The sequence below is a fragment of the Sylvia atricapilla genome, chromosome 1 (genome assembly GCF_009819655.1).
Source record: "Sylvia atricapilla isolate bSylAtr1 chromosome 1, bSylAtr1.pri, whole genome shotgun sequence".
Lineage (NCBI taxonomy): Eukaryota > Metazoa > Chordata > Aves > Passeriformes > Sylviidae > Sylvia > Sylvia atricapilla.
This window is the reverse complement of record NC_089140.1, coordinates 17,993,279-18,206,448: the sequence shown is the minus strand read 5'-3', so window position 1 is coordinate 18,206,448 and position 213,170 is coordinate 17,993,279. Positions and strand designations below refer to the sequence as shown.

The window sequence follows — 213,170 nt, the reverse complement described above, 5'->3', positions numbered from 1 at the left end:
CAAAAATCCACAAAACTAAAAGGTAATTCATGAAAATCTACAAGTAAATTAATAAAACTTCAGCTGAATGTTCATTCCAATCCGTAGCAGATGAATGAAATGTGGTGCTAGTGGTGTTGGAATCCTGTGGTGATAGACACATGAAGAATAGATAAAAGATGGTTGTTAGTTAGCTAATGGTGCAGACAGGCCATCCTACTTGTCTGGGGAGCTGGTCCTGAAAACCCTCAGCCGGGCAAAAGCTTTTGTTGATCTGAGGGTGACTGAGCTGAGGGAACATTCCGGGCTGGGGCATATGGCAGTCAGATGACAATGGTGCAGCTCCCATGATGTGCTCTGGACTGGTGGGATGCACCACCAGTCTGCAAAACTCTGCAACTTCACACGAGTAGGGTGTAATTTGAAGCTGTTCTGCAGGGAAACCGTAGGCAGCAAGGATAATTTCTAAGCCTGATATAAATTCCATCCTGTTTAACGGCCACCAGTTCTACTGCTGCAGATGAGCAAACCAAGTGCAAGAACAAAGCAATGGAGGGAATTGGTCTGGCTACATACTGCAATTGAAAAACTCCATTAGAAGAGCATTTGCCATAGCCCCAAAAGCACAGAACTCAGGTCTGTGCTGTCTGTTGCTGTGCCCTAAGTGGGCAGCTGGTCCATTTGTATCCTTCCCTTACTTCTCCTGAGCAAAATAGTGGTTCAGTCACTGTCTTCTGGATTTCCTTCTCCTCTTCTCTGTCTCTGTTTTTTTTCCCCTTTCATTTCTTTAACTGAAATTCACTGATGCACACATCTCCTACTTGATTTTTTTTTTCTGTGGGAGAGATGCAGGAATCTCAGCTTTAGCTCCCGCCAATGTTTTCCCAGTCCTCACGTACTCCTTCTGTTCCTTGATTCCAAGTCATGATGCACTTAAATAATTTGTCCCCTGTTTATGTTTATTTGGCTAATTACTCTTCACATCTCCTTCAGCCCTTCTGAATTACCACTCCACACATTGCTTGTCATAGTTCACACTCCTTTTGTTTGAATTTGCTTTATCCAAAGCGAGTTACTGAGTGTTGGCAGAATTGTTACAGCATCTCACAAACAGCTGTTTTTTGCTGTGACAATAGGCTGATGTATGCTCCAGAGCGAACACACAGACTGCATATTAAGTACATGCAGTGTCCTGGCAAGCACAACCAAGTTTTTAAATACTTAAAAACACATTAAGGTGGAGCTTCAAAATAGGAAATAATTGAAAAGAAACAATCCCAAATGGAGGAGCAAGCATGCTTGAGATGAGACACACAGTACCAGCTGCCAGGTAAACCTCAATAAGATCTGTTGCAGTAAAAGACTTCCAGAGAAAACCACTGTGGGCCCCATGATGTTCTGTGCATAGGCAATGCAGCGTGTGGATGCCTGCTCAGTTTCTGCTGGATTGTACCTGAGTAAACAGATCACAGAGCAAATGCAGCTCTACTTACTCAGGATGCTCCTATTTTACAGAATTGATTTATTTCTTCAAATAAACTTTTATCAGACAACTATGTCACGGTCACACTGAGAGGATATTTTAATGACTGCTTTGGTTTAAAGCTGTGGGGAGTACACTGCTGCTTTCATCCTTCTCTCTCCTCTCTGTATCTTTCCTCCACCTTCCCATTACTTTTCCCCATTAATGTTCAGCGCACGCTCTAAGGTATGTCTGTCGGTGGGTATTACTTTCACCAGCCTTTCCTTGCAGTAGTATGTCTATAAATGGCAGACAGCATCATTCCTAATTACATGTTGCCCCCAGATGCTCCAAGGGTGATGCTGATGGATTGCTGTGTGGGTGGTGTTGATGGGGCTGGGGGAGGGGAGCCGGGATGCAGCTCCTCTAAGTGGTAGCAGAGGTCTCTCTTCGGGCTGGGCTCATCAGCCCTCCCTCGGTAAAGTGAGCTCAAGAATCTCCGAGATCATGGAACTAGGCACTGGAAAAGGGGACGCAATGCAGGGAAGGCTTCAGAGTACAGCCCAAACAACCTGGGGAGCAGGAGGAAGCGGGAGAGACGGAGAATTCCCCCTTTACCGATCCGTGCAGGAGGCACACAGCGCGGAGGGCTGGCAGAGCACACAAGCTGCTATCTCCTGCTTCCCTGATGTCGCTGACCCAGCCCCGGGACGGCGCGGAGCTCAGCGCAGCCGGAGCGCGGCTCGGCTCCCTCCTTGTTTCGGTGTTCCGGACAGGCACCTGCTGCCTGGGGTCAGAGATCAGCGGCGTGGGAGAAGGCACACTGGGCTTTGGAATTGCCCCAGGCCGGGTTTGGCTGCCAAAAGCGTGGCTATGGAGCTGGTTGAGCCGCTGGCTCCGAGCAGCTCGGCGGCCGGGCCGGGGAGGCGCAGGCAGAGCTCTGCCCACGGGCGGCACCGCCCTTCCCGGCCCAGGACGGGCATTCCTGCCCCGGCAGGCTGAGCCGGGAAAACGGGGTGGTGAGTGACCCCGGACCTTAAAACTCACCAAACCCCGCGTAAATCCAGAGAACTGTGAGGAGGTGAAGCTGGGATCTCCAGTCAAGTGTTTGTCGGTTTTGAACAGACCTTTCCTCTGCAAGGTTTGATAATGGGGAAGGAGGAAGTGAGAGAATGCACGTGTGCGAAAGCACATCTGCGAGATCTGTTTCCTTCTCTCTTTAACTGTTCTGTGGTCCTTGAAGGGGTTTATATTTAGTGTGCCCGGCAGGTCAGCCTGCCAGCTGGGCAGCTACTAGGAAGACACGGACGGGACAGGCAGTACTGGCTTCGGGGAGTGCAGCAATTGGACTGCATGGGTTTTTACACCTCAGCCTTAGTGCCAGGCTGGGAATTCGCTCCATCACAATGTGCACTGTAACCGCCAAGTGTCTAGGAATGGTGTGCAGAAGCACATTTAAGAATGTAAGACATCAACGATTGCATCAGGTCCGTAATCCGTCCAGCCCTGAGTCTGACAGTGCTGCCTACAGAGAGCAGGAGAGCCTGTCCCCTGTGCACCCTCCAGCACCCCCCCAGTGCCTGGGTTTGGGTGTTAGACGCTCATCTCTGCCTAAGCCTTCTAGTGACTGCTCAGAGGGCCATTGCCATCTCACTCACTTTTATGAAGTTCTTCTAGAGTTACTTGCCTGAAAGAACTTTGTGACATATAAATTTAAGGACTTCACTGTACACTCCCTGTTCAGGCACTCACTGAAAATGTCGAGTAAAGCCACTCCCACCATCAATCCCACAGTGTGGAGATCTTGTTGATGCCTGTTTTTCACCCTGAAAAGTGGCTTTTAAGCCTCATCTTTTGCTTCATGTGCTGCCTCCAATTTTCTATCTGTAAAGAGTCTTCTCATCACGTAGTGAGTTAGTTTATCTGATAAGCTTTGGTATAGAACCTAATCACAAGTTTTTTCGGAATTGGTCAGTTCTGCATCTGCTGCACCCACTCTCTGTCTTTTCTGGTGCACTCAGAGGGCTGCGGTGGGTTGGTGAGTCAGGGTGGCTCCTACTGCCTTGTTCCCAAGAGACCATATTTATCCTTGTCTACAGTGACTTGATTTTTTCAGACTCTACTGCCATTAGTAAGGATGGATGGCAAACTTCCTGGTCTGCAGTTCCCAGGGCCCTTTCTGGCGTCCTTTTATTGGCTGTGAGTTGCAGTGGCAGGTTGCCAGCCCACTGACAGCCTGGGCTACCCTCCCCATCCTGGGCAGCCTGAGACTGAGGGGTGTGGATGAATGGCACAAAGGGACAAAGTGGGGCTCTGCTCAGGAGTGGAAACTACCATCCAGGGAAGTGTCGGTAACTAATTTTTTTTAACTTCAGAACACATTTGCTGAACTTCTGAAGGGAGTACTTAGGTGCCAGTTATTTCTCCCCCTCTTCCCTCTGGAGGGACAGGGCATTTTACATGGCTCCTCATACAATGGTCAGCGAAATACAGAGATGTGTAGAGATTAGGTGGAATACAACTTCTGTCGTGGGTCTCCTGCCTGCTGTTGGTATATAATTGGTACTTGGTGGGATATTCCCTACAGTGTGATGGAAATATCTCTATTGGCAGTGTATTGGAGTGAAGGGGGAAGGGAGAGACTATACTTTCAAATCATCTAGATCAGGATTTAATAGAAGGCATGAGCACAAAACTGAATAACATAGATAGATACAAACCTTTTGGGCTACAGAAACACCACAATGAAAATTTTTTGGCTCAAGTATTAAAGCAGGTGTCTTATATGACACCTAATGAGGGACAAATGCTGCTATGGAGCCTCTGAGAGGATTCAGCTTTGAAAGAGACTGTAAGGCAGCAATGCAGTTTTGCAGGTAATGCTCTTTACTGATCATCACCAAAACAGAAAGAAACGAAAATACAAAAGCAAAAAAGAAATAGCAAACAGTAAATAAAAACACAGGAGGCAGAAGTAGAATGTCAGGTTTTTTGTTGTCCTCGATGTGACTGCCAAGCAGCTTTGTTCTGGAAAGAGAAAGTGCCACAGCAGGATGGGAATGCTTGCATTGGATGGGTTGTCATATCTGTCATCATTATAAATATGGACAGATGATGATGATCTCTCCATTCTGTTTCTAGTTTTTCTTAGTCTCCAGAGATGCTCATCCAGCTGTTTTCACCAGAAAATTTATTCAGCTAATTTGTCCACTTTCCTTTCTTGTTTTTTTTTACAGTGCTTCTTTCCTCCATCAAGCAGCTAACATCTTTGTGCTCACTGCTGCTTTAAGCCATTCTTGTTCCTGGAGATGCTGACTACTTTCAGTGCCTGGACGTGTGTTAGTCTCCCTCTTTCACTGATTTTTCTGCACAATGTGGCATCCCATGCTGCTTGAGGAGGGGGCAAGGTGGGAGAAGAGAAACGGGCAGTGACTGGGGCTCTTTAAGCGGGTCACTTCTCATAGATACAGGTTCCTTCCTCTCCTCTTACACACTCATCCCTCGGGTTCTGACCCCACGTTTATTTTCTAGCCTGCAGCAGCAGTGCATCTAAACCCGGGCAGCTGACAGCACAGCTTGAGAGTTCAACTACTGCTGTTAGATTTTTGAAGACAAGCAGGTTTCACAAAGGTTGCACCTTAAGGGAAAGTGTTTCTAGGAGCCAGTTCCTCTCCAGAGTTTTCAGAGAAGATGAAAAGTATCCATCACTGATACTTTCCAGCCTTGGTTTTTGGTAAATGAGTTGAAAAAAGGTGCTCTAGGTATGTTTCTTCTTTTTATTCCCCCAAATGATAACTAGGATATAACAGTTCTTCCTAGTTTTGTAGCTCTCCTCGCTCTGAGCTTGTGACAGCCTGTGTCTGAGGAGGACCACATTGAATGAGATTTATGTGCATTTGGTATAATTTGAAACAGACTGAAACTTAATGTCAGCGGATTTCATGACATGCAGAGCCTTAAAATTATGATGGAAGTCATCTGAGGACCTGCATTGGCAGTGTACAACACTTCTCACTGGAGTTGTTCCTACCTGCTTACCACAGCCTGCAGAACAAACAGCCACCCATGCAATCTCAGTGCAGGGAAAATGCTGCAGTGATGGATGATGTCCAGGTGTGACCTTTCACCTGCTACAGTAGTCAAAAATCTTTGTGGGAAGAGTGCATGATGGAAAATTGTGGGATAATAAAATAAAAAAGAAAGATCAGTCAGGTGTAGAATTCTGTTGTTAAAAAAAAGTATGAACTATTTTTGAAATACCCAACCACCTGACAGGCCAGGCCATACCTGGTGAAGCCCCGGCTGGCTGAAGTGGTTCAGTGCAAAGGGCAACTACTACTGGCAGGGGCAGAGCATATCTTCACTGAGCTGCTACAATGGATGCAAGAAACTGAGCACAGAGTCTATTATCAAATGCATGGTGGAAACTTGACATTTCAGCAATGTAATGTGCTTGTTTTTCCAGTAGAATGAGACTAATATCCTCCTTTTCTGTGCTTGATGCAGCGTCATTCACATCTGAGCTAAATAAATGGGGAAGAAGACAATTTTGGTATCTATTCTATAGGCATTGCTAATTTTAGTGTCACTAAGGATTGGGATTTTTTTTCCCCTTCTTTTTCCTTTTTTTAAAAAAGGAAATATAGCAAAGCACGCAAATCATAGAATAAAAATAATTTTGAAGGGCAGCATTGCTGGTTCTTTGATACTGGCACCTTGGTAGCTGCATTACATCCCTTATGTTGTCTGGAATGAAAACCCACCATCAAACTCTGACAGTGGAGTTATGAAATCTTTCCAGCTTCTCTGAACCCCCAAAGCAAAGCAGTGTTAGCTGAAATAAATAGAGAATCACCATGAATGAAACCTTCTGAATTCAGTGCCATCAATACAAAAGATTGCATCTCTGCTCTGTGTGCAAGAGGTTTTACATCCAAATTTTTGCATCAGTCGCCTGTCTCTCTTTTACAGCTCCTCCTTCTGCCACTGTGGTAGTTCACAGAAAACCAGATCTGTGTATCGAAGGAAAATGGTGGAGAAAGGCTTGTGCTTGGCCTAGCTTCTTCAAAATGCATCCAGACATATTTATTTCCCCTATGATATAGCTCCTATTATGTGCTTTGCATCTTTAAATGTGTGAAGCATCATGCCTGCCTGGCAGGACCCTGAGATTCAAGACGGAGAGAGACAGGCTTTGTTTTCTCTCTCATGGAGATTTTGCTTTTGGTCTTTCTTTACCAATATGTTGGCTTGTTGAAAGAGTTAGTAAAAAAACCCTCTCATGTTTTCCCAGTTTCTTTACACTTTCTGTGCACAAAGAGCAAAATGCACGTTTTCCCCCTGCACGGGGAAATGGTAGGAAAAGAAAATGTACAAAACCTCAGTGCAAGAAGCAGCGTTTCCTCTGCTGCAGAGCCTTCTCACGGCCGACAGCCAGGCTGCACACTCACATTGGAGACTGCAAAACAAAGAAGAGAAACTCACAGGCACACATTTTGGTGTGCCTAAGGACTATTTCTGTTCCTGCCAACCTGCTCCCAGCTGGGACAATAACGAAGGCGTGCTGCTGCAGGAGGCCCCATACGTGCCACAACATTTTGCAGATGGGGTATTTGCCATCGTTTTTCTGCCTGGTTCATCCATATTCTAGTGTACAAGAAAGTAAGAATACCGTGGAAGTAAACCTTCACCTGTGGTAGATTACTAGTTAAACTGGTTAAGCAGTGGTCTGATTTTGAAAGTTGTTCCACACGAACAAGCAGAGGGGCTGCAGCCAGCAGGGAGCGAGGCTTGGCTGCATGCTTTCCTGCAGGGTAACAAGTTTGAGCCCTGAGTCTTTCAAGAATAAGTTTCCTTCTCCCCACTCCTATACAGGCCTCAGAGGCTGCATGAGGGCTCTTTTCTGAGAGGAGGTGAGTCTAAAGCAAGCCAAAGTGAGTGAAGCCACATTAGGATTAGGGTTTGTTTGTATGGTCAGAGGCTTAACCATGCTGTTAGTCCGGATGAGTTCATGAAGAAGTTGTGGCAATTTGTGGGTAGTCCTCCAGGCTTTTGCCTGAGGTGTGGACTGACTGTGGTTGGAGCTGCATTCTTTCTTCCCCCTGTGTAAGTGACCTCCTTGGAAAATAAACCCCAGGACTTATGTCAGAGGAGTGTTCCACATGCATAGAATAGTGACCCCACTGTGGTGTGTGGAGCTGTGTGTGTACAGGGAATAGCAGTGCTCATACCAACATCCTCCCTCAAGAATCCTGTTGCGGGAGGACAATTATAAATAACTCTTTGGTCACTATAATTGTTCTGCCCGTACAGGCTGCCAGAGAAATACATTGACTCAGCACATGCCTGAACAAGGTCCTCTCCCAGGCAGCACCTCCCACCCTACAAACATCCCTGCAAAGTCCTGTAGGTGCCTGGTGGGCAGCCAGCCCCATCTGCCTGCCGCTGCAAGCTGCCATGAGCCAGTGCTGAATCAAATTAATGTCTGTAAAATGTACTGAGGACAAAAAAAAACCCCAAACAAACCACTGCTCAGGCCCTAGTTAATGTTATTTTAGTGCCCTCAGTTCCAACGCTGTTGTTGTAAGAACTGCAGGTGCCTTTGCCTGCAGTGGTAACTCTGGGTGTTCCCAGTGGAGAAATGGACGTTCTTCTGTCACTCTCACAGAGCTGCAGTGGTCTTTACTGAGCCAAGTAAGGTGGCCTGGCGTGTGTTCACTGACAAGAGGAACAAAAGTGTTCCTCGTGCTGGTGTTCTTAACACCTACTGCTGTGATGGCTTTTATGCCTCTTCTGGCTGCCACAGTCTTACCAAAGAAAGCTCCCTGGCCCTCTACCAGGTAGGAGGCTACAGTCAAATTTTTTTTGCTGTTGTTCCTGAAACAATATGAATTCTTTTTAATAATTACATGGGAGACACTTTTTCTTATTTAAAAAATTGCTTTCAAAATAGTAATTAGGAAGCTGTTATTGTTCATTTTTTCAAAGCATGTTCTACACAGCGTAAAGAAACTAGAGATGTGACTTACTTTTTATCACTTGGAGTACCAAAATGGCTGTAAATGTAATTTTCCTGGGAAAATAATTCCTCTGTTATAGGGGCCCTTTTTGCTATACATTTCAGGACCTGTTTTACTGGTCTAATTTGAAATTATTCAGAAGAAATTCCTGTCTTTTTTGTTTATGCAGGTATAGAGTCTGCATTTTTTATTCTCCTAATCCTGTCTCTGAGACTGCTTTTTCATTAATTTGCAAGTAATTGCAAACTCTGTCTTTCCAAGAACCTATCTGAAAGTATGCAGCGTGTTCCCTTGACTGCACGTCTCCATTTAAACCAGTACAATTACTTGGAGGTACACACTAGTATATACTAGAGGTCTACTGGTGTGTTATTCTTACATTGCTGGATCTCTTTCCTGAAATGGTGGTGCATCATACCTTTATGTGAGTAAAACTGCATGTGCAGTAAATGTTTTACCAATATAACTACTTTGATAAAATAAAATGATGCCCAGTCTAGTTATAATATACCTGACTTACCTGTTAATTCTTTATTACAGTACGTTTCCAGCTGCAACAGAACTTAAATACCATGTTCTCTCTTGTGGGTTATTTTAATTTTTTTCCATAATGTCACGGATTTATTATTTCTGAATGCAATTACAACATCAGTTACAATGGGAACATTTTAATCTTTGCCCTGTGTCCCGTAGAGACAAACCTTGAGAAGTCAAACAGTACACTTTCAAAAATGAGCTTATCTGTGAGGTTAAACAAGGTGTGGCAACCCTGACATGGGGCTCCTGCATCAAGAAAATGTTATTTTTCTAGCCCCTTGTAGCGGTCCTCATTCTGTAACGTGAAAATAGTTTTATAGATGTGTATTTATGTATTTTTAGCACTGTCATATACTGTGTTTTCAATGGAGATGTTATATTTAGAAGTTACTCAAAATGTGGAGCATGTGTTAAGTTTTTTCTGCGTAATCCATCAAGACTAATTTGATTTGAGACCGGTGCCTTTTTTTCCCCCATCTGTTTGGAAAAGTGCAGTTGTAGAGACATCAGTCATATAACACTTTCTGTAAAACAGCTTTACTGACAGTTGGGAGTTGTCAGTAACCATGTGGATTTCAAGCTCTCAGTCTGGCTACAATGAGAAAAACCCTCTGACACATAATTTCCACAGAGCCACAGAATCTGAGGCTGGAAAGACCCAGAGTGCTCATCCAGCTGACCTCCTATCTAGCCAACCCAGAGATAAGTCAAGTTTCAAGCCTAATAGCTGCAGAAAACACCAGCTTTTGGGACAAACATACACTAAATTGAATAGCATTTGCTCACCAATCACCACTGATTCAATAGTTAACTACTGTTATTTATTTTGTATAAATCTTGTGTACATGGCTTGTTTCCTGTTTCAGGTGATCTAGTTTCAACTTCCAGCCTTTAGGAAAGCTTTAAGAGATGCTGAGTCTCTGTTCCTTTTCTAAATGTGTGGAGACCAAACTCTGTGTGGGGTGAGGGTAGAATAGGGAGATGCCTCAGGAAAGCAAATTCCTGGAAGCAGGGGAAGAGTTCTGCAGAGGTAAAACCCTGTCCCTGCTGCCTGTGCCCACAGACCACTGAGTTTGCTACCCAGTGTTGGGGCAGAGGCAGGAGCAGGGGCTTGCAGGGCTTGGCACAGCCTTTGTGGGTTTGACATGGGCTTGCAGGGCTCTGCATTTGGGTAGGAGATGGAGGAAAACACATCAAAGTGCCCATAAAAGCTCTTTTTCTTTTCAACTAAGAAGCAGCAAAACTCAGTTTCCCCCTTGTGTCACTGAGAAATGTGGGATTGTCTCTTCAGACCAGTGCAGCAATCTCCACTGTGTTCACCTTTGGGAAGAGACCATACTGAAATGTTTCCATCTCTCACTGTAAGATGTTTTGTAGCCTCTAGGACTCTCTCCTGTTCATTTGTGTCTCGCTCAGGAGGTGGCCTGAACAGAGCAGCCCATGAAGGCCGATGTCAGAGGGGACATAACTTCCTGCATCATACTTGGCCTATATCCATGTCTTTTCACTAACCTCTGCTCATCAGCATGGGCTCTCTTCTGCTGTGACTTTCATCCTTCTATGTGTCTGAGCTTGCTTTTGGCTACAGTGGAAAGCTTATGGTTTCAGTGTGCTCATGCAAATGATCAACTTGACTCTTTACAATCTTTCCTCCTTGTTGCATACTGGTTTTTGCACTGATTTTGAAGTTTTAAAAATTATTACACAGGAATCACTGTATCACATATTTTGTGCAGTGCAAAAATATGAGATCGTGTATATTCAGCTACCTTCTTGCAAATTGGAAACGAGTTCACTTAATCTTATTTCTAATTATTTTTTTCTATCATTTCATACCATTATAATTATATTTAGTTACTCCTAGAATCAAGGAGTTCATCTAGGTCAACATCTCACTTGCAATGGGGCTGTGACCAATAGTGGATGAAGTCAGCCATACTACAGCTATATCTTGGAACACCTTCAGGAGCACAAGTTCCACAGGCTCCCTGGGCAACCTGTTTCAGGGTTACCCTGCCCTCCCAGTGAACATGTCCTGTCCAGACCTCAGCACGTGTCCACTCCTTCACCCTTTAGTACTCAGAAGACAAGTCTGGCTCTCTTCTGTATAGCCACCCTGTTCCAGCAGCCCTCAGCCTTCTCTTGATCAGACTAAAAAGGCTCAGCTCCCTCAGCCCCTCTCATGTTGCTCCAGGCCTCTGATGATCTCAGCAGAGCTTTACTGGACCCTTTCCAAACTGACACATTTGGCCTTGTGCCTTCTGTAATCCCCAACTCCTTTTAACCAGGATGGCTCCTCAGCGAGGTGCTTCCCAGCCTGGAACAGATCATGTTCCTTGTTGAACACCGTGAGGTGTCTGCTGGCCTGGATCTCAAGTATATAAAGGAGCCTCTGCATGGCAGCTTTGCTGTTTGTCAGTGCAGACAGCTTTGTCATCAGCAAATCTGACCGTGTCCCCATCAAGGTATCTGATGAAGATACTGAACAGTGTGGATTTTGGTACTGACCCCTTGGGTGCACCGCTGGTTGCTGGTGACTTGCCAGACATGACAGACCGTTTTCAGTCCTTCTTTCCACCTGTTGTTTTAGCTCACACCCTCTAAGCTTCCAAATGACATTAAGTGGAATGGTGTCAAAACCTTACAGGGCACATTACAGCCAGCACTTTCATCTTCACACATTCAGTAATTTCATCTTAGAAAGCAGGCTGGTCAGTGCAATTTGGTTTGGCATCAGCAAGCCCATACTACTTGTTCCCAAGTTTTTGTCCTTTGTGGCCTTAGAAGTGGACCCCAAGAGGGACACACTGATCTTCTAGTGACTGAGATGACAGTGATCAGCAGAGAGTTTCCAAGTCTCCTTTCTTACCTTCTAAAGACAGATCAGGTGTTAGACTTTTTCCAGACATTGGGGACTTCCCCAGTCTAGACACCTGTCACAGACAGCAGTGTTAGAGTCCCACCCCAACCAGTTCTTTCAGGAAATGGGTACTGAGCCTCGTGTCCATCTCTTGTATGTTCCTTTTTTGCATCTCTCATCAAGAAGATGCTTCTGTAGCCAATTAAATATTCTGCTGAAATTTCTTCTTCATGCACAACAGGATAATTTTTTGCTGAGTTACTCAGTAAGTTGTCTTTAAAAATAATTCAGAACTTCTGGGCACATTTCCACTCCATGGTTACATCTCAAGAGATTTTATTTAGCAGCTCTGTGAGCAAACTGAAGTTTCTTCTTCTGAAATCCAGAGTAATTATTCTGTAGCTTACCTTCCCAGCCTTGTTCTGGATCCTGATTTTAATAATTGTGACGGAAGATAAAGCCAGGCTGATACTGTGACCATGTTCACCACTGGAAGTCGAGTGTAATCCCTAGCTGTCCCCTCCAGCATTCACATGATGGAATTATCACTTGTGCTGTATAAGGGGCTCCTGGACTGCCTGGTCATTGATGTGTTATTCTTCCAGCAGATGCCTGTTTTGAAATGCTCTGTAAGGATCAGAGACTAGAAGGACACTTCTACCAGTTTTCTGTTGGCAGCCCTGTTCACAGGCTGATTGAGAGTGAGATGCTGTGAGATGATGTGAGAGGCTGCCCTGATTCCAGCAGGTCTGTCCCCTCTGCTCCTTACTCAGAGGTTCCTTCCAGTCTCAGCTTTCCTACTGGAGAAAGCATTGTACCACTGCTTGGTACAGTGAGGGAACTCCTTAACACAAAGCACAGCTCATATTGTTCATGTTTGATTCAATGTGATTCACATCTTCTTGATTAATTTTGAATCTCTTGATTCATATCATTCTTGGTTCTTAATCAAGATGTCACTGATCTCTAACCTTACAGTCAAATGCAGTCAAAGATAAGAAAACTAATTCCTTTTCTTATTATCTGGGCTTAGTATAGAACTGTAATAATCATCATAATAATAATTACATATATTTCTTCATCCTCAAGCTCTTTGAACCTGACCTTCATAGAATTTAGTGTTCTCCAAGTCAAGCCATCTGCACGATGACATCAGAAGATGAGGTTCTGTTTGCCACAGAGAACTGCATTTGCACCCTAGAATGCTACAGCTGTGAAGGTGGAAGGTGTTAGAGGGGCATGTGAGCAAATCTTTGTGCTAATGAAAGCGCTGCACCAACATTAACATCAGGCTGAACAAGCAGAATCTTTTTCTTTATTGGCTAATACCCCAAAGCCCCAAACAATCACAGAAAGAATAGACTCTTTTGAATGAAAGTCACACATTAACTTTATGTTCTATATTTTCTCCCACACCAGTTTTTGTGGTTTTTTTTTCTGTTGTTTTTATTTTTTTTTCTCTTCCCATTCATTAATTTGACCAGGTTTTTGTGTAAAGGAACTGAAGTTGGTGGGGGGATTGTTTGTTTGTTTGTTTTTTCATGAGATTTTTGTTGGTGTGGTTTTGGTTTTTTGGGGTGTGTGTTTTTTTTTTCTTTTTTTTTTTGTAAGCAGAAAGCTTGATGTAGATCTTGGGCTGTTCCTGCAGCCAGAAGGTGCAGCAGCCTGGCTGCACGGTGACTCATGGCCCTGTGCCACATCGCAAATAATGCTCTTATTAATCTCTCCAGGCTTTGTTCTGGCCCCCCTCCTAGCGGTGTCTGATTTCATGGTGTGGCGTAGCCAAAGGTCAGATAAACTACATGATGGCCAGAGTTGCTACTGCAGAAGGAAATCGGAAATGCCTCTCCCAGCAGTTTCAGCAATGAGAATGGAGAGAAAAATCATTTCTTTTAGTACTAACCTGCCTGATGCGTCATCTTGTGTTGCTGTTTCAGTGGAGGAAAGCTGTGGTATAGCAGCAACCCAGGGAAGCAGCCAAACCCAGCTGTGTTGCAAATGCTTCTGGATCTGCCTGGCTCAGTACATTTTTCAGCAAATATGTTCTTTCTTGAGGTGTTTGATCATTTGCAACAAATGACAGGCCCAAGCTAGAAGAGATACTGAGCTTTGTCCCTAACTGAGCTGGTGTCATTGACTGATTCATTAATTACCCACTTTTCCCCAGATTAGATTCAACATACTGTTCACAAAGAGATAACCAGTCACAAATTAGTCAAGCTGAAGTTTGATGTGCTTGGCTACAGGGCCATTTTTTGTTACCAGTTTCAGATGAGTGATTACTCTTGTGAAACTAGCAAGTGCTTCTTGCAAGTTGTTTCTTTTCCTCCATGGCTACCCGAAGTGTTTTTATTCGAATGAAATGGAGCCCATACGCACTGGGCTGGGCGCTTTGTGAGCAGCTAGCACAGCCGGATCAAACATGTACGCTTGCTGTAAACTGGTGCGTGGTTTTCCTTGCTCTCCTTTGAACCAGGCTGTCTGTGGTTTCTGGTGACTGCTGTCTCTGTGCTATAGGCTCTGGCTAATGCTGACACATAGAGGACTTATCTGGAAAAAGAGGGGGAAGAACAAGACAGCATCACTTCCTGCACACACAGGCCTAGCCATTTCTATCAAAGGTTGAGACCTCACCGAAGCTCTTTCCAACAGAAGCTTCCTGGGTCACATTTAAATGATTTTGGAGGCAACAGAACCTGCTGTTGGCTAGACAGATGCAAGAGAGCAATGAGATTGTTCTTCTAAAGTCCCATAATTTCATGGACAGACACTGCAATACTTCCCTCATATTATGGCCTTCAAAATCACATTAGTGCATGTCTGCAGTGTGTGGGGCTGTGATTTTCTGTCACATAGAGACACGCCGGCCCTGCTCTCCATTGCTGTGCTTGGCCTTTCTCTGCAGCAGGGCCCCCACTGCCCGTGTAGGGGCCAGCAGTCCCATGTTCCCATCTGCAGCAAACGCCAGCCATTGCATAAAGCACGGAAAAGGGGAGAGAATGATCCAAGAGGTCTGTGTTAGACCTGGCCTCCAAGACCATCAGGGCCAGGTGGGGCTTTGCACTGAGCAGATTTGGGGCTCATCAGTCTGTCGGCTGCTTCCAAGGGAGCAGCCCCCAGCTCATCACCCTGTTTGCAGCTGCCAGCAGCCGCCCTGTGGGCCCCGATCCCCGGAGCTCACCCCGTTTCTGCACCTCAGCTCACCTGCTGTACGCGGACCACAGCAGGGACTGAGCAGGTGACAGCCAGGGCCAGCCCTCCTGCCTCAGCCTCCAGTGTCCCCTTTGTCACTGGCAGCCCCTGCCTGGTCTCAGATTAACCTGATGGCTGGCTGGTGGCAAATTGCGCGGGAGCCCTGCCCTCTTTGGCTTGCTTAGCCAGGGGGGTTTGTTTTGCGGAGCGTGGTTATTACTGCTCTGCTTTTGTTCTTTGTCATCAGTCCTGCCTTATTTTTACGTGCATTAACTGTTAATAATAATGTGAAGCCTCAAGCTTTGGCAACCAGCTGAGCTCCGCACAAATCCGAGGGCAGCACGGCCGCTGGCCCAGGGCTGCTCGGCCGGACCCACGGGGCGCTCGGTTCGGCCACCGACGGCACCGGGCGCTTCCCGCCGTCCCGACCGGGCAGCCAGCGCATGGCGGCACAGGGCTCAGCGCCGGCCTGGCTCCTCTTCAGCCCGGGCTTCTCCCAGCACTGCCCCTTGTGCTCCTTCCCACTCTCCCGGGCTCCTCGTCATCCCTCAGGAAGGCGGCGAGAGGAGGGAGGAGCAGAGGGATGGATGAGCGCTGGCTTTACTCACAGATGCTGCTGCAGAGGGAGGCACCAGCACGGGAATGTAGACGGACAGGCAGAGGTGATTAATAGTGATACATATTATTTTAATTGAGTCATGTTTGGCCTCTTGCTTTGCCAGTACTCAATTTTTTTGCTATTGTTGTGGTGTGAATTTGGAATTCATTTAAAGTATAATAGGAATCCCTCAGCTGGCAAATTCAGGCAAGACTGAAAATTAAAATGCTATGTAAATCTCACAAGATTAGGGCATAAACTGCAGCAGGCAGTGGAATGGCTGAAGCTTCAAGAAGCTGGAAAAACCTCTCTCCACATTATTCCTGATAATACAAAACCAATTTACATTGAATGCATTTTTTCCAAAAACCATCCACCACATTCTAGTTGATATTACTAATGAATGCAGAAACTGGATCCTAATGCATTCCATGGAAATATTCTGCAGAGGTTTAATTAGTTCTAAAAATACTTGGTGGCATCGCTGTACTTCGTCATTAAAATTGCCAGGTTTTGTGATACAGATATTGTGGAATGGTAATGAGAACGCTGCGGCGCGGGCAGTGACAGCATTTTGTTTTGAAATCGCAGGTCCTTTCCGAGGGTTTTTGGGGCGCCGTGTGTGAGCCGCTGCCAGCCCCTCTCTCGGCTGTGCCACGGCGGCAGTGGGGCAGCGTGGGGACGGCGCGGGGGACAGGGAAGGCGTCAGCCGGACCCACGGACAGCACTGAGCTCATACGCGACCCTGCCTCGGAGCTGCCTTGTCTTCCGCTGAAGGAAAGGCAAGAACCAGCACGAGTTTCTCCCAGCTGGGGTGCGGCGGAGGCTCAGGGCTGCGAGGTCCCCCCGCGGCAGAAGCCGCTCACCTCGTGCTTTGGGGGGCTGCGGGGGCTCGTTGGGGTTGCTTCTCCCAGGAATCCCAGCAAACCCATCCAAAGGGCGGGAAATCCCCAAGAGCCTGACAAGGAGGTGAGACCTCCGGCCCTGAGCACGGCCTGGGCTCTGCGCTCCTGTCCCCACCTGGACGGGCACTGCCGGGAGCTGGCGGCGCGGCCGGCTGGCGCAGAGGCCGGGAAATCGCTGCCGAGCCCTCTTGCGTGAAGGGGCACCCGCTTCGATCTGCCTCCGGTGAGGAGGAGGTGGAAGTCCCCTGCCTTGGCTGTTGCTTGGAGCTCCATCTGCAGCACTGATGAGGAAAGTATCATTCCTCCTGCGCGGAAGCCATTAATTCCCAGCTGCGGGAGAGTGATCCGGCATGGGGCAGAGACCAACGCTTTGCCTGGCGAAAAGGTGCTGCGGAGAGCGGGCCTGGGGCTCCCGGCAGGTCTGTGTCACCACACGCTATTTCTGACCTCCCCAAAGGCGCTGCTTATCTCTGCAGATTAAGGGCAGCCCGGGCGCGGGGCTCCCCTGCAGCCTCTCCCCTCCCCGGGCTCAGCTTCCTCACCTCGGGAATCTGGATAATAATATCTGCCCCTGGGAGCTTCATCACTTACAGCCAGTGGCTAAAATTGTCAAACCAAGTGAGAGAAAAGGGCCGTGCCTTGTTAGGTTTCCCACCGAGATTCACCACCCTCCCTTCCCCTCCGCTTTTATTGGTAAAAAAGCTGTGCGAATTGAAAATGAGACACCTGGAAAAGAAAAAGAACCCCATGGAATCTAAATAAGACTCTTTTTGTGTGAGCCTTCCTACTATCTTTAACTATTCTCTTGTGCATACTGACGACAACAGAGCTCTGGCACAGAGGAAGGTGAAGATCCCCAAAATGAGCACCACTGGAGGCAAAGTGCAGAGATGAGCTACAACAGCAGCATTAATACTTTTTTTGACATCCTTTTCAGATATGGTTGCAGCTCCCATTTATTCTGCTACTGATTAATTTGATCAAACATTGTGAACAAATAATTTGTATTAAAAATCGTGCGAGTTCCACCCTTCCTGTAGTTGGCTTCAGGCAGGTATTTATTGGATAACATAGTCTCAGACTAGTGAATGTTGACATTTAATTAATATGGAAGCTTAGCATTGTGAATATGAAGAACAGAAAAAAGGCCCAAGAAAATCCTGTGATAATGAAAGGAGATGACAACCAGGTCCTGGTAGTCAGACATTTCTGTTGACATTGAAGGGTCAAATGTAGTTATCTGGTGGAGGGCTGCAAATAACACTGTGGGTCAGGGTTTGCATGTACAAATAGTTCCACACAACGCCTGACTTATACTCAAGCTGCTAGGGTGGATATTTTTGTCATGACTATACTAGGAAGATGCTACCAAAATAGGAAGAGTGGTGTGACGTGCCACTACAGTCCTACAGCTGTGAATGCCCACCATACAACCACAGGATTACTTTCCACAGAATTTACAGGTTTAAAACCCCCAAATTAGGCTAGTAAAATTGAATCTATGTTAGGGGATTAGGTACTGTGACCAAAAAAAAAAAGCAAAATTAGGCTAGTAAAACTGCATTTATGTTAGGGGATTAGCCACCATGACCTACATGCCAATGCCAGCAGAACACAGAACTCTGGAGTATCTCAAAAGTACTTGTGTCCTGTCTAACTTGTGACGGGTAACATCCGTGCCCACGAAAAGCAAACAGACTGCAGAGAACTTGATTGTAATAAAAAGAGAGTGTTTTATCATAGAAATGTATGGGAAGTGTTTCTCTTGTCATGCATAAATCAGGAGCGTGAGGTTGCCTGAATTTTCCATTCCATTAACTCCGCACTTCTTGAGTTGAGATGAAAACAGCTGGAGAAAGGAAATATTCTTGCTGTACATTGAGGATATCACAAGGCATGTTAAATTGCCCTGTTACTTTGTTGGGCATTAGCCTGCTACTAACTTCTGTTTATTATGTGGTTTACCTCACAAAATAATTGTGTTCAGAATCCCATTTATTACATGTGCAGGAAGGGCATTATTTTTTCCTTACATTATTGGGATTTATTCCCTATACTTTGATCTACTTCATGCTGAAATTTGACGCCCCCCCAAAAAAAAAAAAAAAATTAAAAAGAGGTGAGAGTGAGTCTTTTTCTCCGATTCATATTTAGATTCAACAGAAAGGTTTCTACTTAGTGGAAACAGATATTCCATTAAAAGTCCACTGCTGCTGTATAATTTAAATGCTTTTTCAACACCACAAACTACCTCAAGCCAAACAGCTGGTGTTGACTAAGAACGGTATTTCAGCCTGTTACATGCTGTGATTATTACTTCCCAAACAAGAGTTTATACTTAATTTTCAGTGAAGATTAAATTCATTAGGATGGCAATGTGATATGGGAATAAGGAGGTGAGTGAAATTAACAGTTTTCACCTACTCTGAGATTTATTTAATTAACTATTTTCATTTGGAAGTGGTGGTCTGGGACTATATTTTGGCAGTAATACTTCTTTTTGGGCAAATAGTACACTTCACAGGTCATGCAGGAAAACACGAGCTCATCAGAAAGTTGATCAATACTTCCATTTTGACTATGCAAAACATACTAAAAGAAAAAAACCCTATTGAACAGATTCAAAAATCTACCTTTTCATGTATTGAAAATGAGTAGTATCCTCCCAGTAAATAGGAGGAATTGTAATGCATGAAGAAATATAACTCTGCTCTTTTATTATATTTGAAGAAATTCCTTTCTCACGTTGCTGGAAAATTGTCACACTAGAGAAAGCTACTAATTGCTCTTCTCTCCATTAAAATGTAGTGAGCATTCTCCTAAACCATCAATATTATTGCAAGGCTTCTCTCTCCACAGATCAGGGACTATTTCTCTCTCATCAATAATAAAGTTTAGTGTTTAAAATCTTACTTCTGCATTTATAATGAATCGTTGATAGAAAAAAGAATCTTCACTACGCTTACGGTTGTTTTAAGATTGCATAAGTCATTTTAAAAAGAAATAAAAATTAAAAACATCTGCTTTAGAGACCAACCCCTAAGAATGTGATTGTACAGCAACAGTGGTTGCCCTCACATGCCCTTAATGACCACTTATTGGCAGTAACATAACTTAAGGTTTTAATTGATGTTTTAGCCAGGCTTTTGACTTCAGAGTAGTATTTGTAAAGATTCTAATTATCATGATATAGTAGAAATTAGAAGGCAATTTGTAAATGTTTAGATCAACGTGATTAATACAGTAAAATTAGAGAAGCCTGAACATGTATATAGCTTTGTTTAGGGGAGCAGTCTGTGCTTAAAAAAATACTGACAAATAACTGCAGATTCAGGTCTTAAGAGATAAAACACCATCAGTCTGACCAGATTTTCATTTCCACAGAAATCTGTTGTGTAGTGCAACCTGTATTCCACCAATCCCACAAATACGATTTGTATTCCATCAATTATATGTACAAAATTTATCTCTTCTCCTGTTTGAATTTCATGCACAAATGCATATGGAGATATCTGAACATATTTGTTGTTTTAAAACATATAAGCAAGTAAATCTTAGTGTAAATATTCATGAGTTTTTGAGAAGCATGTAGATATCTGAGGTATTTTAACTGAACCTTGAGAAATGTTTCTTGCCATGAAACACAACCCTGGAAACTTGTATTTCCACTATGTGACGTATTAAATTCCAGATTCCCTTTCTGTGAAGATTTTCTCACTTTTGGTTAAAAATTACTGTATCTGCATCAGTCTCACCAAAACTGGACAGTATTTTGTCCGTCTGAAGCACATCTGAAAACACTGGATACAAAAGGAATGTAAACAAACTGAAAACAAATTAATTAAACAGCAGAACTGTTTTGTAGTAACATTCTAAGGCATTCTCAGCCTTCTGCCTCAACACTCACATTTTAAGAAAAGACCAATTTAGAGGTTGCATTTGCTGTTCCAAACAAGTGAGAAAAGCTTTAACTGTGCCTTATTTACAGTTGTACAATTCCTTTAAAAAGATAGTAATTTAACATTTCCTGATCACAGCATTTTTACTGATCTCTTAAACTGTGCCCTTTCATGCCAAAGCCAGCCATCAGTTTAACCAGACTTCCCCCTACAATTCTTCTAAAAATTACTTTCCTTTCATAATTTTGGTACAACCCGAGGCACCTTTATTTCATAGAGGCAGAGAGGACAGAAGCAGTTTGTTTCTGGGCAGCACGGAGTACCTGTTTTGAGTTAGCTCTTGCTTGTCTGACTCCCCTGAATGATTCTATTGATTTCAAGGGGTCCACTTGCATGAGAAAAGTGAGCAGCAGAGACTGGATGCTCCTTTTATTGTTTCATCCAACACAGATCCATTTTATAGGATCAGTTATTCTGTGTGATGAATGGGAAGTGCAACTAAAAAATTGAGCCTAGAAATCTAATGTTAGCAGTGAGCATATGAAAGTCTGATTGTGAAATATGATCCAGAACACATTTACTAACAGACAAAACTCAAGACTCATTTCTCACACAGGCAGGACTGTTAAAGTCAGTAATACTTTGCTTTTCCATTACAGCCAACAGGATTTCTGCTGCACAAAGGCTAAGCAAAGCAAAGATAGAAAGATCTGGTGCTTGGAGCAGTAATGCTTTCATTTAGTAAAACCTCGTGTGTGCAGAAGGTAGAATTAATTTAATTGCAAATAAATGTCAAGAAATAAATTAATGAAATAATACTAGATTTTGCTAAGAGAATATGTTATGGGTAAGCTATTCTTTTGTGTCAGTCTTCCTAAAGAGAGGGAAACAAAGGAAAATGGGTAGGGGAAAAAAAAGGCTGTACTGAAAGCACATACAGAAATCAAACACAGGAAAACTGTTGGGGACTTAATAGTGCTAGAGGTAAATTGGCCACTATTCTTTCTATCAGAAAGAGACCAGAGTATTTGATTAAGTTAAACAGGAGCCATTTCTTTGTTCCTGAGAACAGAGAAAGCGGCATTTCAACCAGACAACTGAGACAGAGAACACAGGAAAAAAAAATCTATTAAAGAGATAACAAAGGAGAAAAGCACTTACACTAATTCTGTCAAAACTCATGAAGCATCCTGAGAGGCTGATAAAGGTGATATTCTTCTAAGGCACGTAGAGACAGCTATAGTAGAATATTTATGGTAGGTCCAAAGGATTGGTGATTTCTTTACAAGTTAAAGGCCCAGTAATGGCTATGAAATAAGCTAAAAATGATACATTTGTGAGGGTCAACAAACAGCATAGCTGTGTGGCTTAGAAATTAAATGTCATAAAGACAAAAACACTCAACTTCTGTAATGCTGAAGTTATTCCAAGAGGCTCTGTAGAAAGGCAGGCCAGCAGATTTGACAAATATTTTAGTTGTTTTACCTCTCACACCCTAAATAAGGGGCTGACACTAGTATTGGTATAAATGAGAAGATAAAAAAGCTGTGATTTTTTGAAGCTGGTCATGGCAAATCAGTGTCCTTTTATCTCCACGATAATTTATTTTATTTTCCAGACTGTAAAATAAAACAAAACCCTTGCCTGATCCTATATTACCTTAAAGGAATGTTCACCCTCAAACAAAAAATAATTCTAGCTGTCTACTGTTACGTATTTGTCAGATTTTCAGATGTGAAGAAATAGTCAGTTATCCTGTAAAAAAAAGTCTAATTTTCCTATTTCTGATAAATTCACACTGAATGTATTTTACAACAGCTCGTAACCTAAACACATTTTGTGCAAATACAAAGGTATCTTAGTAGGGCTAATTTAGGGTAGATACTGATTTGAGAGCAAAATATGGCCCATCAGCTTCCATATTTAAGTTAATGTGAAGATTTATTAGTCCTCTAGGTAAACATTGACCTTGGCTTCACCTTGGTCAATATTTACTTCTCAAGTTAATAAATCTTTATATTAACTGCAATTGAAGTCACTCTGCTTAAAAGATAAAGACCAAACAGGTCCTCATACGAAGATAGCATTCATCAGATAAACGCCACAGCTTTGATTTATCTTTTTGCCCACTTGTCTTAAAAAATTGGTAATCCATAGATGGGGAAAGGGGTTCCTCTCTGGAGTGAAAGAGGTTTGGCTTTTTTGGTTTTTTAATCTGTAGATTTGTGCATTTTAATTACATTTTAAGGTAATGGCACCAGCTTTTTGTGTCTTGCATTTGGAATCTTCAGACTTTCCAGAATGTTATTCCAAAGGATGTTACATCCCTACACAATCTATTTTCCTACAGGCGAGCCTGGAGACTATTTTACTTAGTGGACAGCTCTCTTGCTCACTGACTTGGTTGCTATTTGGTTTCAACAAGGTGACAGGTTTAACTTTTTGAAATTCATAGCTATTTTGGGAAAAGGTGCTGACTGGGGGTGATGAGAATGACACTGCAGTGAAACAGCAATAATAAACAAATAAACTAACATGTGAGGACCTTGGAAAAACAGGAAACTTTGAACTTATCAGAAGAGAAAAGACATGAAAGACTTGACTTAATTCAGCTACCAGGAGTGGAAATCTGAATTACTGTAAAAGAAATTGTCTCAAGAAGCATTTGGAGAAGTTGAAGATGAAGTTACAGTTAGAGATTTCCCTGAAATTTTAAGCAAAAAGGAAAACCAGACAAGAACAGATTTACACATCTTCTCTTTCCATTATTTCAAACAGCATTGCACTGATTAAAACCTCATCATGCTGTTTTCTCCACATTTAACTTGTATTTTTAAATGCCAAAACAAACAACATATGTTTTGTCCATGGGTCTCTCTGATTGAGTCCGGGTTGGATTAGATTATACCATATATCACTTTTTACTGGGTTCTGAACAGTGTCAAGCCTTTCTGCTTGCACAAAAAATTGAGGGCTTGCTGAGAAATACTCAATTACAGAGAAATTAAAACCTGAACTTTCCGAGACAGAGAATCAAAGCAGCAGTAACTTCACAAACTAAAAGGCAAAGCTGTTTCATTTATAAAAACATATTTAAGATGTCTCTTACATAAACATCAACCCCTTCACTTATGCAGGCATTCCCTTTGAAGTCAATGGGATTAGCCATGGATAAAATTCATCCTAAATTCTGTGTAGAAGGACAGGTACAAAGTCACTGAATCACTTAAATCCCACAGAGTCTCAGGCTTAAAAGCTGCAAAGGTTTCTTGTTAGTCCTTTGGACCAGAGTGCTTAAAAATGTGGAAATCGGGGGGGGCAGGACTTGTCCTCACTGGAAGATGCTTTAAGTAAGTCTCTCCAGTTACATTCCTCTCTTCCATCGGGTTGCAGTTTCAGCATCCTTTTGTTTACTCCATGCAACGCTGATGAGTTTACAATGATGCTGTGGTGCCTTTCTGCAGGCAGTGCAGAGAAATGTCATGCAAACTCCATTAATAAATCATCCTATTGGCATAAACTGAATGGCACAGCCAGCTCTACTAGCAAGACAATCTATTTGCATGGTTGTGTGTGTGTACGAAAGTATATATACTCATCTTTCAACCCCCAAAAAATCAGATCCAGGTTTTTATTTCTTTTTTTTTTTTCCCTCCTCGTTGAAAACAGCAGCTTAGCCAGTAAATGACGAGGCATACAAAGGGATACAAGCTGTATAAAGTCAATGGTGACTGGTATAACACACCTCTGACTTTCATTGCAAATGGTGTAACTATTCAGAGCTGTACTTCTCTCTGTGCTTTCTAGTTCATAAAAATAAAACACAGAAAGAATTTCAACACAGTTATAAAATCTGCGAGGGTTTGAAAAGACTTTTTAAAAGAATAAACATGAACAAAGATGGTTTAATTTACTGGCATGAGAACTGAGGGCTGGGAATGTAGCTGTTTGAAGGCTGTACTGCGAGCAAGTGGCAGTCCTCAGAGACGGAAAACCAAACAAATTATGGCTGCTGACTCCCAATATTCCACTTTAATTGGTGGGGGTTGTCCTGGAGAAAGATACATGAGCCTTTCCCGGCGGCAACAGGAATCTGACATACATAAATACAGGGGCCAATTTGCGTCCGAGCCTTTCACGCACCCGCACGGGGCGTTCTCGCAGGGAGGCGGCCCGTGTGCCCGCGGTGCCGCTGCCGGGCTCCGAGCCCGTGTGCCCCCGGCGCCCTTCACTCCGCGGTGCCCGCGGCGGCGGGGCCGGGCCCGGGAGCACCCCGCGCCAGCAGCGCTCCTCCGCGGCTCCCCCGGGCCCGGGCCGCCCCGCCGGGGCCGTTCCGTCGGCGGGCAGCGGCGCGGGGCCGCGCGGAGCCTCCCGCCCGCCGCGGGCTCGGCCGCCCGGTTGCCATGGGACCGCCGCCGGCCGCCCCGGGGCCGCCGCTCCGCGCCCGGCACCCGCCGCCCTCCCGGGGCCGCCGGCTGGCGGGAAGGGGGAGGGGGCTCCAGGGCGCTCCCGCTAATTTTAACAGCCTCCTCCTTTTTCTCTGCCCGAAATCAGGCGGCCGAAATTGCCGGAGAGGCGCCCCCGCCCCCGCGCCAGGGCTCCCGCCTTTGTTGTGCTGAGCCCGGCACCGGCGAGGGCGCCGCTAAATGAATGGCGAACCGGCTTTAAAAGGCGCTGGCGGGCGATGCCCGGTCCCTGGGAGCCGGCGGCGGAGCCGGGGGCGGCCGGTGCCTGGCGCTGGGACACAAGAGGAGCGCCGGGGAGCTTTCAGACACCTTTCTACCCCCGTTTAATCCCCTCTCGCCCCGGCGTGACCGGCTCCCCGACACACTGACTGCCGAGTGAGCCGGACACACGGGGTAGGCAAGGGCGCATGTGTGTAATTAATAAAGTAAATTAAAGGGTTTTAAAAATTAATTCTACTCATTTAGTCACCAATCTGTTAATGAGGCATGGAAAGCCCCCGGGATCGATAGTCGGGAGTAAAACCGAAGTAGGTGAAGGAGGTGCCTGCTGAAAGATAAAAGCTTTATAGAGGAAGTATCCGTATCTCAGGCGATATAAATACATATAAAAGGATGTGTATAAATCTTTTCCTGCTCCGGCGGGGTCTGGATTCCATCGGCGCGGTGGAGGCAGCCGCCCTCTCCCTAGTTTATGGGGCTCCGAACTTTCCTTTCGCCGGTACCGCGGGGCTTCAACCTTTGCTCCGTCGCATCCTCTCAGCCGCAGGAGCCTCTGGCTCCTACCATAAATATTAATACTCTGCGCTAGTGCGAGGCATAATTATCTCCCCTTAATTGCAAATTCAACCAAAAATTGAGCCTGCTGTCATTCAGGCACCTCTAAATTATTGTAATTAGGGCTTTTTTTATGCCAAGTGAATCCTTGGGCTGAATGTTAGTCCTTGTATGCAGTAGTGCAACATGTAAACCGTATGCTGTGCCGCTGCTCGGGAAGCCCCACGGCCGGGAGAAGCTTTCCCCGTCGCCGCTGGCGGGAGCGGCTCGGCGGCAGGCAGGGCTCCGGGCGGAGCGGAGCAGCCCTCGGGGAGCCCCGCGGGGTCTGCCGGCCTCGGCAGCGCCGTCAGCCCCGGGGGAGACGGGGGGCGATGCTCCGCACAGGTACCCGCGGCTGCCTCCCCATTTCGGCGCCGCGAAATCCCCCTTCGGAGAACAGACCCGCTCCCCCTGCTAGCCCCGGCCCTTTGTTCGGGGGCCGAAGGGGCTGGGCTGCGGTCTCAGAGCCGGGCAGGACGGGCTGGGGGAGCGCCAGTTCCTCAGCTGGGTGTTGAACCCGTTCCAGTGCCGGTGTGGGGCCTGCCGTGTGCAGGTGCTGCCCTGGCTCCTGTCTGTTCCCTTCGTCTTTTGGGAGTGAGAGAACGAGTCAGTCTCCAACACAGATCCCTTGGGTGGCCTGGCACCGTGGGGCTGAGCCAGAGGTGAGGCTAGCAGAGGGCACAGGGCAGAGCCAGGGCCTGAGGATACGGTGTTCCAGCCGTGCCTCTCACTCTCCCAGCCCTCTGAGCAGTGGGCAGAGTGCTACCCCTGAAGCCTGCAGCCCTTCCCAGGGCACCCGGGGTCTGGGGCCTTCTTCAGCCTCATGAGATAAGCTTTGTCCTTCTCCCGAGTGCGGTGGTAGCTGAAGACACTATTTCTGACATGCAGCATTCTGTGTGAAGCTGGGGTGCTGTGCTGAAAGGAATACCAGGTTTGTTGGGCCAGCCAGACAACAAGAAAGGAACCCAAAGTCAACACTGAGAACCTTCTGCTAGCGTGAAGGGAGCCTGGGTCTCTGTCCCCTGTGGGATTTATGCACTTCATGCAGTAATTCTCATACAAAGTATGTAAGCAGCCTTTATGTCAGATGCTGGAGTTTTCCATTTGCACATGGTCTGCTAGTGCTACGGTTTGTGAGTCTTAAATTCTGCCTTAAAAGCTGAAAAGGTGAGAACTAATAATTTGTATGGAAACATGGCATCAAGCTTTCAGAAAAGTGCTTAAAACCAGAAGTTTTTAAATTGGTGCTCAGGAAATGATGTAGCACACCACTAGGTACAAGAGCCGTGGGAGCACAGTGTGTTGTTACCCAGAGAGGAGATGCTGCTGGCTCTGGTTGTGATCTCATGTTTGGTGGCAAGGCTGTGTAAGGAGCTCTTCCTCTCTTATCTCCCGTTTATTCGTTCCTGTCCTTGTGCTGCCTGCAGTGCTGGGCTTGCAGAGCTGTTTTTGTGGCCGTGAGTGATGAAGACTGAAGAATTGTTATGGCTATTTTTTATCCTCCCCCCTAGTTCTAATAACTCGGTATTCTACTGGGAGATTGTGCACCTCCCTTTCCTAGGAATATCCCTACATGAGCCTTCATTAGCACAGGTCACACAGCACTCACCTGCAGCTTCTGATTTCCCAAGCCATGTGATGGAGTGCAGGATAGATGGAATTACATTCAGTGAAAAGTTTACTTTTTGTAATGCGTAGTGTTCTTAGTGGAAGGGGGTTTTTTTCTGAGTTAAGAAATTCACAGAATAGAATACCATCGAAAGAAAAAGTGCATGGAATGGAGCACTCAAAAGTAGGAAATGAGAAGATGAAGCTTTTCCCTACAAGTTAATGTGGCCTTACTATAAAGGGCATTTGGTCCATTTATATTTGAGTCTTTGCTGCAAGACTCTCATTTAAAGCAGAAGATGCCTCCTGCCCTGCAAGTGAGTCCAGATTGTGTTTTTGGACTTCCCTGGCATGAGCTGCAGTGTTGGGCAGGCAGCAGGAGCAGGCAACACTCTTCCTGAGGGGAAACCCCACAGGCAGCAGCTTTGCCTCAGATGTGACAGCTCATCTGTCACCTGGGCTGGCCCCTGTCACAAAGTTTTCTGACGTGGCTTCTCTGTGCTGTGCTTAGTTCTGGTCCTCAGAGAGCAGTTGAGACCTGAGCTGAAGGGGACCTGGTTTGGGAAAAGCTTCTGTTTAAGTTGTTGAGAGCTATGTTGTGAATCCATGAAGTACTGCAAAACATGAAGATATCACAAGACTCGTCTCTGAGGGTTTCCAGTTTGGAGATCCAAAACTCAAGGCAGTGACACGTCTCACTGTGCCTGCCCAGCCTCACCTGGGGCCTCCCTGACCCTGCCCATGCCCAGGCTGTGCCAGTCCAGACTGTGGCAGCCAGTCCCTGCCCCTGCCCTGCTGGCCCCAAGGGAGCAGCCAGCCCTTATTGCTCTCAAAAAAAAAGTTCAAGAGATCTGACGTTTCAGCTTTAAATTTTTTTCTTTCATTTTATGTCTTGCATATACAACTAAGAGAATAATGCCACCTTGCCTCACAGTGATGTAGTGCAAATACATTAGTATTTCTAACAGAATGAGCTGGCAAGGTGGGAAGGCCAGAGAAAGCCCCACAGAGAAGCTGGTGGCAAAGTGAGAGGCTGGAGAGTCCCCACTGGAACAAGCTACAGCAGCTCCCATCTTAAGGCAATCACATGGAAGTGAAGAACTGGGTGCTTCTCATTTTGCTCTTTGCTGATGTCTTGAGCAGCTAAAATGCTGAAAAACTAAAAGGTCCTTTGAAAGTAACCAGATATGTTAGCTGCTCTGTAAATAATGTTACACTGTGATATTTTTCAGTCTGTAGCCTGTTACTTACCTCCTCCCAAAATTTTACTTGCTGAAGAGGTTTACAGTGGCAGAGGTGACCCTCTTCTGGCCCTGTGGAAGTCAATGGTAATTTCCCCGTGACTCATGAGTGTTTCCCATGGGGCAAAAAAATTTGCATTCCTTTGCCTCCTTAAACTCAGCCCAGGTCAGTGCAGATCTGGTGAGTCCTGAATGTTACAGAAAGGTGTTTTTTTTTTTTTTTTTTTTTTTTTTTTTGGTTTCGTTTTTTTTTTTTGAGCCTGCAGATACTGCCCCTGTTTGAGGTAAACTGAGTTGTGTTTTAAGTTCCAATTTTAGAAACAAGCACAGATGTGATAATTACCACCTATGAGCAGGAAACCAAGATGGTGTAAATGGGTCAACCTGCTGCCTGGGCTTGAGCCAGAGAAGTGTTTTATTTATGTAACAGAAACCATGGTTTGTTTAGAAGAGAAGTTTTAGATTAATTCATAGGCCTTTAGAAACAGGGATAATCAGCAAAGCTTGTGTTATTTTTAGTTCTCAGTAATTCTGTAGCGTTAACATCTATTGTATATTTTATTTGTTTTGTATATTATTTGCAACAGTGTCAATAACACTGCTTGCAATATTAATAATACAGGATTTCTGAGAACTTGTGCTGAACTGTGTGAGGGAAAATGATTTGGGATGGTGCTCGTGGGGCCAGTAACACATCACCTGTGAATTTGCAGTTATTAATTAGCAGCTTTGGTTGGAAAGGCCACCAGGCAGGAATTACTGCCCTCGCCCTCAGTCTGAGCTTTAGCCGGGGGCAGCATCCCAAGCCGAGGGGCACGGAGCAGAGCAGGAGGGATCCTGGAGGATTGGTGCTGGCTCTGCGGTGCCCGAAGTCGCTCTGACGGCGTGGAAACGGCACTCAGATGTCTCTGGCCTGCTTGGTAATGGAGGGGGATGTGAGGGTGAGCTTCCAGAGGAAAGAGGACGCTGAAAGAGGACGCTTTTCCGGAAAATATATTTTTGTGCTGATGAAGAATTTCCGCGGAGTACCTTCGCAGCGAAGAAAAGCGGTTAATGAGATGCAGAGTTCCTCTTTGCCCAAGCTCTCACAGTGCTCTCCTTGCCAGCATCCAGCCCATGCTAGCTGTGCTAACATAGCCTCAACCCAGATTTTCTTTGTGCCGAAAAAAAAAAAAGCGATTTTGGGAAGCAAGCCTTGCTCAGGAGAGGAAGGCAGGAGAGGGACCGTATCCCATGGAAACTGCAGGGGGCACAGTGTCATTACTAGAGGCCCGGGATAATTAGATGCTGTAAACTCGCCTTCCCTAACGACGAGTCGCGCTGGGCTGTGATGGCAGGAAATCGAGCCCCGGCTCTGATCAGCCCTGTGCAGGGGCCGGGGTGCGATGCCGAGCCAGCCCCGGGCCGAACGCGGGCAGCTCCTTGGCACAGCTGCCCAGGGCCAGCCCGGCCTGGCGAGGAGCCCATGTGACACTGGGGACACTGGGGACACGGCCCGTGTCATCCTCACTCCTGTAACACTCCCTGTAACACGGCGCTCACTCCTGCCCGCAGCAAAAGGGAGCCGGCTCAGGAGGACGCGCTGAACACCCAGCACCGAAAATGTAAGGGAATAGGTTTGCCTCACCTTTTCAAAAATGTTAAAAAGCACTGAATATAAAAGAATTCTTGTTGACAGCATGCTTTCGGCTAACACATAAATTGTTTTATCTTTGAAATACATGAGTTTGGAAGCTGAATACATTCACTGTTACTTTTGGTGTGGTTTTTTTACATGCAGCCATGAGGCGCAGATCCTCTCACCTGTTCTGGGTCAGCAGGATGAGGCATTTGCTTTCAGTGTGGAGACACAGATAGGGCCTTTCAAATGGTATCTTGTGGCTTTTTTTTTCCCCTGCAGAAATGCTTTGTATAGCTGACATCACCAGTTCAGCAATCTACAGTGCTGAATAATCATAAACATGTTTGTCCTAGTTATTCCCCTGGAGGATTTTTCCACCTCAGATATTTAAAGGAATATATTCTCACTGTGACATAGGTCTATTTTAGAAATACTGTCAGATTATAGTACCGATAAAGTTCATAAGTTTAGTAATAGTTTTCCCACAATTAAAACCCAAAAGGTTTTGCCTGTAGATACAGAGCTCTTTACCAGCTGAAAATGTCATAGCTGTCTAAGCAAAAAAACATTTATTTTATTTATATAAAAACATTCTCTCATATTAAATATGAATATGTGAAATGACTGTTTTTGTGCTCTTAGAACTGATAAAAAGCTCTGGAAACATTTTTTTCTCTATATGTCATCCCTATGAAGTATAGTTGGGTACATAAGAAGTTTGATATTGCTTGAGCACTTGCTCTTTCTATGCACTTTGGATAGTGTTAGATTTTGTAAATGTTCCCACTCTAATATTCGTCTCAAAGGATCAGAACAAAAAATACAGCCTTTTTTTTTTTTTTTTTTTTTTTTTCCCCCAGTTATTTCCAGGAAAATGACAGTTAAACAAAAGAAAACTACTAACAAATTTAAAAAACAATCTAAGGATTGCTTACACTTATGTAAACTTAATCTTTGTGAAAACAGGAAAAAAGAAAAAATTCTTGGGGAAATGGTGTTTCCTGAGCTTCCAGGAAGCACTGTTAACAGTTTATTAGAATTTGTTGTAGTAATTAATAGAATTTCAATGAAACTCTTAATATTATTTAATACTAATTATAGACTAATTAGTAAATATTGATTTTAGTTGTTTCCTTGTTTTGTTTTTATCTGATGCCAGTGTTACTTGCAGATTACCAGTCAAATGCAACATTAGGATTTATGCAGATACTTTACTACAGTTAAGCTAGTTAATTAAGCAAGTTTATTAAACTTTATCCAAAATACACTGTTCATAACAGTACAGTGAGTTGGACCTGGTAAAAATGGAAATTTATCTAGTACTTCTGCATATATTTAACCAGGAGAAGGATTCATTTAAGTTGGTAGAAGTTTCAGCTATATTTGGGTGACTGCATTTTTAGCAAGTAAAGGAATCAAGCAGAGAAGAACCTGCCAACTACTTTCACAGATGGAATTAGAAATGGAGTCCAGTGGAGAAGAATCTGCTGAGTACTTTTCATACATGGAGTTGCTTATAATCCATTTTTCAGCTCAGCAGGTTCCTGTGGTAAAAGGGAACTGATCAGAGAAGATACGGGCGAGGGATTCCTGCAGGTGAAGCATGGCTCAGGTGCAGGGAAGATGAACCTTCCCCACGGGTTCTCCCCTCTCATGTGGCAGCACCACCTTGCCCTAACCTGGCCTGCTCTGCCCTGGTTGTCCTGGAGCAGTTGTGCCAGGCACATCTCTGAGGGGCAGCTTTCTTCCCCTCCTTTGACTTCAGGTCTGTCAGCATCTGGGGCTAAGCTCAGCTATTTCTGAGGAGAACAGAACAAATAATTCTGCCCATCTGCCTTCACCCCTTCCAGTACTTCCTACGGATCTGTGTTTTGTGATTGATCCTGAGTTTCTAATGGAACTTCGCTGTGAGTAAATATTCATACGGTGTCTCAGTTAGTGGCTGTTACTTTGGGGGACTGTTCTTCCCCTTTTCCTTGTGCAGGGTGCTTTGTCCCCCTTTTCTACTTGAACTTCTGTTCCTCTGAAGATGTATAGAACTTGGTAGCTCAAAGCAATCTGTACCTCCCTGTTAAATATGGTTGAATCTGGCCAGAGAATCTGGACAAGAACTGGATCAGACACATACAGAGGCGCGTGGTGTCTTTGCGTCTCGGTTTCCTTAGGAAATGAAGTTAAAAAAGACATCCGTGGTTTTCCTAAGATCAGAAGCCAAATTAATACATCTGTGTCTATGGGGAAATCCTTCCTTTGGGAGTCCTGTACTTCACAGCAGAAAGCTTGAATGTGATACTTGAACCAAATAATAGCTGGCTTCATGAGAGGCTACAAATCTTACATGTCTGGCCAGTGTCCATAAAAGAATTGAGTGGAAAACTAGTTCCAGGGTCAGGAAGGACAACAGCTATCCAGCCCAACTTAGGTATGCAGTTGTTCCTTGGCTCACACCTTTATGACTTGTTTTCCAAATTTTTATCACTTTTGTACAGCTGTCTACAAGGAAGCTGGGAGATTCAGAGAAGTGGGCATCAGGATTGCACATAGTAGTGGTCTTGGGAGTGAATTGTACTGGAGCAAAATCAATTCCTTTCACTCAATATTTCCATTTGCACCTTATGCCACAGGCTTGTGTTCTGAATGGCCTTTTCAGCTTCCCTCTGAGAAACTGATTTTCAAAGTAGTCTTCTGTCCTTCCAGCATCCCTTGCATTTCAGATTTCCATTAGACTTTCCTGAAATGTCCTGTGGAGCTGTATCCATTTATCAGAGCACATAAGAATAATGTGTTCACTTCTTACTGCAGAGCTTGGTTTTAGTGTCATGCACAAACTCTACTGACCAAGCTCTTATTGAGATTGAGTAGACCATTGATGAATAGATAAAAAGACTGAGAACCACGCTCAGGATGTTCTCCCAGGAGAGGCCCTTTCAGATATTTTCTCATTAAATGACATATTTTGATATTCTTCATTAAGATAGTTTTTAATCTATATGTGCCATATTATCTTCATATAAAGTATCACTTGCTGTGTGGTTCCAACTCAGACACCTGGAAGAAATCCAGCTGTACTGGCACAGGCTCCTTCTGCTTTCTACTCAGCTGTCCACTGATATCAGGCAAAAAAGTCCATAACTTCTGAGACATTTTTCCATATTTTAAAATAAAGAGGCACAATTTGTCACTTTCTGTACTTTTAAGGGGAGCAGAGCTGTCCAGGCAGAGTTTGAGCTGAGAAGCTTGGTGTAGGTACAAAGGCTATGGGTGGGCCTGAAATGCAGAGTGAAGGATGGGGCAGAAATGCGTCAGTCCCAAGGAGAAAGACCAGAAGTCTGTGTTGATTATTAAGGTAGGGATGGGAATTATGGTTTCTAGATCATAAAATAGCTATCTCAAAATAGCTGAGAAGTTTTTGGTGAGTTGTGCCTTGTGCTCCCTTCCAGTGCTGGTCCATGCAGATGTAACAATCTGCTCCTGCTGCCAGTTGCTTTCTTACCCCAAGTGGCAGAGGTGTTTGTGGTGAACCCAACAGTGTCAGCCCAAGTGCTGAGCTGTGTTCATCATTCATCCATCAGATGGAATTGCTGCTTCCTGGGGGGGTTTGCCTTCAGTAAAATTTCTTCATTTGTCATAGAGGTGGTGTAACCATTGCTTAATGATTAAGGCAGGCAAATGATGGTCAGAGAACTGTGGCCTATCCTTGTTGCTGCTGCAGGGCTCTACATTTCCCTGGTCAGATTATTATTTAAGCCAAATCTTTTCCAGGTAATCACTGTTTTCATGTTTGTGAAATAAGACCTGTTGGAATGCAAGACACTCAGAGGTGGAGTTGGCATGATGAGAGCTGTGCTTTGAATCTGTGAAGTCCTATATAACATCCAATGCTTCGAAAATAGGCTACAGGTATCACAAAATTAATTTTTTCTCCCTCTAATCTGTCTCCAGTTGCTGGTCTGTAAAATGGGAGTAATAATGGTGTCTCACATCTAATGTAGGATAAAAATAATACAAAATTAGAGAAATAATATATTTGATGCAGTGATTGATGTCCATAACAAAATGAGTAATTCCTTTAGGATAGTAGATTTCAACAGCATATACAAATAAAGTCCTGGATTATATCTTGAATAGCAGGAAGAAAACAGAATGCTGGGCTTCGTTTGTTAAATTAACATTGTCTTCTCTGTATGGAATAACATAAAGACCTTGTCCTTAACAGTATGCAATCATGTAATCAAAGATCATATATTAAAATCTGATAAACAGATAAGCATCTGGAGGCAAATCAAAGTTACACAGACTTTAAGTTCTATTATTTTTCCAAATCCAGTTTCAGAAATCCACTAAGATGTTAAATACTTTCTTTCAATGGACTGCTTGAAAGATTATTTATCAGAAAAACAATATAAAGGACATCACGAGTGTTTTTGTGTGTCCGTCTCCCCGCACTCCCTCCCAGCCTGTTGCCTTGTACATGTCGTAAATCCTCTACATTGTTGCTCTCTAAGGAACTGTGCAACTGGCTCATTGTTCGTTTGTCAGTTTGCATATGCAAATGGCACAGCGCCATACATTTCAGCAGCAGAAAAAGCTGTTTCTATAATCAGGAAAACTAGCAATTAATGAGGTGGGAGTAGGAGCAGATATTGCTATAGGCAGGAACAGCAGGCTTTTGTGCCGTTCCCCCATGACTTTCCGTGTCTCCGCCTGGGTTTTAACACGGTTACGAGGTCGAGACAGCCCCTGGTCGTTGTCTTTCTAGTCAGTTCTGCCTTCCAAGGGCTCAGCACTATGTAAACATGCAATTGAAAACTCATTTGCTCTGAGAACGAATTTGAAGGTGAGGAGACTTGATTTGAAGAAAACGGCCTTACTGAATGGCTTTTAGAAATGTCGTTTCCTCAGCACGTGTGTTGCTCTCTGGGCTGCCTTGCCTCTGAAGGTGGGAAAATAAGAAACTGCCGCAATGGAGTCAGACAGTGGCTAGAGATGTGTACGTGTATGAGAGCTGGGAGACCCTGCCTGGAGGGACCATGGACAGGAGATGCTTCATTCTGGACATTTACTCTGCCATATTTTCTGTGTATACTTCCACATGGCCCCTGTATTTATCTAGTAGCACTCTACTCTGGTATAAACTGACATATTTTACAAATGGTTTGGATTGTAGCATGGTATTTAAAAGGAAACACAGATGTTACAGAGCAATTCAGAGAGGAAATGAAAAGAGGAAGAGCATCTGGAGACGTGAGTCTGGACTGGAGCTCTGGTTGTTGGTTGATTTAGTACTCTGGGGTCTTTGCAATCAGATCTGGCCTTTCTGCTTTTAAGTAGGTGCTCCAAAGTATTCCCCAGCATACCTGACTTTGTTCTGGGTATGGGACTGTGCACCATGAGAGTTTGAGGCTGTGGAGAAAGGACAGACAGAGGAATTACTTTGATGCCAACTCCAGTTGCAATATTCACAGCCACAAGTTTTAGATCCCTTTCAGATCTTATCAACCTTCTGGTAACACTGGCATCCACAAACAGTTTCTGTTTGACAAAAACGTTGGCAAAGGACAATCGCCCAAAGGGAAGAGATTCTGAGGACTCTACCTAAGGGTTTTGTGTTTCAGTCACTGCTCTGAGTCCAGGTAAAGCTGGCAAACCTGCTCCTTTCATAGGTGTAATAGACAGGCTTGTAAGCATCTGCACCACAAACTGTTACACCACCTGTGGCAATGATAAATATTTTATACTGTGTAGAATTTGTGTCTTGGTTACAATTACTTACATGTTTCTGTTGTGCTTGAATCTGTTTGCTGAGTTTGTGCAGATGGTATCTGTGCATCTGAACAGGCTTGACAGAAAATTCTTGTTTTATTCCTCTTCTCTCAGGCTGAGGAATAGAGAGCTCAGGAGCAGTTTTTGTTGGAAATGTAGCGGTGCAATGTTATTTTAATTCCCTGGTATTTGCTGGGAGAGGTGTTTCTTTAACATCCCCACAGCCCAGCACTTGCTGTCTCTCAACCTCTCTTTGCCCCCAGTGAAATGTGAGATTTAATGAGTTCTAAGGCTTACACACAGACAGTCTCTTTTCTCAGCTAATTTTACTATTTAACTAAACATTTACATATTTTGTACCCTTCCACTGACTTTGCTAATGCGTAGCCCTGGAAATACTGAGCAATTTATCTTTTACTATCAGTGATATAGTTTATGTCTCCTAATAACTAATATAGCCATTATCTGTATTTAATGTAGAAATTTCTTTCTTTCCTTGAGCTTTGGTGCTGCATATTATATGCTATCTAAGTCTAGTCAAACTTAAAAGCATCATAGAAGATATTTGATGGAAACCAACCTTAGGGTCAGTTCTTTGTTGTCTTTGGAGTTTTTTGGGAACAGTGTGAAGGAAAAATCTTTAGATCTTTTTTACAATTTATATTTAAACTTATCAAAAAGTAAATTCTAAAGAATTCTAAAGACAGCAATCTCCACCCCCCCCCTTTTTTTTTTTTTTTTTTTTTTTTTTTTTTTTTTTTTTTTTTTTTGTAGTTCCTCCTTTCTTCCTTCCATTTTATTTCTTTGTTGGAGAAATATTTTACTCTGCTCTGGGGTATTGACCACTTTAATCCTCAGAACAGAATATTCAAGCCTCCTGGATGTTTCTGCCGGTGCAGCTAATTCAGGCTCCTAGGGCTGCAGTGAGAGAAAATTCTGAGAATACTTTGGCAACACTTGTGGAGGCCAAAGGCATTAAAAGGAGGGGTGGGTCCACTGAGGGCTATTAAACATAATGGCCCAGATGCAACTGTGGTGTTAGTGGAGATGTAGACTCTAAATGCAAACTCTTTGGTTAGATCAGAAGATTTTGTAGTACGGTATAGGTGGGTTTGGAGATATTTTTATTTAGTGCATGTCTGTTTTCTAGATAACTAAACCATGCATCAGCGTTGCAAGTATATCAGGGTTTTTATTTCTCAAAGATAGAAAAGAAAATGTACCCTTTATGTAGCTTCCTTTCAATAATATAACATGTAAGAGAGAATCATAGATTCAGCTCTAGGCAGGCTACACAATACTTGTTTTTGAGGGACTTGTTCTGTTCTTTTTGGAAATCCAGTAGAATATTATTAACATGAGTAGGATTGAATGGTAAATGCTTAAAATTATCAAAGCTAAATACAAGCAATTTAGCTAGCCACAAATTACATACAGTAACGAAAATATCACTAGCAGAACTTTGTTAAAGGAGTGTACATATGGATTATAGTGAGTTTCAGCAATAACAGGAAAAATGATGAAAAGAAAGAAGAAAAGCTATCTGCTTATGGAAATAATTTTCTGGCTATCCTGAGTCATAAATAATCTGTGCCAAAATGCACAAAAAGTACTAAAAATGTTTCTTCAATGCAAGTTTGACTTTTCTAGTATTGGACAAAGCAGCTAAGTTTGCACAACTGCTGTGTGCATAGGCTGCCTAATTTTTTAAAAATTGCTGTTAAGCCCTCTGCTATAATGAAGTCTCTATAGCTAGGACACAGAAAAGTTTGCAGCCTTTAACATTTTACAGAGTTAAAAATATTAAAATATTAAAAATTTCTTCATAACGCCAAATGACACCATTGTTGACTCTATGTGAACAGGAACATTTAGGTTGTTTTTACCCACAGTCATTGTCTTCTAAAGAAAATGCAAGTTTTGATGGTGCCTTTGTGTGCCATGATTCTCTTCATATTGTGAAAAATGCTTTCATGTTTCTGATAGGGAAATGATAATTTGCGATCTTGAAGAGATTGTCACATAAAGGAGACTGCATGTACTGAGCTGCATATGCTGCACAGATGAGGTAATGTCTGTGGTGCACACTTGAGATTAACCTGTTTGAAGCACAGAATACCATTTTAATGATGAATTAAAAAGCAAAGGGGTGTGTATGTGTGAACATATTACTTTGGGAAAAAAAAGGTGAAATCCCTCTCTAAAAAGGTTAAACGTGAAAGAAAAACACTGTACTGCAGGAATGAGCTGGAGAATTAATGCATTGTCAGAGGGAGTTTGGAGGAAAAAAGAGTATCTTCCCAAGATGACATATGACTTAATGAGGGCCTGAAGAAAGGTAGTGGAGGTGTAGAGGGGAAATAGATAAAAATAATTCCTGTTTCCTCTTACCATCAGACTTCCAGGTGTTACAAGTTCTCTTTGCCTCTTGAGTCTAATAAAGTCTAACATTGTGGAAGTCAATGAAAACATTTTTGCCTCTGTATTCTATTTTTCCCCAATAATAGAAATTATTACAAAAAAAGAAACATCATCATAGTCTGAAAGGCATTTCTTTAGATGATGTAGATTGCAAATTATTTTCTTACAGGACAAGCAGTGTAATCTTGGGTCATAGTTCAGGTTTTACACCAGTTTTGATCAATTTTCACAAAACCAAGGCTTTAAGAAAAGTAATTGCCAGACAGCTTCAAAATCTACTTAGTATTGCAAGTGATATATTGAAACACACCTTTTTGAAAATAATTGAGATATCATCAGTCCGTATACTGCTTGAAATAAACTGTTTTATATACAAAGAGGGGAAAGAGCATGTTTCATAAACTACTACACTGAAGCTTTAGAAATGCAGCACAGTATTGAATATCTACACAGACTTAGTAATTGCTGAGACTTTGCAGCCTAATGATCGAGTCTTTTCATTTTCCAGATGTTAGGAATTTCAGCCTCTGTTGTGCAAAGAAGCTTCTTGCTTTATTTGTATTTCTTTTAAACTGAAATTGTAAGCTGCTTCACTGACATGCTCCGTTTACCACGACACTCATAAGAGTACACCTGGATTTTGTGTAACTGCAGAAGTGGGAAGCTGAGAGATCGTTTTAGTAATTGAAGAAGGTTAATCTTGTATGCCGAACTTCTGCATGGATAATACAAAATGTCAGCAAAACTTCAATTGTTTGTTGATGTCCCATTGCCATTAGTTACAATAATATATGTTATATTAACAGGACAACTATATTAATATAGAAAGCCTTAGATAACTTTTTTTATAATGGTAGTATCGAATTCTTGATAAACAAGTGGAAGAAATAAGTATAATTAACCATCTATACATAACGTTGACGGCTTTATGCCAGCCAGCAAGAATCTTTCTCCTGGAAAGGCAGCCAGAATACCAACAGAAGCAGGTCAGTGGATTAACTCATGCATTAATGACATGAAGGTGTGTCAGGGGAGGTTTAGGCTGGATATTAGGAAAAGGTTCTTCCACTGGAGGGTGGTTGGCACTAGAACAGGGTTCCCAGGAAGTGTTCACAACACCAAACCTGACAGAGTTCAAGAAGGAGTTGGACAATGCTCTCAGTCACAGGGTGTGACTTTTGGGATGGTTCTTTGTTGGACTCAATGATCCTGATGGGTTCCTTTCAACTCAGCAGATTCTATGATTCTTCGCTGCTTGGAGTCAAACTGCAGCTGCAAGTGGTAGTGATTTCAGTCCATGCACCTTGCTGTACAGCATCTAGAGGAGGGGAGGAAGTTCTTCCCGGATTTGCTTCATGTTACGCTGTGGAACGGGGAGGTGTGTGTCTCATCAGTGTCCTTGTGTCTGTCGGGCCCAGCACACAGCGACACGGCGCCGTGTCCATCCAAACCGCGGGGCGAAGGCTGCCGTGTGCTGGGGTGCTCCAGACAGAAACTGCTACACTTCTGTTCTGCTCAGCCTGTGCAGTGAGCCTGAGCCTTCTGGGAAGTGTTGAATTCACCGTAAAGGTGCAATAAATTTAGCACTCAGAAAGTATTTCGGGCTGCCTGTAAATGTGTGAATCAGTTGTGCAGGCTGCTAATGGTGGGTCTGAAACTTCCAGGCAGGGTCAGACCTGTGGTGTGTGAATGTGCAGTCAGAATCACAGGGGTTGGCTTGGGAGGGGCTTGTGAAGACCAGCCAGTCCAACCCTGCTGTCATGGGAGATGTCACCTTCACTAGACCAGAGTGCCCTCTGGCCTGGCTGTGAACATTTCCAGGGATGGGGCACCCTCAGTTTCTCTAGATGGCATGGTCACCTCCCTCATTGTAAAAAAATTATGTTTTTGTTCCTAATCTAAACGTCCCCTCTTTAGATTAAAGCCATAACCACCGGCCCAGTTGATCTGGACAAATCCTCAGGAAATGCATTTCATTTCCAAATGACAAGTAGCTGGAAAAGGGGCCTTGTTTGGGAAAAGCTGGGCTGAGGCAGTCCAGCCCAGGTTGCTGCAGAGCTGGTCAGTGCCTTCTGACAATCAGGGACACATCAGCCTTGTCTTAGGTTTGTTGTCCCTTTAAGAGGGCAGTGAAAAGCCAGAAAAAAAATTAAAGTGGGCTTTCTTTCATTATGGCTTTGCACTGTCTTCATATAAGCTGCATGTGAGGCAGTGATGGAGTGGAGAATGTGGAGCTCCTGGAGACGAGGCATTTCAGTGAAACAAGTACAGGTATACGTCCAAGAAAGCAAAGTGTGCTTTGCCTTTTTCAATGAATCAGCTGAAGAATGGAATTTTTTTATTTATTTATTTTTTAATCCCATTGGGAACAATTTTTCTGCCTTGTCTTAAACCTGAAGGCTATTTTTAATTTTAAGAGGAATTTCTCTCTTGATGAGGTGATAACCTAAAATGGCACAGGAGGATCTAATGCAGCATGCTTTCATTCAAGGACTCTGTTTTCCAGTCAAGCCTAGCATTACAAGAAGGAAGCTTGAAAAGAAATCGTTAACTTTATAGATCCAAAATTGTTCACTTTTCTGCACATGTCTATTCATGGTTTTGAACATTACACTACAACTTACACGCCAAAGAAATAGCTGGATCCCATGCAGTCCTCCAGCTTATGTACATGCAGAATATTGCTGAATATGTAGAAATACACATAATTGCACGAAAAGCATCTTGGAGAATAAGCTAGGGAAAGCTGCCCCGCACAGGACAGGAGATTTGAGGATGGACTCCTAACAAAAAAATGAAGAAAATCATCGAATCATGGAATTGTTTAGGTTGGAAAAGAACTTTTAGATCATTGACTCAAACCATTAACACAGCACTGCTAAGTCCACCACAGAACCATGTCTCTTTAAGTGCCACATGTACATGTCACTTAAATACCTCCAGGGATGGGGAACTGTGAAAGACTGAACTGTTAAGAGACAATGTCTCAAAACCTTCCCCCATTTATGGAGTGTGTAAGGGCGCTTTGCTCAGATAGAGGTGAGCTTTTGGCTGTGTAATGGCTAAGTGAGATTTTCTCTGATAAGACAGAGTGAAAGCATGAGGGGCCATGAGTGAGATAGGAAACAGATCAGTGGAGACGGCTTGTGCCTCTCTCTCATCATGCTAAATTGTCCTTCCTTCACAAACTGCTGGGTTGTGGGGCTGCTCCTTCCTCCCTCCGGGAAGTAGGACACTGGCTGTGGCCTGAGGGTCTTCTCTCTGCCAATGGGCCATAATCGACTCAACTGCGCTGATGTGATGGGCAGCCGCGCTGTCTCAGAAGGCATCAAGAGCTCCCAAGTGTCCCATGATCAACACTATTGCATCAATCTCCCCACCTCAGGGGAGGTACCTGGACATTCCCACCTGAACCTGAGTGGATATAAATCCAAGAGATGGTGTGTTCCAGAGATTTTCCCCCACCATTTCTTTGGGACTTCCTCTCCCACCTGATGGATCTAGTCTGTGACCAAGACTACAAGCAGCTGAAACTTGTTGCAGGGCCTGTGGATGGCGAGATCTTCACTCTGGTCCTTTCTCTTTTATTTTGTGCTTCATGCTCTTGTCCTTTTTCTCTTTCTTTTCCCTTGGATGATGTTGCTCTATTACTGCAGATAATAAAACCAAAATGGCTATACACCTGCTTTCCTTTGCAACCAAAAAAATTTGTATTTTTCTACAATAAGCCCTACATATGGGTGTTCACCAACACCAAGCCTTCCATGTTGTTTCACTCTAACCTGCCCCGAGGGATCTATTAACAAGAACCTGGGAAACCTCACCTTCTGCAGTGGGCTGCAACAGGACTGCCCTGGGCAGCCCATTCCAGTGCTTGATAACCCTCTTGGTGAAAGTTTTCTTCCTATCAGCCAACACTTAAATCTCCCCTGCAGCAACTTCAGGACATTTCCTCTTGTACTATCACTTTTTACTTGGGAATAGAGACCAACTCCCACATTTTAAGTAGAAGTACCACAGGAGAACCATGACTAGGAATTGCAGGACTTGTCCCCGTTACTTATGGGATTTTTCATCTGCCTCTTCATCCTGGCTGGGAAGTCTGTAAACAGACTCCCATCTTGGTATCTGCCAGGTTCTTTACCATAAAGACTCAATCCTACTGGTACCATCATTAAGCCCCACACAATCAAAAGTACCCCAAATATACAGGGCTTGCCCGCCTTCTCTCCTTCCTCACACATCCATTCTGAAGAGTTTATAGCCATCCATTGCAGCTTTTCACCTGTGTGAGCCATCCCACCACACTTCTGTCATCCAAATATGTCACAGTTTTCCTGCTGCACAACAGCTTCCAGCTGCTCCTGTGTGTTGCATTGGTGCAGAGAGATTTGCACTGGTCACGAGGTTAAAACCCAAACAAAAGCCAGAGGGCAGAAGGAATGTCACCACGTTGGGAAATATGCCCTCACAGCTAATGCCGTTGCTGCAGATGGATTTTTCAGGCACAATAGCTGGTGGCTGTCCCAGAACCAGCACAATTGGTGCTTCTGCCCTACAAACATTCGATTGTGGGTGGCAAAACTGCTGCCTTAAAATCAAGTCAGGCCATGAACATCCTTTTTCTTTGCCCTTATTGTTTCTCTCTAGAGCGACTTCCAGGGCATTTTTAATAACGTTTCCTTGGGATATACACCAATGGTATCTATTTTTTTCATCTTTTTTTACCAGAACAGCATACTTCTTCATGTTTGCAGCCCCTACCCTTGCCCTGAGGACATGACAGTAGGCTATGAACTTCTGGAATCTAGGAACAGTCCCTTAACCACCATAAAAAGTTTAAAAAAAAAAGTCTCAATGAACCTTGGCATATTTTTCTAATTGATGTGAATGAGATGAAAGCGATAGCTGACTTCTGTGACCTCTGCAGGATAATTGTGTATGATGTGTTGCAAGAATAAAGGGGGTGTGCCATAGCTGCAAAAATGGGAATTGACACCATTCTGCTCTTTAACAACATTCATTGGTGTGTGACATCCAAGCACATTAACAGCTGTCACCCTTCATTTCTCCTCTGCTCACCTCCCACCTTCTTTGTTCATTTGCATGATGAAACTTGGTGTGTGAAACAGTTTGATGCTTACAATTGTTGAGACTCTTGTTCTAACTTATTTTCATAAATGTAACTGTAATTATTAGCCTGCTGGTACTCTTTCCATCTTTACCAGAGCAAGACAGCAGGAAAGTCAGCAGAACATCTGGGCAGGTTCTTCCATCTCTTGCAGTATTGGAACTTGGAGGAGGAGTGCTTTGACAAAGATCTACATTAGAGATAATATATTTATCAAAGGAATAGATTCTTCAGTGGTGCAAACTGACGTGTATTGTTAGTACTTAAATTGCTCTCCAAAGTTTTTTTCCAATAAAATTATTTTGAGTTGATTTTGTAGTATTTCTTCCTCAATCAAGAATGAGTAGTACTGAAAAAGTTTTGAGAAAAAACTGGCTTTCATATTATATTTGTGAAAGAAATATTGCTTCCATGTTTTTATTTCATGAAAGCTTTTGTGTCTGACTGTAAACTAAGCTTCTGTTGTGTCTTACACCTCATGGAAGGTTTTGTAGCAACTAAAGCTGAAAAGCATCATCTTACTACACCATTTCAGTCAACTTAGAAATGGTCACGCTTGTGTTTTAAATTATGTATTTAAGTATCTTTTGGAATTGAGAAGGTCTAACACAGACAGTGCAGGCTTGCTTTCCCTTCCCTTGGTTAGGGCAGAGAGTTCTCCTGTTGCATGGAGGAGCTGCATGGTACTAATTACACTGTAGGAAAACTAGCACACACTCTGTGTGCGTGCTGGAGCTGGATTTGTTCTGCTCTCATCTGGTCTGTGGGAATTTATTTGACAGTTGAAAGGATGCTTGAGCTGGCTGTTAAGTACTACAGGAGCATTAGGCAAACAGGACTGAGGATTCTGTTCAGGGGAAGGTCTGCTCAAACATCTGTCTTGCTAACTCATTATACTTAATATAGTCATATGCAGTAAACCTTTTGGTGAGAAGTTTGACTCTCCTTTTAAAGCTGCAGTTTTACAGCAAAGCTTTTAGTACAAGGAATAGTCAAATGTCTTATGCTGGTACAAAGCAGAATAACTTCAAGCATCACAAGGAAATACTGGGATATGGGCTAACAACATAAATACTTTTGCCAAGATGTATCTAGATCCATAGTAAGAAAGACTGGAAATACGAGTTTATGCTGGCACTGTTAAAATAGCAACACCTTTTAGTTTCACAGGGACTAATTTGTGTGAGTCATGGCTGATGAAAAGGTTATGCTTGAAGAACCCGGTTCAATAACTATTGAATTTAGATGGAGACTTTCCTGGGCTTTGGATCAAGTTATAATTTCCACCTCAAGTTATTTGTAAGCTAGAAAATATTCCAAATGCCTCTGGATTTCTTTTGATGTGTTGAATGCGTTCCAAAGCGAATAATGGTTTGAAGGAATAACATGTGCTTGACAGAGTGAACCTCAGAAATAGTACAACTTGCTTTTTACCACAGTAAATCTTTGCTATAGGAAACTCATAGCTAAAGTCAGACCTGATTGTGACTGCACAGGGGGCAGTGCAAAGGAAGTTGATGAGACCATTTTCTATTACTCTGATTAAAAACCAGAGCAGTGTACTCCAGGCTGTGAATTAATCTGCAAGGTAACATTTTGATTTGTGGAATAAACCAGAAGGGGCTAAAGCAGTTTTTGTGAGCAGCTTGCTTAAAAACCACACTAAGCTACATAGGAGGTCTGTTTAAAATTACTTTGTTTAGCAAAAAGCAACAATTAAGAGTTAGAAACAGTTTGGCTGTTGACATCTAAAATTTCCTAGCTGAGACTTCATGGCAATATCTATATTACATGATAGACCTAAAACCAAACATTGGTCAAACAATTCTGAAAAGTTCTGGGAATATGTTCGTATGGGATCCTTGCCTGGTTTCTTTGAACTATCTGAACTTTCCCACCTTTTATCTTCAGGAGATATGTGAAATTTAGCCCTCTGGTTATGCTTGGCTGTGAAATCATGTTTCTTGGAAATCATGTTTCAAGCCCTGTAACTCCCTGATGCAAACTCTCTTCTTTAGTTGCTCTGTGTAATGACAGAATGTATGCTTGGAAACATCACAAGCTGGAGTACATGGCCTTTCCTTCCAATCACTCCCAGACACAGCCTCTGTATTTATATGGGCTGTGGCTGCCTTGCAAAAGCTATGCCTGCCCTGGTGCCCACGAGGCCCAGCAAGCACAATTCTGTCTGAGCAGGGTCGCAGCAGGGTTTCTGTTCTACTCGCAGCTTGTGCAACTCATTTACTCCCTGACTTCAGTTACTCTGATCCTATTATGTCCCAGCTGCATTTTTCACACTGTCTGCCTATAAAGCATGGATTAATTTAAGCTGATAATTTTGATCTATAAAGCATTTAACAGCATAAAGCTTGGCTGTTTGAAGATCATCTTCAGCCTTCACCTTCTGGGTATCTGTGGTCGGCCACAGTTCACTGTGTAACGTTTCCCACCCTCTTGCTCTAAATTAGGGATGTATACTTGTCCTTACCAGGGTGCAACCTGCTTTGTTTCTCACCTGTTTGAAAAAGTTCATTTTTTAGTTTTAGTATGTAATGGAATTTGACTGGTAACCACAGCTCTGTAAATTCTTTCTCTTCTGTGAAGCCATATTTGTCAAGAACCCAACAAATGCTGTTTCAGTAATAATCTTGGTTCTTAATGTACAGTTGCTCAGTGGTCACATCGTGCCTTTGGAGAGGCTCTGGATAATGAGCCCTGTTCACCAGCACAAGGAAATATATGACAGCGGCTCTTCTCTGGATGTTTTTAAGCACTGAATCCCATTTTGGGAAAGCATTTTTTATGCTTCCTAGGATATTAGCTGTGATCTGCTCTTCCACTGCAGCATCATCCAATGAATTGATGAGACATGATACACCTTTCCCAAGAAGGCAAGTTAGAGCCCTGTTTGATAATTTAAAGGCTGAACTGAGGGTTCAAAGCTAACTCCCAACACTGCAGAAGAAGGGCTGCTTCACAGGGGACCTTGAGAGAATGACAGTCTTTTCACACCCATCTTCTCGTCTGAAGATACTGTTCCTTGCCCAAATGTGCCCATGAAGATAACTGTGTTACACCAGACAACTTGACACTCTGAACAAAGCCACAAGGTGTTTGTGGGGACTGTCTGATGAAGAGGCTGAGCTAAAACAGTGGGAGACACAGGCTACAGAGCACAAGGAAATGTTTCTGTCCAAAGAAAGTGTTTCCACAGACCGGTTTGGATCACAGAAACAGCTTGTTTCGATGATGGAAACGTTCTATGTAGCCATCTTCCTGCTCAGTCTTTTCTGTATCAGCATGCTATCACAGGATCCAAGTCCAGCAGTTTGTGTTTTATGAGGGTATCTTCTTGAACCTTTTACTGCATTGCTTTTAAATAGGCTGTGGGTTTAGGGTTTTTTTTAGAGTTGCTATCATCTGCTCTCTAGGCTGATCAGTTCTCTCTGATTCACTCTACTGCTCTACTTCCAATCTGACACCATAGCACTATTCCCATATTTCGGGTGAGAAGGTAATTACTGTAAAATTCTTTTATGGTGTCATCAATTTAGTAATTTATGTCTTTCGTTTTGCATCATAATTTTATGGTTGAGATTTTTCTCTGCTCTCATGTCCTCTGTGACCCCAGAGGAGATGCAGATAATGCCTAACCCAGGGAGTATGTTCTGTGTTCTTTGTATTTTGTTTCTTATTCTCAGCTTTCTTTACTGGCCTCAGTACTATCTCTTCCTTGCCACTTCAGAAAAGGTTTGTGCTCTCCTCTTACCCTAAACCCTTGTTACTGCAATCCACGGAACCCCACTAGTGACAGGTCACCAGTCTGAGGTCACCCCAGTCACTATAACTGTGCCCGACCCATGAGCCAGTTGCTCGCCCATCACGATGTGTTTATCCAGCTGTGAGCTGGACATCTTGTGCAGAAGGACAGCGCTGGAACTGACATCCAAAAAATCTCATTTTATCAACTGGCTCCCCTTGATCAACCAGCTGAGTTACCTCGTCACAAAAGATATTCACGTTTGGCAAGTAGGACTTTCCTCTCATGAAGCTGTGCTGGCTGTGCCCAGTCGCTGCGTTGTACAGAAATCACATTTTTCTCCCTCCAGACCAGGACCTCTAAAAGCACCATTGTGCTGCTGGGTCCAGTTTCAAGGCCACAAATGCACTCAGCTTTCTCTCTTTGAACTGAGTCATGCTGTCCCAATCTCCTGCACCCTGGAGTGAAAGAGCAGTCCAGCACAGAGTTGCTGCAGCTCGTGGCATGTGAAACACAACTTGCAAACTTCTGCTCCAGAGCCCAGGGTAATCAGATTGAACACTGTAATTCTTTCCACACAGGTCTTTGCTGACTGAAGCAGCAAAGCAGTATTGAGCAGGTGAGCATGCACATCACTGCTTAACTAAAAGCAGATGCTTTCCATTCTACCCTATGAAGAGATGATCATCATTGCACAGTACAATTTGATATTTTAATGCCTTAAGCACAAAGTTCTTGGTGCAGTTGATGTACAAATAGATTTCTATCTAAGGTTTACTTCTGAACTAAGAGAAATGAGTACAGACTTTAAAGGCAGAAAATGCTTTGTTTTGTTATGCAGTTCCACAGTGTGAAAGAAGATAGGGCCCTGACTCAGAGCATGAAGTTCAATTTAGCATTATGTGCCTGGTTAAAGTAGGCACTAATTAATCAGCTCTATCTGGCAGAAAGGACTCTTATGCATCACTTGAATCCAAGGTGCTGGGATAAACAGGCACACCTCAGGAACACAGGAGTTCCTCTTAACCAGAACCAAACACGACCCTGCTATCCTCAGGTGGTGGAAGACAAACTGGAATTGCTGTCAGCCCAGCCACTGGAGCCCAGCCTCCTCTCTGCCTTGGTACAACTCATGCGCTCTAGACATTAGAGTGACTGAGATATTTTTGTAACAAAATAGCTTTATACAGCCACTTAAAAATACATAAATTGGAAAAGAAACTAGAGTGCTTTGGCCTTGGGCAAGGTGAAATACCAGAGATGCAATGAGTTAAATTACCTTCCAGGCTTGTGTGGAAGTGCTAAACCTCTTCAAAACACATGATTCTTACACAAACACCATTTATTCCAACAGAACACACATTGCTAAATAAAATGAGTCACTATGAATGAATCAGATTGAGTTGGAACAAAGTAGAAGCTTTTTATAAGCTCAAAGCATATTGGGCAAAAACTAAAATGCCTACAAATATTCAGAGTACTGGGTAAGAATGAATTTATGCCACCTTGCAAGAACTATTTTTTCATCTTAATACTTATAGCCAAATCATTATTTGATTATCACTAAAGGGGATGAGACAGGAAGCTGTGAAAAGGGAATATGAGAAAGGCTAAGATCATGATATTGTTTACTTTGGGAAAAGAGAAAAACAGTATTTTATTGCAGTTACAGCAACAACTACAGCCGAGGATTAGCTGTGCTCATTTTGAAAGTGCACTTTGTGCTAACAGCAATTATGACAATTTTTTTAGTAGATGGTAAATGAATGGCTAGAAAATTCTCAAAACAGAAATTCAAGAAGCACCATTTAAACTTTTTTTAAAATTAGACATTACAGAAAATTGAATAGGCCATTCTGCCTTGCTCAAACTATTCTGATAATTTTGTTAAATAAGAGAGGGAATATTCAATTCAATTTAATAGTGCAAAAGCTAATATTTGCATTGTTCAGTACATAGAGGAAGGATCACATTAAGAGAAACTGGAAGAGGAAGAGAATAAACTGTTCTTAGGGTCCACTGCAGATAGAACAAATATTAATGAGGCTTAAAGTGAAGTAATGTAGTCAGGTAAGATTTTAGAAAAAAATCTTTGCAATGATAGAGCTAGTGAGGCATGGGAAGGGATAGCACAGGGAAGTCCTAGGATCACCCTCGCTGGAAAAGACTAACCCAATTTTCACCAATGTTTATTTACAGCTGAACTGCTCTGCGACAGACTATAACTACCTCTTCAAGTCGTCTCCAGACCTGTTTTTTAGCAGTTTTAATAAAGCAATTGTTAATTATTTCATCTCATTCAAAAGGCCTTTGTCACTTGGCATTGTAAGGGATATGCTGATTGCAGAAACAATTTCTGCCATAGAGAAATCAGGACAGACAGAGAGAAAACAGATTTCTCCTTGAAGTTAAGTGCTCTCTATTTTTGTATTTTTTTCCCCATTACATATATGAGTTTGAGAGAAACCAAATGGACAGCACATATAGAGAGCAGACACTGGATAAAGGCAGGCCTTGAGATCATCAGAATGTAATGGCCCCACTTGATGCAGAGACTTGCTAAGCAGGATTACTTTGGAAAAGAAGTATGCACAAGAGACAGAGCTGGAAATTCAGATTATACATTTAGGTTATATAGTTGACATAGGAAATTTACTGTTTCAAAATTTTTAAATTTAATTATTTCTTTTCTTTCAGCCCTTGCATTAATAAGCCAACCGGATCTCCTATGTGGAATATCATCACTGCATTCAGGAAAGATAACCTTTTCTTACACATTGCCATATACTCACTTCTGCTGAAGACAGGGTCCTGCAGCTGCTTGCTGCCACCGTGGCTAATGGCCCACGTAACTTGAGCAGCATTCCTTGAGCACCATGCTCACACTGAACTCCCAGCAGCTGAAGCAGCTATGTGAATTACATTATATTACTAGAGACATTATTAAGTGAGTAATTAAGAAGCTGAATCTCTCCACTCCTTATCATTTCACCTACTTTTAACAGAATAGCTCCCCAGCCACCTTGGGGTATATATCTACTTTATCACTAATTCAGTCATTCACAGGTAATACTGCTGAAAATACTGCTTTCCTACATCTGTGCAATTAAACTGGAAAAAAAAAAAAACCCTGAAAATGACAAATGTACTAAAAGAATTAAAAGTTACGTCAGAATAAGGACAAAAAGACACTTTTCTGCCATTTGCCCACAATATGCAGCACAGGCCGTATCACGCACTGAAAGCCCCAACAAAGTCTTGAAATTCTAGAACATAAATCCCTCCCTCTACCCATCAAAGTTTTGTACTTATTCCCAAATACTTCTTTTAAAATAATTGGTTTAGCATAAGATCACAGCTAGCAAAGTTCTATCAATTAACAATTGTGGATGATCTTCCTGTTTTGTTATTAATACTAGGATTTAGTGCACAGACTGGCCAATTACAAACCTCGGTATTCACTCTCAGATCCAGTCTCAGCCCAAAACCCCAGAGACTAAATGTTTCAAACCCCTTAAAGTAAGCATGGAAGAAGCATGTTAAAACCTAGTGGAAAAACTTCAAGTTTAAATTTTGTCTTATTTTTTTCCTTTGTGATACAGGCATTTAACATCCAAAACTCATCTGTAAGCAATCAAAGCCACAGGTGAAACACAAAAACAAAGGATTTACCTAGTGAGTTGTCAAAGTGCTTTATTTTATAAAGCCTTGCTCATGTTTGGAGTGTAATCTAAGAACTAACACACACAATAATGAGTCTTCCTTGCCCTGTCCAAATAAACAGTTTATCAACAAGAGTGAGTGACAAAAATGCTACACAGACAAAAAGAATGCTTTGCTGTAAATGTCTAAAATGGTCTAAAAATGTACACTCATTGGCTGCAATTAAATATGTACTCCAAGTACCTTATTTTTACTCCAGGATCTTCCTGTGGCCTCATACCTTCAGAAGCTTCAGAAAACGAAACTTGGGTGAGAACATAGACAACCAGGGTGTTCAGGGAGAGGACAAAATAAAAATCAAGCCACAGTACCAACTTATTTAAATACATACAATACAAAAGTATACACATACATTACAGTGCTGCAGATATTACTAAGTCAAATGTAACAAAAAACCCTGTGGGAAAGGTTGGGGGAAGGAAGAAAAATTAGTACACAGCAACAGGGATAGTATTGCCTTTGGCCACTGAAGAGACTGTAATTAAGGGGTTGCTGTTGTAGGGGCTCCTCTGAAGTGAACCACAACATAGGTTATACACAGTTGCAGGCTGAGCAGCACTGACATTAGTTATCCAGAAGGCATGCTGGCACTCCTGATCCCAGTTAGAAAGGATGAGAGGGAGGTTTGACTTCTCCTACATTGCCTACAAAATCTAACAATTTCAATAAAGAAATTTTAAAGGCACAGCTTTAGCACAGTGTATAAGTAGATAAACTTTTAAGCATATGTAAATTTGTCTCTTTCAAGCATGGAGTCTTTCAGGGAAAAATACAAGAGGAGAAGGAATACAATGTTGTTTAAAAATCTTAAACAAGTTAAACATGATCAGCACAGTTTCAGGCAATGTATTATACAATCAAAATTGAGCAAATGGTAGGACAGGTCATTTTGATGCTGAAAGACAACCTTGGGAAAAATCCCTCCAAAATATCCTTTCGCATTTTATTGTAAAAGAGTCTATCATGGACGTGAGCGAGACATTCATTTTAGTACACTACTGCACGTTACCTCTTGGAAGATGACAAACATTACTTCATTTGTACTGCAAAATAACTTTACATGTAAACTCAAAAGTCTTATATTGTACACGGCTCTGAAATTCAGAAATATCCCTGCTTTCCTAATAATGTAAACAGTAAAATTCAGGGTTCATTTTTCAAGGGATAATCTATAACAAAATACCGCTATTTCAACAGTACAACATAAGCATTTAAACTTCAATTTCCCAGTAAATTACAAGGGAATGGAATTTCTATCAATGTGCACATCTTTCAGGATGGGTAAAAGGTGGAGCTACTATTGCCCAAAACTATGCACTTCTTCACATAAGCTTTTTTTACATTTGTAACATTATTAGTTCTTATACTGCAAGAATGTAAAACAAATGAAAACTTCAGGTAACAAAGAGAAGTAAGCAAAGTTTTCCCTTAATGTAAGTTTACTATAGCAAAAATGTACACATAGCATGAATGATGTTAGCTCTTTGTAAGGTAAGAGATGCCAGCCCTCAGATGTCTGACAGGCTGACCTTCCTGATGCAATGTGCTGAAAAAGAAAACAAAACATGGGAGAGGGAGGAAAGGAAAAATCCCAACTGCTAGGAACCAAATGGGAAAAGCCTCCGGCACCAAGGGTTGTTGCAGCTGCATTTTTAAGGAGTGCCAGTGAGCAGGGTGTAAGTGTAACATTCGCAGTAAGGTCTTCCTTATTATCGCCATCATCATCAGGAGGAATACTGTTGCGTATCTTTTTTCAAAAAATAAACTGATCCACAGTTTACAATCTGATATCAATATTGTAGATTTAACATGCATTTACTCTTCCCCACCCCCACCCCACACCTCTTTGCTCATTTATTCCATTTCAGCTGGTAGCATCAGAGTATTACTGTCACAGTGCACTCTGAGTAAGCTGTTCTATTTATTTAAATTATTTAAATTTTTTTTTTTTTGCACACACAAAAGAGTCAGAAATAGCTAGAACTATGCTGGGAATATCAGGCAGCTGTTAAAGCGAGTACTCCACCCCACTTCAATCATCTTTGCCAGCAGATGTAAACAAAGGGGTTGCTTTCTGTAAGATGAGTGCTTCTCTGAGTTCCTTTTTTTCCCTACACTTGTAGCCACTGCTGCTGTCCCCAGGTCTTGTGTCTGTCCTATGTAACATGATAGGTTACGTCAAGATGTTGGCAATAAAGTCCAAGAAGCGCTTAGAATACTGTTCTGGATTAACGGTTGAAATTTCTGCACCAGCCTATACAGAGAATTGGGAGGAGAGAAGAAAGAAAGAAAGAAAGAATCAGTGTTTTATTTGATGCTTTTTGTCATTGGAGATGTTAATAAATTTCACGTGCAGTTTCAGAACCACAGATTAGAAACACAAATTGTAATGGCCCTCAAGTAGAATCTTACTGGCGCCTTTTTAGGCTTCACAGGAGGACACTGATAGTCAGTACTCACCCCTGTAACAGCTATCTTCCATTTCTGAAAAATGTTCTTTTTACTTTTCATGCCTCTCTTCACTTTAATTGTACTTCAGTCTTCTATATGAATTTTTACAGCACATTAGCCATGCTACCCCCACTGATTCACCAGCAGATTCTGGTCTCTTGAGCAGCAGTGCCTTCATACAAAGCAGACTGAATTGCCATACTTAGATCTGCCATGTCAACAGTTGTGTGCCATGTATTGTTACCTGAATGCTACACAGCCTGGTTTGAAGTACATGGTAAGAGTATCACACTTACAACATTTATGCATTTAAATCTGGACTCACTGAATTAGCCATACAATTGTTATTTCAATGAAGTCATGATTTCATTCATATTTTACTTAAGTTTTTCAGAGGTTTAGCCACATTTTTATTTATATTTTTCCTGCTTTACAAAAGAGGAAAGTTGCATGCATGCAATTACTGAATGAACCTCAATGTCACGTGGCTCAGGATGGAGCCAGAGAAATAAACAAAACGTTTATGATGTATGAATGTAATGTATGGATGTATGAAAGTAATACTCTGTAATAAGTTCTAATCGCAATCAGCTTCAATAATCATAGCTGTTACTCACAACAGATTTCTGTTATTTAAGCCAGAAGTGTGAGTTTTTAAAGTCTGCTACTTTCAAAGTTTAGTAATAATTGCTAGATAATGGCTGCATTTGGTCTGCATCAACTTTCAGCTGCCCAGAAATCAGAGAGTAATGACAGCATTGCTTTAAAGAGACAAAAAAATACTTCCTACAGGCCTTTGCAGGTTACATCATCCTCTATTGTAACTAAAAGGCCCAGAGCCCTTTGCTTATAATTTTCCACAATGCCCTGACCCTTTAGATACTTAAACACAGGAGAATTTTAGCCTCAAGAATGAAAATGCTCTTTTTAAGAAGTTTATGAAATTTGAATGTTACATCACCACAGGAGTGATGATAGATATAAATCATGGATAGATAGACATCATAAATCTGGAAGACTGGGCTGTTTCACCACGGTTCTTTGGTGTGTCCTGCTAAGCAGGAATTCCAGTCAAAATTAAATAATGGCAGTCAAACAGAAGTCTTCACTGAATAGTCTCTAATTATTTAATATGCAAATTATATTTTTATGCCTGATTTTGTAAATTTTACTTTTTTTCTGAAGAAGTCTTTTAGAGTGAGCCACATTATGTGCTGAAGAACTAACTTTCAGCAGGCTGTACCAAATAATGAAACCATCATTAGGGCCCTGCATCTGAAATTAGATTCATGACAGCTTTCATAAAGTGGTGAACAGCTCTGTATGCAAGAATAAGGTGCATCTCACAAATTTAAGCCAAAGTCTTAAAAAGCACCTCACTAGAGCTCTTTGTGGGTGAGAAAACTCTGCACACAGCTGAAAAAGGAGTTCCACTCTCAGTATGTAACGTGTAGCAGTTACTCTGTACATTTTAATTGCACATTAAACTTGAATAAAATTGAAAAAATTTCTGAAAAAAATTGAAAAATATTGTATTTCCATAGATTTACCGAACTGTCTCATATCAGGGCACTAAACAAAAATGCACAAATATAAACAGAGTAAGAGGAAGAAACCAACCCAGATACTTACCCCATGCTTTACCGTTTTTGCAGCATGGGCAGCTTTCTTTTTTGCATCATAATGAGTAAGAATGTCAATAATGGCCATGAAGTACACTTCCTTCCTGGGTGCATCTGCCAACAGCAAACACAGGGCAGTGAGAAGGACTTCTGAAACATCTGAATGAGTCCTCCTTCTAACAAAGGAGACTTGGTAAGACTCAATCAGCAGCTGAGACAGGTCAGTGTCAGTCGTAAGATGTGTAAAAACCACAAGCTCAAGCTGTCCTTAATTTAGAGTTTAACTGCACTCACATATAATGCAAAACTGCCTAAATGAGTGTAAAATAAAAAACTAGCATACACAAATAGGAATGATTGCTCAGTTGAAGTCATGTGGATTTCATCTTTGTGGAAAAACTATGAAGTTTTATATGAAAGGTAATGGTTCTGTGTAAACAAACAGAATCCCAGAATGAACTAGGTTGGAAAAGACCTTTGAGATCATCAAGTCCAACCTATGACCTTACACCTCCTCATCAACTAAAACACGGCCCTGAGTGCCATATCCAGTCTTTTTTTAAACACATCCTGGGATGGTGACTCCACCATGTCCCTGGGCAGACGATTACAGTGCCCAGTCACTCTTTTCCTGGTATCTAACCCAAATTTCCCCTGGTGCAGCTTAAGATCGTATTGTCTTTATGAATAAAACCATGTATTTATCCACGTCAATCTATAAACAAAAAGAAAAGGTAACTTTCCTGTCTTGAAGAGCCACAACTAACTAGTTATACTTAATTTTACACACTAACATTAAACTCAGTTTCAGGCTTCTTACACACTCCTTATGATAATTTTCTTAGCTGCAACACAGAAATTAGGTATGAGTGCACAAATTTTCAAAAACCAATCAAAAAATGAAATATAACTTGGAATGCTTCTTTTCTCCTTCTTTTTAGACTGTGTTTAACAGTGTTATCTGCCAGGAAAGACCAATTATAGATATTAGACTTCCTGAAAGGGATGAAAACCCCATGAATTAACTGCTGAAGAACTGGTGAACCAGAACAGCTAAGTGTTGTAGAAATCTTCTCATTTCTGCTGCAGCAAAGAGCAAATTTCCTTTTCCACAGAGTGAACTTCTGTTTGTCAGTTTACATTTGCCTTTACATGGCTGTGAGGACTTTAGGATTTTGATGCAAGCCACCTTAACACAAAAATATTTCTTACTGCTTACTTTCATGGGATTTTATTCCATAAACATCAATAGCTGGATCAAACTCCCCTGGAGCCAAAGGCAGTGAGCTGTTCAGTGTATTTCCTGGACTGTCTGGAGGGGTTCCAATGGGGTGGGTCCCATCACTTTCACCTTCCTCTTCTCCATCATTCTCTTCACACTCTATTTCTTCCTGTTCAGCTCTTTCAACATCATGAATTCCAACCAGCAAGCTGTAGTCCATGAGTTTTAACTGAGCAAGGAACTAGAAAGTGATAATAAGCATCTATCAATACTGCTGGAAAACATAAGCTCCACTTACAAACAGAACTTACACAAAGGTGTCACCAGTTGAGAAAAACTTCTAAGGCAGTTCTGAGAGAAAGCAAAAGGGAAGATTAAGTGATAAAGCTGGCAAAGAGATACTTGATTTTATTAAAATGTATTAGCAACACACAAATTGCTTGAAACTTATCCTGTAGCTCTCTTCCAAAAGCCTCAGGGAAAAAACATCTGTGAGCAGTAAAGACCAGTGTGCTTGCAAGATGACAACTGTTACTCCTGTCTCATGTTTTAGTTAAATTTCATAGAATTTATTCAGTTTCATAGAATGTCCTGGGTTGGAAGTAACCCCTAAGGATCAAGTCCAACCCTTGGCCCTGCTGTACAGAAACATCCCCGAGAGTCACACTATGTGCCTGAGAATATTGTCCAAATGCTTCTTGAACTCTGGCAGGCTTGGTGTTGTGGCACCATCCTCTCTGCCCTCCTCTGAACAGCTTTATATCTTCCTTACATGGTGCCCAGGACCACACACAGCACCTGGGGTGGGGACTGCTCTGTCACTGCTCAGTGTGCAGAGCAGCCTCTGTGCCTTCAGGTGTAGAGCACACTACGATCTCGTGCTGAACCCACCCTCTCAACCCCTTTTAACTCTTATTAAAGAATCATGAAAAAGTGTTCAAATATTCTTGCAGTGGAAAGCTGTTAAGTTTTACACCTCAAAGACATGAAAATGATACTGTATACTCTTCACAGTGACAGGATCATGATTCACATCATGAAAGCAAAACGTGTACGTGAATGAAAGGGTGGTTTTGAATAAAGAATAAGGACAGGAGATTTTAGGAAATTGAGAGGTGAATACACCATGTACAAACAAAGTGTTATTTTAGTTGAGAACAGGATAAGGAAGAAATAGAAGGATGCAAATAAGGAAGGTATAAAAGCAGGAAAATGGGATAAACAGCTCAAGGAGGTGAGTGATAGACAGGACAGAGCTGTGCTGCAGCTCAAAAGCAGTACTGTGATTTCAAACTCGTGAAGTCCATGCTTGTGGTATGCAGAGAAAGTGGCTGAAAATAAAAATCGCTTCAGTTTTTGTAAACTCTAAATGGTTGTAAAAAGGAAGTCAGAACAGACCAGGGAAGAAGGCATTTGAGCTAGACTTGGCACAGAGATAGCAATGGTGATAAAAAAGATATCTAGGTAATGAGAAACTCCAGTTTCTCAAAATCTGATTCTGAGAAAAGAGACAAGCTGGAGGCAACTGTAAATTTAAGTGCTAGAAGCAATATTGTGAGATTGAGAGGATACAGAAGAAGAAACTGTTTTTTAATTATTTCAGTATAATTTATTTCAATATATTTAATTTCAATAAAACAAGAGGGTCTTCACAAGACTGTAATGGATCTAAGTTTGAAGAGATGATGCACAACAATATACAAGACAAACAGACGAGACTAGCCAACAGCAATGGGGTGGAACAACTCCAGGCATATTATTCCCTACTTGGCAAATACAAGGAAAAAAAATCTACCAATAATAATACAGGACAGCATGAAAGGGAAGAGACTCAAGGGAAAAAACAGTGAGCTACAAACTAGAAGAGAATGGCTCTTGGAAAAAAGTGTACTGCTGCTAACAACAAGAAGACTTAGGGAGATCAACATAAGGAAAAAATCTAATTTTAAATGGAAAAAGATGTAGTTTTTCTCAGGACACCTGCAATGGAATACAGAGATGGGAAAATAGATAAGGGGACATCAAAACAGCAGCAATAATTTGTGTTTGAACAGAGGAAGGGGACATATGACATGATTAGGAGAGAAATAGAGATACAAAGCTTAATAAAAAAACAAGAACTTTGTATATAAAGCTATATAGCTCAGAATAGTACTCCATGATGTGTTTAACTCTACATACTACCTGATAAGATAATCATGTACTAAGTGTTGTGTGTTTCTTTTAATTGTAGTGAAATGTGAGCTCTTACACACTGGTTACGAAGCGTGTCTATCAGTTATCTAATAAGGGCAAAAGAACCAACAAAAGAAAAACACGGCTAAAGAATAGTTTGCCATTGTCAAAATGAGGAGCCAGATCACTTCACACTAGTGGATTACATGGATATTAAACAATTCTCTGTATAAACTTCAAACCCATAAAAACAACCTCTCAAGTCATAATCTGGAATCTACCATTACATTCCCAGTCTGGTACATGATATAGATCATACACAACCTACTTTTTGGGGTAAGAAAGTAGCTTCCACATTACTTTCACACACTTAAGATATTATCTGCAACCTACTTTCTGTAAAAGCAGTAGTCAGCAACAGCCGTACATGTTAAAAGACCACAAAATTTTAACCCAAATAAACTTATCTCTAGAGCAGTGACATCAGTAAAGCACAATATTTTAAATATAAAATAAACACACACTGATATTTCACAAAGTATTTATGTTTTCATCATCGTCACCACCATAAATTTCCCACTGTTACTATGATGGGAAATTAGATTTCCTCAGAAGCAAATTATCTGGTAAATTCTAAAGTAATAGTATTTTGTTTTATACAACTAATGAGATACAGATCTGAAGAATTCAGAAAGTCAATTCACAGAGCTCTTTTGATATAAATAGCTGAAAGACTTATTAAGTCTCAGACACATTTTGCTACCAAGTCTCTTCCAAATCTTCCTTTTCACTTGAAAACAGATTTTAGTCTTTGAAGCTGCAAAAATACCATGTTTAGGAAAAATATTTTAAATTATGCAAACTAAAGGCAAGTTGTATGAACAAGTTAGTCTGATACTTATTTTATTAGCTGAATAAAATCAGTAATAATATTTCATTAAATCGTACATTAACAATTTTCTATCAAGTATTTACTATATTCAGCCAAATAAATTACAAATTTATATGAAAGACTACATTAAGATAATGAGAATCCAATTGCTGTATTTAGATTACTGAAGCATTCTACTGTTGTGATACAAAGAATGATTTAAAACTGGATTACTAACATGAAACAAAAAGGGCATGTACAGCTGTGAGCAGGGGAGATGCCCCTCTTCTGTTATGGACTACAGTCTGTACTTGGCCTTAGCTCTGGTGCACCTCCACCTGTAAAATACAACTAACAATACTCACCTCTCTCTCGGGGGCATTTGGAAGTACTAGGCTTGTAAAGCATTTAAGTACTAAGCAGTACCATCATTTTAACATCACATCATCAAGGCAGGAACAATGTATGGCAACCAGCTATGGCAGCAAGCCATTTACCACATCAGCAAAGCAGTGATCAACTCCTGAAAGTTTAAATTGTGTTTCATTTAAAACAGTCAGTGTTTAGAGTTTTATAAACAAGAATTTTTATTAATGAATTACAAACATGATTTCCTGTGATATCCACAATTTGCCACACATTTTAATCACATGTAACTGAACAGGCATGTTCTTACCTCAACATCCTTTTTGAGTTTCTCAAGGAACATCTTTTTGTTATTCTCATCAATATGAATCTTTTGGCCATCATTAATAAAATCATTGTCTTTGAACGTCGGCAGCTCTTTGGCCTAAAACAAACCAAAATTCCTGTAAGAGCAGGATTGTAAAGAGGAGTGTGGTGAAAGCTGCTGGCCTGTTGCAGCCCCTGTGCCTGAGAAGGCAGCCCTGAGCTGCCTCTCCTCCATGGCACACAGCTCTCCATAACTGCACCCATGGAGCTCTTTCCTTAGCTCATCCCTCCTGGAAACTGCCTAGAAGGTATGTGTTAAGTGGGCAGCAAATGTAGCAGGACAAAATCTTCACTCAATACCAGATTTGCATTGAACACTGATTTGCATCGAGCTTCTTCCAAGGTGTCATTTGTCAAAGTGACTGGCAATAAGTGAAGTCCAAACACAATCTATACCTCACAACAAAGGGCCTGCATCAGGCCTTACAGAGGAAGTCAGACATTTTACATTGTGCATTTTGCACAACTACTGTGAATGTTTATAAATGCCTAATACCAAATAATTATTGGAAAGCATCACATGAATATCAATTATGAAATTCTGCTTAAAAGTTGCAAATGCCAGAGAAGACCATTACCGCTTCAATATGTAATTAAATATTCTTGATGTTGGAGTAACTTGATTACCTTCATCTTTAACTCCCCCATGAAGTGATTTGCAACACCTAAGATGGGCTCTGTTTTTAATGGGCAGTGACTGGAAGTTTACTCAAAAAACCTCAGTAAACCAACAAACAAAAGAGCAGTTCCCTCAGGACATTTGGTCAAGCAAGCTAGAAGTAATAGTATTTCCTGCAATCAGAGCTTTTTAAAAATTTGCCCAGTAAAAGCAATGAACAGCCTTTATTCCTGGTCCAGTTTTAATCAATAGTATGGAAGAACAGGTTTCCTTTACAAAGAAAATGTTACAGAACAACCAGTGCTGCAATTCCTATGAACTGTCAATAGCCAAGAACTAGTGAGTATCCTGTATAAAATAATTTCCCCTTAATCTGAAGGTCCTTCTGCTAGGAATAAAAGGCAGCTAACACCAGCCTACAGGAACATCCTCCATTAGTTTAACTAGTCAGACATTGCTTATAACCTTATTGGAGATGGTATTTTTCATAAAGTTTATTTTCTTCCTATGACACAGCAAGGAAAAGAATCTGAGAGCTTCTTTCCTCCGCTCCAATATGCCTATCTTGGAAAGCCAAGCACTAAAATGTGAGCACCGCAGCAGACTCCAAAAGGCCCTTATAGATCTCCACAATGGCCAAAAGTTCTTTTTGCTATTGGGCTGTGTGCACTGAGGTGGCCAAAATACTCAGTTCCCCAACTGTCTGAATTTATTTTTTGGGCCTGGAATTTGTGAATCGCTTGAGATTCCACATGGCGGCTTCTGTTTAAAAAAGCAATCCTTTTCTTCCAATAGCTACTCAAACCCAAAAAATTAGTAACATTGTAATAGTTACAAATCCATTATTAAATCCATGGCATCCTGATACCTATGAAGTTTGAAAAAAAAAAATAAAGTCCTAGTCTGCCTGCTCTGAATTATTACTGTCTTGCATCTAGAATATTCTGATACATTTAAATACCCTCTAATAGCGATCCTCTATTTATATTTTAAAAAATGGAAAACAAACACCCAAGCAGCTGAGATGGAGCTATAACCATCCATCTGTCCCAGACTCCACTTCCAAGGAGGAGTTGGTCAGCAGCGCTCTCCTGCTTTACTCAAAAACAATGCTGGGCATGTTTTGAAGCTCTCAATGAATTTGTTTACCACAACATGACTGCACAGTATGCATTGATTTTCTTTCTGGCCTACTCAGTAAGAGTTTTAGGACACAAACGAGCAGGGGTAACATCAGATAAGCATTCCAGGCTAACAGCTGTAGAGATTACCATACTCAATTGAGCACAGAGTCCCATGGACAGGGCTAATTCTGCAGAGGCGGGACTGTGGATCCAGGGATGTTGCCAACACTGGAGGATGGAATCCAGTGCGTGGGATGCTTAAGAATGGAGAGGAGATTTGGATGAAATAATTTAAGATGAAGCAATAATGAAAAGAATGCAGGAAACCAAGCTTCCTTTTTAGCCCAATATTACTAAAAAAAAAAAAAAATCCCCAGATTATTTTTCCACCTAGTATATCCAAATTATTGATTAAATGAGGCAGAGGTTAAAGCGAAACAAACCCATTAACAGAGAAACTCCCCCCTACTAGTGCTGTTTAAAGCTGGGGGTGAGCAGAGAGGGAGGATATGTTTGTGGTTAAGATGCTGAGATGCTTGTTTGCCTCCAGGCTCTGCCGCAGGCTTCCCGCAGAGCACAGCCCCAGTCACACTGGCGGGGGTGTGAGGGGAAGCTGCCTCGCCACTGAGGACAGTCCTACCGTAGTAAAAATAAACTTAGATTACAAGAACTGTCTTTTTTGGGAGATGCTAGGGCTGGTAAGCCAGTTGTGCAGGTGCCATGCTTCACTTTAACCTTGTCTCTGATCTATTTTTAATAAAAGTGAGCTAGCAAAACTGACAGTGCTGCAGTTCTTGCCTGTCATCACAAGACTCAAGGGGTACTCCCAAGGACATTCTGGGCAGTGAGTCAGCACTCCCAAAAAGCCAGAGTCTTCACTGCCTTGTATGCAGGTTCCCCCAGTCCACAATCTGAGTATTTATCTGAGATAATTTTTATTCACCCAAATACCCACAGTTGTAAAGACTTGGCAAGTGTAGAACCATGTAAGTTAAAAGCCAGTTCTGAAGCAAGTGAAGAAAAAGGATGAAGTAAAAGCAGTGGATCCCATCTAAGCAACTGAAGCTAAAAACCTCTGTGCCAGTGGTTGCCCTCACTACATTATTTACATGATGCCTCCCAGCCTATTCTTTTCCCTCTTTCTAGATGTTACTATACAAAGCTTTTCCTTTTTGGTGTACTAGGCAATATTATTCTCTCAATTTATTTAAAGCTGAGCAGTCCTGGGGTACTGTTGTAGTCCCACATATTACCAATGATAGCTGCTGGCAGAAGTGATTCCAATAGTAGTACTTTAACTGAAATTTGTCTTAAAATTAATCTGTGAATTTAAGAATCAAAATCTGTGAAATATTCAACAGGAGGGGCTCTTGTAGTTATGCTAAATTAATAACACATTCATTCATGCTGAAAAATCCCACTATGTTAATTTCTTACATGCTGAAATAAACACAAATAGAATCACATTGTGGCAGTTTAGAACATTGTCTGAATGAAAAAAAATTGAGACTTTGCTTCAATGAAATAATTGATATAGTTAATTTTTTATGATGTCTCAAATATTTCCAACAAAGCAAAATCCTTGCTGGAAAATGATTATCCTAGAATGTAATTCATTATAATGAACATATTACTGTCATTAAAGAACTAAATATTTTAAGAGCTGCACAGGAGATGAGCATCTAACTACTTCCACTAAATTAATAATAGATTTTCTTTCTGAACCACCTCCACTGTTTTTAATCTCTGCAAGAAAGGCTCAACAGACTTTACAAACATGAAATTATTTATTAAAAAAACATGTTATCTGTGCAGTTCAGGTTTGCATTCCAAAGTTTGCCACGGTCACAGAGAATTTTAATGGCAGGAAGATTTCACTGCCTTTGAAAGGCTGAAAATCAGTAAAGATTTCTTAGCAACTAAGATGACAGAATGTGTAAAGCCTCATTCAAAATAAAAGTATAGTGTAACAGCTGATACTGTTTTGAGTCAAAAAAAAATCTTGGATTGTAAGAACGAACCATGTGAAGTTTTATTTCTAGACAAACAAGGACATAGTTTTTGTATATTTCTTAGGACATCTCAATTCAACATCCTATCCTAAGGAGTTGGAATGAATATTAGCAGTTTTGTTTCCCCCAAAGGGATTTTGTGTGCATCATGACATCAAAAATAATGGTCACAGCTAACATTAATGCTGGCATTTTGGAAGCAGCTTGCTAAAATAGCTGTAGGTCAGGTAAGTATCCAAATAGGTGACTGAAAAACGAAACCCACTAATTGTCCTCACGACCTGGCAGCAATTTCTCATTTAACAAAGACAAGGTTTAGGTTTTAACAGAAATGTTGCATAGCAGCCATGTTTTTTCTCTGGAACTAGCCACAGGTCACATTATTCACACAGCTAATCACGGAAAAATTTGGCCTAAAAATTTGTAACTTCCGAAAATTATGTAAAACATCTGCCAAGAGTGCAGGCCCACACCCTTGACTTCTTGAACAGCAAATGGCCCACATACACCTTAATTTTTTAAAGTACTGGGCTCATCAGCATATACAGAAGGCAGTGTTTGGGAAAAAAAAAAAAAAAGGCTATATGGTAAATATAGTTTGTGATAATTTGGAGCAGGTGATTTTGAATCAAAACTCTGGAGTCACTAGATCTACAAGACAGAAGAATAACTTCCTTTGGAATTATGCAGCTTCTTGCCTCCAATAGTTTTGTGAGCTGGGTGCAAACTTCTGTTGTACAAATTGCCTTGCCCTAGACAGGGGTTTCTACACAAAGGGCCTGCAGCTCCACTTGACACCACAGGTCTGTAAAAGGCAATGGAAATAGAGCTGTAACCCCAAAATTACACTGGAATGACTTCTGCCAGTAAAACAATAATTTTTGTAGGAAAGTAAGAAAAAAAAAGGTGTGCAGAATGCTGTATAGAAGGGTTAAATACTGAATCATGTACCAAAATAGAAACTGTTTTTTCAATGCTCAAGGAAATGCATCCAGAGTTATCCCTAGCATTAATATCTTCCTGCTGCAAAATGAACATGCAACATATAAAATGCAACACAGAATTCCTGTTATTTTTAAAATTCTTTTAGCATATGGAAAGCAGACTTTTAAAGAAAAACAAAACACCCCTCAAAACCAAACAAGGGCAAACTAGTAATTTGGTTTGAAAAACTGTAATGGGGTTGGGTGTTGTGAGAAAGCTGAATGCTGAAAGTAAAACCCTGAATACCTCTCCCTATCTTTGGAGTATGATGTTTTGGAAGTTATAATCTCTGTACATTGCCACGTTTAGATTTATTTCAAAGATAAATCTAAGACACATCACAAGCCTCTTGTGCGAGATCAGCACATTAAGTGGACTGAAATCACTAATAAGAGGTAAGTACAAAAAATGTTCTGAAATTAGCAATTCTAATTGGCAGGAAAAAAGAGCTCAGATTTTGGAATGATCTACCTTCAATAAAGTTTTACATAGTGACACCAAAAATAAAAAAAACCCCTGAGTCAAGACTTAGTGATCTTGTGGCAATGCTCCTCTATTAAAGCCCTTCTTCCTTAGGTTTTACTTTCCTCTTGGAAATCAGTTAATTACTATATGTTGTAATATACGAAGTAAAACACAAAGTTAACATCTAGTGACAACTTCCAATCTAATTATCACAGCTATGTATTTTGCATACTATTTAATTAAGATATAACATAGCTGTCAACTATGGCAATATTTTCCCCAAAAGAAACTTGAATAGAAAATCCTTTATTCAATTGTATTCGTTATAATTTTCCTGCATTTATGAATGGTGATTTATGAAACAATACATACTACAGAGGTGGCAATGCAGCCACTTTTAGACTGATTTAAAAACATGTAATTAATAATCTCTGAAACTGCTAGAGAAAGATGAAATGTGGCAGGCATCAGCTCAGTTAGGATTTATTTCTCTTCGAATTTCTTTCTGAACTGCTCACTCACAAGCAACAGCTTAGATTCTTTTATCAGTACAAGTAGCCTCAGCTGTGACTGCTAATTTGATGTTGTACTGCAAGTATGGCATAATTGTGAGCAGCTAGACCACCAGGGGAGTTCTGCATTATCCTCATTTCACTTAAGAGGGCAAAATTGTCCAAAGACTAAATAGAAAATGCCCACTATTAAAATAATAAAAATTCTCAAGTGCAGTAAAGACAAAAAAAGGAGCAGCTGTCAGAATTTGACAACTGTTGAAACATACTGTTCTTTCAAAATCCAAGGCATCTGTAAGTGTATGTTACGATACATGTTGCCAAGAAAGTGCTGCCTTTATTATTAGAAGTATCATTTGTAACACAAATGAAAGGCATTGTGTGATAAGGTGAAATTTAAGAGAATGGTGCTTATTTCTACATTGATTATCACAAAATATTGAAATGACAGTTTGGGAGCTCCTCATCCATATGCTAGGATATTAAACAGCTGAAGACAGTCAAACAGGAGGTAAACTGAAAAGAGGATGGAAAAGTATAATTTTCAGACAACTTTCCATCCTAAAAAAAAGTTTGAATACTAATACCTATTTTATACTACCAAACTAAAGTAGAATTATACTATTGTCTCCATTTTCTTATCCATTAAATCTCTTAGCATATTTGTCTCTTCTTTATTAACTGAGTAAACAATTTTAGTTTGATAGGAAGAAGATTCAAGAGCATAAACTTCACCAAATTTGCCTCTACAAAGTAATGAATCTAAAATTTACAGACTGCATTAAAATGTGACTGAAAGACTTGCTCTTATATTTTCTGACTTCTGCAGCTTTAAGAGAAGTAAACATTCCTGATACTCTGAAAACCATGATTACTTGAATGTTGTAATTTGAAACTCAGTATGAATTACTTAAAAGCCCATTTAAAAACTAGACACTGCCAGACAATTTAGCTATGCATTTTAGTACCAAAAGCGTCCTCTATTACCCTCACACGTGAATAGCCATACAGCTATAATAAGTAATTATACTGCCATTATTGAAATTAATATAATTTCAAATAATATTAATAAATTGATGATTTAGCTTGCATCTGGCTAAAAATCAGCTAATAATTTAGTACACCACCTCAGGTTTCCAGATTGTCTGGTCTTGTTTAATCCCTCAGGGCAATTTCTTCTATGATAGGAGACATCAAAATCTTTTCAGAGAATTTGCTAAAATGCCTTTTCCCCCCCTCCTCCATTTCAAGTCAAATTTTTCCAGTTGTTTTCAAATCTTAAAAATTGATTTGAGATTCTCACAGATGACAACAAAATGTATGAAACACTGACATCTACTTAAAAGAAAATAAAAGTAAAAAAAATGTCACAGGGCTCCACATGCCACTCAGGACCATCTACATATTCAGGTCAACAGAGTCCTCAGGTCCTGAAATCAGTGGCATATGTGCACAGGTACCTCTCATGACAGCAGCTCTTTGGCACTGCTCAGAGTTTCAGAACCAAACTTTCCTTGTCTATTCATATAAATGTACAGCACACTTTTTATTAATCCTAAAAGCTGTGTAGTAGCTCCAGTAGCTTATGTGAGTAAATCTGTTGTGATGCCTACTGCAGGAGATTCAGATCATAGTGATGACAAATCTTCTGAACATCTGCAATCCACAGGCAAAAGGTATTCTGGCCCTTTGAAATCAAACAGCAGACTCCAAAACTTAAACAAAACCCATGTGATAAGCAAAATATTAATTTTCCCTTACTTGAATCTCTAAGAGTCTCAAAGTGTAAAAAATGCTGTTCCCTCCATGAATGTAGAAGCCTACCCAATAATAACTTTCTTGGAGATCTTTTTTTTTTTCTGAATGCAAGCCTGTCACTTCCCTGCTCATTGCACTGGGGTTTGAGGGGTATGATGAGTGACAGAAAGCTCTTCCAAAAGCCTCAGACTGCCTGCTTACAACACCAATAAGCTTTGAGCAATTCCATTCCCAAGAAATCAAACTATTAAAATAGCAGAATAAGAATCAAGGGGATGAGGCTTGTACACTTTTTTTTCAGAGAAGTACTCAAAATCAAAGGGAAGGTTCTAGATGTGAAGTTGATAAGAATTTTTGTTATCTGCTTCATGGGAGTTATGATGTCACAAAAAATTTACAGAATGATTATTGAATGCAGTTATATAAAACAAATGTGTTTCAATTTATCTGTAAGTAAGTTTAACAGTAATTCTGCCATGAACTTACACAGGAGCAAAATTAGGGCCCTGTTTCTTTGGGGTTCTCACTCAATGTATTAACTACAATATACATGTACTATTATTAATCTATTTATTATTATGAGGCATATTCTTAAAATTGCTCAAAACTATTATGCTAAACAACTACGTATTATCAGCTCCTGTATAGCTGACTATACATATTTTTAGATTCTATGTCACTAGTCCAAGCATTAATGTTGCAACCTGAAGCAGTCACATCCAAATAATTTGTCTTCATCCTTTCTATCAGATTATTTTAATAGTACAGTAGAGGTTTTCAATGACATTAGGTATGGTTTGTAAGACACTGAAGGGTTACTCCCTGCACTTCAAAAACTACAACTGCCCGTAAACAAGAACAAAAACATGACAAAGGAAAGAGTGGAGACCATTCAAGACATGAATTTGAGGGCCTGGTACAGCAAAAGAGAGCTGATGCTGGCAATCCTAACTGCAGCTCCCATGTGAGGCTGTGGTATTGTCTAATGTTGTAAGAAGAATGTTAAGTGTTCCACCATGCCTTAGGAAAGGTGGAAAAACCTGGCACAGAGTTTTTCATGCAGCGAGAACTGACTGCTACTGCATGTCCCTTACTCCTTTAGGGCAGTTGTGTGATCTGCAGGAGACTCAGAGAGGCAGGTGTGGCACAACTAGTGCTTAGGAGAAAAACAAATGATCTGAATGGAATTTGGGGACAACATAAAATGATGTCTCTTAAGTGAACTGTTGAATGATCTCATGCTAATTCAGGAGGAATGTGCTTGGACAAATTAAGAAAACAAGGGCCATGGGCTGTTAGACCGTACCCAAATCTGAGATCTAAGAAGTCTTAGATGATGGAGACTATGTTCCACTTCCAATTATCTTCAGAATCCCCAGAGAAACCTCTCCTAAAATGCCATCTGACTATTTCGCTAAAACCACAAAGAAAAACTGAGACCATAAATTTTCCAAAAGAACTGAAGTTGTTGGTGAAGAAAACCCAAGTAATCTATTTCCATTTAGAGCAAAGTTTCAGCCCAGAATTTGAGGGAGACTGTCTCTCACTATAGCTACATGCACATCTGTCAGTCATTTGCATGAGCTTTATGTACCCAAGGGTTCTCATAATTCAAGGTTTGGCTCATTCTTGCACTCAGCTTAGAAGTTGTGTCCCACCACGTAATTCCACTAACTGACATGGAGTATTTGTAAATACCAATATTTAAAGAGGAAGAGAAAGAAGATGAAGCAGGAGAGAAGGGAACAAAGTTCTGATGTTTTCCTAGCACAGGGCAGGCCCTGAAGAAACTAAGAGAAGAGAAAAGAAAAAGGAGGAGGTAGAGGACTGGCTCACTTACCTCTGAAATTTCAACACCTTTGCAAACCAGTATTCAAAGGTCTGCAGGAAATAGAGGGCAGATAAAGGAGGGATAAGGCAGAACTCAAGAGGGAAGCATATGGCAGAAAAAAAAAGGAAAGGGTCAGAACATCACTAGTTATGTTTGTTCTGGGTCTAGCTAGAAGGTTAATTAACTGAAAAAGAAACAGAAATGCACCATACCTTTTCTTTGTCACTGGCTTCTCGAGCCACAGTAGAGCCCTGAAACAGAAAAAACGAATCTAAAAATGTGCATATGTCAGAAACTAATTTGAAAATGTTATGATAACAGGTCAAAAAGTGGATGAACTCTATCCTTTTGAACTTGAGGAATGTTTTAAAGAAAGGTTATAGAGTAGGTAGATTGTCCAGGACTGCTGAACTGCTTGCAATCATGTGAAGAAGATGCATCATGAGAGAAGAAAGATGGATTAAATCCTCAAATGCTCTACTCCTATTGTCCTCCTAATTCCTGGAGCTTTTCCTCAACTCTCATCCTTATTTTGAGTGTTTCATGCTGGGAAGTTCAGTTTGCTTGGCAAACTTCTCAACTTTTTGTGCCAACTTAGCTGTATGGATATGGAATAGCCTATTCTGTATAACTGTTTGGACATTTCCAATACACTTTTGAAAAGGATGTCACATAATATGAACATAAAAAGTACTTAAAAGATCATAAAGTGCAAACAAGAACAATGCATCTCACAGCAACAGAGTAAAAAGAAGAGACCAACTGTGGATTCACAAGACTTACAGTGCTTGCCAAAGACATTTTGGATTTTCTTTTTGTACTTATTTTTTAGATTAAAACTAGTGGGCAATATGGTGCTTTCTGAATAACCTAAGAGCTGACAAAAAAAAAAGACTGTATAAATTTCCTTAAATTTTTCTTGGAGTAGGACCACACCTTCAAATACCCAGCATTTATTTATCACATAACATCACTGCAAGAAATAGTAACCACAAATATGGTAACCAGACATTGAAAGATGGGTAAATTAGCTCTGCTGTTTGTTAAAGGGTTTGCACTGTGTAAAGAAGAGCTGGAGTGGAGTCCTACCAGTTTAAAGAATGTGAGGATCCCCAACCACATCCATTTATAGCATGGTTTATTCTGTTTGCAGAAAGAAACTTAGAAAACTCAGAAGTGATGGAGAGAAAAGATACATGGGACAGTATCTCTTAGTTATTATGTATGGCCCAGCAAGCGGAATTTCTTTGAATTATTCTTAACTGATAATAAGGCCTGGTAAAATCCTAACATTTTAGTTTACTCAGAAGACACCTTTTATACTGTATTCTGTGCTCCAACAGACTATAAGGCCAGAAAAAAGATCAACTGAAAACCAAACTGAAGGGAAAGAAAAAAAGATTCACAATAGTAAAAATTAGAGAGGGTGTCAGATTTGACATTTGGTAAAAAAATGACACTGAAATAATTTCAACAAAATGTTTCAATGGACAAAAAAATACCGTTGAAATCCTATGCTGATCTGTGGTCTTTTTTTCTTGTATCTACAGAGGTAGAGACTTGTGCTACAAAGTGAGTTCTAAGTTGGTGTCAAAATATTCATGTACAAGAAAGGACTCTGAATTTATGACTGCAGATGCCATAGCAAAGAATATCAAGAAAAAGTAATTTATAATATATGCAGTGTCAATATAAATCTGTTCCGTGAAGACGTTTGTTTTGAGGAATATGATATCAATGTTAAATTTGAATTGCATGAGAAGTTAAAGCAATGCTGTCCAGCTGGACAAACTGAATAGACTGGACAAGCTGAATAGACTATAGAAGCATTCAAAGAGGTAAATAACCTCTCTGAGCTGCTGACACCAATGTTAAGAACATACTGTACATAATTACTGTTTCTTTCTGTTGTACTTTCCTGCCCTTTTTAATGCATCTGGACATTACTATACTATAAATCACAGTTCTCTCAAATTAAAAAATCCCCTTTCTCTGGTAACAACTGCTGCCAATAATACTGAATATCAGAAAGTAAATTGTTGACATTCTGGAAATCAGTTCTTATAAATCAAGTTCGGTCAACTATCTAAGCAATTGTAATTTAATTGACAGTAGGAAAGGATGGTGCCCTACACAGCATTACAAATCTCTTAAAACAGAATGGTAAATGAACATCTTAAAACAAGCTTGCAGATGCACTTAACGGTTCAGCACATAGAAATTAAATGTATTAGAAAGAAGTAGGTTTCTAGGGGGATACTTTAGAGAGGAAATTAAAATTTCATCCCTTGGGTAGAAGGGCTATGACCATGTTTTGCATTATTTGTTGTAAGCACTGTATATTAACTACTGTCAAAATTAAAATTAGCAGATAAAGCTTCTGAAACAAGACTATAACAGATCTTATGATAAAAGTAGATGTTTTGGTTTTTTAAAGATTCTTCCTTTCACTTGAACTATTTTTAAAATATCAGATAAATTATTAAGCTTTTGCAATAGTGATGTACCTCTGTTAGCAGCATTTATTGGTTTAAATGATGTTATTTAGCTGTTTTATAAAAGCCTTGCAGAATCAACTGTGGCTTTCCATAATGTTCAAAAAAACCTATAAGAAGCAGAATTATTATTGCACTAGTGTGAAAGGTTTTACCTTTAACCACTAGCAACATTTAGCAAACATACCTGGATTAATTGCTGCACTTAAAATGCACAAAACAGATACATTTGTATAACGTCTACAAAACTATCCTTAAACCTAGGTGCACAATTTAATCAATTATGCTGTCTCTTACATAACACAATTTTAAATTAAACTTCTGAGCAATGTTCAAGCATCAGCAAAACCTAACATTTATAGTAAAGATTTTCAGCTACTTTGTCAGTTAATCAGCAGTTATTTCTCACCTTTAAATCATATTTTCTATAAACAGATAAACGATGGCTGAACACATTTCTTGTAACGACCATATATACTTCAACTCCATCAACAGTAAGCCGGTACATGCCCAAAAACTGAGGGAGAAGTGTATTCCCATGACACTCCACAATAAACTGCAGAATAAAAAGAAAAAACAGAAAAGAGGGTTGACATATAATATATAAATACGTACTTAGATTTTAGATATAAAATACCAAGGAACAACACATTTATTTGCTGAATATTTGTGTGGCGACAAACCTTCAAAAAATTATGCAAAACCAGACCCCCTCATCAGGAAGTTATTCTACTTTTAGGCCAGTGTTTAAAAATTAAAATCTTGAGCTGCTTAACTTATAACTCGTCTTCAACAGACAATCTCATTGAAAAAGGAGACTCCATTTGCCAGACCTTTTATGTTAATACAAAAAACAAACTTTAGCAGATAGCATATATTCGGTAGTTATGTCAAAACCCAAGTATTTTTTTTGAACATCACACTGCTGTAATCTGAACAGTGGTGTCCCAGACCATATTTAAATTTTATGCTTCTCCATTCTCAGTATTTTTTTATTATGATGAACATTTATGGTGCTGCCAGGGGTATTATTTATTGTGACCAACTTTCTGCTAGTTTCTATGTGGTGGTTGCACTTCAGGGTCAATAGAGATGAGCAATGAAGTGCAAATTCCCTGTATTTTTTTATTTATGAATCCTTATACTTCCTTAAGGTCACTATATTCCATAAAAATGGGCTATTAACCTTGAAAAAATTTGCCACCTGTAACCTTGACTTTTTTTCCTAATCACTTGCCTTATGAGTAATTGTTCTATTAGAAAGACCACTGGGGGAAGCAGAAAAAGCAGACACACATTGATGATGAGAACTGTCGAAGGATGAATTTCCATTCCCAGAATAAAAAACACCCATACTGTACTAATCCTACTCAAAAACATTCACTTATATATTTTGTGGAACCAAGGAAAAGTTGAGCCACAATGATGCAAACCAGAAAGGACTCACCAGCTTTCCTCCTTCTGTTAGTACCAAGTCTCAAACACAGGAACTTGGAGAAAATGTAAAAACTCAAGGCCCAAATAGGAAACACAAAATGTAACCTCCAGTCAGTTTTTAAATATTAATTGCCTACTGAAACTGCTGTTCCTTTGTGCCAAAGTGACCCAGTTATTAGAAACACAGATTTTAGAAGAATTTAGAACAAGTTAACTGAATAAGCCATTTCAATTGTTTAACAAAGGCAGGTAGTATTTTGGTAGCAAATACTACAAAACAAAGCTCTTGAAACCCTGGAGATTTTGCAGTTTTGGGCTCCTCTGCTAATTTTAAGGAATTCTTCTCACTAACTTTATACTGGAATCTGCACATATCACATACAGACCTTTTAATTGGCAAAATAAAAATAGAGTTAAGGCTCCTGGAAACAATCCTGTCCACCAAGAAACAAAGGTAACGAAAACAAATACAGAAACTGTTGACTGTAAATTGAACCCAATTTTGGCTGACAAATGAGCCCTGCTAAATCTTGCTGGCACACTTTGGGCTGTAACTCTGCTCTCTACCTGCCCTGGAGCTGTACTGGAGGTTCAACCCCAGAAGCACAGAACAAAGTCACAATGGAGTTGTGCCACTTCACAGCAAAGCACTTTTGAGCACAATTTGCCTATGAATAGGCAAAATATTTTAAGGTGCTGCAGAGACTCAGTGAATACAAATCAGAATCTTAGGAAAGGTGTATGATTGTACGTCCCAAAACGCAAACAGAAGTTTAGCAGTAAAAGGCCACAAAAGCAAGGTCAGTCATGAGCAGTGCACAAAGATCAATCCCTTTGCACCTGAGAGGATTTCTATACTTAAAAGATGCAGAAGCTTTAAGTTGAAATTCTCAGTTTGGAGGATTTTCAGCCATAGGGCTGTGAACAACACCACAGAGTAGTTATAACACATTACAGGATATCCCTATTGGACCATCTTGACCATCAATATTTGACCTATTTTGACCATCATTTCTCTTAAAGATCCAATCATAAAAGTACTAATCCACACTAGCAAAAAACCACTGATTTTTTAAAAATAAACATCAAGTATCCTACAGGTAAACACTTTTTAAAGCTTTACAAAAAGTAAGGAGATTTGTTCCTATAAAAACATTTACTAAGCGAATTCTACTTTAAGATGATTATGTTCTACAAGATGAAAATAAATCTAGCTTCCAACAGGAGTTCAGTGTCACAGAATTTCTCGCTACTCAACTCCTTAATGTACTCAGACATTCCTAATCTTACAGTTTTTAACTGTAGATTTTGAATTAAAATACATACTATTGTTCCAGCTTTTCATATGGGCATCTCAGATGCAGAACCTTTATCTGAAATCACACAGAGTTTGTGCCATGTGAAGGAATGCCAGCTAGGCAACTTGAGTACCAGACTAGCAACCCCCTGCCCCTCCTCTCAGCTGTGACAGCCACAGTACTGACATTTAGACTACCTCTTCAACCCTAGCTACTGCTAGCACTCAGATTCTAACCTCTCTGGTCCTGAGTGTATCCATCTGTAAAATGGCAATGCCATTACCAGAGCATGAGCACCGTACCCACTGCAATATTATAAAATGAATTATTTGGTTAGCAGTATACAACCCCCTCCCAAACTGTCCTGTACTATGTAATGAGGACAAAAAGGCCACTAGTGAGAGTTGCTTCAGTCCTGTTTGCAAGTTAGGGTTTGCCATTTGCTAGCACTGTTGCTCCATTACCTTAATGTGCAAACAAAGACTTCTGAAAGGGCAGTGTAACCAGCATGCAACACAAGACATGAGAAGCTTTGCTAGTATTGCTCCTCTTGATAAAAAGGGACATGCAGACTTCTAAGAGACGCTCTCAAAGCAGACCAGGTACTGCACTGTTGTTTCCTACTGCTGCTGACTGTGGACACTCATGGCATTGCAATTGAAAGAAAAAACCTTTAAAATTATTTAAATGTTTCCTATGACAGTATTTCTTATCCTCATGGGGAGACAAAGGAAAGGGGGAGGAATGCCACTTGCTTTCAGCATCTACAAGGTTGGTCTAGAACTTCCTACCTTTGAAACTATCAATCCCCCATATCTGCATCACAGAGGAGGCAAAACGTGTCATCTGTTTGGGTGGGAGTCCAGCAGGACTTGCACTGGTGACTGTGGTTGGCAGATTTTCAATTTGTCCATCTTGATATAAAGGAAGTAGCAATTTAGTCACCTCAAGGTGCTTTTTAGGAATGATTTCCTGAAGTTTCCCACTCACAGCTGGAAAAAAAGTGAGCCTAGAAAATAAGCCAGTACATGCTTAACAGGACTGCTAAATTTCAGTGAAAGAAAAAGACCTTCACTCCTTTAATTTTTTCTAAAAAGAACATTAAAACAATTCTACTAAGCAGACTTGCTAAATAAAACTGTAATACTCAGCTAATACATTTACAAGTCTTTATATGCAGTAACAAAATCCATAATTTTTAAAAATGAGTGTTGTAATAAACACCCCATCTTTTTTTTTTTTTGTAAATTCAGACAATTTTCATGTTTGTGCACAGCACAAGGACAATATTATTATTAACACAGTAAAAGTAACATCAGCATATTGACATGTTTTATCAGCTGTGCAGCACATTTCAAATAAGGAAATTCCTGAGCTCTCTTGAACCCCATGCTTCAAGTTGAAAATTAGTAAAAAATTCTTATGATCCTATTTTCTCATTAATTTTTGAATGAATACAGCTTCAAGATTCCTTAGTAAGAATAAAACTTTACCTATCTAATTAGCTTTCCTGATTCCCTATGGCAATGCTAGTAAGGTATCAGGAGATAACATTATGCATACCATTTATTGGCAAAGAAGTTATACTACTTTTGGATCTTTTTGGAAAAACACAGAGTAAAATTTCTGTCTCTACCATTTCTCCTTCTCCTCTCGGAGATCATCTGTCGAATGATTTGACATTGGTGCGATTAAATCCTGAATGATATCTATCTTCACTGAGTGTGAAAATTCAGTACTCCTATCTGTCACAGCCCAATTTTGGAAACATTAATTCAGAAATACACAACATGCTCACTCTCTGTTACCCCTTTATATGGTATTTTCACAGATTTTGGTATCATGATTAAGACATGCCTTTGATAATTTAAGCACAATTACGTGACAAGTCTATATATCCACCAAGATACTTCCATTAAAGAAATTGAATAGCAAGTTACATGATTTTTTAAAACCATTCTGGACATTGTGCAGGACTACACATTGATAGTAATTTTTGTGCTAAACTTTTTCTTCTATATCCTCTTGTCTGCAATCAGAACTATCCTTCGCCAATGTATTTGGTGCACAAGCATTGACATGTGGAATCGCTCCACCCAAAAAAGATTGAGAACTTGTTCAGAGTTATAAATATTCCACTTATTGCCATTTTCCTGCACACAGAATATTATGCATTAGGAACTTATGTGATACACTGCAAGAATTAATTAGCCAAACTACAGCACAAAGTTACATACCAGAAAGTTACAGATTTTCAAGGCATATAAAGCTGTTTTCTTCGAATAAGCCATGTAAGAAAGAAATTTCATTTAAAGAAGTGATCACTAAATATACAGGTTTTTATATACAAGCCTTGTGATTCACAGCCTTACGCTTCACATTGTTTCAGACATGGCCAGTTATTTTTACTTCTAAGCGCAGTGCAATCTCAATGTTACCACCACACATGATTATCTAGGCTGCAGCTCTGTTACCAGGAACATTACACTTCATATTGCTACAACTGACTCACTGTGTGGATTGATCCCTTCAGAAAAGAGCTGTGCACAACACCAATACCTTATATATATAAAACCCAATGAATATATAGAAAACACCTGCTGGTGAAACCCAGGCCCCAAAAGAGCCAGTGTAGCCAAGACCATTCTGCCATTTTGAGGTTAGGTTATTTCATAGGTTATTTACCTATGAAATGTTGCATCTTTCATGGAAGACTTTCAATGTGGGTTTTTTTGGTTACAGCTCCAGTCTGTGTGGTCCCTTTGCATATCAGCCCTCTGAAATTCCATCTGACAACCACACTAGTGAGATTCCCATTTTTAGGGTCACCTCTTCTACAGGAAGGATAGGCCTGTTGGATGCAGGTGAAACACAGACTGGATGAGAATACGTACATTCTCATGTCTCCTTTTTCTGCTTCTCCTGTTTTTACAGATCAAAGCTGCTTTACAAGTTGGTTATCTTAGCACAGGGCAGAAGCTGTATTCTGTGCTGCCTCTTGATTCCCACACAGAACTGCTGAAATGCTTTTTTCAACTGCATTTCTTTGCAAACCTCCCAGGAATCTTCATCTCTTACTATTTCAAGACATACAGAGCCGGGGTCACTATTACACCCTTCTTTATTCACGTTTGTGTTTAAATAACATTACATTATACTGCCTTGCTTTGCCTTTTTCCTTTTTTTGTGATACAGAGGAACGCAACTCATGTGGCAAAAAGCAGAGACAGAGGTTGGGAGGCAGTCACTGATAACCTGTGCAAGGACTGACCTGGAGGGAGGATGATACAAACTTTGATGTAGCTCTGCATCAGCAACCTACTGCCTTGACAAGCCCATCCATGCCAGTGCAAACTCCTATGCACTAAGGCCCTGCTTTCTTTTCTGGGGTATTCTCCAGCCTATACTGTCAATTCTTTGAGAAAATTGTTTTTAGCCTACTATGTTTCTCTATTACAATAGTTATCTATTTATGATTTTTTTCTCCTACCTTCCAGATAACAATCTGCAGCTGTTCCTTGATTCCTGTGCAGCCCTAAATTCTGTAATTGGTGCAATCTCTCCCATTTTCACCTCATTGCCTACATTTTCCCCCTTTTAATTTGCTTTCCTGTTTCTTTCATATTTTTTTCCCTCCAGCAGCTAAGGTCATATTTTTCTGCTTCTGTTTTGTCCTCTATTTCTGTCTATTTATGTCTGTAATCTCCCCTTTTTTGCTCATTCTATTTTTTCCTTTCTTCCCATTCACTTCCCCATCACTCCACTGTTTGCTGCCTCTGGTAAACGGGCAGTCCCTCTCCTTTACCACTATTCACTATTTCTGCTGGTTGCCAGGGAGACAAACAGGCAGTGCAATAGGTGTCAGTTCTGCATACAATTACCTGCCTAGGGAAGGGAACTGTGCCATGAACAGGGACAGCTGCCTACAGAAAACTGAAACTGCACTCATGAGCAGCTTTATCCTAGGTTTGTATGCTAACAATTCTCTCCTCTTCACCTACTTTGAGATGGCTTCTCTTTTCTTTACTAGTTACTTGGGTGTCAGCAATGAGGAGTAAGTCCTCTCTTTTGAAGTCATTTTAATGAAAAACAGAGTGTATAAAAGCTGTTGGTTTATCCGAGATACTAAAACTACTTTAATTTATTTTTAAAAATGTCTATCCTGCCCATCATTTGTTCTCAAAGAGCAAAGGACTCCTCTTTTACAGCAATTTAAGATTTAAAGGAAGTTAATGTCACTAGAAAGGGCAGGATGTCTTGATTCTGACATTTCAGATACTATAAAATCTGCCTTCAGAATTTTACTCAACTGTTACTGATTTCTGTCCTTGCAAATAACATTTGTACTTGAGAAAATATCTACAAATACAGTAATATCTACAATACATATTTTTTATAAAAAAATAACCTTTTTGGCCCAGGACAATATATCAAAAAAGAAATATATAAGCATAACTTGAATATATGATAAAATAGAAAGTTTTTCTTTAGAAGGAAACAGGGTATTACCCATTCCTTAAACACAGGGTGAAATTCTGACAACACACTTATCACAGATGACTATGCTGAACTCTCCCTTAACAATGCCAAAGGAAGCAGTAAGTTTCAACTCCATTTTTCTGGTCCATGTTCTAGGGATAAGGAGCCTAGGTTTAAAACAAGATTGCACTAGATCTGGAGACATTTCCAATGAATATTTGATTTTTGCTCTCAAACGCTATTAATATAAACATGCTTGATTAACTTGCACAAATTTAAATGGTCCAGCTACATCTGTAAGCCCATACAGCAGTAATTTTCCTAATACTTGTAAGTCTGATCCATTTGAGCATATTAATGGTTCTACTGCATTTGATAAGTAAATGACATTTAGCTGAGTAGCACTGGAGAGTGGTGAGTTCTACTCATAACTAACAATATGCCAATAATATAAGCAGTCCAAACTGATTGCAAATTAACAAGAAACATGACTAAAAGCAGCATTTCAAGCCATGTACCAAAAACTATTTCTGTAGTTAGAAACTGGCTAGAATGGAGTCACAGCATAAGAACCTAGCATGTCATATATATATGTATTTGTATTTACCATAACACTTCAAAACCTACCTCTAGGCCATTCTGTCTTTCAAATGTAGATAAAAGGCTGATCCATGCATGATGGTCTTTAACAGTCTAGTCATAAAACACAAGATGTTTTGCTGCTTTAAACACAGAGAAAGGTGCTATTCCTCCTGTTTGCTTAATGACTTGTTTTGCTCGGTGTTTTGTGGGTTTTTTTCCTTTTAACTTTGGAAAAGAAAATAATTATCTCTAGTGTTTCTACTCAATACTAAAAGTGTCAGACTCATCTGATGAGTTGACAGAAAGTGTCAGTGTTTAGACTGAAGTGTTCACCATCTGTCTGAGGTTGTGGGCCTGACTGCCACGAAAAAAAAGGCATCACAGATAGGGTAAATGATTTGGGAAACTCATGATTTTTGCAAACACATTATTTTGGATAGCAAGTATAATTTACAATTGTCAAGACTACTATTTACAATTCAACAATTTTAAGTTGGAATCACTATATATACACATATATGCTGTTTCTATAACTTCTCCTGACACTCCTTCAAGCCCAGTTCACTTTCAGTTATTTATACATTTCTAGCATGTAGCCCTGGGCTTGGAATTTTTCTTCAATCAGATCATCCTTTTATGATTTAAAACCACCAATCTAGACTTGGGATTTTTAAAACTAGAAATGTCTACAGGCTATGAAGTATTCCTGCTCCCTTTGTAAACTCCTACATATACAGACTGTGTAATTACAACCTCAGTTCTCCGAGCGCCAAAGAGCAGACAGGTTATTACACCTTCAGATAGAGAGAGAGAGGAAGGACTAACAGAACTGCATGGGCTTGTGAACAACACATTTCTACTTGCCAATGGCAGTGTACATGTCTCTATCTAACCCTCTGGTGACTTCCCAAAAAAATAACTAATACTTGGAATTAATTTTGGAGGTTCATGGGAAAAGCTGCTGTGCTGCATTTCTCTGCCAACCACATAAACTCCCAGATGCCTCATCGGTAGCTCTGTAGTTCAAAAAGGTGCAAGGAAAACAACAGCTTTTTTGCAAATGCCAGGAAGAAAACTGTTTTGGTGAATGAAAGACACACGGAGTCTCACACTTCTGCCTTGTGATGGCTCTCTCTCCAGCATTCTTTGTTTCAAGATAGATGTCTCCTCTGGTATTTATTGTTAAGCAGCTCAAGCAGTCTCAAGCAGGAAAATATTTGATAAGGCTTGTTTGGTCCCTAAGCAAGGACAGAGGTGCTTTCAAGGTCTAGGATGATTCTATCAGCCTTGTGCCTTAATAAGGAAACAGGTGAGTAAATATAATGGTTTAAATGAAACTCATTCAAAGTCTCAAACTGGGAAGGAACCTGGAATGAATTTGCAGAGCGGAAAAAAACAAAACCTGAAAGAGATCGTCTGTCACAAATGGCATGAATTTCACTCATATTTATGTCAGAAATAACAGAAGATAATTACTGCCTTCTTGGGCACTTGAAAGAGGATGCAAGATAATGGTTTATGAGACCGTTTTTAATGCACAGATGATCTAACTTCAGCTCTTTTAGGGGAACAAGGGAGAAAAAGCTTAAAATTCACATGAATCACCTCCCTAGACTCCATGCACCTGAAAAAGGCTGTCCTTTCCAGGATGATCCCTGCACTGCCTTACGGGGTCTGCACACTCCCTTTCTCAGAAGGCTGAACCTTTCAAATGTGCCAGAGGAGACTGGCACAGGGTATGCTGCAGGGGCGTGCCACCAGAAGTTCCAAACCATTCTCAATCATAGTCGGGCTGTGAAACACAGCTCAGCCAGGAATTTTCATGTATGTGGTGTGTGCTGCTGACAATCAGTGAACTGAAACTGGAGAATAGCTAAGAAGCAGACTTCTCCCTAAAAATCCCGTATTTGGCACTCCAGCGTAAAATTATTATCAAGAAAGATACTGGACAGTAAGGTAGGAAAATCAATAGAGAAAACTTGACAACTCCTCTATTGGCAGAAGAGAGTACATCAAAATAAAACTGAACTCATGAGAACTTGTTTTATTGACAAAGATTTCTATCAGGAGTACCAGGGCACCATCTGAGAAGTCTGGTACTACTGCAACTGTGCCATCCTACAGAACCATAAAGTGACACTCCCACCAGTGAAATACCCAGGTCTTGGACTGTCCTCAGGCATCAGTTCCAGCTGGAATGGAATAACTCACATCTAAGTTATTAAGCTCTCCTCTCAAAAAAAAAGATGCTTATATTCAAACTCCTAAGCAGGAATATTAACTCATCTTAATTAACGCCTTTATTCTTGCCCAGATTTATTTGGGAGACAGTAAACTGGCCCAAATCAAAACCACAGTAGGGACCATTAATGAGCTCCAGTGCCAGTGGATGGTATCTGGCATTGCACTGTTTGCTAGCAGAAGGCCAATCTGTGTGGGACAGTTTGGTCCAGGGAATTATTAATATCTTTTCCATGAGGACAACGGGTTTGCTAGATTTTGAAAAGCAAGTGAAGATAAGCTTTGCATGCCTGAAAAACAACTAGAGAAATGGGAGGACAAGCTGCTGTAACTAGTGATCCCAAGCATTCAATTTCCAGCAGCAGCACAGAGGGCATTGTGTCAGCTGTCATTAGAGCTACTGGATTTAATTTAGATCGTGTTCAGTACATTGCTGAAGATACTGAAATGATTTCATTTAAATAAAAAAGTCTAATTATTAAAATGCCTCTGTACTTGAGAGCTCCTGTATTTAGAGTTTTGTACAGTGCTTTTGAGTTCTGAGACAAAAAGAAATACAAGTTGTATCTTTATGAATCTCTTGGAGGCACCAGTGAGAGCTATTTTATATGAAAGATTTTCTAGTATAGAGTGAAATTAGGTGCCTGGTAGAGATAAATTTCAGATCATTATTCCTTGTAACTTAGCCTAACATGAACCCTGATGTTGGAATGTATTAATGAAAAAGATTCCAAATTATTAAATTCATTCATGTTAGCACTGATTTTATTGATACTCTTGAAAGATTATTGTTTTGAAAAGCAAAATGGCTTTTCAGCTGGATAAAGTCTCAAAATCTGCATCATTAATAGAAGCTTCTGATGCCAAATACAACACAGACTAAAACTTTAATTCTGCTGTATAGCTTCAAAGATCAAACCCTTCCAGATCAAAACTAAAATTGTAAGTTTGAAAACTCACATAAAAATAAACTCCAAAATACAATTAGATTTAAATCACGTTTAAAATTTTCTTTGGTAGAAGTGTCATTAGGAGATATCTTAAGAATATTTCTGGTAGTAATATTTATTCACATCAAAACAAACACACGATGGCCCTATGTGTTGTTTAAACAAAGGAACATCACAGGAAGAGAGAAAAGAGCTCACATTTAACATCCTGAAGTTTTCCCAAGTTACTCTGGGATTTGGAAGGCCTTCAGAGATCTCCCTTTGAGATTTACAAAGATACCTGTCAATACCTTCAGTTCCAAGTATCCTGAAAGAATGCTTCGGCCTCCCACCTCCGAAGTTAAAACTGCTTTTACAAAAGTAATGTATCAAAAAAACCCCAAACTACTACAAACAAGAATACTGCACAACAAAAACCCCACCACCTAAACACCACCAACAAAAAAGCCCAACCCCAAATGTCCTTAAGTATTTACCCGGAATTCCAATTCACAGAAAGAAGAAGGAAGATGGAAAGAAAGACAAAAAAACCCTTTCCTACTGTACAGCATATTTTGGGTGATTTTTAGAGGCTTTTCTGACTTCTGCAGCTTTAGAACTTATTCAAACAGATGTAGGACTAAGAAAACTAACACTGATTTTATTAACGCTTTTTGTAATTCCCAGGTTCTGCTCCCCTCTGTGCCAGCCACACAAACTATGCACCAGCACTGCAGGGCAACGTTCAAGGCTGATTTGAGTGCTCTCCAGTGTTCACTTTTAACTTTACTGTTGCATATTAAAATTCACATTACCACCTCCAATTTTTTTAATAGTAGGATTTTTACATTAATCATATCCAACTTTTAATTTCTTATTTAATACAACTTTGAATCTTTCAAATCTGTTGTGAAACACAGAACACACCAGATCAGAAAGAGAAGGTCACCTGAAGCATTCATACACATGTACACAGACATCTCCAAGCAAGCCCAGAATAAAATACCTTCAAGTCTGGGAGTCCCCTTGCCAAAACAAAGATCACTGTTTTAGTAAGGCAAAGGACCTTATAACCTCCAAATTACCTCTATCATGTAGACATATCTCTCTGTGAAACGCTAGTGCAGATATTTAGAAAACTCCATTCTTGTGAATTACAGACATACAATAAATTGCTGACGCAAACGGGAAAAAGTCTGAAGTGACTGTTTCCGTATTTATTAATTTAAAACTTCTAAGACTCAAAAAAAGATTGGCATTATAATATTAAAAAAGATATCCCACACCTTGGCAGAGTTCATTTATTACCTGATGGTACTTCTTCAGTATGTTGTGCATTTCTGCTACATCTTCACTTGTTATAGTTTTGATGATATATCTTTTGTCGTAAGACGTATGAAAGCGGGCACCACTGCGTGCTTGGGAATCATTGGCAAGGGGTGCACTTCTTGTCAATGAATTCTGTCAATTGATTTAAAACAAACAAAAAAAAAGCATCAAGTCAGACAAAAGTATGCAACTTTTATTTAGAGCAAATATAAACAATTTACATTTATTTAAAAATATTTTTCAGTACATCTGCACCAAGCTGAATTCTGCAAAGCACATATTCATAGTCTACATTATCTTGGGAAAACACTTTAAAAATATTCTGAGAAGGAAAGCATGTTTGAGGAGAAAGGTATTGCTCATCAGTGGTTCAAAACTCATCTTCAACATTCAGTGAGAATTTATTGGACATTGATACATATATATTATCAGCCTTTGGGAAGAAAACATACAGTAATTAAAAATCCAGAAGGAATACTCCATTACACCACAATAATTATAAACAGAGGATTAATCTATAGTTACAGTTTCATTTTAACACTAGCAGGATTTGCTCTTGAGCCAGTGTGATCTGGTAAATAACCAAGACCACAGTTACATTTCTGAGTTCTAGTACCAGAGTTTTCCAACGATTTCATCTCTAGAGTTAGGCAAATAATATTGTACAGTATCTCCTTTCGTAAAATAAGCCTACCTCCATAATGTCTCAAGAGGGGAGAATTAGTTAATGACTGCATAGCATTTAGAAGAGAGATTAAGGACTATTTTTAGAGTGAAGTTTAAAATTACTGGTGCTTCAACAGAAGCAAGTGAAGCCTTCTGCTTTTTTTCAGAGAATAAGGAGTATTTAGGTTAGATTTCTTTGTATTTATCAAAACAAAACAAAAAAAAATTAGACTAAGTATAACAACTTTTTTTTTTCCTTGCCTGGAAACATCTTTCTTTACCAATAAGAACTTACGCCAATTGTTGTATACTTGAATTGCACTAAAAAAAAACCAAGTAGCAACAGCAGCAACACAGCCATGAGAAAACAATGATGTTTTGGACCCCTTGTGTATTTCCATAAATATGGACATACTCTGAAAAGGTTAAACAAGTTAATTATAGACTACTGGAACACTTCTATGTTTATGAAACAAACTTGCAGTAACCATCTGGTATATTCCTACTCCTAGCAGAAAACCCCAGCTCCTGCTATCCTTCCTCATTTCACCATACTGCACAAACAGCTCTTGTTAAACTGCAATATACCTCCTCTTTCCCCATTCACACAGCATAATGTTCTTTCTGCTAGCTGAAAAGCCATTTTACTTTCAAGGATAGCTTAAATAAAATTCCATATATAAATGCAAATGTTGCAGATTCCTAAATAGTGAAAGTTCAGCTCCAACAGTTACAGAATGAATGTTTGTGTGGTGTGGTAAGGCACCATGAACTAAATCACAAAACAGATCAGCACTAGAAGAACGATGATACTTTGAGAGAGTAATTACCAATACACTTCATCTACCATATTCATGTACCAAACCCACATGAATATATTTTTGTAGGACCTAAAAATGTTTTGTTTGGAGGTTTTAACCATTGTTAAATCTGTTCACACACTTCATGGACTTCAGTAGGAGCAGGACATGCAGATTCAACCCCAGAAGGTCAGTAATTACTATAAAGTAATAACCTCAACCAAGAAATTAGGGTAACTAGAGCCCCCAATTTAAGAAGACACTTGAATACATACAATTATGTTTCTGTAGTTTGGAGATCCATTGATTTCAATAGGCCTTCAGGCCTTGTTTAATTTATCCCAACTGTGGGGCGCTTTCTGAAATCAATTTAACATGAAATAAAACCGTTTTCCCACAAGGTTGCTCAGTTCAGAAATACTCAGGAGTAGCAGGAATAACAGTAAATCATCTAAAAGCACACAGCTCTACAAGGGCTTATTAGAATGAAAACCTTAATTATAATATGTAGGAGAAATAAATCTTTTGCACTTCATTCTGTGTATTTCTAGGCTTGTACGATGAACCAGAATAATTACTGATATCTACGATAGAGTGACATCTTTCTCTATGATCCTCTCTACTCAATAATGAAAGAAAGGATGTGGATGCTTCTCTATGGCTTATAAATCAACTTTTTTTCTAGACTAATCAGAAGAGAGCTTTAATGACACCACTGCAGACATTGCAGTTCCTTCTCTACACTGGCTTTTGAACAGTCAATTTTAACAAAAACAAATCCTGATACACCATTGCCTCACATGGTATTGAAGACAGTAGAGACTTCAAATATTACAGCAGTCTTCTTTGCCTGTTTTCAGTTCTTTTCTGTTGAACTTAATTTCCCACCACTCCAACACTGGAAAGTTTTTATGTACTGAAGTCTATTCAAGGAAACAAGTATTATCAACTGAGTAAATTTTCTTAATGCTATACTTGATACCAATAATTTTCAAATTAAATTGTGGAGGTAGTGGTAGAAACCCTTTGTGCTCTACAATCAGAACTTCGTTTTGTTTCCAGGCCCATATGTAATAGTTCAAGATGAAGAATTGATAATAGAAGTTAAAATCAAAAAATTAAGTACAAATACAGTTGCCTTCATCACAGATTGAAAATATGATGTAATGCAATAATTATTTTTAATTTTAAAAAAAAAGTGAACGCATGGGTAACCATTAGTGTATATAGTGAATAAAACTACTGCTAAGTTATTAGGCTATAATTCAGTTAGTAATAATAAAGGCTACTGAGTAATTACTTGTTATTGTTCCCAGCAGAAAAGGGTACATTATTCTGAGGTTAACTATTGCAATAAAGCAGTAACCACAGTATTTTGAATGTATTTTTCCCACAGAACTCTAGTCTTCAGACTGTAATCCATATAATATAAACCTTGAAAGCAATTAACCTGGCAGGAGACTTAAGTTGTTTAGCTATAAAATGCTGCAAGAGAGGATATTGGCCAGTCAGCCACTGAACATCTGAAGGAGGAGAAGGAAAATGTGAAGGACATGACTCAAAGTTTTAAATACTCTAAAGGTGTATTTTAATATTCTTAATGAAAAGATTTTCATATTTGAGTGAAATACAGGCCAGGGCTGCGCTGGGTACAAGAGAGATGCTTGTTGACTGGATGGTAGAAAATGCGATGCCCATCTACAAGAAAATCCAGAAGGAAGATGCAGGGAACTACAGGTCTGTCAGTCTGACCTTGGCGCCAGGGAAGGCCATGGAGCAGATCTCTTGAGTGCCATCACACGGCATGTGCAGGACAACCAGGGGATCAGCCCCAGCCAGCACAGGTTTGTGAAAGGCAGCTCCTGCTTCACTGACCTGATCTCCTTTTCTGTGGTGAGATGACCCACTCAGCAGAGGACTGAAAGGCTCTGGATGTGCCTCCCTGGACATCAGGAGAGTCTTTGACACCATTTCCCACAGCAACTCCTGCAGAAACTGGCTGCTCATGGCCTGGCTGGGTGCTGCTGGATGGGCAGAAAACCCTTGGGATGGCCGGGCCCAGAGGGTGCTGGGGAATGGAATTACATCCAGTGGTGTTCCCCAGGGCTCAGTGCTGGCACCAGTTGTGTTTGATACCTTTATCCATGATCCTCATGAGGGGATCCAGGGCCCCCTCAGTCAGTCTGCAGACACACACTGAGGTGGCTGGGAGTGCTGATGTGCTGGAGGGCAGGAAGGCTCTGCAGGGGCATCTGGACAGGCTGCATTGATGGGGAGAGGCCAGAGCTCTGAGGTTCACCAAGGCCAAGTGCCTGTGCCTGCTCCTGCCCTTGGGTCACAACAACCCCTGCAGTGCTACAGCCTGGGGCAGAGTGGCTGGAAAGATGCAAGTTGGAAAAGGTCCTGGGAGTGCTGGACAACAGCAGCTGAACGTGAGCCAGGGTGTGCCCAGGTGGCCAAGAGGCCGATGGCATCCTGGCCTGGATCAGCAACAGAGTGGCCAGCAGGAGCAGGGCAGTGACCATCCCCTGCACTGGGCACTGCTGAGGCCACACCTCAAATCCTGAGTTCAGTTCTGGGCCCCTCGGTTCAGGGAGGACATTGTGGTGCTGGAGAGAGTCCAGAGAAGGGCAATGGAGCTGGGGAAGGGTCTGGAGCACAAGTCTATTGAGGAGCAGCTGAGGGTGTTTAGCCTGGAGAAAAGGAGGCTCAGGGGTGACTTTATCACTCTCTACAATTGCCTGAAAGAAGGTTGTAGGCAGGTGGGAGTCAGTCTCTTCTCCCAGGTAACAAACAAAAGGACAAGAGGAACTGGGCTTAAGTTGCCTTCATCTAAACAGATCCCTGTTTTTCCCTAATGAAAATTTATTCTGCCTGATTGCTAACTATAATGAAAATCAATTTGCAAATATAACTATCATACCAAAAATGTTGCTAGCAAGAGAATATTATATACCTCTGGATAATTATTTAGCTGCACTTGACTTTTTCTTAATGTTTTAATGGGTTTAAAATAGTATGCATTTATTTTTTAGTAGATGGCTATTTTATTTGTAGTTATCTATATCAAGATTAATTAAGAATGTACACAGCTATCATTTTACCACATGCATATTAATTTGTCAGAATAAACCAACCAACTTTATGCAAAGCAGCATCTTTCCATACATGCACAGATAACCCAAGTGCCCTCTCTACAATACTTTGACTCTAGTAATAAATTAAGATGAGATGTTTAAACATTGAACATGCTTAAATAAAATACAATCTTTAATTAAACAACTTCTTTGACACTTTATTTTTACTACCTCTCCACTCTTGTGATAGCTCTCTCAATACAATGCACTTTTCAGATACAGAATGTAGTTACTTTGAACTTTAAAAGCACTTGGAATGTGGAAGACATTTAATTATTACTATTTTTTGTGTTTTCTTTTGATGCTTGCCCAAGTTTGTGAAATAAGTGTGGTTTAAAAAGCAGAAACTCAAATTTTGTCATCTTGTGTGGATTACTGGTAATTGCTTCTTTCTTGCGTTGATAAATACACAGTTGAGTTTTGTATGTAGATAATTTTATTTGTAATGGTTAATTCTCACTTCTGTGACAAGAAAAAAGTTCAAATTCCTTCTAAAGTAAAGCTTCCAGGTACCTTGCAAAATACCCTGTCTCTCAACTATGCTAGTTATACTTGTTTATAGATAAAAATCAGTCTCAATTAAAATACATCTACTGTTAGCTGGTGATGACAACAATGAATCTCTATTTGACAACAAGTAGAGAGATGACAAGAATTGGCTTGCACTGGCAAATCATCATTAACAAGTATGATCAAGAAATAGCTTCACTGAAAGAACCAAACTAGGAGATTTTAGGGGCTTCAAAGAGGAAATGATACAGCTTTTTAAATCCACTGTGATTCTTCCCTTTGATGTAGGTGAAGCTAACTTACCTGTTAGACTCAGAGTCTTCAGCCATCTCATGGAGCCAAATACTAACAAGTTAATAGTATATGTTTTGGAATTGAAAAGATTCTTCCTTAGAAAATGTTTATTTTTTTAAGTTGAGACACAAAATGGCCAAGAAGGTCCTGCACTTAAGCAATTTTGAAGCACAGACATTAGAAAACCTATAACTAAAAAGAAATATCAGAAAAACCACACGTGGTATCAAATTTCACTTTTAAGTTAGACTTTAGATATATCCAGATAAGTTAACAAGTTTAACTTACTCTGAGGTTATCTTGTGCAAGTTTAGGTCAATGAACTTCCTTATTATTGTCTGCCTAAAGATAAAGTTATGCAGTCGTGCTCATTAGACAGACTAAAAATACTCATTTATTTGAATTGTCCTGCCCTGTTGTTGAGGCAACTATTAGTGACATTGTACAGATTTTTCTCTGACTGTTGAATGCACTTTTGAGATATAAACGGTAGCTTCTGGGATCCACACAGCTTTTGGCAGAACACACAGATAAATTTCAGTGATGATTTGTACGAAAAGTAAGAAAGATAAGTTGCATTGTAGACATCTGTGCACAAATTCCTTGGAAGCAAAGCTGATTGAACCTGTTTAAAGAGAGAAATGTAGGACTTTCCCTCTGCTTGGATCCAGCAGTAAGCTCAGTTAAGAGAGACCCACTGGGGTCCCTGGCAGCAGTATCTCCTTAAGTGAGGCTTCTCTAGTGGACTAGGGAGGAAATAAATAATGAAACTTAAGCATCTCCCTTTTCCAAAAGGAAAACATAAACGGAGTTGAAGGAGGGGGAAAGGAGATGCAGAGAGAGAGAGAGATCATGGCAAATACCAGATTGAATTCCCTCTGGCTCTGCTTCTTAATTAGGGGAATACTAAGTGGAATATGAACAGATGGGAAATGAGCCACTCCTCACTTAGCACAGACAGATCTATGAGCCACAAAGCCAGAACAGGGAGGATATCCTTCAGATGGAGACAAAAAATGCCCACCTCTTACCCTCTGAGAGACACAGGTTTGATGCTCTAACAACCCTGGCACCATCACTTACTGCTACAACCCAGCTCTTCCCTACCGTGCCAGGAGCCAGCAGAGCACGTCTCGAGCTGTACAACGTTGGAGGCATTAGCCCCATTAAGTTAATAAAAATCAGCTGCTTATACAATGGCATTAGCAAGCTCAAAATTCAAAGAAGTAAGGGTCAGACTGCCCTGTCCTCTTCAGATTTTCCCAGCCTTCTCCAACTTTTCCACAGTGTGCCTTGGATCTCTGGCACAATTAAAACATCTGTCAGCCACGCATACCCTGTTCCACTTAACAGCTTCACTTAGCAACTCACTGCAAGTCTCCTGCTCTGGGTGTGCGTGTTCTGCCAATTCCCCATTCACTTCTCATTTGTGAAGTTTTAATCTTGTGCCTGCTGGTTTTTTGGTCTCAGGAGAAAGAAAAGGTTTTGTACTTTAAAGTGTGAATACTTTCATGAGGTCGCTTAAAGACTACACTAAATTACTTGTGTAATTACTTATACAACTGAAGACACATTTAACATGCCAAGCTCAGAGATACCTCTACTAGATGAATTTCTCCATACATTCCCTTCTTTCCCAAATAGATTCCCTTTGACGAGTTATTGGCTGGAAGCTTAAGTGCCCTTGCATAAATAAATATTAAAAAAACCCCACCCATCCTGCAGTGACTAGCAGGCAACTAGAAATATTCATTTGATCTTCAGTGCTGAGAAGTAACAAATCACAGAGAATTCCTTTCATATACAGAATTAATTTCTGAACAAATAGGCAAAAAAAACTCGTAAAGTTTTAAATACAAATTACTAAAAGCTACACTATTTACTAGTACTTAACTTCCCAGAGAGTTCTTGAGAAAAAAAGATTATTCAGCACACCTAAATTACATGTCATCATTTCACCCAAGAACAGCATATTCTTTAGCAAACTACCTGCAAGGTTGTTTAATTTCACTAGAGATCCACTCTCTCTCCTCTTTCCCAAACTCTGAACAATCTGTCCAGAGTTTTATTTCCTACAATAAATACAAATCAAGTAAGGAAAAAGGGTTTTTTCCACAGGTGCTTTTAGAACCTGATCTGCAATTCTTTGACATTCACAGGAGCTTCTGGAGATGTTAACAAAATTTCATAAACTGGAATCCAACAGAACTGCTTCCATTAGAAGCTATTTCATTTCACCCAGCATTTCACCTTCCTAAACTGAACTCCGATCTCTACTTTTGGATTAGGTAAGCTCCAGGAAGGCAGTCCTGATTTTTTCTGTCTTCAAAAGACCAAGATTCACCACTGCAGTTTTTCTAGTATTTAGCCATTTGTGTTGCTCGAAAGGTGAGTCTAATTTTGAATTTTAATTATTTCCTTTTCTGGTCATTCATATTTATTTTATTCCTGAAGTACCTAGTATTCTTTTTCTGCAAAGGTATTCACATACTACTTACTTCTTAACTCTAATTTTTCCAAGTGCAGCAGGTCAGACTGTCACTCCCAACTCAATGGCATTCTCTATGTCCTTAAATTTCTTTGACACTTTTCCAGTATTTTTTCTACATCCAAATTTCAACTTCCTTTTTTAAAGACTACTATCATCAAAACTATATATAAAAATGATATATGAAAACGATATATAGTTCTAGCTTCAGGTATAAAATAAGCAGATGTCAAAAAGAAGTATGAACTCTTTCTGATCTTATTTTTATGCCTTCTAATTTATCCACTCTAGGGTGTAGTTACTCCTTCTAGTCTGAAGGTTGCCCTCTAAATTCTTGTCCTCTTTGACCTCTTGTTCCTTCTCAGAACTACCACCTCGCTGAACACAGCCCTCATCTCTGTAGTTCTGTATTCCTTTTTTAATCATATAAGTATTCATCTCACTATATTAAAAGGATATCATTTGGACAGGCTCAGAATGCCAGGTGATCATAGTGGGTTCTGCACAAAATCTTTGACTTTATTCTGCTTCAACATTTCAATGGATTTTGCATCCTCTGCAAGATTTCACTACATGAAATGTCAATTGCTCGTTGATAATTAAATTTTGACTGTTGTAATCTAATTATCCATTAGTTATATAATTTTGGGTTTTTTTTATTATAAAACTCTGCAATAATTAGCATTTAAAAATGCAAGACACAAAATATCAAGGCAAATACTTTGTAAGAAGCATCCTCAAGAGTTCTTAGAAGCCAGCTAAAACACTACCTAAGGCTTTATCCTTTGTAAATTTATTTTTACCTTGCACAGTGGTCAATAAAAACAGCAACCTATTGTAATTAAATAATAATAATGATTTGACTCATAATGTTAGTTATATGAATAGCAGATATCAAAAAAACATGCTAATTTCCAGAGAGGCTTTGATAATTTCTAAGACTAACAAGTTAAGCTTGTTTGGAGCTATTTTATTTAATTGAAACTATTTTTGTGAAGAAAACACATGGAGCAAAGCCACTGAAGTACAGGAAGAACTTGTCCCCCATCTCACGCCATAACTGTAAGCTATATTTATAACTGGCGAAGTATTTCCCCCCTCTTCAAAGACAAACTGCTGGTGAGGCTCTTCTTCCCCTGCCCACTTTGCTTAAAATGTTCACAGCATGAATTTTTATCTCCACAGTGGGAGGCCAAGGATTAGCCCCAGTCTCCAAGAGGGTGGAGAGATTTAAAGGTCAATTTAATTAGCTCATTCTAATCTCTCGCACGCCTAATGTAAATGTCATTGTTTTCTAACTGCTATTTTAGCAGACAAGATTGTATTTTAGAAACTTTGAACACATGAACTATGTGTTGGATGTAATACAAATACTCTGTGTAGCTGATTTAAAAAGGGATCCTAATAAAAATTGCCATTGAGTCTGAGCTTTTCCTAAGAAAGAGAAAAAGGGCAATAGGAAAATTCTGGTGGTAAAGCATAGAGAGCTTTAGAAGAACAGTAATCTTTCAAACTGACTGGCTTAACAGCTTCTCATTGATTTAAATCTTCCCCATTTCATGATGTCTGGACAAAGGCAAACAATGGTTTCTGCTGCTGTGATCTCATCCAAAAGCTGTGGAAAACTAAAATGGGCTTCACAAGCTCAACGTACCCTAAAGACAAATCAGATCACATCCCAGACTATTTAAGAGTGCCTCTGGGCAAGCTTTGCATGAACAAACAGGCAAAAACAAGTGCACAGATGATGCTCTGTGATGACTGAATCATAGGTCAGTGGGAAAGCCTGGCAGTGGCTCATGGCTGTTGCAGGATGATGTACACACGGTCTGGCTGTTCTTCTGCAGGAGAAGTCACAGCGCGGCTCTCTGGCCCAGGCACAGCTTCCCAACAAGACAAACCTGGAGCTTCCCCCAACCTTTTTTTCCTTTTTTACAAGACCTCAGGAATCATGGACTTGGAAATTAGACCAGGATTACTGATTAAGAAGGACATGAGAGAGACAGTGTCATACAACTCATAGATGACATAGATGCTCCAAGGTCATTTGCTGTAATTTGAAACAAGTAGCCCACTTCTGAGACATTTTTCAGGACAGTGTTTTGTCAGTGACTTGTAGAGTGAAGAAAGGCAAAGCACTGGTGTTTTTTTAACAACAGAAGCACCAAACCCAGAGATATCGAGGTTGTTGTACAGGGAGAGGTAGGGATAGCTTTTGAGTCTATTTTGTGTGGTGACACTGCATTCTTGCCATTAAGCAGATGCTAATCTGCAGAAGCATGGCCAGGCAGCACTGATCTCTGACAGTGGAAGGAGTCTGTCACGGAGAAAAGCATACCTGACATACCAGTAACATGCTATGAGCACATTCAGGGGTGCAACCTCCCCTGCCTTTGCCAGAAATATGAACAAGTGTGAAGGATGATTTCGTGTCAGCTCATAAGCATGACTCGCACGAGGCCTATGGCAAATGTCATGGGACCTCCAAAAGATGAAAACAGGACAGCACTGGTCCTGTGCTGCACCCATCAGAAATATGGAGCTCCTTCTACAGTCTTGGCAAGATGTGGATGTACACCCTCCAAACTCCTACGAACATTTATTAAAAAAAAATTTTATTCAGGCAGTGATTACAATGGTGAAAGATGTGAAAAACTTTGACAGAAAAAGGAGAAACACAAACTTTTCCTTTTTTGCATTGAGCTATCCTTCCAGGAGAAAGGTTATAGGTTCTTCGACTTTGTTGAATAAGAGTTAATGAATAAAACATGAGGGTCTTTCCTAAATCAAGTTATCCTATTGAGACCATAGATCTGGGTTTGGAGCTGTCAGCTTAAGGCATGCACTTGCTTTGGAAAGAGTTAGGGCTCTTTTTCTGGGAGCCTTTTCCCTTCAGCCCTGCAAAGCTTGGCTTGATGCCTTCCTTTCAATAGTTGTGTCTGTAAGAACTTGGGGAGTACCTATCAGTTTGTTCTTTTGATGTTGCCAGCACATGCTAAATTACTATTTTCCAGCTTGAATGCCTGATTGTGAATGATACTCAGTGTAGGCAAGGAACAGCCAAAAGCAAGGCAAATGAAATGTTTTCTAGGGAAAACTAAGAGAAACCACAAGTTAGAATTTCTGTTGCCATATGTACTAAGGATAAGTCTCACTAACGCTAAATTATTATTTGGGCTGACACTGAAGGCACTAAATCTTAGTACATTAGATTTAGATTCCAAACTTCATTTTTACATTCTGGAAAGACTACAAACAGCACAGTTTTTGTTACTACAGCTGGTTTAATGCTTTACTACCACTACTGCCTATACTCACATCAAACAAAGTGTCAGCAGTTCTGAACTTGGTATGTGTCTAGGTCTCAGTATCCATTTGGGATCCACAAATATTGTTACAATTCAGGATGGCTCAGGTGATGACACATAGAACTCTGTCTTCTTCAGAGGGCATTATAGCAAAGTTTATTGAAAGACAGATTCTTCTTATACTGTGTTTCGGTACAATGAATAGGATTGATCGTTTAGGGCACCACCTTTTTGTAAACATCTCTGCCAGTAAATAAGTTGGAAAAACATCAGGTGTCAGGAGGACAGTATCTACAAGATTGTTTTGGGTTCCTCCTTATGATTTCCCAGGCCAGACTGAGAGTTCCGTCCTTGGCTTTCCCACAGGCTTCAAGGCACTGCCTGGAGCCTAAGAACCCATGCTCTGACCACTGTCAGCTCCCACGCACAAAGCGTATATTCTGCTACATCTCATCTGATAGATGAGCCCAGGAACTTTTTATGCACTGTCAGACTTAAAATGCTAAAATAAAATTACCAGCACCAGTATTTTCTTTACAAGACTGTTCTTGCTTTGACGATTTTTAATGCACTTTATGGAATTAGTTGAAGAAACTGTCTTAGGAATAAGCTCCAACTCCTAACACAGTTGTTGCTGACCTTGCTGTGTGTAGTTTGATGCCAAAGGTGGCTTGTTCTTTCCCAAAACAAGAGCCAAGAAATAAAAGCATAAATTTTAGTGCAGTTGCACCAGCTGAGATCTGATCAGTATTTGTTTGTCTGAAGAAACATATCACCCTGGATTGCAAAGTACTTTTTAAGTTCTTAAGATGATGTCTTAGGACTGGATAAGTTATGTAAAATGAACAAAAAATTTCAGAGATTGATAAGGATTCTGATGATCTGAAGTTTAGATACCTCAAAAGAAAATTATATTGAAGGCTGACATCTAAAAAACAAGCCTAGAATTTGCATTGTTTTCCTGATGCCTTGTTATGAGTCTGGACGACAAATCCTTCTGCACAGAAAGCTCTGGGAGATATTGAAAAGTCTCTTTACAGTCTTATCAGAAGGATTTAAAGATACTGAGGTTCATATGGTTTGTTATTATGGAAACTGCTTAAAAGCAGGAATTCTCATTAATTATTTTAGATTTCAATCTCTTATATGGAAAAATGCTTAGAGAAATAACAAGCATAGGTAAATTAAAAAGAACTTACAGACCCATCTGCTGAAAGTTCTTTATGAATTCTTTGTCTTATACAGAGAATCTCTACAAACTGCTTCTACAGACAGGAAAAGTCAGATCTGAGCCTGTCTCCTATTACACCAAGTACTAAAACTTCAAGGGAAATCAGTTGTGCTCTCCTTCATCCCCAGTATAAGGCTCATTAGTACACTGGGACATTGGTGCCCTCTGGTATGAGCAATTGTACTTTATTGGGCAAGAACCCAGTCTTCCTCTTTTGCCTAGCAGAATCCAGATGTAGGATTCAGCAATAACTTTAAGCAAGAACAGATGTGTTGGAGCATAATAAAAAGTTTCTCTTCCCAGAGCAACAGTAGTAGATCCTATTTTTCTACAGACTGTTGGGGGATGTTAGGTGAGCTGCCTGCCTGTTAATCTCTCATAATTTTGCAGTTTATAGAAGCTAACCTTATAATTCTTCTAATACTCTACTCTTGGATTTTCTAAGATAACAAAGTATGTCAACTGACTTGAGAAGAAACCCTAAAGAAATACAGCCATCCCATTAATTGGGCAGGGGGGAGTGGGGTGTGGGGAGAGGGGGTAGAAATCTTTCTGCAGAATAACTTTTACAGTGTCTAAAGCTGAGGGGGAATGCAGAAATTAAAATTAATTCAGTGCTTAGTGAGGGATGTTACAATATTTGTTTTCTAATAAAGTTTTTCTTTTCTACTACAAACAGTTAATTCATTCAAATATTCTCCGGTGAATATCAGAAGGGTTCTTTTTCAATTAAACAAGAAAGCGCTAACAAAAATAAGTAATTTACCCTATCAAGGCAAAATCTGTCATTACTGCTCTGGCAGTAATTTTGGAATTATTTTGACACTTTAAAAAAATCTTCAATCAGAGATCCATATGTACTTTCTTGTAACATTCAACAGTACAAAGCAAAACAATAGCCCCTTTCCCTTTGGTAATTTATAGTCTTTGTAAGTGGTTAAAATGGTTTTAAAGTTTTTCCATCATTCAAATGTAACTTTGATTCATACTGACTGCTCATCACTTGTGTTCCCTCTTCTAAGAAAAAGCAGCCAGACCAGTTTTCAATTTAATGCAGTTACTGGTTTAGATTTTTGTAATGTAAAAACCAAGTTTCTTAACCTAGATTCAAGACTTCACTTATGATAACAAGTTTGTATTGGCAATCTCTGAATGAAACTCAAGGCTTCACTAACTTCATACTGTATTTTCCACGCTGCTGTTCATTATAAAGCACGAATCACAAAATAATCCACACTCAGTATTAGCAACTGCAGATGTATTTCCACCAAACTTCAATCCCAGGTTCAGTACTAAACGTCTCTTGGAGATGCCCAACTGACTATGAAATATACAGATGCAGGAGAGATTACCAAAAACATCTCAAAAAGGGGAGTTGGCTTGTGTCATGTGAAGGGAGTTCATTCCAGGAACTGTAATTGCCATTACTAGAAATGGCTTCCTGTAAGGCATGAACCATATACAATTTTAGGACTTCCTCTGACTGCAAAGTCAAGACTACTTGTAGGAAAACCCCATGTACTCTGTGAGACTTAAATCTCTCTTCAGAGACAAAAGGAGATCTCTGTAAGACAAGTTCCATACATTAACTACTTCACATGTGAACTAGGTCTATGTATTAAGCAGTCCACAAAATTACTACAAAATGAGAAACTCAACACAAAGAATAAAATTAGTACAGCCCACTACTTAGAGCATACACTACTAGCTTTTTTTCATGAGGTAGGTGGTTTTGTTTTTTTAGTGCTTACTCATAATGAAAGACTATTTGCCCTCTGGAAGAACTCGTCAAGGATATCAGCAAAACGTTCTGAAGAAAACAAAGGCATTTAAAATGAATGTTCTCTGAGACTGTGACTGATGTGTCTGACTAATGAACAAGGTAATTGGGTTTATTTATCTAAACCAATCCTTTCTGGCTCAATAATGGGAATGACACTGTTCACAGTTGACTAGGACTCCCTTCCTGAAAAACATTATATAAGAAAAACTATCAGAGAAAGTAACTTGATATTTCTTCCATAAGCTTTCCCTTCTACACTGTAAATAATTTTTCAATTTCAGGTTTGATTCTGAGTATAAGACAATTTCAATCAATAATAATTGGAATAATTTCCTTGAAGATAATGGTTATCTGAAAAAGTATATATAGTGAAACTCCCTTTGTTGAATTAAATTCCATTTTTAAATCACACACACTATAACATTAAAATGAAAGCAACTTCTACATTTAATAGGGATCATCCCTATCTTACAGGTGGGGAGACAATTTCTCTTTATGTTAATTCTGTAAAAATAATCTAATTTTGAAAGTGAGTTCAAAACACATTAATACTTTGAGCATTTAATTTCTTTTCTTTTTAATCAGATTAGTCCAGTAGAAAAAGAATTCAGAGTGATAAATTGCTTGGGCTGAGGAAAAAAGCAATAGTGAAGGCAGACATTGTCTTCCCTTAGGTTAAAATTAATATTAACTATCTTCTGTTTTTTACCAAATCTGTTTTAAATATTAAAAAGCATGCGACTGTTTTTCTAATACATAATTTTGTTGTATCAAAAACCAGGATGTAGTTACATGTTCTTATTTTGGACGGTTGATTGGTTACATCACCAAAACACAGAGCTACGAAGAAGCATTTTTGGTTTTAATCTGAAAATACGGACAGTTTATCCACTGACAGTTCCTTAACGCTGTTTTATCATTGTTATCATTAATAAATCCAAACAACAGTGGAACATAGTTACAACAAGAATTTCTGTTGCAGAACAGCAGTGCAGATGGAAACATTTCACAGTGCTGCGGAATGCAGCAGTTTTGATTAAGCCAAGTTTGCCAGTTTTAACTCACTACAGTATCTTAAGTCTTCAACATTTATTGAACTCTACCTTCCATTCTCTAGTAATGTCAAAAGCCCATGTTCTAAAGATAGCAAGAATGAGTTGACATCACAATTTTAAGAGCAATCACACATCTTCCTTCTTTGACACTCATCCTTCTCCTTTGTCAAAAAAATTTGAAATCTTCATATAAATAGATTAGGTAACTTCTCAAGCAGTAGGATCCTCCTTTGTCCATTAGCAGAACTGAACCAGAAATGCAATTTGATATATCTGTTAAAACTGCTGGCCTCAGTCTCGGCGCATTTCCTTTTGAACAGTTCTTCACAAACAGGATAATGAAAAATCATGGAACATGATCATGACAGCTCTGCCAAAATAAACCAACAATCCTCTTCTCCACTAAATGGCAAAGTGTCTTAGCAAGGTTACAGTGGCTGTAACTGAGATTCATAACCTAATCCCTCTCTACACCTCTGCAACGTTTTAACCCACCTATGCATTTCTAACACATTGTTTGATCCTGAAAAGGGGCAAATTGGTAAAAAGGATTGTTGAAGGACTCAGATATAGATTTTGGCTGCAACATTCAGTTTGCTCCATTTGCAAGAACAGGAGTGCTATTGTACAAATGCATTTTGCACCATTTATTTAGCTACTTAAAACCATTTCTTAAAAAATCACTTAATATATCTTTATGACATTATAAATATAACTGCAGCTCACATCAAAATAGTTTAAAAAAAGCAAGAGAGTATGAGAGGAAGCAGTACTGGGTTGCACAGCAAGTGTTCTTTAGGACGGGACATCTTGCAGTGTGACTGCAAAAGGAATTATCCCTGTGACTGAAATGCTGTGCATTAGGAACTGTTAATGGAAAAGGGAACTGTCAGTGAGAACTGGCAAATCAGGCTGAAACAGAGTTCAAGGACTTTCTTTTGCAAAGGCAGAACGAAACTCTGACTGCATGGAACAACCCTGCCAAATCTAGAGCAATTTCTTAGTTTGCTCTATCTGCTTTACACAAGCAATTTGTTTCCAGATCCTCTTAACTAGGGGAAAATGAGACACGAGGAAGCAGGAATAAGCTGGCAGGCCACAGGTCATTCTCTTCTAACTGAAAAGAGCATGAAGGGAAAAATAAAAAAGGCTGCGGTCATTTCAGAAACCACATCTAATCCAGACAGAACACCAAAGCAACTCTTACCTAAATGACTCAACAGAATATAGAATCTCTTGCCAGAAGTGTCCAGACATTATTTTTCCCCCTTATTGCAAAAGAATCCTTCCTGCAGTTCCAATAAACGTGACTTATATGGAGTCACTAGAATGGGAAGCACAGAGGACTAAAGACGGCAGAAAGGCAGGAAACAGAAGACAGTTGGGGTAGGCCAAAAGGTAAAATAGAAATGTGCATTTTACCAGTCTCAGCTTTTTCAAAGTGAACTTACCTGAAAGTCTTGATCATCAATTCCAAATCTCTCTCTTAGATTACGGAAAACCATTGGACAATATTCTTTAAATTTGAAATGACTTGGCATGTTTTCTCTGAAAGACAATAAAACCAATTCAACTTCGTTACTGTGCATATATAATAAGCAATTCTAGAGAATTTTCTCTCAAAACTGTTCACAGAAAGCTGAGGGTAACAGCCCTCTTACAGTTTCTCTTCTAATGCTTTCTTTTTTCAGAGATTGAGATTGGGTTGTTTTTCTTCACAATGCTTAACAAATGTTTATTTGCCTGCTAAATATCTATGTCATAGCTAAGGAACCACAACAATGATGAAATGAACACAAACTGGATTTTGACAATTCTGAAACACAGACTAAAGAGAAAAGAATGCTTTCCCGCTGTCCTAAACTTCAAAGGTAAAATCTTAGATTGGCTTATACAATTATTATATCATTATTATATCATCTGTGACATCAAAAAGTACTAATAGTGCCAAAACTTCAAGAAAATTTGACTCATTCAATACAGAACTAATTTTAATATGCTAGTGTTCATTTTAGATCTATACAAGAGAAAAGTTATTTTGACCTCTGTCACAGAGCAAAAGTCCCAAAGTAGCAAATTTTTTCTTTTCTACATATGTTCTTGAATAAAATTCAGGTTATACATATGCCAGTATTAATAGTTTTGTATGTCTGTACATATTGCTCATGGGGCATTTTATTTTTAAGAGAGAATAGATATTACATGAAATTACCACAATACTTTTGATACTTCTATATGATGGGTATGATTTTGTATTATGGAAAATAAAAAGCTAAACATTATTCACATTTAATAAAGGCTTTAGATTCTCATTCTCATTCAAATACAACACTTAACATGCAGTTATGTTTTTAGAAATACACAAATAAATGCTTATATCAGCCATAAATAATCACACTAAGAAAGGATCACCTTCATATCTAAGATACTCATAAGGCAATAATAAACCATATGGAGGAAAAATTCTACCCAGCAGCCTTTGCTGTTGCTTTTTAGAACAGCACAGATGGTTATGTCTATCTCAGGATTAACTTAATCATCAAAACTTCAGTCCCATGCACTGAAAAATAACAGAGTTCATAGTACTACATAAAAATACCATTGCCACTGTCCACTTCTACACAAAATTGTTACTTGCACTTACTTGTTGAAAAGGTGATTGTCCACCTTTATCTTTGAGTACGCTTTGAAATCATCTGGCATCAACATAACAGGGATTTGAACATGGCTCAGTTCATTGATCTAGAGAAAACAGAATATATTTAGTTGCTACTGTCTTTGCAAAGATGCTACAAATATCTTTTAATTATGAAAGGCTACTGTTTCCTGTGTATATATCCCAGGAGTAAAAGCAGGTAAGGGAAGAATGTAAAAGCAGTGTTATTTTTTCCAGATCAATCTCAAGAGTGACACTTTGGAAGAGAAGAAACAGCATTCCATATTTAGACTTGTTTCAGAAATATAAAAAGCGCTTTAAAGCACACCTGGAGTGTACTTTTTATGGAAGGTCAATGACAATGCCAGTAAAATGGTCTCCTACACCAACACATTGCTCTTATTTTGTTAGTCAAGCTATGCTTTCCAAAGATAATTCAACTTCTTTATTTCCAATGACTATTTATCCCTGCAGCTTATGAAGTAACCTTACATGCCTGTGTCTTGAACTGTTTATAAAAAACAAGTGAAATTTTGCATCCGTGTGAATGTACATCCTTTCAGCTCAACAAGCAGAAGTCTGTTCCTTACACTAGTGCAGAACTCAGATGAGTTTTTGTAAGTCACAGTATTCAGGCATTTCTTTGATTGTTCACGTTGGACAAACCATTTAAATAGATAAATTTTTTGCTTAGAAGTAGAGATGCACGTAACTCCTAAGGTTTTCCTTGTTTTCTTACATTTATGTGGACCACCTACACTTTCTAGCTTTGAAATTAACACTGACAGTATTCTCAAGATTAGGATTTTTCCACTTATATTTGCAATTTACTTCTGACCATATCACTATTTTATAAAATGTAGACAACTTAATCACAACCTAGTTTGTAGGCATGTCTTAAAATACATACTGCATGTATTAACCTACCCTTACTTTACTTAACTAAAACATGATAAATACAAGACAGAATTGTTAAGCTTGCAATGGTCCTTCCAAACCAGGAATGAGATACCCATTACAACAACAGTTACCAAATACCCATGACACACGTTTTAGCCATGGTTTTACAGCACTCTACACCCTGGTCATGCATCTCAATTTACCAGTCAAATCTCTTCTCTCATACAGAGCACATTTTTTCTCAGCAGCTTTCTACAGGGTTTAGAGGGAAGCCCCACTCTGTAAGAGTGGAAATGCACACTGGGGCTGGAATTACCAACACAGGTGTGCTCCTCTGCTCCCTAACACTGCCTATCCACCAGTGTTTTCCAGCTAGGAAAATGTTAATTGTCTGTAAACGCTGCCCCGCTTAAGAGAGGCTTTTGGAGAAACCTTCACTGAAGCAGCTGCAAGTTAAAAATACTGGAGAAAAAAAATGCGCCCCCTGGAAATATGACCTTTAGAAGAACAGAAATTAAACAAAGTAAGAAAAGAGTGAAGAGTCTTCTAGCTCTTAAACAGAAGAAAGAAACCAACATGGGCAGGCAGGTCGCGTGGTCTCCTTACCTTCCAATACTTTAAAGCCCCAGTAATGTTCCCTGCTATGTCTCATTTTTATCATTCAGATCCTTGCAGCCCACATGAAAACTGCTAAGATCTGTTGCATTTTACAGAATGCTTCTTTGGAAAGACCAAAAAGTTCTAGATAGAAGCATGGCAGCTACAAGCAGAGCAGAGAAAGGAAAGAGAAAGGTCTGGGATAAGCTCAAAGTGCTTCACTCCTTGGAGTTGGAGGGAGAACGTTCTTTCCCCACTCCAAAGGAAGAGAAAGAAGAAACTCCAATAAATTTTTGAAAACACAGCTGTACAAGCCTAATAAATCATGATGACACCTCATTAAATACAACATAAAATAACAAAACATTGAAAAATCACTACATCCAGCATACATGCTCTTACTGAAGCTGATACTGCCATACATCAATCTCACCCTGAAGCCACAAGGCAGTTCACAAATCTGCAGAATCAGTCTAGCTGCTGTACAAATAAAACCAGGGACATGTAGCTACATTACACAGAGATACAAAATTCTGAATGTTTGACAGAATTACCATCTCTTTCAGATTGCCAGATCACACAAATTTCCCACTTGAACGAAGAGTAACAGAAACATACATACATGTATGTTCCAGACAAAAATGATCCTTCAAAAATGAACACCTTCTGCTGAATGCTGTCAAAAATGCTGAACTGAAACATCTTCAACTACCTAGAACAACAAAGTCTGTTTGCAAATTTGCATTTTAGATTATCAAAACTGCGTTAATCAAATTTTTGTGTGTACTTGCTTTCTCCATTTGCTGATACAAAGTTTCTCTGCCTACATTGATAGATTAGCTTTCATGCTGTGGATATTTAAACTTGTGCTATGTAATGATACAGTTTTACTTGTGTCTGCAGGCCTTACAAGCATCACCTACACAGTGCAATGAAAAAGCCTTTGTAGATGCATACTTTGGGGATTCTTTGATGTTAAGAAAAGAAATCCAAAATACTTCTAAGACATTCCCTACAAGATGTGAATGCACACTCCCCATTTCCCAGTCAAGCAGAAAAATGCCCACTAACACAAGTTTTGATGGTTTTGTTCTGTTTTTTTCAGGAGGGTTACATTTTTCAGGGTGTTTTTTTTTTTTGTTGGTGTTTTTGGTTGGTTGCTTTAGTTTTTTTGGTTGTTTTGGGGTGGTTTGTTTTTTAAGATTCATCCAAATCTGAGGTACGTAGGAGTAATTTCTCTAAATATTTTTGGAAACTCCTCTCTAGCAGAATAGGAAAAGAAAAAAGCAGGTGATGAACACAGAGTAGAAGTGACCTTTGGTATAGCACACCAGCTGAGTAATGGCATATCCCAGCAGCAAAGACCACTAATTAATTTAAACCTTTCAAGTACAATGTCTAGTTCTTTGTGCAATACTACATTTTTCAATAGATTTGATGAAGCCATACTGGAAAATGCACACAAGAGAGAATGGAATACCCATGTCATTAGATCTTGGTGGAAACTGGAACCACATTGTGGAGGGGAGGGAGAGGAAACAATATCCAAAACACCCCCTCCCCCCCCCAAACAGCTCTTGAAAAGCTAAAAGAAAAGGGAAAGGTCAGAGGGATCAATTCTCTACTTGGCCATCACTGTGTGAACAGTCACATCTGAAAAACACTAAATATGAAACACAAAACATTTTGAGTCTTCCAACTTAGCTCAAATGAGTATTTTGCCTCTTCCTGTGTTTGAAAGCTAAGCACAACAGAAAATGTGTTAAGATGCATGTGATACCTTTGACAAGTATTATGACCGTCTCTTCATGTTACCCATTAAATACAGTTAGCTCCCTGAGCAATAGCAAATGAGATGTGTGTGTGTGAGGATGGAAGTTCACTACTCCAAATTACAACAGGAACTGTGTTAAAATAGCTGTAATAATTACATAAGAAATACCCATTTTCCTCTAAGGAGTACTTCTGAATGTAATAAAATCATAAGCAAGAAACAATTTCCCACAAGAGATAATTGCAAAGCATACATGAAGCAAAAAGAGCTCACTGGACAGAGCACTGAGGGCTCAGGATCAAACATTCATTTAACTGCAATCACCTCTGAGAATCCACATGTACAGAATCTCTGTAATAAATTCATTTGCATCATACTGAAAAGAAAAATTCTTTTCGTCTTGCAACCTACATCCTTTAATTGCCTTGAATTACTGTTGCCAAAGCAAAATTTTGCTGCAGATTGTCTTTTTTTTTTGATTACAGACAATGCTGGCTTTGAGGAATTCAAATCCCATAAAATTGTCTTACAGAATGCATTGTTTTAAATATGAATGACTAAAATTTTAGTTGCACAGTAACCATGCATATTATGTATAAATATCTCATGTGTATTAATAACATTTATAAACTCTCTCACACATAATATTAACAAGTGACCCAGAAGCCTCTCTTTAAGTAATTAATTCAGTATCTTCTGTGATATTAATATAAACACAGGTGGTTATGCAACTTGGAAACATCTCCCTATAACTTATAAGCTTTAAGACAGAAGAATGTTAAAAGCCTTAGACTGGCATTGCCCCTTTAAACACACACAAAAAATTGTGGCTCAGAGTGGTGGCTTGGCCATGGGAGGTGGGAGAGAGCCAAAGCAAAAAGAAGCTTTCAGGCAAAAAACGACTGATTGCAACTCATTTTGCTCCTGCAGGTTTAGGATTGAATTCACACTGTCAGGAAAACAGAGGTTGTAATTAAACTGCAAATAAGGGAATAATAAAAGCCTACTGGACATTGAATAAATAGTAAGACTCAGCTGGTAATGATTTTGAAATTAGCACACAGAGAGGTGTTCCCACAAAGCCATCTTATATTGGTGACATTTCAAATAAGCGTCTCTAATTTATATGATTTGAAATCAAGCAATGAATATATCATAAATTGTTAGGCATTATTAATGGCCCTTATTTAATTCAGATACATTCACCCTAAACACCACATTACTAGGGCAATGCATAATTAAGCATTAGTTTTCATTCTGTCAGAACATAAGCAGCAATAAATTGCTTGTATGCAAAGCAGACAATGAGATATTTAAACAGCATATAATAAAGGCAATTTACAGCACATATTGCATGTTTAGCTCGAAGAGTCAGAACAATAACCCTGTTCTCCAACTGATACAAGGTGATGCCTATTGCTACGATGCTACAGCAAGAAACCTGCATAACGCATTACAGCTGGTATTACTCATTTTAAAACCCAAATCAAGCAAGTGACCGATCAACCAAAAAAATCCCCATAAAGAGCCCAAAGAAGCCATGCACAGCATCCAAAATGCAATCCTGAACAGATCAGAACTCTCACTCAGACTACTTAGCAATGCCTAGTTTCTTTTGAAACTTTTCCTGTTTAAAGCCTCCATGTTCTATGGGGTTTTCTGCATTTATTGTTGCAGCTTTAGTAAACAGCATAGATAGTTTCCTTTTAATTTAAGTATCAGCCTACCAGACTCGCCGAAACTATGGAGGGATGCACTGTTTTCACACAGAACAGCCTGATAAAACATCTCAGTCGCAGTTACAGCTCTTGGCAGTTTCACACACAGGAAAATCCCTGCTGCTCCTGATGTTGGATGTGGCAGAAGTTGTGGAAGTGCTACCTTCTTTTCAGCTGTTTATCTCCCAGCTTTCTTTGTGTACTGAAAGCTAATTCACAGCAGTCGGATCTGCTGAGACAAACAAGCTACAACTGGTTTGTTACTGTAAGAGAAAGACAAGTGCATTTTTCACAAATCTGTGTATTTTTAAAACACTGTTTTTGGAAGAAGTGGGAGTGGTAGAGACATCGGAAGAAAGAAATTATTGGGGTCTAAAAATAGAACTGAACTTTTAACACCACCAGCAGTTCTGAGATTTTTATGTTTGTGGTTTTACTTTCTGCATCACAGCTTCTCCTTTGCCAAGGAAACTTGAACAGAAGTCTGAAAAGAAAAAACTAGCAAACCATATTTTTGGTTTAGACACAAAGTCACCATTTTGAACAGGCCACAGATCTCCTCAATGGCACAATTAATTCATTTACTGGTAGGTTAATGCTAACGGAAGAAGCCTATGAGCTTCTAATGGATTGGTCTCACAAAACAAGGCTGCAGAACAAGAACACAACAAAACTCTTTGGGGTATAAAATTTCACATTTAGGAGACTATTATTTCTCATTCTTCCAGCACTTTCTTGATACTGAACACCCTGCAGGTCTTACCAAACAGAGCATTTTCCTGATCACTAGAGCACAATCACCTATTAGATAAAGTTTCTTAATCTTATTAATTCTATTGTCCTGTAAAAAGCCATTTCCAAAGCTGCTCCTGTTTTGTGGAGTGGAGGTTTAGGTTAAAGCAGGCCGAGTGGTGACAGGCAGAGCTATAGGCAGCCATTTACATCCTCTCCTTCCCAGATGTGGAACACACCGTGCTATTGCTACCAGGACAGTAAACGCCTTGTGCTGAAGTATAAACTGAAAGTGAAGTGATTATTTTACAACTCTTTGAAATCTACCTTGAAGGGTCTGAAAAGGGTGGATGAGGTCAGCAGCTAATCAATTTTGTGGAAGACATTTGCCTGTTACAGGGCAAAACCATCATTTGATAAATGTCATTTGACAGTTTAAATTACACTCAAACCCATTCTTGCAAGAGAAATAAAAGGTTAAGCTAAGTTCTGCTGTAGAGAAATAAATCAGTTCAGCAAAATACTCCTTAATTTGTTTTAAATGAGGTTTTCATCATTTCAATCACTCAAAAATTCATCTCTTTCCCCTACCTTCCACTCCTTCCCCCTCCCACAAGGTAAAAACTATCCAGGCATTTTTAAAATTTTGCAATGTGTTAGACTTGAGAAGGCATAGAAGACTTCTATATAATGAATTTCCAGTTACCTATTCAGAACCAAGTCCTGAAATTAATGCAATTACATGACTAAGAAAGAGGGTTAAGCATTTAACTTTCTCTGTGTGTTTAGAATAATTGGAATTTAAAGTATATGAAGAGAAAAAAAAATCAAGTTAAATCACCTTGATGTCAGGTAAAAGGCACCTACGTAAAGGAATCTAAGTTCTACATGTCTCAAAACATCTACCAGTAATTACCACAGCAGCTTTTGTGTTTTTACAGTTCAGGCAATGCCTGTCATTAGATTTCTGTCTTTCAGTAAAATTCAATAATTTAATACTAGAAAAGTAGGCCCAACTGAACCAAAAGTATTCCAAACTGCTTTAACGTAAAGTTTTCCTAAAGTACTAAGCACAGAATATCTGAAATACTCCACAAAAGTATTAAATACATATTGTATGTAGCAATACTGAGAAATTAACACTTCAATTACAGCTCATACATTTTATCAAAAAGAGGAGCTAGATCTTCCGAAGTCTTATGGTCTGCCTTGAACTAAAAAAACCCAAACAAACAGAAACAAAACTAAAAATCACAGCAGACCCCAAATATTTTTGTGAGACTTCTTAGCTGCTGTTTTCCACAGCAAAAGGATCTGTTTGGGGAGGGAAGTACATGCATCCATGTGGAAAACAGGATATTGTGACATACTCAAGAAAGCTCTGGGCAGGATATTGAGACATACCAAACACAGTCCTAAAACAGAGCAAAGAAAGGGTTTTCAAAGAGCAATCATGTCAATTTTCAGATCTCGAGTATCAGGGTCCAAAAATCCAGACAAAGGGTTTTATAGCTTGGTTATCATTCCTGTTCAGATAGTTTGGAGTGACAGGGTTTAAGGAAACTATAACCAAAGCACTTAAATTGCATTTCCTTCCCAACTATTTTGATGCAAACTTTTAAGCCTTTCAAGTCTCTTGGACATTTGCACAGTCTAGAATATCCAGATCAGCTGCTGTATACTATCAGACAAACGTTAAGTCACATTTCTACAGGTTTGGTTAAAGTTCCCATGAATCTCCTTACACATTTCAATGAGTGCAAAAAATTAACACTTCACAATGTGCCAAATAATCAAAGGCCAAAAATAAATTAAGCAGCTCAGATATAATGTCTGCCATGACAATCCCTCATTCTCCTAAAAGCTAGGTCAAATGACATAATATGTACAAAGACATTAATGAAATGGGAAATAGAATAATAGAAATAGGACTTACTTGTAGTGGAGATTTTTGACAAGCTAGACACTTCCAGTAGCAAATGGCACACAAATTAAAGTCCTATCTCAGTCCAAAAGAAAACTGTAAACGACTGTAAGCTCTTTGTATTTGGATGAGTTGTGGGGCACACTTTACACATGAGCTCATCCTTGTTTGCAAATGCAATTGTTAAGAAGACAACAAGACAAGGGACACAGCTCAAGACAACAATTTGCAAGCTATTAGCTTGCCACAAATCTGATAAAAAAAACCATTTTACTTTTTGAGCAAAAATATCATCCTCTTGAAACTTAAATTTGTGCTGCCAGGTTGATGCACTTTGACAATCTTACATATCAATGGGCATCCTCAATTATTGTTTGGAATACCGATTTAAAATAAAAATACTTGTCACAAGGTCTGATAGCCATCTGGCCTGTATTTTTCTAATTAAAAACCAAAATGCTTATCTGGCAACAGATAAACTTTTAGCTCACTTGGCTCTGTCCTGAAAGCTTCACAAAAGAATGACTACAAAGAGGAAGATGGTAGGAGGCACCTTTTATTATGACACAGGGAAAGGTTTAAAGAAGTTCAGTTCTATATGCAGAGTAAAATACACAACTCACAGACACATGTTCTACTACGTTTCTAAATTATCTATTTATTGTGGATTCTAGAAAAAGAATTCAACAAGGAAGAACAAAACTAAATAAAATTACAGTTATATTCCATGGATTTTGTTACTCAGATTTGAAGAAAAACCAAACTTGCCAACCAACCAGAAAACAAACTTAAAGGAGTCTGATGAATAAATAATGCTAATCTCATAACAGCTTTTAGGATTCTATTTTTCAAGTACAATATTTCTAAATAGGAAAAATAAGTTCACGAAATTAGACATAAAATTCCAGTAAGCAGTTGAGCAAGCAAGCAGAAACTGTAGCATCATGTGAATGCTGTAACTGAAAAATGAAAATCAATAGAAAAAACGTCTTCAACAGGAAGGCAAATTATAATGGGAAAAGAGACCAATAGAACCATTTTGCCTGTAACAATCAGCTGCTTAATGAAAAGAAAGGTTTTAAGAGCATCCTGCCTAAGAAAAACCACCTGGGAAGTATGCAGAACAAATGCCATAAAGCAACAATTTAAGGCATCAGATTGGCCTCATTGTTTTTCCCACGTTACAACAAATGTAGAAAAGCCAACTTTTTGCCTATTTTTACAATAGTTATAGTGAAGATAATGCATTCCAAATTATTATTATTAGTAGTAGCAGCAACAGTGTTAAAAAAAGACCCGTTGTGAAGGGGGTTTAATGTGCTGTCATATATTCCAACCTCACAAATATGTTATTATTTAGAAAACTGTTGGCTTGTGAAAAGATGACATTAAAGCATGATTCCTTCAGGCCATTTCTGACTATGCATTAGGTGAAGGCTGGAACTGTGAGGCAAATTTTCTGCAAACAGCAGCAATACTATTTGCATTATATAAATCTAATTTAAAAAGTTAATTAACTGACCAAGAGTGCCACTGGAAGTACGCAAAGGTCACACGACCCATATTTCTGTGCTCTGTAAAGAGGTGCAGCAGTTGCTCTCGGTAACATGGACCAACAGAGTAATTGGAGAGCACTAGGGACAGAACTTGCTCTGCCAGCACATCTCTGCCTGCAGCTAAATGCACCTTTTTTAGCTTCAACCTAAATCGCCTATCCTTCAGGAGAAGTGATAATTTTACAAGTAAGCACCATGCAAACTATTGTCCTAGAGGTCCAAATGACTAAGAGTTGCATTTCCTTGGTTTAGAGAAATCCCTCCATTCACCTCTGATGCATCTTGGTTGTTGCACTGTATTCCTCTTGTATTTACCATATAATCTTTTACTTCAAAGTAGTGTAATACCCGAGGTTGGGCTAACAGGTGTGTAGTCACCTGTGAGGGTTATCAGCTTCCCAGGTTTTATCAGGATCTGTGGTGGTGCGTTCCCCTCCATCCCTTTCCAGGCTGCACTGTGATCTGAGAAATGCTCATCAGGCCCCAGCCTTGAAAACAGCACCTGGGCTCAGCTCCTCTTGAGCTTATCAGAAACACACTCTGCTCCCAGGAATGGCTAATGAGCTCCCGTTTTCCTCATGAACAGCCTTGGAAAATTCTTCTTGCCCCAATGGCATAATGCTCCTGTTCTTGCACTTTCAAAGAAAGTGCTGACCCAAAGTGTGGCCAGGCTGGAGCGCTGTTCTGACTAAAGCCCACTCTCTTACAACCCTATAAACAGCTGTCCAAAATGAGTCCGTGGAGCTCTCCAGGGGTGCAGTGGGCTGTGATCAGTGACCTGGGGCTCTCAGAGCCAGAGAGCCCTCATGTTTGCCAAACAAGTCCTGGACTTACACCTCCACTCCTTGAGGCTCAACCCTTCACCCAGGATGAAGCAGGGCATTCTAAACGAGAGGAACTTTTCAGAGGTGCCTTGCCTGCATAGACTCTGTACGTCTGTGTGCATATGCTATAGCAAATCTGAGAGGAATGCTGCTTCCTTAGATGCTTAAATACCTTGGATATTGAAGCAAGATAGGCTGTAAGTAAGCTTGTGACATACAACTTAAATACTTACTTAAATAATGCTAAATGCTGTTCTTTTGCTGAGTTGTTGTTATAACTTCAAAGTTTTCAGTTAGGTTAAATGCTATTAAGCGTTATTCCTCTGTTAAATTGTCATGGTTAAGTCATAAATAAGTGTACGGTGTAAATTAAGTCAGGTATAAATTGTCATTCCTTTGTTAAATTATTTGGTTTAAGGTAAAAGGTGTAAGTACTGTTAAATGCTGTTGTAGACCGTGTTCCTTTTCATCCTCACCCTCACTGCCCTTTTATCACATGCACCTAGACACACATCCCTAGATAGTTCTCAGTTCACTTCTGTTTTGAATGCCTGAATTCTGTTTGATTTTGTGTTGCTCATTTTTCCTTGCTGTGCCTTAACTGTCCCGTAAGTAGTAGAGTGAATCTTGACAATGAACTTTGTCATGCTGTTGCTTAATATTGAATCTAGTTTTGCTGATGATTTTTAAGTGATCTCAAACACTCCTTCATAACAGAATGCTAAGCAGACATTTTGCTGCACGAAGCCACTGTATGGGCTTTATTTATGAAAATGCTCTCAGAGCAAAAGCAGAAGCTCTTGCTAGTCAAGACACCATGGCAGCTGGAAGGAGACATGAAAGGCCTTAAGTCCCAAGGAAACCAAAGAGAATCCAAGCTGAGAAGCAAGCTCAGAAGCAACATCTGGGGTTGTTTAAAGGTTGTTTTAGCACTTTCCTGTCCACCTCGTGGTCACTGACTTTTTCTATGTACAGTTTCTAAATATGCATTAACCTCTCCTTCTCACAGATATCAAAATACATATTTGTTTGGAGATATACTCTGCAGCTTCTGGACATTGAAGTTGACATGCCACTCTCTCAGTGTTTGGGAAAGACCAGCATCCAGGTATGGTTATAATGAGCTGGGGTTTGCTACTGCTCTGGGTATCTTTTTTTCTCAATGACTCTCAATTTATTTTGGCAGTAACACTACATACAGAATTTCATTAATTTGTTATCATTACTTATGAGATATTAACTGCCCAGATATAACAACTGCAATGTTCATTTTGCTGAAGGCCAAGTATTTAAATTACTGCACAATATTTCAAAATCTCAGAAAGCCTTCCCAGCCCTGCAGAAGAAAAGGAGAGTAAAGGGAGGGTATAGCAGATCCACCAGGGGCTCACTGTCTCTCAAGTCCTGTCACCCCCTTAGTCCAACTAAATTGGGAGCTCAAGGTAAACATCTCAGGGTAAACATCTTCTTTATTCCTTGATATGAAATAAAATGTAATTTGTTAAAAGCAACATAATGTAATGGCACAACCTTTTTCCTCTGTTTGCAGGTCAGAATTTTGCTATCAGAGGATTTCATAAGCTTAGGGGGACAATAGGGCACGTTCAACAGGCAAGAGGACAAATCCGCTTTCTATTTATACTTTTTATATCCCATAAATAAAAAGCAACCCCAGTGGTCTTAGTGCTGTTAATCTGAACACGCACCAGTGCCACAGTGCCTCCGAAAGGAGATCAAACAGAAACTGCCAAACTTTGTCATTTAGTAAGCAGAGCAACAACAAAACATCACTTCAACTGTAAAGACAAAACCAAACCGTAATGACTCAAAGTTTTCTGCAGCAGTTTCTATTATGCTAGCCATGGTAACACTGCTCCAAATCCAGTCAAAAAGCAATTCCCATGACGAGATGGTTGGTGACAGTATTTGATCAGCTGCCACTCATTTCCTCTCCTGAACTCAGGAATCACATTTCCACAACTCAGAGAGCAGAACCACCCCACAGAAATTCTCTCTCATCACTGACATTTGACTCAGGTTATGTATTGCTAATGAACAGTATGAGAAAGAAAACCCAGCTTTTTGATTATTTCCATATGTGAAAATCCAAATTAAAAATACTTAATGATTTAATTTATCCCTTGAGCAAGAATTTCATGTACATACGTACATATTTTACATATACACATAAATAATGTAATAAAAAAAGCCTTGAGCTACCAATACTCATTTTCAACCATTAATGCTAATCTGAACACAGCAAATTCTCTAATTTAAATTAAAAAAAAAAACACCACAAAATTAAGAGTTCTGAATAATGCACGCACAGTGAGCACAGCACTGGATTTCTGAAGAGCTGAAGCCACATGGTATCAAACCAAGCAATATTTTTGGGACCAGAGGCAGGAGCAGGCTGCCTGCACAGCACAAGGGCCTGCTTAACTGGACTCACAGCTGCTTTGCATCACCACACCAGCACAGGCAATCTGGAATGTGCACCCTCATGCCCTCCACGTTCCTCTGTGCACACATACTCTTTTTCCCATTTTCAGTCTAAGAAATAGTTTCTGAAAAATGGTGTTAAAAAGGAAATACTGCCCTTAGTTTTCATTTAAATGTAAAGATCTGAAAAATATATTTTAATTTTTTTGAAAGAGGAATTCACAGTAAAAGCCACTGCCATTTTTCTCAAGAAGTCTGAGACCACAAGCTGTCATACTTTGTAAAATATACCATAAAATGAGAAGTAATAGCAACCGGCACTAATGATAACACAGCCTGATTTCTACTATTAATTTCTACAGCAGCAGAAAAGTGAAAGGGCTGCAGGGTCAGGTGTGATGTGTTGGCCCCCCCCAAGCCAGGAGGAGTCAGAGGGAAGTTCACATGCAGCAAGTTAAGGATCCTGCTTATTGCTTTTAATCCATCAGTTAATATACAAAACCCAGAATAGATTAAAAGTATCTACTTCAAGCTTGTAAGATCAGGCTTTTATTTCTGGTATTTGATGCCCTGCCATTATTTACAAAAGCATTTATGATTTTGTATAAATTTGACTGCAACTGCGCAGTTAATACTGGGGCACTTCACAGGAAATCTAGAAGCAGCTCCTCTGTCTAGTTACAAGAAAGCATCTGAAAACAGGCTCAGTGAGCCACAAGTGCTCTCAGAAAAACATACAAAGGCCTATGCCTCAACCAAGTCAGTGTTGCCACCATCACCACAAAAGTAACACTTCAGATATGCCCCATTTTCTTCTGCTTTTGCACCAAGTTTTTTCCCCTTCTGACATACCTAGGTGTGTGGTCAACTGTGTGACAAACCAGAGCTAGAACCCAAACTAAATCTGCCAAAAAAGGATTCTTGTTCATTTGGATGACTTGCCAAACCTGCTCACTGTGAGGTTGCAGGGAAGTGGAGGCAGCAGAGAAATGTTTGCTTCTGCAATTCCCTAGCTTGAAGTATTTGGACCATGAGCTAAAGCCCCTCAAGTTGGGAGTGCTCCTTGCAGTCTGAGATGTGATTATTACAAAGTGAAAAAAAATTAATTCAAAAATGTACTTTAAAATCTAAATTAAATTTAAACTTCAATACCTTGTAAAGCATCTGACAAAATGAAAAATAACAGTAACCAGAAATAATAACTAAGCCTCTTGCACATAAAACTATTTTGACATTTGATTTTGCTGCCAACATTTAAGTATTTAAAAAACCTCAAGTTTGCTGAACTGCAAAACTAGCTTTAGGTAACTAACTTGTTTTTCAGGTGCAGACAGAATATTTTCTTCATTGCTGCTAACAAAGTTGAACAGATAGGTCATTCAGAGTTGAGAAACTAATTGGAACTCAAGACAAGGAAAAAAAAAAAAAAAGACAGACTTGTTTTCCTTTTCTGGTCCCCTGATTAAAAAATGCTATGGAAGATGAGACTAGTTTTGAAATCTTAAAGCATGTTGGTGAGTTTAACTGATTACAGTATTCAGGTATTTCCTTTGTTTAAAAAAATACTATGATGTCAAGTATAAAACTCAGTTTGATTAACTTATTTTCCAGTTTTTGTACCCTGGATAGTTAAGGCTGCTTTATTTAACTTAGGAAAAAGAATGCTGGTTTGGTGCATTGCTTCGCAATTTATCAGATGCAGCTTGACAAAGGGGATTTAAAAAAGGATCTCTCTTAAAAAACAAACTCTTGCCTGCCAGCCCACTGTCAAGGATCTTCAGAGGAGACTGGCATGCAGTGGACCTTCCAACTTAGATAGTACTGACTTCATTAAATACAAAACAGAATTAAAATCAGTTACATATCAATACCAATCAATTGCTTATCAATCCAAGCTTCATTTAAACTTCTGCTTTAGAATTCACTAGTCTGCTGCCTCAGAGTCACTTAAGCAGAGCCTTGTCTGACATGTTTTTTGTCTCACGCTACCTTTTGGAACCTGAACGGATGAGATTTCTCTAATGCACAAGTAAACAATTTCATCTACTCACAGCAAGAAAATGTACGATTGCTAAGCAGTCATCAAGCCAATATTCCTCAATTCTTGGCTACGAACCGCCCCGCCTAAGCATCAACGAGACTGAAAAAGCATACAACATTTAAAAGAAAGACATCAGGTTTCTTTTTGCCTTAAAATGTTGTCTTTCTTTAATTCAAGTGCGTATGACAAGTTTTCAATATTTACACATCTTTCCCAGGTAAATTTACTGCCTCAATATAAAAGAAGACTTGTAAAAAACTTTGCGTATTTGTCAAATGCAAGACAAATATATCCTTTTATGGACAGCCAGATATTAGAAAAGAAAATTCCATTTGCTCCAGTGATTCTGAAGTTCTACAAACCTAGTGTTACTCTTTTTTTTTTTTTTTTTTAAAGTTTGAAGCAATAAATAGTGACACACACTATTCCTGCGTAGGCTTACAGAAGCAGTCATGTCAATAAACTCTTTGTGAGCCAACAAACTTTATATCTAAAACTTGAATTCAAACAGCAGTGAAACCAAAAGCTCTGCTGAACTTTTGGCTAAGAAGATTATCTTTCCAATTCTCATCTCTGTTTCCCTTAAACTGAAGACATCCTTGCAGGCTTCAAACACAGGAAGGCTGCCAGCGCTGGAAGGACACGTTCCCATCTTCAGGCTCCCTGTATTGTCTCCCTCCCACCTCTACTGTCTAGTAGTAGATAAGCCCAGAAGGCAAGACAGATCAAGCAAATTTTCAGAGCTGCACTTGGCACAACATGAGGAATATGTTGTTTTCACAGGGTCATAATCCGGAGGGGGGGTGGGGTTGGGGACCAGAAAAAAGAAATTTAAAAAAGAGAAGAGGTAAAAAAAAGGTTTTGGACCACAATGTGTAAATTCAATGGGATAAAAATGACTCATACAGCCCTGGCTGGTTCAAGTGACCTCAAACACTAACACAGATACCATTAAAGAAAACGCTAAATAAATACACATTCTAAAATAACATACCATCTATCTGCCAGTGCTAAGAATAGCCTTGTACTAATCTCTTAAAATACTGAATGATGGATAAACAGATGCTGTTGTACTGTGATCTCTCTAACCACAGCAGTGGTTGTGCTTACCAGACCCAGGACTGAAAGAGCTAAAAGCAAGCACAAGTATTTTGTGCATGTCTGCCCACTGCCTAAGGTCCTCCATTTCCTCCAACAAAGGCTCCTGGAGCATCACCTGCAGTGCAAATGGGCTCTAGAGAAACCAGTGTATAGGGATCCACAAAAAAGGTAATTTATCTCCCTCTAACGAAGCAGAGGTTTTGTTTCTCAATGTCTTCTTAATGAAATAAAACATGCCGAAGAGCATACAACCAGCTCAGATGAATCCCACAAGGAAAGTGGCCCAATTTCCTCAACATTAAGATGGAATTAAGGACTAGTACCAATCAGGAAGGTATTTGAGTTACCTCTTTTGAAGGGTTAGCACACATGAAACATATATACAGAATACTGTATTCTCATATTTCATTTTGGTTTACCATCTGGAAATTAGTTTTATTCAGGTTGTAATGCAGTTACAGCTAGCTCTGCTCTTGACAGTGTCACTAAAAAACCACAAAATAGGCCTAATTTATGCCAGCAAAAAAACCTCTTCCAGCATAACTTGCTTCATCTCATGTGAGCTGGAGACATCAGTACAAGCTTTTTTCACGAGGAGTGCAGCTTCACATACAAACTGAAAACACAAAACAGCTCTTGCCTATTAACTATGCTTGACATAAACCAATTCCCTTAGAAAAGATGGCTGATGCACCTGGGTCTTTTGCACCCAGCCTTACACAGATATTTTGGTGCCAACTTTAGAATACTTTTTACCTGGTTTTCAGGAGAGTGCAACAAAAACAGCTTCCACTGACTCATATTCAATTTTGGAAAGTCTGTGCTTCCAAGAACTACCTAGACAATGTTTCTAATTGAGGTTTGAACATGAAAAATGAATCCCTGCAGATAAGGATTAAGTCAGAGCTTTCAAACTGAGATAGCATTAATTGTTGTTGAGATGTCTTTAAATTACAGTCAAAATAAAAATCCTCTATAGACATAACTTAGTATTAAATGATGAGTTTACTCTTGGCTATGGGTACTGTACAAGCCATGTCTTTTTCTGTAAAATATACAGCTCTTTCAGGCCAAAAAGAATAAAAGGTCAGTGACATAAGAAAGGAGCAACTTTAACTTTAAAGAGTATGAATTTTGCTATTTAAAGAACCTCCAGATAGAGTAAATGCTGGAGGGAATGTGATATGAAAACAACTATTGTTCAATTTTCCTTTCAGAAGTGTTAACTCACAAACTGTCACCAGCTATAAGTTTTCTTTGTTTTTGAAAAAACAGGAACAATTTTTAAAACCAGTATCACTGCAATAACCTCTCTTTCAGCTCCTGACACCATCTCACACAGCAGACATTTCAGCTCTATTTTAACGAGTGCTCTGGGGGAAGGAAAACATCCAGAGGACTTAAGGCTCCACTCAGAGATAAGAAATGCATTTGCAGTAGAATTATTGAAATGCTTTTGTGGCTCTTTAATAGCATCTATCCCATCTTTATTACAATTAGTCATTTTAATATTTTTTTTTATAGTAGATTGAGAAGAGGGTGCTTAAAGGAAAGACGTTCCTGAGGTCACAAATTACTGCTAATTTGTTGTTTTATAGAACCTAGGGGGAAATACAAGTATAATTTATCCTTAAAGCATCCACTTCATTGTTAACACTTTAAAAGTATATAGAAAGCATTTGGTGCAATAAGGAAAATAATATTCAAAACATTAAGTAAATTGTTTTAACAAAGAAATTTATGCAAGTTGCTTTTTACCTTAATAAGAGTTACAGATTGCCTTCTTTCCTTGTGCTATTAATGTATTTGAATAACAGGCTGAATTTGGCCACAAAGTGCTTTTTAACAGTATGCTTAAGTGCTCTGCTTACATTAATGCCTTTGGGCAAGCAGTAAAGCCAAAAGCAAATCTGGCCTTCACTGGCTGAGGTGTAGGCACCTCCAAAGCAGTTTAGATGTGTGCTTTTACTAAAAAACCCCCAAAACAACCCCCGAGACACTTCACTAGCATCTACTTACCTGTCAGATTGGTTGCTGTTCCAGTTGCTGTGACACACTTCCAACTCACGAGTGTAAATCAAATCCCAGATCCAGCCTGCCAGAGCCTGTTGCCAGCTCACAGCTATACGGTGACCAAGAGCACCTCAAGCGTTCATACCAAGTTGTTAACAGCCTCTTAACCTCCTGTCTTCTTCATCCCACCCAACCAAAATAATCCTTTAACAACTCCTGATGTACAGGAAATACAGCAAACACCTACATGATTTCTCACTTGCTTCACTTTCCTTCCTATATCCTCCTTCAACAAACTTTGGTCTTCCCCAGATAGAAGCTACATTGATTAAAGGATTTAATGGATTTAAAGGGTTTAACTGTAGGCTGCTTTAAGATTCAATGCACTCATTTAAGTTATAAGTAGTTAATTCTGCAACTATTAATTAAGCAGAATTCAACTGACAGTGGAAACAACAAGAGATGAAGCACAAAGCCAGCTGCACTTACCAACTAGTCGACAATAAACTGGATCCAGAATGATCTTGCCATGGTCAAGTGTTTCAAAGAGGCCATAAGACAGAATGACCTTAGTGCAGAGAAAGAGGGTCTTTAATTCCCAGTGGAGCCAAGGGTGACTGGTTTGGCTCTAGACATCTGCTACTGTAGAGGCATGGAGGATTGATTTCATTTATCATTCCTTTGCTGCTCTGCTATTCAAATATTTGCAAAGCACCTACTTACTGGGAACTATTATGCAGTATGAACAACTTTTGGAGACCAAGGATAAAGACTGTTGACTCTCGTGCAAAATACATTTTACCTCGCAGAGAATGTAAATACACACAAGCAAACAGCCAAGGGGACATGCAAAGGTGCTAGGAGAAAAAACCCAAACCAGACACACAACAAGCAGAAGGCCTGTGAGCAGCTGCTCTTTTTGCAAGAACCAGACCTCTGCAAGTGCTCTGAACTAACCGTAATGCTCACCGCAGGCTGAGGAGGGAGAAGAGAAGGAAGAAAGAAAAAAAAAAAATTACAAAGCCTTAGTTTTGGTTTCTTGAACTTAACTTGATGAGACTTTTATAAATAAGCATGTGTCTTGTCAACACATTTCAACATGAAATATGCAGTGTTATTGACAGAAAATATTTTCCTGGCTCCATGTCTGAATTACAAGTCATTTACACTGTAACTAGTTTGAGATCTGTTCTCTTTTTAAATAAGTATATTATGTTTCCTGAATATTTTTCTGATGTTTTTGAGTTTTATCTTGCAACCACAGATTATTAACTAGTTTTTAATAAAAGTACAGGTCTACGGAAATGGAAAAAAAAGAAGCTATTAGCTAAAATAATACTAGACTAGAAAGAACAACTAGCAAACACATTTATATTACCAAAAATTATTTACTCTTTTCTGAATTCTTAACCATGCCAGACTTTCCACCTCATGTGGAGTGAGTCTAATTTTTTGATTAGTTTATAACCATTAGCGTGTGTAATTTCCATGTAGAATCTATTTAATGAACTAATTTGCCCATAGAAACTGTAGAAAGACTCCTAAACACTTTAAATATAAAATCCTGGGTGTGTTTTTAAACCTATAATCACATCAACTTTGAATTTGTGATATTTCTAGTTAGGAAATCTAAGTTACTAAAAAGCAAGAGTTACTAAAAAGCAAGAGTGCTGCAATTCAAGGACAAACTACGCTCTTTTTATCACTCATTGCCCAAATTAAAATATTTAGCTATAGCCAATGCACTGAGAAATGGTTAATAAACTGGAGGTGCTTAACTTTACTTTAGGAAAGAGCTGACAGGCCTTGGATCAACTCTTACAAAAAGCAACACACCTTTATCCCAAGTGCAGAGGGGCAAAATCCTGCTGCCACATTGGTGAAGAGCCACTCAGCAATGTGGTGACGTACAGCACCCTGGAAAGCAGGCTTGTGCTAAAAATATCCACTTTTTCTTTTTCTGGAAAAATCAAAACACGCTCAACCTCCAGAAGCAGTAATTTGCCTTACCAGAAAAGGAAGATTGAAACAACAATAAAAGTAATAAATACAGTTTCTACATGTAATGCAAATAATTACCTGATTACAAGACAGATTTGCTTTTTGAGAGGACCAGAACAATCCCAGGAGGATGCTCTGTTCACAGTAGTCATTCATCTCCCAGTGTTACAGCTCCAGTGAAGATCTCTGCCTTTGAGTAAAGCAGCATTTAAACCCAAGTATCTTCTTTTCCTTCTCCCCCTCCCTCAAACCATGCTCTACAAGAAGTCTTAGACTAGGTGTGAAAAATCTATAGCTGCAGTCATAATCAAGTCGAGTGAGCAGTTATTATGAAAAGTGTGTAAAAGTTTGCAGTCATAAGAAAGATTCCTTGCAAACACTTTGAGCAGTCAGGAACAGGGAGTCATCTCAATGGTGTCTCTTATAAATGCATGTCAGGGTCTCTTCCAAAATAATCTCTTAGTTTTCTGCTGAATCATCAGTAATTAAAAAAAAACCCGTAACAGATTAAACTAGTTTCACAGCAGGTTTTTTGTGGGTAGCTTTTCTCTCTCTCTGAAATGCCACACCAAGACATTGAATTCATGATAAAACAAGCCAGAGCCTTTAAAACAGAAAGAACAAAACAATTCTTTCATCTAGAAGAGGAAAAAGCTACCATTGTTTGCACAACAGAATGAATGCTGATGGCAATATTCGGTTTCAAGACAAACTAATACTGTATGGAACCTCCAAGGTAGGACAGATACCTTAAAGACAAGACATTTGTAGCGCCTTTGACTGGAGTCTTAAGTGTTCAGACAGATAAGCAGTGCTGAAGAGACCTTCAGTGTTTCTGACTTTGACATAACCACAGCCATGTCTCAGCCAATACATAGCAGACTGGTGTCTCCTGACACCAAACATTCTGCACAGACATCATGTTATAAGCTGCTGCTTGACTTTCTATCCCAAAGGCCATGGATCAAAAATATCTACGATGATGTCTGTGGAGCTGCCTCATAAAACCATGGAAATAAAAAGGTGAATCCCACACTCAGTGTTTGTCTTCCCAATATCCAAGAGAATGAGGGCTAGGCTGCAGAATTGGAACCACAGGAACTTAATGGAAATACCCACTGATACTGACAGGTTAAGAGGAAGAAAAGCCAAGAGCTGTGTAGAAAGAAACAAATTGAAGGAGAGAGAAACTCAGTGGTAGGAAGGAAGAAACAAACAAACAAACAAAAAAAAAGAACCCAGGCAACTCCCAAGGTATCAGCATGATGCTCAACCTAAACCAGCTATTTTTGGAATTACAAGTTGTTCTGGGCACATCACCTGCCCAGCTATCTTTGTAGTTGAGCATGTTTCTAAATTAAACAAATCAACAGAAGGTTACCTGGCCTTTCATACACAGTGATTTGGAAGGGAAACAAAAGACTGAACTATAATACGGGTAAAATGTAAGTAAAGCTTTACTGTAAGTAAAGCACTGCAAGTTTATCAGTGTTATTCTTGTTCCAGTCTTTTCTGACCCAGATCTTGTTATTGAAAGGAAGAGCCAGGTCAGCTGCTTTCTGAATTAAATTTAACTGCTTTTCTGTATGCTGAACAACAAAAGTTGTAAAGCCTCAGTAAGAAGAAATGGCAAAAAGCCCTCAAATTAGTATTTCCATTTTTCTTAAAAACCTAATAGCAAAGCAGTTTCTGGTGGGGACCTACAAAGAGCCAGACAATCAAGTGCATCCCATTCTTGTGCCTCTCCCCTTGCTGAGCCACAGGAACAGCTACTGTGATTCCTCCTCCTCCCTTCAGTGGTTGACTGGCTGAGATGGCTCATCACTGCACCACATCAGTGCCACAATGCAAGAGAGCAAGATGGGGTGACACAAGGCACAGTGGCAAGCATTGAATTAAGCAAAATATTATACTGTTGTACACTATTTCATCCTGAGCAGTGCACAGCATGACCTCATGACAGTCCCTCTGCCCATATCAAGGCTTTCCATTCATTTGTGTAGAGTTATCAACTGGACCTAAGCAACTGGAGGTGTCTTGCCTCAGACTGAAGGGGACTTTGCCAGGAGATCAATGGGACATGACTGTGACAGTCTAAATTATTGGACCAGATACAAATAAGCAAAAGACACAGCATATATCCTGAGGCTCCAGAAATCTACTAAGCTTTCCAAGGTTTCCAAGCCTGAATTAATAGTCTCATATTATCCTGCGTTGCTAAGCTAGCTCTAGATTCTATAGCATCTGATTATTCCAAGGTATCTTCAGTTAACTGAGAAATGCAGAGATGCTTTTCCTCGATGTTAAAAAAATTCCCCACAAAAACCCATTCAAGCCCCCAATAAAAACCAGTGTTTTAAGTAAATCCACTCTACAGCCTGCTTAAACAAGGGTACTTAGTGCAGTTTATCTGATTTTTACTTTACCTCTTTAGATAACTTCTGCTTACTTGAACAACAAAAATCCTTATGCATCACCACATTTATTGGCTGATATTAACTCATGTGGTAATTCCCATTAGTATTAGGAAAACCACATTTTGTTAAATAGTTAGGTCTCACTGCCTGTTTGGAGACAGCTTTAACACCAAACAGTGCTTACTACTGCACACCCCAGTAGTAAGCTACCACTATTTCCCTGAAAAGTACAACGAAATCAGGGATTCTCAGGAGAAATTATGTATTTGATTACAGCACTCATCTTCCTAGAAGTTTAAAAACTAGTTTAAAAATACCATGCCCCAACTTGGAAACATAAAATGCATTGAAAGTCCCACAGGTGGGTCAGTTCCAACAGATCAATCCAAAGCACTTCTTCAAGATTTGGAAACACAAGGCAAGTTTTTCAAGTTTCCTCCAGCAGCACTTAAGGAAGCAGGCAGCAAAGGTGAGAATATACATGCAAGTAATTTCAGCCTTATCAGACCTGAAAATTTACCTAGGTCTACACAGAGGCAACAGGAACTCACACAGGTATATATTTAAATAGGCCTCACCTGCACAACAGTGAAGCCCTGACCACTTAGAGCCTCATCCAGGCCACAAAACCCAACCCAGAAGCTATAAAGCTTGCACTTCTGGGAAGCACAGAATTCTGTGTTGCTCCTGCAGTAGCAACAGATTAGTCCAAGTAACACCACTGTGAGCATCTGTAACAGCATTAGGAATCCCTAACCAAGAAAGGAGAGGTCTTGGAGTTGGATGCTATTTACACTGATGGTTAAACCTCAAAGCAAAAAGAACTAGGACAGAATTAGAAGGGTTAGAGTCTGCCTTCAGCTGAAATTGTTATTTCATTATTTTAGCACATTAAAAAACCAGTAACACTCCCTCCAAGTCAACAACTTGAAACTACAGAACAATTTTGTTCTCATGATAAATATTTGTCACTACAGACAGATGTTAGAATAGTCCACTCTAAGGTTCTTACAAGTCCTTCTAGTCTTACTTCATTCAGTCTTGTTTTAACTTTTCAATAGGAGTTTCTCACGTATACAAATCACATGTCCTGAAGATCAGTGAAAAGGTAGCATGAATTCAAGACCAGCATTTTTTCCCCAGAATTACTAGAGAAGATAACAAGCTCACTTGTGCAAGACCACTGGAGCAAACTGGCACACACACTGCCAATTCCTGACTTTTATGCATCGCTACTGTGCTTTTTGAGAACTACAGGATGCTGCAGCAAAGCATGTACTCTGACTGAAATAAAGGTTTAAGGACTTTTCCTTAAAAAAAATAACAAATGCCAAGCATAGATAATCATCCCAAACATTTCAAAGTAACAAAGACACACCTAAAATAGGAATAGTAAAGCCACACCACAAAATACTCTTCCTCTGTCCTCGCAGAAGTCAGGATTAGAAAAGTAGTAGTGCAGGACTGTAGTCTGGTTATATTTTACTCAGTGCATACTTTCAAGTGCCTGATAATCAGGAAACCAAAGATCTAGAAAACATGTATCTTATAGATTTTAATACATTCATTTTGAAGTGCGGTTTATGAAAATTTGAGCAGGCAATCGTCTGTCCTACCAAATAACTGTTAAACATAACAAGAGAGCGTCTAAAAGTCCCTCACACACTTTCTGTTTGGTAAGGAAACTAGACACACCAAATGTAAGAAGCTGACTGTTCATTGCATGAATCATTTCTTCCACAAGGGAGGAAATTCCTTTATTCCTTCCTGAAGCCCCATCACCACTGTGCTTTGGTATCACAGGCAGTGCAGAGCTCCCCCAGTCCCAACCTCCTCGGCTGAGTTTCCAGCGAGCACAACACCTCAGGGCAGCAGTCGCCATTCCAGTTATGGGCTATTGGTCTGCCCAATCTGTTTTGATTTTAGAGGATAAAGCACCGTTTTCCAAACTGCTGAGCAGACTACAGACAAGATTCCCCTTCCTCCTACAGTAGCGAGGACAAGGAAAATGCAGTGGCTTGTGCAGGCTGTGGATGAGAGCAGTTTGGGGAGATTAACTCCCACACGACAGAGCACTGCAAGCTGCTGGAATTGTTTTAGAATAGTCAGGACCACTGCCACCTGCCTTGCCACTCTCTTACAGCTTGTCTCGGTATAACAAGAAAGTGAATCATGACAAGGACAGTGAAAATATCCAGAAATTACCTTAGAGAGATACAGTGACTTTTTTTTAAAGCATCAGAGATGAGCGTGGGCTAACAGAAGCAGACTATGCCACTCTGATCAGCTACTGTACAATGCCAGAATGAAAAGGAGCCTTTTTCCTCCCTTCTGCACAATCCTGAGCTGTAGAGATCACACAATACCACAAGAATCTCTGTTCTGTTTCAAGCCAACTATCATCAGCTGACAGCACGGTAGAAATCAAAGGATCCATTTAATTGCTAACCATTTGTTGTCAGATCAGCTGTAGATGCTTCTCTGACAAGGGTGCATATAATTTAAAAGAGACGATACCACAACAGGAATGACTTGATATTTCCTAGGAATATGATGGTGCTTGCGTACAATTTTTTCATTGATACCACTGAATTTGTTATTTTTGGTACATCCTTCAGCCCATAAAACCAGAGGTCTATTTTGTCTGCCCTGGTGCTTGATTAAACCATCACACATTCCAAACACTTCCATGGAAAAATGTAGAATGTTACAGGAGCCTTGCCTATTTTTCTTTGAAAGTTTATAGCTCAGGAGCAGCTTACACACGCTCCAGTATTCCACCTTTTGCCTTTAGAATCTCCACTTACGTTCTGCAACCAGGTATCATGTAAAGAAACCAACTTTTACAGACTGTGATCCAAGTGTATGGAAGAATAGCAATAGCAACAAGAAACCAAGAGGCCTGAAACTCCTGAGGTCTAGCTGCATTGAATTATAAACACCATGTTACTTCAGCCTATCTTAAAATGTGGGGAAGGTGTAAGTAATCAACTCTTAAGCAATGAACACCTCCTGCTGAAACACAGACTACCACTACTGAGTGAGGTTCCTCTCCAGAAAGCAAACTTGTTCCTAAAACATCTACTGCTGGTAATGGGAACAATATCCCTTGTCATTTACACCCTCTTTTTAAACATGCATTATTTTCTGGCAACAAAACTTCAGAAAAACAGATTAATGTACTGGGTTTTTTTCCCGACTTCACATAAGAAGAAAAACTATTAAACACTTCACTGAAAAAACTTCGTAAGTAAGGAGAAAGCAGCACAAATAACATCATTACTGACACATTAATGTTTTTAAACCCTAAGAAAACAGTGAAAGTGGAATTTGAGTGATGTTTCTAGCACCAAGAGAGCTAGGCAGCAAGGTTTTCTTAGGTGCTCTCTAACCAAACTCTATCTCCAAGACACTTAAAACACAGCTAAAAACATCTTATCATTTGTCTAATTCAGAAGTAGCCACAACCAGGTATCAGAACAATTAACATTTCTTTTATACCTTTTTTAAGTTATAACAGATATTCAGGATAGAGATAGCAAACTGACCTGCTCACTAGGGTACATCATAGGAGAAAAGACTATTTGATTAAGGAAAGTTCAGGCAGCAAGTTTCCTGGCTGGTAACAGCTCATTCTTTTCTTTCTGGAGGTGTCTGAAGGTGTAAGGAGGGAGTGAGATGCCCTGTAACACAAATCTGGAATCTTCCACTGAAATCAAAATGTTCCACAAAAATGTTGTCACAGCTGCATCAACTCCTGCTGCAGGAGCCCCTGCAATTTGCTATCTATAACATATTATCCTGAATACAGTACCCAATTCTCTGAGCAAGCAGTAACTGATAGTCCATTTCATTTCCATTAGACTTCAAGTCTCTACAAGCTATTTAACTCCAAATTTCGTATTTTCTATGTTTTTAAATTTCCACAGAAACTTGTGAACAAAGCCCTTTATTCTAAAAACCAAATAATTTATTGAGTAAAGGTTATGCTACAGCTGGCTCACTATTGTTTCCTCTGGGGCCTCAATATTTAGGGTTCAAAGCGAGATTTCAATGGAAATCATTGTCAGTTTGATTTCTTTCATGAAATCATCAATTGCCTCCTTATACTCAAGGATGTTTTTTCATTGTAAGAGGATCTGTACTAGCCATTCCCATCTCGAGAGGAACATGGTGTCATTAACTGTCACACAGTGCTCTGAGGCTGCACAAACACCGCCAGGCTCGGACAGTTTCTGCTCTTTTCTCAGTCAATACAGAGGCAGAGAATGCAAAATGTAAAACCTAGAGTAACTGATGTGTAAAAATATTTAAGTGCTGGTCTGTAAGCTGTATTTCTTCTAATTTTCCTGCCACAAAAGGATGTTCTTTGAAACATTCATCATTTGCAAAAAGCATTTAAAAAGAGAGGCACAATAAAGTTGTTACAGCTGCTATTTACGATGCATTTAAAAGTCCAGCAATAGTATTTTAATTGAAATAGTAAAACAATGTGAAGATCAAATTCTCTTTAATAGCTCAAAGGCACGCATTATGAACAGTCAGTAACAAAATCAGATTGAAATGTTTTAAGGGCAGGTATACAGAACTGTAATCCTCTGGTCCAAAATGGCAAACTTCAGTGTGATAAAGTGATAATAATCCTAAGTAGAACCATGGTACAGTCTGATTTTTCCTACTGACAGAGAACACGCCCACCCCAACAATCCAGTCTTGTCAGTTTGGAGTCAGATGCCATCGTAAGAACTACCCTGCATGGACAAGAATTTTGCAGTAAAACTTAGTTAAGAAAGTAACAAAGACTATGCTGCTGGTGTAAAGATGTAATATTTCTATTCAGAAACACCTTTTCAGGTTCTAATGCATTAAGATGTACAGCTGATGGCAAGAGAAGATACCAGACCCACCTCAGACTAAGCAGTTTGTACCAGATCCTTCCCCCAGATTAAGTGTCTCAACTCAGGCTTGAGCAGCAGCATGAGCACCTGGGCTGCAGTGGTCCTGCGGCACAAGGACAAACACCTGTAACTGAGAAACCATCCCAAGAGAGGGAATGCTCCCTCAGCTGAGGGAGCAGTTTGACCTTGATGCAGGTTGATAAACCAACCCTCTGTTTTTTCAGACTTTTAAATAAAAATAACTAAAACCCTCATTGACATGAGAAAACAAAAACTAAAACTTCCACTGTGTTGTAGAGAACAATGGCAGACAGTCTTGTTAGAGAATTCTGGATTACTTTATTCTTCTCATTGCTCAATCATGGTGGTGAAGAATTATCAATGCTCATCAACCATGGATAAATAGCTACATTCATAAACCATCTTTACACACTTATATAGTAATACAAATATCTTTGGTTCCACAGAAGTGTTAAATACTATAAAGTCTTTGCTTTCAGGAAAAAAAAAAAAAAGGTTATTTCCTAGAATGAGGTGCAGCTTTCCTTTCTCCCTGTCCTTACATTTGGCCATAGGGTGTCTTGCAAATGCAGACCCACAGGCAGTGTTTGCTCACTTGTCTATCAAGAACCACCTCTTCTCTCCCACAAGTCAGAGAGTAATTTTTCTTTGGAGTTGGACGTTTTGCAAGTTTCTGTATCCACTTTAATTAGTTCACAGTTTAATGTGGTAGCTTCACGTGCCAGTACATCTGGCATATCTCTATTATGCCCCTTGGCATTCCTCACTGCTTCCAGCAGCCTCATGTAATGCAGTAACTATGAGGGCAGAAGGACACCACTTCAAGAACTCACAGAGCCGTCCAATGTTTTACTGCAAATTGTTCTCCAGAAATCTTTTAGAACTAACAACTCAGGCAACAACTTAGCTGCTCCTAGTCTTATCCTCAGTTTTTTGCCAGTAGTGCTGTCAGAAAAAACACTGCAGATTCGCCAGGAGCACTAGGACAGTCCATTCCTAGATAAGGATGGCAGAGAAGGTGCTAATTCCCACTATGGTAAGTACTATCAGCAGACAAGGAACCCCAAATATAAGAATTTCCTCTTTTTTTGTAGCATAAAGACTACAGAGTTCTTAGCTATCCTCCTGTATATCTACCTACCTCCCTGCCTGCAGAAAGCTGGATTGTAAGTAAAGACACCTGATAATGTATTGCTTTTCCAAGTCCAGGGATTTTTGAACCCATTTAAAAGTTCCCTAATAACTTTAGCAGTCAAAAACAGTAAAGGAAAATAGCAGCAAGTTAAATATTTATGTTCTAGAAAGCTATTGTAGAATTCACACCATGCACCCCTGTACAGGACTACAGGAAGGATAAAATAAAATTAAATTAAAAAAAAGCAACTTGATTTTACACCTTCACACTTTCAGATTTCACTCGCTCTCACTCCTACATAATCCAAAGTACCAAGATGTTGTTTCCACACAAGTTTTGACAGACAGAAAACAACTAGTCTTGCCCTCCTGAAAATTTTGGGGTCCCCAACTGGTGATAAAAAAATGAATTTTAGGCCTTTTTTTCTTGTATTCTCTAGGAGTCACTGATTAATACTGGGTGGTCCTTAGTGATTTTGAGACAATCTTCAGTCTCAGTGAGCATTAGGACAGGTTGTCTGTCCATTATCAGGTTTTCTCCCCCACTTAAAGAGGAATGGGAAGCACATGGGGCATGCTGCTCCTTCATGACTGTTCTCCTGGTGCTAGAATGCAGCATCCTCAGGGATTCTTTTTAGCATTTTAGTCTTGACATAAACAGAACATTCCTCACATTTTACAGCTAAGAACAGTGACCTTGGTTATCAACACAGCCCACATTTTTAACCCTTTTTTCTGCAGTTTTCTAAGACCCGTACTACGCACACTTCTGTTCATACTGCATTTGGATTAATCTTAATGTTTGTTTCACAAAACTTCAATGCCACAATTTTTTCAAATGACCACAGAGTTCATGCCTACATATGCTTAAAGGATTAATTCTCTAAGATATCTTCAGGCTTTCCTGTGGTCTAGTTTTGCTACAGAAAAGACAGAAAAAACACAACGAATCTTGTTCTTTTCTCCTTTTGACTCTGCACTTAAAAGCCCAATAGTGTACTAGCACTATTTCCAGCTGAAAAACATATTTGGGATGTCACAACTAACCATTTGTAGCCTTGAAGCTTGTTGTTCAGTAATAAAACAGTAAGAGGTCAAAGGAAGAGCTTGTTTCAGAACAGAAGCCTACTGTTACATAAAATAGAATGGGTATAACATGAAGGGATGCATCATTCACATCAAAAACCTCCTGATTTATATAATACATATTGAGCTTAATACTTGAGCTTTAACTATTATTTTAATTTACCAGTGACTACATATACTTTCCACTGTATTAATTGTATTTTTTATGTTTTGCTGAGGAGTAAGGTATGTGCAAGCACACATGTAAACTTGTAGAACACAGAGAAACATGAGACTTCCTTGGCTTTTCAGAATATTAGAAAATACCAGTTGACAATTGTTTATCACAAAGTAGCTTTTAAATTCAGAATTTGTATAGCTTACTGAAAAATATCTTTAAAATGGTAACCAGCTAATGATAACTGCCTAAACTGTCTTCACTAATGCTTTATCAAAATTGCTTTTTTCAAGTTATCTGTGCTTTTCTACCCAACCTGGTTACTTTTAGTCACTTCCTTTCAAGACTTAGGAGGTAGCATATTTCACTTCCTCATACCTCAGTTTTATTCATATGTGGAGCAAGAATGGAAAGCTCTTCAAATTTTCAATTAGCAAGCTAAATAAATTTAAATAAAAAACCCTCTTAACACCTACAAATAGACCTCTGCCAGACAGAGCTAATTTTAAGCAGTCTGAAGTCTGAATCAAGGTACTTGCTGTAAATGAGCTTTTATTCCACTTTAGCATTCTGATCTTCAAAAATCTGGGGGGGGGGAAAAAAAAAACCAACAACATACAATACTTAAAATTTTCAACTACTGTAGCACTACCACTTTCAGCTTTGGAAGAAGACTGACACTGTTGCCTACTGAACCAATTAAACCCAAAAAACCACCTATTTAAAATGAACTTTTAACCATATTGTGTAAGAGATGACTGCTTGCCTGAGTAACTTATTGGCACAAAGGCTTTAGATGATGATGCCTTTATTAGCACCTCCTTGTAAAGTTGTTTTTAAAACCCTAGACAAAACCTCTTTTTAAAATTACTTTTGTTCTTCAACCATGGCTTTCACTTCCTGGAGTACTAGGACAAATTGGTGTGCTAGGATGGCAGATGTGGTGAGCACTTGTCCTGAGGAGGGGAGCCCACCTTTCCAAGGCAGATGGGAGCCATAGGGGATGTACAGCAGGGAGGCACCTTCACATCTCTGCTTTAATTAAAGCCAACACACATCCAAACCACATTCTGCTTTTCTGTCCAAACTCTGGGTCCAGACAAAGCTGCTGATAGTCCATTTGGCAGCAGAATCAGATCTGGGATGAGAAGGGAGGCCAGAAATAACTTTTACATTGAGTTGGGAGGAAAATCAAGCCCCTTGTGTCGCCAAAGCCATCAGCAAACCGATAGAGTAAAAACCAGAACTCCACTAGGATCAGTTAGTCTTACTGATTTACCTGGAAACTAGATAAAGCCTTAGATAACTGATTTTATAACAATGCCTTTATACTGTGCTTCAGTCAAACCATGGCTTGTTCCACTGGGAAGCCATGGTACACCTTCTCATAGGAATCATTATTTTTGTCATTTCAGCTCTCACTGCATTTATCTCCAGTAATGATCAATGCATGTCAAATGAGACTATAAATCCATTAGAGAAAATCAGCCATATTTATGCTCTTACCACACTCTTCATTCTCCTACTCAAAAATGAATTTTTGAGATTATTTACATGTTCAAGAACACTTCTTTAATATTAAAAGCTCAGACTCTACCGTTACACTTTAAAGCTGATGACAACCATTGCAAGGAAGACCCAGGAGAGCTGGCAATCAAGTGAATATACACCTTCTGCCAAAACACCCATGGTGAATCCTGGACAAACCAAAAACCACTGCTTGCTACAGTTTATTCCACTGTTGTTTAACCATGAGCACTTACCCCTACCATCTGTTTTGTGAACTCATGTGTTGATAGTTATCTAAAATGGTGTAGTTGCAAGAGGTTAAAAGGGTTACTGTCTTCAAAAAGTAAGATAAGTCTCTTTTTTCCCCCCAAGAAAAAAAAAAAATGCATCTACTGTTCCAAAGATCTGAAGAAAAAAACTACAATAGCTTCATATATTATAAATAAAATCCTTACTTGTTCGAGTTACATACAAAATTCCATTACTATTGAATGTTACAGTGCAAGAGCATTGGTTTGAAGCTATTAACTCCTGCTAATTTATAAAACATTATTATCAGAAAGTTCTAGTTTTAAGGATCATTGCTGGCTGTTTCTATATAAAAGATAAGTTAAAATGTCTAGTCCACATGTTTGCAGAAAGGAGGCCAACAGAAGTTGTTGTATATAACCAACAGAAGTCTGAAGCTAAAAACTATTGCTGAATAAGTTTTAATTTTTTCCCCAGGTCTTATTTTCACATATCTGGAAACTGTCAGTGATTGCTCTATAAGTATTTAGTCTTTCACATTTTTCAGACAGAACTAACCAGTTGATACTGCTTTATAGGTAGTGGGGATATGAACTGAATTTACACCCTGGGACAATTTCCTTCCAGGAAATTCAAAAAATTTAAAAACCAGTCTGTTAATTTTCAAACAGCCTCCTTTATCTTTTACAACTCAGTCACTCCACCAGGAAAAAGCCTGAGCTCCTGCTCATCTTTGCCTGGTGCATTCAATAATCAGTTGGATATAGCAGGATTAATCCTGACTGACCCTCAAAACAACACTATCATGTTGTAGTTCTAGAGGAAAAGATGTCAGGAAGGAAAAAAAAGAGTCATATCTCATCCCCTCTCCAGCTGCATCTGGTATCAGTCAGATTTCTCCACCCTTTAGAAATACGGTATTTGGGGCAGTTGGGTTGTTGTGGGGTTTTTTTGTTTGTTTGTTTTTTTAAGGGCGAGGAGGAAATGAAAGGCAGGAGAAAGGCAGCAGTGGGTGGTTTGCTGATTCAGACCTTTTAATGTATTTTGTCATTACATATGTTTAAAATCCCTGCAAAAACCTAGATGTTTATAAATACATCTAATGCACTCTCTAAAAACTGAGAGAAACCATCTGAGTGCTTCATCCATCTGGAAAATGGTATGGGCACTCTGTTGACAGGTCTGTGGCAGGGAGGGCAGAGCCCACTCGTGGAGAGAACAGGTTCTCCTTTACATCAGCACCTCAGCTCACCTGGTTCTGACTCTGCACTTTAAGAAAGTTTCAAGACATTACAAAGCCCTTAAAGTTCCTGTTATTTTTTTCGGTTTCTCTTGTTTGCCTTTCCCTTCTAGACAAGGCAGAGTCATTTTTCATTCTGGGGGCACTGACAGCTGTTACCGCTGAATTCAGGCTGCAAAACATTACAGGAAACTTTAATTCGACAAAATCTTGAGTGAAAGTATTTGCAGACATAACATCAGGCTTAAACGTTGTAATTGCACGTGTCTTTGTACATGTGTAGGGACACAAAAGACAGGAACACTGTAGGAGAAAGGAATACAGGTGACCTCACCCTGATAAGCAACAGCAGTGTTAATTACCCAATGCAGCCTCACCCCTGATGAGTCACAGCTACATCCAGTGAAGGTAAGTGTGAGAAAAGGGGTGGGTTAGCTGGTGAGGGAGGAGCAGGGATGAGGATGATGTTGAGGTAGCTCTGGAGAAGGCAGCACCTGGGGAGAGAGAATCACTGCAGTGAAGTCAGTCTGGGTGTGCAGTCAGAGCCTGGTGCTGGCACCTGCAGTCAGTCTAGCTGGGTAAAAGCCTGCAGTCAGAGTGTGCAAACTGATACCTGCAGACAGAGTTCAGCAGGAAATAACCAGCAGTCAGAGCCTGCAGGGGAAACCTACAGCAGAAGCTTGCTGCAGCCAGAGTCAGTGAATGCTTGGAGTCAGGATGGCTGAGCTGTAAAGCAGAATAAACCAGGACCATTTTCATGCTGTGATAAACAAGAAATATGTGTCTTGAGTGCTGCAACAGAACCTGCTTTTGTATTAGGAAATTAGTTTTGAAGTTTTTTCTAAAAATTTCTTGGTATGATTAAATTTAGGACTAATTTGACCTCTCTCATTCACTGCAACAGATGTTTTCAACACCCAACAGTTTGAAACAAATGTATTTCTCCATACCCCTTCTGGCCCCTGCAGTTATCAGTAGCTAATAGCTGAAGACATATACAGAATCCTGAAGAATGCAAGAACAGCTTTCTTTTTCCTTAAACTAAAACACATTTACACTTTTAGCTCAACATTTTTCCTTAGTACAAAAATACTTGCTCCTTATTGAGGTCAGTTCTGCTGGGGAATCAGTCTTGCAATATCTTCTCCCAGTGCTTTAGCCACCACCCAGTGAGTGTATTCTACTCAATCCTGCACCATTAAATAGCATTAAGCTTGTGTTCCTTCTTCCTTCTAGAGAAGTCATCAGACGAGACCACACACACAAACTACTCCCCTCTTCCTTTTCATGATAAATCAACTTGCACTAGAATGTTCTTCCTTCAAAGCAGCAGACTTAAGTCAAACACAGGAGTTCAATATGCTTTTCAGGGATGACAGTTAATGACTGGACCAACTTTGCCAAGATAGGATTCCCTAACCAGAAAAACAGAGCTGGCATTACTTCTACTGCATATTGTTAACCTTATGGATTTTTAAGAGTTTAGCAATTTCTAAAGGTATTGCTTAGAATTCAAGACCACATGTCTATTTTTAGAGACTACTCTACTTTTTTGTTCTTTCTTTCTGCATAGAGGTAAACAAAATAATATTATCTTGTATATGTGGAAATTATTATAAAGACTTAATGTTGCTGGACCTAACAAGATGCATCAGCATATGAGTAAACTACAGGAGTTAGACCTGTAGCCCAAGTTCTTTTATATACTTTGAAGCCTTACAGCAATTTACATCAAAGAGCAGAAACATTATCAGCTAACTAACAGCATAACACATCAGACCTGTGTGAGGCAAAGGTGTTGCAGAATCAGTATGCCTCAGAGTATGCATTAAGGGGCAAGAGAAAGGGACAAGACCCTCACAACCATAAAACACAGTCTAAATATCCTTAAATGACTCTAAAACCCTAAGTAACTTTTAAATCAAACCACAGATTACAAGTCTAGCAATGCAGACAGTATTTTTCCAGGACAACTAAATGGAACAGTTTTGCACATATCAATAACACATTGTGATGCTGCTTCATCGAGGAACAGAACCAATGTTGTCCACATCCACGAAGCCTGATGCTGAGGAGCTTGCAGATTCAGCTGTTTAATTTCCAAATAAAATAATAAAGTGACAAACTCAGGAAAAAATGGAGAAATCATCACATAGAGGAAAAACTTACGTGCATTTTTATCCTCTCTCAGGCACAGCAATTAGACTGACAGGCTACTGGAACACATGGAAGCTTATTTCTAACTGAGACTGCATACAGTCATATCAATGAGATTTAAGAGGTTTTACGTCAAATTATGTCTAACTTTCAGCTATATTAATTACTAGTTTTTCAAGTCATCTTTTTCTGTAAGCTCGGTCTAAGCAATTTATATTATATTCTTACAGAGCACATGAGATCTGCCTTCTAAGTGGGCAAGTGAATCTGATCACAAACTATCCAGAAACTACAAGTCCACCAGAACATAATGAATGCAAGGCATTTAACTTTCATATTGTCACACAAAAGCCTTTTTTATTAAAATATTCATCTGAATAATAAAAAAAACCCTTTGACATTAATGGGAGGACACTGAACAGAAAGCCTTTAACTACACATCACGTAGAGAAGTAGGTAAGTAGTCATTAATTGATTTCCTTTAATGCTTTGATGTTTTGTCATAAAGTCATGTTAGTAACTGCTCAGATCCTGTTAAAGCCAAAGTAAAAGCATGAAAGCAATTTTACTGTTTTTGTAAGACACTGTAAAGAGATTGCAAAGATTTCACCTCTGACCTCTAATTGTAGTTCTTTTATTTCACTTCATCATTACATTTTTTCATTAAGACTCAAACAGAACAAGCGGCAACCTCAGACTTTTATCAAAGGTCACTTCTCATAATTTTATACTTTATTAATCTCCTAAAAGTTGCATGAAAAATTAAAATTACAGCTCATGCTTATATCTCAACACAAAGTAAATGACGATATCACTCCATGCAAGACCAGATTTTAGTTATGTTTTCAGAAAATGGTACAACGTAAAACTAACAGCAGAAACACATATATGCCAAAGGAAGCCACTGGTCAGGGAAGCAGGCACTACCACTCCTGGATGATGCAGCAGTGAGATGAAGTTTTGAAACTCATTAACTGTAAAAATCCTGTGTTTAAAAAGCTAATTAACCAAGCTGCCAGCTACATGATTTAAATAAAGAAAGCAATCTTTAATTTTAGCTGACATGGTGTGTTGAGGACAAGAGCAAGATTTACTTCTCACAATAAACTCTTCAGCAGAGCTTTCCCTCCATCTGCCCCTTTAGAAGGGTCATCTCTTCAATTATTCAGATGTGCAATGGAAAGCACCAAGATGAGACAGTGAGGCGGAGACTAAACACGGATCTTGGTTATCTGCTACCTTCCTCACAGTGATGAGCTTTTTGTACAGTGTCTAACAAAACTCATTGAACTCTCACAGCCTTAACTGAGGAAGAGAACATTAAGTTTGATCAGAGAAGCATTCCCATGTAAACTCACACAAGCAACTACAAATCACAACACTTCTCAAACACTAGTATTTTTCTTTGGATTTTAACAACAGCTATGAAACATATAACCACACTTCAACTAATTAGCCAGGAAAGGCTTTACAGTAAGTAAAAGAAACATTAAAAACAAAGGCAACATTATTTTGGATTGGTTTCAAGTTCACAACAGTAAAAACATTAGAATTCAGTTTCTACTGTGCCATAGTATGTTTAAGAATGAACATAGGAAATATATATTGTTTTTGAACCGGAGCAGCAGCAATAGCTTGTCATTGACAAAGTAGATGTCTATGACCTTAATAGTTTAAAATTTAGTCCTTCTCTTCTAATATAGACAGCAAGTCTATAGTACATCACAACAATTTGTGCGCCAAGATTAAGTAAAGATTGTTAGTTCTTATCTTCTAAAGTCTCAAATTTGCTGGAGGAGGAACCACTTGGTGGTTTTGAACCCAACCTGTACATCTTTCATGGAAAAAGGCAGAAAACACTTCCTGCCCAGTCCCCACTTTAACTTTTTGACTTTTGAGACTTCACATCTCCTTCAATCATCTCTTTTCCATCCTGACAACTTCTGATGCTTAGTCAAACATCTACACCAAAGCAATTCCATATTTTTCATCATCCTTCATGCCTTCTGCTGAGCTTTAAGCTCTACCATAGCTTTTAGCAGGAGACAATGATACAAAGTACTCAAAATGCTGATACAAACTGGATTTACACAGTAACAGCAACCTTTTCTAGTTTACTCTGTATTCCTCTTCTGGTAACTGGCAATTGTTTGACACCTACTAAATAATAACAGTGCTAAGACCTTGCTCCTGCATGGTTATGGCCTGTTTAGCATCCATCACTATATGTAAAGCTGAGGTTGTTCTCCTCAATGCAGCTACAAGCTCTGAACAAATGACAGCACTAGAAATTCAGTCATGTGCCTTTTTCTGTGGTTCTTTTCACCCTTACTATCCCAATTAATTTGATGTCAGCAGCAAGCTTTCTTCCCCACTGGTCATCAGGTAGTGTAGCAAAGTCTTAGATTCCTACAGCAATTTGTCCTGCCTAGAAGTGACTTTCTTTACTGATACAGCCAAGCATTTATTTCCACCTTATTTTCTTTACAAATTAAGGAATTATTTATCAACATAAGGCCATCCCTTCTTATTCTATGGCTTATTAACTCCCTTTAAAGCTTTAAATTTTGAGGGACCCTCTCAAAATTCACTTTGAAACTAGAGACTCCTAAATCATTTTTATCCACATGGTTATTGACCCTCCATCAGCCTCCATTAAGTTACAAGACAGGTTTCCACACAAGAGGCACATGGACTGGAAGAGAGAAGGCCAAGACTACAAGGACAGAAGCAGGGGATAGCTGCATAAATAACATCACTAACTGGACTGTCAGACATTTGCACCAGAGCCTTCCAAGTGCTAGTCTCCCTTACCTAAATTTTGGCACCCACCTGCTATTCTCTATAGCAGTGGCAACATAGTAGATTTACACATCATCAGCATTCTGCTATTTTATTTTCAAGTATCTAGAACCAGAGTGATTACCAACCACCCTGTCCTTGTACTTCACTGCCAATAATGTAATCAGCCACATCCACAAACTCTTCTCCAGCCTCTACCATGTTAGACTCACCAGCTGAGAAATCCCTCACAAAGAAAAGCTCAGAAACTGAAACCTTCCTCTCTGCTGAACAACACAAGTAATTTAATTTCCCTGGAAAAGCTGTATCAACCGTAGAAGCTTCATTTACATCCGCAATTCCTACATGTAGTGGAACCCTTCTGATCTGCTCAGGAAGAAAGCATCATTATCAGTTTTGATTTTTTTTGTTAATCACAAACTTCTCAGTGTGTTTCTACATTTAGATAACTAGACTCATGATTTTAACACATTTGAACATTCCTTCTGCTCATTTGTTTGTTTTGAAGGCAGCTGTCTCCATGCTACCCAAGTTTCTTCTGCTGTCTTGTCATTCTGGTAGATGGCACACACTCGTTCTGTTTCACAATCGATCTTCAGGTTGTACCTCCACCTGCTTCACTGTGCTCTAGGTCACCTTGAGAGATCGAGATTTGAAGAGCTGTCTAGTTACTTCCTTTTAAAGATGGCTTTTTCCCTCTTTTTTATACCATCTCTTTGAATGAGATGGACTTTGACACAGGTATTTGATGATGTACAAAAGACAAGAATCACTTAAATCTTCCTTTAAAAATTCAAATTAGTCTGTGCTCACCTACCATTTCTTTGAGCCATGCTGTGTGGTGATAAGTGTGTAATAAGCACAGCTGGGCCACATCACATGTGGTGTGTATGTTACACAAACAGACACTTCCATTGACTCAAGTTAGGCTCCAATACCCTTAAAAAACAAAAAAAATCAAACTGGTGTAGGAAGGACAATGCAGGAAAAAAAAACACCCCTTAAGACAGAGGCAAGGATTTGATAAAGTTAGATTTATGGCTCTCTAAAATCTCTGCCAGACTCTTCTTTTGTTTTGTTTAAAACAGAATGGTAGCTGAACTTAATTTGTTCACCAACTTACGCTCTTATTGCAAGATATTAGCACTGGAATAAATCCAGTTTCCACATAAGTAATTCATACACACCTGTAACATTATATTCAAATTATGCAACAAAACTTGTGATGAACAACAACAGTTAAAAGTCTGTAATATCTAAAAAGACTGAACAGTATCATTCAGACTTAATTTTGTTCATTTTCCCACCCACAAACTGCAGACTGTGTATCACTTCTTATGCAAAGGAGATATTAATAGCTATAATTTACACCATAACATTAAATTTGCATTAGCTATAGAATCAGTTCTCATCAGTTTCCAGAATAATGGTGTTTAGATGAGGTTAATGCATTTCAAAACAGTTTACCTTACAGCTCAAGATTGCAAAGCCAGGACCTTGATCTACCCGCAAGACAAGAAATATTATTTCTTCTATCTATCTCCAAAACCTCAGTGCTTAAAACAACATTTTAGTACTCAGCATATTTAACATCCGACTGACAGTCACATTTCGCTTCCCAACATTCAATATTCCTTCAAAGCAGAACACTTGCCTTAAAACACACTGAAATGTGTATCTAATGCTCACCACATCATAGCAACTAACAGTCACTTAGCCACATTTTTTCAGTGAGGGACAGAACACAGCTCCCTAGTTTCACCTCCCTTAGATTTAGCCTTAGTCTCAAAATAAATTAATTTTTTCAAGCTCCTCTACACAACAAACACTCCCATTTTTCTAAGAATCAAGGTACTACCCTGCACATAATAGCCTCTCCTCATTAGGGAGTCTTGGTCCATCTCTTCAGCATGAAAAAAACACAGTGAGGACAAAGGAGTCTTGCTTAAAGATGTAACACAGTGAAGTATTGCTGGAGTCTCATCAAACTCTGGGAAGTTTAGCAGGAGCTTTGAAGCCTTGCTACACAGACTCATATCTGTCCACTTCCAACAATTTTCAAGCTAACCAGCATAAGTAACAAAAGTAAGACTAGAGAAAAAATGCAACAATAAATTAGATTTTTTTTCATAACAATAAAGTAAGGATTAAAAATTCATAGACCTCTATATCATATGTAATGGCATCCTAAAACATTGCAAATATTACAGAATTTAACTAAACTGAAGGTATGAAAAGGCGTTTCAAAGATACTAAGACCTGTATGTCATGTATAGGACATCACTGCAGTTACACCACAGGAGTGTGGTATATTCATAACTGGGAAGAAAAATCACCTAATCAAGAACCTAAAAAGTTTCTCAAGTAATTCAGATGAGTGACTTCTCTTACAGATACAATTTTATTTGAAGGTCTCTCATCAACAATTCCTTTTAGAGAATTTTATTGAGGCACAGCCATTCATTGTTGTAGACTCTTCTGCAGTTATGTTCTTGCATTAATAGTTTAAGATATTTTCCATGAAAAGTATTACCTCACCTTTTACTGCCAACTTCAATTAGATTGACTCCTTGACCTGAAAAATTCATAAGGTAAAAAAATTAAAAATTCTAACATACTTCTATGTAGAGAGCTGAACTAATCCAATATATAGTGACCTATTCTGTAGGATCATACCAGCACTCACACAAATGCTACAGTAATCTACTTTCCCCTTGTCTCAAACTATTTGTGGTATCGATGTAAAAAGCATTTGTAGCCTTTTAACAGGAGTGCTCTGGCAGAACTGAACTCGCCTTTGGCATGGGCCTAGCAATTCTCATGAATTTATTCTTTGGGGTCTGAAGTTTAAGAAACCTCCCATTTCTTCCAAATTAAAAGAATAACCTCATCCTAAAGCCATCTTACTTTAATATATTCCTCCTTCCACTAACATCTCTGGAAGTATAAGGGATTGCCCTATGAGTCCATGTCTATGCAACATTTTCAGCTACAGCAAAATGGAAAAGCAGTCAATCCAGCAGGCTCATGTCCAAACTACCACCCTGAAGTCTTGTCAAAGGCCCCATTGACCATGCCACAATTCTACTATATTAGATTTTATTTTTTGTAATCAGTTAATTATGTCAACTATAGAACAGACTTCACATAACTAATGCAGCAGCGTTTCTTGGGAAGCTGCAAGGCTGCCAGCACAAATATTTCAAGGCTTTTACAACAGCTAGTTTTTATGGTAGAGCCTATCTCATGCTGCTGGTGTTTCAATCTTTATTGTGCTTAACATAAAGGAGAAATGTCTGTCATAAGGATATTGTAAAGCTGCTTTTGAGTATTAAAACAGATTTTAAAATTAAATATTAATTGTTAGAAAAGCATACATTAACACATACAGAGACAAGCAGACCAAGACTCAGTGGCCACAGTAAATTTAATCAGAACCCACACTCCATTAACAGCTGGAAGAGCTCCAGAAGCCGTCTGTGCCCTTGGCCATCTGCCAAGACCACTGATTGTGTTTTAAGTCCCCTGAAATTACAAGGATTTACTCAAATATGCCATTCTCCACTCTCAGTGCAGTATTTACAATTTTCTTTTGTGGCACATATAAAAAGTAGCTGTCTACCTCGCCACCAGCACACTTGCATGCTACAGATGTACACAGTCAGACATACTTAATGCCACCTAAATTGCAACTTTGTTTGGTACGTTTTGCAAATGAACTCTAGAAAAAGCACTAGTGACACCTAACATCAAACTATAAGTAGTATCTCAGATTTTAATTCAAGTATGAAATTTAATCTATTGAGACAAAAATAAAAGCTTTTGAGCATTCACCAGAGCTACCTACAAGTATGTTAGAGACAAGCATCAAAATTAGTGTCCCAAAAGCTTCATTCAAGCCTACTGCTCATTAGTCATGGCATGCACTAATACATAGCTCTTACAATAGTGTTGTGCAGGGAATTCTGAAAGGAGGAGGAAGTGTTAAAACTCATCACAATACCTGAAAGTCTTTCATATCAAAATGACAAGTCAGTCTGGCCACATACCAAGAAATTTGGTGAGCATAATATCTTCCAAGAGTATATGCCATGCAGTCACAATCCCCTTTGGAGACGTTCATGTAACGCAGTATTTTACTTAGGCAAGATATCAGAACATCCTAGTTATGAAAAGAAATAAAAATCAAGGCAGATAGCGATGACTAAAAACTCTTGTAGAAACAGTGGTAGAAAGGGAAGTAGAAAACAACCTACAAAGCACAGTACTTGTTCAATTGCAGGTCCAGAATACTCTGGAAGTATTTGATGCACATGTCATATGTGGAGTCAACTCAACTCTGAATTCCTCAAGCCTACACCAAGATCTGCCATCATGAAAGGAAGAGCTAGAATAGTTGCACAAATTATGCGCATTACAACTCACACAGACTAGAAGCTACTCTTGAAAGCACATCAGTGCAAGTATCTAAGTACTGCCATGCATATGTTTGATGTATGGAAGCCTAACAGCATAAGAAAGGGAAAATACTAATTGTCAGAATAACTCTTTCCAACTCAGAAGACTACTGTACAATACAATGCAGCACTACAGTGCTAACTTTGCTCATCCCCTTCTCCAAAGTAGCTCCACGGCAGAGTAACCCAGCTTGTCAGCCAGATCCAGCCTCCCACCCCCTGGCATTCAATATGTCTTTTGTTGAGCTCAGCTGGTGACCTACCCTGACAGTAGCCAGCAGCAAGACCAGCTCAGGCTGTGGTTTTCCCAGCCTTTTGCTTCCCAGCTAAGCTGAATTAAATGATTTGCCACTTGGCAAGTGGGAACAGTCCTGCCTCTTTCTCCGATTTCTACCAACAACCCCTTCAATCAGAAAGCAAGTTGACTCAGCTTATGAACGCAGCAAAAAATAAGAACAATATAAAAGCCCAAAACACAGACTTTTTGCCAGAATAGTCTCTGGTCTTTTAGCAAGCTGAATTGATTTACTGGATCATCAGACAAATACTAGAGCCAGCACAAACTAAGCAGTAGGAACTCTGCATCCTTTTATTGAAGCCACAGACACAGCTGAGAAGGGCTTGATCAGAGTTATTTATCCCTGTACCTTAAGCCACAGGTAGTACCACTGCTCTGCTGCAATTCATACTGCTGAGACACAGCCTGATAGGAAGACTGCATGAGAAAATACAAGTAGGTCACTCAGGAGAGAAACCACTTGAATCTGAAGCATGTCTCATTGAAGCAGCAGAGAGAGGAGATGTCAGTCTCTGAACAAAGGCAAATTAAAATGGTATGTTGGACCAACAGTATATGCTGAAGGTCTGTTTTAGTAAGCCAGTTAAGCATTAGATGTATCATGTAAAACACATGGCAGTGCACAGTGGCTGCACAAACATATGTAATTTCAATTAGAGTTCCCGTACTTTTTCACCCATGTCGAGTTTATACCTGCTTGCCCAAGGCACTTACATACTCTGTAAGCGCACAGCTGTGAGAATCTACAAGTGCCCCCAGTATGAGTGAAGTTAAGACTGGGATGCAAGACACGAAAGCCAATAGTCTGCTCCTATCACAATAGGACAGACTCATTTGTCCTGCATCCCACCAGGCAGCTCTGCCTATCCCTTTTGCACTGACTGCAGTACTTGTCAGATCCCACCAGAAACTAAGTATACAATTTCCTAAAAATATTTTCTCCTCTCTAGAAAACAGTTTGGTCAAAGGTATAATACTGAGAACAGTGGAAAAAAAAAATAGGACCAAACTAACAACTGTTGCTAAAATGAGGTGAAGCAATACCTGAAAATGAACTACAAATTATTCCTTCCAAGACTTCTACTAGGAGCATATAATCAGAGATATAAAAGAAGACACATAGATGCAAGCAAGCTAATACAGCACCACCCATCTGGCAAACTGTTATTCAGAGTAAGCACAACTTGTCCCTCAGGAGAAAGACCTACTAGAGACACAACCCTAAACTGGAAGGAGACACAGCAATGGAGGTGTAAGTGATGTACATTCAAAAACAGAAGAGAAGAAACTCTAGGCATAGTAATAAAATATCATTTCTGTGAAGATTACTTTCAATAGTCTCATATAATGCCAGGAAGGAGTCTCATCAGAGGACTAACTGAAAGAAGTAAAGTAACTTTCCCGTTTCTTGACAAAGGCAGAGGAACAGTTTGTTCAGGTTTCCTTATCACTTACTGCAAAACTCACAACACTGAAGACAATACTATGATGGACTAAGTCCAACACATTTATTTTTAGGTTAAACTACAGACTAAAACTGGTGCCAGTGTCTCCCACCGGGACAAGCAGAAGCACTTCCAAGATACCAAAAGCTACCATAGATATGGACTATCCGTATTCCAAAGGCATTTTTAGAAAATCCCATACCAGAGACTATACTTTCATTTCCTTTACATTTTAGTTGCCTAGCATTTCCTGCATATATATCTAAAAACATCTCCCCTAAAAGACTGGCATATTTAAACTGGCAATATGAGAGTTGTCAGACTTTACTGCTTCTTTTCTTGACATAGAAAGCACAAAATTGATTAAGAGTCTTGCTATCTGTTGTTAGAGGACAACAAGCTCAAGAATAAAGAAGCTTATTAGCGTAAGGCTGTTGGTAAAACCTATAGAAGCAGAAACTTCAAGCAGTATCTGACAGATTTGACTTTTTCATCTATCGCTCCTCCTCCTAAGGATCACCATTACAACCTTCCAAGTTTCAAAATCACTGCCCTCTATGCAGGGAAAGAAACCAACAGAGTCCCAAAAAGGATCTGGTTCACAGCTGGCACAGACCAAGGCTTAGCCTTACCTCGGCAGCAAGGCATCACACAGCTCAACTCCCAGTGTGCTCTCCTGCCCACTGTTCCCAGCAGTGCTTCCATCCCACTCCTATTCTTTCTGCTCCCCTCTGCCTGCCTTGACACAGTGTTAGTTTTCAGCAGGCAAGCAGCTGACCTGGCTGAGCACACACACATATTGCTAGCAGCTGAGCTCACCTGTGGAAAGGACATGTTTTAGGGAGGCACACACTCGTGATGAAGCCACACTTTTATAAAACAACTTGGCCAGAAATCAGAGAAAGACAACTGAAAGCCATAGAAACTCCCAAACAAAATTCCCCACTAGTCTGCAAAACACCCTTCCTCTTCCATATGTGGAGAGTGAAGGCATAATGCCAGCTTTAGATTTTTGGAAATCTTAAGGAGTGAAGGTATTACACTGCAGTATTACTGGTATCAGGTTATTTCATACTTCCTGACCTTAAATACACCTTGGAAGGGAGTGGGGGGGAAGCCACTAAATAATTTAAATAGTTCATTAGTAAATCACCATGGAAAATTAACAAGATTAAATTCTTTGGTTTCATAGTGCTGGAGCTAAGTGACAAAGGAAGTGTCACTTAGGTAAAAGATGTTTATAACAACACAGGATAGATTTTATATTTACAATAGGCATGCAACAATTTTGCAGTCATGGCCTGGATAATTGAAGATGACTAACAATGTTCTAGAGTTTTCACTGGTGGTTAGCTTAATTTGGCTTTGACGTAATCTTGCACAATTTGATATTTCATTCTAATTTTTGGTGACAATTACCATTCCAAAACTTTAGACATCCACAGCATGGGCACCTCTCTGATCAGTCACCCTGGATACTTTAGGAGCAGATTTCAGCATCCACAATCTGTGCCGGCTTGACTGGCCCAAAAGCAAAGCTGCAGGCTGGATTTGTTTGACTGCACTTCTATCACTGTTCCATTTACCATGCCCCTCCAAGGTGGCTGCAAAGCTGTCTGCTCGCTGGGGGAGCTGTGAAGTAGGTACCTTGTGCAAAAGTGAGTGCTGCCAACTCCACCAGAAGCCCCAGTCAGATTCTCCTGAGCACTTTCCTTTGTGCATTACTTATGCAAATACATGTAAATACACAGGATCTCAAGGCTTTAGGAAACACTTCAGAAAGCAGTAAGTTAATTAGGCAGGAAATCAGCTTATCTGTCCTGGAAGACACAGCAAAATTCAGCAACACTGATCCCTTGGACAATCCATTAAAAAAAAAACCTAAAAACTTGCAAGGTCCCGTCAGTTACGTAGCGGCAGTGCTGTGACTCACTGCACACTGTTATTTTTATCTTTATGTGTGTCCAAAAGCTGAGCATTTTCACTCCTGGTTTGTCCGGCCCATTTTGTCCCCCCTACCTCAAACTCTGTGACATTAGATGTATCTGAAAACTTAAAGTTGCATGTTTTTCAAAGAGTTTTTAAGAAGTCTAGCACAAATTGCAGAGACTAAGTTATGGCACAACCACACCAACAACTACACTGTAACGAAGTTTAGCATTCCTGGACTAAACAAACTTCAACAACTGAGAGATCATTTCCATAAACTAGATACCCTACATGGTTACAACCCACAGAATTATATTTCAAGTATTTGAAACATCAAGCACTCGAGGACAGAGAAAAACACTACTACCTAGACAACTATTATTAGTCCATATTGCATAGTATAGAAAAGCAGGATGCATCAAAAGTGTGGAGCAAGGCTCCAGACACACTCTATAGTACCCAGAAAGATGAGTCTTTGCATCCCTCAGCAGAGGTGTCTAGAATGGGAGGTTACTCAGCAACTTCTGTGAAAAACTTATATTCAAGTAAAGGGGAAAATATAGCAAGCATGAATCTGATAAAGCAATTTGGAGCTCAGAGCTGCCAGCTAGTGAAGCAAAGGTAAGTGGTAGAGAAAACGTAGGTCAAGGATCATGCTTTACTATCTTGGTTCTCAGTTGCTTCTTCCACCTACTTGAAGGCACAGTATTAAATTTCACCATCTAAATGATCCATGCCAGCTTGCACCACTATTTGAGTCTGTTTGCAACAGCAGGTAAAGAAAATGAGGGAAACCTTTGCAGTAAAACTACTTGCCTTTACAAGCAGCTATACAACTTCCTCCTGAGAACTCCATACAGCCAAGTCTACGTTCTTTAATGAAGGGACTAGGTTTTTTATTATTTCAATACAGTGCTTCCCATGCCAGAAATTAGTGTCCTAAATTATCTTTTTTCAAAACCTTTGACCAGCAAGTCAAATGTTCATAGAACATTTCAAATTCTCCAATTTTTTTTTGAGGAACAGGTTATATATCTATTTCAAGACTATCAGCAAGACACAGATGATCAGGGTTCCTTTCAGTTTCACTTATCAAAAGGCCACTATTAGTCAGAATACAAATCTGACTGAAAAACAAGCAATCCTGAAATCTCAGTTATGTGCTGATATGTGACACAGATCTCCTGGATGATTTCTTCAATTCAATGGGGGTCCCACGGCAACACAAAAGCAAGCAGGTTACTTCAGGTGTTACTTTCTACCACCCGAGTACAAGGATGTCTATGCCCTTGTGTCCAGGTTCCAGCTCACATCTTAGCCAACTCAACTACATAAAGTAACACACATTAAAATATGATAGCTTAAATCAATCTCACCCTGTAAATAAAAAAAAATTAAAAAAACCCACAGGATCTCTTAAGCAGTGAATGCAGTTTTAAAGTGAATTTTAGTGTTGCTATTGAGATAATCATATGCACACAGCAACTCCAGTGACTGAATTACTGTCTGCCAGCTAGACATATTTCTGGATCCCTCATCTGTTTTTCATTTCTGAACTTTTCAGCATTGTGCTGCCACAAGAACAGTATCTTGTGACAAAAATCAAAGAAGAATGTTTTCATGATCCTAGTGAGTCTTAAGGCACATAGATAAAACAAGAATTTTTACAAGTCAAACACTATAAGGATGCTTAGCAATTTCAGCAATACAGACATCCCCCAAACGACCGATCATTACACACATTCTCCTGTAAAACAGTTAGAAACATGGCTTTTCAGGAAAGAGTCTACATTTTGAAGGGCATTTATGGCAGAGTAAAGACGACCTCAAGCACATTGTTCCAGAGTAGCTAGCAAGAAGCAGCCCATCACAAAAGAATCATCACCCATCAGAACCCAATAAATCTTCACCTTTCAGGTGACCAGCACATCATGCAGGAGAACCACTACTTTCAGGCTCTTCCAGTAACTTCTTAGTTAAAATTAAATTTCTAATGTGAAGCAAGTCACATTCAGCCAGCAACCTCAGCAAGTCGTTCCCAGGAAAATGAAAAACTTGACTTAAATGTGAAAGTCTGGGAGACTTCCTCAACAAGACAGGAATATTAAAAATATCCTACAGAATGACATTTTTCAAAGAGAAACTTGCAATATACTTCTCTGCAAGATTCATCAAGTACAAAAATAATGTCTGAGTAATTTCACCTGTGAAGTGAACTAAAATGCCAATACCAGGTAATTGCTGTAACATGGGGAAAAAGCCTTAACAGGTGAGAAAGATTGTGGAGAAGGAAGAGAAATCCATTGCACTTACACCAAGAAAAAGGCATAGTGCACTAGCAATGGTCAAGATACTCAGTATTTCAATACTGTTTTGCTTTGATGTACTGCAACAGAACAAGCAGATGAGCAACAAGGGGTGCAAGATTATGTGAGCTCACAGACATCTGAACCCTATTAACATCCCTGAGCCAACACAGCCTGAAGGACATTGCTCACTCAAATGAAATAACCAACCACAACCGCCTGCAGCTGTAGGTAGAAAGAAAAAGCAGCATTGTTGAATCAGCTGAAGCCCAAAATAACAGCTGGAAAAGCTGCTATATCAGGAACAGAATGGGCAAGAGGTTCCAAAATCAGTGGTTGCAGCGCTTTTTGTGTGCAAGCAGGTACACGGGTTTGTTAACAAGCACAAAGGTTTTGTTTCTGTAAATGACTTTTACCACTTGTCCTCTGTAAGCCTGAGGAATATCCAGAAAGCTTTTCTTGTTTGGTCCTGTCCACTGTGTCATCACAGGAGAAGGCTGGTTAACATACCACACACTGCAAAGTGAATCACGAGCCAGATTGAAAGCATATTCATGTGACAATTCTGCTTAAGACCTAAAAGAATTATTGAACGAGAAAATTTCTTTTCAATTCTCCTCTGCTGCTGAGGGCAGGGGGAACACACATTGAGAGCAGCAGGGACACCTTAATTTGCATCAACCCCAAGGCACTGCACAGGAAGCTGGTGTCAAGCATCTGACACTGCATTTCAGTTTGAGTGAGTCATTTCTGAGCCCTCTACCTGCAAGTTTGCAGTGACTGAGAATGTTTGGAATGGGCTTTCCAGTAAAGTCAGCTTGTCTAAGACTGCTGTCATTCCCAGAGAGAAAACCAGCTCTTTTGAATAGCCAGCTGAGATAGCATGTGTTGATAAGTCCTTCCTCTTCCAGAAGTAAAAATAGATATCCCATTCCTCAACTCAACTGCTTTCTCAATTTTTGGTATTTTGCAACTTGGTCGCCTAAAACTAGCTGTATATTCAGCTCAAAATACAAAAAGTCAGAAAGACCGAAGCAGGAAGCTCGGAGATTAGCAACCTTGCTTTTGTTATGTCAATCTTGCAACTCTTGCTCAGCTCCAGGAAACCATAATACTTGAGATTTGCACATTGTAAAGGGCCCAAACAACCACAAACGTTAACAACTGTTTCTCTTACCTCCTCTAGAAAGTTTTGTTATAATCACCCAGAATCCAACCCACGAGGGTCACACCACACCATAACACCAATAAACACTAACTACAGAAAACTTACATTTCTGTGTGAGAGAGAAAAGCACACTGAACAAATAAAAAGCACAGCCAGCAACAGTGACATCATAACCTGCTGTACCAAAAATGCTTTTGGTACCGGCATGATCTAGCAAAGGTCTACAAAACAGTGGGCAACATGATTATTGAGGCTTGGCACCACAAGCTAATCAGATATTTCTCAATTTCAGTTCAGTATGGTAAAACTAATAATAAGCTACTTTCTTTTAACTGGTCTTAGGGTAACCAAGCTGGGTGTTTTCCTCTCTCCCCAACCCTTCAAAAAAGTGACTGCTACAGCTACTTCATAGGCTGCAGGAGACTATTTAAAGGTAGGATTCTCAAGAACTGTTATTGTTTAAAAGTTCTTCCAGGTGTTGGCAGTTACCTCTAAAAGCAACCTCAAAAACTCCAGCACCCAAGAAACCATTACAACTTTTCCGAAGACATTTAGTCTCTGGATATGCAAGTTATGAAATTAGAGGGTTTATCATGTTCTAAAAACCAAGACTGTAAAGAAACCACTGGGTGCCATATAGACAGTTCTGTGTTTTTTCAAAATACACTACTATTTCAAGAGACTAAAATAGCTGAGAAAGGTCTCCTCATTCAAAGTGCAGAATCCAGTGAGAGTTCCCTACTCAAGTGGGTTTTTTTATTGTGGACAACAGTTTAACTTGAGGTTACTACACATGAAACTGAGCTATAGATAGGAGATCAGTGGTCAGTCACAGAGCCCACTCTAGAGCAACGCAAGTCCTTCCAACTGTCCCAAAGCTACTATTAAAACTCACTCTGAGTACACACACATCCTCTTCCCTTTATGCTCCTTGCAGTGGTCGCAATTCCTCTTTTAGCTGGGACTGCCACAAATATGGCCTTTTGTGGTATAAAACACCTACCCCATTCACTTCCCTGCATTTACTTTTCTGTTAGCTTATCTCCCCAAATAAACTTGCCATAGGATCAGACCAGTACCAGAGAGAATGGAAACCAGTCCAGCAGCCCCAGCTTTAGTAGGCTTCAGTATTATGGAAGCTGTAGTTTGTCAAACCTTACGCTGGCTTAAACTGGCACTTCCTTACAAGGAAGTTATTTTCCTCCATCTCTTCTGTTTTTGCATCAACTCCATGTTCTCTGTGCTGGCCCAGCTGTTTGCATAGCTGGACCATGAACTCCAATGAATTATGGTCCATCTAAAAAACTCCTCAAAATGTATTATTTTTGCTGGATTACTACTTTGGAGCTGAGTAATAACTAGTAAGGTAAACAGATACAGCTGAATTTGTTAACCAGGAAGACTGCAATGGCAGAGATTGATAAAATGCAAACACAGGTATAGCCAAGCTGTGAGACAGCATATGACTAAGATACCAGGAGGGAGATGAGGAAAAGTAAAAGACTAAACCAGTTCGCTCAAGCAGTTGAAAGGTGGTTCTGTAAATCTTAATCTCACCAAGGAGCTCCACAGGCTTTCTAATAGTGGCACATAAGGAAATTAATTTTTTTCAGCTTTGTCTTATGATCTAAAAAGATCATGCATATGATCACAGCTCTGTAAAGAATATTAGGATTGCCTTGGGAGCTTCTAATGCACACAAAAGAGCTGGATTAGACTAGCTACCTTGCTACACAAGGTAGCTGTTTCACCAAGCCTGATGAAAATCAAGTACTCTAAAACATGTATGGCCATTAAGTACTTCTACTACGAACTATTCAACTCCATCCTTTGAAGATAAAGCTAACGTTTTCTTTTTAGTTTGACATCCATCACTACAGCATTCAGCTACTTCAAACAATTTTCACAACACCCTTATTAAACAATCTCTTAACATAAAACTAATTAACTTATTATATAACAGCCCAGGCTCAACAGGAAGATTGTAAGACAGATGATCATGTAGCAAACCACAAGCAAGAAGTCACCATCTCAACAATGCAAAGCTAACCCAGTTCACTATTTACCAGCATACAGACTATGAAAACCAACAAGGTTTGTCACCACCATCCATACCAAGGCAGCAATTTCTTAGACTACTTTAACTATTTTGCTAAGTGCAAACACACGGGTTACCAACAGCAAAAATGAGGGAGAGAAATCGGAACTTATGTTAGATATTGTATAGTAAGTACCAAGTAAAAGAAACGGAAATACACGGAAATATGCCTTGGAAGTAAACATAAAATAATTCATGCTGGAGTACAGAGATGAATATGTACTACTTTCAAACCTTTAAAACCTCATAGTTAACAACCACGATGACTAACCTCTCAACAAGTCAAGAGACCCATAAGCCAAAATGACTACAACTCCCAAGTGCTTAGTTTTGGCAAGATCACACTGAAGAGCTGTAAATAATGGGTAGTTTCACCTTACTGTAAAGTTGTCATGAGGTTGCACAATGTAAGGATCCCTAAGGCACAAGACGTTTTCAAGGAAGAACAGAAAACAGGACTGTAGAGCAGGAACTGAATAATGGAGTGAGTCAGTTACTGTAAATAAAGTTTGCCACCCTGAAACTACAGGAGGAAAATAAACAGCTACCAGGCCTGGGCAATGGGTGTAATGTAAGTGTCTGCTTTAATGAGCAAGGAATACAAAAATAATACCCTAGAGACTCTTAAGGCATCTGGTGCAGGATATTCAAATAAGACAACTAAGCTGAGCCAACAAAACAAATTCATGCTGCCTATTTGCTTCATGGAACATTGTCCAGCCCCCTCTGCTAGGGTTAATGAAATTCAGTTTCAAAAACCCACAGGAAAAAAAAAAATAACCCTAGCCTTTGCAGCACCTGATCCTGTAGATTGAGAAGAAACTACAGAAAGTAGTTTTGAAACTGCTGCTAGAGCTCCTTCACAGCTCTTCCGCTCTCATCCCTAACAGAAGCTACTGTATATGCCCCCTTCAAGAGTTTACAGAAGGACATGAAATATCACTCCCATTTGAATTTCATGGAGGCATGTTTACTACCCTTAACCTAATGATAATATTTACCATTTATTTTTACTAGTCTATCCACTCAGTTGCAAAAGCAGTATCAAATTAATTTCTACAGTACACAGAGCCTGACACCCAAAAAAGAACTAAGTCTTCAATAAATAGCTCTTCCTGTTCTGCTTCCCTCTATATGCAAACATCTGGGCTGACTGCCCAACTGACTATTATAAATAGTTTTAATTGCTTTATTATCTGCTCTGATGTAATCAATGCTTTTTAATACATTGTTTCTTCCAGCATCTTAGAAAGAGTCTTCTCCCATAGTCTAACACCACCTCCATTAAGCAATTCAAAAGATGGGCTTTTTCCAAAGCTCACTGCTGAAATTCTTGATTAATACCTTTAGTTTTACTTTGCCTTAGTTTTGAAAAGCCACTTACAACACAGCCACAGCAGTAATATTCTGCATTAAATACAAATAGTAAGAACACACCGGACAGGTGATGAGTAGCCCTCCCCACTTCAAGATCATTTCCAACCAACCTGTTGTGCTGACAGCCAGTGCCATGAGACAACATTATGGTTCTACATCCTCAGGGTGCCACTAGTCACATTATCATTTAAGACTATATTAAAAATATGGACACAAGTTATCAACTCCTGTAACTTTCGAAGGCATACCACTAGCACTAAGTACTGTGGGCTTGGTTTTGTCACTGATCTCACCCTTTAATGAAAACTAATCAAACATGGAATTTGTATTACAGAAGGCAACACCTAGTTTTCAATTACTTAGGTTTCATCTTCCTACAGAACAACTGAATGACACTTTTTCAGTGTCATTTTCCTACCTGTACAATGTGTCAGGACAGAAAGTTCTTAGGACAAATGCTAGGTAAGTCAGGACTAAGAAAAGTGATCTATGCCACAATCAAGAGGTTCCACTTTACCTAACAAGTTCTCCAGTGGCAGGTCAAAACATAACGATAGGTATTAATAGGTGCACTACTCGTGTATTTGTCTGGATAAAAGTTTGTAACAGGAAAGATCATTATACTAACTAAGAAAACTCCAAAACTGAAAACTGACTAGAATAGACATTTTATAGCTTTCTGCAGATACAGAAGCATTCTTAATGTGATCAAATACATCTTACTGCATGAGAGGAGGAGAAAGATGCATCTACTTGTCATGCTTCCCCCTCGCCCCACCTCCTCTAGAGTTAGAGTTTCTAACTCTCAGGTGAAGGAATCCAATACACTGATAAATAGGAGACCCATCACTCTGTCTTCATTTTTCTGTCCTGGCGTTGTTCCACTTCCCTTAAAAATATCAAGCAAGAATACAAGGAAGAGTGCAACAGTAGCATCAAGCTCACAGTGCCTCATGTGATAAGTTGAAGAAGGTCATGGAGTTTATCTTGTGTTAAATTCTCGAGCCACACAAAGTACACTCCTTATGTACTCCACAAATTGCTGGGGGGAAGTAATTTTATCCATGTATTCTTGTTTCTCCACTTGCTTATTAGGCAGCAAGTGCCATTGAGAAGTCAGGCACTGTTAAATTTTTGGATCAGCTTGTAATCATCCAAGAAACAGATGGCGATTACAGATTCCAGGGGCTGGAGGGGGGGCTGTTTGTTTTTGGTTGGGTTGGGTTTTTTTTAAACTTGTACAGTATGCTCAATAACTTCATTAGGCATTCACGCTCTTCTCCTAAACACATTTAATTTAATGGTTGACACAGTGGGCAAGCTCTCCAGCCGTCTGTTCTTTACATCAAAATTAGTTACAAAAACCCCACCGTATTAGTTTTCTGCTATCTTTCAGGGTGATATTTTGAAGGACCTAAGACTACAAATTCCCAGCTTTCCCAACAAGCTCATAACAGAAGCAGGCAACCAATTCTAGTGACAGTACACTCACCATCATTGTGCCTGGGATGATTATCATAGGATGCAGAAAACACAGAATCTGCGGCTTTCCTTTTTAGGCATAGAAAGCAAGTTATATGCCGCCTTCCTTCCAACAATCATTGGAAATCCAGCAGCAGTGATAATATAGAGGTAAGAATGTTATTTATCACACAGTTGTAAATTAAATACACTTATGGTGCTAGTTAAAAATATAGCTTTAAGTCATACTAACCACTGAGTTTAAATATTTACTTCAGCAGCACAGCCAGATTATCTTTGACACAGGGTAAAAGACTGAGATAAAAATCAACTGCTAATGATGCAGATGCCTGCAAGATCCAAGCACTGACAATTAGTCTTTGCTGCTACAAGTCATCAGTATTATAATCAGATCTACAAAATGGGACACAGTTGCTTTCCCTTTCACTTACCAGCAAGCTTCATTCCACAGCATATGTCAGAACACTGAGAAATGAATTTACAGCTCTGAATGTGAACACATTTTTTTTCTTGCTTCTTAAGACATTTGGGCAATGTTCGCATGTTTTCCTCTCACGTGCCCTTTGAAGTTATTACAGAATTTGACTGTACTACCAAGCAAGGTTCTGCATTAGTTATCTCTCTACTTCTACCTAAACAGCATCAGAGAGCTGCTTACCGTTTCCTGAATGGGCGGGTAATTGATAAGAACCTTGGGTGGTAACAGTCATGCCTCTGCAAATTTCCCGCCCCCCCTTAAGAATTCACACCTCTGCTGTCAGCCCTCAGCTTTGTGGCAGCAATGTTGAGGTTTTCCCTTTAGAGTCAAGTTTCCTCCTCGGACAGGAGAGTTAGACAACAGTTTGCTGGTTTTGGTGGGGGTTTTTTTCTGTAACTTCTTCACATTCAATTTCAAACTCTGAAAACCCTCCAAAACACAACCACCAAGTATAGTACTAAGACTAAAAAGTTAGTGAACTGCAGAAAAATCACCTTTTTCCTTTTTTGTCTTCACCAAGTCCTTCCTTCCAAAACATGCAGCAACGTCAGAAATGAAGGAACTGCATCTCAGCTTCACTGCTTCAATACTTATTGCCCAAGACAGTAAGACTCAAAGACTTCTATTGTCTCATTAATTGACAGGCACTACAGGCAGTCTTAAATATAATTTTTCAGATGATTACTATGTTCTAAGTATCACGAACTATGATCTATGCTCAGTTCCTAGCCTAGCCTTTGCTTATGGATTTCTGTTCATTCTGCTAAGAAACCCAGCGATTCTTAATTACTGCTCTTAATTAACCCACACACATTGTTTGTGTTTCTCCCATGAGAAACTCTTACTTGTGATAACAGAGTTAAACCACACTGCACACTTATTTTCATTTGCTGGACAGTGCCACATGAAGCATTACAAAATGACAGGAAAAGCATCTAACAGAGGAGCCTGCAACACTTCAATGCTGCATTCTTGGCCAAGAAGAGATGTTTAATTTGGACGCATCAAATTAACTTTTTTTTCCATGCTCTCTCATTCAGCGGGATTTCACTTCCACAGGGCCTCCAAGCATTACTCATGACAACATTTTGCAGTGGGGTAAGGAAATGGAATGCCATCTGCAGAACATAACAGATATTCACACCTACAACCATCACCTTCCTGTGAACGTGAAGCCTCTTTTCTCTGAGCCGGCTGTGTTGCTGGTGTTGCTTCTTGAGCCTCTCGAATGAAAGGATTTCAGCTCACAATTTTGAATCTTCTGTGCATGAACCAACACACTTTATTACATTTTCTACTGGGAACAGCTCAGCACACTACAGCACACGACTGCAGGATGGTGAGGATAACGTATGATGTTGCATTTGTCACTATTTACTTGGGTATTACTTGCAGTGAAGAGATCTTTCCTCTTAAAGTAGCGATATTTCCAGTGTGAACTCACATAGCAATGAGCTGTTGCAACAGGAAGAGCTCTGCTTTCATCTGTGATCTTCTCCCTCTCTCCTCAGGGAGACAGTGAACAGCTAGCACACTGCCATTCAGTACAAATCTCTCACCCTGCAATTACCAGGTTGTTTTCTTTCATTAAAGAGGCCTGTTTGGGAATTTTCTGTAACACTAGCCACTAAAAGAGGAGCAAAAGAAATGTGTGCATTTAAGCCAAATTCAGGCTAACAGAATATCACGCAGTTCCACAATTAAAGGTATTTCTGCTCTGTAGATAAATAACTACAGTCTTATCAGTTCATGATAACGGACGTCACTGCTCACAACTGAGCTACAGAAAACTTGAAATCTTTTGTCACCATTTCCTACCGACTCACAGTGCTACCTTAAGCAGAGTATTCAACTTCACTGAAGCTTCTTCTCTGTCTGGTACATACAGCCAAAGCATTTCCCCATGATCCTCACTTCAGACACTGTGCTGTTTAACACAGCTCTAACAGGGCTCAATCTTGATGCACAGACTCCAGGCTTTGGGCAAAAACTACTGAAACATCCACACAGGAGAAAGACTCACGGGATATAGATGTGTAGGAAACAAAAGGAATAGCGAGTAAGTACTACAGGCTGCTCTGCCGGTTTCATGTGGCTGTTTCAAAATTTGTAGTCTAATCTCAAATTGCACACTGACATTCTTACAGGCTCGTTACTCAGCAGCAGATGTAACCCATGCAAACCCGACACGGGCGTACAGGCTTCGCTCCGCCAGCAGAAGGGAATACGCTTTTTGCTCAACTGCCCTGATACCCGATTTTTGGCGATCTTTGGGCTCTACACTTTTAACCTGCCACGGTGGCTATTTAAAGATGCAAAGCTGCGACCTGAGCCTCGTAATGCCCAAACCATGTGACACCTTTACCAGGCTCCTAATTTTAACGCAGAGCAGCGCCCGGCCGGGGGTTCTCCCGGAGCCCGGGCCGCCCGTCCCCGCAGGGTGATGGAGCACTTCGGAAATGGTGCAGTTCTGCCGCCTTACCACACCAAGCCCTTCCTCTTCCCCTCCCCCGCGCACACCGGCAGCGGACACTTGCAGAAGCGAACTGCACGGACACGGGACGAACTTGGCCAGTTCCCATTGATAACCGGGATTTTTCCCAACTGCAGCACATCCACGCGACGCCCGCGCGCGGCCGGCGGCAGGAGCGGAGCCGCTCGGGTTCCGCTCGCGGCACGGTCCCCTCCCGGACACCTCCCGCCCGCCGCCGCCGAGCGGAACCGCGGGGCGAAAGGGCGGGCACGGGCTACCGCGGGCACCGTGCACGGCCCCCGCGCATCTTCCGCGCCCGGGCAGGGCGCCGCAGCCGCTCCGCGCCGCGCTCGGTACCGCGCTCCCGACCCCGCCGGGCGAGGGGCGGCAGGCGGCGGGGGCTCCCGGAGGGACGCGCCTGCCCCGGTTCCGCCCGTGCCCGCAGCCCCCGGGCGCGATGCCCCAGCGAGGCGGGCGGGCTTGCGTGGGTCGAACGGCGGCGCTTACCGAGTGGTTGACCCCCCACATGAGGACGCTGAGTAGCGGGTCGCTAGCCCGGAACAACTTCACTTTTTGCGCCACGAAGTGCTTTTTCTTGGTCTTGGTTTTACTCGCCATGACGGGCACGATGCTGCCGGGGGCCGCCATGGCGCTGCCGGCGGCAGAGGTGGAAGCGGCTGGCGCGGGGTAGAGCGGCGGGCGGGCAGGAGCGAAGGGCAGGGGCGGTCAGCGCCGCGGACGAGCGGGCGGCGGGCGGGCAGCCGCGGGACGCCGGGCGCATCCCGGCCTGGCGGCTGAAATGGCCCCGCTCGGCGCGGCGCCCCGCCCCCGCCCCCCCCCGCGGGGAGCGGCCGCCGCCCGCCCGCCACGCACCGCGCGCCCGCCCCGCCCCCGCGGGAACCGCGGAGCGCCGGCTCGGCCGCCCCACTGCGCATGCTCCCAGCGCGCGGCGCCTGCGCGGCCTCGGGCGGCGGGGGCGCGCCAGCGCCTCCCTCCCTCAGGGAGCGGGGCCTGCGGGGCCGGGGCTGCCTCCGCGACCCCGGGGGAGAGCGGCGTGACCGTCCGCCGCCCTCCGGCCCTCTCACGGTCCTCTCTGGGAGACCAAACCTGGCGTCGCCCTACTCTTCAGCTAGCTAGTTGCTCACACCGTAACTTTGTACACTTTGTGTGACAGTCGCTCCGGTTCCAGTTCCCTCTCTGTAAAGGCATCTGTAGGAATGAGAGGTATCTCTGCGGCAGGGCTTTGGCAGCTGCTCCCGCCCTAGCTCAGCTCCCTGAGCAGAGTGGTTCCTTACAGTCGGCGTGCAGCAATACAGAACGCTCGGTCCCGTGCAAGAGTATTGCACCCCTATGGCATCACTGTGCTGTTACACCTCCAGCACAATGTTTCTGAATTGCCTCCATGGCCACAGAGGATGTGGTGACAGGTGACATCCTGCAAAAGCACATCTGCCCAGCTCAGAAATATCGAACACCACATACGCTTTGCTCCGCTGTATGATGAGGAACTGAATGACGCCTCCCATCACTGTTCGGGGTCAGTACCCACGGGTAACAGAGCATGCATCTCCTGTGCCTTTACCATCCGTCATACGTCAGCTTCTGAATGATACAAACTGAGCTGCCTGCTGTAGATACTGGTTTGTTCATCAGCTGATGCCTCAGCAAGGTGACCAGATGCTTAGGGAGAAGCAAGAGCAGGGCAGCTCTATGAGTGGACAAACCACAAGTGATGGTCATCCCACCACAACCAGTGCTCTCAGTGACAAGGCACGTGCCCACAGGGCTCACACTCAGAGCAGGGTGCCGGCAAGAGCACACATCACATCAGCAGTCCCAGAGAAGCTGAGGTGATGAACCAGGTCGATCCAAGAAGATGCAGTGCTGGCACAGGGTCTATCCAGGGCCAGAAACAGGTGCAGGCAAGCTACCTACAATAAAGGCCCAAGGTACAGCCAGAAGACAGAGCTGGAAACAGGTATACCTACAATGTAGCTCAGGCAAACACCAAAACTGTGCCCTACCTGAGCTTAAGTGGAGGTCCTGGGCAGATTGTGTTCCCAGGTTTGGCTGTTCAGGGCAACTAAGGTCAATACATGAGTCTGGGACCCCAACAGAGGCTTTAATAAATTTAAAAATGTGTTGCACGTCTCCATTTCTCTTTTGCCATAGTGATCTCAATGTTATCTATCATGCTGGAATCCAAATCAGTGATGTTTAATCTCCCTCCTGCATGGGAACAGTTACTGGGTTTTATTATATGGTCCCTTTCCTTCATCTTATGGAGAGTAGAACAAAACACAGATGTATTTAATTTTCTGTCCTTTTAAATTTTTTTTCAGCAGAATTACTTAGAAGTTACAGGGATACTAAACTGTAATTTTTGTTCTTGAAAATAAATTCAACAACAAAAAAATCCCTAATATTCTGCTGCAGTCAATGGAAGCAGCTGAGTAGTCAGCACCTTTGAATAAAAGCAGGTCACTTAGATGCCTAAATATAGATTTGAAGTCAGACTTTCGGAAGAGTTCAGTACCCATTTTATCCCTTACATTACACTTAGAACATGACATCTGAGCATTGTGCAATGCTGCACACATCAACATGACTAACATCTGCCACATACGTGTCTTTCATCGTCTTGCCAGAATAAATCCATATAGTGAAGCATTCTGATTTATAAATAATAAATAATAAATAGCAAACATTTTAGTAGTTTTTTATAGGGAAGACTGAAGAAAGAAGTTGCTCTTTTTTCCAGAAGACTTTCTTGTCATCTTGGCACAGATTCTGAAGAGCTCTTCCCTGCAAATATGAGTTCTCACTAAAGAAGGTTGTTTTATCAGAAGAATAAAAGATGTTGACCATAACAATTTCAGCAGAATTAAAAAAAATTCAAAGGCCTGAGCTATCTACATGACAAAGTCTGAGGCAAAGATTTGTCCTCTTCAATTTTAAGTACCACAAACAAAGATGGTTGCCTGTACTTGCCTTTCCTGTAGGAACATATGTGGGCACAAGTTTTCCACTGAATCCATGATATAGATGCAGCTGGACTCAAGGATCACTTAAAAAGACAAAACTTGATTACACTTGCAGCCTACACTCCTCTTGGGATGTCTCTTTCCCTCAATTGTAATCCAATCCCTTAAAACAGAACAGAGGCTGAGACCCTCCAGCCAGTGTCCACAGTAAAAATTTTCTAGGTCTACTTCTTGCAGCCTAGACTGCCCTTTCAAACTTCATTTAACTACCTTCAGCTGGAGCTCCAGGGCTCTCTCTCCCCCAGTTCTAGCACTAACCCTGAGGGCAAATGTTTTATGCTGAGTCACAATGCAGGGTCCCCAGCCATTGCTCACACCAAAACACTGCCACAGCCATGTTCTTCTCACAGTCTACCCTTTCCTTTGATGTTTTCTTTTAAGCTCCCTCCACCTGCAGCTCTAGGCTCTCCCTGTCCAAATGCCCACCTTAACATTAACACAGATCTTTAGACCAGGACCCCGAGTCAGTGCCCTCAATAAAATATTCTCCTCTACCCTACACCTTTTTTTTTTTTTTTTTTTTTTTTTTTTTTTTTTTTTTTTTACGACATCCTTTTGAGCTCCATTCCAGCTGCAGCTCCAGGTCCTCTGTGTCTCTCAGCTCTAACCTTAAGCCTCAAACAAAACCATATGCTTGGCTTTGGATGTGGTGCCAGTGCCCACAGCAGGAAGTTCTTGCTGCCAAGTTCTTCTGGCAGCCTACACTTCCCAGTGACAGTCACTTTCTAGCCCTGAGCCAGCTGCAGCTGTTGTCTCTTTCCTTCTGTCAAACATAACCTCAAACCCCACCCTACATCTAGAAGTTATGTTGAGCCTTGGACCAGGCCCCTCAGCCACTGCTTCCACCACAAGTTTTTGCAGGCAAACTATATCTCTGTGGCCCAACCTTTTCACTATCAGCTGCTCTCAAGCTTCCCTTCACCTGGAGCTCTAGGCTCTCTGGCTGTCTTTGGCTCCCAGCACCAGCCCTAACCTTCACACAAGCTGTATGGTGGGCTTCAGAACAGGACTGCAGAGCACCAGTCACAACAAACAGTTCTCGCAACAAAGTTCTTCATGCACCCCAGGTGTGCTAGGCCTGTTCTAACTGCAGCACTGCACTCTCTTGTGTTGTCAAAAACAACCTCAACTGTAACTCCAGCCATAAGAGTAGGCTGAGCCTCAGACCACGCAGCCCTGCCAAGTTCCTTGAACTTAGATTTCTCCATAAAAGCCCCTCTCTAACTCTCCTCCTGCTGGAATTCTAAGCTTGCTCTTTCTCCCAGCCTTAACTCTAATCCTGATGTAAACACAATCAAATGCCGTCACCTCTCTTTAATTCCAAATCCAAAACAGTCTTCCAGCCAAGCTCTCTTTGCAGCCCACATCCTTTCTAACTCAACTCTCAGTGCAGCTCTGGGCTTCCTTTCTTTTAACCATAATTGTAACCCTAGCCTCTATTGGATTTACATGGCAAGGTTTTGGTAGTGCAGGGTGCTAACTCATGCTGGAGCACACATACAGAAATGGGAGATGAAAGACCTTCTGGGACAGTATTTAAACACTTAAGAGCTATGACTAAACCTGGTACCTTGTTGCCTGTAGTGCCTACAGAGAGGCATCTCCATTAGGAACCTGGTTTAGTGATGGATTTGGGAGTGCTAGGTTAATAGCTGGACTAGTGTGGAGTCCCTTGTGCCCTTAAAGGAATGTCCAACTGCCTTTCCCTGGAAAAGTGAAGATTAAAGATATCACAGATGTAACAAAGGCTTTTCCCCATGGTTCCTTGCAAACATTGTGCAATCTTTCCTCTGGGTTTCTCAAGTCCATCACTTCCCCATGGTATCTCCTTTCCCTGTTTCCCTATTGGCTATGGGGCTTGGTGTCCAATTTCTGTCTTCCCTATAGTCACTTGTCTCCTGCCCTGCCCCCTGTACTACCTATGAACCTGAGACACTATATAACTGAGAACATCCATATGAGCCCCTTCTTTTGGCCTCTGGAATCCACCTTCAGCACATGGAGTAAACACCTGCTGGAATTGATCTGGGGCTGGGAGCCTTCTGCCTCTCTTGCTGAGCTAGCCTGGTAACGTGCGTGGATGTGTGAGCTTGAATGCTTGCCTGAATTCTTCTCAAGCAGTTTCTCCACTGGAGAGGCTGACTGGGATCTAGTTGGGCTGTAGCTGTACTCCGAAAAAGACACACTGTTACAGACTAGTTCTTAGAGGTATTTTTCAACCTAAATGACTGTAATTCTATCTCTTGGATCAAACATCTCCACAACTGCATTCATGCTGCATTGCAGGCAACACTGCTTGTTTCACTGCACAGATAACTGGTGAACAAACTAACTTAAATGTTCATGGTCCAGACACTAACAAACTAACTTAAATGATGGTCCAGACACTAACAAAAAAACCGAAGGGCCAAGATGTGACAGTAAAACCTCTTTTGAAGTTTCAGTGAGTCCTTACCTGCATCTTAGAAATCTAGTCAGGATCTGGTTCCCATGTAAAGCACTTAGGAAAATAGAGAGGAGATGAATTCTCTGGATTACTGTGCATTTCAAATCCTGACTGGCACTCCTACTCAGCTCAATCCACCCCTCAATATATACAAGCGTTTGAGACTTGGAATGCCCATTTTTTTGATAACTGAATATAAAGCTTTTGCACCCTACAAGGACTGAATCAGAGAACACTACCAAGGCAAACTCACATCACTTGGAAACCTTATTAAAGAGGTGTGATGCCACCAGTGGATTAAACTGATCTTTTTGAAAGCACAGAATGTACTCTGCCTCTCATGAAGTAGTTTACTATCTTTAACAAAGCAGAGTATTTGTAGAAACATCAATGGAGACCAAAAGAAGAGCCTACAGGCTTGTAAAATGTAACCAAGTAGGCTTGGGATTAACTATTTATTTTGCATTGTCCAGTCTGCTCCATTTTTTTCTGCCATGAGTTCTAAAATTTCTGGTTTTTCCCATTTTTTGGTGCAAGATATTCCCAACTGGAAGCTGATGGACAAGGGAGAGAGAAGAATTGTAAACAATCTAGCAAGACTGTGCTAATGAATGGCTGCCCTTGACTGACTTCATCAATGGTTAGAATAAATTAAAAGGAGTGTGAGCTCTCACGTTCAATTTTAAGAAAGGCTTAGGATTAATCATGATTTAGCAAGCTTGCTTCTAAAACCTGTGTGCTCTTTTTGGTACTTACCACAGAGTTTTGTTTAGCATTATTGTTTAAACATAAAAGACATTCGTTACTTTATTTCAGTATGAAAAAGTATTTGAATCACTCGCTTTTTTTTCTTACTGGTCACCCAGAGCATTTCTGCAGGTGAGTTAGGGTCTCCAGTTTGAAGGGCAGGGTTATCACATAGTTTGTGAGGCTTTGCCTCGCTACTGGAAGGTAATATTTCTCTTTACAATTATTTTCTGCAGCTGCAAAGAACAGAAGGCTCACAGAGTTTCCCTGGGCCAACTGCCATAGAAACTAATTTCAGCTAAGGCAGACTCATAAATTGTTCCATTACTCCATAAATTGGTCTGGGCACATGTCACTTCAAGCCAAGCTGGGTTACTTTAAATCTACCTTGTAGTTCTAAAATGCTGCCACTTTTTAAAAAGAAAATGTCTTAAAGACATGATGAAAATAAATAATGTCTGAAGTCAGTTAATATTCTACAAGAGCACAAAACCTACAAGGATGTCAAAATATTAACCATTACAATTTTTTTGGAAATACAAAAAGACCAGACCAAATTTTTTTAAGACAAATACTTTCTTTCACCTGTAAAACAGAAAGGGAAAAATAGAACACTAGTATCTACCAACTATTTAAAATGCAGACTCCTTAATTGCTCCATATTCAGAAGAACAAGTCAATCTGCCAGTGCTTACTGGATACATGTGTTTACAGGCAGAAAGCATTGCCTGCACTTTTCAGATGTGCCTTTAAGAGCTACAGGACTCACAAAATTTCACATTATTACAGAAGATTCCAAGTGGTCTCTAGAACAAAATTTAAAATACAAATACAAAACTGTTAAAATTAATTCGCAAAGACAAATGTAATAATTTCTTAAGCCAAAAGGAGTCTGACGTTTCATTTTAAGCACCACTGGTTTGTTTTTGTTCCTCAACAGGAAGCACAGCACAAAACCAAAGCCCTGCAAGAGATTATCAGCTCCAGTTTGAGATCAGGCATCTAACATAAGTGATGCTTTGTCTTTTTTTGTTTGTTTGTTTTTTTAAAGGGTGAAAAAATAGCATCTCACTTCAGTTTAGGGAATTAGAACAGCCAGGTGCAGCTCCTGTAGACACAATCCTAAAAACAGTGAAAGCCAGAACAGCTGATTTTCACCTTGTTTGACTCTCCATAAACAAGCCAACTAGGTGTCCCTACGATCAGCATCCAGCAGTAGCAGTGTCCATTTTAGTTCAAACAAAGTCAATTCTCCAAGGCAGAGAAATGCAAAACCCAACTGTCCTGCTCCCTCTGGGGCCCTCTGCTTCCCTTTTACGACTTCCCCACTTTGGCAGCACAGCTGTCAGTTCCACCTCCCAGCAGTTTAACAAGCCACAACTGCCAGGTTTTGCAGCTTATATGGTCTTTAAGGGCGAACCTCTTCCTTTTTCTGTAGAAAAGGTTTTTTAACCCTTTTTAGGTTCACAGGGCCTACAGTTCAATCTTGTGTGTTGTTTGTGTGCAGCTTTCTAGAGTAAGATTTTTCAGTGTCTCTCTTGATTCAACTCCTGTTTTATCAGGTGTCATCAGCTAGGAAATTGCAGAACTCTTCCTATACATTGTTACTCCAGGGTTAGAGGGCAGTATATACAATATATAAACCTTTTTCTCCCCCAGCAATTCCTCAAACTTACTAGATTTCACTGTTAAAATAATGATATTTTACAAAAGGCATCAAATATAAGCTTCATAAGGACACTCTGTACATACATTTTCTTTTTTACTCTTCAAATTGAAAGGTGTTTTGCTCAATATCAGGCAATAAATGTAATTTTGAATAATTTATTAATTGCTCTCATGCCAGTATAAAAGCTTTTTTTTATTTTTATTTTTTTCACCCAAAATATACTCTTTATCATATTGAAAAGATTTTAAGCTTCTTCTATCTGCTTTTAATAACCCTTAAAACATAAAAGGACACACAATTGAATAATAGATTGAGAAATAGGACATAGTATTTAATTCTTTGATTGCACTTCCTTTAATAAAAAATGCTTGGCGCAGAGTTTATTTAATTTTGCAGAAAACCCCAAACGTAGTTGCCATTTTCCTCTAGCTGTTATATTTATAATTTTCAAAATTTCAGAAGAATTTTAAATTCATAGCCCAGAAACACAGGTTCCTGCCACTGCCATTTTAGCACTTTGTGCTTACTGTGGTTGTTCACAGGAGCTACAATAGGTGAAGAGCTGTCACAGAATTAAAGTTGTTCCCATGTGTTCTAATTTGGACAGTTGTCCCTGGAACTGTAGGTTTTGTTTTGAGAAAAGGTTATGTTTGTGCATTCTTTCAGTTTTCTTTAGAACTTTCTACCATTCTTCTGCTAAGACCTTGAAAAGCTCCACTGATAACTATTAGGTTAGCCCTGGAAATTCTGCTGAAACTCATGGAAAAGTAAGATACAGAGTTTTCAAAGCTCAATTTACAGAAACATCCTTTTATTTCGAATGCCTCCATTCAAAAACCTCAGATACCAAGACCCTGAGTACTGACAGCAATAACTGAAGTTCTAGTAAAAATCAGGTCTCCCATGTATCCAAACAGTATCTATACAGTATCTAAACAGAGTAACAGGTAAAGATCTGCCCAACTTACATTGAAAGAAATCCCATGGTCATCATTGCACCACCTAGCAGTTTGATCCATTCTAGTTCTGAAATCTTCAAAGAAGGAAATCCTGCAACCTTTCCAGTATTTGGCCACCTGCACAGGGGAAACATTTTTCAGTATCTAAAGACCATTTAGCACTTGTGGCTGCTGCTGCTTGTCCTGTCACTAGGCTCCTTCTCAAAGAGCCCGGTTCTCTCTTCTCTGTGCTCCTCTCCCATTAGGTGTTTGGAACCAGCAGTAGGACCTTCTCTTTGCCTTCATTTCTCACAGCTGAACACACTCAGGTGTCTCAGTCTGCTCCCACAAGCACGTCATGCAGCTCCAAAGCTGTCCTGCTGGCTCTCCACTGCACCTGCTCCAGTATGTCCATGCCTTTCTTGTCTTGGGTACCCCCAAAGAGACACCTCAGATACAGCCTCAGAAGTACTGAACAGAGGGCAACAAATGCTTTCCAGACAAGTGGCTATACTGTTGTTGATACAACCTATTTAATCTCTCCCAAAGGCAAGGTCCCAGGCCTCATTTGCCCTTGAACTTCATGAGTCTCTGTCAGATCATTCTCCAGTCTGTCCAGATTCTTTTAACCACAGCTGCACCCTCCAATGTTGTATGCCTGCAAACTTGCTGAGAGTGCACTCCGTCCCACCCCATTCTTTATATGAATAAAGATATTGAACAGTGTTATCACCGCTATGAATCCCTGAGGGAGGCCACTTGTACAACCAGTCACCACTTCTGCTTCATACTGTTGATTGCAACTCTTCCAGCATGGTGGTCCAGCTGATTTTCTACCCCTGCTATCATCCACTTACAGAATCCATACCCCACTAATTTGGCTCTAAGGAGATAATGGGAAACCATATCAAAGGCCTTGCTAGAATCAAAGTACGCAGCACTCACTGCTCCTCCCTTCATCCCAGAGTGAGTTGTCTCATCACAGAAGGCAATCAGGTTGTTCAGGTATAATTTACCCCTGATAATTCTGTGCTGCTTGTTCTCAATCATCTTTTCTGTGCTTGGAAATGCTTGTAGGAGATTCGGTATGTAACATTCCCAGGGAGTGCAGCTCAGCTGTATGGCCTCAAATTCTCCTTGTTGTTCTCAAAGATTGATGTGTGTTTGCCTTCTTTCTTTCTGGCTACTTTGTAATACATTATTATTTCAGTCAATTAAAAAAACCTACAATGTACCCTAATATGTTATTAGATGGTTAATTAGATCTATTGGGTCTCTTTAATGGATTTTTTTATTCTAATGTAAAAAACCTTGCAGTAGTTAGGTTTCAGTAAATTGTGATGTGGTTCTGCTAGAGAAATTTTTACCCTAGTTAACCATCTTGTCTCAAATTCTTTTGTTTCACTTGAAAAATAGATATTTTGTAAGAAGTATTCTGTAAGAAAATAAAAACTACACATAGTAATCTCCTTAAATCACTTTTCATTACTAAAGAAACTTCCCTGATGCCAAAAGATACTTAAAATATTACTTTTTTAAAATAAAATAAATGCAAACAATCAGCTTGCATTTACCAGAATACAAAAGGAAAGAAAACAAATGATGTGCTTGTCCATCTAACTACTTTGTAATTACTACATAAAGCTCAAAGGATTTCAGAGAAGAACAAACTGATTTCTCATGAGACCAGAAAGAAGATAAGTGTAAGGGCTGCTTAGGCACAAGATCAAAAGAGATTCTAGTGACATCTCCAAGAAGCTGAACAAAATGCTGTAGACCTGAAGAGAAAGGTGTTTGAGTGCATGGTAATGTGCTGCAAATCTGTGCTTGGACTTGTCTTTGAAAGGCCTATGCAGCTGCCAGCCACAAGGCCACCGCTGCTCTGTGTGAGGCCATGGCAATGGGTTTGTTCAGTTTACTAAAACCCTTTGCTCTCGTACCTGTTTGAAAGCACACGTGTATGAGGCCTGATCTGCGCATTTCTTTTTTGCTAATGTTTTGTCATTAGATGAGTGGTGTAACGTTTAATGTAAATAGTTACCCAGGTGCAGAGGTAACTGCAACTGTTTACACTAAACAATTTTACCAGCAAAGGTAGGTTATTTCCTGTTCTTAGGAGAAGTTGCTACACTGTAAGAGAACATTTTACACGTATGACATCGGATACCCTCGGATATGTAGGGCTTTGCCTCTTCTGGTTTAAAAGTTATGCTGAACAGAATCATTATGGCTGTTCTAGAGCTGAGGCGGTGCCTCTTTGCCCAAGGTTTCTTCTTTGGTAAGTTTTAGCAGTGGAGGTGGCACTTCAAAGGGTGATAAGACACTGCTCTATCTGCATGTGTGGTTTGGTGGCAGTAACCAGAGTCCTGGTGTGAGATTAATTAGCAGGGATTATCAGTGTTGTTCAAGCACTGTGACCTCTGTGCAGACAAAGCTTTGATCATTATACAACGTCACAGAAAACTTCAGCAGCACATCTCCCAGGTTTGTTATCAGAGCTAACAGGTTTTAGGTCCTCTCAGTTTTGCTAGAGAATCATGATAATTTCCAGAAATTGAGTTTTGGAGGAAGCCAGTGGTCCCATGAAGAAAAATGAGCCATGGTAGGTAGGAGCTGGATCAGTTTGTTTGTGCCAAATTGATTATGTTACATCACTACCAATATGTAGTAGAGGACTTGGGAAGCTAGACATGGCCAGGGCTAGGACCAGTACCATTTACATTGCAGATATTGTTTTGACAAGTAAAGTAAAGTAGACTTGCCCCATTTTCCACTGGGAGAAAGTTGTAAAAATTGTAAAAAAATGGCCAAATATGAGTCATGCTTTATTTTAGAGTGACACAATATAAGCATGTGATTCATAATAGCTAAAAATTGATTATTAATGTCTCCTGTGTTGTTTTAAACTACTTTCCTTACTTTTTTCCCCCCTTTTGATGTTCAAGAATGCAGTTTTTATTTATTTTGCATGAGAGCAAAATCCAGCAGAGTGGGATGACAATTGATATAACACAGAGGAAGTGAGGGTATAGAATTATCTACATGAGTTTCTATAAGCAAAAAATAATGTCTTTTCTAAGCACAGAACATACTCTAACCTCAGCTAGTTCCTTTTCTCACAAAAGAAAAAAAAAAGATCATAGTGTCTTTAAAATCAAAGAAGCTACAATGATTAGTACCAGGAGAGCATCTTATCTGTGATTAAAGTTGACTTGGTGATTGATTCATTGTGGGGGTGGGGGGTGTTGAGGCAGGGAGGAATGAAGTCACAGGTGAACAAGTGATATATGCCCAAAGTTCGCTCTCTAAAGTAAATGGATTTACGTGTGTGGGGTGGGTAGGAGTAGAGGGCAGAAAATGGAAACAGAAGGAGAAATACCACAAACCACAGCTAATTTCGCCCTCAGCTTTCTTATGCTGTTACTGTTTCTGCACTTGGAGATGAAGCTGCAGCCACATTTCCTCTGCAAGGCAAGCAGAATGGGTAGCTGAGAAGCTTGCAAATTGCAGAGTTATGTGCAGCGCTGCAGGAGTTCTCATACTGATGAAAATGTCAGCTCTTTGATGTTAGCTACTGCACAGTCCTGCAGAAATTAAGGCAGGGTTCCCATCCTGTGTTGAAGAAGACAACAAGGAAGCCAAGAGGCTTTGTTTTTGCTTTGAAGCAAAGATAAACAGAGGCTGTCTACAAATGAAATATTCACATGTTCCAGTGTGTTTTTCAGTTCCTTGAATAACTATAGTTGGTTTGAGCTGAAGTTCAAGAAATGTTTTAAATTCCCACCCCATGGAAGGAAAAGGCTCCAAGGCCTAAAGGCTGTGCTGATTACAGAATCAGGGTATTGGTGACACTGGACCAACACTACACTTACACTTACTGTTGCACACACTTACAGAACCAATATTTACTCACAGAAAATTGTCAAAAAAATTAAGAATCAGACATTTTTAAATATTTGTGATGGGGCTAGAAACCTTTTCCATCCTATTCACTGTTTGCAGACCACATGGTTTCTGTTCAGGTCCTGCTGGGAAAGAAAGGGGAAAAAAGAAAAACTGGGGCAGACTGTGGAGTCTCCTCTATTTCCAAAGAGAAAACATCAGTAAATATAACTATGTAATCTGATATTTTTGTGTCTTTTTCTGTATTACTTTGGCTGCTGAACATTGCAAAGGAGAGGCTTTAGCCACCCTTATACATGGCAAACAGTTCAGCTCTTTTCACTAATTGTTGGGCAGCATCTATTTTTCAAGATCATTATCTGAGTACCAAAGACCAGTGTTAAAATACTATTAAAAATTACAAGAAAATATTATTTCTTGTCATTTAGTGCTTCCACAGCTAGGCAGAAACATACACACAAATACATGGGTCGGAAAGACTGTTATAGTCAAGAGCTCAAAAAAAAAGGGAAATGGAGGAGAGACAAATACGTAATATAATGAAGAGGGAGGGAGAAAGTAGTGGGTGTTTTCTTTCCTCTTCTGCACGCTCTTCATGACAAGAAAATTACTTTGGAGGTTTAGGCATCAGATATTAAAAAAAAAGTAGCAGAGAAACCATGAATAAGACTGTTCTTTTGAAACAAGCATTACCTTATAAATGAAATTAAATAGCTTCTGCTGGGACACCAGGTGTCATGAAGTATGTCATCAAAGTGACCCACTCTGTGAACAAGTTGTATTTCCCCTTTTGCACAGAGAAAAGAAACCATTTGTATGACTTATCATGTCAGTACTTTATTAATTTGCTTTCTTATCCATTACTGGGATGTTTTCTATCAGTTACTAGGTTCCACTTGGCTCTGTCATTCATTATGTTCACTTGTGGAAAGTAGTATTAGCTTGAAACAAATCTCTCAAGGAGAAAGACATATTTCTCTAAGCATTCTAATAAGCCTGAAATATTGTTACTTCCAACAGTTTCTAAGGAAAAGTAGGGAAAAAAACCAAGTTAGAGTGTCTTTTGGATGAGGAACTATTAAAAAATATGTGTAGTCTTTTGTATCTTAATTTGGTTTCTATGAAGAGAACAGTATTTGCATGTCAGGGAGCAGAGTGTATGGTACAGGAGTGGTGTGTGCTCTGGTTAACAATAACAGGCTGGAGTGGAGAGTGTGACCCCCTCTGTCCCATGGAGAGCTGCACGGGTCAGCTCTTCACTCCTGTGATACAGGAGTATCACAGGCACCATGCCCTGACACTACTCCCAGTCTAGCTTTACTGTACCCCAGCTGGTACACAAAGAAATTGCATATTAAATTCCTACCATTCCTCCAAATACCACACCAGTTGTTAGGTAATAATAGCAGTGATACCTAAGTAGTAATTATGAATATAGCAATAGTAAACAGTGAAAAGATAAAAATATTCTCCTATGAAACTTATAGGAGAAAGTAACTTCTCTGTACTGCAGCCCTGAGATTATTCCCAAGTGTTCCAATAACAATGCTTTAACAATTTTAGGCTACGGTCTAAGAAAGTGGATAGATACATTAAATATAAAATTAATGTAGGATATATGGGGAAATTTACAGCCATGTAAATAATATGAGCATAAGGGATTAAAGTTGATGGCTAAACCAGTTAAAAGCTTCAGTTTCTAAAGGTTACACCACTGGCCTGGAGAGTTTCATAACTGATTTTCACATTAATAGAAAATTTTAAGATTTAAGATCCCACTCCTGAATACTATCCATAAATGCACAGCCATATTTTCCATGATGTCCAGATGAAACTTTTCAAGTTTAGAAGTAATGATCAGTCTCAAAAATCAGCTTCCAATTTGAAGGTTCCTTTTCTCTTTTTCTCCACTTATTTCTGACTCTCAAAGTTCAGCAGCATAAATGGTGCCCTCATTGACTTCACCTGGTGCACTGATTGGGCTGGACCTCCGTAAAGAGTTTTGGTCACACCCAAAGTCCTTTCAGATAGAAGAGCTCTGTGCTGTAGGAGGTAGTGAAGCACTGTAACAATATTTTAATCTCTTCAGTAAAGAGTCATCTCACCAAATATACACAAAGGGAGATCTGAGAAATAGGAAAGTGTCATTGATTACACATTTATCACCTGAGCAGAAGTGCACTTGAAAAACATTCAGATAAAAACAACCACCTGAAAATGAGCTATCCTATGGTAAAACTGTTTCAAGCTGGTACCTAAAGTGTAGAAAATGTGAATAACAGCATCTGAGGACTGGTTCTTCTGATTTTTACTCAGGAAAATCACTCTGATTGAGGAGAATTTTACCAAAAGCATGAGATCCATTGGGCGCCTTGGGATGTATTTACACTGGTCTTGGCAAAACCATTTTTTACTTGAAAATGAAAATTGATGGCTTAAAGAAAAGGCCCTATTCCAAAAGGAAGAAAGCCCTGGAGCCAGTATGAAGTCAGATACAGCAGGGTCTCAGTGCATAGAAGGTGACCACAGCATGGGAAGCTGCTGCAATGAAAAAAGAGGAAGCAGGCAGCCTTAATGTTTGAAATTAAATGAAACCATGCACCTCCCATCTCTAAGTCTAGAAACAACCAGATTGGGCATTGTTAGCTTCCTCATAGGGAGAAATTTCCAACATCATGGTAATTTCCAGAATGGACATTTTGCCTGCTGAGCCTTTTTCTGCTGAGAGATACCTGAAGTTTTAGCTGACAGGACTGGTTGCTATTTTAAGAAAAGTTTATAATGTATCCCAAAGGAAGTTACTAGTATTATTTAGTATTTATGTATCATATTAGCTTTTTTAAGCATTGAACAAATTGCAGTTGATTTCTTTATTAACTGATTCTTTGCAGATGGGGAAAACAGACATTGAGAGGTTAGAATAAATTGGTCATACAAGTGAATGGCAGTCAGGAACATGAATCAGTATCTTCTGGCAAACAGGGCACAAGTCTTTGCCAGTCTGTGACAATATGGGCTAATCTGGTATCCTGTGCTTGCTTGCTCCTGTTTGCCTGCTGCCAAGAGGCAGTGCTTTATGCTTGCCAGGAGGCCCCTCATCCTGGCCTGTGGGATGGTCTGGCCACAGCCACTGCTCTACCCCAGTCCTCTTTACCCAGTGAAGGACTTGATTGTTCATGTACAAAAAAGCCTTCACTGTTGACTTTTCAATACTTAAGTTCAAGCTTCTTCCTTCACACCATGGTCAAAACCCTTAGAGACCTGATCCAAAGTAATTTGGTTTACTAGTGTATTTTAATCCTCAACCCTTTTAGTAGTTTTCTAAAAAGTTATCTTGCTTATCAGATGATTTACGTGATTCAAATTCTTCATTTCTTGAGATATCTGAATTTCAGTCAATGTATTTCAGGTACGATGGACAACTGTTCAATACAATCCTCTTAAACAATCTACAACTTATTTAGATTTGGTCTGCTGTGTTAAAATCTGTCAAGTTTTCCCCTTTCAGGCTGGAATCTGTTTTGTATGGCTCTCTGGATGACACACAACCTTTAAAGACCATTAAAAAACCCCTCTCTGATGCTCTCCCTCTTTCTCTAGGGAATGCTCACTTCATTGCCATTTGGGGATGCCAACACCAACACTTATCCTACTACAAGGAGAAATGTCATGTTACAAGCTCAGCTCCTTAGGCTTGATTTCTGCCAAACCAGCAGCAGGTCTAACTGTACCTACTGGAACAACTGCTGATGTTAGAGAAGGACTTGATTTGAGGTTCTAAAGCCCTGTTGTCTGGTTTAAAATCTAGATCTTTGGGAAACAGTTTTCCCAAGCTAAAATTGGACTATTCAATTCTTAAAATATTTCCATGTGAGAAGCCCAACTTCTGTGAGTCCCAAATCTGAAAATTTCTGCAGATATTCAAAGTATTTCTCATAAAACCATTTGGCCATGTACTCATTCCTTTCAGGGGAGCACCATACCATCTATCTGTCAGCTTCACATGAATTCATTTTACTCCTAGAAAACTAATTATGAAATAAACCCCATTATTCTCAGCATAATTGCAGAAGAACTTCCCTCTTGTAAATATTCAGAAGCTTTCTGGATGTGTTCCTGGGCAACTGGGTTCTGGTGTCCCTGCTAGAGCAGAGGAGTTAGACCAGATGACTCCAGAGGTCCCTTGTAATCTCAACAAGTATAAATGTGTCACTAATTAATCTTTTGTCTTAACTTTCACTTACAATGCAGTTCCATCACAATTTAGCAACCCTTCACCCCTCACCCTTCCCACCCTCTTCCCCCTTCCCTCCTTTTGCTACCACTTCTGCATGGCTCAGCCTGGGGAGATCCAGTTCACAAAACCAGCATTTTTTGTGCTTGTTTAAGTCCCTGAACCGATACACCATGGATCAGATGAGTAGCAACAGCAGCACAGGAGAGAGACGAGGAGGCAGGCAGAGTAATCTATCAGGGAATCACAGCCTTCGGCATACTCTGAGGTGTGTTTTGGTCACAATAGCCTGGAGCCCTTTCATCAGCACTGCACCTTTAAAATACAATTTTTAGGAGTACATTCTCTTTCAGTAAACATACTGTTCCTCAAACAGTAAACTTGGAGGTTTTCTATTTGCCACTAGATATGCAGAGAGAGTCAATAATTTTTTTTAGACCCTTCTGTTTCTCTACAGACACTTTATTTCTCTATCTCTGTATCTCTTTTATTATACTGTGATTAAAGGTGTGGATTAATTGCTCACCATCTGTGAGAAGGAAATAAAACAACCTGAAATTTGCTTGAGAGCTCCCCTCCTGTGATGTGCAAAGTTCTGTTTCTTCCACTCTTTTGTGATTAGGAATAGAAATTTAGACATATTTCACTGCAATTTCACTGATTTTGAGGATCACATGTAATTAAAATGTTGTTACTGTATGGAAGTGTCCTTTTGAGATTAGAGGCATTTTACAAATATCATGAACGCCATGATGATACTGCAGTTTTGGTTTCAGAGGCCAGTGTGGCACAAAGCCTCTGTGTCCCATTTGTACTCTTTGAAACATTGCTGGATTTTTGAGCTTTCAGAGACCTTCCTTGCAAACGGCCAAATTTGGACACCTCATACTCAAAATATTGCTATAAAATCAAAGAATGCTAATGGCTACTTAAAGTGCAACTCAATATTGCCAAATAATTGAGAATATACCCTTCATCTTTTGCAATATAAGAACCTGCTACAGTACTGGCTACAAATTTGTCAAAGGAAAAGATACTCAAAAGACAGCAGAACCACAGTGGTATATAACTAATAATAATCTGCCTTAGCCATAACAAAGCTAAGTAGCTTTTTCATATCTTATTATAAAGGAATGGTAAAAAGAACCACAAAGACCACCTTCATCCACTACACATACAGTAATATTATTTCTTACCCTTTTTAAAGATTTGGAAGAAAAATGGGGAATGATTCAGTATTACCTGTCCTACTCACAAAGTATAAATTGCTGTTGAAAGGGCAGCTTAGGGAACAGATACTCAGGATGTGCAAAGGCACTGAGCAGTTACTCATATGCTAACTGTGTTTTTCCCTTCATATTGTCTTGCACACCAGTCTCTAGCATTCAGATTGTACTTCATCCTTTTGTTCTGTTCAGGTCTGATCCCAGTTTTTAAATGGAAAAATATATTAATAGAGTCATAATCATATTGCTCCCCCTGGTTCCCCTAGCTTTGGAAGAGCTGAATTTCATACATTATATGTAGCCAAATTAAAAGGCTCAATTTTTTTTGTGTGATTTCTGGCTCACAAAGACTGGGTATAATTATTTCTTCTAGGGTATTGCATTATACTGTAATTTGCACAATGGCCAAAAGCCTTCCAGTGTGCCAGCAGAATCAAAAACTCCACCACTTTATGGTCAAGAGCTGCTGCTCTGCTTGCTTCAGCATGGGTAGACAATTAGATAAATAGGGTGGAATTAACCCCCTCATGCCCAAATTAGGGGTTGTACTAATATATAAAAAGAAACATTGAGGTTGGAACATAAACCTATTGATTTCATTTCATCAAAAGTCACCAATGTGATATTAAATAAATACGAATTAATTATTTTGAAGTGTGCAACTTGAAATGTTGAAGAGGTTCTACAGTAGATTTTCATACGGCGATTCTTGAAATTGTTTCCCCCACAGCCTTCGAAAGCAGAAGCCATCCTTTCTGGTCTTCTGTATGTGTAAAATTAGATACGATTGAGCCACAGCTGTTTCAGTGGACAGAAAACATTTTTATTGTGACAAAAAGTACCCTCATATGAAGCATTTCAGTAATGTCACCATTTCAGCTGTCAGCTGACATTCAGCTTGACATTTACAAGGTGACTTCAATGACATTTCTGTAATTTGACTAACTAATGAACCTGAATAATCAAGCAATGATAGCTGAGATAAAACCCAAGCATCTGAAGCATATCTTCAACTAACATTTATGTCACAAATTGCTTTGAAATTTTGACCATTCTAAACGTTTTAGTGGTCTCTTTAAATCTTGGTTGGATAATGAATATGACAAAAGCAAAAAATATAAAGGAAAATTAACAATTAAATAATTGTTAAATTTGTACATTTGGGGTCACCATTCACTTCTTACAGAACAGAATATCTCATTCCTCACATCACAGACATTTTTAATAGCTTATAATAAAGCTCAATAGTTTTTCTGCTCCCAGATTAAATTGTGCTTTTTTGAGATTAGATTTTTGCAGTGAATTGCCACTTTCAAGGCATTAGTTGAAATGGAAACAGTAGCTGTACCAGAGAGAAACACCAAAAGAAAAGTTGAACTTTTTTCTTGATTTGTCAAAGCAATTATTTAAGGTCCCATTTAATGAATTTTTGAAGCAATTCAGATTTTCCATTATATTCAGAAAACTATGCCAATTTTTCTGCATTATTACCTTTTTTTTTTCTTTTTTGGACACAAAAAAAAGCTCAGGGAAGCATATAATGCTTTATTTTTCATATACTGAAATGTGTAATTTCATATGTATTTTCTGTTAGTGTTCTGAGTTCCTCTAGTACTTACTCTGCAAGCATTATTTTAAGAATATCTGGATGTGGAAAATTAAGGTATGTCACGGTAGTAAGTTGCTGTCCCTCATTTTTTCACTTGTTATAGCATGGCTAACATCGACATTACAAGACATTACATCTATTCTCTTAAATATATTTATTCAGATGAATCTATTTTCTTTTTTCCTTTGGGCTCCAATAGAAGCTAAATATATTCCTTACTATTATAATTTTCTAAAGAAATGCAGTTGCTTTTAATAAATTAAAGAAATCTGTTATCTTTTCATCACTTCCCTCAAGTTCCTTTTGCCTTGCCTTGCTGCTTCTCCCTTTTTCAATTTGAGAAGTTGTAGTTGTCTAAAAGCTTTTTTTTTTTTTTTTTTTTTTTTATGCTTAGAATCACACTTGTACTAAAAGATATTGAATGACAAAGGATAGGGAGATTTTAATTTCAATACAGGGTGTTTTTTTCAATTCAGAAGACTTCTTCATCTGAACTAGTCATCTGGACTCCTTTCTAAGCACTGAAGATCCAATGACCACTATAGCAGGACAGTTGGACCATGCTTGTAAAGTTTCTGTTTCCTCTCAGTGGAAATATGAAAGGAGGTTAGGGGTGACTTGGTCTGACAGAGAGCTCTTGCTCTTGTCATCCAAAGTTAGAGATGAAGCCACCTGCATGTCAGCTATAGAAACTGTCAGTTCTAGCTATGAAGAAAGATCAGCCTGCTTAAAAAAAACCAAACCACACCAAACAACACGTGGGGAAAGATTTGTTTCTGATGAGGCAACCTAGAAAGAGTAACACTATTAGGCATCTGGCATTTGGCTCCTATTACAGGGAACAGTAAGGACAGGTCAATGATACAAACAAGAGCAATTAATTTCCTCACAGGAAGTGTACTGGCTGTCTTTTTAATTACTTCTGTTCCAAATGCTTTCATTTTATGACTTTGAAAATGTGCACTTTATTTTTATACTTCAGTAGATGATCATGTGCCTCATGTGTAACTAGAGTGTTATCTAGAGTGTTTTTTCAAGAGTGAAAAATCCCCCAAACCTCACAGCATTTTGGAAAACTTACAGTTTAATTGGTATTTTGGGTCCTAGAGGCATCGTATGGAATAGTCCATATTGGTACAGAACTTCTAGGGCATCACCACAACCCAATTTGGATGATTACACTGGAATGCAGCTGCTTTTATGTAGCCACTCTCACTCTTCTTAGATATAAGTTTGTCTCAAAGCCGCAGTAGCTGCCTCGACTAACCAGATTTAACCTGAGAGAAAGAAGTCCTTGAATAGAGACAAGGGGCTCAGAAGTCATCCTGACTTGCAATGTTATTTTATAGGACTGAGTGGAGATTTTCTGAATATACTGTTTTGTCATGAAATATTTATTTAATTAAAGAAAAAACATATGCAGGCATATTTGCACCACACATTTGTAATGGTTTAGACTGCCAGCCTTCCACTTGGTTGTTATGTTGGGGTTTTTTGAGTTCATACCCCATTCCACCGTGCTTTTGTGGCACATTATCTTTGTCCACTGATGGGATACATGCCTGGGAAATTGTAAAAGAACAGGGCAAGTTTGCAGTCACTCTACAAGTACCCTAGTAAAATGCTCTCAGCTCTCAGTACTTCTTAACTCAGAACTACATGTTTTGTTATTTATTGTGTGTATCAATGGATTTCATATAGGACAGGATCAACTTCAAGTTCAGCTTCACCTCTTCCAAAGTATAGCTCAACATAACGAAAGTTCAGCTTTGTCTCTGAGTCCTCAGGTTGCAAAGATGCTCTTGTGAAGTCTTGGCAATCCTGGGAGCTGTCAAACACGCGACTACCCTAAGGAAAGTGGAATTTGCACATTTTTTAGTTTCAAAATGCAAATTTCTCTACTGAACATGAGCAAACTGTGAGTTTATAAGAATTTGCAAATCTTACAAGAAGGGAAGATTGACTGTCTGAATCTTTTTTTCTGTGCAAGATGGACCTTTTTAGCCAAAGCTGCTGGGGATGTGCAAAGCTACAAGTAACAGGGGGGGGAAAAATCTATAACAGAAAAAAAATCTGTAACAGAAAGCATCAGCTGACCATGAAAACTGCTGCTCTCTGCCCTGCCTCAGAGTCATCTGCTGACCTATCAGGCACAAGACTCATAGCACAGTTAATTGGGTACTTGAAATGTTGTTTAGCCATTTGCTATAGACAAAACCAACATTGTACCACCATACTACGGACACATATTAGCCTACTTCCTTCTCTTAACACTGTAAGTGTTGGATATATGCAACAGCTTGACTTTCCCTGCCATCCCCTGTGATCTCTGCTCTTTCTGCCCTAGTCCTCAAAGCTCAGGAATGATGCAAGTCTTGTTCACTGGCAACTTCAAGCTCTTGCCCCAAGCTCCTACTTCAGGTTGAAATGAGGGAGGCACACTCAAGTCTTAGATCTGGTCACAGCAGTTTTTGTATATTGGCCACTTCAGTTGATGTTTCATGCATGAGAGGCTGCATCTCACTCTGCCTTCCTACAGAGTATCATTTGCTGAGCCCGGGGCTAATATGAAATCAGCCTTGAAAGCAAGGAGGAGCAGATCCAGCAATCCTCATCTCCATTAGGAGACACTTCATGTACTGCCTGTATAGACCAGAAAGGCAGACATGGACAGAGACTGCTGGTGTTGATGCTGATGCCATGAAGCAGCATAATATTCAGGAAAATATCACAGATAATAACAGATACATTTTTGGTGGGGGAGAGTTTCACTAATGGTTTTTATCACAGATTTTGCAATCTGTTCTCCCAACATTTTGAAGAGCTTCTTTTGGGCACTACAATATAAAGCTTTTAGAGAGTGTCCAAAGGAGAGCAATGGTGAAGGGTCTGTAGGGGAAGTCTTATGAGGAGTGGCTGAGATCACTTGTTCTATTCAGCCTGGAGAAGAAGAGGCTGAGAAGAAATCTCATTGTGGTCTTCAAAATCCTCACAAGGAGAAGAGGAGGGTCAGGGACTGATCTGTTCCCTCTTGTGACCTGTGACAGTACCTGAGGGAGTGGCCTGAAGCTGAATTAGGGGAGGTTTATGTTGGATATCAGGAAAAGTTCCTCACCCAGAGGGTGATTGAGCACTAGAACAGCTCCCCAGGGAAGTGGACACAGCACCAGCCTGACAGAGTTCAAGAAGTCTTTGGACAATGTTCTCAGGCACATGGTGTGATTCTTGCAGTGCCCTGTGCAGGCCCAGGAGTTGGACTCAATAATCCTAATGGGTCGCTTCCAACTCAACATATCCTGTGAATCTGTGAGTCTATGATTCTAGTTCTCATCCCTCACATCCCTGCAATATCTTAATCTTTTTGTAAAGTCTTATAATCTCAACAAGGTCTACTTCCACTTATTGCTCTTTATTGCAACATGCATATTGAAGCCAAGCAGCCAACAGAACACTGTACTTGCTTTTAGCCTTCCTCCTACACAATTGCATGTAGAGAAACAAGGACATGATGGATTTTTGTCTACTTCTACAGAAGCCTTCACAGCTAGCTAGTAAACAGAAAGCTTTAAGCTATATGAATGTCTCTGACAGTCTTCAGTGTGCATGGTTATTACAGTAGAAAAATCAAAATTTTTAAATTAGTACCAGTGCAAAATACTGTTTGTATGGTCAGATAGTATTTCATTTGGCTAAAAAAAAAAAAAATAAAACCACACCAAAGACTAAGCCAAATTCACCCAATAGCTCAGTGGGTCTCAACTTCAAACTTACAATCACTGGTGTTCTACTGATGTAACATATGACCCATACCTTTAATCTTGTTTGATATTAGTAGTTAGCTAATATAATACTCCATATGAAAAGATTTTGCTTACATTAATACAAATATGTTAAGTAAAGAGAAAGACAAATAGTGATACAAGTAAGTTAGCAGAATTTGGTAAAAATATGAAGCAGAACATTTGTTCCTCAGATTTGGACAGTGATAGCTTACCACATTCATGAATAATTCTATACATTTTTTATCATTTTCTGTCCCAGCAGCTAAATTAGTTTTACAACTATTAATTGAATTGTCTAACTTCACTATGCACTGTGTGATAGAAAGGATTATTAACTCCACTTTACAGATAAGGAAACAGAGACAGGGAGAGGAAACGATTAACGGGAGATCACACAGGGAATCAGAGACAGATAAATCCCAGATCTCTCCATCCAATGCATTAAGCACTGAACATTGCTACTTCTCCACAGAAACTGCCAGCAGAAATGAGACACATTTCAAAGAGAAACAATTAAAGCAACATTTCATCAAAGATAAAAGCTTCTGAAATTCATCCTGTGCTGGTGATCCCAAACATTGCTCTCTTTTGTCTCAGTCACATTGTTTTAAGCACAGATTATCCTTCCTTCCTTGCTTCCTGCACCATTAGGCGAGGATGCACAGCACAGGAACTCCCATCTCTCCTGTAGCCCCCCTGCAAATATCTGCCCTACCTACATACTGCATACCCTGCTGTGTATGCACATAAACACCATTTCTATTGTACAAAAGCTGTTTCCAAATACAAAAGCTGATCATTCCTTAGCAGTGCAGTACATGAAGCGTGTCTGCCTCTCCAAAAAGACAGTCTCTATACAGGTGTAGGACATTTTTTCTATTGAGATATTAATGGGCAAATTTAAAAGCAAGTTGTGCCATGTTCAGTTCTCTGAGAGGATGAGGAGTGAGGGCTAACAAACAAACAAACAAACAAAAAATAAATCTACCTTATACATCAGAGATTTACTTGGCCTGACCTCACTCACTCTGGGTGTCCAGGAGAGCTCTGGCATATGCAGCTTGTACAGCACTTGACGACTTCAGCTATCACTACTCAATATGGTACTTGTTTAAACTAATTAAAGTGGTGTTTATTAGCTGACAGCCATTAATAAGCAAGCTGGTTAAACACTTGCCACGATGTATCAATCAAAATATTAGAATTGTCTTTGTTTTACTGTATGCCTACATGTCTTTGTTATAATTACCTTAGTACTTAGATCTAATCCTGAAATTCCATAAATCAACAGATATGTTGCCATTAATTTGCACAGGAAAAACACTAGGATCTCTATTAAAACTATTTATAAAGCACTGTATATAAGCAAATCAGGTGTCTATATGATTATGGTTTTGAAGAAGTTTAGTTTCTGGCTTTAGCACTTCTATGCATACTCTTGTCCCAAACTAATACTTGTACAAAAATTCTTTGCTCCATTTCTAACAGAGTGAATGCAGTCTAATGACTTTTGTTTAATGGGTCAGGTCTACACCACTAAACAATTTAATAGAATCATCACATAGCAAATACTAGGGCAGGTGTGTAGATTCATATCAAACACAACAAAATGCTTCAAGAGATAGAATAAACTATTCAAAAAAATCTTGTTTGAGCTACAGCATTTTTGAAAACCATTCTTAAGTTTTGTTGTCCAAGTTTGTAAAATAAAGAGTTTTCAGATAGCAGCATGGATCAAAAATAATTGTACTTTTAAAACAGTTCTTAATGACTGCTAATTTAGTGTAGAAATAGCCTTCCAAAATGTTCAAAGTTAAATAAATGTTTGTCAGGATTGATTTCAGTGGAATCACTGGGAATATGATCTGAGAGTTACTTTCTTAGTATTTGAAGATTAAGCTTCAAAAAACTATTTGGAAATCAAGAAAATGCAATTAAAATTAGAATTACTTACTAATCATTACTGACACTACAACAGTTGTATTTGCCTATTGCTTTTCATAATTATATATAGTTTTCTACTGGATTGTCCTGATGTCTCATATAAGGCCCAGAACATGAACACATTCTAATTTACCTATGGCATTACTTAGCTAAAAAGTATATTGCATTAAATGTTAATATTTGGTCTAGATAAATAAAAAAGCATTTTGCTTTTGAGGTGAATATTTGGCTTATAATTATTCTTGGAACCAGTTATATTTTGTTGGAACAAACTGTAATGTGTAAAGAATGATTGATGAATACTTAAAAAAAAGCCAAAGTGAGTATGGTTTATAATAAGACTTTTTCAGGCTATCTAAGAAAAAGAATTTGTAATTAAAGACTTTTGTCTTCTTCATAACAGCTCTAACAGTCCTTAAACTCAAAGCCACCTGTTTAGACTTCAGCTGTAGCCATTACACACCTGTAACCTCCCACCATCAGCTGAAGAACTTTCATATTGGATCTTTACCTAATAGCAGCTGTGTTGTCAAAAGAAAAAAATCCCAAATCAAAAAAACAACAAAAACAACAAAAGCAACCAAAGAAGGATAAAAACCTCATACCCAAAATTCTGGAAAGAAGCAGTGCCCTTCTTCCAGGAGGGACTCCCTCTGTTCTTTCAGGCTAGAAAGGGCTCAGAAACCCAGGAAGTTCTTCCATCTGTGTTACTCTGCAGAGGAAAAAATTCATGGTGTACAACCTCATTAAATGCCTAGGGCTGTGTCACGTCTGCACACAGATTAATTTTCAAACCCATCTCCAGAAATCCTTCTCATCCTTGCCTCCTAAATCCCAGTGCAGAGGCTTGGTCTGCTTCATTTCCATTTTAGATGCCAAGAAGAATTGAATGTTCTGCCACAAAATCCAGGCTACAACTGCATCTCTGTTAGTGCTGTGTTTTGAGGCAATGCAATTACTGCACATTGGTGCAGTCCACGGAACAGTGTTTACATTAACTAGGTTTCCTTTCAGGGATGTCTAACTGATGGTGGTGCTCCATATGGCCACCAGTTTCACTTCAGCCCTGCTGCGGATGCATGAGACTGTAACAGTTCTCAGTGCTCCAGAGCACCATGACTTTGCAGTGAATCAGTTCCATCACAAGAGTGTGTTTGAAGCAGATCTCCTGGCTGCCCCACTCTTTGACTTGCACTGCAGAGGAGTCTCAGAGAGCCTAAACTGGAATCCTTGTAGGTGAAACTAAACTAGAAAATGTACCTCAGTTTCACCTAGGGCACTGCAGCTGTTAATGGACATTCAGTGTATAAGATCAGATGAGATCCAATTAGAAATATGCCCTCTGAAACACATAGACTGTGGGTCCTCAGCACCAGCTACTGCCCTGTGCAGGCCTGCTCTTCTTGTAGCACAGTCTGCTAACTTAAACACAGCTTCAGAGAGTTTCAGACCACATGTGTGGTCATGATGATTGTAGGGGTTTGGCAGTCCAACTTCAAACTGCTGCACAGTAAAACCCTTGGACTGCACATAATGTAGCTGTACAGGCCTCAGAACTGTTCAAGTTAATAATTCTTCCTTTCGTTGCAACAAATTACTCACCAATGTGGACATAGTAGAGAGCACTTTGCCATCAGACAGTAGACTCTGTCACGCCAATCAGAGGACAGATATTTTAGACCTGTGAAAAAATATATGCGGTTTTATCACAATTTTTACACCTGAACACTTATGCTCACCTCTCCATTGCTTTAACTGTATGGCACTACTGACAGTAAGGTTGCAAATAGGGAGAGATAGGAGACTGCCATCATAAAGACCCTGAAACGGGTTGAGGAGATTGGTTTTCCTATCTCTGCTTAGTTAAGACTAAAATTCCATCCTGCAGCTTTTACTGATGGCTTATTTAAATCCTGCAAATGCAGTTTTATTTTATTAATGTACTGTATATCAGATTAAATTTTGCAATTTTTTTTTAGCTCTGTATATCACCTAGAATTAAAAGTGGAGTCACTGAAATATAAATAAATACATAAGTGAAATCAAATCCACCATAATTCTGCTGGTCTGATTCTGATTTTATGCTAGCATTAATCACAACTAAAACAACTGAAAAAAAAATTCAGAGTGATGTACTTCCAGAGCTGGTACTAGTGCACCTCACAGAACCAGAAAGTTGTCATCTAGCAGCACAGTAACTTCTGCTGTTGCAAATTGCAAATACTAAACTAAGAAGGGAATCATGATGGGGCCTAAAATTAATCTGATGCAAAGCCCAAGAGACATCCTCCATGGTACTTGTCAAAAGGTAACACGAAAGGTTCAACCGAGTATTATTGGACAGGATTTAAAAAGTGGAAATGAAGGCTTCCACATACCTCTTACTTCTGCCTTGTGATTTCAGTCTGCAATAGAATCAACGTACAAAAGAAAATAAATTATGACAGAACTACAGACAAAGACCAAGGCTGCTTTAGATTAAGTTACATCAGGGATATGCACCATCTGTTTTGTATTGAAAAAGAATAATATTTTAAGGCACGTTTATTTCGATATACTAAGCATCTTAAGAGCTCACGTAGTCCTTTAAAATATATATTGAAATTAAAATCTAAGTCCAACAGTGGAAACTGAGGGTTCTCAGCATCTTTCAAGAGACATTTAACTATTTCACAATAGCACTGTAAATGGAGAACAAGCCTAATCTATATGATTCTTGCCTGAATCCTGTAAAAATAAACACCAATAGTTATACTATGCTACTCACATATTTTATATTCATATCCTGTAAGTTAAAAAGAATAATCTCCAGTCATAATATTTGCAGATAAAATTGTTATACTATTTTATGGAGAACTTTATAAAGCAAAATATTTGTTTCTTTTAGCCAAGGATGGACCCACTCAATTTTCATACACTAGACTTCAGAGAAACTGGATTTAAAATACATATGGCTTTTTATTTTTTTTCTAGATATTAAAACACTGTTTTTGTCGGCTTCTATAACTTTTCCCTTATTATTCAGATTTCACAAAGTCCTTGCATTGTATGCCTTGGTGAATTCCCTATCTTCAGGTATTGTTAGCAAAAAAAAAAAAAAAATTTGATGAGCCACCGCATATTATCCTTGACCACTGCAGTTACAGTTTCCTTTATACAATTTCAGCAACTCACCCATGCTAGGACAACTCTCAGTTGTCTTTTTAAATGAGTTATCCAACATCATGATAGATATAAAAGGGCCCTAATGGGATCTGGGTATTTTTAATGGTTCTCAGAGACTAGAGTTACAAAGACCACTTCCCTGTTTCCAGGCTTTGGCTGTCAGAGCAGCAGCAGTGCTGACGCCGTAGTGGTGCATGAGCAGCAGCACGACTGCCTGGCTCACAGAACGGAGCGGGCCCCTCTCTTTGACACTCATGTCCAGTTTTGGAAACCACAGTACCAGTACCACACAGGCATACTGGCCCAAGTCCTGCAGACAGACAGACACCGTGATGTTTAAGGCAAACACAATGTACAAGAAGAAGCTGAGGCATCTGGGTTTGTTCAGTCTGGAGGAGAGATGAATAAGTGGGAATACAGTTTCTGCTTTCAGCTGCCTAACTGGGTTTACAGGAAAGACGAAACCAGACTCTTCTCAGAGTTGCTCAAGGAAAAGACAACAGTCAGGCTGCAATAAAGGGAATTCTGAATGGATACAGAAGAAAATTCCTCCGTGAAAGTAGTAAAGGACAGGAACAGGTTGCCCAGAAAGAGCAGGAATCCATCCTTGAAGATACTCAGACCTCAGAAGAAGTCAGACTACTCACTGCAACTTGAAAGCTGATTCTGCTTTGAGCAAGGGGGGCTGCATGTGGTGACCTCCAATAGTCCTTTCCAACTAAATTCTAAGCCTATGTGCATGGTTTGCTACTCCTACCACAGTAATACTTCTAGCTTCTATATCTGCATCTATACACTAAATCTGTCATCTAGATCCTCATAATCCTGCATCCTGATTAATTCAAAACTGCTGCTTTCAGGCCATCTGTTATACATATTCCTTCCCACCCCCCCAACCCCCCTCCACTGAGTATAGACAAGATACAGTGGTTATGATATTCCCTGACCACAATTCTGACATTACTGCATTTTTGTGTCTCATCACAGCATTGCTTATCTCACCCCACAGCACAGCAGATTTGCTTGCCCATTTGTCAGATCCTGCCACTGGGTTCTGCCTGTGCTGGCAGATCTGCATGGCAAATCGTAGGCCGTGACCAGTTCACTGAACTGGTGCATGAATGCCTTCCAGCCTTCCACATTCTTCTGCTCAGAGTTCAATTACTGTGATTTTGTGAAGAAGCTGCCAGATGATGCGTAACTGGAAGGGTCATGGTGTTTGTCAATATCTTTCTTTAAAATTATGTGATATAGATTAGAAGATTAGGGAATATGCAGAATATGCTATTAAAAATTAGAAATCAAATTCAATTAAGTAATGACATGGGTCTAGACAACAATATAAATAATCCCAGCAGTTTTTCAAAGTATATGAGTTCCCACAGATATGGGACCTGTTTGGCAAATCTAGGTAACAACAATAAAAATACTGCAAAGGCTCTTAATTAATCTAAGTTCATTTTCAGTCCACTACTCTTTAGGTATTTTGATGGTTGTGTTTTTGGAGAAGACCGTAGGATGTTGTGCTCTATATAAACACATAATTCTGCAAAATAAAGTCCATCACAAAGGTCTGATTCACATACTTGCACACAGGCACCTGGTGATCTCTGAGATGTCCTAGTTTCTTGCAAACCCACCATGGCCTCTGTCTGGGCACAATAGAGAAGGAATTAATCATACACTACATTTGGCAGCTACCTGAGGATTCCTGAGATCCTCTGGAATGTCTGAAAAGATACAGAGCACCTTCAAATATAGGCAACTAAATTGGAGGCCCTAGTCCCAGTTTGTATGTAACTTGTAAAATATTAGAATAACAAAGGAAACAATTCTACAAAATACACTGAAATTATTTAAAGAAAACCACCATCAGGTATTCAGTTTCAAATGTTGGGTGTATCAGTACTTGGCACACTGGAATGGAAAGTGCTTTCAGTGCTGGTGAGCCTGGTCCCTGCCATCACTGGCACAGCCTGTAATCCTTTCCAGACCCATGAGTTTTCTTCTTGAGCACATATCACCTGCTCTGCCAACTAACAGCCAAACCTGGTAATCAGCTATAACCCCTAGATATATGTGTTACAAATATGGGTTATATTTTCCTGGAAAGATCTGCATTTTCATTGTTTCTCACACTCTCTCCATTCTTTTGGAGTGTGTTTAGACCATGATTTTAAAGAATTGTCAAGCTGGTTATCGAGCTGCAAGTTATGGAATACTTGTCTCCAATTATCTGGCTACAATATTATTAGAAAAAGTGGAAGTACTTACTAGACAACAGCCCTGTATTTTTCATGTCTTCAGGATAAAAACTACAAATAATGATATCTCCTTTTGTACTGCTTCTGTCCATCTTGGACAATCAACTGTCTAAAAACTGATGTTTGTTTTATATTATTTCATATAAAAAGAGAAGAAATAAATTCAGGACAGGTCAACACAGAAAAACCAAATCCTCATTTTCAAAGTGGTCTGACAAACAAGAGCTTCAGTAAGGGAAGATTAGCAATGCAACTAATAAATTAGGATTTTGCTGAACTCTCTGCCTAATGGGAAGTTAGAAACATTTGTGGCTGGACCTCAAACTACACAGTCAACAGAGCTCAAACCCACTGACTGGAACTGAGATGTAGATTTGATTCTCTTCACAAAGGAAGGGAGCACTGCTAACTTCCCATATTTTTGGTCATCTTTTTGCTCGAAACTCTTCACTGGAAAGTTCAAAATAATGTTGAGGAGGAGGACTACAAACTTAGGATTTCGAAAAATGAAGGTAATGTTCATCAAAACTACAGAAAGCCTTGTCCACTGGAAAACTACAAGGTCCTAGACCATAAATAACTGCATAACTCTGTGAATATAACTATGGAAAAAAATCTTTAGTAATACTGTCTACATTGGTCAAAATATTTGCATATTAAATTCACTAAAATGCCCCCAAATGCACCCACATAATCATTATTCAGCACAATATATTAATTACAGATTGAACTTGAAAGCTATTACCAGTTTCATAAAAGCATTCTAATATGAAGTGTAACCTCTCATTTTACTTATAGTAAAGGATTCTTTTCTGGACTTAGGTGGCTTGTTATAAAAGTCTCTATCTTTTTTTGGGATATTGTTACCATATTCTCTCCTTCCTTAGCAGAGAAATTAAAAATATCTGATGGTGTTCATTTTCTTGCTGTATGTTACTTCTGGCATAATAAGCACATTGTGGTTACAGCCTTCTGTCTCTTTTATCTTAAAGATGTGAGTGAATGTACAAGATGCTAGTCTGTGGTAATCACATTCATTACATAACTCAATTTAGACTTCAGACCTGCCAAGTATTTCACACTGCTTGCAGGGCTCCTGCAGTTGGCTCCTGCCCGGCTTCTCTTGCAGCTGAAGATCCAACACATGCATGTATTCTGCATTTACACGGATGCTTTGATTTGGTACATGAGATCATGGAGCAGGAATGAAGCTGTCTCAAGCCCATGCCATCCTAATGAAACCTTCTGCTCACAGAGGTCCTGCTAGGGGATGTGCTCTCTGGGTGCAACTTATTTCCCAGCTGCGTATTAGCCCATCACTCAGTGTTCCCTCTGTCCCCCGGCCTCACAGAGCATTCTCACAGGTACTGAAATAAATAGGACTGAAAGCACCGATATCTGATACCACGCAATGCACAGAACTTGCAGTTTATTATGAAGCAGACAGTGCAATAAATCCCCCTGTATTATATTTAGTAATGGTATCATTTGTGTCATTCAGGAAAGTGATCTGGATAGTTTTGTAAAACCCCACGGCTTTGAATAAATCACTTCCAGAGTGAAGTATTTGACTGATGAGCCACTAACTGTCCTACAGCGAGAAAATGATTCAGGCTGGGAAGATGACAGGTTCAGAGCCCGAAAAACAATAAGCCATAGAGAGGCTGGAAAGAACAACATGTACAAAAGACCAAAGGGCAATTGTCACTATCCCTGAGTAATGACCATAACAACAGGTGCTAAAACATACAATACAACTATATAGTACTAGCCAATTTCCAAACTGGCAGAAAGCTCAATAGCCAAGTGAAACCCTTTTATAAGCAAGAGAGTCTCATTAACACAATGAAAGGGACAAATAAAAATGACTAGGTTTTGTTTGCAATACCCATTACGGTCGCCTGCAATGTGAAAGAGCTTCCTGTTTTCTACTTATATTTGATCTCCCCATGCCATAGCTAATATAATGGTTGCCAAGTGGAAAATAAGTAGAATCTGTTGTTAAAATTGTCTGTGACCTTGAAATAGTTATATTTTTCCCCGTCTTTCTTTCCAATGACATCTCTGTCCTACCAAATATAATATACAACTATTCCAATTTTCCTTCTCGAAAATGTTTATCCTTTCTTATCTAGCCTGTCTGTCATATCTTATTATAATTTACAGAAATCTGAAATACACTGTTCTGATAAACCTGTCAGAATAATGACAGAAACACATACAGTTAATAATTGTGATAGGGTTTCCATATTATTCTGGGAAAGATAGAACCCAATATTATGAATAATGCTAAATATAATTTACATGAATATATAAATCTTTACCAGTGGTTTCAGTTTTCTAATAAACTTGAAGTTTTATCAGATATTAATTGCTAATACGCATGATTCATTATGACCTACTATGCACAGATTTACTATTTCTGACAGTGAACTAAGACAACAGACATGGGCACAGAGTATTCCTGAAAATTTTAAAAAAGTTTAGCTATCTACAAGTCTGCTTAATATAAAATACTTGTTCTAAAGAATGTCAACATGTCTGTGTTGGTCTTCAGTGACTATGTTATTCTCAGCCTTTTTTTTAATATAGCATCCAACCAGACTGAGGTAGCTAGAGATAAGGATTGGCATCAAGCTGTCATTTGGGGAAATATTGCATCTAGATTCTTCAGGTCCAGTCATGGAGACCTGAAGGGAGATTTATCTTCTCCCTTAAATCGCTAATGACTTCAACATTGAATTCACGAGTTCTGAGAACAGAAAATATAAACCCCAGAGAATGACTTTTTTTGTTTGAAAGGGACATTAGCTGTAATCCTAAGCATATGGCCCTGCCCCCTGCACAGATATAGGAAAATCCAACAGAACAAGATAAACCATTCTTTGATTTATTTCTCTGACTGTTCATGCTCCAGCTCTGTCATCAAGCAATCCATTTCAGCCTCCTCTCTGCACCTTGCCTCTCTTCTCATTTCACTGTTTTTCACTGCAGCTCTTCTTGCTGCTACTGCCTCCTAAGTCACACACAAATAGATTTAGTCATGAACATTTAATGGCAAAGGCCTTTGAAAATGATAGAACTAATTTTTTTTTGTCTAGTTCATAGCTTGCAGCACCAAACAAAACAGAATCATTAAATAGTTCAATGGACAAAGATCAAAGGGAGACACCTGTAAGCAAAATCCTCTATTATCCTTTCACTGTCAAAAGTAATTGTTGCTAATTGAACAAGTTTGTTTAATTGTAATATAGCTCAAGAGACCATATCCTGAGCTGCTGGAAATAGGTCTGGTTCTGCTGAAGTCAGCTCTGCTAATCTATAGCAACTGAGGAGCTGTCACAAGGAAACAGTTAACCCATTGCTAACTGCATGGGCTGCATGACCAGATACTGCAACCAAAAATGTTTCAAAAGTTGGGCTGAACAAGAAAAAAATGATCACATTAATCTTTTTAATCTTTGCTTGATTTGATGTGAGAAGCTATTAAATATACACTTTGGTATCAGTAGACTAAAAAATATCCAACAGAATTTTTTGAAGGCCAAATTTAAAATATGTCAGCAAATCTGCAATCAGCCATCATTTCGTAAACACTTTTAAAATCTGATTCCCCTTTGCAAGCAAGCTAGCAAACTTCTCCCCTACCTGCTCAGTTTAAAACACTACCACAATAAACCAGCAAGCAATGAAAAACAGTGCTAGTGTACAGATTAAAAAGTTTAGAAAGCAAATAATCATAAATCCAGCACATAATCTTCAAATCAGTCATCTTTATAAAGAGAGCCAAAAAAAAAAAAAAAGGAAAGGCTTCTGAGTATCCTGGTTTGAGTGTGCGCAGCTTCGTGCATCTTGTGTCAGGAACTAAAACCCACGAACTCTTTGGTTTGCATCCTTCCCCTTCTCACTCCTGCTTTATTCTGTAAGACAGTTCCTGAATGTGAATGATAAAAAGAGCAAGATCCTGGGGCGTGGAAACCCCAAAAATCCCCTCAGGGAGACTTCCAGGCTTTGCCCTAAGAAGATTTACCATAGATTCCCCTGCCTAGGCTGGGAGAGAAGACTTCCTTCATGGCGCCTTGCAAAACTACTGCCAGTCTATCTTGGATTGCTTCCCTCATTGGTCACTTAACCCTGCCCTGACCCCATACTTAACTCCTGAGCAATACATGGCCTGTGTCTTCTGCCCATGATCCCTTTTGCAAGCTGAAATATACCTTGCTGGAAAATATAATACACGAGGCCCTTCCTGTCTTTCCTCCACTGAGGAATGTGTGTGTGCATGGACTTGAAATGGCTGTTCCTATGGCCTGCTCTGAACGGCTTCTGAAGGAGATGCTTCCAGAAGGCAGCAGCATTTCTCTGCTCTTTCTTCATCCTGCACGATGCTACACTGGGGTACCACAAAGACAGACCTTGTTCCGTGTGGGTACAGTCATTTGTGTATCTCACTAATTATAAGGAGGGCAACAAAATACAGTTATATATCTAAGAGCCTTTTTCAATGCCATTACTGTCTGCATTGGAAACCATATCCTCAAGTCTGAACTTCCCAAGCTCTTTGAAAAGTTTCTGCTCTGCTCTATAAATGAGCCATGTAAGGCAACTAACATTGAATTATTGCTGTTCTGGACAACAGTGATTTTGAAAAACTACACAGCATTTAGTCCTAGTCTGATTTTAGCACAGCAAAAGATGCATTGGTACATATCTGCTCAGAAATTAGGAATGGGCAAGTACAAAAACTGCAATTTTTCTTGAATCAAAGGGAGCACAAGATCCAATGACACCTAACCGAACACAGGAAAAGCAGAAGACAAAGGAGAGCTGTGTTGTAGAAAATGTTAGTTAGCATCTTATTCAATATCCTAAACTAAATGCAGCTCTGAAACAATTCTGTTCAGAATTCCTACCAAAACTCCTGAACACACCCTGACAAACACTGAAAATGACTAGACTGATGACCAATTTCTTAACATCCAGAAATATGAAGTATTTTGGTAGGCTGACAATATGCCAAGATAATTTTCAACACAAATAATGTGAAACCAAGAACTGGACAGTAATCAACTTGGGCAATGTGTGAAATTCAAAATAATTTCAATTAAAAACAAAAGTCTCATTTATTTCCATGCATTTTATGGCCACTGACTAAAGCACAGCTTTTCTTGGGTTTTTTTGTGCTCCTCTTCCACTTTGTCTAGCATTTTTAGGAGCAAAAATACAAGAAGAGCTTGGCTGATATATCCATATCTGTAAATATATCTATATCTGTATCTATATCTATATCTATATCTATCTGTACCACCTATAACTGAAAATGTGAATGACACTATTCTAACAGTAAGGCCTGGCACTGCGACCAGGCTTCAGAGAGAGCAATGCTGGCTCCTTCCAAGGAGGAAACTTTTGGGGTTGTTAAGCAGCTGGCCAGCAAGATGCTGGATTCTCATATCTGGTGTGAGTCTGGCAAAAGCACTCCAAACCAAGCATTTGTAGGTTGTGGGAACAAACAGGTGCACTGAATCTTACAAAGCTCCCTTAAGTGACTAAGAGAGCAGCTTGAATATATTTAGATACCCCTAAATACATGTATCTTTTGCATGTATTTTGCAATAGTAACAGGCTATTGACATACTCTCATAACCTAACATCAGAAAGGACAACAGAGAGACCTATCCTAGGTAAAAGTAAAGAAAAAAAAATAAAAGTAATATATAGACTGACAACTTAAAATATTTCAAATAATATTGGGTTCATTTCTGAACCCATTTTCTAGACATAAAGGGAATTTCCAGTTAAACAAAACAACACAATGGGACTTTCATCCAAACTAATATCTTTCTCAGGAAAATTTGTTTTTATGACTCATCTGCATAACCTCAAACCTTAAAATGTTTGTTTCTTTTAAAAGAAACAAACCCTATACAACGGATTTTCCCCCTCAGCTGCAGTGATATTTTGCCTTAAGATTTTAAAAGTTCTACAGTGAGAAAAAGTAAAATGCAACAGTAATTGTGTACTCTGTACTGTTTTTTGAGTTGAGAAAGTTATGTAAATTACAGAGTAGATTAATGAAGAGGAACTGAAGAAAAGAGATGAAATTGCTCAATTTCCCCTACGAATCTGAAAGAGACAGGGAGAAAAAGAAAGGCACCAAACCCTCAAATTCTGTGAATTCTAAATCTATAATTAAAAGAGCAAAGACTTTGATAAAGAATAGTTTTGATTTTGAAAGCTGCAGTATTGTATCAACTTAAAAATATTCGTTAAACTATCTTCTATATTTTGTGACTCTAGCCTTCAAATGCAAGATAAGAACAGAATTGTTACTCCTTGCTGAAACACAGCCTTTGGCAAGGCTTCAGAGGATCGGTGCTGCTACAAGGATGGAAACAATGTAGCACAATTTGTCCTGAGGACACTACAGAATATTTCATCTTTGAAGAATGAAGCTGTACATTGAAATTTGGGCAAGAAAAGTCTTGGGTCTTTTAAACACAGTCTGTGTATTTTCTCATTGGCACAGGAGACTGTGGTCTCTAAGAACACCCAATATCAAACAATCTGTCCAGGATGACACTTAACAGTATCCCTGAGGACTGATTCAGTTTAGCCTTTGAAAGGATCTGTGTCTTGGGAAAACAAGGTTTAAAATACATTTGCTAAGAGATGTGAAAATATTTAGGCAGAACTATCTGATCTGTGTTAGATATAAGGTTAAAAATTTCTTCCATTTCTTCCCTTCCTTCAACATCTCTGATAACATCTTTAGTTTTCAAATTCCACTTTAGATGAAAACCATACCTGTATATCTTCATTTATATTAGCTGACAGTGATCACTCCTAACCTAATTTTTTTAAAAAACAAAAAATGTGATGGTCATGGTGATATAAAACACAACCTCCTTTTCCTGGGATACATAGGCCCTCAGAAACAAGTGTGCCTTGATTTCCCAGGTACTGCTCAAGCATCCCCCTCCTGATTTTGTGATGTTTATGTGCTGCAACAACAATTTTTGAGGACTTAATGAATTTTGTCTCAAAACACTTCATTAGAACTTCAGAAGTCCTCAGTTTCATAGGCAGACATTCACCAATAGAAATACTAAAGTATTTGGTAATTTCTGTTAAGTAACTAAATTGATTTCATTACATGCAGGTTATTGGGGATTACACAGAAAGTTCTGTGGTCTCAGCTCCTGGTTTAAAGCTTTCACTGCTGAACCACCTGTCTCCTTCTGAGAGTCTCAAGCTATTAAATACACGCATACACATGCACTGATGTGACACATCGTGACCAGCACTAGGTACAAGCTGCATAACTTGCATAACATGGCTGCAGGTCATCAGTTCCTAAATGATAGTGCTACGCTATTTGCTAGAAGTGGTAACTCATGAATTTAATTTTATTGTTTTATAGAATAGAATACAACTACACGGGGGGAACATTTTTCAATACTCCCCTACCATACACTTGTCCAGGCAGGGTGCCTATGAAAAATGAAGACTTACAAATTTCACTTGCAAATCAAAAGAAGGAAAGGCTTCTGTTTTGATTTCTTTTTTTCCCCCTAGAGAAAGAGGTCCATTTACATTGATATTGAGTAATTTAATGCGTGAAGTAATACAGAAAACTGAAATGCCAAGATGATGTGTTGTAAATTCATCACTCCTTAAGCCAGCTGTTTCTTGTCAGAAAAAGAAAGTTCCTTTTAAGCGTCTTTTGAGACTGACATAAAACAAGTTATATGACAAGACTGTTTGTACTGTAAGTCATCAGGTATTTCTTAAACCATAAATTATGATTTTTTTTTTAAATAAGAATTATTTCATACAAGCAATCCAGCAAATAGTAATTCTACTTCTGATGTTTCAGGAAATGAGAAATGACTCCCCCAGTGGCAGTTCCAGTAAAAGCAGAACGATAATTTTGAACACTTCAGCATGCAAATTTCCAACACTTAAATTCAACAAGTACTTTTATTTGGCAGTAGCTGATTCATTTAAATACCTTTTGAAATTAAATATTTTAAATGTTTTAAAATGTTGTTCCCCGATATTCTTCCAAATATGTTTCTAATTAATACTTGATTCTTCTTTTCAGAAGCTTTAAATTAATCAATTGGCCCTGTCCCTTCATAGGACAGCACACAAATTCTATAGCGGCTTTATCAAAAGTTTAGTCACAAAATTTCATTAAAATGAAGTTCTTGTAGTTATAAGTCCTTTTTCACTTTATTAGGTATTGAGTCTCTAGGAAGTTATTTCATAATCTCCTATCTTTAATACAATATGTATTATTTTGGTTTGTATATTTTACAGTTAGACTAAACTATATTTCAATAAAATATTGAGTTTAAGAAGTATTTGGACAATGCTCTTAGGCCAATGCTGTTATTCTTGGGGCTGTCTTGTGCAGGGCCAAGAGCTAGACTCAAGGATCCTTGTGAATTCTTTCCAACTCTGAATATTTTGTTATTCTGCTGATTCCGTCATATCTGACTATTTGTTGTGAGTTTTCATGACATTTTGTAGCTGTTCTCCTCATTTGTTCTCTCCCTTTTCCATTTGTTCTCTCCCTTTTCTTCCTCATTAGTGAGTTGAAACTTAATGACACATTCAGGATTTTCACAAAATTAAATTTAAAAATATTTTTCTTGATATACTTGTATAATTTTGCTGAAACATAGGTAAAAATGCAGCAATGGTATGTCTGTCACACAGTGTTTGATTGCCACTTCTCATGGCAAACACAGACTAAAGTAAAAACACCAAGTCTTCATTCTGTCTCTGCAGACTCAGCTTTCTCCTGATCATCTGCTGTTGTCCATCTTCCTTTCTGTTTCACAAAACAAATTCACACTCCCCACAAAATTTGTGAAAAGTCCTGGCTATGAGTCTGAGACTAACCTATGCCTTCCCTACCCGTGGAGACACTTTAGCCTTCAAGGACAACTGAGTCCATTGTTCTATGTGAGTGTATTGAAATACAGGGTGAACATGCATCAGAATATCATGTCCCTCTTTCACATGGACTCTGCATCACTGTATATTTTTTATGTGATCATTCATATGAAATAAGGAAAATATCTAACCAGCTAGCAGCTGGCCAGAATTATGTTTGAAATAGAAATAAGAACTACCATTATTGATGACAAGCAAAAGATAAGCTTTCCCAGTAATGGATATTGTTGTGTTTGGATAAGGAGATCCCAAGCAGCAACTAAGTATCAGTGGACTCCTTGATCACTTTATCTCCACACCCACAGCAGGATGCAGGACAGAGTTACAAAAAGAGAAGTGAGAAAACAACAAATGGCTCAAGATAAAGGCTGCATAATAAATGAAGAAAAAGCTTTTACCTTTTCCAAAGATCTGCAGAGACTTAGCACTTCCCCCCAGCAGGTAAGTGCTCAGCCAGGCCCCAAGCAACAGCTACCTTGGGAAGACCAACCTCCAGCTTTATTGCTGAGCCTAATATGATCTGGCATAAAATCACCCTTTGGTCAGTCGGGGTCAGCTCTCCCAGCTGTGTTCCCTTCCCAAACTCCTGCCCACCCCCAGCCTATCCCCTGGCAGGGCAGCATGAGAAACAGAGGCAGCCTTGACATTGTGCAACCAAGGCTTAGCGAGAGTGTTATTAACACAGTTTTGGTTACAAACCTACAACATGGCAACATACGAGCTGGTATGAGGAAAAGTATCTGCAGCCCAGCCACACTCAGCACAGAGTTAAACCCAAACTTTTGCCTTTACTATTTACATTCATCTCTTACATTTATAGCACCTACCCATCACTGTGGTGTCTGACTGTTCAGAGAAAAGTCCATGAAGAAGCTAAGGAAGATGGCGACTTGTCTCTACCAAAATTTTTTGCTTCCTTTCCTGCCAGAGTGAGACTCTACTAACCATTGTAAGCCTGAGACATTGTCAGGCTATATGGAAAGTCAGTCAGTCACGAAGTTTGTGAAAACAAGGTGTGAATTCTTCTGTCTCCAAAGGTACCAGTCGGTATAATTTGTTCTTGACTTGTCATTGCAGTTGCTTTCCAAGGAAGATGACTATAAATCTCCATAAATTTTCCATAGGAGTTATGATGTTAAAAGTGAAAGGAGATGCCCTCACACGTGTCTTGCCTATGACTGAAAATGATGGTTATGATGGTACACATTTGTCATAGCGTGAGGCCAGGACATGTTTCTGCCATGATCTCAACAGAAAGATATGGGTTATGAAGATAGAACTAGATTTATACTTGCAGTGTAACATTGTAAGAAATCTGGGGAGAAAGCAATGATATTTGAGATTAAAAGGAATCACAGGAGAGAGATGATCGCGGCTCTACCTATTACTACCTGACTTTGAGGCCCCAAAATTATTTTATTTGCCTGTCTTCTGTTACTCCTGCAGCTACTGATAGCGATTAAGCTGCATTTAAAGTAGAAAATGTTATTTGATTTCAGAATTCAGCTTAAGATTCCTTCCAAAGCAGCCCTGGCTGGCGGAAGAGGACTCTGGCATGAATTATTACGCTGAGACTAGCACAGTTCTCCACACTGCACAGCTTCCCCCATCACCAGAGCTGAGAGGAGGGCACATGGGGCCCCCGATGTGTCTCTGCGCTGATGCTCCCACAGAGCCCTGCCTGCACCGTGCTCTGCCTCGGGGAGAGGTTTTACCCATTCCTCCCGAAAACTGTCCGCTTCCACTTTTTTTTTTTTTTTTTTTCTTTCCCATGAATGATCTTCAAATAGCGGAACGAGATCGAGAACATTCACAAAAGCAAGGTGTGAACACACCAATACGCAATTTTCAGACAGACTGTAGCCGTTTGTTAACATTCAGAAATTAAATTGTGTCCTTATGTGAGTAAACAGCCTTTTCCTTTAGTCTGCGGAAATAACTGATTCCTTTTTCCATCATTACCCAGGGCCCATCGGCATTAACCACACGCAGCTTCCCTCAAAGCAGTGTCCCCAGCACTTCAGAGTTGGGATAGACTGGGAATAAATGGATTATCCGCGTGTGTCACGGCCAAACGCCTTCCCGAAGCCTTCTGGGAATTCACATGGAACACTCGAAGCCGTTGCCCAGGGACCATTGGGAGAGAGGCACGGGGCGGCGGGACCGGCCTCCCTCAGGCCTGGCCTCCCCTGGGACCGGCCTCCCTCAGGCCTGGCCTCCCCTGGGACCGGCCTCCCTCAGAACCGGCCTCTCTCAGAACCGGCCTCCCTCAGCCCCGGCCTCTCCCGGGACCGGCCTCCCTCGGGACCGGCCTCTCCCGGGACCGGCCTCTCTCAGAACCGGCCTCCCTCAGAACCGGCCTCTCTCAGAACCAGCCTCCCTCAGAACCGGCCTCTCTCAGAACCGGCCTCCCTCAGAACCGGCCTCCCTCAGAACCAGCCTCCCTCAGAACCGGCCTCCCTCAGAACCGGCCTCTCTCAGAACCGGCCTCCCTCAGAACCGGCCTCTCCCGGGACCGGCCTCCCTCGGGACCGGCCTCTCCCGGGACCGGCCTCTCTCAGAACCGGCCTCTCTCAGAACCGGCCTCTCTCAGAACCGGCCTCCCTCAGAACCGGCCTCTCTCAGAACCGGCCTCCCTCAGAACCGGCCTCTCTCAGAACCGGCCTCCCTCAGAACCGGCCTCCCTCAGAACCGGCCTCCCTCAGAACCGGCCTCCCTCAGAACCGGCCTCTCTCAGAACCGGCCTCTCTCAGAACCGGCCTCCCTCAGAACCGGCCTCTCTCAGAACCGGCCTCTCTCAGAACCGGCCTCTCTCAGAACCGGCCTCTCTCAGAACCGGCCTCCCTCAGAACCGGCCTCCCTCAGAACCGGCCTCCCCTCCTCAGAACCGGCCTCCCCCAGGCCCAGTCTCTCCCCCATGCCCGTCCTCCCCCCGGCCCGTCCTCCCCCGGGCCCGTCCTCCCCCAGCGCGGCCGCCGCCGTCTCCCGGTAACGCGGCCCCGCGGCGCGGCGCGATCGCCCCCGGGCGGCGCGGGGGCCGCGGGCGCTGCGCTCTGCCGGCTGCGGGGCGAGGGCGGGCGGCGGCGGCGGCGCTGAGGGCGGCTGGGCCCCGGGCGCTCTGCAGTCACCGGGGGCAGCCCCCGGGCCGCGGCATCGGCGGTGTCGGGCGGGCGGTGCGTTAGCGGCCGGAGCCCGCGGGCCGTGCCCCGGCTCCCGGTGGGTCTGCCTCCTCGGCGCTTGTCACTGAACTGAGGGCCACGGCTCGGGTGACCTTCAAAGTAAGTTAAAGTTTTAAAAGATTGTCCCCACCCCCCCATCATCCTGCCACGTACCAGACTAGAACGTACAGAAGGGATGGAGCCCTGTTTAGGGGGGCATGTAGCGACAGGACAAGGGGAATGGGTTTGAATTGAAAGAGAGTAGGTTTAGATTAGATTTTGGAAAAAAACTTTACTGTGAGGGTGGTGAGGCACTGAAAGTGGTTGCCCAGGGAAGTTGTGGATGCCCCCTCCTGGGAGGTGTTCAAGGCCAGTTTGGATGGGGCTCTGAGAAAACCTGGTGTAGGGTCGCTGGTAGGGGCACGAAAGAACGAGCTGGCAGCAGAAAGATCAGCAGGAAAGTTCTGTTCTTTATTTTTCTGACTCCATCTTATATACACTTTGATCAGAAGGCAGAAGATTGGCTACACAGGTAGCCACCTCTTCAACCTCGTTGGTGAACACCATCAATCATCTTTCTCCTCCCAGAGGAGAAATACGTAAACAAAATAGATCTGAAAATACACATAGTTTTCTTGAAGCTGGGTGAAAATAAAGTGCAAACAATGAAAAGCAAACAAACTTGAGGCAACAGTCTAGTTGAAAGTGTGCCCTGCCCATGGAACTAGATGCTCATCAAGATCACCCTCCAATCATCATTCTAAATTCTAGAGTTTTTAAAGGCACACATTGAAGTTTCTTCCAACCACAACCAGAAAGCCCAGTAGCTTACTATCTGCATGATAAGGGCATCTACCCCTTTAAGAAAAGCAGTGACATTTGCAAGATTTATATTAAAGCTGTAGTGTTTAATAACAGCTGAAGTGTATCAGTATGAACATAAATAAAATTGAAACCATTTAAACCCAGACAGAGCATATCCTCTGTGAAGGGCTCCTCACACTGTTTCATACTAGAAACTGAGAGTTTAGGAATTGGTGTCAGCAATAGGTGGACATATTCAGCAGGTAACTGTACCAGCATTTTTAGATATGAACTGGGAAGCAAGAAACTGGTAAGGAAAAACCTGCCATAGGAAAACTTAGATGGTAGAGGAAAAAGAATTCTATAGAAAAATCTAGATATATAATATGGAAAAAGAGAAAAAACCTGTTCGCTTCAGGTGAGATGTGGAATCTTTGTGTGACAGTAATGTGAGATGTGAAAAGTATGAAATCCAAAATTCTATAGATTGGAGATGAGAATGAAAAAACCCCAACTGGATACAGAATTTTTCTCTGAAAGAACTGTAACAGGTGATTAGGCTATTGGGGGGAAAACCTCACTTCATTTATTACTATTTCAAAGGTTTGGAATTTTTGTAGACAGGAATTTCAAAGCAAAATATGGATCAGCTGGTAGAGGAGCATCATCTGTAGTACAGAACTCTTTTAGAATCTTTTTGGTTATCTGAAATTATCATCTATATGAGATAGTCTGATGCTTACGCAAGATAAGGACATCTGCTTTCTATTGTTCATTGACAGTGAGCAAGATCGCTTTCACATTTATTGATGGAAGCAACACTTCCTTTTTAAGCTTTCTTTTATTTTTGGAGTTTTTATCATGTTGCCGTTTTCTGATCATCTAATACTCCTCTAACACAATGCATGCCAACGTGGGCTTTTATATCCACTGCTGTCCTTACATTTGCAAATCTGCTACCTGCATGTTTGTCTTAAACTGCCACAAATGTCTTTTTTTTTTCTTTTTCTTTTTTTACTGTTAACATCATATAGCCTGGTAAAGGAGAAGTTTTAATTAAACCATAGGGCTACCCTTGCAGACATAACCATCAAAATCATGAACGTGATAGTAACACATCTGAGGCATTTCCCGTGTTGACAAAGAAGTATGAGTATAATTTTGTACAAGACAGGAGAGGCTTCATCTGGGATATTCAGTAGAGATCATCAATGTTTTCAAAAGGATTTAAAAAACGCTTATGAGGATGATCTTTCTAAAGCAAAAATTCAGAAAAGGAAACAGCCAATGCATTTCTTTGAAGAGAAAATTATTAATAGAAGCAGTTTCCATATGCCTATATTCTTACCAGGTCGTGGAAAAGTAAGGGCTAAACTTAGAGTTTATCTCATTTCCTGGGGTTCTACTTAAGTTGTGGTGTTCTTTATTCATAATTCGTGTATGTGTTTGTGTTGTGGTTTTTGCTTTTTTTTTTTTTTTTTTTAAATAAAGTCCCATTTACAGCCTGCAGAGACTCTTTTGTTGCCTTTGGTATGTCATGTTATAGCCATTTTTCAGAACCTATATATACTGTTTAAAATAACTTCATTTTCTGAAAAATACTTCATACTCTTCAATTACACTTCAGTTAGCCAGATGGTGACACATGGTCATGTCTCTTCTTGCTCTTTTGCTTGTACATGCAGAAACTACATTTTTCCAGTGGTAAACTTTTTTACCAAGAAAGGAAAGAACATAGGATTTCGGTATCTGCACAGTGAGAAATCTTTTGATTAAGGTTGCAGTTTTGCATCCTTACAATAGATAAATATTATTGTATATGTTATATATATATATATATATATATAATGAATTGAAATAGAGATGAGAATAAACATTCTTTTTGTGTTCCATTTAGGATTTTTATTTGTTAAAAGCCTGACTAATCTATAAAATTTTACTATAAGATATAATCATGGTGTTTTACAATTTTTGTTAGAACATTGTTCAGTGAGTAACATGCTGCTGAGACATTATTTTTCTTTCTGAAGCAATCTGAACACTTCAGTCAACATCATGTCTCTTCAGAAAGTTTGCAAGGCCCATTTTTGAGTATCTTTTTATGTAGATAAGTCTTTAAACATTCTAGTTGACTTTAGATACATATTTCTGTAGTTATTTCAATTAAAAGAGGCTCTGCGGAAATATCTTGACTAATTAGAGAATTGGGCAATTACCAGACATGAAGTTTAACAAGGTCAAGTGTCAGGGACAGGACAACCCTGGATGTATGCACAGGAAGGGGACCTGGGGGTCCTGGTCCACAGCAAGTTGAGCATGAGCCAGCAGTGCCCTGGCAGCCGGGAGGGCCAGCCCTGTCCTGGGGACATCAGGCACAGCATCACCAGCTGGGGAAGGGAGGGGACTGTCCTGCCCTGCTCTGCACTGGGGCAGCCTCACCTCGAGTGCTGGGGGCAGTTCTGGGTGCTGCAATGTAAGAAAGAGATTAAACTGTTGGAGTGTCCAAAGGAGGGCCTTGAGAATGGTGAAAGGTCTGGAGAAGAAGCCGTGTGAGAAACAAGAGGTCACTCCTCTTGTTCAGCCTGGAGGAGACCACGAGGAACCCCCCTGGTCCTCACAGGGAGAAGTGGAGGGTCAGGCACTGATCTCTGCTGTGTGGTGACCAGTGACAAGACCTGAGGGAATGGCCTCAAATTGGGTCAAGGGAGATGGAGACTGGATATTTGGAAAAGTTTCTTCACCCAGAGGGTGGTTGGGCACTGACTGGAACAGCTCCCCAGGGAAGTGGTCACAGCACCAAGGCCGATAGAGTTCAAGGACCATTTGGACAGCACTCTCAGGCACAGGGTGTGACTTGTGGGGATGTTGCTGTGCAGGGCCAGGAGTTGGACTCGATGATCCTGATGGGTCCTTTTCAACTCATCAGATTCTATGAGTCTATGTGGGAAATAAAGAATCATTTTTTAGAGAAAGAAGAATTCTTTAGGCTAACAAAATGAAAACTATTTTTCAGTGGGAATATGTTTGTTACCTTCAGATAGAGGAAGGGAATGGTCAGAGGACTAGAGCACCTGTCCTATGCAGACAGGCTGAGAGAGTTGTTGGTTTTCAGCCTGGAGAAAAGAAGGCTCTGGGGAAACCTTAGACTACCTTCCAGGACCTAAAATGGGCCCACAAGAGAGCTGGAAAGGGACTTTTTACAAGGGCATATAGGGATAGGGCATGGGAGAATGGCTTTAAACTGTAAAGAGGGTAGGTTTATGTTAGATAGTCACTCAGAGGGTAGTGAGATATTGGAACAAGTTTCCCAGAGAAGTTGTGGATTCATCACTGGAAGTGTTCAAGGCCTGGTTGGGTGTGAGTTTTGAGCAACCTCACCTAGTGCAGGGTATCATTGCCCATGGCAGCGGGGTTGGAATGAGATGATCTTTAAGGGCCCTTCTAACCAAACCATTCTAGGATTCTAAATGTATTCTGATTTTTATATGTGGATGTATAGAATATTGTAAATATATATTGTATAGTGTATTTATTATAAGAATGTTTTTCATACATGCCAGCAAAGAAAGTAATTGAAGTAATCGAACAACTTCTTTTTTTTTTTTTTTCAACAACTTTTTAATGAGAAAGTTGGGAAAAAATATCTAAGGTTTTTAAGATAAAGCATGATTGGTGATATTAACATGATGCAGTGGCTGTGATGGGAAAAGAGACAAGTCCACTCATTCAGAATGTCCCTTTTCCCTGACGTCCCTCTGAAACTGACGTGAGGAAGCATTCATTTTAATTCATGTAGATTTTCACAGCTGGCTAAAATCTTAAGAGTGTCTTTAATTTTTTATTAGTACGTCTTCCTAAGTCAGACCATCTTTGCTTTCTGAATGGGAAGTGTCCTGCTATTGTAGCTCAGATAATGGTGGTGTAACTACTGTCTCTCATTTGGTTTAGATTAAGTCAATTTTTCTTCAGTCTGTTTCTCATGGGATGAGGGATTTCCCTATGCATCTCAGACATTTAGAATCACACATGAAAATCTCCTTGATTCAGCTTGTCACAGCTTGGATTCTCCCAGGACAGATCTTAAGTCTGGTGTTATTTAATATATTCATTATAATTTGGAAATTAGCAATAATGTAGAGAAATAAAAATATTCTGATGAGATTAAAATATTTTTGTTACAACTAAAGAAGACTTGTAGAACCTTCTGAGAGCTCTTCTGCAGTTGGGTGAACTGGTAACACAGTGAGAAATAAAATTCATTGTTGATGAAAGCAGTACAATTTATGCTATCATGAATACTCGGAACAATAAACTCTTCAGTAGTAAATCTAAGTTAATTGTGATTGACTGAAAAAATGAACTATTTACCATGTGTAGATAACCTAGTGAAAATCTTCGTGGAGAAAACTGGCTAAAAATAAATACCCTGAAAGTTACAATGTCACTTGAATAAGTCAGTAGTGTTCTAGAATTGATTACATTATTCCTTGTTAGGCAGGTCATATCTGAGAAAGGTTTAACAGTCACAGAGGGACTCTGAGACAGGAAGCATACATGTCTGGAAAAGCTATATGGAAAAAAATAATTAAGACAGCTTAGAAAGGAGGTAAATCAGAATGTACTGTGACTTATAAAGGAAGGTAAAAAAGATCAAGCCAAGGCATCTGTTAACTAAAGTTTTAATATAAGCATGAAGGGTTATTGTGTTGAATTGAATAACACATTTAAACTATTTAAATAAATAAATAAAATCTAAGGAGTAGCTCCTCATACAGTACAGTTGACAATTGTACCTGTGCTGTAGAGTGTCTGACTAAGAATGAAGAGTAAAAGGATTAGGCATTTATTTGGACAGTAAAAATAGCTACTATTGTTAGGAAGAACATAAAAACTATAGGAGATCTAAATCTTGGTACTTTAGGGAAATAGAAACCCTGTAACAGATGGAAGAAATCTGACTTTTGGGATTAGTTTCATGCATTTATCAGAAACATTTGTCTGTTGTCATTCTGGAGGCTGGATACTAATCAGCCATGTGGAAGACTGTTCTTATTCACAGAATCACAGAGTGGGTCAGGTCGGAAGGGGCCACAGTGGTCATCTGGTCCAACGTGCCTGCTCAATCAGGGCCACCCCAGAGCACTCAGCACAGGACTGTGTCCAGATGGTTCTTGGATCTCTCCACTGAGAGAGATTCCACAACCCTCTCTGGACAATCTGTCCCAGTGCTTGATCACCTGCAGAGTAAAGAGGCTTTTCTTCATATTCAGTTGGAACTTCCTCTTCATTTATTTGCACAAATATACACGTGCACACAGATAAAACAGTGGACAAATTCAAAAGCCTTCACTTAATTGGTCTCTCATATAATGTATTGTTTTCATATGGCACATATATCTATATCTGCAGGAATTGAAAATTAAATTTGACCTGCTATTGCTTTTTAACTCTCTTATTATATGAAACCAAGTTTTTTAATAGTGTGGTAATGCTTGCACTGCCATGACAACACAGGGAAAGGGAAGTCTGTTGATCCATATTTAAGGAGCTGGGCAGTAAAAAAGATGAAAGAAGAATTCAGGAGAAAGAAAGTAGTTTCAAGACTATTCCACATTGTTCTCTTAATTAAGATGAAGTTATTTGAGAAAGATGAGGATATTTAAGCTGGCATACAGAAGACATACGGGTTTATGGAGTCAAGAAAGGAGTGAAATTGTCTCCTGATGATATGATTATCTTTTGATTGCATTGGAAGGCAGCAGTACTAGAATGTCCGTACAAAAATAAATTGAAGTAATCAGTTATAATGACCAATTTATAGGCTATTTTCACTGCTATTCCAAGAAAAAATAGTTTATATGAGACAAAACCAAACTTAAATTCACTTAAACTTGCTCAATTAACTTGAAGTCCTGTAATTCTCACCTGTAAGGCAAAAAGAATCTCATTCTTGCATCATTTTCAGTAAGGACCTGAAAACTGTGGCTAGGTTGTAGTAACATGATTTCAGACTGTCTTAAAGCATTGGACTGTTCATTTGAAAAGTGAATCATGTAATAAATAACTGGTTAGAAGCTATTTCTTAATCCTTCTCTTTGCACTGCTTTTCCACAGGGGTAGTTGCTCTCAGAAGACACCTTTGATTCCTTGACTAAGAGGTGAGTTCCACAGCTGGCTGTGCCTTTGACTTATTCCTGTTCTTTGTCTCAGCTCTCGCAGTATGTACAGAGTGCCAAGTTATTGCATCTTTTATTTAAGGTTTCAGAAAACAGAAGATGTAAATGGAACAGGTAGTGTTTTCTAAATGCATTGTCTGATTTAAACCCAGGAAATATTATATTCTTTAAGTGTATGCAGCAGGACTATAATAGATTAAAGGAAGTATTTATAAGACTTCAGTATTTCAAACAGGAAAACAATCAGAAAACATTCCTCATATTTCAAAGAATGATTTATAGATTCTTTCTTTGTTGAAGCTGGCTTGCTAGCCATCATCTCATGTTAAAAAAAAAAAAAAAAAAAAAAAAAAAAAGTGTAGTGACTAGGAATAAATGGGTATCTCAGATTAGCAATCTAAGAAACTATTTGCACTGAGAAAAGCAACTATTCACATTAAAGCATGACAGTAGAAATAAATAAGTACAGGGATCAGGGCCATCATTATCTTATGATCTAGTACTTGGAATCTGCTCCTCTGAGCAGGCATTTGCAGCAACTCTTTCAAAAACGAAGTAAATTTTCTGTATTTTATTTGACACGGCAGAGATGCCAGTTCCTGATAAAATAGTTCAGAAGTTAGAGGTTGCCACTTAGAACCAAAAAATCTGCATTTGTGACATTCCACAAAATCATTTTCCAGTCACAGGCAGAACGTTCTGGTTATAGAGATATTACTGGAGATGTGCCTGTTCCTGCAGCCATTGCAGAAAAGACAAGGTGGCTGTGTTTTTTCATATATCCAGTTCTGCTAGTGTTCAGTCTGCCATGATAGTGCCTGCCAGACCTAGCCTGGCATGTGGATTCATGTGGAGAAATGGGGTAACAAACTTGGCTCACAAACTTAGATATCAATGTAAATACATGAGCTAACAACACCAGACTGGTCTTGGTCCAAGGAAAAAGAAGTTATTTTTAAGGTGCTATTCCATTTTAGATACCTCCTTTAGGATGAATCTGCCTTAAGAGCTATTGAATATGTTACCTAGATCTCCATCAATTATCAAGTGATTAACTTTAGTGCTGATACATAGTTTAGTTTAATGGGCACTACTCATAGATTCCAGATATGGGTTTTACTTTGGATGCTCACACTGGAGTGATTCTGGTCCTGTGGGAAAGCTGGGGGTCCTAATGAAGTTCAGAGTGAAACAGAGAAGTGCCTACTGAGCTAAGGCACTAAGAATAGCCAGAACTGAAGGAGAGCTTTGGGGGTTGTGGTTTTGGAATGAGGATTCAGTTAGACATAATGACCATCCTTCTGCTTGAGAGGCACCTGATTGCACCACTGCACTAAAATTGGGTTGAAGGAAGGTAAAGTAGGTTAGTTTGTCTACCACTGAGGCAATAAATTCCAGGTGAAGGACAGGAAGTAGCATAGAATGATAACTTCTTGGATTTCTTGGCTACGTATTGGCTACATCTGTTAGGTCAAAGTACTTTATTACCTCTAGTCTACATGATTTTAAACAATCAACCCTTTAATCTCAAAAAACATATGTAGAAAAGGCATGCTCCTATGATTCTAGAAATATGCAGGGCATGAAGTACAGGATATTACTCAGATGAGAATATTATTTTGTCTTTAAGATTTAGAGACATAGAATTGTTTAGTTTGGAAAAGACCTTTAAGATCAACAACTCCAACTTTAACCTAACACTGCCCAGCCCACAACTAAGCCATGTCCCTAAGCACCAAATGTCTTAAATACCTCCAGGACTGGTGGCTCAAGCACTTGCCTGGGCAGCCTGTTCCAATGCTTGACAACCCTTTTGGTGAAGAAATATTTCCTAATATCCAATCTAAACCACCCCTGGCACAACTTGAGGCCATTTCTTCTTGCTGTATTTCGTGTTATGTGGAAGAAGAAACCACCCCCCACCTTGGTACACCCTCCTTTTAGGCAGTTGCAGGGAACAGTAAGGTCCCCCTGAGTCTCCTCCAGGCAGTGTTAACCCATACAAGCCATGAGCAGCCAGTTCATCTAGGAATTAATTAATTTAATTACATGTAATTCCTAGTGAATAATTTTCATTTTTAAATAAGTTTTTTCAGGTGACATTAAGCCAGAATTTGATACTTATAAAAATATAAGCCCTACTACAATTGTTTTCCAAATTCTAAATGTTTAGATTGGTAAACTGAGAATCAGAAATAGGCATACTGTAAACCTACTGAGAAAAAGACAGTGTGCAGTTATCTTGGAGAGAAAGGGATTTGAATAAAGAAGCTCTTTCATGGGTCAGTAGCCTTTTAATACCTGTACACATTGATTGTCTGTGATAATTACAGTTCAATGCAGAAGACACATTTTTAATATCAGTAGGCCAAAGGATTCCATGTCCATCATTCCCTCAAGTCAGAGAATGACCATTGAATACAGAGAGCTTTATGAAAACAAAGCTTACACCAACATTTGATAGCAGAATGTATTGAAATCTAGATTAGTAACTGCAGCAAAGAAATAGACTGAGGGGCATAACCCATGGTAAAGTAATTGACCTGTTCTCTCTGCTTGTTGCTACAGATCACACTGCTTTTTAAATGAATTTTTTAAGGATCTAAATTTTTCTGAACACTTAGAAATATGTAAAAGTTTCTTAAAAATACATTCAGAAGTTGGATGTGTTTATACAGCATAAAGAAATATTTGCCATTAAAAGCCATAGTTATTCTTGGTCTTGAAATATATATAATTTGAATCTGAGAACATTAATTATATAACATTATAAATAATTTTACATTAATTAACTTTTAAAATTAGTTGGTTTAAACTTAATTAAACTCACTCAGAATTAAAATTGCCTTTTATGACTGCAGCTTAATTTACATTTGAAATGAATTGAGCTGAACTGAATAATTCTGAGTAAGTGTCCATATCTCCATACCAGGATTTAGCACAATTTAAATAGCCCAGATTTCCTGAATGTCCATTTAAATCTGATTCTTGCTTGTGTGCATGATTCATTTTATAGTGACTGCATAAATCAGAAGGTAATCTGTCCATCGCACTTTCTGATTTTACTGTCAGTGATTTGTCCTTATGCTTTTTCTTATATAAATTAATTTGTCTCTGGCCAAAGCTGTGCTTTCTGAAACACTGAATGTGGGAGGGTGTGGTTCATATGTGTGTTTGTGTGTACAGATGCACAAGGGTAAAACAGGTAGGAGCTGAAAAATCATTGGCTGTGTGGCTCTTCCTCTTAAAACTGTAATTAGTGACCTGCCTATGAAGTTTTAAATTTCAGATCTGTTTTTAGGATGTGCTTATCACCTGCTGTCATTAGTGCTGTGTTAAAGTTTATTTGTAGAGATTGGTAGAGGAGCAGTACCGGGAAAATTGAAGAACAGCTCCAAATTTTCGTTGAACACAACAAACAGTAGCCTTGACTTTTGTAACCAGCCTGGCTACAACTCATGTTGCACTAGAAAATAATGTTTTATACCACAGGTAGACTCTCAGTAAACTGGCTGAGGGTCAATGTGTGGTCTCCCTTGGAGAACTCACCGAGGAATTAACAAGGGGTACTAACGGTGCACATTTCACTTTTACACAGTGTTAAAACAAACTTAAGTTTGGCATAATGGGTTATGTTCTATGTGCTAGTATAGCTAGTGCTATTGGCTCATGTTGCCCTTTGCTTTTGCCTGTACCTTAACTGGAAAGCTCTGCTGATGTTTTGCAAACCACATGAGGTATTACATCCATATGTTTCAGAAGCTGCTATTAGATGCAGCTGAGGAGGTCTTCTTGGTTATGTGCATATGTGCTATACAAAAAAAGAAAAAGAAATAAGACAAGCTGGACTTTGTGTAAATAAATGTAACTTTTTTTAAATCAACGAAATTGATACTGTGCAGAACTGTTTCTTAGTACCTGCAGACCTGATTTTTGTCTCCTGTGAAATATGAACAGAGAATTCAAATTGTGTATGAACCATGTTTTCAAGGTAGAACTTATTTGTACATTTGCAGCTGTGTGGAATGTTTGCCAACACAGAATGTATAGACAAACATGGGGAAATACCCTAAAAGGACTTTCAAGTTCATATATGATTTATAGATGCAGATAAAACTAATTAACAGAAAGGGATATTCTATATATTTGTACCACATTACAACCTGAGCCTGTGATGTGTCAGACCTTTTTAGCTC

At 39.8% G+C, this 213,170-nt stretch overlaps 1 protein-coding gene across 1 annotated transcript; it reads right to left on the bottom strand.

The window, feature by feature from the left end:
* Positions 1-50,942: 50,942 nt before the first annotated feature.
* On the bottom strand, positions 50,943-159,707 carry PIP4K2A (phosphatidylinositol-5-phosphate 4-kinase type 2 alpha). The gene is made up of 10 exons (XM_066316273.1): positions 159,406-159,707; positions 102,083-102,180; positions 100,890-100,986; positions 84,146-84,298; positions 72,281-72,427; positions 69,589-69,627; positions 60,016-60,129; positions 56,291-56,534; positions 55,082-55,185; positions 50,943-53,252 (listed from the first exon to the last, which is right to left on the bottom strand). Exons 1-10 carry the CDS (start codon positions 159,544-159,546, stop codon positions 53,172-53,174), a joined length of 1,218 nt encoding a protein of 405 aa, XP_066172370.1. The 5' UTR covers positions 159,547-159,707; the 3' UTR covers positions 50,943-53,171.
* Between the last annotated feature and the right edge of the window lie 53,463 nt (positions 159,708-213,170).

What these genes read in the sequence shown, in the direction of transcription:
- PIP4K2A (XM_066316273.1), bottom strand. Translation starts at nt 159,546, where the DNA reads ATGGCGGCCCCCGGCAGCATCGTGCCCGTCATGGCGAGTAAAACCAAG. An exon ending in GACAATCACCTTTTCAACAA is followed by an intron (nt 100,987 to 102,082) that starts GTAAGTGCAAGT and finishes ATTGTCTTTCAG; the next exon opens with AGAAAACATGCCAAGTCATT. An exon ending in TTGATGATCAAGACTTTCAG is followed by an intron (nt 84,299 to 100,889) that starts GTAAGTTCACTT and finishes ATCAATTGACAG; the next exon opens with AATTCATTGACAAGAAGTGC.